This window comes from Paramisgurnus dabryanus, chromosome 13 (assembly GCF_030506205.2).
Source record: "Paramisgurnus dabryanus chromosome 13, PD_genome_1.1, whole genome shotgun sequence".
Lineage (NCBI taxonomy): Eukaryota > Metazoa > Chordata > Actinopteri > Cypriniformes > Cobitidae > Paramisgurnus > Paramisgurnus dabryanus.
The window spans coordinates 4626689-4876704 of record NC_133349.1 but is presented as its reverse complement, the minus strand read 5'-3'; the positions used below and the strand labels follow the sequence as shown (position 1 = coordinate 4876704).

Here is a 250016-nt window from a genome sequence, read left to right as displayed (position 1 = left end):
CACAACCGAAACCTTTATGAATCTTTTGTTTCGAATCATTGTTTTGGAGCGCGTTTCAGTCACGTCATTTAAGCAAAGGAGGTTATGTTACGTCATAACTGTTTGGAAAGTTTGGTTCACTATCAGGGTGTTGATCTAAAAATAAACTGATGAATCAGTGTCTACAAAATGCTTAGTTTGATTTAGTTTTATCTATTTAGATATTTTATTTAATATCAGTTTTGTTAAATTAAAATGTGTCTATTTGTGTTTGCTGGTCATACCGTTTTTTGTATATTGAGTGATATAAAAACAAAGGCTGATTGTTAGGGAACATTTTGACAAACAATGTCAACAACAAAACAAAAACTTCCTTTTGTTTCCAGTAACAAATATATAAAACAACTCTATTTACATGTACAAAAGGGAGTAGGAAGTAGTAAAACTTATGTACTCCTACTTCTTTAAATCCCTACTTTACTCAATGTTTAAATTTATAATCTATAAATCTCCACATTCAAAACTTCTACTCACATACATATTTTACACATACATAACATAATTTATACACATAAATATGGACATCTAACAAATTTGCACTATTAAGCCAGATTAATAGGGCATTTAATGGGTAATGGGTTCGTCCCTTTTTGACCCAATGCAAAACATTTTTAGAGATTCTTGTAGAAGTCTCTGATGCCCCGAGTTCCTTCCTTCAACAGAATTTGTTAAATAAGCAGAAATCTTAATAAATTCTCAGTTTCACCAGCAGAGGTCTCTGTTTACCAATGTTTCTATTTTCCAATGTTGCAAGGTTTGCTTTGTTTCCTGAAGAGGCACATTTAATCCCATTGTATGCTTTTAAATGTTGATACATTTATTACATTGATAACTTTTTTTTTTAAATACATTTAAATTTAGTTACAAAGGTCTCTGTCACCGCAGTTCTCTGAAGGTCCAATCAAAACTGTCTTTACTTGTGAATATTAAGCTAAATACCCTTAAAAGTTAATTCTGTCTTTGTGAAGTTTCTTTAATTGTGCTGTCCTTTATAATTATTTGTCAGTCAACAATTCTTCTCTTTCTAATTCAGATATGTATAAATCACAACAAAGCACACATTTCCGAAGATTCGATACATTTCCAACACATTAATATTAACTTTCAATAGGCTTTATGCCCAGCTGCACTACTTCCTGAACTTCATCCAGCTCCTTGTTTCCTGTCTGCCATTATTGGACAAACTGATTACTCCAGGTGTGTCTGATTATTGTTGTTGTGACTACTGAGGTCAGGCACACCTGGATTAATCAGTTTGTCCAATAATGGAAGACAGGAAACAAGGAGCTGGCTGAAGTTCAGGAAGTGGTGCATAAAGCCTATTGATTGATAACTGATTGTTGTCCCAGGGCCCAGAATGATTTACTACATTATTGTAATGTGTTTTCTGTCTTTTGTGTCATATTTAAAAGCACACTTTGTATGATTGTGCTTTTTTGAGATTTTTATTTTTTTAAATACAGAGTAGAACTGATGGAAACTCCTTTAATACTATTTTAAAAGCATCTCAGGGTGAGACCTCAAGAGACTATGCCCTATCTGGTAAACATATGCAACCTATACAACTAAAACAGCAAACCTCAGAAGCAGTAATGTGTTTATTAAATGTATTTATGGACTCATCTTCAGGAGTTGACCATGTCAAAAAACTAGTTTAAAAGACAGTACTTTAACTTCCTAAACAATCAAGATATTTACAATATTATTAACAAAATCAAGGCATCAGATTAAGAGGGCAATACAAGCTAACCATCAAAAGAACAAATAGGGCATTTACACCAAATACAGTTCCTTTAACACTAACTTAATAAAACTATTTGTATTTACAATACACAAGATTGCTTTCAGAGGAAGTAATGACATACAGATCTTGTTAGATCTGTCTCCACCAATCAGGACACGGCGCTGATCATACATGTTGCTGTGATCTTGCAGGAATTCATACTTTACAAGTTGGCTAATTCAAATGAATTTATGTGAAGTGAACTGGAAAAAGCACATGACTATTAACACCGCATCTATAAACCCAACACCAATAGAAAGAAAGCAACTCGTCCAAAAAGTGTGAATTTGATCATGTCTTTTCTAATAATCATTTGTTTTTTTATGAGTCACTTAATGAGTCATTTGAACTCATTCAACTTGTAAAAGTATGAATTCCTGCAAGATCACATCATCTAGCAACATGTATGATCAGTGCCTTTCATATAAAGCCCCCAAGCTATGGAATGCGCTTCCTTCAACTATCAGAAATGCACAAACTTTGGGATACTTTAAAAAGTTAATTAAGACACATTTGATTTGTTAACTCAACTCAAACCATTTAAGTAAACCGATTGCATTAGTTTTAAAACACATACATTTGAGTACTGTGAACTTAAACAAATTGAGTCATATGCAGTTATGCACTTTTATTTAAGTTCACACTACTTAAATATAAGTACTCATTTATAAGTAAATATTTCCTTGTAAATAGATTTAAATGTAACATTGACATGTTTTTTACTTTTTGTGGTAAAGATACAGAAACATTTTTTCATTTGTTTTGGAGTTGTCCTTATTCAAAAAAATTTTGGTTAGATTTGTGCTCTTTTGTTAGACTTCATATTTTGCCCAACTTTAAACTTTGTTTTGAAAATATTTTATTTGTTTTTTTCTCTTATGATATCTCCTTACATAAGGAATATTATTTGATTAATATGTTACTTTTGTTGGCAAAGTTTAATATACATAAATGTAAATATGGAGATTATAAACCTTTATTTCGTATTTTTCTATTAGAAGTGAAGCAATATTTAAATACTATTTATAATCTGATAAACAAGAAAGCTGCTAAATGTATTAATGTATGGTAGTATTTCCATGTTTTTATTGAATTCTTTTTTCTCTTTCATCCCCTGGCTAATGTAAAAACAGTGTTGAATATGTTTGATAAAAAAAAAACTACTTAAATATAAGTGCATAATTGCACATGACTCAAGTTCACAGTACATAAATTGATGTGTTTTAAAACTTAAATGGTCTAATGCAATCGGTTTACTTAAATGGTTTGAGTTAAGTTAACTGTTAGGTTTTACAGTGTGGGTTTAATAAAAGCGCTTTACAAATAAAATGCATTATTATTATTATTAAAAAATGCATTATACAACAAATAACATCTAAAGACTAAAACATTAATAAAGTATTACCAATATTGGAGTACAACAGTTTATTAAACAGGTTAGGACATTTTCATTCTTGCAGTAAAAGTCAGAATGAAAAGAGAAATGATTTGTAACTTTCTTTGGAATTATCTTTGTCCATCTTCCTGATGGACTTGATAAACAGCATTTTTTCCTCAGTACCAACAAACTCTCATATACTTTCTGTTTTGTAAAACCCTGACTCACTGTTTTTCTAGAGAAACTCCCTCTAGTGGAGAATAAAGGGAATAAAAGAGTCATCTGAATGTGGAGGATAGTTTCCCCTAAGAATTTCTCAGTTATCATATTGCAAGTTATTGATTCATGTATCAGATAAAAGATCAAATAATTATCTGAATACATATGATTTATTTTTATTTTTTTGTAATGAGAGAATGAATGCTTAGCGCTCTTTTCCTTCAAACAGAGAAAATAACTCTTAGTCACTAACTTTCTTGCCATAAAAAAACTTTTGTTTTTCGACCCTTTAACACAACTGCTACTAAAAATCAATAATGTAACTGGGCTTTTCTGTCATTTTAATATTTTCTTTTCATATTTAATGACTTTCCCTCCCTCAACGACAATCTCTTTATGTTGTATCTGTTCATTCCTTTCATTGAAGCGTTTCTGAATCACTATTCCATTCTCTGGAAGGGGGCAAGGAAATGACATAAGGGACATTGCATCGCTCAAGCCTGCTACATTAGGTGGGACGTCTGCTGCCTTTCTCATTTCTCTCGGTTGAAGTCGAGTCTGGTGATGCTTTATTAGAGGAGGTGCCTTGAAATCCATCTTAGGTAAAGCAGATACTTGCTGACCTTGCCTTTGATTTGCCCTCATTTCATTTCTCTGTCCTACAGTGACGTCTCTTGGCTTGATGTCTGTTTGTGAAGCTGCAGCTCTCCTAATGTCTGAGATAACTGCACCAATAGGAGCTCTGTAATCTGGATTGGTCTCCACCATCCTCGACACTGCCGTACAGTATGGTTGATCTTTAAGCTTTTCCTGAATTTTGCTGGCAGACACGTATTGAGTCGGTAACCTGATCCTGTCACAGAGTTCAGCAATGATTTTACCCATGGCCCAAACATCTGATCGCTTGTCACGAACTCCACGCCTCTGCAGGATCTCTGGAGCTGAGTACGCTTCATTGCCCATATTTTGTGCAGAGCAGAGGCCGTCTTTGAAGAACTTTGCCAACCCCAAGTCAATGATCACAGCACGATGGGTTTGATGCTCAACCTGAATTGGGGTGAGAGAAGCAAGAGATGTTTCTTTATTAATAACCACGACTTACTGATCCTTATGGGGTCATTTATGTCTTTCCATTATAATGACATTATTGAAGTAACTTCTGACAAAGTAGGTTTCACATTTTCTAGCATCTGTCTGATCTATATCCATATAAAGCATGCACGCTTTTCGTAAGTCAGAATTGTCTTTTGTGTTTCTAATTTGTTTACTTTCTAGGAATTATAAAAGCAAGATCTAAGACAATGTTAATCCCTAAGATATGAAAAGCAGCAATATTCAGTCAAGTTTGGCTCACCATGATGTTATCAGGTTTGAGGTCTTGATGGACGATGTCTTTACTGTGAAGATGATGCAAACCTTCACACATCCCAGTGATGATCGTGGCTTTCACTGCTGGAGTCAACTGGAAATGCAAGCAATTATTACTTACTACTGTCAGCATTAATGCGTTATTAAAAATGGATTATTAATGTGTTAATCATTTACGCGTTAAAATCATTTACAGCAATTAATCACAGTCAGTCAGACCACCAGCACGGTTATGGCAAGAATGCATAAAGCTATGGCAAAACTCTTGTGATCTCACTAGATGAGCGATGTTTTCATCCTTATTCTACCCCAAACCTAACCCTAACATTTCACGGGGTTTAGGCCGTAGCTGTATCCCATCTAGCCAAAAACCACTAGCACCGTGACCGGGCTTGATCTGCGCTTACATGTGTGTACAGTATTCACTTCAATTTCAGGGGGCAAACGTTGCTCTGAGTTTGAAATTTAATAATTAATCTGTATTAAAGGTCCCCATTCATTATAAACATTTATTACACGGCTCTCTGGAATGCTTGATTCTGATTGGTCAGTTGAGACATTTGCAGGTTCGTTCTTTTCAAATAATAACCGCTCCAAAGTAATAACGCATAGCCGGTACTACTTGTACAAGTAAAATCGCTTTGCCCCAATAAAGATCAATAAAGATTACTGTTTGGCGCCATCTTGTGACAAACACTGGACAACCACGACAAGACACAGAGAGCTTACTGAGACTGAACTTGACAAAATAAAGCATGACAGCTACGAAGCCTACACACAAAAAAATACAGAATGGACATTAAAACTTCTCCAAGACTGGCTAAAAGAGAAAAAATGGAGACAGACAAGTATGAAGCAGAGGATCTTAATAAGGTATTACGATCAATTTATGCATCTGTGCAAAGTTTCGCGGAAGGATAAAAATGTTAATTTAAAACAAATATGCCAATAAAATGTTTCAAACTCATATTCATGTCCGTTTTTTTTCTTATGTGGCAAGTAGCTGTGTAATAAGCGGGATAATGTAGAGGCAGCCGGTAGTTATCGGAAAATAAGCCCCTTCAGTGTGATACAAGACCCCCGCTTCGCGTCGGGTCCTGATCACACTGTCGGGGCTTATTTCCCCATAACTACCGGCTGCCTCTACATTATCCCTTACTAAACATGTTTTGACCAATGTGAACTGTGTAAATCTCATTTGCCATATGTTGTGTTCTGTGTGGCTCATGTGGCCTATATCACCATATGAAACCAAAGATTGTACAAATAGATTTAGTCACTTAGTTTTACTCCCAAAATGCACCACATATTGAAATGCACAAAGTGACTGAAAATCTAATGGTTTGTTTTGTGGCATATAGTAAATGATGAAAGAAAAGATTAATTAAATAATTTTAACGATCTGCTGGCGATTAATTAAATTAAAATTGAGTGATGATTAATCTGATTAAAAATATATTCGAATGACGCAAATAAGTCAAAGAATGCTTATTTTATTTTCGAGGAATTTGTGCATTAATGTTTGCATGAAATAATTAATGTTTTTGTTTGAAGCTTGTTTTTGAAGCAATATCTCAACAATTGTCATTACCAACATAATTTGTTAAAAATTACTTTCTTTTTCACAGGGATGTATAGCTTTTTGGAGTGAGCTCTTTTACGTTTTTATAAGACAAGTACCTGTATTTTGGATTTTCGTGCTTCGAAGATGGTTGTCTCAAGATCTTCTCCACAGATAAATTCCATAGGAATGTGCCACTTATAGTTATCAATCCAAGGGTTACCAAGAAGCTTCACCACATTTGGATGCCGAGCTTTACTGGTGTTAGAAAACATTTGTGTCAATGAGTTTATTTAAGATAAAGTAACAACAGCAAATAAGTCTTATAAATCTATACATACTCATAAACTTTGCATTCTCGTTTCAGGTCATATTCGCTGATGAGACCTACAGGGACTCTCTTCATAGCAGCCCATGAATCCTTATACTTTTCCCTATATATTTTCCCAAAGCAGCCCTGAGCCAGGGTTTGTGTAGAGTAATCCATAGTGATATATGGTGACCAACAGATGTATTATCAGCTGTGAACATAAAAAGTTTTAAAGTGGACATTTTACAAGACTTTTTTAAGATATCAGATAAATCTTTGGTGTCTCAAAAAGCGTATGTATGTTAAAGGAAAAGTATGTAGGATTGTGGCCAAAACTGATATTGCAATCACAAAACTTGTGGCTAAAACTGGTACTGCAATCACACAACTGGTGGCCAATACACAACATGACAACATAAACATCAGTTGAGGGCTGCAACTCCACCTTTTAGATGACAATATCCTGGCCAGACCACTGTTGTGAGTGATATAAGTATTTGAAATGAAAAGGATTTCTTAATGTCTAGTGACATATCAGGACCATTTTATGATTAATTGATATATATTTCTTACATACTGTTCCTTTAAGTTCTAACTTAAAAAAAAAACCATATAGATAATTTAATATAGCACGTTAACATTGCCACTTCTAGGTTTGAGCAAAAATGTGCCGTTTTGGGTGTGTCATTTTAAATGCAAATGAGCTGATCTCTGCCCTAAATGGCAATGTCATGGTTGGAGATTAAGGGGCAGTATTATCCCCTTCTGACATCACAAGGGGAGACAAATTTCAATGACATATTTTTTCACATGCTTGCAGAGAATGGTTTACCAAAACTAAGTTACTGGGTTGATTTTTTTCCACATTTTATAGGTCGATAGAAGCATTGGTGACTCAATTATAGCGCAAAAAAAGAGGCGTGTTCTGGCGCAAACCATCTCTGATGCTATTTTCCAGTTTCAAAAAACAATTGCGCCACTGACCAAAAAAAAAAAGTAGTCTAAAGTCAGTGGCGCGTTGTTCATTATGCTATTTTAAGGGCGCATGCTTGACCATAATGTATAGCGTGCACAACGCGCACACACGTTGCTTATCTAATCTACACAGATGCAACAGTTATTTTTGCAAATCATAAATTGTTACAATAAAAAATATTAACACATAAGATAAGGGGAATCATAGTGGTGAGCATTGTGGTGATAGTTTTTATTTATTGTGTGGCTGCGTTAAAAAATAACGTCACGCAAATAACAATTAAAATATTTTCATAAGTTTGTTGTGTGGCTGTATTATGTTTATTTTATGTAAATAATAATTAAAATGTTTTCATAAGAAACCTTAATGTATCTGAACTGGATTTGTATTTGTAATGCGTTTCTTGGGTCCGATTTCAAAGCCCCCAAACCACCTTCAACCCTTTCAGCGGTGAGGGTGGACGCAGCGATGTCCTCTGCTGGCGTCAGGTCCTGAGGCAGATCCACCTCCCGTTACACGGCGTGCCCGATTTATGCTGGCAAGCTTGGGATTCCCCCGTCTCCTGACATCATTGTAGCGCTTGCGGCGCAACGTCCTGGGGATGCCAGCTGATGAGACAATTGTGGCTATTTCCTCTCACGCCTGTTTGACCGACGCTGATTTGTGCGGGTTTCTCCTATTCCCATACAAAACAACTTCTCTGTCTTTGACTGCTCTTAACGTGGGTCTCCTCGGCTGTGAACCGCTCCTGGCGTGCGCCCTTGCGTTTAAAGGGAATGTAGGATAGCGTTCTGATTGGTTCATTTGAGGTTACGCCCAAACCACACCTATGAATAATAAACCTACTCCAGACCAACCCCTTAATAATTTGCGCCTGGCACAAGAGTTATTTCTCCCGCCAGGAAAATAGCAACAGCGCCCAAGATCCGCCCACAAAGTCACTTGTGTTTTGCGCTTCACACTTGCGTTTCAGATTGTTAAAATAGGGCCCCATGTGTAAACAGCTCTTTATCTATGCAATGAAGAAGATAGAGACTAGGAACAGTCACAAAGGTTATTTATGCAAAGACATTGGAGTGATTAAATGATTTCAGAATATTTATTCTTTTTGTGTCCCTTTGAGACCCATTATCTCAATCAACAAATCCTGCTCTGACAAACTTTAGGAAAGTATAAGTAAATTGAAAGGTCTAAATAATGTTTTTAAACTTAAGATCTTTCAGTTGTCTGTGTTTAGTGCCTATTTATTATAGCATTTTAGTTTCAACTACAGTTATCACATAATCAAATATGTCTTTATACTATAGACAAATGCAGATAAAAGTGTTAGGTATAAAGTTAGGTATACTGTAGCTTTATTAAGCAGTGCAAACCAAAATACTGCAAATGAGTTTTTCATCAAAGTTCTCCAATAATCCACTGAATAAACTCATGACAGTTTTATGATTTTTCAAATTCAAATCAAACAAAAAAACATACAATTATAGAATTAAATAAAATCTTGTAATAATATGTGTAAAGTAAGATTAAGTTTCATTAAATTGACTTACCACTTTTGTCTGATCTTTAAGCTCTTCAAATGATATGAAAGCAAAATCTCCAGAGATGTGTTATATATGAGGTCCAGTGACATGAACCCATCGTGTGCTGCATAACAGGAATGTTACCAGACAGCCAGAAGTAAAAGTGAAAACAAGATTTTCAGAAATGCATTGAAACCAATTACATTACATTAGAGAAAATTAAATAAAAATAGTAATCAGCTGTACTGCATAGATAATTTATATTCATCATTTAATTGGTCTATATTTTTATCTTTTTTAAAGCTTAACATCAGTGTAGAAACCATGACCTCTTCAAACTCTTTTAACTCTTCTTCCCTAACTGTGAATTTCTTACACACAATAACCATACACCCTTTCCATCAAGCAATAGTCATCATTTCTCTGTCTAGGTTAACCAACTTATACATCAATGTCAATGTCTACAGTGATTACAAGCTGTTTGGTGTCATTTATTTTATTTTATTTATTTTTAGGTTATGATTAGACGTATACAATACATTTTCCCTAGATGTCTGTGTTGTATTTGGATGGCTATTCGATGTCTTTTAAACTCAAAGTCACTTGCTTGGTTATTTTCACAGTAAGAACGACTAAAGACAACATAGGCAACAAATATGTTGCTGGTTGACAGAAAGGGGAAATTTGACTTTAACTCTTTAGTGTTTAGGGCTTTTGTGGTTTACTATTGAAAGCTATTGAAAGACTTACATGGAATCCCTGCCCAGATTTCTAGATAGATTTCCACAGAACTGCAATTGTAATGTCATTCATAACATTCTTCAAAACAAACACCTCTTTTGTGTTTTATTTTTCTGTTACAACCAGTAAAGCCTTGTACTTAACAAGTTAATTATTGGCAGTCAGGCGGGTTTGAGTGTCATCAGATTTTTTGGTGTTTCCTGCACCATTCGCTCAAGTCAATTACTGTCGCCTTTATTTGGCCGATTCACAAAGAAAAATGAAAGTGACGAAGTAAGCAAATGACAAAGTCAAGAATGTGAGACTGCCATCCTGTTCAAGGCAACTTTTTTCAGCAATAGATAAATAGTCCCCAGAATGTGTCTGTAAAGTTTCACCTCAAAATACACCACAGATCTTTCATTATACAATGTTGAACACGGCCATTTGTGGCTGAAGTGAAAAACATGTCGCTTACACGTGTGCTTTGAACTACATTAAAACATGTGTCTCTGGCAGAAGGTTGAAGTATGCACTCATAAGGCGTAGTCTGTGAGTGGTTATGGGTGGGGCATAATCAATGTGACATCACATTGATAGGGGATCTCCAATAGCTTATTTTGTGTGACTGTTGTGGTTTAACCCTGGAGAACCCAGGAAAATATGTGTTTGTTGCGTTGTGTGAACCATGTGCATCACGTGTTTTGTCAAAATAAGTGCCTGCTGCACATGCGTCAAAACCGTTTATGATAAAAGAGACGCTCACGTTCACAAAATACACACAAGACACTCCCTTAACACTAAACTCTGATAACGCAAGAGATTATGCGAGGAACTGGCAAACGTGAGAGTCTCTTTTATCATAAACCTTTTAGACGCGTCTGCAGCAGGCACTTATTTTGACAAGACACGTGATGCACACAGATTCACTTGATGCGCCGAACACATATTGTGAAATTACAAACCACACACATGACGGGACACATACATGTTGTGACGAACTTCGCATTGAGCGCCCCCTAAAAAAGTCACCAGCCGCCACTGTTCTCAATATTCGGAATGTTTATTTGTTTATTTCTTATATGTAATATAATAAAACATATTGTATTTACATGGAGTTTTATAATGAAGACAGAAGTGCTGTGTTACCATAAATCTTTATTTTTTTGCTTACAATTGATATAAAGATGTGTTTTACAGTTTCTGACACACACACAGTTTGGAAAAATGAGCCCTTAAATACTTAGTATACTTAATAAGTACAAATAGTAATTTAGAAAAAATAGTGTACAAGCACCAAACCCTATACAGTTAACATACTTCTCTAAACTAATCTATTTTAAATAACAACAAAAAACATACTTTGTATACTTAGTTATCACAAATAGTAATTTAGTAAAGTGGCGTAAATTCACCAAACCTTATACAGTTAATATACGTTTCTAAAGAAATATATTTTGAGATAAAAAAAACTTACTTAAAGAGTACAAATAGTAATTTAGTAAAATAGTGTACATGCACCAAACCTTATACAGTAAGTATACATTTGTAAATAAATCTTTACTGAGACATTAACATGACAAATAATATTAATAATAATAACAATCACCACTTACATATATGTAACATATGGAGTTACACTGTTGTAGAAAAGCTTTTTCTGGGACTTATTTTGAATAATGTTTACTCATTTGCACATTATTATAGCTAAAGGATGTTCCTCCAGATGATTCAACCTTTTCATATTTCATAGCTACTTTTTGCTCACTATAGCTTTGATTCACTTCACCGGTCATCGACATTTGAGACATCTGATTCATCAAGTCTGCTCCTCTTCCCATTCCCCACGGTTGAAGGGGTTCATGCTGAACATTTAACACAGGAGATCTTGGCAGACCCAAACTCTGACGTACCATCATATGATGTCTCTGTATTTCATCTCTTAGGTCCATGTGTGAAGTTAAAGCAGATGTTCTATCCATAGATAGTTCATCCATAGCATTTCCCATCATTGCATATCTCTGTGTTACAGTCCCATCTCTTATGTCCATATGTGAAGCAAACACAGATTTCCTAATGTCTGGGAAGACATTTCCCCTCATTTCATTTCTCTGCATTACAGTGATGTTTCTTGGATCGCTGTCAATTAGTGAAGCTGATCCAGCTCTCCAGTCGCCTGAGTTGAGTGCAGCTGTAATGTTTCCTCCCATTTGATTTCCCTGTGTTACATTGATGTCTCTTGGCTTGCTGTCCTTTTTTGAAGCTAAAGCAGCTACCTTAATGTCTGGGAGGATATCATCCATAGTAACTCTGTAAACTGGATTGGTCTCCACCATCTTGGACACTGGTGTACAGTATGCTTGATCTGTTTTAAGAGTTTCCTGAATTCTGCTGGCACACAGGTATTGAGTTTTCAACCTGGTCCCGGCACAGAGTTCAGCAATGATTTTACCCATGGCCCAAACATCTGATCGCTTGTCACGAACTTCACCACCTTGCAGGATCTCTGGAGCTGAGTACGCTTCATTGCCCAAGTTCATGGCAGAGTTCAGCCCGTCTTTGGAGAACTTTGCCAGCCCCAAGTCAATGATCACAGCACGATGGGTTTGATGTTCAACCTGAATTGGGGTGAGAGAAGAAAGGGATGTTCATTGTTTGTCAGGAAAATGTTGTTGAGATATCTTAAATAGGACTTCAGTCTTGCATGACTACTGCAAGATTTCAGACAGACCATAGTATGATCAGTATTTACAGTATGTTTGGCTCACCATGATGTTATCAGGTTTGAGGTCTTGGTGGATGATGTTTTTACTGTGAAGATGATGCAAACCATCACACATACCAATGATGATCGTGGCTTTCACAGCTGGAGTCAACTGAAGATACACAAACAATTATTATAGGTTTCATCTCAACAAATGCATAAAAAGGTCAAAATTTATTTGTTTGCATGAATGTTTGCATAATGTTTTTTTATGTCTCAAGTGTATACTTTAGCCAAAATGACAATATATTAATAATTGTCAGTACCTGTTGGAAATACATTATCTGTCAAGGGCTGAAGTCTAAGATGTGTCTTTGCATATTATGTATGACTGACTTAAAATATAGCTCACAATTTCATTTGGTTGTGAACCATTACTTAAGGTTGGTAAGTACCTGTATTTTGGAGTTTGCTGATTCAAAGATGGTTGTCTCAAGATCTTCTCCAAAGATGAATTCCATAGGAATGAGCCACTTATAGTCTTCAACCTTAGGTTTACCAAGAAGCCTCACCACATTTGGATGCCGAGCTTTACTGGAGTTTGAACATCGGGTGTCATGGTTATGTATTATTGAGTTCATTAAAGTAACAACAGTAAATAAGTTTTATAAATATATACATACTTATATACTTCACATTCCCTTTCCAGGTCTTTATCGCTGATGAAACGTACAGGGACTTTCTTCATAGCAGCCCATTCATCTCCAAACCTCTCCTTATATATTTTCCCAAAGCTGCCCTGAGCCAGGGTTTTGGTAGAGTAATCCATATTGTATTGTGACCAATAGATGTCTAATAGCTGTCAGCTGTGAACAGAAAATATTTTTTAAAAATTTAGTGAAAATGTTTTTTAAATTGTTTTAGTTTTTATCATGATCCAACAAATAAATGGTTCCCACAAAAGTTATACTGACAGATGCAGATGAAAGAAGTGTTTTGTTAGGTTACAACAATATTAACCAATATGCCAAAATAGTGCAAATAAGTAACAATGTTTTCAATTAATGCATGGAGGAAATAAATCAGACAGTACAGATTTATGCCTGAGTGATTATGATTTTTCAAATTTAAAGTTAAAACAAACAAAAAACAAAATCATTGAATCTATGTTGTCTTGTAATAATAAACACAGTATAGTTTTTATAACAAGTTATAAAGTACTTAGATTAAGTTTCGTTAATTTGCAATTTTTGTATTTACTTACAAATGTCTTGGTCTGATCTCCAAGCTCTTCAAACGGTATGAAAGCAAATCTGAGCTGCAGAGATCTGTTATATCTGAGTGACAGGAATGTCACCAGACTGCCAAAACTAAAACTAAAAACAAGAAGATGATATGCAGTGAAAAGCATGAAAAGTAAACATACCGGTTACACAAGTGTACAGTATAATACATTAAGAAAAACTATAACATCAATCAAAATCTTATTAAAAAGAAAAGTGATCAGCTGTTAAGTTCATTTATGTCAATGGGTGACTTTGATTTGTTATTTAAATTGAATCGTATTGTTTTATTAATTACATTTTAAGATTATATGTCTCTAAATATTTTTTTTTAAATAGTGGTTAACCTCAATAGAAACCTCTCCAAACTCTTATACAACTCTCAATTTCATTTTAATTGTCTATAATAACCAAACACTACTCCCAGAAAGTGAAGCTGTCATTTCATCACCTAGATTTATTATAGATCTTTTAGCCAAAATAAACTTGAATTGGGTTACATTTTGTTTTTGCCAAAATAACTTGTGAGATGTATGATATCCCATCATGTAAGCAAAGTCAACAGTGATTACAAGCTGTTTGCTTTTATTTATTTTCATTTATTTTTAGGTTTAGGTTAGACATTTATTAGATTTTCACTGACAGCCTTGTTTTAGCCTAGATGTCTGGCCTGTGTTTGGATAGCTATTTTGTCGTCTTTAAATGCAAAATTTAATGCATCTGAAGATGGAGTAAGCAACAACAACTTTACTATTTTATTTTGTGGAATTTCTATGGTTGTTATGAAATGAAGAGACTGAACAATGATAAGGTAACTAAATCCTTAACCTGTTTTTGAGCTCTAGATAAAGTTGTTTGTTTTAGGCTTATTTAAAGACTTACATAGAATCTCTGCCCACATATTTCTACATAAACTCCTACAAGCATTCCTTCAGTCACCTGTGACCTGGTTGACGTGGCTAGACTAGCCCACGTGGATAGACTTGATGTCATCAATGTGCTCCGGCACAAAAAAGAAGTCAACCCAGAAAGTGACCTCTTGCATCTTCTTGCGATTTGAAGCAGGATCGAAGTTGGACTAAGAAGCTGAAGTTTCGCTACCCATAGAGGTTGGAGCTGTAACAAACTGGTTTACCCTCCTAGAGACTGCTAGTCTAGCCATAATCCTTTCAAAACCGGTGTTGAGTGGCCTCACTCAGAGGGAATATTGAGCCCAGCGTGGCCGCGTTTCTCGCCGCGGACTCGCGGGTAATTTTTCCACGGTCAGCTCCGGTTCATCTAAGGTAAGTCATTAGTTAATATTTAGTTGTACATTTTTCTGCTGTCAACGTGTGTCGCCAAATGGTGTTCTCGCCGTGAACAGTTGTTTTTTCAGTTTCACCGGCAAACACGCCATTTCAGTTGTTATGGATACGTTTAAAATCAGAGTGTAATCTTCGTGATGAAATTAGACAACGCTAATTTTCTTTATAGATAATCTATTGACATAATTTACAGAATTCTTATTGTTGCAGCAGATTGTTGTTATTAAGTGTTTTTTTTTTTTTAACTTAAGCCGCAGTACAGCAGTCTACTTAGAGCAAGGGTGTACTCGCCGGTGGCTACTGTATTGTATAATTAACCAGCCTGGTGTTGTCCAGCCTAGCTGACCAAGTGTAGCAGCAATCAATATGCTGCATATGTATTCATCCAGTGCGGGATGTAAGGCCCCCCTCGAACCAGAGGAGTTCGCTACAGCAGCAACAGCACATAAATGTGTTGGAACTACAGGCAGTATTTTTTGGCCTACAGCACTTTCTCCCGGAAGTGGCAGGCAGACACGTACTGGTGAGGACAGACAATACAACAGTGGTGTACTACATCAACCACCAGGGAGGCACCATATCCCTGCAGTGCTTGAGGATAGCCCAGCAGCTCTTGCCGTGGGCCCATCAACACCTTGCCAGTCTGCGGGCTATGTATTTGCCAGGCATTTCCAACAGAGCCGCAGATCTCCTGTCCCGCCAGAACCCCGACCCGGGGGAATGGAGACTCCACCCAGTGGTAGTACAGACCATCTGGGAGCATTATGGCAGGGCAGAGGTGGACCTATTTGCCATTCAGGACTCAATACACTGCCCCCTCTGGTTCAGCCTCTCCGGCCCGAGCCCTCTGGGCCAGGACGCACTGGCATTTACATGGCCGAGACGACAGCTGTATGCATTTCCCCCTCTACCATTAATCCTGCCCACCCTGCACATGATTATAGTGGAACACCACGAGACATTAATGATCCCTCCTCTGTGGCCAGGGAGAGTTTGGTTTCCGATATTGCTGTGACTACTGGATGGAGAACTCTGGTGCCTTCCAGTGAGGAAGGACTTGCTGTCACAAATGGGTGGCCAGATCTGGCAAGCAGATCCAGCTCGACTGCAGCTATGGGTTTGGCCATTGAAGGTCCAGACCCTCTGCTAGGCCTCTGTGAACCAGCTGTGGTCAGCACCATTAACAGCTATCGGGCACCCTCCACCAATGCCCTCTACGCAAACAGGTGGAAACATTTTTCTGAATGGTGCCGTACGCAGGGACAGGAGCCCACATGCTGCCCCTTACCAACCATCCTGCAGTTCCTTCAGGCACTTTTTGACAAAGGACTTGCATCTTCCACCATCAAGGTGTACACAGCTGCCATCTCAGCGCAGCATAGCAGAGTTGAAGGGAGCACGGTAGGATCACATGCATTGGTGACCCATTTTCTGAAAGGCCCTCTCCGATTGAGACCCCCCCCGACGGAGCCAGGTACCCCAGTGGGATCTCCCTCTGGTGCTGCAGGCTCTCTGCAGAGCACCATTTGAACCGTTGAGGATGACAGACATAAACTGGCTCTCCTTGAAGACACCCCTTCTCCTGGCCATAACGTCAGCAAAGCGAGTCGGGGAACTGCATGCACTCTCGGTCAGCAGTGATTGCCTGCAGTGGCACTCCGGAGATGGAGGGGTCACGCTATGGGAAAACCCCTCCTTCCTCCCAAAGACCTACTCTTCTAAATTTATCAACCAGCCACTTAGCCTGCCAGCTTTCAAGTCAGCCCAGGAAGAGGGGTCAGACCTGAGGGCAGAGTTTTTATGTCAGGTGCGCACGCCCTCAGGATATACATCGAGAGTACGGAGCGATTCCGCCAGTGCGACACCCTGTTTATCTCCCACACAGGAACCAAGGTGGGGTCAGGCACTCTCCAAGCAGAGATTGTCTAGGTGGATAGTGGAGGCTATCCAGCATGCCTACAGGCAGAGTGGCTCCCCAAACCCTCAGCCAGTCCGAGCACACTCCACAAGGAGTGTAGCAACGTCATGGGCATCACTGAGAGGCGTCTGTACCACGTGTTGGTTACTCAATTGTTTTTCCTATTTTTTTTACCTCTTTTCCGTTATAGGTCGGGGCGGCAGTGGGTCAGTGTATCATGTAGGTTGTCTACAAATCGGAAGGTTGGTGGTTCAATCCCCGGCTCCACCTGACCAAGTGTCGAGGTGTCCTTGGTTAAGACACCTAACCCCAGCCGCTCCCGACAAGCTGGATGGCGCAGGGCCGGCCCTGGCCAATTTGCTGCCCTAGGCAAAATTTCACCTAGTGCTCATAGACTCACAGACAATTGTGTTCTGATCATTTTGTTCATAAACTTACACAGAAACAAACTGCACAGCTTTGTCTTGTTTTTCTTTATTTTTTTAATATTTTGGAAACACACACAAACACCACACATACACATACACACACACAGACAGACAAGAAGTGCCTAATTATATGCATATTCCACATTTTATCATAAGTTTTTTAATGCAGTGACTTGCAATGGTCTTGGTCTTGACTTGGTCTCGGCCCGTTAAAGTCTTGGTCTTGTCTCTGTCTCAGCCTGTCTTGGTCTTGGTCATGACTTGGTCTTGGTTCAGGTGGTCTTGACTACAACACTAAGGCAACAAATATGTTGCTGCTTGACAGAAAGGAGAAATTTGACTTTAACTCTTTAGTTTTAAGGGCTTTTGTGGTTAACTATTGAAAGGTTTCCTATTGAAAGACTTACATGGAATCCATGCCCAGTGCCCAGATTTCTAGATACATTTCCACAAAACTGCAATTGTAATGTCATTCATTACATTCTTCAAATCAAACACCTCTTTTGTGTTTTATTTTGCTGTTACAACCTGTAAAGCCTTGTACTCAACAACTTTATTTTTGGCAGTCAGGCGGGTTTGAGTGTCATCAGATTTTTTGGTGTTTCCTGCACCATTCGCTCAAGTCAATTACTGTCGCCTTTATTTGGCCGATTCACAAAGAAATATGGAAGTGATTGTGTGATCAAGAATGTGAGACCGGTTGGTGTCAAGCAACTTTAAACCCAGATGCAGCCGGCACACGGGCAATGTGAGCCCACCTCACAGTATTCACTACATGGTTGACATACACTTTAAAAACTTAATAATAATGGCATAATTACAGCATATTTTTAACAGTGTAGTTTTGGTGTGCCCCTAGTAAAAAAACTGTAATGCTCTCAAAACCTCTGAATTGTGCAGACTTTGTCTTAAAGAGTCTTTTAACCTAGGTGTTTTCAGCAATATTAAAATAGTCTCTGGCATCCCCAGAATGTGTCTGTAAAGTTTAAGCTTAAAGATGCAATTTGTATAATTTGCGCCGCTAGAGGGCGCCAGATCAAATCAATAACAATGACATAGATTAATGACGCTCTGAAGCAGCGTGGACTGATGGGATATGTTGTCTTTAACTCAAACGCTGATGGCCATGAGGTAATCAAGTTTTATAAATGTTGTGTTTGATGACAACGTTTTTTTTTCATTATGTAAGGTTTCATGTAATGTTCAAAATGCAATTATTAGTCATAGATGTTACAGTATTAGTCCAATACGATGGTTTGTTAACACAGCACAGAAATTAAGTGTTCAGATGAACAAACTTACCATAAAAAAGCAAGTGGCCCGCCAGAAGCTATTACTTCCGCATTTGTCCACGACACTTTTGTCATGTGGTTTTTACGTCAGTAAAGGCGGAAACAAAGGGTAATGTAGAAATTAACTTCATTTACAGGCGACTGCACTGCATTACATCAAAGTAATGTGAGAACGAAGCTTTGAATGTGAGTGCATGATAGCATTGCGTACAGTAGGGCGCTGACTATCAAAATAGTCAATAATATTCAAATTCAAGCAGCAAACAATACTGGAGTTTGTTTACTGTAGTGCTAAGTGTTTTCCTACACTGTAAGAAATAATTCACATTTCCTCACATTATTCTGAAAATTTGGTGCAAGGGGCCTCCAACATAAATTTTTCCTAGGGCCTTCAAATATCTAGAACCGACCCTGACAACAACAACAATAGTATAGCTTGGTTAATGGATAACATGGATAAATGGGAGTTGTAGTTTTTAACTTCATTGTCAGTAGGAATCGATCTGACAGGTCTTATAACCCAGGTGAAAAAGTAGTAGCCTACACTTTCATAGTGTACTAAAAGTGCTTTATTTTCGCACACTAATTTTGTACTTAATATACTAAAAATTCATCTTTAGTACTTCTTGAGATAATCTTAAGAACAAGTGTACTTCACTGTGCTATTTTAAGACACCATAAATTGAAGGCGTATGAGGGGTACTGCTTTTAAATCATTCCTGCAAAACTTTAACGTCATAAGTTTTATCGGTCTGCAGAGTGCCACAAGTGAAACACACCTATGGTTTCCACGGCAGCAAAAGCAGAAACCAAGTTTAACCCGGACATGACACAATTGATCAGCGACCTTATAAAGAAGGGCGGAATGCTTTTAAAATCCAAATTCTCTGAATTTAAACGTTGGAAACATTTGGGAGAATGTAAACATGTGAACATAACACTGTACTAGCAGTTTTTACATATAAGATAGAGAAACTAGCAGATTCCATGGTTGTTGGTTCTATTATTCTCAATATGATTTGTAATGTTTATTTGTTATATGTAATATAATAAAAACATATTGTATTTACATGGAGTATAATAATGAAGACAGAAGCGCTGTGTGTTACCATAAATCTTTAATTTTTTGCCTACAATCCATATGAAGATGTGTTTTACAGTTTAGTTAAATAGTGTACAGTGCATGCACCAAACCTTATACACTTCGAGACATTCAAATAACAACAAAAACATATATGGTAGTGAGTCAAACACGTGCACCAAACCTTATACAGTAAATACACCTTTGTAAATAAATCTTTTTTAAGACAACAATCACCACTTCTCTGAAAATTGTTTACTCGTGTGTACTTTATTATAGCTAAAGGATGTTCCTCCAGATGATTGAACCTTTTCATATTTCATAGCTACTTTTTCCTCTTTAAAGCTTTGATGACTCACTTCACCGGTCATTGACATGTGGGACATCTGATTGATTACGCCATCGCCTCTAACTGCGAAGTCTGCTGCCCTTCCCATTCCCCACTGTTGAAATGGTTCATGCTGAACATTTAACATAGGAGATCTTCGCAGACCCAAACTCTGATTTAACATCATTTGATGTCTCTGCATTTCATCTCTTATGTCCATGTGTTGAGCTAAAGCAGATGTTCTCATGTTATGGAAGGTTTCATCCATAGCATTTCCCATCATTGCATATCTCTGTGTTGCAGTGCCATCTCTTATGTCCATATGTGAAGCAAACACAGATCGCCTAATGTCTGGGAAGACTGCATCCATAGCATTTCCTCTCATTTCATTTCTCTGTGGTACAGTGAAGTCTCTTGGCTTGCTGTCCATTAGCAAAGCTGAAGCAGCTTTCCTAATGTCTGGGAGGATTTGATCCATATTAACTCTGTAATCTGGATTGGTCTCCACCATCTTGGACACTGGTGTACAGTATGCTTGATCTGTTTTAAGAGTTTCCTGAATTTTGCTGGCACACAGATATTGAGTCGGTAACCTGACCCTGGCACAGAGTTCAGCAATGATTTTACCCATGGCCCAAACATCTGATCGCTTGTCACGAACCCCATTTCTCTGCAGGATCTCTGGAGCTGAGTATGCTTCATTCCCCAAGTTTATTGCAGAGCTGAGTCCATCTTTGCAGAACTTTGCAGGCCCCAAGTCAATGATCACAGCACGATGGGTTTCATCCTCAACCTGAATTTGGGTGAAAGAAGATAGGGATATTGCTTTATTCATGACCACCCATTTATGCAACACTCAATATGGCCGCTCTGGTGACAGAAGTCCCACATTTCAGTTAAAATAACCATTCATCATTAGATGATCAACCATTCAAATTGTTGGTCAGAAAGATGTTGTTTATTTGTGATTTTAGCATGCAATTTTTTTATCTTAAGCAGATAGGACTTAAATCATATATGACTGAAATAACAATATTCAGACAGACCATAGTATAAGCAGTATTTACAGTATGTTTGGCTCACCATGATGTTATCAGGTTTAAGGTCTTGGTGGACGATGTCTTTACTGTGAAGATGATGCAAACCTTCACACATACCAATAATGATTGTGGCTTTCACTGCTGGAGTCAACTAAAGATACACAAACAATTATTATCATCTTGTTGCATTTAATCTCTACAAATGCATAAAATAAGCACAAGTCAAGAATGCTTATTTTATTTCAGCTGAATTTTTGCATTAATGTTTGCAGAAAATAAATAATATTTTTGTCTCAATTTTGATTTAAAGGAATAGTTAAAGGGGCGGTGAATTTGTCGATTTTATTGTTTTATACTGTTGTCTGAGGTCTACTTATGATGTTCGCGTGGTTTTTACATTCAAAAACAATAAGTAATAGCCTATTTTGTAACATGGATTAGTGGCTCTCTGGAGAAATGGTTCGTTTGAAGGGGCGGGCCGCATTGAAGACCTGGACGTAAACACCCACTGCTATGGTTGGACAGCTTCATTCACCGTCATTACACGTGGGGAAATGTTTTAAAAACATTAATGTGTGAAAATAGCAGCCGAACACAAATATGTTTGAGCCACAAAAGATTCTGGGTGCTAAAGATGATACACATAAATGACAATCCGTATAGTAAAGTAGAAACAAAACTTTAAACTTGACGTGACTAAAGTACCGTATACAACACAGTAAGCGCGCATCAGATTATAAACTGCGGCTGATAAGCTCTATCAATAACTTTGTATATTTCTATTGTGCTTGTGAAGTTGCTCTTAGATACACGTAACGTTACATACCACAGTTATATGATAAAAAAAGCTTTGTTGAGTGTTTGACCGTTCAAACGCAACTTGCCTAAATTACCGTATACAACACAGTAAGCGGGCATCATAATCTAAATTGCGGAGGATAAGTCATTCCTTTGCATATTTCTGCGTTTCACTCTTGCTTTGTTAGAAGAGATCGTTTGAAATGTCCTGTTGTAAAAACGTATGTTAGACTGTTTTAATTTACTTAAAACATTAAACGATTAATAAAGGTACAACGCTTAACAATACGACTGTAATATAACAATAGAAATATACAAAGGTAGTGATAAAGAAAGACTTACCAGCCACAATTTATATTCTGATGCCAGCTTACTGTGTTGTATACGGTAATTTAGGCTAGTTGCGTTTGAAAGGTCAAACACTCAACAAAGCTTTTTTATCATATAACTGTGGTATGTAACGTTACGTGTATGTAAGAGCAACTTCACAAGCACAACTGAAATATACAAAGTTATTGATAAGGATTTATCAGCCAAAGTTTAGATTCTGATGCCCACTAACTGTATTAGTCACGTTGAGTTTAAAGTTTTGTTTCTACTTTACTATACGTATTGTCATTTATGTGTATCATCTTTAGCAGCCAGAATCTTTTGTGGCTAAAACATATTTGTGTTCGGCTGTTATTTTTACACATTAATGTTTAAAACATTTCCCCACATGTAATGACGGTGAATGAAGCTGTCCAATCATAGCAGTGGGCGTTTATATCCAGGTTTTCAATGCGGCCCGCCCCTTCAAACAAAGCTTTTCTCCAGATGTTCTCTTTTTCTTCCATGTTACAAAATTACTTTTGACGTTTTTGAATGTAAAAACCACGCAAACATCAGACAACCACAAGTAGACATCAGACAACAGTATAAAACAATAAAATCGACAAATTCACCACCCCTTAAAGTTTTTGTAAAACACAAGTACCAGTATTTTGGAGTTTGCTGATTCAAAGATGGTTGTCTCAAGATCTTCTCCACTGATGAATTCCATAGGAATGTGCCACTTAGAGTCTTTAACCCAAGGGTCACCAAGAAGCCTCACCACATTAGGATGCCGAGCATTACTGGGGTTTGAATATTGAGAGTCATGGTTATACATTGAGCTCATTTAAATGAAATAACAGTGATAAATAAGTTTTATAAATATATACATACTTAAATACTTCGCATTCTCTGTCCATATCAGCTTTCTTGATGTGCAATTCAGGGACTCTCTTTATAGCAGCCCATCCATCTCCAAACTTCTCCTTATATATTTTCCCAAAGCAGCCCTGAGCCAGGGTTTTTGTAGAGTACTCCATAGTGATATATTGTGATGAACAGATGTCTAATAGCTGTCAGCAGAAAATTATGAAGAAAAAAATATTATAATAATGAATCCAACAAATAAATGGTTAGTACACACACAACAAATGAGCATTGAAAAATATACTGTAGACAGATGCAGATAAAAGAAGTGTTTTTTTTTTAGGTTACAGCAATATTAACTAAAATGCCAAAATAGTGCAAATAAGTTTTTCAACAAAGTTCTCCTATAATCCATGAAGGAAATATATCAGACAGAGAGTGATTGTGATAAAAAAGTGAAATAAAAAATAATTAAAATCGTTGAATCTATGTTGTCTTATAATAATAAACACAATATAGTTTTTATAACATGTTATAAAGTACTAAAATTAAGTGTCTTTAACTTGCAATTATTCTGCAATTGTTGTTTGTAATTGTTATTTACCTACCAATGTCTTCGTCTGATCTTTAAGCTCTTCAAATGTTATGAAAGCAAATCTGAGCTGCAGAGATCTGTTTTATCTGAGTGACAGGAATGTCACCAGGCAGCCAAAACTAAAACTAAAAACAAGAAGATGAATTAACATTAAATGTAACCATACCAGTTACACAGGTATTACAAACCAGGCACGTGCACACATAGACATCAAAGGGGGCTTGAGCACCTGCCCTTTTTATTCCTGGAGAGTGCCCTTTTTTTCTGGGGTGCTTTAAAAATAAATAAAAATAATATGATCTTTACTCATATAACAACTGATGTCTGTCTGTGTCCTGTGTTTTTTACTTGTTGCTTATTTAATTTAACATGAATTTATTCATGAATCATTTAAATGAGATTTAAACTCTTATATAAAGAAAAATAGCGCTATTCGTGGCACACAAACGGTTAACAGATGAGTCCCGCCTCCAAAATTCACATCGCTAATATGATTGGCTGTACCTTTCCTTAGTCCCGCCTCTCTAACTTACTTCGCTTTATGATTGGTTTGTCTACACTCGTGCTGCATCATTCGCTCTTCAAGCGCCAAAGCTCAGCCCGAACGAGACGCGATCATGTGCATGATTATGCAGGCAGCTATCGGTAAGTGTTTGAGGATGAAAGCATTCTTATATTAACAGTTTTATGCACAAAATATGGGACACGTTGTTACACATAACGATTCAGGGACATTGTTTTCCATGGCAATCCCATATTAAGCTGAAGAGTTGCAAACTTGTAACCGTATAGTCGTATATGTATGTAGTTTAAACGGACTGCTCATAAAATAATAAAGCACAAACAATAAAATAATTGCTTACTGCAGTAGTAAGCTTTTTTGTTTGCGTTTTTTTGTAATGGCTGTTAAATAAGTATAATGTGTTATACTGGAGTGCTGGAGTAGATTGGGAAGAAATCTGATGGTTCAGTATTTTACTTGCCCAGTCTGAATTTTCACTGACATCACAAAAAAGTAAAAAATAAAATACAAATAAAATAGGCCTAATCTATGTTTCTGACATGTGTAACCCTAATAAATATGAAACCTAAGATTAAAGGTGCCATAGGATGTGTTGTCATAATATGTTAAATTGTTCTTATACAATTACATAGAAGGTATGTTGCTTTATTAAGTGCAAAAATTATCCAGAAACGTTTTTACATGTTTATTTACAACCCCAGAATTTGTCATTTGAATGAAATAGTCTATTTTTGCCCTATTTGAAAGGGATATGAATAATAATGTTGAGCTCTGCTCTGAGGCTCATGCCAGAAGCTCACATTAGTAAACAGACCTTATATTTTGAGCCCTTATCAGACAAAAATACATTTTGAGTAACAACTAATCAGCTAAACGCTAGCATATGATATAGCATTTATTGGCATGTAGCGCTTACTCAGCAGTCACAACTTTGTTTTTAGCATTTTAACAAATTTGTAATAATGTGTAATTTAATGTTTTCAAAGCATGCACACATTGTGTAATGGCTTCCTTTGCTGCTCTATAAACCTAGACTACTAAGGAGACCATGGTGTCTGTGTGAACTGATTATTTTGTAGACATCTTTTGAAAATGAAACAATTGCGTGAGTTTGAGGAATATAAAATTAATGAACTTTTTAAATATTTTTTTTTAAAAAGGAAGTCAGAATTGCGTTAATATATATACTTTTTGTTTAAAAAAAAAGAAAAAAATATACATAATTATGAGAAGTGCCCTTTATTTCACTTGTCTGTGCACATCCCTGTTACAAACTATAACTAAACTATAACACAACTATTACAAACTTATTAAAGATTTTAAAACAAAATGTGATCAGCTGTTAATGTCATTTATGTCCATGGGTAACTTTTATTTTTATATATAATAGCGGCGCCCAGAATTTAACATTAAAAACTCTCATTTAAAGCAGTTTTTTAAACACATTGACTACAGAACACATTAACTTTGATTTGTTATTTAAATTGAATTGTATTGTTTTATTAATGACATGTTCAAGATTATATGTGTCTCTTTTTTAAATCAACGTGATCTCATGAGAATACGTGTGTATTTTTAAGTTTCAGTGTGGTTGTACAATACGTACATTTACTTTCGTTTAAAGGGGGGGGGGTTCAATGGTATTTCAAGCATTCTGACTTATTAACACAGTTATAGAGTTGTTTCCTCATGCTAAACGTAGGCAAAGTGTCAAAAAAGCAGTTGGACGTGTTACAGAGTATTTCTGTGCCGGATGGTTTGTACAAGTTTCGGAAAGTTTTTTTCGATTACAGGTCCAACTGACGTTTCAGGGGTTTTCTGTAAGGAGAAGACATCCAGCCTTATGAAAACGATGGATATAGTTTCATATCCGGGGTAGCAGCAGAGTTTTCCGTGTGTGTTTGATGCGGTGGATTTTCCCAACCGGGTCACGAGTTGCACGCGGTAAGTAAGACTTCTGTCTTATGTTGGAAATAGTCGCGTGCATATTATATAAATGATCTGAACATGTAGTGAATCATAAGTTAAAACAGTGTTGTATAGTGTGTTGCATGACTCGTACTTGTCCTCCTGCGGTATAACTCCTCCTCCTTCATTTTTTCGTACGTTATCGGAAAGATTCGGTAAAGCTAATCTTTCTTTTATAAATCTGATTAAACTAAAGACTCTTCGGAGATATAAAGGATGTAATACTACTCTATAGGTACTCCAGATTAACATCAGAAATGCAGAAACAGCGTGTGTTACGTGAGTTTTAAAACACACTGAAACGTACAATATCGACGTTTTGACAGGACTAATACGTAAATTATTTACGTATTTACAGCTTTACAAACATACAAATTTGTGGGTAATTATTTCTATTCATAAATATTAAAATTGCGGGCATTGGCATGTAATACTGGATGTTAAAGGGGACATATTATGAGATTTTTTTTAAGATGAAAACTAAGTCTAAAATAGGTCTGAGCAAAAGTGTGCCGTTTTGGGTGTGTCATTTAAAATGCAAATGAGCGGATGAAGTGCAACCACTGATCACAATGATGGTGGTTTGTTGCAATTGAAACTCAATTGTGCTGTGAAATATTTTATCTCTCTCTTTCTCTCCATACTAAATGGTTGTGCTGTGGTTGGATAGTGCAGATAAAGGGGGCGGTATTACCTTATTTGACATCACAATAAGGGCCAAATTACAATGACCTATTTTTCACATGCTTGCAGAAAATGGTTTACCAAAACTAAGTTATTGGGTTGATCTTTTTAACATTTTCAAGGTTGATAGAAGCACTGGGGACACAATTATAGCACTTAAACATGGAAAAAGTCTGATTTTCATAATATGTCCCCTTTAAATAATCAACTTTAGTTTATTTATGAAGAGACACTATAAAACAATCAAACCTAGGGTGGTAACCCAAATTTGACCCTCAGGTTGAACTGGTTACAGACATGTCTCTGTTCTCCTAATCTCTTCATCACAAAGGCTTTGGCAATGTTAGCCTTAAGGCTCACATCACTGAGTATCTGCTGAAATATATGATGTAATGTATACATATTATGTGGTTCTAAGATTGTAATTTAATATTAATGTTTAGTATTATTTTAAAGGTCATGGTGCGATGAGTAAAAAGGTCTCATTTCTATAAGTCTAAGATAAGATGGATTAAGGTTTTAGAACTTTGGATAGAAGATGCATTTCTTGTAGAGGTGGGTTTTTGCCTTGATATTCCTGGCTAGTTTGACCAGGTGCTCTTTAGTATCACTTGGCACAGGTCAAACTGGATTTTGACCGGGTGTTCTTTAGTATCACTTGGTACAGGTCAAACTAGATTTTGGTAGTTTTCTCAAGCTGTGTATAAATGGTGGCCTGGCAAAACATTCTGGGAGCCATTCTGTACCCAGAAGCTCCAACACTCTGTGTGTATTTAAACCTTATGGAGGCATCCTGTAACCAGGAGCTCCCACACTTTGTGTGTGTATTAAAACATCATGGAAGAAATCTTTAACAAGAATCTTCCTAGACCACTTTGTGTGTCTTTAATTGCCAGGTATGCTTTGTATTTTGTGAAATGTTCATTTTTCTATGCTGATCTTTAAGTGAATGTTTTGATATATTTGTGATGGATTTGAATTACCAAATTATTGATTTAAGTGTAACCTGCCTGGCAAAATAAATTGTTATTCTTTATTCATTCCAAGACTTGTCAAATCTTTTATTATATTTTCAGGGTTTAAGATAAATATATTGAAGGGGGCATAGATTAGGAGAATTGCCTCTTTTGAAAATGTTACTGGAGTAATTGCCTCCCCGTTTTAAGGTTAGATGGAGAAACCTCAACCTAAAACATAGATGGATCCTCTTATTTTCAATGTGTTTTGGAGAAACCTCTAACTTTAACTTAAGTTAGAAGGAGAATGCCTCTATGCCCACCTGTATGGAACTGCCTTAGCACCTTCAGCCCAGATAGCAAAATTTTTCAGGGCCAGAAATGGCTGAGTTCAGGCTGTTCTTTTGGCACACATGCCGCCACGGCTTACAGTCCTTGATTGGTCCCAGAGCTGCTTGCCTTAAGTAATCCAGAATCTAGCCGAAAGCAGACCATAACTTAGCCGCAACACTTTCACACCTCGAGAAATCAGCCACAGCTCACCCGGAATCTCCAGATAACAACCAGAAAACAGCCCAAATTACCACATTTATCCCCAAACTTACCCACAACTTTTCCAGAAACCCCAAATGTAACCCAGAAAATAACCAAAATTACCATATTTACCCCAGAACCCACCCACAACTTATCCAGATGCCCCAGAAAATAGCCATAAAGTGACCAAAATATATTTATATACTGTAAAATGTATAATTGAAAAACACAGATATAAAGCAAATATAGAGTTTTATTGATGCTGACAAGAATAATTTCAGATAACAGCAAAATAAATGAAATGTCAAATGTTCTGCCAAATAAACAAATAACAGTAGAATGATCAAATAAAAGCAAAGAAATAGCCAATGTAACATAAAAGCTAACAGAGAAACATTAACTTAATTGTTTTAAACAATAAACAGGCAATAAAAAAACAGATGTAATAACAGAAAGCAATATACAACAACTGGTTAAATATAAAAAAACATGCAATATAAAATTAATGTTTACAGATGTGCAAATGTGTATTAGATAAATACATTTGAAAATAATACCACGTTATGTCACCAGCTAGAAAAAAGCAACATTTAGTAACTTTAATCTCCAGTCATGTGTGCACACAAAGGACTTCTTTCTTACAGCCTACAGAATAAGAGCATAAAATACAGTTAGAAAATACATTTACATAAAATGCATAAGAGTAAGGACAAAAATGACATAGTACGCACTGCCAGTCCAAGAACTGATCATTTTTAACATTCAATTCAAGACATGGGAAAAGATTTGTTTGCAGATTTCAGAGTTCCAGAGGGATTTCTAAATTAACAATTATATAAAGCACTTACCAAGTACAAAAATTGCTTTGGTCAAGCATTTTCATTTCCTGCTTCATTATTTGCCAGCGTTTACTCCAAACAATCCAAGATCAAGTACCTGGAACATTTTTAAAACATGGCATCACTTTTAAGCCAAAACTTGTGCTTTTGTAACTTATATGAATATTAGACAAATTACCCTAATAAAAGACTTAACAAATAAGATATAGACAATAATGTAATTCATCAAATCAAAATTGCACAAAGATAAATAATGAACATAATATACATCATCTTACTTCATTTTCTGTTTTGATGTCCATGTCTTTGTCTCTGTCTGGAGAATGGGTCCGTGTACTTTTGCGTCCTTTCATTTTTCCTTTATAAACCATGATATGAAAAATAAAATATAAACGGTTGTTGTATTTTTAAAATGCAATATTACATTTCCAAATTTAAATTCAATTTGTATTTAGAACATCATACCCCAAAAATACAAATATTGATGTATTTTCAGATTTTTGTTTATGATTTTTGCACCTTTATTATACATTTAAAACTAAAATTTAAAAACGTGATTAATAGCTATTTCACATTCAGACTTCTTTGGCTGTGATCGCAGTGCTTTGCTTCATGCATGTAAACATCATCATTCTACGCATTTTGTACATTTCTTCAAGTTTTGTCAAATTATGTTAACACAGCAAGCAAAAACCGAGACTCTATAGTCTGGCTATGTGCAATAGGAACACACTTCAAAATAATTTGGAGAATTACTGTATTCCATCATGTAAGCATAGGTGTTCAAGGTGTTTGCTTTAATTTCTTTTACATGTTGTAAACATACGCATCGTCTATTCTTGGGCTATTAGACTATTAGACTTTCACTGACAACCTAAATTTTGCCTTGTTTTAGCCAAAATTGCTTGCTGGGAAGCCGGTGAATGCGGAAGACAGATACACGTTTTATAATTAACTGCTATTTTCAATGAACATGCAGTGTTGCAGTCAGAAACAAATGACTAGTTTTAGATTCAGCCTGTGCGCATCTGTCATCGCAACAAGTTATGGTTCAGACACGGGTATTTAAGCGCAAATCAACATTCATTCACAACGAGAAATGTTCAAAGTGAACGGGAAGGACTGTGCGAAAATATGATTATGCGGTATAAAAAAAGACAGACGTTCGTCTGAAACAGTAAAAAAGTACACTCACTGTTAGACATTTCTGTAATGTTTACAGTTATTTACTGTATATCACCCAGTATAATACTGTAAACTATTTATACAGTACATAACTGTAATTCGCGTTGCATTTTGGGAATTTTCTATGACATCATATACAGTAATTTACTGTATTTTTGAAAATTGCTGTATGCTACTGTATATTTTCTAACAGTCTTTTGGCGGTATTTTCCTTATTCACACAAATCCTTATTTTATTTTTCTCAAAAATCATCATTTTTGACAATTGTATACACACAGGCGTTAACTTATTTTAGCTAAGGAACCATGTAGCAGCACAGGTGTTCAGAGGACCGATTTCAGGTGTGCACATAAACTGAAAAGTTTTCAAACAAGACTATCCCTGGGACAGCGGCGCTTTTCAGTTGAAGATACACGAGAGGAGAGAATGAAAAAAGACCAGCAAGGTAAAATAATCTATATAAGTTATTTATTATCAGACCCGCGGTTGTTGTTTATTATTATTATTTACGTTTATTTTAGTAGGGACAGATACAAAGAAGAGACATAAATACACTGTAAACAGTCATTTGATGTATGTATCATAGTGTTTTTAGCCGAAGCTAGTTTACAACACTTGTCCCTAGAGGGGCTTTTAGTTAAAAAAGAAGAGAAAAAAAAGAGAAAAGAAAAAAAACGGGTTTACCCGAACGGGACATTTTAAAACCGTTAAACGGACGCGTTGCTTAACGTATAACGGTAATATTAGTTTACCAAAGTCAGTATAAACCTTATTAAAAATCATACTAACGTTATGTGTATGCACGCCTACGAGCACGTGCGGTGCGTTAAATTACACGCTAGTGTTTTCCTTTTATAAAACTATTATGAAGAAATGCTTAACGTAGCCTAATGTACACGTCAATGATATGAAAAGATCAGATTTAGTATATAACTTTACCTGAGAGAATAATTTATTAATATAAAAGCATATTTAAAAAAGTACTCTAAATTATATTTTGCTGGGAGGAAAACTATTAATGTGAAAGTTACCACGTTGTGTTTATATTCTCATCCGCTTGGCTTTACCTGTTACATAAATTATGCGTTATTAATAAGGTGTATAACTAAATTTTATCTTTCAAATTCGTTAAACTACGTTAAGCATTTTAGAAAGTTCGATGTGAACATAATAAGAGTTTCCTTTACATTTAGTTTTACAAACGACTTCAACGTATGAGCGTATGTTATGTGTGTGTGGTGGCCAATCGGAAAAACATTATATTTTAAATGTGAATATGTTTAAACATAAAGGCTGAAATCTAATTTGCATAAAATAAAATGAGGTTTTTTTTGTTTTGTATTAAATTGCTTTTGAGGCCAAGGTAGCTGTAAAGTAAATATTCACTGTCATAACACACAGACCTGTGGCCATGGTGCAGTGATTCGAGTAGAGTATCTACTCTGGTTATCATTTCAAAACAGTATTTACTGAAAAATATGAGTGTTTAGCATCATGTATTAAATGTGTTAAATATGTCCTTTTTCCCTGCATTTATTCTGCTGTCTAAAATTCTTTGGGAGGATAAATGAAGGAGGATGTAACAAAATACACTGCAAGAACTGGAATGAGAGACAAGTGAGGATGAAGAGGACAACAGAATATCCACTAGGCATGGGCCGGTATAAGATTCTGGCGGTATGATAACCTTTAGCAAAAATACCACGGTTTCACGGTGTTGCGGTATTGCCATTGCAACACTAAAATGTGTTATTTTCAAATGCCAGGTACAATAAAGCCTTTAAATTATAATATGCTTTCAAAACATATATAATATTTTCGTAATATATATTAAATGTAAACATCAAATCAATCACATGACTTCATGATTTAATGAATTTTGTATAAACACAGCTCATACCTTGGAGACGGTATCACAGAACATTTTAGTGGTTTTGAAACCTTGACTGTTTTAAACCTCGGTATACCTTGAAACCGGTAATCGGCCCATGCCTAATATCCACCCTTTCTTCACCACCTCACAGAGTTTGAGTGAAACAACTTGTATTAGGTGAGACACTTCTCAATAAGATACAGTATGTGCTGCATATATGGGTTAGTTAGGTCTCCCTAATGAACTAACAGCTGTAACAAACAGTACTGTAAAAAAAACTGTGGTTCAAAATAATTATGACCATCTTTCTTTTGCTTACAGGACTCACAGGATTATTTTATACCAGAGGTATGGTATTTTTTTGAAGCTACTGTATTATTTCTTACGACAATTCATTTTGATGTGCATTCAGAACTGTAAGTTGGTAAGTACATTTACTGTATTTACTGTACGTAAAGGCTAAAGAGTATATCTCCTCTAGTTCTAAGTTCTAGTTCTAAGTTCTAACAACGTTCCCAAAGGTCCCAATAATGTTAAGCCAACATAAAAGTGTCCAGTTTTTAAATTGTTTAGGAATGTTTCTTGGTTGTGCGAATGTTGGAGGAATGTTACATTTTATTTTCAGACAATGTCATGTTTAAATGTACTCACAATGTTTAAAACACATGTTTAGTATATTTTATGAATGTTTATATGCAATATTTTAACAGAGCATTAAGAAATAATGTTTTACAACAGTTTGTAATAATAGAATGTAAAGTTTTTTTTATCATTACAAGCAAAAACATTCATAACGTTATTGGGAACTTTGGGAACTTTCAAGGAACGTGTGGTTGAGCATTGTGTTAGCATCATAAAATGCCGATAAAAATGCTAATAAAAAATTTATACTTTGCATTGCACTGTATGTTATTTGCCTTTTTCTGTAAATGTGAAGATAAATGTAAAGACAGACAGTCATTGTTTCATTTTAAACCAGTTCTATTTTAAGAGATCTTAACTAAAAAGGGTAACAAAAATTTTAATTTTGCTATTATGATGCTCAGTGGCGTGTTTACCATTTTGGTGGCCCTTTGCAAAGTCCAAGAACCGGGGCCCCCCATGCCCCAGCATTGCCCAAGGTTTTTCATTTGAATTGCATAACAATAATATTCAGTATATAGACTTAAGTGAGATATATAAACCTGGTTTATTTTGTTTTACACTGCTTAAAATAAAACTAAATTGTTAGTTTGGTATGACAAAAATTCTTGGTTTAAAGAAGATTACAAAAAGAAGAAATGATCGACATGATGTTTATGCACACACACTGGTAGAAACACATTTAAAAGTGCATTTTCTAGGTTAGGGGGGGCTTTAAAGGAATAATATGTAATTTTTGCTACTAGATTTAGGCAAACAACAACCAGGGCAGGTGCTATAGGCAGAGTAGGCAAATGCCTAGGGCCTCAGGCTTGGATGCAGGGCCTCCATAACTGCTAAATCAATGTGCGCAAATCCACCAATCATTGGCAGCAATAGACAAAAGTTATAAGGTGAGTTCGACTTCATGCGGTGCTGTAAGAACCGCAGACGGATGACATCAAAGTAATGCGAGAACGAAGCTTTGAATGTGAGTGCACGATAGCATTTCATACAGAAGGGCGCTGACTATCAAAATAGTCAATAATATTCAAATTCAAGCAGCAAACAAAACTGGAGTTTGTTTACTGTAGTGCTAAGTGTTTTTTTCCTACACTGTAAGAAATAATTCACATTTCCTCACATTATTCTGAAAATTAGGTGCGAGGGTCCTCCAATATAAATTTTGCCTAGGGCCCCCAAATATCTAGAACCGACCCTGACAACAACAACAACAGTATAGCTTGGTTAATGGATAACATGGATAAATGGAAATTGTAGTTTTTAACTTCACTGTCTGTAGGAATCGATCTGACAGGTCTTATAACCCAGGTGAAAAAGTAGTACACTTTCATAGTGTACTAAAAGTGATTTACAAACAGTAATGTTGGATTATAGTGTACATGCACCAAACCTTATACAGTAAAAACACCTTTGTAAAAAATCTTTTTTAAGACATCAACATAACAAATAATATTAATAATAATAACAATCACCACTTCTCTGAAAATTGTTTACTCATGTGTACTTTATTATAGCTAAAGGATGTTCCGCCAGATGATTCAACCTTTTCATATTTCATAGCTACTTTTTCCTCTTTAAAGCTTTGATGACTCACTTCACCGGTCATTGACATTAAGGGACATCTGATTGATTAAGCCATCGCCTCTAACTGCTGTTACGGTCAGCTCAAAACTGCAACAAGAATGACGAAGACCAAACCAAAAACGTATAATGAAGAATATTTTTATTACATAATTCTAGGGGTTAACATTTAAAATTAGCACATCAATCTAATTTCTGACGACAGATCCACAAACAACGCGCGATCAAGTGGCAGCATGGGATGATGTCACTTCCCATGTGCCACGACCCATGTCTCAGAGGCACTTTTATTCGTACGTCCCGATCTATAACAGGTGTTGTTCATTACGCCAGCACCTAGAAGAAATCACAAGAGAAAACAAAAAAACCACACCCCCTTACACCATAACACCTCCCCCTTTAAGATAGAGGATCCTTGTAAAGGACATATTAATCAGAAAAATAAGGGTTACAATGTACCAGATTTTCTCAAAATGGCCTCACTTGTAACTGGAATCACGGCAACTCTCGGCACCTACGAAAACAAGTCAGTCACAGTCATACAAGTTTTTAAATCAGGAATCCAGATTCTCACATGGAGCCCGAGACAAGGCATCGGCCAACACATTCTTGACACCCCTTATGTGTCGAATCTCTAATGGATAAGGCTGCAGAAAAAGAGACCAGCGTAAAAGGCGCTGATTTGGGCTCTGCAAAGAATGCAAAAATGTAAGTGGATTGTGGTCTGAAAACACCACAATCGGAAAAGTGCCACTTGTCAAATAAACTTCAAAAAACTGCAAAGCCCAGATCAATGCCAATGCCTCCTTTTCAATAGTAGAATAATGCAACTGGTGAGCCTTAAACTTCCTCGAGAAATAACAAACTGGTCTTTCTATTCCATGTTCATCAGTTTGTAATAAGACAGCTCCGGCCCCAACTTGACTGGCATCAACCTGAATCTGGAACGGGTATCCAATCCGAGGTGCAGCCAAAACAGGTGCCGTACTAAGCAACAGTTTGACATTGTCAAATGCTTGTTTAAATTGCAAGGACCACTCAAATTTCACACTCCTCTTCAATAAATCGGTCAGGGGGGCTACCACAGAAGAAAAATGTGAACAAAAACTCCTGTAATAGCCCACCATTCCCAAAAACCGCATAAGCTCTCGTTTTGTATTTGGTGGCGGAAAATTATCTATTGCCAGTACCTTAGCTCGCACAGGACGGACATTTCCCTGCTCAACTACTTTCCCCAAATAAGTCACAGTCGCCTTAGCCAACTCACACTTGGCCAAGTTGACTGTGAGCTTAGCTTCAGCTAATCGCTCAAAAAGTGCTCGAATACGTACAATGTGTTGTTCCCATGAATCACTGTACACAACCACATCATCTAAGTAAACAGCACATCCATCCAAACCAGAAGTTACACGGTTCATTAAGCGTTGGAAAGTAGCTGGTGCATTTCTAAGACCAAAACTCATTACTGAATAAGAATATAGTCCAGAAGGAGTAATAAATGAAGCAATCTCCTGTGCACGAGTGGTTAAAGGCACTTGCCAATATCCTTTGAGTAAATCAAATTTACTAACATACAGAGCAGAGCCAAAGTCTGCTCCCCTTCCCATTCCCCACTGTTGAAATGGTTCATGCTGAACATTTAACATAGATCTTCGCAGACCCAAGCTCTGATTTAACATCATTTGATGTCTCTGCATTTCATCTCTTATGTCCATGTGTTGAGCTAAAGCAGATGTTCCAATGTTATGGAAGGTTTCATCCATAGCATTTCCCATCATTACATATCTCTGTGTTGCAGTGCCATCTCTTATGTCCATATGTGAAGCAAACACAGATCCCCTAATGTCTGGGAAGACTGCATCCATAGCATTTCCTCTCATTTCATTTCTCTGTGGTACAGTGAAGTCTCTTGGCTTGCTGTCCATTTGCGAAGCTGAAGCAGCTTTCCTAATGTCTGGGAGGATTTGATCCATATTAACTCTGTAATCTGGATTGGTCTCCACCATCTTGGACACTGGTGTAAAGTATGCTTGATCTGTTTTAAGAGTTTCCTGAATTTTGCTGGCACACAGGTATTGAGTCGGTAACCTGACCCTGGCACAGAGTTCAGCAATGATTTTACCCATGGCCCAAACATCTGATCGCTTGTCACGAACCCCATTTCTCTGCAGGATCTCTGGAGCTGAGTATGCTTCATTCCCCAAGTTTATTGCAGAGCTGAGTCCATCTTTGCAGAACTTTGCCAGCCCCAAGTCAATGATCACAGCACGATGGGTTTGATGTTCAACCTGAATTTGGGTGAAAGAAGATAGGGATGTTGCTTTATTCATGACCACCCATTTATGCAACACTCAATATGGCCGCTCCGGTGACGGAAGTCCCACCTTCCAGTTAAAAATAACCATTCATCATTTGATAAAGACTGACGATTCTCTGTGGGGGGTGCTCAATACAGTCAAATAAGGCACTTACTTATTTGTCCACATAGCACCAGGTGCTCAGAACACAGTAAATGTGTTTTAACACAATTAGATTTTCAGAGACAAAAGTTAGGGTACAGTTGATGTCAGGTTAAATTGTTGGTCAGAAAGATGTTGTTTATTTGTGATTTTAGCATGCAATTCTTTTATCTTAAGCTGATAGGACTTAAGTCATATATGACTGAAATAACAGTATTCAGACAGACCATAGTATAAGCAGTATTTACAGTATGTTTGGCTCACCATGATGTTATCAGGTTTAAGGTCTTGGTGGACGATGTCTTTACTGTGAAGATGATGCAAACCTTCACACATACCAATAATGATTTTGGCTTTCACTGCTGGAGTCAACTAAAGATACACAAACAGATATTATCGTCTTTTTGCATTTAATGATATATTCACAAGATAATGATATATGTGTGAAATTAAAAAAACAGTCACAAACTGAAACAGGAAGTGCTTCTGGACCAGTATTGTTTACATCTTTTGAAATGGTCTATTACGACTGAGTGAGGAATTCGGAGAAATATGACGTCAAAATAGAATTGAAGCACCTCCCCAAAGCCAAATACAACGACCACTTTTGTAGCCCCAACCACAGCTTTGCGTAACACACGTGTGTCTCAACAATCAGAAAACTTGTCTTTAAAGATTGCCAAATGTAACCAAAATGACTTTTAAATAGAGCTGGGCATAGATTAATCTAGATTAATCTCATACAAAATAAAAGTTATTTTTTGCATAACATATGAGTTTGTGCTGTGTGTAATTTTTATGTATATATAAATACACACACATTCATGTAATTATTTAAGAAACATTTACATGTGTATATATATTTATTTATATTTTTATATATTCTAAATTATATCTAAATAAAAAAATTATATTTAAATAAAACATTTCTTAAATGTATATATATGTATGTGTGTGTGTGTTTAAATATACATAATATTTACACACATCACAAACTCATATATTATGCAAAAAATTACTTTTATTTTGTATGGGATTAATCTAGATTAATCTATGCCCGGCCCTACTTTTAAATAAAACAATTTCTGAGAGACTTTTATTTTGACGCAGTGATCTGTTATGATAGAGTAACCATGGAAACGCATTTTCGGTTGTGGAAGAAACCGTCTATGGGAAGAACACAGACGCTGGATAATGGAGGCTCAGAACATAACATTAGGAATGCGTGGATAAAGTTTGTTTTTGAAGAAGTTGCAGCTCGCGTGGGAAGTGTTTGTTTACTTTGTGTACCGCGGATTCATTTGTAAAGAAGTCGATGCTGGATTTGCAGAGAGACTGTGATTAAAAGCATCACTAATATTGGATCTGACAAAAATGACACAGCAGTATACACAATAAGTTAAACATTTAACTTTATTTAAGTTACTGTGTTTCACTATTGCGTTGTTAGAAGAGATCGTTTGAAATGTCCTGTTGTAAAACACGTATGTTTGACTGTTTTAATTTACTTAAAACATTAAATGATTAATAAAGGTACAACGCTTAACAATACGACTGTTATATAACAATAGAAATATACAAAGTTATTGATAAAGAAAGACTTACCAGCCGCAATTTAGATTCTGATGCCCGCTTACTGTGTTGTATACGATAATCTAGGCGAGTTGCGTTTGAAAGGTCAAACACTCAACAAAGCTTTTTTTTATCATATAACTCTGGTATGTAACGTTACGTGTATGTAAGAGCAACTTCACAAGCACAACTGAAATATACAAAGTTATTGATAAGGATTTATAAGCCGCAGTTTAGATTCTGAAGCGCGCTAACTGTGTTGTATACGGTAATTTAGTCACGTTGAGTTTAAAGTTTTGTTTCTACTTTACTATACGTATTGTCATTTATGTGTATCATCTTTAGCAGCCAGAATATTTTGTGGCTAAAACATATTTGTGTTCGGCTGCTATTTTTACACATTAATGTTTTTAAAACATTTAACTGAAAAAAGTGTTTCATTGGATCAAAGTAAACATTTGCATCAATCTAATTACTTTACTTTTTATCAACCTAAAATTTTTACTTTGAAAAGAATGAACTATCCATTACTTAGCCAAAGCAAAAAGTATCTTTGAATTAAATATATTTTTTAAGTTTAATGAAATGTCAAATTATACTTTGTCTTAATGCATTAACCTAATTATTTTACTTTACATCTAACCAAATATCCAACCAAATACAATTTAAAATATTAATTTAATATAAAGAAATTTATTTACTTTCAGACTGTAATTTTCAAAGATAAATGACTTCAAGCATCAAACTTTTGACAATTTATTTTGTCATAATACACATTTTTTGTACAAATACACACTGTCTAACAATGTAAACACATTATAATCTTGATAATTTGTCAAAACATTTAAACAATGTGTAGTATTGATATAAAAACACATACTGTATAACAGTTTTTAGTATTTGTAGACACACTGGATACAATGTAAATTCAAAATAAGAATCAGTTATGGTTGATAGATAAACCATAAAACTTAACCAAGATAAAACAAATCAGGTTTAGTAAACAGTATTACAGTTAATGTTGTATAAAAGGCTCAAAAAAATGTACCTTCAGTAGCTGGGTCAAAGGAAACAAATTTACTCCTGCAGTTTTGAAGAGAGGTTCTGCACCCTTCGGCTCATCTGCTTACTGTCTATGTCCATGAACATTTTTTTGAAAGGCCTTAAAAGGTATATTTGAGTCCATCAGGATATTTTAAGTTCAGTTCAAATGAGTCCAAACATGCACATGCAACAGAGGGCAACTCATTTATTACTCCACACCGTCAATGAAAATGGAAATGTCCAGTGCATGATTAAGAGCATCACTTTCACGGATCACAAAAAAATCCATGGTGGTCTTTTTGAATTCCCTCTCCGCTTCTTTCCTCTGGTCAGCCTAAAAACAGAGACTAATTAAGGGACTGTGGAAGAAAAAAAAACACCCCTTCATCTGAAAATGTATTACACAATTTTGTTTGCTTTCCTACTATGGAGGTCCATGTAGAGCCCAAACGTCTGTTGCTAACTTTCATTAAAATATCTTAATTTGTGTTCAGCATAAAAATAAAATGTGTACGGTTTATTACAAGAGGAGAGTAAGTGATGACAATTTTAATTTTTTATCGCATGGACACAAAACCAATGCAGGCTAATGGGGGGGGGGGGGGGGGGCTCTAAACAACATTCTTCAAAATATTAGCCTATGTGACTTCCTTCCACAGAACACAAAAGATGTGTGTAAATAACACAATTACTTGAATTACTTGAACTACTTTTAAGCGATGAAAACTGAACGGAGTCTGTCAGACAAAAGAGATATACAAAATGTGCAGGGCTGTGGGCCTCCTGGAATAACGTAAAGAACCACTGATCTAAGATGTTCATGACTTTCTTCAGTCAGAAATAAATGAAGGTTTTTGATGAAAACATTCCAGGATTATTCTCCTATAGTGGACTTCAATGATGCCCAAATGGCTGAAGGTAAAAATGACAGTTTCAGTGCAGCTTCATAACAGACGAGGAATAAGTGTCTTATCAAAGAAATGATCGGCCCTTTAAAAAAATACAACTGTATTTGCTTTATAGACACAAATGTTCGCATTGCTTCCGCTTTCTGTATTCTTCAAAGAGCTTACGCTGTATGTCCTACACCTTCCCTATTCTACTTACAGAAAAAACAGAACTGGTGCTGCGTTTGTTCCGTAAGTAGAATAGGGAAGGCGTAGGACATAAAGCATAAATTCTCTGAAGAATACTTCAGCCATTTGGGTGTAATTGAAGTCCACTATATATAGAGAATAATCCTGGAATGTTTTCATCAAAATCCTTAATTTCTTTTATTTACTGAAGAAAGAAAGTCATGAACATCTTACGCCCTGTCCCAAATGGCACACCCCGGACTTGTGGTCCTCCTCAGAGTCCACACTTTGATGACATCACGTAGTCCAGACTTTAGGGACCCTTGATGTGAGTCCACGTGGGTGCACCGGAGTCGCATTTTGGGACAGACTCGAGCATCACACCGGAAATAGGTAGAGAAGTTGCCCGTCAGTGTGAACTCCTCCCTTCCGTCGTCTGATTGGTCTGATTGCCCTTTCGCAAGGACTTCTGGGTTGGCAAAGTCCGCGAAGCCTGCTGCAGTGCGGGCTTCACTGAAGACCGCATCAAGGGGGCAAAGGAGGCGCTGATGAGCACACTTCAAAGCGTAAAAATGACAGATGGGACATCCTACGGACTCCTAGACTAAGCGAGAACGCACAATTTAAGGCCACGAGACCGAAAGTCCACATGAAGTGCGCCATTTGGGACAGGGCCTTAGATGACATGGACGTAAGTAAATTGAGGAATGTTTAATTCAGAAGTGGGCTAATACTTTAATTGCTGTAGCGTGCATATGTTAGTGTTTAGCTTAGCACCATTCATTCCTTAGGATCCAAACAGCACGCAGTAACACCATCACTTTGGTGGTGAATTTGAGGGAGAGTTCTAATGATTTTACTGCGACTGAGGTCGAAGTGCTGCAAACTAAGTGCTCTTCCGCCATACAATATAGTTCTCACTTTTTATCCGCTTAGAAAATCACCACGTTTTATTTCGTGCCACCATACTCACTCGTGTAACTACTCATGTAACAGTCTTTAAATAGGGAAAACATGGAAGTGTTTGGTGCCTTCTAAATTTATCCCTGTTTGGATCTTAAGGAATGAATGGGGCTAGGCTAAATGCTAACACATTTACGACACACTGTACAAAGATTAAGTGTACATATTGAAAAAAAGATAGGGATGGATTAATTCGTCTAAGTTGAGGTAAGAACGTAATAAAATATTGAAAAACTGTGGTGTTTTCCTTTAAAGGGATGGTTCACCTTAAAATGAAAATTCTGTCATCATTTACTCATCCTCATCCTTTTTTTTGATGAACACAAAAGAAGATATGTTGAGAAGTTATGGTAAACACACAGCATATAGTGTTTATTGACTTCTATAGTAGTAAAACATATTTTGGAAGTATTGTGATAAATGATGAAGAAAATATTTTGATAAATTATGGTAAGCAAACAGTTGACGGTGCCCATTAAATTCCATCATATTTTATTATTCCTACTATGGATGTTAACGGTCACTATCTGCTGTGTGTTTACCATCATTTCTCAAAATATCTTCTTTTGTGTTCATTAGAAAAAAGAAATTCATACACGTTTAGAGCAACATGAGGATGAGTACATGATGACATATTTTTTATCTTAAGGTGAACTATCCCTTTAAGGCAAACATGGTTGGAGAAAATTTCATTAGTTTGCATTGTCTACATTACCTGGTATTCTTTGATCAGACAGCTTGCATCTTCACCAAAGTACATGAATCAGGCCCATCAGCAGGCTTTCTCTTCTGATGTCTATCCAGACTCTACAAAATGTTCAAGATGTATTGTTTATATTAGACCAAAATACTACTAAATTAATTGCCACAAGCAATTTTGTTCGCATGCAACCAATACCTGATCCATAACTTTAATGGTGTCCTTAGTTTTTCATTGAGGACTCCACCTTTTTTTTATTGCATGTTGACTAAACATTACAGAAAAGAAAACATACAACATTACATAACATACATAACAGGGGGAGACGCATAACATACCTTACTACATTAACATACAGTTTACACAGAAAAAAAAATAAATACATAAAAAAAAACATTTCCATTACAAAGCCACACGAACCAGATCATCATAAACTAGATAAGATTTTTCCCAGTATAAGAGATGTTTTCTTCTTTTTCTTATTTTTAAGATTTGTTTTAAGAGATTCAAAGAAAATTTTTAAATCTATACAAAAAAGATTAGAGGCAGGTTTTGGAGGACTCCACCTTTGCTCCTTACAACATGAGAGCTCTGTCTGTCCAAAGAAGCCATAAATCTTAATTTTCAAGGTAAGATCGTGATGCGCAATTCGGCATTAATCTGAAAGTAAGAGAAACAGTAAATACACTTCCGGAAAATTTTTTTTTTCTAGAACTAGTTGTAAAAATAGGAATACACACAAAACATTAAATGAATATATAATTAGAGCATCTAAGACATTTAAAAAAAACACTACATCCCATGGTAAAAACTATGGTAAATTCAGTATTAGTCACATTTTAACATTTTATAATAAAATAAATGCTTTTACCTCATCTGGCAATCTTTCTTGCAGTTCTTGAACTGTAGGTTGGTTTTCCACAAGCTCTTTGTCTTTGTCGTAATGTTTGCTGATGTCTCTCCAGGGATGGGATATGATTGGCCTGACCAAATAATAGATAATAGACATCGCTAAGACACGTGACAATCTGGGCGGCAACGTCATCAGAACGCAAAGAATTATGGGTATGTTTGGCCAGTTTACATGTACTGACATAGCAGGCTAGTGTTCTGGCATGAAAATAACGAAAAATTAGCGTGAAAAACAGAATATAATCCTACAAAATGCAGCAGGCTAAAGAAAACATTGTTCACACCATATCGAGAGAGAGGGTAGCAAGAAGATTCTTGGTTCGAGCCCCGGCTAGGGCAGGTGGCCTTTCTGTGTGGAGTTTTTGCATGTTCTCTCTGTGTCAGCGTGGGTTTACTCCGGTTTCCTCCCACAGGCCAAAAACACGCAAGTTAGGCAAATTGGAGATACCAAATTGTCCCTCCCCCAACTTTTGTATAAATCAACTTGTCTGAATAAAACTTGTGTATGGATTACCTGGTTCTCGCCACGAATATAGCCGTACATGCTGGAATGGCGTTAAGAAATAAAGGAAGAAGAAGAAGAGAGAGAGAGAGAGAGGCCCTGTCCCAAATGGCGCACCTCATGTGGACTTTCGATCTCGTGGCCTTAAATTGCGCATGCTCGTTTAGTCCACGAGTCCATAGGGTGTCCCATCTGTCATTTTTACGCTTTGAAGTGTGCTCATCAGCGCGCTCATCAGCGCCTCCTTTGCCCCCTTGATGCGGTCTTCAGCGAAGCCCGCACTGCAGCAGGCTTTGCGCACTTTGCCAACCCAGAAGTCCTTGTGAAAAGGCAATCAGACCAATCAGACGACGGAAGGGAGGAGTTCACACTGACGGGCAACCTCTCTACCTATTTACGGTGTGATGCTCGAGTCTGTCCCAAAATATGACTCTGAGGAGGACCACAAGACCAGAGTGTGCCATTTGGGACAGGGCGAGAGAGAGGCGCGATCGAACAGGAAACATGAAAACATACTCCGTCATTTTGGTTATACAGGACATCATTCAAACTGCAAAGTGTTTACACATATTTGTACACTCAACACAACATTGTCCTTTTGTCAAACTGTAAACTTGTCAAACTGTAACTTAACCAAAAACTCTCTCTCTCAAATGTGTTTTAATTGGTAATATTATTTTATACAGAAATATATTTTTATAATTAAGATGAGAATGAAGTTAGTGTTAATTGAAATGTTAAGGGAAATAAATATATTGATATGAAATATACCAAATTAATTTCGTTCAGATACAATTACCAAACATATCTCAGTCTTTTTATTAATTTAATTATTAAATAAGTATACACAATTGCCGTCAGTGCACTACAAATAATCTGGTTCTATGCCTTTATTAATAAAAATTATTTTATCTTGGGTCTCCTTACTGCTGCTATCCATGCCATTCGTCGCCTTTTTGTCACCTCTGAAACACTTGTACTAATATTTTTCCACGTTTGAAAACGATACAAGGATTTTCCGTTCCAAAGCTTTATGGCACTTATCATGAGAACGACTATTCCAGTTTATAACACAGCAAGTAGACGGCATTTTGAACACTGCGTCCTTTCCTCCATGCAAAGAAGTCTGGCGCCTGTACGTTTGTGCCGCGGATTCACAAAATGCTTTGCGGTCACCACTGGGAATACGTCATGATGGCGACACATTAGCAATGTCTATTGCTAGACATTTACATGTTCGCTACATCTTGTGACATAAACAAAAGTTTTTATTTAAAAAAGAATATTGTGGAGATAATTTTGTTTGTATGGACCCTGTCAGGAACCGAAAGATTTTATGTTTGCTCGTCTCTCCATGTGTGCAGTTTTGAGTGCGTAATTACACAGAGACGGAGCGTGAATTTTAAACAGCGCTTCCGGAAGGAGATGCAGCATAAACAGTCTCATTGCTCTATTGGCCAAATGTATTTTAATCGACTACAGTATGAGACAAAGTAGCAAAACTGTCGCTAAAGTTTACACATCAAGAGTTCTGATCTTTGAAGGGCATAGGGACACATTCAACCGCATGCGTATAGAAACTGCTCACTTTAGCGCCTTTTTGCAGTGAAATTGCTTAATATCACTTTGGTGTTAACATTTGCAATCCTTTAAAACACGTGCAAATGATAAACGTTTCCTATTTTAATTTGCGCATTAATCCGCGAATCGCATGCGAGCCGAACCGTCATGCTCAATCAACTGCGATCCGGTACACCAAGTAATACTAACCGTATGTAAAACAACAGTACAATCACACATGTATAATGTTAATAATACGCTGAAACGAATGGTTAAAATTACTTACCAATTTTCTTGAATCCCGTTGTGCCACGCGGAGTTCATCCATCGGTGTAGTGTATAACAAGATGGCGGAAAGCTGAACCTGAGCTGAACGTCCTCACGCACGACCACGGATGACGTTAGAAGTCACGTGACAATGGAAACTAATATTCTTAATTTAAATTTAAATTTAATTTAAATTTAAATCAAACACATTTTCACATAAAACTGATGGCTGGACAGAAAATTTATTTTTTTGAGTTAGATCAAATATAAAAACTTCTTTAGCCTCTTCAACCCTGAGGACCCTGTCCCGGGTCCAAAATTTCGTATTTTGACTTAATATAAAAGATTCTTTTAATCTGTAATGCTCCGTCATGGACCCCAGTAACACATATGAGATACTGTTTGAAAGCTTAGAGTCTCTACTTTGTATCACTATGCATCACTTTGACATATCTTTTACTGTAAGAAAGTTATTTACACTTAATTTACACTATCACCCCCCCAATATTTTTTGATATCATATAATATTCACATATTTCATATTTTTCAAAAATGACAAACATGGGCAAGTCTTATATCAAATGAAAGCTCTCACTCTCAGGAATAAGGCTACAGCATTATTTTTGTTCTAATATCAACACATATCCAACAATCATCGAATGAATAATAAGGTAAAAAATGGTCTTTTGTAAACATATGTGAAACTTGAGTGTGAACTGCCTCAGATAGCACATATAGCCACAAATGATACACCATCTTTTATTTTAGGTCCTACTCTAAACAATGAGTCCATTCGCAGCATTTTCTTTGGTTGTTTGCATAATTAATCCCTAGCTTTTTATTATATGTGCAAAACAAAAAATTAATATTTTTATGAAAAATGTATTTCCGCACCCTTCAGTAAAATAAGAATATCTTTTGAATACGACATGCTAAAGAGTTCATTCTTTTTTTGGGTGTTTACTGTCTGCTGCTGCTAACAACCAGAACTGTCTGCAGTCTGCTAGAGCACCCAGAACCAGAGTTATACACTATCAAAGACAGTATTTACAACATAAAAAAGAACATTTGGTGTTTCATCATATGAAAAACAACATAAATAACAATATTTGTCACAAACAGCAGCTTTTTATGTAACTTCAAAGGGTTTTCTTTAAAATGATATAAAGAAATTGCATTTATTCCACTGTATGTGGTTATGGTAGCACTTCAAATGTTTTTTGGCAGAAATGGTACACCATAAGTGTATTATTCCTCCCATCAGTTGGAGTAAAATAACTTTTGCATATATTATGATAGAGAAAAAATTCCTTTTTCCTCTGTAAGCTGACAATAGCTGGAATCAAACAAAACTGTCTGCAGGGACCTGAGATACCCAGGACCAGAGTTATATACTTTCAAATAAAAATTTAGAAAAAAACATCAAAAAGCGCCTATTTATTTTTGTTTTTATTAGAGGCCTGACATCACATACAACCATGTTGAGCACTTTTAACAGTGTTTTATGTAATTTCAAAGGGTTTCCTGTAAAATGATACCAAACTTTTGTATGTAAACCTCTGCATGTGGGTATGGGAAGCTTTTGAAATTGGGTAGGCCAAATCCAGGCGAAAATCTCCAAAATAGCTTCAGGGTGGAAGAAGTTAGAGTAATGACATGCGTTGTGCACTTTTTTCAGTGCATGTAATGACGGTGAATGAAGCTGTCCAATCATAGCAGTGGGCGCTTACGTCCAGGTTTTCAATGCGGCCCGCCCCTTCAAACAAAGCTTTTCTCCAGATAGCCACTATTCCATGTTACAAAATAGCGTATTACTTATTGCTTTTGATGTTTTTGATTGTAAAAACCACGGGAACATCATAAGTAGACATCAGACAACAGTTTAAAACAATAAAATCGACAAATTCACCACCCCTTTAAGTTTTTGTAAAACACAAGTACCAGTATTTTGGAGTTTGCTGATTCAAAGATGGTTGTCTCAAGATCTTCTCCACTGATTAATTCCATAGGAATGTGCCACTTAAAGTCTTCAACCCAAGGGTCACCAAGAAGCCTCACCACATTAGGATGACGAGCATTACTGGGGTTTGAATATTGAGACTCATGGTTATACATTGAGCTCATTTAAATGAAATAACAGTGGTAAATAAGTTTTATAAATATATACATACTTATATACTTCGCGTTCTCTGTCCTTGTCAGCTTCCTTGATGCGAAATTCAGGGACTCTCTTTATAGCAGCCCATACATCTCCAAACTTCTCCTTATATATTTTCCCAAAGCAGCCCTGAGCCAGGGTTTTTGTAGAGTACTCCATAGTGATATATTGTGATGAACAAATGTCTAATAGCTGTCAGCAGAAAATTATGAAGAAAAAAAAATAATAATAATGAATCCAACAAATAAATGGTAAGTTCACACACAACAAATGAGGCATTTAAAAATATACTGTAGACAGATGCAGATAAAATAAGTTTTTTTTTTTTTTTAGGTTACAGCAATATTAACTAAAATGCCAAAATAGTGCAAATGTGTTTTTCATCAAAGTTCTCCTATAATCCATGAAGTAAATATATCAGACAGGACAGAGTGATTGTGATAAAAAAAGTGAAATCAAAAAAATAAATACAACCATTGAATCTATGTTGTCTTATAATAATAAACACAGTATAGTTTTATAACATGTTATTACACGGCTCTCTGGAATGCTTGATTCTGATTGGTCAGTTGAGACATTTGCAGGTTCGTTCTTTTCAAATAATAACCGCTCCAAAGTAATAACACATAGCCGGTACTACTTGTACGATTAAAATCGCTCCGCGCCTATAAAGATTACTGTTTGGCGCCATATTGTGACAAACACTGGACAACCACAATTAAGAATGGATTTTGAAATTCATTTTAACATGTACGGAAAAAACAAAACATTTAAACAGTGGATAGAAGAACGAACAACGACAAGACACAGAGAGTTTACTGAGACTGAACTTGACAAAATAGAGCATGACAGCTACGAAGCCAACACACAAAAAAAATACAGAATGGGCATTAAAACTTCTCAAAGACTGGCTAAAAGAGAAAAAAATGGAGACACACAAGTATGAAGCAGAGGATCTTAATAAGGGATTACGATCATTTTATGCATCTGTGCAAAGTTTCGCGGAAGGATAAAAATGTTAATTTAAAACAAATATGCCAATAAAATGTTTCAAATTCATATTCATATCCAGTTTTTTTTCTTATGTGGCAAGTAGCCGTGTAATAAGCGGGATAATGTAGAGGCAGCCGGTAGTTATCGGGAAATAAGCCCCCCTTCGCGTCGGGTCCTGGTCACACTGTCGGGGCTTATTTCCCAATAACTACCGGCTGCCTCTACATTATCCCCTTAAGGGCGATTTATAGTCGTGCGTAGGTCCTACGGCGTAGCTACGGCGTAGGCTATCCGTAGCCTGTGCGTAGCTCTGCGTAGCCTGACGCGCACCTCACAAAATTTCTAACAGCGTGTCGGCTCTACGTGGACCGCAAGCGCTGTGATTGGTTCACCAGAACCCCTCCCGTCAGGTAAAAAAACTGCGTCATAGGTATTTCCGTTTGAGACGGTGACAACAAAGATGAGCCAAGTTGAGGAGTGATTTAACTCAAACTGAAACATAAGTCGCTGTTTATTTACTTCCATCATTGCTGGTCTTCTCAAATTATACACAACAAGTTGCTATTTCTTCTTCGTTTGTGGGTTAACTTGCTTAGCTTCTTCTTCTGTGACGACTTCTGCTGCTACTGTGGTTACACGCGTGATTACTGCCAACCAGCGGTTTCGCGTGTGTTTGCACGTCGACGCGGACGACGACGCACAAGTATAAATGAAAACCGAAGCGGAACCTACGCCGTAGGACCTACGCACGACTATAAATCGCCCTTTACTTATAAAGTACTAAGATGAAGTGTCATTAACTTGCAATTAATTTGCAATTGTTGTTTGTAATTGTTATTTACTCACCAATGTCTTCGTACCAATGAAAGCAAATCTGAGCTGCAGAGATCTGTTATATCTGAGTGACAGGAATGTCACCAGACAGCCAAAACTAAAACTAAAAACAAGAAGATGTTCAGAAATACTATGAAATACATTAAATGTAAACATACCAGTTACACAGGTACAATCTATAACTAAAACTGTAACATAGTCATAACTAAAACATAACTAAAGCTATACATCAGGTCCACCATTTAATTTAATGTTCATTTGTTTGCTTCCAAAATCAATACTTGACAAATCTTTAGAATTATATTTGCAAAGCTGAATTTCTCATAGGTGTATGACAGCAATTGTGAAGACCTTAGACGTGCAGTATATGGTTCTTCTCATAAATTGATGTTTACTCACTCCTCTTTCATTTATATTGATTTGACTTAATTTTCTTGGTAAATAATAATGGGGATATTCCTAATATAATATATTTTAAGTACATGCTTAGAACATATCTCATTTGCTCATTTGCTTTGTATCTAAATGAAAAGTACGTATTTAAGGTCTAATCTATGTTTCTTTTTATTTAGACATTTAGTGCAGACACTTTCATCCAAAGCAACTTGAGGAAGAAAACAAGAAGCAGTTCATCCTAAAAGGTTCATCTTCTAATTGTCTATCTAACTGTCTGTTTTAAAGTATATCATTATGCTTTTAATTACTTTATTATGTGGCTCTTGCTTCATAACAATTATTGATTTGCATCTGTTTTCTTTTATATAACAGTGGGCTGCTGTAATGTTTACATCTATGGAAAGAGGAGCTGAGAAGAAAAGAGACGCTGGAAAGCAGTACTTCTTGTTGAGGACAATGTGAATAGGAAAACTTTCTCATACACATAGATTATTATTAGTGTTGGATTTTTTTTTTTTTCATTTTTATTTATTGTATTGTTTTAATTTTTCGTTTTATTTGAAATTTCGTTTTATTTATTTGAAAAAAGGCAAACTATTTGAAAGGAATTTTTCGTGTGATTTATTTATTAATATCATTTGGGCAAAATTAGGCTGAGTTATGGCTCAGTTTTGGAAGTTCTGGTTAAATGCTGGTTTTAATATGGTTGACCTATGGCTGAAAACTGGTACCGATGTTAGAACCTGTTATGGCCCATGTGTGGCCCTTGTCTGTAATTCAGAACTGGGCCACTGTAGGGCCGTCATTCTTCGTTGTATGTGGGCCGGGGAAAAACTGGTTGTGTGGGCCGGAGCTGGGCCGGAACAAAATTGCTATCTGGGATATACAGAAAGTAACTATCAGTAAATTACAATAATTTAGATTTGCACTGTAAATACTCATGTTCAGTAAAATACATCATGGAATCAAACAAAATTGTTACTTCATAAATTATTTATTTTTCACTTCTGCCAACCGTGTTTGAAATGTTTGAAATTTTCAACATTGAGTCCATAAAACAAATAACAGCTTAACATCCAACAGACTACTCTATGAAAACCTACCTCTCTCTCAAACACAGTTTAAGTACAACATGAAACTTTGTTACATCTCTCTCTCGTTTGCAATCTTGTTGAAGCCAAAAGCATGACCCTCTGTACCCCTCCGGCTGACATTTTAATATCTGATCTAAGTGGGCGTGCTGTGCGTGTGCGTACGAGAGGGCATGACTGATGATAATGTCGTGATTTAGTCATGACAACGCCATTCTCAGCCTGCGCTCCAGCTGGGTCAACTTTATTTTTTAAAATAATTTATATATTTTATATTCAAACTGAAAACATGATGTGATTAACACTCAAGTCATTCAAGTCATCATGTGTCAAGTCAAGTCCCGAGTCTTTAACTTCCAAGTCCGAGTCAAGTCTCAAGTATTTTATTTTTTGTCAAGTCAAGTCACAAAAATAGTGACTCGAGTCGACTCGAGTCCAAGTCACCAAGTCACAAGTCCCCATGTCTGATAAAATGTGATCAGCTGTTAATGTCATTTATGTCCATGTAACTTTGATATGTTATTTAAATTGAACTGTATTGTTTTATTAATGACATGTTCAAGATTAAATGTGTCTCAAAATCTTTTTTAAATAGCGGTTACCTAAACTAACCACTCCACTAACCACACTAGTGGAAACCTCTCCAAACTCTTTTAACCCTTTCTACCTATCTGTCGATTTCTTTTTAATTATTTATAATAACCAAACACTCTTCAGCAAGTGAAGCTGACATTTCATCATCTAGGTTAACAATAGACGCGATATAGTCCACTTTTAGCCAAAATAAACTTGAATTTGTTTTTTGCCATAATAACTTGTGAGATGTCTGATATTCCATCATGCAAGCAAAGTCAACAGTGATTACAAGCTGTTTGCTTTTATTTATTTTCATTTATTTTTAGGTTTGGGTTAGACATCTATTAGATTTTCACTGACAGTCCTGTTTTAGCCTAGATGTCTGGCCTGTGTTTGGATGGCTATAATAAGTGTATTTCAGTAGAAAGAATAAGCAACAACAACTTTACTATTTTATTTTGTGACATTTTTATGGTTGTTATGAAATGAAGAGACTGAACAATGATAAGGTAACTAAATCTTTAACCTGTTTTTGAGCTCTAGATAAAGTTATTTGGGTAGCACTTTATTTTACAGTACGTGTACTTACCTTGTACGTATATGGTAAATAAGTTGTACTTACCGACAAATGTGTGTTACTTACTTTTAGGTATCTACATGGTAATAAAGTGGTATCATTACTGTACTTACCAGTGGTAAATACTTGGTAGTTATTATGTAACTCTAGATAAGTACTGGGTATTAACATATACATACTTAAAGTGTAGTTATACTGTAAGTAACGAGAAACATAACTGTACTTACAAATAAATGTACAATATAAGTATTAAGTATTTACAGGCAAGTTAGGGTTAATGACAGGTATTTATAGTGTACATATATGATAACTAATATCAAACACTACTGTACTTACAAACTGTATATACACAATAAGCGTGTACTAGTGAATGTACCCAGTAGTTAATGCATATGATAGTCAATGGTTGGGTTTGCCTCACAGTAACATGTATATGATGCTATAATCTTAGGTGTTAAATCCTTTGTAATAACTGTGTAAAAAGCAACACTTTATTTTACAGTCCTGTTTCCATGCAGTTATCATGGACGTACTAGTGAATGTACACAGTAGTTAATGCGTATGATAGTCAACGGTTGGGTTTGCCGGACAGTGACATGTATATGATGCTATATTTTAGGTGGTAGGTCCTATGTAATAACTGTGTAAAAAGCATCACTTTATTTTACAGTCCTGTTTCCATGCAGTAACCATGGACGTACTAGTGAATTTACCCAGTAGTTAATGTGTATAATAGTCAATGGTTGGGTTTGTCTCACAGTAACATGTATATGATGCTATATCTTAGGTGGTAGTTCCTATGTAATAACTATGTAAAAAGCAACACTTTATTTTACAGTCCTGTTTCCATGCAATTACCATAGACGTACTAGTGAATGAACCCAGTAGTTAATGCATACGGTTATTTAATGCTTGGTTTAAAGGACAAAGATACTGAGTCTGAGTACCAATATGGCACATCAGTAATGTTTGTTCTTAGTTATCATATACGTATGGTATAAGTATAACTTACACTTGCCTGCAGGTACCACACACTTATCGTGTATATACAATTTGTAAGTACAGTAGTGTTTATCATTAGTTACAGTATACATACACCATTTGTGCCGGTCATTAACTTACACTGGCCTACAGGTACCACACACTTATCATGTATACAATTTGTAAGTACAGTAGTGTTCGATATTAGTTATCATATATGTACACTATAAATACCTGTCATTTACCCTAACTTGCCTGTAAATACTAAATACTTATATTGTACATTTATTTGTAAGTACAGTAATGTTTCTCGTTAGTTACAGTATACCTACACTATAAGTATATATATGTTATTACCCAGTACTTACCTAGAGTTACATATAACTACCAAGTATGTACTACTGGTAAGTACAGTAATGATACCAGTTAATTACCATGTAGATACCTAAAAGTAAGTACCACACATTTGTCTGTAAGTACAACTTATTTACCATACATGTACAAGGTAAGTACACGTACTGTAAAATAAAGTGCAACCGTTATTTGTTTTAGGCTTATTAAAAGACTTACATAGAATCTCTGCCCACATATTTCTACCTAAACTCCTACCAGCATTCCTCAAATCCTAAAGGTGTCATGTGTTTAATGATGCTATGAAAACCTGTGAAGCGTGGTATTCAGCAAACCAATATTTGGTGTTCGTGCATACCTGTTGAGCATACCTGTTAACATGGGATTTTCAAACGTGAAACTCCACCTATGGGTTAGGATGAAAACCAACCTGATCTCACGAATTTTCGTGTTATAGTCACGGAATATTTTGCTCATTTATCTGTGTCATTGTCACGAATCTCCATGCAATTTTCCATGTCTGTACCACAGTTTATCCTATTTTCTTACCTCTTTTCTTTCTTTTGTAGGTGGGGTGGCAGTGGCTCAGTGGTTCATGTAGGTTGTCTACAAATCGGAAGGTTGGTGGTTCAATCTCCAGCTCCACCTGACCAAGTGTCGAGGTTTCCTTGAGCAAGACACCTAAGCCAGTCGCTCCCGACCAGCTGGCTGGCACCTTGCATGGCTGACACTGTGAATGGGTGAATGTGAGGCAAAACTTGTAAAGCGCTTTGGACGGCCATTGGTCTGTAAAAGCGCTATATAAATGCAGTACATTTACCATTTTTGCGTGGGTTTGGGAAATGTGGAGATCCGTGCAATGGCACGGATAAATGAGCAAAATATTCTGTGACTATACCATGGAACTTTGTGAGATCATGTTGCAACCAACTAACAAACCAACAGTGGTTTTGGCTAGATGGGCTACAGCTATGGCCTAAATCCCGTAAAATGTTGGGTTTGGAAGTAAGATTAAAACAAGGTTTCAAGGTCACAAGGTTTCAGGGTTTGCTTCTAGCCACAACCCAAAAAATACGGCTCATAAGACATTACAGATGTTTCATTAATCTATCCGTAAGGATTTTTTAAAGGTTGATGTCAGTGATCAGAAAAGTGATGAGACCAACTATTTACTGTAACATTTGATCCTTGAGGTATCCTATGTCTTTCCTTTATGATGACATAAGTGACAAAACTGTGAAGTTTGCCCACTACAAATAAATTAATGATCTATCGTTTTTATAGTAGGTTTATTTTACCAAAAATTCTGACAAAAATAATTTTTAATTATAAAAATAATAATTTAAAATTTTATTTTTACTTACCACTGTCTTTGCCTGATCTAATGCCTGATGTAGGCTATAAGAACATCCACCAACATTCTGATGGCAGTCAAGTTGTCACCTTTATTAGTAGGTTGTATGACTGATATATGCTAAATGTGCTTAAATAAACCAGGAACTGCACCCATTCCACAGAATAACCTGGAGATGAGACAAGCAAATAAAAGAGTTGCTGATTGACAGAAAAATGTGAGACATCAGATTTGAAAGTTCTTAAATTCTGTCATGGAAAGTCATGTTATGGTCACAATTTTTTATAAATTTATTGTGTCCATGGCACGAAATTTAGCTTTTTTCGTATTTTGAGCACAAATGTTTTTACGTGTCAGTCACACGAACTTCTATAAAGAGTTTTTTGTGTCCGTGACATGACTTTCTTTATCGTGGCATTTTATGTATTGTTTCCTTATAGTTTTTTTTCCTATTTTCTTCTCATTGTCGCTTGGGGTTGGGGTTAGAATCACTTTCTGTTACATTTTTAGACATCCTAACCCCAACTCCAGGCGAGAAATTTTTTTAAAGCGGAAGAAAGACATGTAGAAACCAATCCATAACTAACCCGAACCCCAAATCTAACCCCAATCCCAAGTGACAACGAAAACACTCTCCATGGTGGTACAAAAAGTACCAGTTTTATTTCTGAATAAAACACATATTTTTCAATTTCCAATCAAAGCACAGTGGAAAACACAAACCACGGCCTCCGAAACCCAGGATAGCTGACTTGTTGCCTCACTGCCTCATGATCGAGGCAATGACTTCAGCGCATGAAGGCAACTCCGGGAAACACATTCGGACAGTCTTCAAAGGCAGCGTAATGGAATCCGAAACAAAGATCGCCTTTGTGATAACTAATCCAATATTTGAAAATTGCAATATCAATTTCCTGCTAGAAATGCAATCAAAAGGTGTATAAAGTGAAAATATAACTTTACACAGCCTCTGTTTTACTCGGAAATACCTCATAGCACGGAAGTAAAGTCAACTGTGGCTTCCGAGTAATGGAAGTCACGCAACGGCCTTTAATAATGGTTTTACTGACTAAACAGACTACATTATGTTTAGTTGACTAAGGCCTTGTTTTACAGCTAATGCCTGGACTAGGTCTTGGATGTTTAACCATCTTTTATAAACATGCCATAGAAAAGGATGTTACTGGTGTATATCCTAAGAGAAGTCAATGGCACTGGCATATTTTAAGATTTGTCAATTCAAGTTATTTTCAATTGATACAGCTCAAACATGTTTCTTCTAGGAATAGGTTTATTGAGTTCATCGCTCTTTGTGCCTATTATTGTGTCGTTAATTGAAACCGTTCATGCTCTTTTGTTGTACACATTTTATTTTTGTTATTGTTATGCCCTGCCTTCAATTCTCCATCAACTTCCACAGAACTGCAGAACGTCATTCATCACATTCTCCAAATCCTCTGCCCTGCAGGGACCTACAGAATAACTGCAGAGTTTAATGATACTTGGATACTTTTCATTCTTGGCAAGCGAAGATAATTCATCAAAACGTTTTGAAATACTACTTTATGAAAATAGCCCTCCATCACCCAAGTACAGATAAACTCATTTGTTATGCCCACCGTGACATATCTTATGTAAACCGTCAGAAGTTGTGTGATTATCAGCTGATTAAAGTTCTGTTGGTATTAATTGTGTAGACGTGCAATTGTGTTTCTCCAAGCTAGAATTTTGCGTTGTTAAAATATTTAGAAACATCAGGGAAGATGCACGGGTATAGTAAAGTTTTCCGTGGGAAGTTTTTTTTGGTTCCAGAATGTCCTCTAAAACCATTACAAGTGATTGTCTTCTTAAAAGGTTTTTGTGTCAGTTATTGTGTTTTGTTCCCATATAGTAATTATTTTAAAATAACATGCTTTACATGCATTACTAACTGTTTTATTGGAACATTTATTTTTGTGAAACACTGTAATGTTTAATTAAGATGGCGTTACAAAATTACAACATTACATTACAGCAACATATAATTAAAAATCTTTGTCATCTCAGAATGAAGTGTTGCAGTAAATGCATATTGTGGTCTAGATAACATCTTTAAAATATCAGCTGAGGGGCAGTTCCCAGACAGTTTAGATATGTCTAGGCATTAGTTAGCCTATATTAGGACATTTAAGGAGTTTTTGCAAATATACAGTATCTTACACTGTAAAATGTAATACATAAATCTAACTTATAAAAAGTAAGGCACGTGGCTGCATTGAATGTTTTGTGTCAACCTGCAGTATAATAAACACTGTAACATTACTTAATACAAACACAACAAAATCAAGTTGAGTTAACTAATAGTACTAGTATTACTCAGTTAGTTTAACCTACTTTTCTTGGAACAGATAATTTTTTTATGGTTTGTTGTTGTTTCCATAAACATTGATTTATACTTCATCATTCCATGGGATGAGGGCACGAAACATTTATTCAATCAACGCGCCCACACAGTTTCATTTTGGGCAGCTGTAAAGCGTAACATACTTCAGTATGCAGTCTGCACAAGCACCTGTCTTCTGAACACTACAAAACTCCAAGAAGAAATGGAAAACTCTTCTAAATCTCGAAAGATAAATGAACATTAAACACCAACAAGTCTTTCTTTTTAGTTAAAAACACATAAAATAGCATATGAATTCAAATTTTACTCTTCAAATGCAGTCCCATGCAAAGCATGCTTCATCATAAAATGAAACGAAAAAGAAAGTCATGCAACAGACATAAAAAAACTATTTATAGACATTTGTGTGACTGACACGAAAAAGACATTCATGTACAAGGCACGAAAAAAACTACATTTCGTGCCATGGACACAAACAAATTTTTTTTTTTTTTGTGAATATAACACGACTTTCCGTAAGATCAGTTAGATCAGACCTAGTTAGTTATGTTTACTAAAATCATTCATGTAGATTCAACACAAAATTATTAAGTTAATTTCCTTCTTACAAATTTAAGTGGATCATACATGATAAAATGAAGCTGAATTTACTTAAAGGAACAGTATGTAAGAAATTTATATCAATTAATCATTAAATAGCCCTGAAATGTCACTAGACATTAAGAAATAATTTTCATTTCAAATACTTATATCACTCACAACAGCGGTCCGGACAGGATATTGTCATTTAAAAAGTGGAGTTGCAGCCCTCAACTGATGTTTATGTTGTCGTTTGGTATATTGGCCACCAGCTGTGTGATTGCAGTACCAGTTTTAGCCACACGTTTTGTGATTGCAATACCAGTTTTGGCCACAATCCTACATACTGTTCCTTTAATAATGTGTTCATTTACGATTACTCAAATTATTCAAATATTTATGTTTTTTTAACTCATATTTTGATTTAAAAAAAACAAGAATTACAAATTTTTACAGTTTATACAGTTTACTCATTTTATTTTATTAAATCTACTAAGGCATAGAAACACTGAAAAAAAATGATTCATTGAATTTAATAAATTTTTTAAGGTAAGTGGTTGCAATCAATTTATTTAAGCTACATTTAAACAAAAGTTTTATATTTTATTTTACGTTACTAATCTTTTTTGTTTAAATGTAGCTTAAATAATTTGATTGCAACCACTTACCTTAAATTTTTTTATTAAATTCAATTAATCATTTTTTTCAGTGTAGTGTGCAAGAACAAGCACAAAATTTGTCCTACAATACTTATACCCGTTTTTAAGTACAAATGGTAATTTACAATAATAGTGTACATACACTAAACACCCCAGCAAAAAATGTTGCATTACAAACAGAGCCCAGACGTCTAGGCTATACCAAGGCAAAATTTACTTCAAACCACAGCCCCCCCAAAAAAAAAAAATTAATACAATTAATAAATAAATGAAACCAAACACCTTGTAATCATTGTTGACACATCTCAAATGACATGTAACCAAATTATCCTATATAATTAAGTTCCCTTTCGAGGAACTTGAGCTGAGTCGCCATAGCAACGCTTCACCATGAAAAAAAATTCACGTTTGGCAATTTTACTTAATTTAACTTAAAAAAATCAGTTTAACAATGTGAACTTCATTTAATCTAGTTCATTCAACAAAAAAGTGTGTCTTGTCAGCTTTACGTAAAAATTATTTGTTCAGCCAACATAACATTGTTGCATAAACGTAACAGATTAATAAAATCAATACAGACTTGTATCTCAATGGCTGAGGATTTTGCAGTGTATTATGGGTAATTGTTGTTCTGGCACCCTCTTGCAGAAGTGTAGCACCATTAGATAAGAATGTGAGTAATAAGTGGCCAAATTAAATATGAGTCAATTAACTTGTTCTATATTTTAGAACAAAACAAATAAACAAACGGTTTGGAATGTTACATTGCATTTCAAATTTGTGATATGTTTGAAAAACTGTAATAATATAAAGAAGTGGACTTAAATTCTAATTAAAAGGGTAGGAGTTTATAAAATGGCATAATTAAATTTTTGTGTCATCATTAATAAAAAATTTCATGTACAGTTAACTCAATTTTTATTTGTTGACTCTACTAAGGTTTGTTACGTTTACTTAACAAACTTCTTTTGTAAAATGAACTAAATTATTGTTTGTTGAGATTACTTAATCAAATTGTGTGGAACCTGTTGACATAATATTTTGAATTAAACCCAACATTTCATTTTTTTGAGTGTAACAATGCTTTGCCATAGCAATGCTTTGCCATAGCAACGCTATGCTATGGCGACGCAGCGTCTCGTTCCCTTCTGAGGGAACAAGGGTTAAATACATAACCTGAGACGTTCCCCTTCGTGGAACTTGAGCTGCTATGGTGATGCTGCGTCTTGTTCCCTTCTCAGGGAACTAGGGTTACATACGTTTATTTAGACTAAAAGTGAGTTACTCATAGCAGTATCGGATCTATAGTTAAGCCACACTGTAAAATGATGGCTATACCTTACAATAAAAGAAAATTTATGATGAGACAACAAAAGATGATCTCCAATTCTGACTTTTTCAAACCTTATAGAGATACACAGACATTAAAAATGCACCCGGTTCCCAGGACAAAAATCTTACTTTCTTAGGAATCTTTCATTATTTGCACTTTTTCATATTTAATGATTTTCCCTCCCTTTGTGACGATCTCTTTATATTCCATAGCTCCTTTCTCCTCATTATAGCGTTCTTGAATCACTTTTCCAGTCTCTGGTAGGGGGCAAGGAAATGACATTAGGGACATCGGATTGTTCGCACCCGGTCCTTTTAATGGGACGACTGCTCCCTTTCCCATTTCCCTCTGTTGAGGTGGATCCTGGTGATAATATATCTGATTTACAGGAGGTTTCTTTATCTCCATCTTAGGTGGCGAAGCTACTTGCTGAGCCCGCCTTTGATTTCCCCTCATTTCATTTCCCTGTGCCATAGTGACGTCACTTGGCCTGACGTTCATTTGTGCTACTGATCCAGCTCTTCGTATTTCTGAGATGACTCCAGCCATAGTAACTCTAGAAACTGGATTGGTGTCCACCATCCTGCAAACTGCCGTACAGTATGGTTGATCTTTAAGAATTTCCAGAATTTTGCTGGCAGACACATATTGAGTCATTAACCTGATCCTGGCACAGAGTTCAGCTATGATTTTACCCATCGCCCAAACATCTGATCGCTTGTCACGAATTCCACCTCTCTGCAGGATCTCGGGAGCTGAGTACGCTTCATTGCCCATATTTTGTGCAGAGCTGAGTCCGTTTTTGAGAAACTTTGCCAACCCCAAGTCAATGATCACAGCACGACAGGTTTGATGCTCGATCTAAAATAGAGTAAAAGCAGGAAGTTATTACGGAGCCCCTAAGGGGACATGGAGCAAAAATTAAATAAAGTTTAGTTTCGCGCGCACACGTGAAAGTATCGCATGTGCACGTGAAAGCGAAAGTTTCACTTGCGCACGAGAAAGTTTCACATGAGCACGCAAAACTAAACTTTAAAAAAAATTCTGCAAATGAAGGTTTTGCATGAGCACATGAAAGTTTCAAGTGAGCACACGAAAGTTTTACGTGAGCACGCGAAAGTTTCACATGAAACTAAACTTTTTTAGTTTAGAATTTTTACTCCAATGTCATTTTAGGGGCTTGGTAAGTTGTCATGATGAACCAAGAGAAAAAAATCCATTATGTCAATTTACGAAGCCCCTAAGGGGACATGGGGCAAAAATTAAATAAAGCTTAGTTTAACATGCGCACATGAAACTTTCGTGTTTAGTTTCACGTGCTCACGTAACGTAACTTTAAAAAAAAAAATCTGCACATGAAGGTTTTGCGTGAGCACATAAAAGTTTCACATGAAACTAAACTTTAGATTTTTTACTCCAATGTCATCTTAGGGGCTCTGTAGTTTTTCATTGATGTCTCATTTACATAACAATCTCATTTCATTATAAACTTCGATATCCAAGCTATGCAATAATTTACTGTACATTAATTGTATGTCAAAATTGTCTCATTTTTTTATAAAATTTTTCTCACCGGCATAGCATACTCACCATGATGTTATCAGGTTTAAGGTCTTGGTGGACGACGTCTTTATTGTGCAGATGAAGCAAACCATCACACATACCAATAATGATCGTGGCTTTTACTGCTGGAGTCAACTAAAGATACACAAAAAATAGAAAAAAAGTAAAAAAAAAATGCTTATTTTGTATAGTGCACAAGAAGATACGTTAGAAGTATAGCCTATAAAAATAAGTAATATTTAACATCATATTTTTTATTTTATGTAATTTCAAAATTTGATTTTTCTTTTTTGCATGAGTTATGGGCGGTGTGAGACAGAATTACCTGTATTTTGGAGATTTGTGCTTTAAAGATGGTTGTCTCAAGATCTTCTCCAAAAATAAATTCCAAAGGAATGTACCACATATAATCTTTCATCCAAGGGTCACCAAGAAGCTTCACCACATTGGGATGCCGAACATTACTGGTGATATGATGATATCATAAATTTTGGTTGTCATTGTACTTTTTATGAGTTCCGTAAGCAACACCAGTAAAGATGTTTTACAAATATATACATACTGATATACTTGGCATTCTCTTTCCAGGTCGTGTCTGCTGATGTATTCTACAGGGACTCTCTTTATAGCAGCCCATGCGTCTCCAAACTTCTCTTTATATATTTTTCCAAAGCAGCCTTTAGCCAGTGTTTGTGTGGAGTACGCCATCTAGTGGTTCTGTTAGAAGAGGGAAAGATCAACATGAAAACCTTTTAAAAGGGCCTGATACATATGTACCTTTTAGGTACAGATAACTTTAGGTTCAAAAGTGTACTTTTTGAAAGGATAACACCCCAGTCAGCTAGGGACCATTTTTGACAAATCTTTTTTTCTGACAGTGCATAATATCTTCAAACTTCTTTTATTTAATTAACTCTGTAAGTACATCTCCAACTTTCAATTTTTCATTACGTTCCATTACATCGCATACAAAATAAAAGTTTGTGCTTGCATAATAAATGTGTGTGTATTGTGTCATTATTATGTATATATAAATACAAATTTGTATACATTAAATGTATACATTTAAAGCGTAACTAAACCCCTGGTCAAAGCCTGACTCCACCCACTGGCAATATTTGAAAAATGCAAGAAAAGTGGGCAGATCCCAACAGAGATAGAGGGGACGAACTAGCTCGTACCAAGTGTGTGGTGAGATCGTAACAAGGGCGTGGTGATCTTGAACCTGCTTACGTCACGAGTCATTTTTTGGACCCAACATCCAATAGGAAAATTCAACTGCAGTAGCCACCGTTCAACCTGAAGAGGGCAGCACTCACTCGTTTTTACACCATATATTGTAGTTTTGAAACACTTTATATCCAAATGTTAAAAAACTTACTAAAATCAATGAACAGCACTAATAAACCATCATTCTTACAGATCAGTAACTAAAAAAAGTTGGATTAGGGTTTAGTTACTCTTTAAGAAGAATAGTATTTATGTATATTCTTATTTATTTATTTATATATAATATTAAATATATCAAAATATCTCTTTTTTCAGTATAGATAGACAGATACCCAGGTGAAAAAGTAGTACACTTCCATAGTGTACTTAAAGTGCTTTATTTTCGGACACTAATTTTGTACTTAGTATACTAAAAATGTATCTTAAGTACTGTTCTTAAGATTATTTTAAGATTATCTAAGTGTACTTCACTGTGCTATTTTGAGAAACCATGAATATGAACTAAAAGGCACTTTTAACATACTATCTCTGTATTAAAAATGTATTTAGTTTACACTTCTATTAAACTTGAACTTTCATACAAAGATGGGTTCAAGTTTACTACACGTGGTACCTAAATACATTTTTAAATACATTTTTAGCACATTTTGGTTCATATTTATGGTGTCTCAAATAGCACAGTGAAGTACGCCTACACTTAATCTTAAAAACATCTTAAGAAGTACCAAAGATGAATGTTTAGTATATTAAGGACAAAATTAGTGTGTGAAAATAAAGCACTTAAGTACACTATGGAAGTGTACTACTTTTTCACCTGGGTAGATAGATAGACACCATTTACAAATATTAAATACATACATGTGTGTGTGTGTGTGTGTGTTTATATTTACTAAATTATTATTTTGTATCATTTAATTAATAATTAAATGCAAACTGATATTATGCAAAAACAAAAATGTATTTTGTATACAATTAATCGTGATTAATCTATTGACAGCTCCAACTATATTATATTATAGTTTATTATTAATTTTGTGAGTTTTTTTTTAACTCTTACATATGTGACACTGATGTGAAATCCAGACCAGTCTTATAATCTAATTATGAGATTAGAAGCATCAAAATTTTATTTCACTCACTGATTTCAATCTTTGATATGATCTTACTCAGACAATATTAAAGATATCAAGGTTATATTTCCACGGAATGTTCTTTACATTACATGGATGATTAATTTTATAGAAAACAGTAAACCACTTAAGTTGGGTTTTTTCAAGCAGGGTCACAAATGTTCTTTGATAATACAGATGAATGCATACAGTAACACCTTTGGCAAAATTTCTCTGTTATGCCTGAACATGCTGTTGAGAAAATGTTGTCAGACTGGATCTGTATTGTCAAGGAAATTACATCTCTTTACGCACTCAATAAAATCAAGTCTTCCATAAACATAATTCTATATTTAGTCGATTTTATCCTACCCACCTCCCCTCAACAAAACAAGTTTTGTTATGTTTCCGCCCATATCCTCTAAAACATCCTAACCATGACAATTATTCAGCATGAATGCGTGACAGACAAAAGAAGTGGCTATTAAATAAACTATGGCTATTTAAATCAGAATAATGTGTCATCTATTTCATCACTATTGCCCTGAAACATGTAGCTGTAAACACCTTGTAACAATAAAACAACACAAACAACTTTCCATTTGTCTATTTAAATGTGCTTACCTGTATAAGTAGGTTACTTGACTGATGACGCTGAATGAGCTCAAATAAACCAGGAACTGTGGATTTCTTGGCAATTACCTTTCTTTATGACCACACCCTTTTATTTCTCCATAAAGTATATTTGAAGATGACATAATCGAAAAGTCTTGCTAGTTGCATGAAAAAGGAATTTTGAGATTTGAGAAAAGTTTATTAATGTCCACAGCTGTGCTCCAATAAAGTGACCAAACAGCTATACTGCTTATGACAAAATGTTTACAGAAAATGTAAATTGGAAAATGAAAAAGTACTGCACAATAATTAAAATAAACATGCAAATGAAAATGTATTGCACAATAATTAAAATAAACATGCATTGTACAAGTTAAGTGTTTAGAGTTGGGATCTATTAAATAGATAATAAAAAAACTATTGGTCTAAATAAAACACCACACCCTTCTTCTTTTAAGCCAAAACAAGACATTGTTATTGTAAGTGTTGCTGCAATACCAGATTATAGGTGAACTACAGTATCTGAATTTAGTAGCACTGGGACATGACTGAGCATGGACTTTAATGATTTATTTTGGACAGATGGAAACGCTTAGTTCAAAGTTTATTGGAAATGTTACATAGTTGTAAAGCTTTTACACTGCATAATCTTATAATTACATGGTTTCACAGACAAGGCTTAAGGCTAGTTCTAGACTAAAACACATGCTCAACTAAAAATAACTCGCACTAACAGATCTTCAAATATGCCAGTGGCAAGATACACACCAGTAACATCTTTTCTAAGGCATGTTTATTATTAAACATTTTAATTTGACCAAGTTTCCTACTGAAAAATCCTGCTAAGACCAGCATAAGCTGGTGAGCTGGTTTTAGCTGGTCTCCCAGCTTGGTTTTAGTTTTGCTGATGTAACAAGCTGTGTTTTGCTCACTTTTAAGATGGTCTAGCTGGACTTGACCAGCTTTGCCAGTCTGGGAGGACCAGCTTAAACCAACTACTGCCACCATAAACCAGCTACAAGCTTATGCTGGTCTTAGCTAGAATTTCTAGTAAAGGACGTCCTGGTTTTAGCTAAGCCTCGTGTAAAACCAGGCCTACATTAATTTTGCTTATATTTATATCTGAGCTGAATAACTTTACAACTGTGGTAATATAAAGTTTTGAGATTGTTCAGAAGAGTCACAACTTAATAAAGATACAAAAATGCTAAAAGTATTGCCCTACTGAAAAATCTAGCTAAGACCAAGCTGGTAGCTGGTTTAAGGTAGTAGTAGCTAAGCTGGTCCTCCCAGCCTGACCAGCTAAGTCCAGCTAGACCAGCTTTAAAAGTGACCAAAACACAGATAGACCAGCTTAAAAAGTGACCAAAACACAGCTAGACCAGCTTAAAAAGTGACCAAAACACAGCTAGACCAGCTTAAAAAGTGACCAAAACACAGCTAGACCAGCTTGCTAAACCAATACAAGCTAAATACAAGCTAAAACCAAGCTGGAAGTCCAGCTAAAACCAGCTCACCAGCTTGTGCTGGTCTTCAGTAGGGAATTAACTGCCTTGCATAATGAGTTAAAGCAGCGCATTATTTTATATTTATTATAATTAATATTAGTATATATATATATATATATATATATATATATATATATATATATATATATATATATATATATATATATATATATATATATATATATATATATATATATATATATATATATATATATATATATATATAGCTGGATATATATATATATATATATATAACCTTATTTATATATATATAAGGTTACAATTCACTTTTCAGGCAGGATTCAAAAAACGTTATAAAATTTGGTCACGAAAAGCTAATTTTGTGCATTTTCTCTGCTCAATGTGGTAGTACAACCGACAGATGGCACTGTTGTACTAAATGCTGTGTGGTAATACATAATACTGCTGTAGCCTACAGTACATGAGGATGACAAACTATTGACAAAATGTACATTTTGAGGGTAGCCTATTACAGAAGGTAAGTTAATTCTTAAAACGCATATTAATATAAGCTAGGGAGTAAATATATAAAAGGCAAAAAACCCGGAAATTGTTTAATAAAAACAGACACGGCAACCCTCCGTAGTTCTCAAACGTGCGTGCGCGTGCAAAGCGCTGTTAACACGTGCTCGTTATGAAGATCGGAAAGGTGAATGAGTAAGTGCAAGATTTGTTATTTGATTCGGATGAGCATCTCCATCACTTTTTACCACTGTCACTAACTACCCAGATAGCACACATGCATGTTTGTAAGTTGTTTATGATTTATGATTTAACGTAAAACCGCTTTTTGAAAATATTCCCTGCTGAAAAACAGCATATGTTGTGTGTTGGTTTGCTGGTGGTGACCACCAGCATAATTCCCATGCTGGTTTGGTGCTGGTTTACCATGGGAATTATTTTCTATGGGAATTATATATCAGATGTTTTTACACAGCAGGTGTATTTCAGTCAGATCTCCAGATCTTCTGCAGAAATATTACAGACGTACCTGTCCTATCTGGGTACTTATGGATATCAAATGAACTTGTGCCTTCCCTACCTGAAAATCCAGCTAAGACCAGCATACGCTGATGAGCTGGTTTTAGACCCCCACTTTGGTTTTTGCTAGTATTGCTGGTGTAGCAAGCTGGTCTAGATGTGTTTTGGTCACTTTTTAAGCTGGATTTAGCTGGTGAGGCTGGAAGACCAGCTGACCCACTAGTTTGACCAGCTATGCCAGGCAGGGAGGACCAATTTAAACCAGCTACTACCACCTTAAGCGGGATTTTTCAGTAGGGTTGTTAATAGTGAATAGCTGATTTTTTGTTTTGTTTGGTGATCTGATGTCCTCAAAATATTCCATGATAAGTGTCCACAGATGAAACGTACAGTCTGAAAAAGATTTTTATGTAACTTACTGTAGAGAAGTATGCATGATATTGGACACCCAGTTTATATTTTTTGTGCTCTATGGGGTCCCTCAATGCTTGTAGGGGGTCCGGGACCACCCCAGTCCTCCCTCAGTTCGAACACATCTTTGTATTGTGTAGATGTTTGTATTGTGTTGATGTTTGCATTGCGTTGACGTTTGTATTGTACAGTGGAGATCAAAATTAGAGAACTATTTATAATTTTTTTTTTAAAGTTAATCTTCATCACTCAAAATTTAAAGGAATAACCAATAAAGACTATAAGTAATGTGTCTTAAAGGGATAGTTCACCCAAAAATTAAAATTCTTTCATTTACTCATTCTCATGTTGTTACAAACCTGTATAAATGTCTTTGTTCTGTCTTTGTTCTGATGAAGATATTTTGAAGAATGTTTTGGTGCTTTTTCATTGCATGGTACCGGTACCATGGTACCATGGGTCTGGTCAGCTTACTTTTGGGGGCTTTTGCATTCCAACGATGCTCGCCCCCACTTTTTATATAATGTCAGATCTGCGCAAATATAACAACACGCCTATAATTTCACCCACTCTGAAGTGGTACTAAAAGCTAAATACTCTCTTGCATGCATCACAGGGCTCCAGACTAACTTTTTTCACTAGGAGCACAGTGGCCCCCAACTGAAACTTTTAGGGGCGCAACCAGAAAATTTAGGTCCACATACCGTAAATCAACTGGCTAACCAAATATTCACATTTCTACTAAGTAATACACTGTATTACTAATAAATACTTTGATGATAGATGCAGAAAGTACAATGTGCTGTTTTAAATTCAGTGTCACATCACAAAAAAAGGTCAGATTTACTGGTTGCACATGTGCGACTGGATGCAAAATTTAGTGGCACACTCTCAAATTTTGGTGGCAGTCTGGAGCCCTGCAACAGCCTCAGACTGATGTCTTTCTGTTTCATGGGCTATTATAAAATGTTCATTTATTAATCTCATATATGTCTTGTTTTCCCATGGCAGTGACCACTGTAGAGAGAATGGGATTGAATTATGGTCCACCGGCCCTGATCTCTTAATTAACTCTTTAATGTGTTTGATTGTTCTGCGGTTTAACAGTGGCGAGGGACATCGGGCTGGCAGGCATGTAAAAGTGTCTACTTGTGGATCAGATTGTTGGAATTAGATACCCCATGAACCCCCAGCATCCTAGTAAACTGGCTGCCGCGTCTATTGAATATATGCCCTGCATGTGCTCAAGCTGTAGCCAAAGGACCGTCGGGCAGATTGGTACTCTCAGAACTGGTGAAATAAATGTTAACAAAGAGAGGCCATTTACCCGATTAAATGGGAAAGTTTTGTGCGGTTTGGTTGTTCGTTTACATGATGATGCCGTTTTTAGGACCAGATGGGTTTTAAAGTGCAAGTTTTGATTATGATGCCTTGTTGTCTCAATCTAGCGTCAATCTGTGATAACGGTGATGTCATGCGCATGTGTTAATTCAGTCTGTGGGCAAAACAACACTGGGGGCATACAGGACTCAACTTGTGCTGTTCAAAATTCTGGGTGAATTCCAAACAGCGTTTTTGTGCCTTTTGAAGGGCACTTGGGGAGTTGGACGTAGCATAAACACTCGCTCCAAATAAAGAGAAAATTATGTTGTTTTTCAATGATCTATTCGCCAAGTGTATTTTAATTGGGCACACTAGAATTGCGTAACTCTCTCTAGAGTTTACACATCAATATTCGAATATTGGATTTGGCCCACTAAGTTTATTAACACATCTTTGGTGCATTTATAGTCCAGGGTCACTTGTAATAAACCCACCTCATCACCCATCTAAACCAAATTGCTTGATTCGCTCTTTAGGTTAATGCGTGCGTACATATATGGGCGGGGCATGCAGGGTTTCCTGCAGCACTTTTCAGTTTGGGTGGCCCGCCTAAGCTGGGAAACCCTACCGCCTTAACTAGGTCGTTCAAAAAAATAATAATTCGCTGAATAAAAGGCTGTCAAGTGCATCTCAGAAAATAGCTCGGACGAAATGAGATAAAGACGTGGTCTGTCATGTCTGGAGGATAGCCAGTTGATAAAACTTGTCCATGGGAACTGTAAGTGGACTTATGTTTTGGGTTTATTTAAGCCTGTTATTGTATAAATCTATAGTTCTTGCAAATTTAAAGTAAGTTAGCTGATGATTTTGTTGTTTGAGCAAACTGCTAGCTAGGTTTCACGTGCCTGTTGATTAGATAGAATTGTTGAGTGCTCTGCTCACATTATTTATGTGCATTATTTACATGCTACAGTAGTTACACTCCTTTAAGATAATGTAATTAATTAATAGTGGGAACTAATCTGTTTTTAAAATTTTTGAAATCTATCATTGTTCACCAGAAGTTCTACAACATCTGCTTTAGTTTGTGTTTATTAACCCTTTAGTTTCACTTCATCACGCATCTAATAAGGTATAATAAGGTTAGGCATGTGAATTTTAACCCTTAATCTGGATTCGTGAAGCTGTTGGGTTAGGGTAGGATGACCATTTGTGCTATTTTCCCCGGACCCATCCTAGGCCAGGATTTCGGGTCTGTCTTTCAGAAGTCATATTTGTCGACCGCGTACCTCATCGGGGTACTCACATTTTAAAACATTATAAAATGAAGATTTATTTCTCTTAAAGGACAAGTTCGGTATTTTAGACTTAAAGCCCTGTTTTCAGATTGTTTATGGTCAAATAGAATGGTTTTGACTGAAATTTCGACATTTTCGGCTGCCCTGAGAATTTTCGCGTGTTTGTGTTTCAGCTCAGACCTCTAAAATGGGTTTAATGGTGCACTGGAACAATCCTTCCTAAAATGCATTAAACTTTCGTTTACAAAGACGTGAAACTCACCGAGTGGTCAGGGGTGTTCACTGGTATGCTCACACAAAAATCGCTCCAAAAGACGCATTCCAACAGGTTTTATCGTAGTTTTACCAACTCCATTGACTTGTATTAGTTGTGCTGTGAGGTACGGTATTACTCCGCGCCGGGAACTTTGTTTCTATTCTTGCAATTGGCAAAGGCGGATTAGCGCCACCACCTGGGCTGGAGTGTTTATTATTCAAGCTCTAAGCGGAAGAATGTACGGGTGTGAGGCGTTTGGGAAAATAGGTCCACAAGTTAACAACGAATGCTAAAACAGCTGTTGGAAAGCATCTTTTGCAGCGATTTTTGTGTGAGCATATCAGTGAACACCCCTGACCACTCGGTGAGTTTCACGTCTTTGTAAACGAAAGTTTAATGCATTTTAGGAAGGATTGTTCCAGTGCACCATTAAACCCATTGTAGAGGTCTGAGCTGAAACACAAACACGCGAAAATTCTCAGGGCAGCCGAAAATGTCGAAATTTCAGTCAAAACCATTCTATTTGACCATAACCAATCTGAAAACAGGGCTTTAAGTCTAAAATACCGAACTTGTCCTTTAAGACATACAATCGTTGTAGTTTTATTTTTACCTTGAAATGTAATGGGTGCTTTTTTGAAATAGAACCTGAAATATTAAACCTCGATGACGTATGCGGTCAACTCACCCTGGTTAGGTTAGGTTGGATTGTGGATCTGTAGATCGGACAGCCTGTGCCAATGGTTAAGGTTTGTACTTTCTGTTTTGTTTGTCAGCGAAGTAAATTCTGATAATGATTTATTTCAGTGTAGCAGTTTCACATCAACTCGGCCATGACATGCATGATGACGTTTTAAGAATCTCATCATACTAATTGGTTTCCCTGACTAGTTACAGAGAGGTAGTTGGATTTAAGCTCATAATCCAGTACACAGTCTGTATACACAAATCAAAAACATGATTGTCAGCATTGTTGTCTACTGGTGTAATATATGAGAAATAAACATTTACTGCATATAGTTTCCTAAAGAAAGATCCACCGAGCTACTTCTGAATTATACTGTTAAAGACGGATGGGATGGGATGTGATTGCAATGGAATGAGATACCAGGGCTCTACACTAACTTTTTGTACTGGTTGCACTGGTGCGCCATTTTTTCTTAGGTGCACCAGCACAAAAGTTAGGTGCACCAAAATATTTTTACCGCATCGCATTTATAGTTCACCCAAAAATGAAGATTCTGTCATAATTAATTGATGGCACTTGCGTGATGAGCTTGCATCTTTCATTACTTTAAATTACCCTAAATTATTTTTTCACCAAAGAAAGACGTAATCCTCATGTTCTATTGATTTTAATGCTATTTGCGCATGAAAATAAACCCTTGGGGGAAATTATTTATTAATGAGTCAACAACCCAAATCAAGGAATGAACTTATTTCTCTATTTAAGACAGCCAGTCGTCTGACTGGAGCGCACACGCATTTTTAAAGGTACACACACGTACATCTGGACCATGGTTTTTTCCCTCGAACTCCTGATCACACCAGTGTGACCTGACATTTTTTTAACTCGCACCATTGAGAATTTAGGTCGCATGTGCGATCAAATTGGTCGCACTTTCGAGCCCTGAGATAGGATGGGATGGAATACAATAATAGAGTAAGTTGATCTGGACTCCATTATAAGCAAAAGGAAAAAGTTGTTTTAGACATATTACAAAGACTAACTTTTATTTTTCATTGGAAAACATCCATCAATGCACGTGAAGCATGTACAGTGCTATGGATGTGTGCATTTATTTCTTTATAATTTATTTGGTGATAGATGTGAAAACCAAATACTCACACATTCTGTGCACTGTTTAATATTTTTTGTTTGTGTAGCCTATATACCGCTTAGTCATTTGAACCATCAGCAGTGCCTCTTTTACTCTTTCTTCATCTTTGTCTTATGTGTGCATGGGTCAGTGGCTTTCGGCATCACAATAGAGAGTTATAGCCTCAATCCTGGGTGACTTTTGCAGTGCTGTCATCGCATTTGCCTTGTGAGTCATGGACTGAAGTCTAATCTGTGGCACCAAGGCCTGTCACTGCTGCCCAAAACTGTCATCCTCTTCTGGCAGCGTTCTGTTCTTTCAGGCTTGGCTAAAAATTCATCGAACTGTCGTTAACTGATTTAGGATTTAAGCACTATAGTTCAGTCTGCAGTCATAAATTGAAAAGCGACAGTATAGGACAGTGGTTTTCAAACTGGGGGCTGCAAGATGGTGCCAGGGGGGCCCCAGTTTTATGACATTTTATGAAATACATTAATTTATCACGAATTCTGTGTAATAAAACCTAAAATAATAAGGCTACTAACCAAAAGCACTACTGTTTTGTATAATTTAAAGTTTTTTTTTTTATTAAAATGTTGAGTTTTAGAACAGTTTTTGGTCACAAATTTTCTTTGGGGGGCCGCAAAGGAATGCACCATACACAAGGGGGGCCACACGCCGAAAAAGTTCGGGAACCACTGATACAGGAGTTAACGGTGCAAAAAAAGACGGATCGATTTCAAAGAAACACACATACTGATAAAATTTATTGTATGATTTCACTGAAGTCGCGTTGGATAAGAGTTAGACAAATGGGTGATTCTCACGAAATCCAGCATTAGAATTTTTTAAAAGCCCTTGAACCCAAATTTTTTTTGCACATATATATAAGATTAAGGTCTGAACTTACTATAACCATTATTTTTAGAGGATTTAAAAAAATATTTCCTAAATAATTATTACAATTTTTTAGATCAAAAATGATCATTACCGGAACAAGATATTACATTTAAATATATGCATTTACAAACTCATGTTTCGGTAATGAGAACTAAAAAGTTGTCTAGGTACTATGACAAACAAAATTTCAACTTTTATCTGGAGAGAAAAAATAAGAACTGCTTCCCTGGTAGCCATCTTGAGTGTCACAGTCAACTTCCAACAAATTTTTTTTTGAAAATGTTAGTTCCTTGAGGGCTTAAACAATGATTAAAAATTGTTGCGGAGGATGAGAACACTTTTCTTGGACACATTTATATTCCTTATTATTTACCAATGATCACCAAATACCACTTGTTTCTTTACTGTAAATGTTTATAGTATAACATGCACTGAAGCTTTTTATTTTTTAGATTATTTAATTATAAATATTTCCATGTCAAAGAACCCAAATCCAGTCATGGACACGTTGCGGTAATGAAAACGTTCCCCTTAAATGTGGAAAAAACAACAAAATGGGTTTGTATGATGTCATTTGAAATCATGTGCATTGTGCAAAATAGTACATGAAGAGATGTTTGTAACTGTATGCTTCTTATTTTGATACTCTTACTTTGCATTTACTTTTTTTTATCAAACTTTTTCATGACCCCTCATAAGTCTAATTTCGCGAGAATCACCAAAATGCATAAACATAAATGAAATTCTCCTTAACTCTTTAGACGCCATTGACGAGATATCTCGTCAATCAAGAGCTTCCCTGCCAATGACGAGATTTTACATCTTTCTGCAATACCGCTATTATCCCCTTCGGCAACTTTTTAAACCCGGAAGTATTGCCCTATGGCAAGCGGCTGCATGTCTGTGTCTGTTTTAAAGATCGCTCTGAATGGGATCTCTATGAAAAGTATGTCAAAAAAATGGAATTATCTCTACTTTTTGCTCAAAATGTGGTGTTTTTGCAGAAACCTACCCATATTCAAAAGCTGATTACAAAAGAACCACTGAAGGTAGGATGAAACCGTTTTTTTTTTTTTTTGAAAGCAAAGGGGCTGTTCTTTCATTTGGTATATTGTATGTTTATATATTTAAAGAAGAACATTTTCTGAAAGGCATTAAACTTTGGTGAAAATCATGAAAAACGCTGGCGCTGGCTGGCAACTTTTTTTAAAAAAACGCTGGCGGTGAAAGAGTTAAAGGGATAGTTCAATAAACAATGAAAAGTGTGTCATTATTTCCCCTTACGTTGTTCAAAACATGTATACATTTCTTTGTTCTGCTAAACACAAATTAATATATTTAAAAAAATGTTCAGAAGCAAACCGATTTTGGGCACCATTCACTTCCATAGTATTATTTTTTTCCTACAGTACATTGACTAGAAGTCAATGGTGCCCCAGATCTGCTTAGTTCCAAACATTCTTCAAAAGTTTGTAACAACTTTTGGATGAGTAAATGATGACAGAATTTTATTTGTCTATCCCTTTAATATCTTAAATTGTTTCATATAGATAAACAGTGATATTAAATAAACAGCAAATATAGAAAGAAAGATTGAAAGATAATCTTACTCAACAATGATAAGGTAAGCTTACATATACATCCTAGTTGTCATCTATTTTATATGTAAATGGGTCCTTATAGTCTTCAATATAATAATCTCTTTATATCTGGCTTTTAACATAAGCTAAATTGTAATGCTAAGCTATGATTGGATTAATTTGATGGCTTTATTTACCACCCACTAAAGCTTCAGTTAATAAAGCAGAAGCAGATCCTAGTGTGAATGCTGCAAACTAGAGTTAGATCTGAATCACAAACATGGTGATCATTTCATTTTAAAATCTGAAAGAGATGATGTGATGTCACTGCAGTTAATTATGCAAATATTATTATTGCATTATTGTATTTATTTGCATACTGAAATGCTAGTGGTCTGTTTACCAAACTGTAGGGACAATAAAAAAAAGAATCAAAACATCATCTGAGAATAATGACAAAGTATTATTTTAAAATAATTGTTTCAGAAAAGTGTTACCCGCACTGGTTCGGCCTCCGCTCCGGGAGGCACACGGCAGTGCCGAGTGAACATTACCATTGACCCGGGCAGGTTCTGCGTGAATAGGTTTTACTCTTAGCTTGGACTTTCGGATCACTGAAGTGGAAACGATGATCTCCTGCAGGGCTCTCCTTTCTCATTTAAACTATCATTCATGAACAGCCTTTTAATGAATGATCTTCTTTAGATGTGAGATTTGTTTCTGGCCTGTGTTTTAATGCATGACTTTATGTGGCACTTGGGAATAGTTTTGGGCTGTTGAATGTTTTCCCTAAGTCATCGAAATAAGAAATGCAGTCACAGATGGCTTGCTATTAGAGCTTTTGCATGACATTTGGTTGACATTTAATAAAAAAGGTTGGTAATGGAATATATATTTTGACAGTTCTGTTTAAAATTATTCTTCCAAAAATAGCAAAAAACAAATTTTTGGTGTTTTGCTGAATAAGTGAAAAGGCTCTTTGATGATGCGATCAAATTGCAACCAGCGCTGACTGAGAGACGTGCGATTGCACCAAACATGTTGGTAAAAGCATTTTAAAGTGTTTGAAAAATAAGCAAAACCAAAAAGCACTACAAGTTTCATTTATCATCTAAAATCAAGACATCCTGAACACCGTGCAGCGTTTGAGAAAGACACAGCAGCGGCAATCCTGGGTATTTGTCTTTTGAATGCACGAAGAACGAGATACTTTAGCTCTTCATCTCATGTCATAGAACGACGAAGAGTGTCAGCAGTATGTAATAAAAACTTCCTAAAACCAGTCCTAGAATGACAAACATGCTTATAAGAAATGTGCTATAACTGAGTCCCCAGTGCTTCTATCAACCTAGAAAATGTAACAAAGAACAACCCAGTTACTTAGTTTTTAAAAATGAAAAATAAAAAAAGGTGTTCGGTATTCCGCCTTCGGCTAAGTTTTTCATTTGATTCGGCTTCGGCCAAGAATTTTCCTTGCGGTGCATCCCTAAATTCTTTTATTATTTCCCTGCAAAGTAATGTGACTTCTGTCTTGCAGGTTGAATGTCATTATCAAACCTCATTAGATCTCTAAACTCGCTAAAAACAAAAACACTCTCACATTCCCAAGCCAAAAAGGTCCAAAAGCTCTTAAATCCAGCAGATGGTGGAAATAAAGTGCTGGAATAAGTTCAACATATACCTCCTGTTCCCCAAACTGCTCCCCAAAGTAGACACCGTAGTTGTGTTTTTCTGGTGCCCATCTGAGTTCTAAGTCAACCTGTTGGTTTTCAACACAAGCTGCAGTGTGAAAATGTTTAGTAGGCAAGTATGTAGCATTTGAGTTCATGACCTTAACTAGCTTAGAGAAGTGGATTAACAAGATATTCGGTTGGATTTAGTTGATCTTTCCCGGTAGTATGGCATCACTGCTGCTTGGAAATGATACCTTTATGTTATGCTAGCAATAAGAAGATCCTACCCTTCCTTCCGAGTGCTCTGCAAAGTTTCAGCCACGCCTCCTCCAAAACACAAATTCTGCTTTTAGCTATATCTTGATCCAAACGTATTATCTTCAAAGCTGTTTCTAAGATTGTCTTTGTTTTTAAGTCATATTCTTGTACCAAATTCTTGTCGTTTCAGGAGGAACGTAAGATAGTCGCTGTTAGCAATCCATTCTTGCTTGGTCTGGATGGTATAATGATACATGCAGGGTTGCGTGATCTGCATAACAAAACCAGTACAGTTATCCCAAATAGTAACTTTTGCTTCCATAAATGCATTTGTCTTACCTTAAGATTTAAGTAGTTAAAGGATAAGTCAATTTTCTAAAAAAAATCCATATAATTTACTCACCACCATGTCATCCAAGATGTTGATGTATTTCTTTGTTTTTTGTTTTTTTTAGGAAAACGTTCCAGGATTTTTTTCATTTTAATGGGCTTTAATGGACCCCAACACTTACCCGTTTTAATTGCAGTTTCAAAGGACTCTAAACGATCCCAAACGAGGCATAAGGGTCTTATGTAAAGAAACAATTGTCATTTTTGGCAAGAAAAATACAGGACCTGAGGAAGACGAGAAGCTGTAGTTTAAAAGTGCATATTTTTCTTGCCAAAAATGACAATTCTTTCGCTAGATAAGACCCTTATGCCTCGTTTGAGATCGTTTAGAGTCCTTTGAAACTGCAATGTGAATATGCATTAAAATTGTAAAGTGTTGGGGTCCATTATAGTCCATTAAAATGAGAAAAATCCTGGAATGTTTTCCTCAAAAAACATATTTTTTTCTTGACTGAACAAAAAAGACATCAACATTTTGGATAACATGGTGATGAGTAAATTATCTAGATTTTTTTAAGAAAATTGACTAATCCTTTAAGTAGTGGTCCAATTCTGTGGGAAAACATAAACTTTACAATGACGGGACATTGTCTTCGTAAGCAGGGTGCTAGGAGGTATGCAAATACACATTTTGACAGGGACATCCTATCATTGTGTTCGGATGCACTGATTGAATGTTTTATGCTCTTGCGCCTTCCAAAGAAGATATATTTTTATCTAAATATATTTAGACCACTTTATGTAGTGATTGCTATCTGGTTGTGAAAATGTTTTCACTAAAATGCTTCTAGAAAACATCCTTATCTTGCATTTAAATACAGTATGAAATTATGGATTAATGTTATTTGCTCATATTTTTAGTTGCATGTTTAAAAACAGAACTGTGCTCATATGACACATTTCATAATAAGTGTAGGATTTCATATCCATGTAGAGCAATGCCTTGTCATTTATTGCAAAGAAAAGGTTAGTCTGTTGGTGACATCAGATAAAGATGATAAAGATGAACTGTGTTATTTCCTTCCAAAATAATGTTGACTGTTAAATTATGCAAAATAGGTCCAGGAGCAGGTATTAAAAAAGTAAATAGGGTCCAATTTAATTTCATTCGACTTGAAGTTCTCAGTCAGAGCGTCTTTAATGAAATAACACTTCCCTCTGCGTGCAATATTTGCTTTCAGTCATCCTTTTAGTTTGAAACATTTTAAAAGCTTTCATTAATAACATATTTAAGCTTCAATCACTGAAACCTTTAATTCGAATTCCCTTATGCACATACACAGAGAATGTGCGATGTGCAGTTCATAAATCTCTCTCTCTCTCGTCAACCAACCTTCCTCCCTCCCTCCCTTAGCGACAGCTTTTCGCTCCGATCTCGTCTTCTTTAGCGTCACAGGAGCGTGGCGAAGGGGCGTCCTTGTGCCCTAAGCAGGGGGGAGAGAGTGAGCGAGAAAGAGAGAGAGAGAGCGAGTGAGAGAGGGAGGGAGGGAGGGAGGAGAGCTACCGCATCAGTCAGCTGCAGTAAGCAGAGGACAACGGTAGCAGACGAATTGGTGGCTGACATTCTCTATTGTGCCGCCACAACATTATCCTCTTTAATAAGCCGAGCAGACCAGCAGGAGATCTGCCACATACATCGTTCCTCCAGAGATCACTGACTCCAGACAACCAAACTCTTTCGGTCTGTGGTCCTGAAGTTCTTTCTCCGCTCTCGGTGGGCTTTCTCGTCCTCCTGAACGAGTGGATTTTATCGGATTGGGGAAACCATGGGACTTGGGGTTAGGGGTGCAAGGACTGCGTTCCTGTGTTTATGGAGGTTATTTTTACTGCTCTGTGGAGTCTGGACCGCTCGGTCCCAAACGCCAGGGGATGAGAAGTCGATGTACTTCTGGGAGACAGGTATGGTCGACTGTAGATCAGTGTTAAGGTTAGACGTTAACTCTCTGCTGTCTAAACAAAGTCGTAATGCATTTGTTTCCCATTTGGAAAACAAGGACAAGCAGAGGTCTTCGGTCTCACTTCAAAACAGCATCGCAAAGAGTGTTTGAATTATTTCTCAGCATCCTGATTTGCGATTCTCACAGTCTGCACGGCACCAAACGTGTCCCCATTTTTGCACAGTAGGCTGCCTTCATTTTAGTGTTTTGATGTGTTGATTGTTTGATTTGTTGTGCAAAGCCCTGCCATTTTTTATTATTATTATTATTATTATTAATATAAAATGTGACAGTATAATGGGAAGAGCTAAGAGCTTGTTGAAGTTATTTGACTTTAAACTTTTAATAAAAAAATGCAATTGCAACATGATCTCATGGAAATTTGTGTTATAGTCACGCAAAATTTGATACATTTTTTCGTGACACTCTTGAATTTCTATAAATGGTTTCTTGTGTCCATGGCACGACTTTTTTGTGTCATTTTATAATTTTTTTCTCCCTATTTTTAAATCATTGTCGCTTGGGTTTGGGGTTAGATTTGGGGTTTGGGTTAGGATGTACTTTTATGCATTGGTTTCTACATGTTTTTCTTCGGCTTTTAAAACTTTTCTCGCCCTGGAGTTGGGGTTAGTGTCGGGGTTTGGGTTAGGATGTCTAAAAATGTAACAGAAAGTGATTCTATCCCCAATACCGAGTAAAAATGGTAAGAAAAAACAATGAGAAAACAATACATAAAATAAAGTGAAAAAGAAAGTCATGCAACGCACACAAAAAACTATTTATAAGAAATTCATGCAACTGTCAGAAAAAGACATTCATGCTCAAGGCACAAAAAAAGCTGAATTTCGTTCCATTGACATTAATAAATTGATTACATTTTGCGTGACTATAACACGACTTTCCGTGAGATCAGTCTGCAAAATTGGCTCTCTAAAAAGTGCTGGGTTTTCTGGGTTAAATTAACCCAACAACCCATTGGGTTGTAATTTAACTTATGCTGGGTTGTTTTAACCCATTGTTGGGTCAAAAATAAACATTTTCTAGGTTAATTTAACCCAACTGCTGGGTTTGTCTTATTTTTTGACCCACTAGCATTTTTTAGAGTAAAAGTTACTTATGACTAATGAGGCTTTAAATCTCATAAAGGGATGTAATATTTCACCTAAAATTAAAATATATATATATTTGTCACATAGTGCATATGTGCATTATTACATCACATTATTTTCCTTATTAATGTTATTAAAATCCTCATTACTTGCATTACAATTATGCAAAAGTATATCATTAATGTATTGCAAAAAAATCTCATTACTGTGATATAAAAGGTTCTCATTTGCTGTAATATTATACAAAATCTCCCTCAAATACACTATTTAAAATCACCCTGTTGTAATTTTATTTTAATTTACAAAAAACTGTATTATTTTTGCATTAAAGTATTGAAAGTCTTGATATTAAAGTATCGTTTACAGACCAATATCCGATCATTAGAAGTCTAAATGGACCGATTGGATTCTCCCATTGGCCAGAGCTCCGACTCAATGTGCCGTTGTCACTGTTAGTGATTTTTTTTAAAGAGGATGTAAGCGTGTAAGTAGATTAAAGGAGCTGCCGGGATTTGTGCTGTGAAAACATCCCGGGGACATGCATGCGGAAAAGCAGAGCGACGGGCAAACTTAACCTACATATTTCTCTCCTGTAGGTCAAAGTAATCAAACACGACTGCCGTCATTTCATCGAAACGTCTGGTGAAAATAGCGTCAGTCTATTTGGGATGGGTAGATGTCTGATTGAGACTTATTTGTGTCATGAGATCCACATCCTGAAGATTTTATTGCAGATCATATATATAAGCATCGATGTGATAATGTTATTCCACGTTGTAGAGCGCTCGAGGGGAAAGACATTAAGTGTGACCGTATGATGCACTGTATGCATAATAAATGTGACCATAGAGGAATTTGAGCTTTAACCTGTGGGGGAATAGCTCGCCTTTTTTTATTAGCTTCGCAGAAGAGCAATAAATCTGCTGTCTATGGCTGATGTCCCTTCATAATGGAGATGTTCGGATGATGGTGTAAGACCTGCAAACACAGAATAATAAGTCCTCTTCTTGATCTTTTTTGCAATCGATACATCTGGAATGCTCATATACCTGCTTCTTATATATTTAATGAGCAGACTGAATTAGATGACTTCTATATTTGCCTTCTTGTTTGCATTGTGAATGAAAGTTTGATGTTTAATCATCCCTGGAGAAGAGTTTTTCTTCTTTGCTTCAGTCTCCAATTAGAAACGGATATCAATACCAAGCTGCTCTGTTTGACCCCACGCGGTAGCGGATCTCAGCCCGGCTCCCGTGTGTTTCAGACCAAGTTAATATTGACTCAGGAAGGATTCTTAATTAGTAGGAGTATTTACCGGCCATTATTGGATGCTTGGGTTACTGTAACCTTGAACTGTGTTCATGATGAAATGGAGAGAAATGAAGAGGAATAATTGTGCATTCAATTTGAAGACGTATATTGAGATGAAGATGTCTGGCACAGGTGGTTTCAGCGTTGTGCTCTATTTATAGACCGTACAAGTAAAAGGGCCAATGATAGAAACATAATTGGGAAAATTGCATGGCTGAGAATAAAAAACTATTTGGTTAAAAGGAAAATGAAACATTGACTGCTTTTTCGATATAGAAAACGAATTAGAGATGTAAAAGTTTGGAACAATATTTGGCAGTTGTTTTTGCGACATTGTATGTTAAAAGCCCAGGGAACATACATACTGATAAAAAATGTATACCTTGTAATGCACCATAACTAAGTCACTTTGCATAAAAGCATCTGCTAAATTCATAAGTGTAAATGTTTGTGGATGGATAGATTATGAATTATCTAGTTACCTAAAAAAACAGCCATCTAGGGGTGTTGCCAAGATGGCCACCAAGTGAACTGACTTTATGGATAAATATTGTAAGCAGAAATTAGCATACACATCTAGTAGGTTATACTGGTGGGCAGTGTATAGACTGTACAAACTCTGAATATGTGACCCTGGACCACAAAACCAGTCATAAGTCGCACGGGTTTATTTGTAGAAATAGCCAACAATTCATTGGGCCAAAATATTTTATGCCAAAAATCTTTGGATGTTATAAAAAGATTATGTTCCATGAAGATATTCATAAATATATCAAAAATCTATTCTAATGTTATATTGCTTGCATATATAAGTCCTGTCTGGCAAACAAACACTTTTTTAATGTGAATTTTGCTTGAGGCTATTGGGAGAGTGTGGAGAGAGACGTATATCATGTGCCACTGTGGTGCCGTGGTAACGTCATGGACTTACGACACGGACGATCAGAGGGTCCGATTCCCCTTTAAGGCAATTTTTTTATATAAACTTTAACCAAGCGACCACCGTTACAACTGGCTTGTAAACGTGAGCTACGCGATCTTTTGGCGTTTTAAAAAAATAAAACCCATGAAATTATATTCATATGACTTGCTGGAAGGCACACTTTGTGACCTAAAGTGTTGTCGTCTTTTCTTTTACGATAGTGCTGCGGCCCTTGTGGCCTCTAGGTGCGCTAGACGTGAAAAATACATGTCTAGCACCCCCTAGTGGCCAAAAAGTTACATGGTGTGCCTTTAAAACAAAAGTTGGCAGCAAGCGCCAGCATTTTTTATGAATTTAACAAAAGTTTAATGCCTTCCAGATAATGTTCCTCTTTAAATATTTAAACATACAAGTTTTATAGTACCTTCATTTGTTCTCTTTTATCACCTCTCCAATATGGGTAGGTTTCTTCAAAATTACAAATTTTGAGCCAAAAGCTGAGATAATAAAATTTTTGTGAAGGACTTTTGATAGAGATCAGATTTAGAGTGATCCTCAAAACATACAGGGAGTTTGAACTATTTGGTGTAAGGAAATACTTCCGGGTTTTATATGTTGGGTAAGAGCACCATCTGGTGGATAATAGTGGTATTACGGATTACCGAAAAACTCGTTATTGGCAGGGAAGCCTTTTATCTTAATTGACAAGTTAACTCATCAATGGTGGAGAAAGAGTTAAAGGGCGATTTGCTCAATATTTAGATGTTTTGCAGCCTCAGATTCTCAAATATTTGTATCATGGCGAAATATTATCCAGTTATAACAAACATTTAAGGCTTATTTATTCAGCTTTCAGATGAGTTATAAATCTTAATTTAAAAAAAGTACCCTTATAAATGGTTTTTCGGTTCAGGGTCACACATAATAGTTGGATATTACTTCTATGATCCCACATGGATGGAAACTATTCATCTTCTCTCATACACAAAGATGTCTTTACTCTCATGTACCTTGTACTATTGCAGAAAGTTATTTTTTTGTGTAAAGTTGAATGCGGCTCCTGTTAGTTGCACATCATTTCTTGACAGATTGAAGATGTTGCTTAAAGCTCTAAATGTGTGTCTGACTTGAAAGCCAAAGTGCATATTAGGACATGCATTACGTGGGCAAGCTTAGAGAGCATTTGGTCTTAACTTAAAGCAACACTATGTAGTTTCCATGTAAAAATGACTTACAGCTCCCCCATGTGGTTGAAAAGCGCAACAGTGCCTGGTATCAGACACTCTTCTGCAGGCAGGGGAAGGGGCGGGGCTGTGTGCTCTATCCTCCACCGCCACTTTCAGAGTGTGCTTGTAGCAGCTAGGAGGCTGCCCAGGTTGCAGCAACAGTACAATTTGTCCAGTTAAAAGTTGTTCTATCACTGAAATAATTTTAGAGACATTATTTAAAGGTAAAAAAAACTACATAGTGTTGCTTTAAAAGCAGGGTCCTGTTCAATATCAGAACCCTCAACATAATCCATATGTTTTAGATGTTAAATTACTATTCCTGTAGCTCAGTGGTTACTCTTAATATGTAACGCTGCACCACAAAACCAGTCAAAAAGGTAAATTTGAGAAACATTTATATACATGTATACATCAGCAAATAAGCTTTCCATTGATTTATGGTTTGTAAGGGCAATATTTGACCGAGATACAACTATTGTATATCTGGAATCTGATAATGTAAAAAAGTTAAAATATTGAGAAAATCGCCTTTAAAGCGTAACTAAACCCCTGGTCAGAGCCTGACTCCACCCACTGGCAATATTTGAAAAATGCAAGAAAAGTGGGCAGATCCCAAGGAGATAGAGGGGACGAACTAAGTGTGTGGTGAGATCGTAACAAGGGCGTGGTGATCTTGAACCTGCTTCATCACGAGTCATTTTTTGGACCCACCATCCAATAGGAAAATTCAACTGCAGTAGCCACCGTTCAACCTGAAGAGGGCAGCACTCAGACGTTTTTACACCATATATTGTAGTATTGAAACACTTTATACCCAAATGTCAAAAAACGTACTAAAATCAACGAACGGCACTAATAAAGCCCCATTCTTACAGATCATTAACTAAAAAAAAAGTTGGTTTAGGGTTTAGTTACGCTTTAAAGTTGTCCAAATGAAGTCTTTAGCAACTGCATCCACTCATAAAAATAATTTTTTGATATTTAAAGTAGAAAATGTACAAAATATCTGCATGTCATTTATATCCTAATTATTTTTGGCATAAAAACGATAGTTTTGATTTATACATCCCACAGGTCCTTAAAATCCTTGAAAGCTAAACTGTTCGCTTTAAATGCTTATATCTTCTGTATGCGAATGTTGATTCATACCAAAATGCTTTTTTGCATAGTTATGATTGACACATGAAAACGTCTCGGGTAACGTATGTAACTGTTGTTCCCTGAGAAGGGAACGAGGCGCTGCGTCTCCCTTGCCATACTTCCTGCATCCATGTAACGCCATCTTTGGCAATATTTCAGATAGCGATATACTTCCTGGCTCCCGGGTCACCCTGTCTTTGATGTTAAGCCTCACCATTGGTTAAATTTGATTTACACATTCAGACGCACTTACCACTGGAGGCGTCCCCAAAGTGTCACTGCAGTGACACAGCACGAGTTCCCTCAAAAGGGAACTGTAACAATGTATCTTTAAAGGTAACACAATGTAACCTTGCTCTCACTTGAAATGTGTCCCCATATTTGGTCTTTAAATTTGAGGGTATTGGACCTGGAAAGTCCTTGAAAGGTCATTGAATTTGATGTGAACTATGGTGTGGGAACCCTGTATACAATGTATTGTTGGCACATATACTGTACCCATGCTACTTGGTACACATATACATGTGCTACTTATGGTTTTGTGGTCCAGGGTCAAATATTAGAAGTGCCAAGGTGATGGCTTTGATTCCCAGTGAACACACACCTACTGATAAAAACGTATATCTCAAATATATCGGCCATGCAGCTTTCTAAATATGGGTAGCGGACATTAAAAAAACGTTATCGGTCGACCACTAAACGTTTTCTCTAATGGTTTCTTTATTCAACCTTTTTTTAAGAATAAAACTTCTCTTAAGATGAACAGACCATCTTAGAAAACATGCTGCTTAAAAACAAATAAAACTTTGACTATCTTTCATCACAACCAATCGAAACCGTTAATCCTAAATTCCTCTGTGCGGTTGTGGATCAGCAGGGTTTATCCTCTCTTAAAGCAGCGATTACCCAGATTACACATGATCTCTCTCTCTTGTCCTCCGGGAACGAAGTGGTGCTGTCATGGCTTCTCGCGCTAATGAAGTGGGAACGTACAGGTTTCTATCTGTTAAGAGCTCAGTCCAAAACATTCACCCTGACTGTGAATATGACCAGTCGGGTATGTAGTCCTTGTATAGTGCTTTGAAGTTTGTTGAATTCAGAATAAGACCAAAGGGTCAAAGGTCACTTAAAGGCCAAGTAATTGCTATTTTTAAAGGTCTTATAGAGTTTGTGTGTCTGTCTGAAGGCTTCACTTTCAATTAAGCCTCCTATTTTCTCTTTTCTTTAGATGTGAAGCAAGTGGAGCTTTGTGTCAGACAGAAATGTCAGCCGATGTTATTTCGGGGAAATTGAAAAAAGAAAACTAGGTGACTTAATTGTCACCTTCATTCCAAGAGCCGGTTAAGAAAATGTGCCGGAATAATTCGGAACTCATTTCAAAGATTGCATTTTAATGTCACCTCGACTGACCCTGGTTTTCGCATTGGCCTAAAGGCAAATGATCCTTCAGACTATAATTGGTTGAAAACCACTCCAGACGGGCTTTAGGTTTACGATGTGCATACAAAGTAGTCTGATTTTCTTTAAATTCCCTGCATTATTCTTTCTAATGGTTTAATAGAATTTCTGTTGTTTGGAAAATGTGTGATTGATTTTTATTTGTCCTTTTTGGAAGCACCTAAATCTGTCTCTAATTTAAAAAAGCTGCACCTCTAATTGCTCCACGCATTACTAGCATGATTTATATTGTGTTTAAACTCCCCAGAAGCAGTCTGATCTAAAGCAGAGCTCATATTAAATGTAAAGCATGTCACACATTGCTTTGGGATAAAATGTGACCCAGAATGTTTGTTCTTAAGTATGACAGATGAAATTTGACTAAATGTTTTCATTATGCTGATCGCACATTTGATTTTCTTAACCTCTTACTCATAATTTCCCACAGGGAATAATATTTTTGTGAAAGTTTCTTTCAATCACTCACAGTAAGTATGCTTTTGTCTGTACAGTATATAAAGCTACATCAAAGTTCAAAGGTCACCTAACATAAAATGTTTCAAGATGTAATATTAGTAGGGATGTAACGATTCAATCACGATTCAATTGCGGTCCCCATTAAAAATGCCTGTCTGAAATCGATTCTGAATCGCAAGGCTGCGATTCTTTGTTTTATGCACAGCTTGTTCGTGTACTATACGGCATTTGTTCAGTAGGAAGTCCTTATCAATCTAAAATTATTATGAGTCGGAGTCGTTTATAACGTGCATTTAAAAAAGCAACACTCGTTAAGCAAAATCATTCAAAATATTCTTTATTATCATGAAAATACCTGAAACAATTTGAAGAACAGCGTATAAATATTCCTGTGTAGACATTTCCTGGAATAGTGTTTGCAATGATACTTCTTGTGTGGCACAAAGGGAGTTTCTGCATGAGAGCGCCCCCTGGCGTTCGGATGTGCCGGAAATTCACCGTAATTCATTCAAATTCATTCATTGAGAAAACGCGCATTTGCACGGTTAATCGTTACACCCCTACATATTAGTCAATGTGCCTGTGAAATTTTAGGTCAAAAACCCTATAGATAATTTACCATTTTTGACGTATGCTGTTTAAATGCAAATGCTTACTTTTATCTATACAGAAAACATACACGGTTTTTAATAAGACAATCCCCTTACTTCATTACTAATAATGAATGTGTGGTAGTGAGTTATCTAAATATTAAAGCAACACTATGTAGTTTCCATGTAAAAATGACTCCCCCATGTGGTTGAAAAGCGCAACAGTGCCTTGTATCAGACACTCTTCTGCAGGCAGGGGGAGGGGCAGGGCTGTGTGCTCTACCCTCCACCGCCACTTTCAGAGTGTGCTTGTAGCAGCTAGGAGGTTGCTCAGGTTGCGGCAACAGTACAATTTGTCCAGTTAAAAGTTGTTCTATCACTGAAATAATTTTAGAGAGATTATTTAAAGATAAAAAAACTACATAGTGTTGCTTTAAGATTTAAAATCTAAATTGAATTTCGATTTAAAATAGAAATTATGACCGAATTGTGGTCTTTAGAATGTGGGCATTTTGCTTAGATAAATGCAAAAAACTTGTCTCATAAGACTGATAAGGTTTACAGGGTTTATAAAAAGGACTGGGCAGATTTTTGTCATTATAGGGTGGTTGTGTTCACACAAAGGCAACGCACATAATTATGTTTAAAGTGAATTTTGTATATTATATGACCTTTCACGAATAATTGTATATTATATGACCTTTCGCACCTACATTTATTCTAATTTTAGGATCAAATTTAGTGCCAGCTTAAAGTATTTTGTACACTAAAAAAATAACACCAGGACTTTTGAAAATTGATTGAAATAGTAATATGCCTATTAGGCCTATTAATTTAAATGATGCTTACTTATTAATAACTCTTTCCCCATCAGCGTTTTTTTTAAGAAGCCAGTCTGCGGCAGCAATTTTTTATGTTGCATTATCTAAAGCACACATTGCACGGTCTAAATGTGTCCAATGCCACTTTTGCTAATTTAACGACGGGAAAATTGGTTGGTGCGCCTAGCGCAAAGTCTAAAAAGGTTGTTCCTATTCTCGTAATGAGTAATGGGTGTGTTTTGGGCGTAATGTGCAATAAACCAATGAGAGTCTCAGCTCTCATCCCCTTTAAAAGCCAGTTGCACTGGCGCCATCCCGATTAGATGACAGAATTTGTAAACTGAAAAACTAAGCAGAGGAACAAGACCACCAGTTTAAGATTGATGTTAAAAAAATTTAAATTACTTTCAGTCATGCAAGTAAAAATAGCAGACTTTTAATTGCTGTAAATGTATGGATAGCCCAAATTATCAGTGTAATCTCAAAGAATAATTGACAAATATGCAAGAAAAGGTTTGTACTCTAAAAATACTTTATTTGTAAATAAATAAATTACAAACGTGCGGAGAGCCGACACCTTTCAGCACTCGGACAGTGCCGCGTCGTGTTGTCGTCCTGTTTATAGGCGCATATAACTAATGCGCTCATTAAATAAATAACAAAAACAATACTGCACCATGGATTTTAGACTTTAGAGCAGGTTTTAGTTGGTCAATGGTGTAGTCTATTTTAGTTTACAATGTGCCTGAACAACAAACCTTGTTTTCAGACCAGAATGCCCATGGGCGCAAAATTGGGCGCAAATGCATTTGCTATTTAAACAATATGCATGTACTGTACACAGCCAACCTATTGAACTGCTCTGTTGTTTACTGCCTGCATACTGCTACTACATGGGGAGCTGTCTTCTTAGGCAACAGTTTCAATGAAAAGTCACAAAAATTGATAGGAAGCAACTCATGGATATCTCAGCACCAACCATGGGAATTCAGTCCAATAAAAAACATATTCACATAAGTAGGATTCTTGTTTAATGTGATATTGTGGAACATTGTGTAAATAAGCAATCCTCTTAAACCACACTAAATAAACTTTATAGATCTAGAATAATCTTTAATCCACACATCACAGCCATATTAGAGATGCCTTGGTCTTAGTGTAAGCCCTGCCATTTAAACTAAACAAACACCATTTTACTGACGCTACTTATTTGACGTATTTCTTTAAAGGGTAAATGCATGGTCACAAAGATAAAAACTATTATCCTGTTACATATTTGCTGCTTCTTTACAGTGAAATGAACTGGACTATGAAACATTATAATACAAAAACTGCTAAATTGACTAGCAATATGGTTTTGTATTGTTGACAAGTGAATACACGAATTAAAAAGTGATCAACAGAGCTGACAAGCATTATTCCTCAAAAGACAATTGCCTGGTTACTCTTTACAAAGTAAATGCTGTGGATAACGGTGCCTGGCAGTTAAAGTATATATACATGATACTGTATACCCGTGATGATTCACAATGCTATGAATGTTATAATGACTGTAATGCCCTTTTTATATGGCCATCAAGTCTACTTATAGTATTTAAGAGGAAACAACACATTTTGGTATTTTTTTATGAAATTCATTTTTTCTATAGCACCCAGCCCTAGCTGCCCTGGAACACCATGGCAAGGCAAATATTCCCAACTGATAACCTATATAAAGCTTCACTTGATGGCCCTATTTAAACAGTGTCCAGTGACAGTAGTCCCTTTCACACATACAGTCTTTACTGGTAATTTACTGGTAAATTGCAGTTAACATGTCATGTGTGAACAGAACCTTTCCGGTAAATCAGTGCTCCCAATTTACCAGTAAGACAGGTTGTAAGATTAACGGTAATTTGCCGGTAAGCGCTGTGTGTGAACGAAAAATATAGCATTACCGGCATTTAGATGACGTCAGACCGCGCTGACAGATCGGGCGGGCCAATCAGAAAGTTTTTTATACAGGTGACGCGGTATCCCCCAGACTGTTTACAGACGTTTCCACACACATGTTGCTTAAAGTCGAGCAATTCCAATTTGTTGCCTGTATCCGATTTTTTTTGGATGACCCACTTATATCATCTTTTGGCAAAATAATTGGTAGACATACTAAACTGGAACAGCTTACAGTAAACCACAGAGGAAGTAAAATGTTGTGATATGCAATGGACACAGAAAAAATGATTATGCAAGATTATAAAGCTTTATTTCTTTAACAACATTAGTGGGGCGTGCACACCACACGCCGGCGCATGTTTTCAATTGTTTCCAATGGAAGCGCAGCATTTTTCAAAACACCCAGCAGCTGACAAATTTTTCCGCACTGAAATCCGGCACACCGGTTGCATTCGGCGCCCTCCAGACGTTTTTAGCCATGTAAAAAAGCTTTGGTGTGTCCTGCCCCTTACTCTCCTAATTGGAGCCATCGTCCTCAAATGCGCTGGTAAAAGAGTCATGTGATCATGGGTGGTGTCCACCTGAGTTGACGTTATTTGCCAGCGTTGCATTTTCAATGACGCCTGAGGCTTTGTCCACACGAAGCCGGTGCATTCCCTATCCAATCATTTTTTTCCTCGTTCTAAAAAAAATAATCCGTATGGTGTTGTCCATTATCTCTTGCTCACCACAATTGCATAGAAGCAATAGATTTTGCTGTAATAAAGCTAGTAGGCTTAGTAGCTTCTGTAGCACGAACACAATCATGTAGTCAGCCATTATTGTTGTTGCTGTTACGTGTGATGCTGCCGACACGTGATTTGCTTCACAAAATATACGGATTGGCTGTACACACGAAACCGCAAGGGTGTCAATTTCAGATTTATCCACTTTAGGACCCGGTTTCAGAAAATAGCGGTTCCAGTCTCCCAAAATGCCGGATCCGTGTGGACGGAAACGCCAATATGATAAAAAATGTATACGTATACAGTGATTCGCGTCTCCGTGTGGACAGCCCCTGAGATGTCTTACAATTGAGTTACTTCAAACTTGCTTCGTAAATGCGGCCTTTCATTGAAAGTGAATTACCTTGTATTCGAGCTATGCATTTGATCAGTTTGTGTGTTACCTAGAAATCAAACCCTTGACCTTTCTGCTGCCAACATGATGCTTGAGCTACAAGAACACTTGGAGCACTTGGTACTTAGTACAGCACAGGCATATTGTGTAATGTATATTGTTTGGCTGAATAGACTGGCGCCACTAATCTTCTCAAGTGTCTGCTCAGAAGATTGAAGGACCTTAATAGTTGGACAACAGCTACTGTAAGAGGTCAAATAACTGCACATTCAGCCTCCTGTGGCTACGGTGAAGACTGAATATAAGAGACCCACCATGAATTGGAAACCTCAGCTGAGGCTTTCAGAACATCTGCTTTCATCTCTTCCAGGAATCGTACATAGGGTTGAATGAAATGCAATTATATGTTTGTTAGTGACATTTAGTACTTGCAGGTACTTTAATAAAAGAAAAGAATACTTTAAATTAACAACTAAAACAACTAAGGCTTAAAATATCTAAATCAAAAATATTAAATTAGGAAAACTCTGTAGTAGAGTGTGACTTTTGCACTTTTAAAAGTACACTTCTACATGTGAACACCCTAATTTAGTGCCTTATTTAGCTATAATACATGAAAAAATCTAATTAATTAAATATTTATATTTTATCCGATTAGTCGATTAATCGGAAAAATAATCGCCTGATTAATCGTTTATAAAAATAACCGTAAGTTGCAGATTTACTTTAGTAGACTTAAATAAAGATGGCGGTGCCTCTATTAGCCGCTTTTCCACACTAAACGGTCCGCAAAGCACACGCGCACCAACACTTGAGGAGGAACTGTGAGGTTGACAATTTGCATATTACGAGTTGATTGGACAGCTACTGTCACGTAAACACACACATAGCTTATTCAGAACCATACATTAGCAGTTTTATGCATTGTTTTTTTTCACCAAACTATATTAGAAATGCATGGTGAAATCAAACACGAAGCACGTGCGTGCCGAACAATGGGAAGATAACGGGACGATTTGATTCTTTAACGTGAACCGTTATTTTGCGGTGAAATGACGGCTTTTAATGATTTTACTTCATGAAAGTTGCTAGATAAGATAATTAATTTTTTGCTTTAGTATTTGTATTATGTGGAAACTGTTTTATAAAAGCAATAAGGTATTCAAGGGTGTGCTGTTTAGCCAATAAGTCGCAGCTGAAGGGGTTGGATTGACTTTGCTTCACATTGTGCATAACAACAACACAGCACAGCACAGCCTTGAGTAACTTGTTTCCTACCTATATAGACCATTGGTATTGTAAACAATACCAATAAGCAAACATAGGCCGATAGTTAACTTCGGGCCAGGAGCCTAAAGGGCTTAGACTACTTTTTGTATGCTGCTGTAAACCTTGGGCTGCATGCGGACGACCGTTGACTGTTGCGGCTTTCCTTATGATGATATTTACGCCATGCGGACAACGCGCATATGCGGGCTGCCTTAGTATACTTTGGACTTAACCGTCACAACGCTGGTTCATCCGATGAAACCAGAAGTAGTGTTACTGTATGTATTGTGGGTTTCTGCGGGTGTACTGTGGCATGGCTCTGATGCACCTGTCATGTGTGTTTTTAAGGGTAGATGGTTGATTTGTGTAGTTTTTCCTTTCGTTTAAACACAATGAATGATGTGATTGTCACTATTAGTGGTGATGGTGATTGGATGGCTTCAATAAGCCCGCTTAGCAAAACATCATTTCAGAAGCTGTCAGTTTGATTCTCACTCCAGCTGATTGGGTTTGACAGACTCCGGAAAGCCCAGGCAGGTGGCTGCAGGGTTGTCAAACCCTCTGCTTCACCTTTCTGAGCTCATCCATCCATACGTCCATCTAATAAGAACATTTTGTTTCAAAGAGGTTTCTCTTGGCTTACGAGTCTTTTAGGGACAGTTTCCCAGACAGGGATTAGACTAGTCCTAGACTAAAATACATGTAAGAGCTGTCCAAACTAAAAACAACTTGCATCGACATGCCTAAAAACAAAGGGCACTGACGTATTTTAAGATATGTTTGTTAATACTAGTTATATAATTGAACTAAGGCCTAGTCCTGGTTTAAGCTAATCCCTGTCCCCGAAACCACCCCTTAGAGTTCTCTGTTGTTTTATTTATGTGTCTTGCATTTCCTATATAGACCCAAAAGAAACACTTGTTGACATTCATTAGGTGTATGAAGCTATCAAGTGAATGTGGAGGGCATAGCACAGATGATTTATTCTGTCAGTTCATATTAAAGATTGACTCATTTATAGCAGACTAAATGTCTAGGCACATCTGATAACAGATTTTTGAGATAAATGATTACTGAAGTCTTTATTCAAGGACAAAAGCAGAAAAATACTCAGAGGAAAAGCTCTCTTTCTGGTGTCAATTTAACCCTATTGCTTTCTTGAGATCTTTTTTTTTAGTGTATTAAACTTGACAGAATATTTCAAGTGCATCTGACATGTTTTATTGTAAAATAGATTTTTTTCATCAGGCTTAGCTTCAGTCATTTCACTTTAATAACCACGAAAGTGTTTAGTCAGTAATTAAAACGCCTTATTTTCACAAATGTCACTTTTGTCATTTCATTGGTATTAAACAAATTTGACTTTCACTGCAAAATCCTCTAACTGCATGCATCCACTTACGACAAAAACATGGTAAGGAATTGAAAAATTACTAAAGATACACACAAGAAACATCGCAAAGGATAAAACTCAGAATTTAAATGGTTAAAATAAAAAAACTGAGGTACACATTAGGGGGCGCTGTGATGCATCTGGCTGCTACATTCAGTTTGTATGCAGGTCCAAGTACTCACAAGGGATGCTGCATTTCCATTGCAGATTTGCGCAAAACTTTAGCGTTACTTTCTAAATGCCGACAAAAGACTATTGTGAAATGACGGCGTTCACATTAATCTATAATATGTGACTGAAATGCCGTTCAAATAATAATTATATGAGTTGCATTAGGGGACCTGAAAATGCAAATAAATTCAGAATAAGTTGCAGTTTTCTGAAATACACCTTTTCTGAATTGCCTAAAAATACTTTATAGGAGCGTAAAAACGTTTGCGGTTATATGGGAGTTTTTGCAAAATGTATGTGTTTCCATTGGTCATATTTTTTATTTGCAATGTCAATTTGCGCAATTTAAAAGGTAATGGAAACGCAGCTAATGTTATTAACGGTAATTTTTCATTCGTCAACGTGCCGTTTAATGAAACCTGCCCATAAACTGCCCAAGAACATTCGGCTGATTATTTGGTTAATCATTAACTAATTTTTGACAAAGATGGCGTTAAGCACTTCATCTCTCTCTCTCTCTCTCTCTCTCCCTCTCTCTCTCTCTCCTCTGCTATGGGTGTTATTTGTTGTGCCAAATCTTGGTGTGGCATCACTTCCACATTTACACTTTGTTGACGCCTTCACATCTTTTATAAAGGTTTCATCAGCTTTATCAGCTTCACGTCCATGTCTCGTCTTCTTATAGTTCACTACACGTGCCAGACATGATGCTCTCATCTTTTCTAATTGCTCCTTTTCATTTCTTAATACCGAAAATATAAAAAGCATCTGGAGAACAAGATGAATTAGTGCGAGGGAAATGTGTATTGTTTGAGTGCTGTGGGTAATATGACCTCATGTGGGCGTGCATCTGATTTGTATGTATCTTCCTTATACTTTTATAGAACAGTTCAGCCAAAAATGAATATATTGCACTGTATGTGATTTCTCCATGCAACATAAAATGATTTTCAATCTTTACCTTTTGATCAGAAGAAGAACACATTTTAAATCTTTAGAACATCAAACTCCGAACCATCCACCATTCAGTAATTTAAAGTACATAAAAAAATCCCCGTTCTTATAAAATGTCTTGATTTCATTCATGAGGAATTAATTGAAGTGTACTTTGTAACTAGACTGAGCCAAACCTCAAACATCCATTGCTTAAAATGTAAGTGGACTTTAGTAAAGCTTTTTCCATATGCAATGATATCATAGTGGAGTCCGTTTTGATTTTGTGTGTACTTTAAACTTTAATTTGACTGCTTTTATTTTTCACTACCAAGTCTGTATAACTCAGTGGAAGAGCATTGCGGTAGCAATATTAAAGGTCATGGTTCGAACCCATCGAACACACTTGTAATGCACTGTAAGTTGCTTTGTATAAAACCATCTGCCAAATGTGTAAATATAAGTCTGCCATTGGTACAACAGATAGTCTCACCCCAAACAGATTGAATGTTTTGGGCCTCAATACTGTGCACTTTCATACAGTACCTGCATCCTGGATTATTTCCTCCATGTCTAATCGCCTTTAAGACGCTACAGTGAATGTGAATTTCTCTTTTGTCAGAAATTTACTCCATGCAACGGGCGACCGTCCAATGTGATGCCCACGCGTTCTCCCCCACGCAGTTCACGTGGAGATCTCCGTGCATGTGACTGTGGCTGGGCTCCTAGATTGTTTTTGCATTGATGGGATTGGATTACGGTGTTGTCACAGCTGTCAGTCACAGCACAAGCCCAGTGCCATGCTGACAGCCATAACCATGGCAACCGTGGCGTGACGACAGAGTTATATTAAGCATAACATCTTTTTGAGCTTTCTAGCATCTTTCTTTTACTCTGCATACGCCGCCTCCTAGCACTTTACTACAGCTTGTATTCAGTGTTTTATTGAGTTTCCTGCAGAAATCACCTTTTTATTAGGGGCAAATGTTTAATCACAATGTAAGTCTTTTTATTGGCACTGCATTCAGTGTATATCATAACGTACAGGTAATAACATAATTGTATTCAGTTCAGTGGAGTAAAGTAAAGCTACTATGTTAAAATGCATAGTTGCATTCAATTACATTTTTGCAAAAATATAATTGGGTAAAGCTTTTATAAAGTAACCTATTTACAATTAAAAAAAATTGTAGTGCAACATCAATAACCTGATAAACCACTGTTATTCGTAGTAGTAATATTTCTGCATTGGAAACTATTTACTTACAGATGTAGTAGTGTGTTATAAATACAATAGAGCCATTGGTAATGATATCCACACTGCTTGTACTGAGTTATTGACTCATTTATTGAAAGTGGCATGATCAAAATAATTGCAGTGTGAAGTTTAATTATAAAATTAGTAAATTCTGTGAAAAAACTGCTCCTTTTAGTCATTTATTAAGAAAGAGGGAGAGCAAATGTTTCACCCATTGTTATAAAATATATCTGCTGCTGAATTTCAAAGTAAAATGGACCGTTCCATTATTGCTCAGAGAAACAATGCAGTTTGGTTAAAAAGTTGACTTGAGAAGGGAAACATATAAAGAAATGCAGCAAAGTTTATGATGCGCAGCTCAGCTAAAACGATCACAAATGCTTTGAAATGCCAGCAAAAACCCAAAGCACATGGAAGAAAACAAGCAACTACGGTTAATACAGATTGAAGAATAGTCAGGAATGCAAAGATTCAGCATTTCATCACCTCTAGAAAGATCAAACGATGATCAAAAATGATTTGTAAAAACTGTTACAATCAGAAGACATCTGATCGAAGCTCAGCTGTTTTTTGCAACGACATAAAGCACCTGGGTGATTCTCACAACATCCAGATTTAAAAGTTGTCCAGCATCAGGATTTTTAAAAAGCGAGTGAAAAAAGCCCTTTTTTTGCACATATAAGATTAAAGTCTGTACTTACTATAACCATTATTTTTAGAGAATTTAAAAAATATTTCCTATATTTACATTAGAAAAAATAACCTGCTTACCTGGTAGCCGTATTTTCATCTTGTTTTCACTAAAAATATCTAAAAATTCTTAAATTAAGAAGCTTTTTCTTGATGAGCAAAAAGTTATTAGACCAAAAAAATAAACAATTTAAGTGAATTTGTGCTTAAAACAAGCTAAATTATCTGCCAATGGGGTGAGAAAATTGTAGTGTTTAAGAAAATGGAGAAAACTTATTTTTAGATTTTTTTTCTCACCCCATTGGCAGATATTTTTGCTTGTTTTAAGTTTAAATTTACTTAAATTGTATTTTTTTGTCTTACGTCATTTTGCTCATCAAGAAAAAGCATCTTAATTTAATAATTTTTAGATATTTCTACTGAAAACAAGACAAAAATACTAAGTAAGAAAGTCATTTTTGCAGTGTAGCACCCTGTTTTCTCCCTGACAACAGTTGTAGACACTCTGTAGCTCATGCATGAAACCGTATTACCCTGGCGTGTGTGGTTTTATGTCTAAAAGGCATGCTGTAGGGTCACCATTATGTGTTTATGTGTGTAAAGTGGTGAAGTGCGACCCACGGTGGTGTGCCCCTCACAAACTGAAAAATATAAAGTGCAATCTCGCCCAGCGAAATATCTTCAAGTTTGTGTGAACGCAAATGGCTAGCAGACTCTGAGTAAGTGCGCTATTTGCAACGGGAGGCAACTGATATCGGTGATGACCCACTGGCTCGTGGCCAGAACAATGAGGCAAGATATTCTCTCTTGGTCTCTCAAGGTTGGAATCAATCTGCGCTACCAGTACAACATTGCACGGCTGAAATCCCAATAAGATTCCTCATTTGTACCGGTAATACGCTCATATAGTACCTGTAGGCACGAATCCCACCGAATCACATTTTGCTTCACATTTTAGCGCTTGGGCGCTCCATAGCGTCTGCCGTTGCTAGGTAACCTAAGCATTGCTTGACTTTGTGATGAGCATCCACCGGCAAAAAAAGAAATTGCCATCTATGAACATGCACATTTGTTAAGAAGCGAATATCTGATCCTCATTTACATTTTTATATTTTATAATGCATGCATAATTTATAAGCCTATATGCATTAATGCGCACGTGCACATATGCGCATGCACGTGCACGCCCACACACATTCTATAACCACTGCACTCCCACAGTGAATCGGTGCATTACCATCACGGTGGTAAAATACTGCAATTGCCACTGCTCTATATGTGTGTAATTTTTTTGTGATGATAAGGTTTAGGTATAGGGAGTATGTGTGTGTGTTTGTTTTTGGTGTGGAGTTCATGCACCCATGTGCTCATGAGTGTGTTTTTATATATAAAGTATGTGCCAAGTATGTGTAGCAGATCTGCCATGTGCTCGTATGAGGGTGGGTGTGTATGCTTGTATGTAGGTCAGTTGGATCTCTTGCTATCCTGCTGATATATCAAGCAGTCGTGTACAGAAACCCTTTGCTCTCTGCTTCTCTGTAGCCTGTATAATTCGTCAAATTAAAGCAGAAAAATCTAGATTAATATCATTAAAGCATTGCATTACCCATCACGTGACTGCCTTGGAGAGTCAGTGGATGATTTTGTACTGGATGTGGGTTGCATGTGTGGGTGCTATGCCATGTGTGGACCTATATGTTTGTACAGGTGCATGAATGAAAGGTGCCATGGCTCACAGAACCATAGCAGCTGGTATTTACATGATCACAGATTGGTGAGGAAATACCATGCGGAGTGACGAGACTGGATTGATTTTCCTAATTTCTCCATTCAACACGCTGTGAAATGAATGAATGGCAGTGCAGGAAAGTTTCTCCTCCAGCTCGGTTTGCTGTTATAGGGTAATAGTTCACTAGATGATGGTTCCTGCCGAAAACAAATTGAGTGTATTGCATCTTGCTTGTGGATAGATCGATCCATACATGCATACGTACAGTTGATAAATGCATGCATGCATGCATGCATTGATACTATACCATGCATAGTGTCATAATGTTCCCAACAGCTCAAAAGGGTATAGGTTTGATCCCAGGGAACACTCATACTATTTAAAATGTATACTTTGTAATGCACTTTAAGTTGCATAGCATAAAAGCATCTTCGAAGTCCATTAATGTAAATGTAAGATACATCCAAAGCAGCGAACAGGACATTCAACATGCATTTTACAAATTTGTGTGCTTCTGGGAAACAAACCCACAGTCTTTGCAAATGCAATGCTTAGTTTTTTTGGGTTCCTCAGTTGCTCCAAAAACATATTTTACATTTTATTGTTGGCAAATGTCGTTTGTTCGGCACATCCTCTGTTGTTTGCTATTTGATAGGGCTAATGCATCACTGAATATATTAGAGCAGAAGAATAAAAGCGCATCAGCTCCATGTTTTCCCAATTTCTCCCATTTCTTTTCTGTCTTGGGGGTCCGTAACCATGTGATCTGGAGAAATGTGCTCTTTGGATCAGAGTCGACTGTTTGATGATCTTCCTGCTGGGGTGGTCTTTGAACACAGCTCTCTTGATACCCAGTCTGCTGACCAAACTGTGCCGAGGCCTGAATCCACCAGTCCGGCTCGCTTTAGAGATAAACTCGACAAACTGTGTCTAAGCTATTCCAGTGATGCTCAGATAAGCTCTGTCTCCTGTTCCAGATAAACTGTACTGGTAATCAAATACTGGTGATATTTCACAGGCATCTGAAGGATCAGCGAAATTATTAGACAGTGGAAATTCAATTCCATTTTTATTTATGTAGGGCTTTTTACAATTGTTTCATTGTTTCAAAGCAACTTTACATTAACAAGAGAAAACAGAAAAATCAGAAGAAAACAAAGTAGAAAAGTACAGCGGCTAAGATTAAACCTAGTACTAGTGCTGCTAGTGAGCAGTAACGTATATGTAACATAACGTATAGGGATGCTCCGATCGATCGTCCGATAATGCTTGCTATGCTTCTCAATGAATTACGGTGAAATTCCGCTAAATCCAAAAGCCAGAGGGCGCTCTCGTGCAGAAACTCAATATGTGCTGCAGACGAAGAACCAGACACGCACAGCTCCAGGAAATGGCTTAAGGATATATTTATATTGCTGTTCTTCAAACTTTTTCAGGTATTTTCATGATAATAAAGAATATGTACAATGATTATGTTTGACGAGTGTTGCTTTTTCAAATGCACGTTATAAACGACTCAAACTAACCGTGGTTTCAGATCGATAAGGACTTACTGATCAAAAGCCATAGTACATGAAATAGCTGTGAATATGATCGGCTGTCCGATTTTAGAATAGTGATCGGCCACATATTTTTAGTGGATATCGGCATTGATCGGAGCACCCCTAAAAAACGTATATGTAACGTAACGTAACATAGTTCTAAGTTAAGCTAATGTCAGCTGACTTCCAAAGGGTTGAAAAAAAACACTCCTTGGAGAAAAAAGTCCCTGTGAGAAAAGCCCTTGAAAATCAGCATGATATGAGATCAGTGTGTCTCATTCACTAAAACTTGCGTACGTTTTTTTGTTTTAATGCGCACACTTGAACTTTTCACGAAAACTTTCAACCTAATTCACAACACGTGCATACGCACATGAGTTAGTTCTTATACTTGTTCTTACGTTAGTGAATTTGTAGTGTTCTACATGAGCGGCCGCGTGCACACGGTTGGTAATTTGCATAAAACACGCCCAAACCAGCTACATATATGGGTTTTCCGCAGCACAGCGCTGGTCCACAGAAAATTATAGAGCAATTTGTCATAGAAGCAAAAGAGCTCGAAAAAGAAATACATGATCATATTTATTATCGGTTAAGTTTCGTTTTGCTTTGCATTTTCTATTTGGGAGGTTTTGCTGTTGTTGGAGGAAGCCAAGTGCTGTCCACAGACCGGAGCAAACATTAAAGAAGTATTGGATGCGTTAACAAATATGACATTTCATTAATATGACAGAGATGCGCATCTGTATTTAAAATAAAACAGACAGGAAATCAAGTGATTGATGTTTGGACTTCTCATTACATTTACATGACGTTTACATTAGGCATTGAGCTGATGCTTTCATATAGAGATATAAAAAGTGAGAAAGAAAAGCATGAAGATTTGTCATTATGCGCATCTTCTTTATATGTGTAGAAAAAATAAGTAGGCTATAATAATGATAATATAATGTATATAATAATAATATAGATCATGTATAATAATATATAATACAGAAAATATTATAATATAAAATATAATTATGTACATTTTATATATCAACATTATCATACACATTATAATTATAGCCTAGTATTTGATTATAGCGTACGTGATTATTGCGTAAGAGTGGTTTTAGGTTTTCTAAAAATTTTTGCGTTTGTTTAGAAGAAATTTTGATGCAAACTTTTTTGTATCAAATTTGTTACATGATTTGTTCGTGAAAACATCTGTATGCATAACTCTCACGCACAAATTTGTACGTACGCGTGCTTAAAGGAGTAGTCCACTTTATAGATGGGGCCCATTGACTTACCATAGTATTTTTCTTCCTACTATAAAAAGTCAATGGACCCCATATTTAAAGTGGACTACTCCTTTAATGAATGAGACCCAATATCTGGGTCGATATATTGTGACTTACTTTTTTATGTTTGGAAAAGTTTTGGTGGGTTATTTTTAACCCAGCCCTTGGTCAAGGAACCCAACCTATTGTGTTGTAATTTAACCTATGCTGGGTTGTTTTAACTTGTTGGGTCAAATCTAAACATTTTTTTGGTTAATTGGCGGGTTTTATTCCTTTTTGATCTAACTCTGGGTTCAAAATAACCCAACATTTTTGTGTAAAGTAAGTTTACCTGACGTACTTTCAGTTTTCTGTCTATGAGGAAAAAATGAAATCACAATAAAAAAATTTAATTGCTCAGCATTTGCTATTTTAACTTAAAGCGCATGAGATATAAAATAGATTTCAGTTATTTATTTATTTATGTACTCTACACTAAATCCATGGTATTTTCAACCCAGCCAATGGGTCAATAAGGAATGAACCAAGCTGTTGTCCTAACAATTGGTTAAAACAACACAGCATTTTTGGTTGAAACAACCCAGCGTAGGTTAAATTGCAACCCACCCAGACAGAAGACAAATTCTGCACCGGATCCATACACGAGTTGCTGACTTTTGCATGAATCTGGCCCAGAGTTGTCTGCTATATGAGCAACAGGTTGAGTTCATCCCTGTTTGACCCCGTGCTGGGTTATTTTCAACACTTTTTGAGTGTATGACCTTTCTCTCTGACCTTTAAAATCCTTTAGGAAAACTAAAAATAAGACACAAATGATTTTTGTTCAAATAATTGCACATTCCCATTGATTTTACAACTCTGAAAAGCCAACGAGCTGCACTTATATATGAAACAAGTGTTTTTGGGAACAAAGATTATCCATAAAAGCTTGAGAGGGTGAAACAATGGAGAAAGCACATTAGACGGCAGTCAATTTCACCTGACTCAGAACCGACCCAGAATCCTCCTCTAATGAGAACTTTAATCCCAGCAGGGTGGATTCAGCAACGTTCATTCAACCTTGACGTTATGTGATTAAATGGGAAAAATGTCGGAAATGTCCAGATGTCAGGAGGCCTGTAGAAAAGGATATGTGCGTGTACGTCTGTTTGCCGAGATAAATCCCTGCTTTTCTGCAGCTCGGCTTCATCGATCGCCTCTTCTCTCTCTGCGTTTACTCTGTGTGTTGCCTCAGTTTACCTCGTTTGATCAGTGCTGACTTGCAGCATTCAACTACAGAATGTTTATGAGACTCATGGATTGAACCAAATCTAAGTTTGAAAATCACACTTACGGTGTTTTAAATAAATCAGTTGTGTTGTAGGGTTTCAAACTGAGAACACAGCTAACACAGGTGGTCAAAATATCAGAGATGGTCCTCACTGCAGTACATGAGATCCAGGAGGCGGAGTTGGATCTAGATCCAACTCCTCCCACTTTATATACGGTACTTTGTTCTGCCAAATGAACCAGTATATTTGCGTTGTTGCAGCCCGCAATTAGCTGCATCCTGTAGTAGCCAACGTTTGCTCGTATCAGTTTAAGTGTACGTTTGATTAATAATATAGTCGAGAATGAATCATAATTTAGTGAGTAATGATCACAGTTAGTGTAAATTTGCGACCCGCTTGGCTGTACATTATCACACTTATTACACATAAAAACACATATTTATTTGATATCTTTTATTAGCACATTAAAAAAAAAACGTAAACCAAATTTAGGAAACCTGTTTCCTAATGGCTGTAAGAAAAGACGCGTTAAAACAAATTCAAAGTCCCTACAAGATAAACATTCAATTTATTAATTTCTAAATAACTTGCCATATATATGTTAATAATTATGCATATTTATACTGTATACATTCATAGGTATTATACTGCATGTGGTAAGATTACTCGTAGTGCCCGAAATGTTTTTCTCCAAAACATAGCAAAAACACTTACATTTCACCTTAAAGTCACTATTTTTTTGTAGTCTTAAGTAAAGTTTTTATTTCTTTCAGAATAATAACTTAATTTGGTTACGACGCAATGCGTAAATGGTAACGCAACAACACGTGTATGATGTGTCTTGTGGTAAAACTGCCGACCAATCAAAATGCAAAGATCCAGCTCCGCCCCTGGATCTGAATCCAACCCCGCCCCCTGGATGTCGTGTTCTGCAGTGAGGCGCTACTGAAATATCACACAAATAAATATAAGATACACATTTTCAAGTGAGTTTTGGTACCTTGCCGGTTTAAATGAATTGTATTTTTGTTTTTATGTATTAAAGGGGCCATGACATGAAAATCTGACTTTTTCCATGTTTAAGTGCTATGATTGGGTCCCTAGTGATGCTATCAACCTAGAAAATTTGAAAAAGATCAACCCAGTAACTTAGTTTTGGTAAACCATTCTCTACAAGCACATGAAAAAATAGGTCGTTGAAATTTGGCTCTCCTTATGATGTCATAAGGAGCTCTAATTATAATAATCCAACCCCTTAATCCAACCACAGCACTGCCATTTAGTGCAGAGAGAAAATAATTCACAGAACAATTGAGTTTCAATTTCAACAAACCACCATCATTGTGATCAGTGTTTGCACTTGATCTGCACATGTGCATTTTAGAGGACACCCCCAAAACAGCACATTTTTGCACACACCTACAAAGTGGCAATTTTAACATGCTATAATAAATTATTTATATGGTATTTTGAGCTAAAACTTCACACATGTGCTCTGGGGACACCAAAGATGTATTTGACATCTTAAAAAAGTCCTGTGACATGGGCCCTTTAAGTGATTACGTTATTGGCAGTCCATCCTGGGTTTGTAATGTAAGTATAGAGTCATAGCCTCATAGTACTGTAATGTAAGTATAGAGTCTTGTAAATCTTCAGCCTTTGTCTTTATCTCAGATTTTCAAATAATTTTTAAGTTTGCAATGCTGTGATTTATTGAAGCTGGTTACTTAGATTTTAAAGTTATTATGGAGAATTGAACAGAAAAATATCCCCAGAGGGAGGACGGTTGAAAAATGTGTGTGTGCTTATGTAGTTTTCTCCTTTCATCCTAATTATTTTCTGCTTATCGGTGCCATAAATATTGGGTTTATTGATTCTGAATGCAGACAAACTATCCCCTTTGTATGTATATTTTCTCTCTCTCTCTCTCTCTCTCTCTCTCTCTCTCTCTCTCTCTCTCTCTCTCTCTCTCTCTCTCTCTCTCACATTACACACATTTAGCTCTGGGAGTCAAGTAATCATAGTAGTAAAGATACAGAAGTGTGATCATTCATCTTGCCCTCTTGCTAATAGAAAGTGACAGTCGTGATGGTGGGCCGCCTGCTGAGATCACAGATCAGTGCTGGGGTCGTCTCTGTAGACAACAGTCTCGCTTCACTCCGCTCCAATCTCCAGGCGAACTGCATGCTCGTCTCTCTGAAGATCAGCATGTTTGATTTCAGAGAGATTTTTACATGTTCTGAAAACAAGTGGTGTTGAATGTAGTGTTGCTGTGGAGTTGCTATGCTGTTCTGGGTGGTTGCTACGGTGTTTGGTGGTTTCTAGGTGGATATACTTGTTTCAAGCTTGATGTAGCCAAAGATATTTAAGAGCAATGCAACACTCAAACAGGTGCAGTTGAAAGAAGGTGCTTGCCGAATTGTGCACATGCTTCGTACCTGTATGATAGTTTGATAATTATGATCTTTTTTTCTGATGTAACCATCTCATTATATAATGCAAGACTAGTTGCACTGAACTAAAACATAAAGTGCTTTGGTTTATTACTCCTTCTGTAATAGCCATCCTTATTAGTAATGTGTTACGAATAGTAATTACCTTTTGGCTTCTTCTTGTTGATGTATAAATCTTACCTATTTAAACCTTCAAGTTGCTCAAATCATTTGATGTGAACTAACACATTGCAAGGCGTGTGTCTTGTGAACCTTGAGAATAAACCACATGTTTGTTCTTTCTTTCAAGTCGTTCCCCGCTGTACTTGAAAGACTGCTGCATCTATTAGTTTCAGCTACAATGACTTGAGTTCTGCTTGATTTGGGACGCTGCCTTAGTTTCAGTCTGCTGTTAATTCGTACTGCTTTAAAACTGGGGCATCTTGTCTTTATTTGGGAAGAATTTAATCTTTGGAGGATCAGTTTCATATCATTTTCATGGACTCTGTTTTTACGGGTCATGGACAACATGGAAATCAGTAAGTCGTAAAACTGTGACTTCTAGAATTAGACAAAACCAAACAACAACCTTCCGATCTCTCTCTTGAATTCAACACGGAAGTGACTTTTAACTGTAATTCATTGACTGGCCACTAGAGACTGGCTCCAAAATGGAGTCAATCCCATAGTCCCTCCATGTTAAAGGAAAAAATTTTTACTATGTTCTTCTCTCAACTTAACAAATTAATTCATGCATCTCTTTTCCCAATGTTTCCCCTTAATCATTGTACAGCGCGTCATCAACGTGTTAGCATTTAGCCTAGCATGTTTCATTAATTCATTCATTAGGATCCAAACTAGGCTTGCCGCGATAGTCGTGATACGGTGATAACCAGTGCTTCAGCCTCTCACCGGTTAGATCACTTGCCCACCGCGACATCGTGTTTCACCGTCGTTTTGATATTTTCATGTAATTAAATCATTTAGTTTCGTTAGAGAGAGCAAACAGTTACAACTGAATGTGTCTCCTGCCTGAATCCAGCGGAGCTGAACGCGCGTCACGTCACAGAGGTAGCAGGTGTCAGATTTCATTTATTTCTGTCAGAGTGTGCGAGACGAGCTGTTTAATATAAGCAAGATCGTTTTGTTGTTGTGTTTTTCATCAAGAAAAATATTAAACCCATCTTTCAAGCAGCGCTTTATGGAGAAGTAGCCTGTTGCTCTCCTTGGGACTGGCGGGTTCTGTGAGAATTACCTGTGCACATTGACTCAAGCACTTAATTAAACCAGCTGCTGCACTCGCATTGCACGCAAATTCATACGCGATTTAACGCAGCTTACGCAAGCGCTGCATTTAAACAGTTGCGTAATTCAAAAGTGAAAGTAAAATGTACACGTCTGCATGCGCATTTATAAGCCCCTCCCACCCGGGGATACCGGGATCACCGGGTTTGTGACGCGCCAATTACCCATTGGGAAAATTCTGTCACCGCGGCAACCCTAACCTAACAGGGGTGAATTTTAGAAGCCACCAAACACTTCCATGTTTTCCCTTAAGAGAAAACATTTGCATTAAAAAGTGTTCCTGATGAATTTTTATGTTAATCTGCAATACCGCGATAATTCACTACCGCACTTACCCAATAAATGAAAAAAAAACTGAAGACAAATTGTTATTTACAAATGTTTAACTTTTTGATAATCGTTCTGAATCTAATCTCTAAAAAAATTCTTCACAAAAATGCAATTATTTCAGCTTTTTGCTAAAAAAATATTTTTAAAGAAAAATACCCATACCTGTATTTAAGAGTTTATAGACGGTTTCATCGGATGCACGTGATACACGTCTGGATCCGAACCTTACTTCCAGTTTCGTTTTTTTAATGGTCTGACTAGTTGCTAAACTGATCTCTTGAACAAATTCCTCGTCAAAAATAACAAATGTTTTGGTTTCCTAGGTAATCTATGTGTTGTTTTTTGCTTGTTATATAAATAAACTATGTTTAAAGGACTTTGTTGTTATTTATTATTAGCGGAGTTTACCGGGAAGTTACGTGCGGACCGCGTCAGTGGCTTGTTTATGTTGTTACTGCTGAAACGGTCTATAAGCAGAGGAAAAATATAGATAGGATCAAAAGGTTTTTTTCCTGTTTGTTGGTTTGTTTATTCTTTGTTTGAAAGCAGAGTGTCTGTTCTTTCATTTGATATATTTGTATGTTTAAATATTTTTAGATGAACATTTTCCTTTAAAGAAAATCACAAAAAATGCTGGCGGACAACTTTTCAAAAAATGTCCAATTTTACAGCAGAAAAAAATATGTTTACAGCCTGGTATAAAACCTTTTGGTCCTAATAGCTAATTTTGCCCTTCATTACAATTTTGAGGTAATTTTTTTTGTAACTCATCCGTTTTAAATTATATTAAGCCTTTAAAGTTCTGTAGTTCAGGGCGTTGTCAATTGAGTGACTGGTGGATTTCCATTGCTATCAATGTTAAGTTAAGCAGGCGTAGTTACTGCAAACAGGCACCTCAGCTCCACCCACATTCCGCCTTTTTGCCCATTTTTGGAATGACGCGCAGTGATGCACTCCACCCACTTTGGGATTCAAAAATGCTTTTCAGAAACCTATGGGTGATGTCATGACACTACCTACCTTGTTTTATACAATCTGTGGACAACACAGCCATTTCTGTAGTGAATATATATTTTAACCCTGGAGAACCCACAGGGTCAAATTTGTTCAATAGAATAAATGGGTTTTTAGATTTTTCTGGTTTCTCCAGGGTTAAAGTGTTTCCTCATTTGGACAAAACGTCTTGTTTACAGTCTTTAAAAAAGTATTTAAAAAATTATAATAATAAAACATCTTGTTAAACAGCAGATATTTAAAGTAGCACCCATTACTTTTTCATAAGAATATTTGATACGACTATATATCACGATATCACATTTCCTGACAAATCAAAATGCCTGACTAAGTAGGATTCCAGATATTTATAATCTTGTTTATATATGTGTTAATATTTAATGAGCATTTGAGATTTTATTTACTGAATTATTAAAAGCTGAAATACTTTACACAAGTATGCACACATATTGCTTGGTGTGGTTCGGTATAAATATCTGAACATTGTGCCCTTGCACGGCTGTTCCGGTAACAAACCTCAATACTCAAGGGGACGATAGAGTTTCCTTTAAGTGCCTGTGCCATTAAACCAGATGTTATATTTCAGGTAGCTACAATAGCTATAAACATGTCGACAGGTAAATTATCTTGCCCAGGAAGATTTTCTTCACAATTTTTTTTATCAAGACGTTTGTGGAGAGGAGAAAGATGAGCACTAATGTGCACTATTGCAGAGTATTAATAAATCATCGTCTGACCCATTTTGAAACATAACAAACAAGGAAATCAAGGCAGTTTAGTAAGACTTCACATTCATTTACATACATGTGTAGTGTGTTTAGGGCTTGTGTGCTTATAATCAGATTACGCTTACAGTAAATGCAGTTTTTGCTACAGACTTTATCGGAAAATTAACATTAAAGGTGTCATCAACCAATGGGTTAGCAACCAAAAAGAAACTACACTACATGGTCAGGTGACCGTGAACTTGTAGCCTTTGCAGAATAGAGACAAATTATTTAATTAGTGTGCGACCTGAAAGAGCCCAGCAAACGTCTGCCAGCAGCCCTTCAACCCTATTAGGAGGTGAAGTATAAGGACACACCAGATCTCCACATCAGTCGTTCTCCTGAGAGGTTTATTTATGTCTTTTCTTCTCATCACAGGCCTGTCAAGTAATTCAATCTAATTTCTTTAGAGCTCCTCTAAGATGAAAGAAGCGTGCGTGTATGTGTGTGGTTTATATAAACACTCTTGTCTTCTTTAAGATCTAATCACAAGGCTGGCTGCGTTCTCAACATAAACACATCTATTTATATTAGCACAAACATTTTAAACTATAGATGGTTTCAGCAGTAACAACATAAACAAATGACTTTCATGGAACAAACATAACTTCCAGTAAACTTTGCAAACTATCAATAACAACAAAAATAAACAACAAGTAGATTGCTTTAGTTCAAAACTAAGGGTAATGAAGTGATTTTGTGGGAAAATATCCATATTTAAAACTTTATAAACTACAAAAACTACCTTCCAATATGAGGCACATTCACATGCTGCTTCGTTTAATGGCGGTTAGCACCAAAGTTAACGCACATTTTTCAGAGCTACATAAATGCTACATAAATAAACAGACTTGAATTTAAATGAAAATTCTGTCATCATCCAAACAGACCCGGGGCACCACTGACTTCCATAGTAGAAAACATAATACTATGGAAGTAAATGGTGCCCCCTGATCTATTTTGTTATAAACATTCTTCAAAATATCTTCCTTTGTGTTTGGCAGAACAAAGACATTTTTACAGGTTTGAGTATGTGTAATTGAGGACAGATATTTCGTTTGGGGGATAAACTATCCCTTTAAGATAAAATCAGAACGAACCGTGTTTACTTTACAAGAAGATTTATAAGAAATTGTAAAGAAATGTAAGATATATTTAATTAAGAAGTTTATAAGATTCATATTTCTTGCAAAAATTTTAACGCTTTGATTAATTGGTCAACTGAAGAATGCAGTGCATTGTGGGATACATTCAGTGTGCTGTGATTTTTTTGGCATGTTACATTAACATTCATGCATTTGGCAAATATGCTCATTTTCCAGCTCCCCTAGAGTTAAATATTAGATTTTTTTACCGTTTTGGAATCCATTTAGCCGATCTCCGGGTCTGGCGGTACCACTTTTAGCATAGCTTAGCATAATCCATTGAATCTGATTAGACCATTTAGCATCGCGCTCAAAAATATTTTTCTTGTTTAAAACTTGACTCTTCTGTAGTTACAGTACATTGTGTACTAGACAAAATTTTCGAACTATACTCTCATTCTGGCGTAATAATCAAGGACTTTGCTGCCGTAACATGGCTGCAGGAGGCGCAATGAGATTATGCAGCAGCCGAAAATAGTCCCCTTGGTGACTTTCAATAGCAGAGGACTATTTTCAGGAACTACGTAATATCATTGCGCCTCCTGCAGCTTTTAACTTTTAATTTTCCATCGGTCTTAGTACATGATGTAACTACAGAAGTAGTTTTTTAGTGTGATGCTAATGGTCTAATCAGATTCAATGGTTTATGCTAAGCTACGCTAAAAGTGGTAGGGCCAGACGCGGAGATCAGCTGAATGGATTCCAAAACTGTAAAGGTGTGTAAACTTAAGAGAGAGTCGCGCAAATTTGTCTCATACTGTAGTCCATTAACATACATTTGCTGAATAAAGCAATGAAAAACAACATAACGTTTTTATGCTGCGCTGTTTGGGATTCGCCCTCGGTCTCTGTGTGTGCACGTTTAAGTGCCCTCTATAGTGCACACACGAGTGAGACGCAAACAAGCGAACATAAAATCTTTTAATTATTGACAGGACACATGTAAACAAAATTATCTCCACAGTATTCTTTTTATAATAAAAACATTTGTTTATGTCTTAAGTGTAGGGATGCACCGATACTGGTATCGTGTATCGGCCTCGATACCAAATTTTCTAAAGTACTCGTACACGTTAAAAGTCCCCCGAAATCTGGAATCGATACCACGGTCTGAGAAATGTCTATGTTTGAGCGGCGTGTAAGGGGTTAATGCCTCTTGTGTTGTCCAAAGAGGCAGAGTTTACAACAAACTGGAAAACTAGTCCTTTGTTTTTTTGTTAAATTATATGACTAAAGCTGTTACCTGTAAATTTAAATCATGTTTTTTTTTATTAAGTACTCTGTATCGGTATCGGCAAGTACTGAAATGCAAGTACTCGTACTCATATTCCAAAAAATCGGTGGTATCGGTGCATCCCTACTTAAGTGTATGTATATTACAGTCAGAAACCAGTCTCTGCTTATTTGGTCTTAAAGAGACAGTAACCTCAATTAACCTACTTAAGTCTGTGTCATTAATGTTACTCAAACAACCCAAAACAAAAGGAAAATCACTTCTGTAGCTCTAAAAATAATAATATATTTAGTTTATACAAAGACAGTGTTATGAATCATTTAATTCGATTTCTGTACCTAATGCAAATGTTAGCCCTTATTAATGTGCAACTTTGTTCTTTTTTATAAATGTTTGCAATTTCTTTATTTGTTATTAGATTTTCCCCACCCCCTTTTTGCTGATCTGAAAAATAATCCAATCCGTGACTCAAAAACTGTAATGTGATCCGAACCGTGAGTTTTGTGATCCTTAACACACCCCTTGTAAAGTTTGTACACCGTGATAGCCATGAATGCATTTGTACTAATAATTGGAATAATAATTTATTTCGATTTTTCTGCCTTGGTTTCCTCTTTTTCGGTTTCGTCCAAGAATTTTCATTTCGGTTCATTTTTAATATTTTCAAAAAAGTGGAGTGTCCCTTTAAACATTGCATTGCCCGTATTTAAATATAGGTTTTAAAAGAAGAACCCAAGGTTAAGCTCAGTGTAGAAAGCCCTAATGATGATTTGATTGTTATTTAAATCTGATATGGTGTGAGACTTAATTGCCAAATGATATACATGTGATTGTGAAGTCACAGAAGAAACTGAAATGTGACCTTTAAGTGTGCTTCCCAAAGGCACAAAGAGTCTTCGATAATCCCTGAAAGTCTCATTAGTGCTCTTGTGATTTTCTCCGTATGAGTGGGAAAGATTTTCTTATCACTCACGGACCTCTAATCCTTAAATTACTCCAGTTAACCCACATGATTAAGGGTAGATTTAGAGTACATTATGTATTCATTGATAAAACTTGAACCTTCCACATCGTCAAACACTGAATTTTTTTGGTTTTGTGTTTTTTCCTTAGACTTTGGACTTCATTATTATTTTTAACAGACTTTGCTAAAGTTCTTTAGTTAGGATGCAGTGGCTCAATCATTTATTTATTTATGAGACGCGTCCTCATGTGGGTCGATGCGGATGACGCAATATGGGAAAACACGCACTAATCGCATCAAACGCATCTTTGCCCAAGTTAAAAATAATTGAAAACTCGAGCGGAAAATTCGCAAGACACGAAGTTAAATCCTGCAAGTAATCTAGAGCGAGTAACGCGATGACCCGCGTTTGGTGTGTACGTAGCTTTAGGCAAAAAAAAAAATTTTGCTAATTATTTTACAAAAAAAGATTTGCATTTTAATTATAAATACCAACATGGAGTTTAAAATAGGATTTGCAGTTATTAGCAGCTAAGACTAAAGGGTGATTAATAGTCGTGCGTAGGTTCTACGCCGTAGCTATCCGTAGCCTGACGCACACCTCGCAAAAATTTTAACAGCATGTCAGATCTACGCGGACCGCAAGCGCTGTGATTGGTCCACCAGAACCCCTCCCGTCAGGTAAAAAAACTGCGTCTTAGGTATTACTTGCCAAGCTGCTTCTTCTCTGACGGTCGCGCTGCTACTGTGGTTACACGCGTGGATACTGCCCACCAGCGGTCGCGCGTGTGTTTGCACGTCGACGCGGACAACGACGCAAAAGTATAAATGAAAACCGACGCGGAACCTACGCCGTCGCTGCTACGCCGTAGGACCTACGCACGACTATAACGAGCCCTTAAGGTTACTTGGCTAAGACACCTGTAAGGTAAAGTAACTTCCCAGACAGCAGACGACTCTAGGCCGGAGTAAGCAGCTCTGGTGCAAATCCGGTGTGGATCCATCATGGAGTCGTCTGCTGTCTGGGTTAACATTCACTAAAAATCACATTTTCACCATTTGAAACTAGTTACATATCAATGTTTGGTTGGTCAAACATCTTCACATGATATGAATGAGGTCAGAGTTTACCAAACTTGCAACAAATGCGACGGGCATTTCCGGTCTCCAGTGTTCTCATATTATAAATGGATATCGATAACTTGGTACTTGGTTTGTTATTTAGTATCAGCTGCAATGACATTCATACTTTAAGTGTCAAATATGTTTTAGGGCCAACGTGTCTTGCATAATTGATTTTAGAGCTTTTTAAATTCACATCGATATTTCTGCTAGCATATGAATGATTTCATCTGAAATATCACATTATATCTGTACTGAACATCAAACAGTCAATAATGTGAAGTGTCATTTGACCAGAGAGGGTTCAGCCTGGAGTGATGATGGCTTCAATCTAATCGAATGTGATCGCTCTCTTCATCGTGACCTCTTTGTGCCTCTGGCTTAATGTTATCTCGGGTGGGAATGTTACAGAATTCCTGGAATGAGATTTCTCGGCCTCCATCCCTACAGCGCTGCATTGCAGCCGAGCAGATTTCCCTGCTGGCCGGAAGACTGCAGCATAAAACCCACGAGTCTCATTCTTACTCAGCAGTGCCCTATTTACGGATGATTTTACGTGGATGTTTCTAATTCATTGCAGCTTGCTGTATTGTTTCAATAAAATTGACAGGATTATAATATTTGCAAATGCCAAGGAATATATTAGACTCAAATTACTGAGGTACATTTTATTTTGCTATATTAAAAGTGGCAGCATAACAAGATTATTTGCAAATGCCAAGGTGTGTGTGTGTGTCTACATGTATTAAAACAAGGCCTCTGATGTTTTTTTCTGCTGAGAAGTGAGTCGCATTGCCTCATAGAGGAAGATAAAGTTTTGTGTGACCTTTAAATGATCATTTAAAGGCAAGACAGATTGAATTATTATTAGTTTTTCTGCCATACGTTATTAGCACGTTTTCACATTTAATTCGATTGCTTAGTCCGAAAACTGGGCTTGTACCCCCCACGTCCCTCAGGCCTTAACAGATGACTTGTGAAAGATGATGAGATGTACTTTCCAAAGGCATGCAAAATGCAAAATTTTTGTCATTAGAAGAGTGTGCACATTTTTAAAAACCTTGCATACATTGTACTACATTGAGTTGTATGTTCATCTCGAGAGGTAATGCAATTTGTTTCGGTGGTCCTCTATATAATGTCTTATGTGAAGTCGCACTCTTATTTAGCTAGCAAGTTGTATATAGTATATCACATTTTGTTCACCCCTGCACATTTGTGAATGTACAAAAAAGTATATAAAACACATCAAGTTCATATTTTCATGACTTCAGTTTTTCTAACTAAAAACATGCTGCACAATATGCAAATTACTGTTTGGGCATAGAAACACAATGTGTCACTGATTGTTTTATGTTGACTTCAACAGCTGGGGTTTTAAGACTACAGTGACATTTTTTGATTATTTAACACAACCCAGTGCTTTTATTGGACAAATTGAGCTTAGTTAATTAAATGTAACTAATGTACATTTTTTATGGTCTGCATTGATTTTATTGATTGAAAACACGTTTTTATTTTTCCTACTAAGACAGGGTAGGCAAATTTGTCCAGAAACACTTTTGGTTATGCTGGTTAAAAATCTTTTCACATCCAGATAGCATTCACCAAGTTAAGTGGTCTAAATTCATTTATATCAATTATTTATTTTAAGCCCAGGACCATAAAATGTTTGTCCAATCTAGGGTTGTGCCTGCCTATAGACGATAATATCGTGTATCGACAATCTGCAGACATATCGCCAATAGCATGCTTTCATGACAATAGTTGGCAATAGTTGATCGTTAATAATTTAGTCGATGATGTTAATTTGTTATTGATTAATCAAATACTTTTTTTATCTAATGCAGGTTGCGTTGCCTAGCGTAGCGTGTGTCTTGAAGCAATTAAATGAATTTCACTGTGTGGCAGCAATTCAACATTTTACCACCAGGGTGCAATATTTGACACCATACTCCGTTATCTGTGACCTTCCGTGTTTTGATTTAAAAAAAAATAATCATGAAGAGGTCATGATTTTTTGGAACAAATGAGGTCTCTGTTTAAGAATGCGGCTTGCAGCTGCAGGTTCCGCTGCTTTAGAGCACCGCATATTCAAGCGCATGTTCCGTTTGTCTAACTAAATGTAGTTTAACTGTCTGCCACGAGTTGATCTTGTAATAAAGGTCTCATGGAGGAAAACACACTGTATTTTTGTATTCAACATTTTTGAATAATAAAAGTTAAATAATTCTTTTTTATTATAAAAATATTAACGATTAATCAATAGTCGATCGTTAATTCTCCCGACAATCGACTAAAAAAATTTAATCGAATGCCCATCCCTAGTTGTTATTATTATCATCATCATCATAGTTTCACATTAACATGTGTATTGTGTGCTTTTCTTTGCATGAGATGGTTTGTGGGCTTCACTTTGTGTGAGAGAGTTTGTTGAGACGCGCGGTCAGCAGAGGCTTGCGTTGCGGACCAAAGCGACAGTATGCTTATTTGCATTATAATCACCTGAATGCACGCGGCTTGGACTCTTTCTAGCACCTGAACTTGTAATGCGCATGATTCAGACTCTTCCTTGCACATGAGCTTGTAATTGGTGCGGCTCTGACATTTTGGCGCGAGGGGTTGGCACACAGGGGTTTAAAACCAGCAAGGGTGTTGTCCCCGCTCCCTGGCATGCAGAAAATTTTAGAGCGCCTGGGCTTTATCGACTTGCTTGGATTAATGGCATCAGTTTTAAGAAGGTTGCGGTCATGGCAAAATGGGGCAAATCTCCCAACACTAGTCCAATCATGGCATTTGCTCCGAATGAATTGATAGGATGTACTTGATAGGATGCACTTTGCCCGCCATCAGCCGTGTTGTTTAGCCTGTGGATTTACCACACAGTTGAATAGGGGTGTCACGGTTCTCCAAATCCTCTATTCGATTACACTTTCGATTCTAAAGTCACAATTCGATTAAATTCTTGATTTTTACATTTTTTTGAAAGCACAAAAAAATTATATGCCATTTTTGTGACTTTTATGAAATATAATATCTGACCTTGAACCCGAAGATGCCCTGTCATGTTAGTCGTGCTGCCAGTGAAAAAATATGGTACACGCACATACCTGATAAAACAAAACTTCCTGTCAGATGAACATTCCTGTCGGTACTTTGCACCTTAAAACCGTGCTTAAAACGCTTAATTCGCGAATGTCTCAGAAACACAAGACGGCAATTTAAAAATAAAATACACATTTCGTAATTGATTAAAATACAGAAATGAAGGAACACTGCCCAGTGTAACGAAGTAAAAGTACGATTTATTTTTTTCAACCTGGGAAGGGAAACGTGAGGCGAGAATGGCATATGGGCAGTTGGCCGGGCAACTTGAGCAACCCCCCTGGTGCTTGCTGTTTTTTGTTTCCCATGTAAAGAGCAGCTTGCGTGGTGTCTCCTGCATCTCCCATGCTATCTTTTGACTGGCTGTAGCTAGCTAATTTGGAGGAGGTTGACTCGCAGCACTTAACACATGTTTTTTTTCTCGCTTGGCAAGCCAACCGAACATGACATCGGGACGTGGCAGCATCGACAATTCCATTTTTAAATTCGAAGTTCGAGGTTGTGACTTAATTTCAATCCATTTAATCGAAATCGTGACACCCTTACAATTGAACTACTTAATAACTGTTGCCGCAAGATTGGATAGGGTTGGATCTTTCGACTAGTTTTGATTGGCCATTGGGCTGGCTTTGTTAAGCAGATCTGCCAACCATGCATGTTACAATGATGCCAGGCAGACCAAGCGAGAATAGAAAGCAAACAGCGACTGCTTTACATTGCTCCTGAATCGATAAAACATGGCACAAGAAAAGGACATATGAAGAAAAACATCTTAGAAATGACTTTTGGATTAAGAATTAGCTGAAAGCTCAGTTCTTGTGTTTTGGAGGAGGCGTGTCTTTGGAAAGTTGGATCATATGCCTTCAAAGTTAGCTAGCTATGCCTAGCATCTCCAAAATTGCTTATCCTACTTTTATCAAGCAAAGTGGGTCTGAGGGTTTTTTTATATTCTGTAGATGCTTTGACCAACTGGGCCTTAACATTTTAAAAGAATCAATGTTTTTTTTTTTACATTTACATGTTTGGCACGCTTTTATCCATATCGACTTACAGTGCATTTAAGCTATATATTTTTATCAGTATGTGTATTTTCCCTGAGAAATCGAACTTTGGTCTTTGCACTCATCCTGCAGTGCTCCAGCAAGTGAGCTACAGGAACATTTTATGGTTTTTCAATATTCTGTCTGGTTTTTCTTAAGCTACATTACAGCTCAGAGTTCAGTTTTGTACCATAGCTGCAGGCCTTTGCTGTTTTAAATGCAACGCTCTCGCCTATAGCATAATTTCTTACAGACCAAATGTCTTTTATCTAAAGGGCACATTGGTCTGCTATGGCTCTTCTGTACTGGTTTAAAAACCTCTTTTCGCTTTCCAGTGGCCCCGAGGGATGATTCTCGTAAAGGTGGCGTGTCAGATCACCATCAACAAAGCTCAGCACACAGATGCCATATTAATATTTAGTGCTGGGTGCAGGCACCTGCTGTGACTTCTCATCCGTGCCTGTAGGGGGACAACTGAAGAAAAACAACATTAAAATGTTTATGCCCGAAACGAATGAAACTCTTACAGTCGCTCTGCCGTTAATGTGATTTAAAGTTAGGTTTACCCCCAAATGGAGCTTTTAGAAGTTCTCAATTTGGCTTTCACCAGATGGGTGATATTTCAATCACACTGCTCGCTTTCCATCATATCTACATTTGAAGAATTTCACCCACCAAATATAGATTATATAGACCCAGATGTGAAATGGAGTAAAGTTAGCTGATCTGCTGTCAGCTAACTTTCCCACCAGACTGTTTTTACCTACGGTACAGTTTTCACGTACAGTACACCTCAGCCGGTTGCCAGATGATTCTGGTTATTCAGCACATTTAGTTCTTCTCAGAAAAGTTTTTTGATTTTCTTTTATGGGAAAAGACTCTCATATCTCAAAGTCTTGCTTTGATCTTTCAAGATGCCTAAGCCTGCAATGATAATTCAGAGATCTCAATATGAAATCAGCAATGTCTCATTAACATAAATGCTATCCACATTTTTAATTTAGGTTTTTAATTCTTACTAGTAAGTATTTTAGAAGAAACACATAAGACACTTAAATGTAACATAACTGAGATCTCTATTTACCTTAAATGAGCAAGCTTTCAGCAATAACATACACTCACCTAATGGATTATTAGGAACACCTGTTCAATTTCTCATTAATGCAATTATCTAATCAACCAATCACATGGCAGTTTCTTCAGTGGATTCAGTGGTGTGATGATCCTGGTCAAGACAATCTCCTGATCTCCAAACTGAATGTCAGAATGGGAAAGACAGGTGATTTAAGCAATTTTGAGGGTGGAATGGTTGTTGGTACCAGACGGGCCAGTCTGAGTATTTCACAATCTGCCCAGTTACTGGGATTTTCACGCACAACCATTTCTAGGGTTTACAAAGAATGGTGTGAAAAGGGAAAATCATCCAGTATGCAGCAGTCTTGTGGGCCAAAATGCCTTGTTGATGCTATAGGTCAGAGGAGAATGGGCCGACTGATTCAAGCTGATAGAAGAGCAACTTTGACTGAAATAACCACTTGTTACAACTGAGGTATGCAGCAAAGCATTTGTTAAGCCACAACACGCACAACCTTGAGGCGGATGGGCTACAACATCAAAAGACCCCACTGGGTATCACTCTTCTCCACTACAAATAGGAAAAAGAGGCTACAATTTGCATGAGCTCACCAAAATTGGACAGTTGAAGACTAGAAAAATGTTGCCTGGTCTGATGAGTCTCGATTTCTGTTGAGACATTCAGATGGTAGAGTCAGAATGAGAACATGGATCCATCATGCCTTGTTACCACTGTACAGGCTGGTGGTGGTGGTGTCATGGTGTGGGGGATGTTTTCTTGGCGCACTTTAGGCCCCTTAGTGCCAATTGGGCATCATTTAAATGCCACGGCCTACCTGAGCATTGTTTCTGACCACCATGTACTCATCCTCTGATGGCTACTTCCAGCAGGATAATGCACCATGTCACCAAGCTCAAATCATTTCAAATTGGTTTCTTGAACATGACAATGAGTTCACTGTATTAATATGGACCCTACAGTTGCCAGATCTCAACCAAATAGAGCATCTTTGGGATGTGCTGGAATGGGAGCTTTTTGCCCTAGATGTGCATCCCACAAATCTCCATAAACTGCAAGATGCTATCCTATCAATATGGGCCAACATTTCTAAAGAATGCTTTCATCACCTTGTTAAATCAATGCCACATAGAATTAAGGCAGTTCTAAAGACCAATACTGATTTTGTAAAAATTTCGATCTCTAATCGAAATACCAAATGGAAGCCAATGAAATGTCCTATTGCTTTAAATTTAAATAGTAGAGAAATGTTTTATCACTTGTTGCATCACGCCTTAAGAAAACTTGAGAAAAGTTAGCATTTTGGATGTCACTATCTGACTACAGTGGAAATTAACTTTTGAATCAGCAGGAGAGATGTTAAAAGGCTAAAGGCAGACAGCTAACTGGATTTATCATCAGAAAGTCTTAAGAAGTTTCTCAGATTGCTTGTGAATTTTATGGTCTTCGCCTAAGGTCAGTTTTCTTGATTTTGACTGACTCTCTTTGCCGAGCACGAACAGGAAAAAATAAATGTATCTATCTGGTTCATTTTGACATGCGAAAGAGAGTAGCTGATCAAGGGAATATATTCATTTAAAATGATTTAAAAGACGAGCTATCAAAAGAGTCTACTGCAAATAAAATCCATTATACTACTCAAGAGTTATCTTTACTTTCAAATAAAGGCTTTTCGTGATTTATTTATTACATGGAAAATTCCTCAGCGTTTTTAAGTTTATCTATCATCTCTGATGTAACATCTCACTTCACAGACAAAGTCTATTTTTTGTTGATCTTTCTGAGATGAAGTTCTAATAAAATATTGTAACTTGAATTTAAGATCATTTATTTAAACAAGGCTGCATAGCATAAATTTCATCACCCACATTTACAATTCACAAGTGATAATATAGTGCTGTATATTGGATCTGTCTAATCACATTGAGGAAGATGGATGTTATCATTCCTGTTATTATTATGTCAGAACAACCAATCATACACGTATGAGTAAAATTCACAGAATGTGATCTCATATGCAGCACACCTACAGTATTTTGTGATATCTGTCATGTAGTCTAATAGAAAATGTTCTGCTCGCTGTTAGAAAAAAATCCATTACGCCCAATTTATTTAACCATCTACAATCTATCCCCATTACATGTATGTTTGCAGTGCAATGGATGTCGTCAAATGTTTCTCAGTTTTTTTCTGTACTGAACTGTGTTTTTTTTTTTCGGTCTACATTGTGCTCTCTCACACACCTGTCAGATGTTGATGGAGCTGCTCTTTGTCAGCCAGAATGACCTTTTATCATGACAGCTGGTGTCTCCGCTGTGCATGGGAAATAAAGATGTGTGAAATATTGATCAGGACTCATCCTGTAAAAATGATGCCAGTGTTGAGAGATGAAAGTATGGGTACAGTATGACCAGAATTTTAAAGAATCATATATCTTATACCTTACATATCAATACCCTTGTGGTATGAAAGCAGCAAACTCACAGTCCTTCTTTACACTTTTTGTGGTTTGCAGAATCTAGCATCGAAACGGAAAGTGATATTTTGCAAGACAATTATTTAAGTGATATCTGTCAGCTATTACTAACATTATATGCGAGATGTTCCAAAAAAATCGCTTGCATAACACCTTTAATGCTGCACATTTTTAGAGCTTTTTCATTTTTATCCGTGCTTCTTCACCTGCCTAAACTGCATCTGTCTAGAAATCTTCTTTCCAGCCTTGTTGAGGAGTTTTTGAGACATAAATGCCACAAAAGAAACACTTTTGGCTAAATGGCTCTATAAAGAACCTATGTGAAAACAGGTTCTTTAGATTATAAAAAGGAAATGGTTCTTTCACTGAACGGTTCTTTGAGGAACCAGAGTGGTTCTATGGCAGTGTTTCCCAATCTTGGTCCTCAAGTACCACCTCCCAGAATGTTTTAGATGTCTCCTTATTTAAAACACCTGATTTAACTTATCCACGTGTTAGGGAGATATGTTAACCATTCTGGAAGCAGGCTAATGAGCTGTGTCAGGTGTTTTAAATATGGAGACATTTAAAAAGTTTGGGGGGGGGTCGGGGACCAGAATTGGGAAGTTTTGTAAAACCCATTTTGGGGCTGTTTACACTTGGTATTAAGATGTGTTTTCATCGATCGGATCACAAGTGGACGAGAGAGACACATTACGTTTACACCTGGTATTTAAATCCGTCTCTTTTGTCCACTTTCGACCGCATCTGTCCTGAATACTGTGAGGGGGTGGTCTGTGAGACGGTGGGCGAGTCTCTCTGCTGTCATTCAAACGCGAGCGAGAGTAATTATGAGTTTATATGGATGCAAACTAATATTATGTCGGAGTCCGCTGCTTGTTTAGCAAGTAAGCATGCTGCACAGTGTTTTGTAGGTTTATATGTTGGAGCTTTCTCTGAATTTTCAGCGCAATTAATGAAATAGGATGGCGCAACTTTCACGCTTTCAAAACGAAACTACGGAGAACACCCGCAGTAGTTTTATCAATGAATGGCTAAAAATAGCGCTGTTCACCGTATGTTCACGCCAGAAGTCCAAAAAAGACCTCAGATTAGATAAATGGGTGGAGAGAAGGCGGTCGCGTGTGGCTGTTCGAACACTTTCAACCACATTTGCGTTCCGCAACTCCAAAGCGATCCGATCAAAAGTGGTTTCGACTACCTCTGGATGTGGTTGAAAGTGGTCGAAGTGGACGAGCTTAAAACGTTTTGAAACCCGTTTACACCTGGCATTAAAGTCGTCCACTTGTGATCCGATCGACGAAAACGCATGTTAATGCCAAGTGTAAACAGCCTCTTTGTAGCGCCTATTTTTAAAAGTGTAAATGAAGTTGATGTTGTTATGGTGTGTTCAAGCCCCTCTGAAAAGTTTGCATTTACAAGTTGGGAAGTCGTTATTACAGCATCAGATATGTTCAAGACAAGGAAAAAATATATAAAAAGATATATATTATAGGGTTCTTTTTCCTTGTTCATGATTATTGTGCACGTGTGGTCTAAGTTCTTACGTTTTTGCATACATTTAAAACAAATTTTAGTATGCAAGTTTTTGTTGAATCATGTTTTTGTTTTACAAACAAATATGTGCTTACGCATGCTTAGTGAATGAGACCCAATGTTTTTTTATGGGATTTCAAAGCCCAAAATATTTTCATGTTTCACCTTTTATGTAGCGAAACAAAACACACCATTAATATATTCTCACTTATGACTTTTTAAAGCTTTAACTTGTCTTTAAAGGGACACTCCACTTTTTGTTATTTTTCAGCTCCCCTAGAGTTAAACAATTGAGTTTTACCATTTTGGAATCCATTCAGCTGATGTCCGGTTCTGGCGGTAACACTTTTAGCATAGCTTAGCATAATCCATTAAATCTGATTAGACCGTTAGCATCGTGCTCAAAAATAACCAAAGAGTTTCGATATTTTTCCTATTTGGTACTTGACTCTTCTGTAGTTACATCGTGTACTAAGAATGACGGAAATATAAAAGTTGTGATTTTTCTAGGCCGATATAGCTACTATACTCTTATTTTGGCGTAACAATCAAGGACTTTGCTGCCGTAACAATTATATTACGCAGCACCCGATAAAACTACCATTGGTAACTTTAAATAGCGGGGGACTATTTTCGGGCACTGCGTAATATTAACGGTGGTTGCTAACAAGTTCCAACATGGGACTACAGACTTGTGGGGACTTAAAACGTTATCATGCAAGAAGATCTCAAAAACAACGCAACATGGGCTCAATTCCCAACAAAGGTTCATACACAGAATATTTCTTTATCAGGGAACATGTTTGAAAATGTGTTTAATAAAGTTTGAAAGCGCTGTCAGAAGCTTGGTGGTAATGTTGATGTTAAAAAACTTGTAGTGTAAGGATAGCTTTTGATTACAACTTCATAAAAGTGGTGTTCATCTGTAAAGATGATCTTGTTGGACAAAACGTGTAAGTGTCATAAACTTTTGTTAAACGCATTATTTGCAATAATCCAAACTCTATATGAGAAGAATGAATGGGCTTTTTGGCAAGGAAACCAATGTCCCGCTAACGCCTGGGGTTGGCCTACAAAAATACGTCATCCATGTGGCGCTCCATATGAAATAACTTAACTTTATACTCCTGAAGTCAAATCTTTTCTAGTGAGACTTCAAACTTGAGACTTTAACACCACAATAGAAGGCGCCTGCCATATGTACAGCATGCAGACTATTTCACATTTTTGGGGCTATAACGGAGAATGCCCGATCCCCTTTAGCCTTTTTTTTTCAGATTTTACAACACTAGACGCATGATAATAAAAATCAAAAATATATAAAAAACATATGAAGAGAATAAAAGGAAACTTCCTCCTGTGATAATGTAATAAAGTGACTTGCAGGGTATACACAGCACTCACATTACCCAGCACGTCCGCCAACGCTCTTCTTCAAATAAAATCAATTACAGATAGTAAGAGGGTGGAATTGGGGGTGTGGGTGCGTGTTGTGCACTTACATCTGTTAGCGGTGATCTTGGCAATTTGAACAAACCCTTTACCGTAAGGATAGGTTTGTGCTTTGGATGTAAATGACTTGCAACTTGACGTCCCAAAAAACACTTTTTGTTCCACATTTTTCAAGACTGATAACCATGTCAGGACTCAGCATGTTTAAGCATTGCTTTCTACTTTGGCTTACGCTCTTGTTTAACACGATGAGCAGCTTTGAAAACAAAAATCTTCTCAGATGGATTTTTATTGTGCCTCATTACACAGAGAGTCATTTATCACACACTACAGTAGATGTTGGGCGATGTGAGATGCTAGTGACACAGCTACTGGAAAACAGGGGTAATTAGTGATGATAAAGCCTAATTTTGTCATGTGGGTGTAAGATTGAGCCCTGAAGCACATTTATAGTTCTTTCCACATCTGTTTGTTGTACTTTGCCTTATTAAATGGATAACCTGAAACCTAGGTATTGATTTTGTTTTAATTGCTAAGTTTTTCACCATTAAATCCATAAGGACATCTTGTTTAGAAATGTGTTTGGTATCAAGTATTAATTGTTGGTTTTAGATTGAGTGCATGAAGAGAGCAAAGTACACGTAGAAAAGTTAACTCCAGTAAGTTTTTTTTTTTTTTTTTTTTAAGTTAGAAGCATTATGGCACACAAGTTTACATCAAGTACAGCATGGTAATTTATTTACCTAGCATTATAAGATTGAAGATTTATATTATGTATGCAGCATTGCTGTAGTTTGCACAGCTTTTTTGTTTTAGTATTGTCAGAAAGTTCCCATACGAAAATTAACCATGGTTTTATTGGTTTTTGGTTTTTAACCATGGTTTTTAAACAAGCAAAAAGTCACTGATAAAAGTCCACAAAACCCATACTAAACATGTTTTCATAAAACTTCTCTAAACAGAATCTAGTAGTCTAGAGTTTTTTCTTTAAAATGATGTGAAAATCATTCTGCCTACTCATTCACATAAAACAATATATTGATTTAGAAATTGTAAGACACTTTTTGTTTAGAAGGGCCGTATGCGAGAATGATTGATTGACAGCTGAGGAAACAAAAGATTTGCATGTTGAGCTGCATAATGAGCCTTTAGGCAGGCATGTGAGAGGGAACCACAATAAAGAATGTGAGGACAAATGTATCTATTGTCAAAACTATGGTTGTTTTGTGGTTACCATGGTTTTACTACAGTAAACATGTTTTTTTTTGGTTTTAACTGTAGTAAACCATGGTTCATTTTCGTAAGAGTTTGTCACTGTTATATTTTCAATCCACATTTTACCCTGGAGAACCCAAGAACCCTTCTCTTAGCATCAATTAACATTGGCCAAATTTGACCCGTGGGTTCACCAGGGACTACTAGACTAGACTAGACTAGACTAGACTAGACTATTCTGTTTTGAAAAGTCTTGTGAAAACATTTTTAGTATGGGTTTTGTGGACTTTTATCAGTGACTTAAAAATGTAGCTTTTTCAAAAACCACCCATAAACATTTTTCTCTCAAAAATACAAACATGAACATACATGTAGCTCATATAATATTGTAGCCCAATTTTGAGATTCACATCATTATCGTTAATGCAGAGACTGCCAAGCAGGAAGTGCGCTTTACACTTCCGCTTTATAGGTGGCGGTGTGGTGCTGAGAGACCCCACAAGAAGATGATCACGCTCATGTTTGGCTAAAGACTTTGCAGATGTTCTGCCTTGAAGTTAATAATATTGTCAATAACTTTAGATTTCTTTCCACACACATAACCACTTGCTTTACAAGATGACAATATGTCACCAAGAGTCATGAGAATTACGTATGTGTTGGAGAAATCTGCTTTTGAGCTATTAAAATGGCTGATCTGTTGACTTGCATTATATGACGGAGCACTGAGGTTTCTGCAAAATGTCTTTGAATATCCTCTGAAGCTTCGAATATTTGCTGTTGATTACTACCGAAGCTGCGAAGCTCAAAAACTATTCGGAACAGCCCTAGTTTTTTGCATCTGTCCATCTTTTTAAAGTGCAGAAAGGACCTAAATGATAAGTGGACCAAAAAACTATTTGTTTATTCGTATTTCATACCGTATTGAACTGACTGTAGTCGGCATGGGAAGCTTTAACTTGATACTGTATCAATATTATCACACATTTGCACTAACTAAAAGTATATGCTTGTCGTCAGGTCCATGGGGCAGGTGTATGGGCAACGAGTGCGGTCCAGGTGGGAGTCAGAGTCGGGCGGTGTGGTGCGCCCATGTGGAGGGCTGGACGACCCTTCATACCAACTGCCCTCAATCCACACGGCCGGCCAACCAGCAGAGCTGCTTCCGTGTCTGCGACTGGCACAAGGATTTGTACGACTGGCAGCTTGGTGCGTGGAACCAATGTGTTCCCATATCTTTGCGCACAGGTAGCGGATACGCAAGGTTGTGCTCACAAGGAGAAGAGGGCATCCAAACACGGGAGGTGACCTGTGCGCTCAAGGCCGATGGGTCGCTGGCCGACGATGCCATCTGTGAGTACTTTGAACCCAAACCCAGGCAGGAACAAGCCTGTCTCATCCCCTGCCCTCAGGACTGCGTGGTGACTGAATTTACCCCATGGACCACGTGCTCAAAGACCTGTGGGCTGGGTCTGCAAAACCGTGTGCGCTCCGTTATGGCGCCCCCACTTTTTGGCGGACTTCCTTGCCCCAATCTGACGGAGTTCCAGACGTGTGCGCCGAGAGCCTGCGAAGGAAGAGAGACGGTGTTTAATTTGAGAGTTGGCGGGTGGAGCGAGTGCAAACTGCCACCTCAACCAACACCGTCGCCGATGGCCTTTTCCTCCGGTACCCCCCCACGCGCCATCCGCCAAGCTCGGCGACGGAAAGGAAAAGCAAGGAAAGCTAACAGAGACCCAGAGATGCGTGAGCTCATCAAGAACAAGAGGAACCGGAATAGGCTGAATCGACCGGATATCGATCTCTGGAATATCGAAGTTGGATACCAGTTTCGGCAGGTGGTTTGTGTCCATCGAAATGGAAGTACCGTATCACTCGGGTGAGTCAATTCTAATAGCATGTTTTTGCCGCCTCTACCACGTCTGGTGTGATCCCACTGTTAGAATCATCCCAACTTCCCCCCCTAGGTGGCACCCCTGTCCACAGGCAAATATTTTGCTGTTAGTCCTCCATAGAAAAAGATACTTTACCATCTTACACCAGCATGAATTCCCATACTGGTCCAGGCTGATGTATACTGGTGGGACTGCTCAAACTGGCAGACCAGACATGCACAGTCAACACAATTCAACTCTACATGCATATCGTGTATATTATAATACTGCCCAGCCCAGAGTTTACTTCTTAATAGGGCTTTTACAGTCTATAATATTCATTAAAATAAAGGTCATTTCCTTATAGGGGACAGAGAATAAAAAACATTTTTACCTTGTCTTTGTTGAATAATGGTAGTCTACCCGCATTCACAAACATACAAAAAGTGCTAGACATGCTAAACATCTCAGTCTCATAGAAATTCCTCTTTTAGAAATGTCAGCCAGAAAACGGCACAATCTGAAAAACTGATGCTTATGACATCACAGGCATCTCACTGCCCCTCCACTTTAATATAATTGGCTACATTTTTTGAGTGGCAGCAAAGTCAGCCAATCAGTAATGAGATTGCAAGTTAAGCCAGTAGGGGGAGCCACATAGGTGCAAAACCACTTGTTTAAAATCCCCCACCCTAATAGAGCTATCTGAGAGAGGTTTTTAGGAAGCTTCTAAGGCATTACAGACCCAAACAAAAAAGTTTTGTCTACATGTCACATCACAGAACAAGGATAAATACCCCGTTCAATCATTCTATGTCACCTTTATCCATTATTTATCTGAAGTAGATGGATTGAGCTGCATTTTCTTGTTAAAAGAAGTTAAATGTAAGTTTCAAAGTTTGATTTCAGTCATTGATTTGACATGACCTTAATCAATCAATATTAAGGATATCAAGAATATATATTCATAACATAATGTAGGATGGTTTTATGTAGAAAAGAATACATTACTAAAACGACTGGGTTTTCACAGACTGGGTCACAAATGAGTCTTAACTTGGGGATTCCAGTGTTTTCACAATTCAGTCAGTGGTTGACATTAAGAAATGATGAATGTATGACTCGTCTGGGTCTTTGCTGTGCTGTCAAACACTCCCACTCTCGATGTCTATTTTCAACGGTAGGGATGACAACTGTATATTTGCCAGCAGCAGATTCAGCGACACGCCAGGGGTTCATGCCAGAACTTTCCACAGAGTATGAAAGGAGTTTGGTAGTAATTTTTGTGCAGAAGTTTGGTCTTATTTGTCTCGAAAGTGCTGCGTTTGCAGGTAGTACAAAAAGGGGAAAATATACTATTTTATTTAAAACTTATGCTTTGCACAAAAAGTTGAGTGTTGTGCAGGCAATTTTACATTTACATTCCGATTTATGTTTTTTGGCAGATGTTTTCCTTAAAGTCCATGTGAAGTCCTTTCAGAGAATTGTTTCTAAACACATTATAAATGTTAGAAATGTATTGCTGAAACACGTTACAAAGACTGTGAATGATGTAGTACTGAATTGTGGAGTTATACCATTAAACAGTTTATCCACATTTCTGTATAGAGGATTATTTGGGCGTTCAAGGCCCCGCCCCTAACACCATCATGTTGAAAGTTTCAATTCATCTGTTTTATATGATGTCACTATATTACTGCACTCATATGTGTGACTGCAGTCATATTTGTGACAAGACAGTCCCTCCCGAAAAACATGATTATGCAATCGCATGATTCAACGCATAATCAGCCAAAGTCCGAATATATATGCGTGGGCCGCATTTTTTCAAATACGCCACACTTTCACAGCATAAATTGCAGATTTCTTTGTGAAAAATATGCAGGGCTTGTATGATTTCATAATCTCCGCATTTTTGTAGCAAAAATCACATATGTCTTAGCAAAAAGTTGAAAAATGTTGCATTTACTTCACAAAAGTGTAGCCATGTCTACTGTTGCAATCATAGACATTATATACGTAGACACCTCGTAGACTGAGCTGCCTATTAGAACTGACGTATCGCGCGGCTGCCATCTTGGATGGGTCTCCATTGCGGTCCCTTGCATTCATTTCTAATGAGGAATAATCATAACTCCCCTAATTTTTACCGGATTTTCACACGGTTTGAGTTGTTATAAGCCGCAGAGATTTAGTTATGATACAGGAGGCTGTCACACATTGAAAAATACTGCTTTCATGCTAAAATTCTTTGTATTATGCTCTTTAAGTATGGCATATTGACAGAGGCAGACATTACTTAAGTATTTTACTTTCTACATAAAAGTAAATTTTCAAGTATCTGTATTTTATCAGTGTTTGTCTCTGGAAAACTTATATTCCAAAGCATATTATCATAATTTTTACTCCACTACATTTCATAATTTAAAGTTTTTGGTTTATATTTAAGTACATTAAACATCTACTTTTTTACTTTTACTTAAAAAGTACTTTAGTACACAATTTTTATGTAATTTTTACGTAATTAGGTATTTTATGTAGGTATTAAATTAATTTTAATATGAATGAATTGAGAATGAATTGGCTGTAAGAATTTTCTTTCCAAATAGCGGCCGCGCTACTGAAGCGCCATCTAGTGGCTGTTGCTAAAAACGAATCAGAGTTTCCCCTCCTGTTCTTCTATACTCTCTGCTTCAGAGCTTTGACGACTCGGTCACAACAAACCCCTCCCGTTTTATAGCAACTTCCCATTGCCTCCTCATGCCTGTATCACAGGGAAACCTTCAAATGTGAAGAAAAAACAGCGGGAGATCATGAGAGAATGTACCAGTTCCTGCTGAACATTGACATAATATTATAAATAATAACGTAAAATAACCAAAATGATTGTTCAATCTTACTTGTGAAATGTAATCCCATGTGATCTGGAATCAATACTGCGCCGGTTATTGCAACCGTAAGCTGCACAAAATACGGCCATAGTATGGCTTTCTTTCCGTTAACTCCCATTGACTCCCATTGTACAGTGAGGAGACCCATCCAATATGGCGCCGACGCTTGATGCGTTCCAGCTAGGGGTGTAACGGTACGTGTATTCGAACCGGACCGTTTCGGTTCAGGGCTTTCGGCACGGTGCACGCGTGCACCGAAAGGCCGAATGCATTTTGTGTGCGCCTGTGCGGAACATAATACGTGCGTTTCCGCACGAACATATTAAGTGGCGGAAGTCTCCGCGTTCAGCGCAAGTCTTCTGTCAAACATATAACATAATTCGGCCCGCAGAAAGATTTTTATTTACTTAGTTGTATATCCGTTTGATTATTGGTGTAAACGTTTACGTGTCATATCTAAAAGCGCATGTTAAACGAGTGTCAACGCGCTGCTTTGTTCTTTCAAAAGTGCGTGAGAGGATGCACGTCTTTCGTTGCTATTCATTCATGAGACGCGCTTTCTGTGACAGCGGGAATAAGGAATGCGTGATCAGATTTTTCATCTGCACATCACGTCAATCATATCATTGTCACAATGCGATCAGCTGGTCGGGACAGAGAAGAGCTGTAACCCGGGCTTACTCAGTTGTTACTCAGCTACGGAGGGGTTCGTTAGTAAAGTCACAGGCAGCTTACATTGACGACACAAGCAAAGATTAGGATAAACGTGCAAAAGATCAAAGATGGCTATGTATGCAGCTCACTAATCTCAAAATGAGTGTATAATAAGTATATCATCATGTTGCTTGCTATGCAGTTACACATAGAGCAGTAATATTATTTTTTATACAGAGATGGTACATAGCCAATTCAATACTGTGAGTTAAACAATCCAAAATAAATCAAAACAGAAAATTTTTGGTGGCAAAAATGTAGGCTAATAGTTCATTAATGTATTCAGGAATTGAATTTGTTAGTTCAAGGTTTTAGTAGAAAAAGTTTAAGAGAAGGTTAAGAAAAGAGTTACCTTCTGTTATAAAATAATGTAAAAAAGAACTTTGCAGTAGTATTTTATTTATTATTTTTTCATTTTATATATATTTTATATGTTATATTTTAATAAAAACTGTTTTAAAAAAAAAGTGTAAACAAATTGTAAAAAAAAGTTTATAGTAATAAACAACCTGCAGTTTAATGTTTGCATTTTTCCCTTACTGTACCGAAAATGAACCGAACCGTGGCTTCAAAACCGGGGTTCGCACCGAACCGTGATTTTTGCGTACCGTTACACCCCTAGTTCCAGCACGTCATGAGGTGTCTACGTATATAATGTCTATGGTTGCCATGGGAATGTTCTGAAGTGACGTGATTATGTGACGTGAACATCATTGAAAAGCTTCAAAAGGTGCAAACAGTTTTTGCAAGTTCCCGCAGTTTTTGCAAGTTCCTGCAATTTAAACCCATGAAATTGCATAAATATCCTGCATATTCCATCACATTTTTTAAGAAAATGTGCCGCAAGATCAAGGATTTTTGCCCACAACAATCACCAAAAAACTGTGTGTTTTTCTGGAAGGACTGAAAAGAATACTGCTGTAAAATTTGTTCAGCATGCTGGTCTTTAACATGGAACAAAAAGATGGACGACGCCTGTTCGCTCTCTTCCATTGGTGAAAAGTGAAGCCGCCAGTCATGCGCAGTAGTGAGAAGTAAAGCCGCGAAATCAAGACCCCGCCCTCACTCTCGCAGAATGCGCATATCACACGATATCACAGCTGTCAATCATGACGTGACACCACCGTTTTTATATCATTAAATACCTAACTAAACTTATTTTAAAAACAAACATTTGAATTTACACCAGCGTGATAAATACTACAGTAAATGACAGAAACCAGCTTCGGAAAAAAGATAATTGAAGTGTAATAAAATTTTTTAGTTGGTCTCAAGTCCCATTGAATAACATGGGGAGGCGGGGTTTATGACCTGTACTGGGGCCAGTCACTGGGGGGCGATCGAGACGTTTTGGCTTTACTTTTCAGGGCTTGTGCGGCACGCTTTGTCTTTGTCCCTCCAGATCCCGAAAATTAGATAATTAAATTGGACCTGCTGATGGGTCTGGTGACTCTTTAAAATTTGGTTATAGATGCTAACTGTTGGAATCACTGACTGAATCAACTATTATTCCCCGGGTGCATACATCTTTGTATATATTCACCTCTGAAATATACATAGTTGTTTGGGCAATTCAGAACAAATGTTTTTTTAATCAGGTACTTTGTAATGCAAACCATTTAAATTGGGCTTTTCTCTTTCATTATTTAACTTTTGTCATTACAATAAACCTGACAGTTTTAGTGCAATATATTTAAAGACATCTGAAGTGTTTGTGATTCTTATTATCAGAATATGTACTTCAGTAGGCGATGTCAAACCAAAGACTGTATATCATATCACTTTTGTCTACAGAAAATAGCATTGTTTTATTTAGTATATTATACCTTAATGTAATGAAAGATTTGATGGAGTTCTTCATAATGCACATTATACTGAAAATTCTCATGAATCTCCCTAATTGAGTTATTTTTGCATGAAACAAGAAACATCATTCTTATTAAAATGGAAATGAATACTGTATGTGTCCTCGATCTATCAGCTAGCTTAAACAATCACACAAAATAATGTTTACACTATACAGACATGTATATCATACTTAACATTTTAATGCACTCCTTATTTGGCCATTACGTCTCCTTAAGATCTTTAATCAAAATGCGATGTAAATGTCGCAATGTTTACAATGTTACAATTGTTTATCATGGTATTGAAGAGCTCAGATGCAAAACCCTCTATGTGTGACTGACATGTTTTCATGTAAATGAGCATTTTTTAATTAAGACTCTTAATGAATTCTGCCAATAAACTGGTATTGGGGATTAAAGTAATAGTTCACCTAAAAATGTAAATAATGTCATTAATGACCCTCATGTCGTTCCAAACTCGTAGGACCTCCGCAACACAGTTTAAGTAGTGATGCACCGATGTATCGGCCGCCGATATTTATCAGCCGATTTTTGATGAATTTGAAACCATCGGCATATCGGCAATAGCACGAGAAAGGCAGATACCGATTGTTTATTAATTAACTGCATAAAGAAATCCATTATATGTAAAAAATGAGTTAATGTTGTTAATAAAATAAATGCTGAATAGGAAAAAACACCTTTGAAGGTTGTCATGCTGTCTTATTATATTTGTTTTAGCTTAATTTGTGCCTCTCTTATTATGTTGGTCAGTTGAATGTTAATTAGATCCAATCCATGTTCAGTAAAAATAATTTGATGCAGAAATAAACTAGCTAATAGACCAACTGTATAGTATTGTATACAAGTGTTTAATATCGGTATCGGTCAGAAGTTGTCTGTTTAAATCAGTATCGGTATCGGCCCAAAAAGATCCTATCGGTGCATCCCTAAGTTTAAGATGTTTTATATTTAGTCCTAGAGCTTTTTGACCCTTCATTGAAAATCTACGTATGGTATACTGTCCATGTCCAGAAAACGAATAAAAAATAATCAAAGTAGTCCATGTGTAGTTGGTCAGTAAAGGGGGTCGCGCACTGTATGCGCAGCTCAGCACTGCGCCGTTCTAAAAAACAAAAGGCATTGTTTTCTATGAGTTTACGCACACAGGCGGCACCTGGCAGCGTCTGTCCGCTGTGACTCGGGACACTGCTCAAATCCCTGTCGCGCCACTCACATAGTTTAACATTAAAAAACATCATATTTGTCCCAAATCGTTAGCGATTATCATTAGCTGCTAACATTTATTTAGCATTTTGAAGTAGACGCTATCTGGCTAAGCTTGCGCTATTTAATGTGCACTTCCGGTGTACGATACCTCCGAGTTGTCCTAGCCGCAACTCGACGCGGCGCTTAGCTGCGTGTCCAGTGTGCGACCCCCTTTAGAATGTGTTGAAGCATCGAAGATACATTTTGGTCCAAAAATAACTAAAATTACAACTTCATTCAGCATTGTCTTCTCTTCCGGTTCTGTTGTGAAGCGCATGCGCAAGACTAAAGTCACGTGACTGCAGTGACTCGGATGACGTACGACGCGGCTGACGTGTTATCTGGTGCCCCCCAGTTCTTGTTTTCTTTGTGCACCTGAGCTTCGTTTACAGTATGAGGGAGACGCATGCTGTAAGTTTGGGAAAAAAAGGGTAACTGAGGATAACACGTCAGCCGCATCACTGCAGTCACGTGACTTTAGCGCATGCGCTTCACAACAGAATCGGTATAAAAGGCAATGCTGAATAAAGTCGTAATTTTTGTTATTTTTGGACCAAAATGTATTTTTGATGCTTAAACATATTCTAACTGGCCCACTGATGTCACACGGACTACTTTGATGATGTTTTTATTACCTTTTTGGACATGGACAGTATACCGTAAATAGATTTTCAACGAAGGGTCAGCAAGCTCTCGGACTAAATATAAAACATCTTGGAACAACATGAGGGTGAGTCATTAATGACATTATTTTCATTTTTGGGTGAACTATCCCTTTAAGCCAATCGGGATTAAGCAGTTTTGTATTTGATGAACGTATAATATGTGCAGAGAGCATTCGGTTAATATCATTATCAAATTTTTGACAGAGGTGGCATCTTAGCTCCTCAATGCTTCCTTGCGTTCTTTTTGGTGTAAAAAACATGAACTGGTTATTGATTTTTTTATAGATTAAACTAGGGCCATCAAAAGATTAATCACGATTAATCGCATACAAAAAAGTTGTTTTTGCATAATGTGTGTGCACTGTGTAATTATTTTGTATATACAGTATAATACACGGATTACACACACATGCATGTTTGTATTTAAGAAACATTTACACGTGTGTGTATTTGTATTCAGGGCTCCAGACTGCCCCCAAATGGTGGCATTTTGCCCCTAAAATTTGAGAGAGTGCCACTGAATTTTACATCCAGTCGCACATGTGCAACCAGTAAATTTGACCTTTTTTTCCAAAAGTGCACAATAAAATGTGTCACTGAATTTGAAACAGCACATTGTACTTTCTGCATCTATCATTAAAGTATTTATTAGTAATAAAGTGGAAATTAGTAGAAATGTGAATATTTGGTTAGCATGTTGATTTATGGTGTGTGCCCCTAAATTTTCTGGTTGCGCCCCTAAAATTTTCAGTTGGGGGCCACTGTGCTCCTAGTGAAAAAAGTTAGTCTGGAGCCCTGGTATTTGTATTTATATTTATATACATAAATAATTTTTTTCTTAATTTTGTACATGTATGTGTGTTTATTTATATATAACAATTACACAATTGCAGTTTTATTTCGTATGCAATTAATTGTAAAGCAATTAATCTTTTGGCCACCCTAGATTAAACATATTAAATTGAATAGCTATTCAAGAGAAATTAAAGTTTTTATTTATGTTAGGTTAAATAATATAACAAATATAAATATGTATAATTTTTCTGTAATGTCCATCCATGTTGCCAGGTGAAATTTAAACAGTGCCATTTTTTAGTTTAGAGTCAATTTACATTTAATTAACATTTATTCATTTAGCAGATGCCTGCATCCAGATCAACTTAGAAATCAGAGAGCATTTAACTCTCCCAATTGAGTTTGTGGTATAGTCACTGGCACCAGAAGTCCACATTCCAATTCTGCCAGACACCTGCTGTTACTGCCGACGTTATACCTTGAAAAGAGTTATGGCGCCGTAACACCGCCAAATGTAGCAGGACAATATGGTGTCATTGTGTTGCCAGATTTTTAAGTGTTTTAGAGATCTTAATCTAGGCTGAAAGTGGGCGGAAACAGCGGCTGCTATGAAGTTTATGCGTTTAGGAGTCCACGCTGCCCTGAGGTACCGTTGGCAGCCACGGCACCTAAATGAAGGGTTGCTAAATGAAGCTGCCCTGCGCAGGAAACAGCCTGTAATTAGCTCTAATGGCTCATCGGCTGCGTCGCCTGCGGAGAAAATAACAGAGAAAATTTTGCGTTTATGCTGCAGTTATTGAGCACTGAAACGATTACAAAAGCTTTTGTTCACTGTGGCAAGTGCAAATTGAGTTAAAGTTACAAAAACATGTTATTGGAGTGTTTTAAGACAAACAAATTGTGATGGTACCATGATTGTATAACTTTATATATTTATATACAGCGCTTATTACACCATCACTCAATGTAAGGTTTGTGTCACAGCTCCTCTAAACTAACAGTACTGATGATTACCAAAGTCATTTGTTTATGTTTGTGTAATGGTTAATTCATCAGTCAGTACTGTAGTAATGCAGTAGGAGCCCAGATTTAATTTTGCATTTACATTTTAATATACACTCACCTAAAGGATTATTAGGAACACCATACTTATACTGTGTTTGACCCCCTTTCGCCTTCAGAACTGCCTTAATTCTACGTGGCATTGATTCAACAAGGTGCTGAAAGCATTCTTTAGAAATGTTGGCCCATATTGATAGGATAGCATCTTGCAGTTGATAGAGATTTGTGGGATGCACATCCAGGGCACGAAGCTCCCGTTCCATCACATCCCAAAGATGCACTATTGGGTTGAGATCTGGTGACTGTGGGGGGCATTTTAGTACAGTGAACTCATTGTCATGTTAAAGAAACCAATTTTAAATGATTTGAGCTTTGTGACATGGTGCATTATCCTGCTGGAAGTAGCCATCAGAGGATGGGTACATGGTGGTCATTAAGGGATGGACATGGTCAGAAACAATGCTCAGGTAGGCCGTGGCATTTAAACGATGCCCAATTGGCACTAAGGGGACTAAAGTGTGCCAAGAAAACATCCCTCACACCATTACACCACCACCAGCAGCATGCACAGTGGTAACAAGGCATGATGGATCCATGTTCTCATTCTGTTTACGCCAAATTCTGACTTTACCATCTAAATGTCCCAACAGAAATCGAGACTCATCAGACCAGGCAACATTTTTCTAGTCTTCAACTGTCCAATTTTGATGAGCTCGTGCAAATTGTAGCCTCTTTTTCTTATTTGTAGTGGAGATGAGTGGTACTCGGTGGGGTCTTCTGCTGTTGTAGCCCATCCGCCTCCAGGTTGTGCGTGTTGTGGCTTCACAAATGCTTTGCTGCATACCTCAGTTGTAACGAGTGGTTATTTCAGTCAAAGTTGCTCCTCTATCAGCTTGAATCAGTTGGCCCATTCTCCTCTGACCTCTAGCATCAAGAAGGCATTTTGGGCCACAGGACTACCACATATTGGATGTTTTTCCCTTTTCACACCATTCTTTGTAAACCATAGAAATGGTTGTGCGTGAAAATCCCAGTAACTGAGCAGATTGTGAAATACTAAGTCCTGCCCGTCTGGCACCAACAACCATGCCACGCTCAAAATTGTTTAAATCACCTTTCTTTCCCATTCTGACATTCAGTTTGGAGTTCAGGAGATTGTCTTGACCAGGACCACACCCCTAAATGCATTGAAGCAACTGCCATGTGATTGGCTGATTAGATAATTGCATTAATGAGAAATTGAACAGGTGTTCCTAATAATCCTTTAGGTGAGTTTATATAGTGAACGAGTGTTCATGAGTGCCGGTGTTTCTTGTGACAGTAAAATATGTTGTATTTTACTTAAATGGGTTTGCAGTCTGAATATAATGAGATGAGATATTTCATTATTTTGTAAGCTGTGTATTTAAATAACTGTATGTGCATCAATAGTAACTGAACAGTTTCTCTTCATCTCTTAGCCAGTGTCCCCACTGGAGCCTTCCGGAAACATATCAGTCCTGCCTGATGTCCAAAGACTGTGCAGTAAGTGAATGGGGCTCATGGAGTCCCTGTTCTAAGACCTGCACAGACCCCAGCGCTCAGAAGGGCACACGATTTCGCAGCCGACAGCTCGTACAGCTTCCTGTTGGAGCCGGGGCAGAGTGTCCTCAGCTGGAGGAACATCAAGCCTGTGAGCCTGAGGGTACCGTTGTGCCACCCTGTGCCATGTAAGTACCACAGTTTTTCAAAAACTAATGCACCAAATAGTGACTTTTGAAGTTTAAATTATATCTTTTCATTATTTATAAAATACTGTATGTGGAGTATTGGGATGGCTAGACGGGGGATTAATGTATAGCTATTTTTATGAAAACATCTGATTCATTTAGACAGCACATATGCTAACTGTGCTAACAGACACAATAAACACTTAAAGTGATGTACAGTATTGTCCGCTTTCTCCCAAGTTTGTTATTTTAACGCGTTACAATACAGTGATTCATAGCACATAGGCGAAAAGAAAATGAGATGCATATTAGTAAGTTATTAGTATTTTTGATTAACATTTTGTATTTTAATAGATATTAAAAGTTGTAATTATAATAAAAAGCCAAATTGTATTTAAAATGCCATTTCATGTCATTTGACGAACTTCTGGTTTAAGCCACACCCACTTCCGGTTCAGTCTGTGTATTATCACTATTAAGTCAAATATTATCACTCTTATCGGCACTTTTTTGGAAATGCGCTCTCGCTGTAATTTGCCTGTTTGGTAAATCTGGCCCTTTATGTATAGCAAGCCTTTGAAAATAATGTTTCCACAATGATTTTGTTCTTCTTCTTTTATCTGCGGTTCGCAAACGACACACTTCTGCGCTATCTACCACCTAAAGTTCAAAACGGCTGAACAATTCAGCAAATGTTCAAGACAGCCCTAAATAAATCACAAATTGACTTATGTTCAGTTATCCACTAGGGGTGGCACGGTACATGAAAAACATCCGAACCGTTCAGTTCGCTTGTCTCGGTTCGGAGCATGTATGTTGCACGGTTCGACGCATGCGCAATGTAGCTTCGTGCCCGTATGTTACCTGAAGCCTTTAATACTTTCGTCTGGCTCCACAGTGCGAGCCTACGTTTTGGGAGGTGTTTATACTTGACGCACAGACTGGGTGCCGGCGTGATGAGATGTCATTCTCGACTAGATTCGCCTGGAACTCGTGCTTCTTGGGATGCGGAGCCGCGCGCAAATGTATAAAATTTGACGCACACTACAGCCCACTCCGCGCTGACGTCATTTTTACGCGCACACCCTCGCGCTCGTGTGGACGCTTCGAGTATAAAAAAGGCTTAAAGCTACAAGGAAGTTGGCAGTTTGATACGAACCAAACTTTGTAAACCGTGCCCACCCCTATTATCCACCAATAATCCATAAACAGTTGGAAACGTGCGTCTTGGTATGCCTACTTTTCACAGTAATTGGAGGTCGCCCGGCATTTTCCACTTGATATTTGCATAAAGTATGGCAACGCCAACTTTTTTGATGGTCTCGGCCACTCTCAGTGCCTGCTCGACTGTCAGTCCCACAATGCACCCTGCTGCGAGCGTGAAGCTCAACTTCCCATACATTTTAATGGTTTTGTATCTGTTGGAAATGCCTTGAATTGATGTGATACGCAAAAAATTTTATATCATCTTGTCGTATGAAAGTGTCTATAAACAGAGAGAAATATTGTTGCTCACATGTTCAGTGGATTTAGTGGAGCTCTCAATTATGTTTCATCTTATATGTTTGTTTTATAAATAAATGTGACAACAACTGATATATTACAGCACTCAATTTATGCGTGACACTATAGAGTTTTGAGGTTTTGCCTTGCTGAAAAACAGTGGTGATTTGCTGTATTCGGTTCTGGTTAACAACAATATTTTAAAAGTAAAAATGTTTACACTTTTTGGCAGAATCATCCTGCAGATGCATGACCTACTTAAAGTTATCTCTGCATATTAAGACAGGATAGCAAAAACTATTTTAACCATCACTCTTCACTTTCAAGCTTAAACTTTTAGGAGAAAAAGAGGTTTTTCTTTCCTGCGGACGAGTGCATGAAAGCAGCACTTTAAAACAGAAGTGTCTTCTCAGCATGGTGAAACTCAAATGCATGGAGTAATGCCTGTGTGTATCAGTAAAGCCCGCTGGGAGTCGGTTGACCTGCGCTCCGTGTGAGCGATGATGGCTGTGAGAGTCAGCGGTCCCAGAACAACAGCATATGGAGTCAGAGTGAAACGGATCGGGCCGGTCTGTGGTCCAGAGCCAAGAGGAGGCTGGAAGTGATCTAAGAAGCTCTGTAAAGCTGCTTTAATCTTATTTTCTCACAGATGGCAACGTACTGGCACGGCACCATAGGACACAAAATGCTTTCTGAGTCGCCCACTCAGACATTTGTATGTTGACTTTCTGAAGTGTGTAAACACTGTGGCTTTGGATTTTTTAAACATTCCTTTGTTAGTTTGAGCAGCCCGACATATCATGTTCTGGTGAAGCCAAAAGTGTGAGTTTGGAAAACCAGTTTGTCCTAACAACTGATGAAAGAATAGAGGACTTTGTTTTTTAGGAACAATTGTTGTTTTAGAAAATCCATTTGGTGCCACAAGTGTCACAGAAATTCTTAATACAACAGTAAAGCAAAATACTCTGACACTCAACTTAAAAAAAAAAAAAAATGCTCATTTTCCAGCTCCCCTAGAGTTAAACATTTGTTTTTTACCGTTTTGGTATCCATTCAGCCGATCTCCGGGTCTGGCGGTTCCACTTTTAGCATAGCTTAGCATAATCCATTGAATCTGATTAGACCATTAGCATTGCGCTCAAAAATGAATAATGCAATGATAAAATAACAAGGCGCAGCGCCCGAAAATAGTCCCCTTGGTAACTTAGCAGGGGACTATTTTCAGGCATTGCGTAATATCTTTGAACCTGCTGCAGCCATGTTACGGCAGCAAAGTCCTTGATTATTACACCAGAATGAGAGTATAGTTCCTAGACATCGTCCTAGAAAATCACAACTTTTAATTTTCCGTCTGCCTTATTACACGATGTAACTACAGAAGAGTCAAGTTTAAAATAGGAAGAATATTGAACCGCTTTGGTTAGTTTTTAGCGCGATGCTAACGGTCTAATCAGATTCAATGGATTATGCTAAGCTATGCTAAAAGTGGCCTATTCTCCAAAAAGTGCAGTGTCCCTTTAAAACAAAAATCATGTCTCAAACTGTGCTCATATTTGTTAACATGCAGTCAACCAAATGGTGTGTTATGAAATTTGAAAGGTCTCTGTATAAATGTATATTTTTCTAATTATTTTAAGTTTTCTGAGCCATGCTATCCAAATTCAATTTATTGCTTCATACACTTTCTGTATAACATTGTTTAATTTTAATTCATTCAAAGTATTTTTGCGTAAACCTCCAAGGGAAAGTCTCATGAAGCCTCCTGAACTATGGAGCAGTATTGTGTATTTTTAAGTATTGTGTTTTCTGAGTATTAAATCACTTCCATTCTTTGATTCGGATTGGTCATAGCTGTGATTTATATTCAATATTTCTTGTAATATTAAACATATGTGAAACATTTCACTTTTGATGTTCAGAGTTAGTCAGGGACTATTTTTTCTAGCAGAAGGAGGCTTTTAGTGATTTTACCTAATGAACGCGGTGATACAGATTTTTTGCTTTAATATTTATATTGTGTAGTAACCATTTTATAAAAGCAATGAGGTATTGCGAATAAGTCCAGTCTGAATGGCTTTGACTCGATTCACAAAACAGCGGCTTTCAGTCGTAACTGATTCATGATCAGTGTATGAATGGAGGGGGGCTGGGGTGGTCCCGTACCTCCTATAAGCATTGAGGGACATTAAAATACTACACACATTTTTAATTCTCGTGCCACAAAGCGATACTGTCAATTATTTGACCCAATTTCTCGATAAACTTATCCAAAAGATTTCTGTCAGAAATAAATGTAAACTCTCAAGTGCACATCACACTGTTTTTTGGAGGAATTGACAGATTGTTAGGTTTACTGTAGGATTGGGTTAGGGGCTTAAAACAATTTGGAGTTTGAGTTAAGGTAATTTGGGGTTTCTTTGATTACGTTAATCCAATACCAACAAAAAATGTTGATCCAGGATCACATCTTACTTTGGGAAATCACAGCGACTTATAATGAAGAGGGGGGCTGGTGCTTAGCTAGGGGACTCCCATAATCTTTGACATTATACATCAAAATAACACTGTTCACGATATACTAATTTCATATCTTATTGCTTACATGAGTATTCAGTCTGTATTGGGAGCCGTCTGCAATGATCTTATGTTGGACTATCATCACTTTTTAAGTGTTTCTGGCCTTCAGAGAGCAGCAGTGCATTCACAACAGATAAACACAAGCACTGTTTAGTGCATTTCAGCATTTGTAAATCCAATGGGAGGAATACTTCAATAACACAGTAAAAATGGTGTCTTGTCCTCATTAGCTACAGTAAACAACCACTGCCGGCTGCTTGTAGAGTACACAAGACTAAAAGCCTCTTCAAATGTAACCTTTTCTAAGATGAAAGATATATATTTAATGTACTGTAGATATTAAAAGAATAAACATACAGTCTGATCAATGTAGTGGTAGAGACCAAATTATTGACTTTCCATAGTATGGTTTTATTCTAGAATTTCTTTTAATTTTATGGGGCGTTTAAATATTCATAGTTTGGAAGTTATTAGTTTATCATGAGCGATGTGCAAACTCGTGTAATGTGATAGTGAGAAATAATGCGAAATGCATTAATGTTGTACTTTGGAAATAATGAAAAATTATTCTAGATGCAGTATAATGACCCAAAGAAATATTTAGATTTTAAAATTCATATTTTTTCCCCATTATTTTCAGTTATGCCTGGCGGACCTCAGAATGGAGCGAATGCCGCGTTGACGCACTGCTTAGCCAACAAGACCGCCGGCGTGGAAATCAGACCGGCCTCTGTAGCGGAGGCTTGCAGACCAGAGAGGTTTACTGCATCCAAGCCAATGCTGAACTGCTCAACTACATCAATAACAATAAAGAAAAACAAGGTAAGGCACTCCATTTGCCAATATAAGATAACTTACAATGTCATTTGTATTGATTGACAACAAGGGACGTCAACATTACACACTCAGCCTTGAAGAGTTGAATTAAATCAGTTGCAACAGCTTCCAGTAAGTAAGAAGTAAATTAACTCTCTCTCTCTCTCTCTCTCTCTCTCTCTCTCTCTCTCTCTCTCTCCTCTCTCTCTCTCTCTCTCCTCTCTCTCTCTCTCTCTCTCTCTCTCTCTCTCTCTCTCTCTCTCTCTCTCTCTCTCTCTCTCTCTCTCTCTCTCTCTCTCTCTCTCTCTCTCTCTCTCTCTCTCTCTCTCTCTCTCTCTCTCTCTCTCTCTCTCTCTCTCTCTCTCTCTCTCTCTCTCTCTCTCTCTCTCTCTATTTAAGCAAAGTGATTTATAGTACACTTAATATAGTAGCAATACTTCATGGATCAGACTTGAGTTTGAATGTTTTAAAGGGATAGTTCACTCAAAAATGAAAATTCTGTCATAATTTTCTCATCCTCATGTTGTCCTAATCCTGTATGAAACTGTGAACTGTGTTCTTACCATCATTTATCAAAATATCTTCTTCATCATTTCTCATAAAAAAAACATGCATAAAGGTTTAGAACAACATGAGGATGAGAAAATTATGACAGAATTTTCATTTTTGGGTGAAATCCCTTTTATTTGTAAATTCAAATATGTAAGCTCTAGCCATGAGTTGAAAATATAAAGGTGCTAAATGTCACCCTGGACCACAAAACCAATCATAAATCACATGGGTATATTTGTATCAGTAGCTAACATTGTATGGGACAAATTATCGATTTTTTATGCCAAAAATCATTAGGATTTTAAGTAAATATCATGTTTTAATAAAGATATTTTGTTAATTTCTTACCGTAAATATATTAAAAAAATTAATAATAAATTAATACGTTAGTAAATTTATATTAACGTGCAATTAACGCAAGAGCAATTTCTAGTTCACCCTAGGACTAGCACATTGTTGGATAAATTGAGATGCAGCCTTATGATGCGTTCACACCAGACGCAGAAGAGGCGGCAAGCAAAGTGATATACATGTTAAGTCAATAGAGACAGAGCGCAGCGCTGAAAAACACGCCCACCGGGGGGAAAACAATCCATCCGTCTCCATTGACCTTGTATTGCGAGAGGCTGCCTCCTTGTTAGGGCTGAACGATACATCGAATTTTCATCCTCATCGCAATATGAACTCACGCGATGAACACATCGCAACAGACAGCCTTGACGCGATGAATGAAGGTAAGCGCATGTAATAAACGTTTGACCCATCAGGTTTAGTCCTGAAGACATGCCCTGCGTCCCAAACCGCATACTTCCATACTATATAGTAGGCGAAAAGCAGTACTTCTCGTATTCTTTGCATACTATATAGTATGGAAGTAGGCAGTTTGGGACGCACGGATGGTTTGCGCGTTCATGCTATTAGGCCAATCAGGGGAACCCCCAAGTCAGCTACGCTCAGATTGATTTGTGAGGTGTCAGTTGCGACGCTGTGCCTGTTAGCAAAAATTATGGCGACAAAGGAGAGAAGAGTGAGGAAAATGTGTTGTCAGACGAAGACCTTGTGGTGAAAAGGAACAGCACTTCAGCTGGAATTATTTTGGATTTAGGAGAGATGACGACGCAAACACAGGTACTGTGGAAGCGGTGATTCACATATTGCGTCTATTGCACACTCAAGTTCATTATTTCAAATGCATGTGCGCTCTGGAAGCGCCGTGGTCGCGACTCGCAGGCGGTGCGACGCGCTCGTTATTTCCAGGTATTTCAAAAACATTTTAACTTTTCGGAATGACACAAGCGCAGCGTGCAGGTCATTAGGCGCGACATGTGAATGGCCCCTAAAACATGAAAAAATATAAAATATTTATCGCAACTCACATCGTCATTGCAACATTAAACAATGTCATCGCACATCGCAACTTTTCCTCACATCGTGCAGCCCTACTCCTTGTCATTTCTGGCTTATAACAAAAACAGAATAATGCCTAAAAGCTGCTGTGTGACAATATGTACAGCTGACCCCTCGTTCAGACAGCCAGCGACGTTATCGCTGTGTGTCGCTTGTCTCTTTCAATGAGGCGTTTCTAAAATCTGCTTGTCATAAACAAATGAGTACCATCCACGCCAGTAACTGACGAGAGAAGGATGACGTGAACTCCACTGCTTTGTTCTCATTGGTAGTCGCTCCCGAAAGTCGCTCGACATTTGCATAAAGTTAAACTTTTCTTAACTTTCTCGCGTCGCTGGACACGCCCATACGGTCGCCAACGGTCACTGTCGCTCGTGTCGCCAGAAGTCGCCAGGTTTCCGTTGAAATGAATGAGATCGCGTCGCTCTGCTACTGCTTGTCGTTGGCTGTCTGAACGAGGGGTAACAAGCCAAAAAACCCAGAAATACGTTTTTATAAGCTGACGTTTTCAGAGAGGTGTACTGTCCTAAATGCTTAACTGATGCATGTCTCATTATTAAAAGAGATAAACTCCAGGGCCTGATTTGATGTTAAAAGCGTTATTGAAGAGCAACAAGACTCAAAAACGATCTTCTTCGTGCTGACTGACATATCTGATTCTGAAGTAAAAAATTTGCTGTAATTATGCAGCTGGTTGCCAGTAACTTACTGTAGAAGATAAAGACTGAAAATGTTTCATGTTCATTTAACTTTGAACAAGCTGTTGCCAGTAAATAACATAAATGTAAAATCTACAGTAAGTTACTGGCAGCTAGTTGCCGGTAATACCCAGTAATACTGTAATTTCTACAGAAATTTTTTACAGTGTATGCACAAAGGCGCGTGACCCCGATATGCACAGAATAACAGTTTGTGCAAGAATTCATGCAAATATAATCTGTTATATCTGAAGTAAATGTTTGATTAACTGTTGAGAAAGTTTTTTTAATAATTATTGCTGACTCTTTCACTAATAATAAACATAAAGCATGCGTATTTGTTCATGCCCATATTGATTAGAATATAAAAAATTGAAAAGTACTAAATTAGGGTAAATATATAACCAATAAAAATGTAAGTTGCGATTAATCACAAGTTAACTCATGACAATCATGTGATTAATCTAGATTTAATATTTGAATCAATTGACAGCCCTAGTATTTATTATTAATATTATGTTTTGCTAAGGGCCTCATTTGGACAACTTAAAAGGCAGTTTTCTCAATATTTTCATTTTCTTTTATCCTAGTTTAAGTGTTTATCTATAGCAGTATTGAAACTTGGCAGTGCACTGTACTTTTGTAAAATAGGTCACAGAACTTATATGCAGTATGCACACACCTACTCCTACAATCTATTCATCATACTCTTCCTCCTCAACGTTCCACCCACATGCATGCAAATCTCTTACTGTATACATTGCATCAGCATTTCTCGGCACGCTTTAAATCTTCAAGGAAAATACCTTGTTCTGTTTCCTCTTTGGATGCTCAGAAGCGTATCGTCTGCCTATTGAAACTTATCGTAACGCACATGTCCCTCCGCATTAGAGCAGATGAGCGCTGAGTGCATGAAAAGCTGTAGCTAAAGAAGCGCTATTAAAAAGGGCCACCGGTGGAGCTGCGTATGGTAGAAATCTGTGTCCTTATCAGCGTGGTGCAGGATGTGTCTCGCTTCACTGGGGAGTAATCTGCTCCACTGACAGCAGATACATAAGCACAGAAAGTTCAAGGCAAAAAATGTGTTTTAGCTGCTGGAGATGGGATGTTTTCAGCCGGGGAGGAGGTTTTTACTTCTACATACTTTGATGTGATCACACCATTATCAAATTTATCTGGATGTGATGCTCATTTAAATTTTCCATTAGAAACATTAAACTCGTACAAAAACAGAATACTAATTTCCATCTTTTTTCTTAAAAATAAATATGGATTGTACATAGAGAAAGCTTTTAAAACTTCACATAATGTTATGAAAGAACCTCTGTAAGTCCTATGGGACCACAGGAAAAACCTTTAAAAGATTTAAGAGCAGTGCTGTCAGATCTTCAAAATAAGTTTAGGCTTTTAAATATAGATTTTACCTTGCTTTACTTAAATTTGTTGAATTTGCTGAAGACTTAAAGGGCACATTTTGTGCCCATTTTTATAGTATGTAATATAAGTCTCAGGTGTGCTTTGAATGTGTCTGTGAAGTTTTCGCTCAAAATACCACCACAGATCATTTATTATAGTCCAAATTGCCCCTATTTGGGTGGGGGCCAAAAAAAGCCCCGTAGTTTTTATTGGTGTACCTTTAAATGCAAATGAGCTACAGCTTAAAAATAGGTTAAAAATTGGTTAAAAATAGATCTGATTCCTGTGAATACAGTCTGGGCCAATAGTATTTTTAGCCACATTAGCACTACCACGTACTAACAAACACATTTAGAAAAGCTTTTGGGTAAAATTAACAAGTCAGTGGCCATGGGTGGGGCTTTATCAGTGTGACCTCACATTAACAAGAATATCAAAAACAGAATGTCTTATGAGACTGCTTTGGTTTTATGGGGATTTAAAAAGAAGGGTGGATATTTTTTTATTGTAGGTTTATTGTGTTCACACACTGCCAACACACATATATGTGTGCAAAGTAGGTGCCCTATTTTAAAATAACTTTCCTAGTCGACTAGTAGTCATTTATTTTCGCTATTATTCGACTAATTGTACGTTTATGATATTAATTAGATATAAGTGTAGGATATGTTTTTAATTGGAAACAAATAAATAAATAAATGTACTGAAAATTGAAACACTTGACAGAAAAATATCAGTGACCATGCAAATGCTGAAAGCTTTACAGAGGTCAAAACACATACATATGTACTATTATATTAAAACGAATAAATAAATATCCTACAGCAAATGTAAACACTTGAAGGAGAAAAATCTGTGGACTAGGGCGACTGTTTTAAAATCTAATAAATTGTAGTCACAACACAAACAAACTTAATGTCTATGCATTAATAGCGCATAAATAAAATATAAAGCAGAACTAAACTAAAACACTAAAATAAAAACAGTGATTTACCCTGTGTGACTTTCTTCTCGGATCTCAGTCTTACAACAGCCGACTATAAGAAAGGAATCAGAGTTTGTCTGCATTGTAAGGAAAAACTGAGCTCTTTGTCCTGCTTGCAGTGAAACCGACACACGCGTCTTTACTAACATCCGAGCTTATCCGCGCTCGAGGAGATGCAGGTGCTTGGCAGCCATACGAATAAGCGTAAGAGCACAATTCCCAAAAGGCGCAAATGGGAGTGAAATTTCTGCAGGTGATTTACTGACAATGTGCACATTAAAAAACAACGGGACAAAACTCTAATTTTTATAATGACCAATGCAATTTAAGAGAGATTTAAGTACATTAACGAGCACTAACCATACTAAATCACATTGCGTGATTCATTTAAATATTCTCCTCCAATACATTTTGTGTTTTAAAGGGGAACTCTTACAAATGCATATGCAAAATTAACCCTGTCTATGCCTTTCCAGCGCTAAATATTGGCAGTAGTTGTTTAACGTCAAAAGATGGTTTGCACATGGCGCAAACTGTTAGTTATTCTGCACTCTTAGAAAGGATGTGTTAATTTTTTACACATCTTTGTGCGTTAAGTTTTTAACACATTATGTGTAATTTTAGCACATTATGTGTCATTTTGTGTTGATTTTGTGTTAAAACATAACAAAATGTGTTGTTTCAGTAACACAGAGATGGGTGGATTCTGGGACACTAATGTGTTGTTTTTAACACATTCGTTAAACCGGGTCCAAAATTATCTTATTATGACTTAATATAAAACATTCCTTTAATTTTTAATGGTCTGTCATGGACCCAGTACCACATATGAGCTACTCTTTGAAGGCTTAGAGTCTCTACTTTCTGCAGATATGCATCACTTTGATATATATTTTACTGTCAGAAAGTTATTTACACTTAATTTACACTATCACCCCCCACACAATTTTTTTATATAATTTAATATTCACAAATTTCATATTTTTCAAGTATGACAAACATGGGCAAGTCTTATATCAAATGAAAGCTCTCGCTCTCAAGAATAAGGCTTTTGTTCTATTATCAACACACATCCAACAATTGTTGAATGAATAATAAGGTAAAAAATAGTCTTTTGTAAACATATGTGAAACTTGAGTGTGGACTGCCTCAGACAGCACATATAGCCACAAACGATACACCATCTTTTATTTTAGGTCCTACTCTAAAAAATGAGTCCATTCGTAGCATTTTTTTTGGTTGTGTGCATAATTAGTCCCTTGCTATTTATTTTATGTCCAAAACAAAACAAAGTACTTTTATATGAAAAAATTATTTTCGCACCCTTCAGTAAAATGAGAATAACTTTTGAATTCGACATGCTAAAGAGTTCATTCTTTTTTTTTTTGTTGTTGTTTGCTGTCTGCTGCTGCTAACAACCAGAACTGTCTGCAGTCTGCTAGAGCACACAGAACCAGAGTTATTCACTTTCAAAGACAGTGTTTACAACATAAAAAAAGACAATTTGGTGTTTCATCATATGAAAAACAACCTAAATAACAATATTTGTCACAAACAGCAGCTTTTTATGTAACTTCAAAGGGTTTTCTGCAAAATGATATAAAGATATTCTATTTATTCCACTGTATGTGGTTATGGGGACACTTCAAATATTTTTAGGTGGAAATTGAATACAAAAAAGGGTATTATTCCTCCCTTCAGTTGGAGTAACATAACTTTTGCACACATTATGATAGAGAAAAAATTCCTTTTTTCCTCTGTAAGCTGACAATTGCTGGGATCAAACAAAACTATCTGCACATTTCTTTACCACTCAGGGCCAGAGTTATACACTTTTAAATACAGACAAGCGCCTATTTATTTTTTTGTTTATTAGAGGACTGACAACACATTCAACCATGTTTAGCACTTTCAACAATAAAATGATACCAAACTTTTGTATGTGCACCTCTGTATGTGGGTATGGGAAGATTTTGAAATTGGTCAGGCCAAATCCAGGCGGAAATCCCCAAGATAACCTCCAATTGTAAGAGTTTATATGTTTTAATCAAAATAATTATTTTAAAATAATAAATCACAAAGATGCTATAAGTCTAAAAAAAAAACAGGAGGGCTTCACTTTTCCTTGCACCCTTGAACTACCACGTAAATCTGTACCAAGATCAAGTGACAAGAATCTTTTTTAATCTCTAAAAAATCATATTTCTGGATTGAGAACCCAATACAGCAAAGGGAATATTGATGGGAAGAGAGGTTGCAGCTGCAGCTATAACGTGTTAAAAAGAACCATTATTTTTAAAAGTGTCTGAAATGTGAGCCTGAGATAAAACCACCAAGCAGTGTATACAGTACTTCACATTAATCCTTTACAAGCTGTTATATTCTGGAGTTATGTAGTGTTTGTCCACTTGTAGTGCTTTTATGGTAGCAATAGTTTCCAAAAGGTTGGTGTTTGTGTGTTTTGTAGATGGCCAGTCTGTAAATGGCCAGATGCCTAGTGCCCCTCCCCTCCTCTCCATCAGCTTTGAGATCTCAGGTAAGAGCGTCGACCCCTCACAAGCTTTACATGTTGGGTTATTTTCCATCCTGTATGTCTTTGCACTGCATGTGTTGCTTGATAAACAAATGATAAATGATTTGACAGTGCAAACATTGATTCATAAACCTCATAAACAAATATCCACAGGCAAGAATTTCATAAATCTCACTGTTCTCACGGTTTTATTATGATTTTGACTCATATCTGTGACAGAAACATGAAACAGATGTGGTTCGGTGACATTAGGTTGCCAAAACCTAAAATATTCCTTGAAATTCAAATTTGATTTAATTATTTTTCTTTTTGTGTTGTACACACAATGTTTTTGTTTGATCAGATCTCTGCCTACATATTTTTCATTGTCTCTTTATTTCTCCGTATTTCAGTAACCGTGTGCGTCCATAGAGAGCTCATTACGACCGCATATGATGCAATACTGATGCTTTTGTCGACTTTCTCCTTTGGGTACCAGATAGCAGACAGAGATTGATTTGAAATGACGGTCCCTCTGACAGCTCTCTACAGTACACGCTTCCTCAAACCAAATAGAAAAACATTTCATATGTATTTGTAAGTGCAATTGCAAATAGCTTATGGGCCTTTTGAAACCACACACACCTGCTTGGGTTTTGCCTCAAATCTTTCCCAGTGGGATTTTCAGCACATGTCGGAAGAAGCACTGAAATGGATTGATGAAGACAATATCCTTGTTGATTTATTTTCCGGAGAGGCTGCAACTTGCGGTCAAAAAAATAGCAGTTTCATGCCGCAGTATCTCAAGAGAAAGACCACAAGCTGTTCTGTCTAAATGTCAGTGCAGGCGATGCGTCACGAAGCTGAATAAAATGGGTCGGTGTGGAAACAGGTTGTTGCTTTATAAATTGATGGATTTTTGGCAAACGGTAAATTACAAACTGATGGTCTTCAACAGTACCCTAAAGTTGTAATTAAGTGTTTCAGTGATATTTAGGTTGTTAAGTGATGTGTTCACACCACAGAAAAATGTGTTTTTAACCACCCAGCCAAAGTTGAATGATAAACGGCAATTAAACAAAATAAATTATTAAATTCTGAGAAACATTAGCAGGATTCTCAGCTCTCAAATGTTTGGGGCGTGTCCACTATCTGGGCTAAAACCACGCCCTCTCTAGGGAATATTGCCATCCTCTCTCCACTTTTATACAGCTACAACCTGAATAGATGCTTGTGATTGTGTTAGGGGTGGGGCTATGCTCTGTGACACTTTAGCCCCGCCTTTATAATCCAGAATAAAAAAACAATTTTAACAGTGACGTGTTTTAGCAATATTTTTTTAAAAGCTGCGTACACACCAAACGTGACGTTCCTTGCTCTAGATAACTCGCAGCATCACCCTACAGTCACATTAGCTACAAAAGTGAGCGACACCGAGCGACACGCACTCGCTTGATGGGCGTTCCTTGGCTAGTATCTAAAAGCGGTATCAAAAGTCACTTTAGAGGTATTGATACAAGAACAATGTTTTTGGATTTAAAAGTATTTATTTCTTGATAAAAGTAACAAAATAAATGAGAAAAAATGCCAAACTTTTCAGATATCGAAATACGCATTTCCCCCATCTTGAATTATTTTCTTCAACTCGGCCACAGACCTACGTCTCCGATTGGCAGTCGCTTTGTTGCATCGCTCAGCATTTGCATAAAATAGCCTTCTTGTATATTTTGGCCCCACCTTGCTCACGTAGCGGCGAGCTCATTGCTTGTCGCTGGCAAACGGCCATTCCCATTGAAAAAGAATGGTAGCCTGTCGCTCTGTTTCTGTCTCTTGTAGCTAATGTGACTGGGGGGGTCAGACTTTGTGTCATGCTAATTTTTTGCTTCAGTTGAATATTTTTAACTTGTGCGAAGACGCGTTTGAGGCAATTAGCGCGCTTTTTAGTGGCAAAAGTGCCGCCCAATTTGTGTCATTTGTATCGCTGCGCGTCCATTGGCGTCCATTGTCGTTCATTGGCATCTATTCACATCCATTCACGTCCATTCACATCTAGGGCCCTATCTTGCACCCACCGCAATTGACTTTGTCAGTGACGCATGTATCATTTGTATTTTGCACCGGCGCACAGCGGGTTTTTCCCTCCTTAGACGCACGTCGGCAAACTAGGGAATGAAATTCCAGGGCAAACCATCTATGATGCTATTTTCCAGTTTCAAAAAACAATTGCGCCACTGACAAAAAAAAAACTAGTTTAAAGTCAGTGGCGCGTTGCGCGTTGTTCATTATGCTATTTTAAGGGCGCATGCTTGACCATAATGTATAGCGTGCACAACGCGCACACACTTTGCTTATCTAATCTACACAGATGCAACAGTTATTTTTGCAAACCATAAATTGTTACAATAAAAAATATTAACACATGAGATAAGGGAAATCATTGTGGTGAGCATTGTGGTGATAGTTTTTATTTATTTTGTGTGGCTGCGTTAAAAACTTCTCATGCAAATAACGATTAAAATATTTTCATAAGCTTGTTGTGTGGCTGTATTATGTTAATTTTATGTAAATAATAATTAAAATGTTTTCATAAGAAACCTTAATGTATGTGAACTGGATTTGAAAGTGCACTTTGGGGTTGGACTGCTTGCGTTTCTTGGGTCCGATTTCAAAGCCCCCAAACCCTTTAAGCGGTGAAGGTGGACGCAGCGATGTCCTCTGCTGGCGTCAGGTCCTGATGCAGATCCACCACCCGTTACATGGCGTGCCCGATTTATTCTGGATTCCCCCGTCTCCTGACATCATTGTAGCGCTTGGCGCAACGATGGGGATGCCAGCTGATGAGACAATTGTGGCTATTTCCTCTCACGCCTGTTTAACCGACGCTGATTTGGGCGGGTTTCTCCTATCCCCATACAAAACAACTTCTCTGTCTTTGACTGCTCTTACAAGAACGTCGGTCTCCTCGGCTGTGAACCGCTCCTGGCGTGCGCCTGGTAAATCCGTCATAATAATAGCAACCCGCCATGGAACTTGCGCCCTTGCGTTTAAAGGGAATGTTGGATAGCGTTCTGATTGGTTTATTTGACGTTACGCCCAAACCACACCTATGAATAATGAACCTACTTCAGACCAACCCCTTATTGATTTGCGCCTGGCGCAAGAGTTATTTCTCCCGCCAGGAAAATAGCAACAGCTCACAAGATCCGCCCACAAAGTCACTTGCGCATTGCGCTTCGCACTTGCGTTTCAGATCGTTAAAAAAGGGCCCCTAGTCTCTGGTAGCCAGAGGTCTGGTGTTTTTTGCTGCTTTTTGGCCAATGCCCATCCACAAGGCAGTTTGACAGCCCTGTCAAACAACCAATCACAGTTTGTTTTGTCTAGCATCATGTTTTGGAGTGTGGAAATGTCCCCACAATAACGAACCGATTGGCAACAAGTCAGTCATTGAAATAACCAGCCGCAACCAAATAGCATCTAAATAAACATCATTACTCACCATAGAACAACGTTGTGCACTTTATCAACAGCCACTACAATGAGACGCTCCCGGTATACATTTGTTTGAAGCATATCTCTCCACTTTTTAAAACCTACTGTACTAGCAATTCAGGGGAACCAAACGCCGGCTGCTATTTCTTTGACTCCACTAACTGCCTTAAGCAAAACTCTTGGACGTCTTTTAGAGAGTCTATACCAGGAACTTTTATATTTTTGAGAACGCAAAGTTTAGCTGATCATAACTGCTCATTATTAGACACGTAAACACAACTGATTCTCTTCCTTGTACGAACTTCAGAGCTTTGTTTCCCGGGGGACCAAAAATCACGACACTCGTGTCTCCCGGAATTCTGGTTACTTTCAACAAATCAGAAGACGACTTTGACATTCTTACAGGGTTTCCAGATACACATTAGACGTTTAGCCAACATTCTGTGTGCGTCCCGTCTGAAGCTGAGACTAAATTGTGTCCATTGGCGTCCATTCAAGTTGACTTTGTATGTAATCTGCTCACGCAAATCATTGAATTCACATTTGCTGTGTACACCCCATAACATTTATAATTTTTAGAATCAATTCTCTAAAATGACTTTACACCGACTTTAAATGCTTGGCTTGAATGTGCACATGATCTAAGTTAACAATTTCCATTTTAAATACTTTTATAATGTATTACATTTGGCAAAAACCTGCAATATACAACAGAGAAACTGCTTGGAAACCACCATTCTCACGCAAGCCTGTCCACCTGAGTTTGTCTGAGCCGGCACAGACTGCAGACTTTGATAAGAAAGAAAGTTTGTTCAGAAAGCCTAAACCATCTGGCACATAAACAAGGACAACCTGTGCAGTGTTATCTTCATTTAAATAATAGTACCTTTCGTAAAACCGCCTCTCTGTTCATTACAGTAAGCTGCAGTGCAGTAACAGTTACGGGTTGAACTGTCATTCTCAGCGCCCGTCTCCTCGCTGAAACCATTTTACCGTCAGTTATTTCCTGAAGGTCTGCAGGAGTGTCTGTCTTCAGGGACTGTGTTTTGAGGGAAATCAGTTAGTTCGGGAAATCTCTAGAGAGCAGAACTCATCGCATGTCAGCACGCCGGTACTCTACTGGATGATTTACCTGGCTTTCATGTGAAAGCGGCAGTCGTGTCATTCTTAAGTTTGACGTGGCGGCTTCACGCACTGGAAGATCCTGTTAAACATTAATGCACCGCTTTTGTGGATGTTTTTGAGGTTGTATTTTTATAGTTCTAGTGGATAAAAGCCTATAATCGTAGAGTCACAAACAGGGTGCGGATTGTGAAAAAATCAGAGGGGGGATGTTTTTCAAATATTTTTGAAAATAAATTATGGAGCACAGGCTTATATTGATTATTCAGGGTATTAAGCTATTTCTTGTGACTGTTGAAATAAAATATTAAAAGAAATGTAACCAGTCATACTCGCACCCGCCCTGAGCGAGATTCAAACCGAGATGCTTTGCGCCAGACATGCAAAAACACTTTTAATAGAAAAAAATGCATTGCACAACGTACTCTCAATATAACAATAAATAGGCTATATATGCCTACTTAGACAAGACGTCAAATTTAGAAAATAGTCTCTTTGATGACGGACTTTTGACCTTTTTTCCTTTCCTTTGTCATTCTGTGAATTCCCCTCGATTAATGACTGTAGTTTCTGCTGTCTCATTATCAATGGTAATATTTCTGGGATTGTTTTGTGACGGTCCTGTAAAATACGATGATATGCTGTTTAAAATCCTTTTCATTTATTATTTGGCTGTTTTCATGCTGAAATAGACTATGGATAAGCATGGATAAGGATCATGACATAACACCCTGTTGCCTATTTTCACAAGAGCAGAAGTGCTGACCATAATCCATTCCTGATTTTACTGTTGTTTGCTCTATTGCGTGGCAGCGTTTTTACTTCTATTTCTAGTCAATTGGTGACCTGCAGGCCAAATGTGGCCCTCCAATCATTTTCATCTGGCCCACCGATCATCTTTGTCTGATTTAAAATCAGCGTGGTTACTTTTACCTTTCCACTGTGCATGATAAAAGATGGCCAATAAACTGGAAAGAGAGTCTAAAAGGGGCTGTGTGCAATGCCAACCATGTGCGGGTACGTAATTATCGGATACAATTTGGACGCATAAAAAATAAATAAACTTAAACTGCATGTGACACGCCAACCGGAAGTGATGTATTTCCGTGTGTTCCAATCAAACATGGTGTGCAAGGTGAAAATTATTAATCCTTTTTTGTTTAACTTTATCAGCAACACTTGATACTGATAAGTAAATGAATAAATACATTCATAGATTAACGGCTCTTGCGCTGGAATGAGCTTCCTCCACGTTGACAAAGATTAAACTAAAATTTCATTACGACTGCCACTAGGGGGCGAACTCCGACCGTCGTGTCCGGATGTAGTGTATAATGGAAAGGTGGTTTAGCCTAAAATATATCTTTAAAATACTCCATTCCTGATTTTACTGTTTAAAGGAAAATGGTACTGTTAAAGCAACACTATGTAGTTTTTTTACCTTTAAATAATGTCTCTAAAATGATTTCAGTGATAGAACAACTTTAAACTGGACAAATTGTACTGTTGCTGCAACCTGAGCAGCCTCCTAGCTGCTACAAGCATACTCTGAAAGTGGTGGTGGAGGGTAGAGCACACAGCCCTGCCCCTCCCCCTGCCTGCAGAAGAGTGTCTGATACCAGGCACTGTTGTGCTTTTCAACCACATGGGGGAGCTGTAAATCATTTTTACATGAAAACTACATAGTGTTGCTTTAAAAAGGAAATCATGTAGTGCAATTTTAGTCATTAGAAGACGACAGGCAATATGTTGTGAATACTTGAAATTTAACAATTTTTGAAAGTTAAACGGTTATAAATAAAAGACATTCAAGAGATCTACAAGTGTTGATTATTTACACTTGCATCATTTTTATTAAAATTTGGCTCTTGCAATGTTGAACTGCAATTACTTTTAAAGTATTAAAAAAGAAAATATGAGTTTTTAGTAATTAAAAAGCAAAATACAAAAGAAGTGTGCATTTTTTTTGAAAATGCATGTTTTTTAATATATAACAAAAAACAACATAAGTTATAACATATATAATATAATATAATATAATAGTTCAAAGTAAAAAATGTATAAAAGGTAAAAATAGGGGTAAACGTTTGGCCTGCCACATACCACGGGTCTGTTGAATGCTGTATTCTGATTGGTTGAGAAATGTTCCAGGGGTATGGATTATTTTTCGATAACCACACACCTAACTTGTAAATTGTCTTAAAAATAGGCACCAGAGCAATGTTTGTGATAACCGTGGTATAAGCGGAAAAATTGACTCGTTTGAATTATTTGAAAATAATTTTCTTATAATTCGATGGCCCGTCATAAATTATTCCTTACTTATTTTAGGCCGTTTATGTGGCCGTTTGATGACCAGTAATCATGGGGGGATACATTAAATAATAATAATAATCAGAGGCAGGGATATAAAGAACGGGGGGGCAATCACAACTTATCCTTTTTTTGTAAGCAATGTTTTTTTTTTGCATTAGTTTGTATAACTCTGTAAACGTTGGCCATGTAAGTCACGTCGAAATCTGTTTTCTGTGGGATGAAGTTTCCGTGTGGGCCCGTAAATGATTCTGATGTCCTGTTTTTTCTGCTATGATGCATTGGGGAACCGGCACAGATTCTTCAGAGCGTGTTTAATGCGGCTATTTGTTGTCTCCCGTCGTGTATAGCTAATTGTTCACCATGTGTCCTCTCCATGTGGGCCTTGTTGCAGTTCGGTGATTTAATGCATGTGTTTGCATTATAGCATCACAGCCCGTGGACAGCCGCTTATGTACAGGATCCTCTCCAAGTACCACGCAGCTATGCCATATCCCGTGTCCCGTGGAGTGCGAATTATCCCCGTGGGGCGCCTGGGGACCCTGCACCTTTGAGAATTGTGATGAACGTGCCATAAAGAAAGGTAAGCATGGATGCAACCAACAATATATCTACTATACTGGGTCAAAATGTAAACATCCCCTATTTATATCACCTTTGCAGTATCAGTGTATTGCCTACTGTATAAAGTAGGAGCAGTCACGCAAGAAGAAAGTCTTAATATTTCCAATATGTACAGATTACATCAGATGCGTACATAGCTATTGCCCACAGATAAACAAACCCACTCACATACAGTACTGAGTTTAAGCATATATACCAAACCTCAGATACAAGCGCTTGAAGGGTTATATCATAAAACTATGCCCTGCAGGTCTTTAACAAAAAAATCATAAAAAAATTGTATATATTTAGGACTACTGAGATTTTTTTTTGCATTATAATATAAGAGAAATTTGATAATCCTATGACAATTAAGCACTCCATTCAATTTCTCATTTCATGTTGGCTACACAAACTGCTGCACAGTAGATATGGTAAATATTCATACGTTTGTGGGACTTTTACTGCAGGATTCAAGTTCAGACGACGAAAAGTCACTAATAATCCCACGGGTGGCGAGGGAAGCTGTCCTCATCTGGTGGAGGCCATCCCATGTGAAGATCCCACCTGTTTTAGCTGGCAGCTGGTTAAACTGGAGGACTGTGTTCCTGAAAATGATATGGAGTGTGGTGGGGGCACCCAGAATCCAGAGGTTCGCTGTGTCGACAGTGAAGGTGACAAGTCAAGTGCAATTCACAATAGGCATAGTATAAATACAGTTTAAATGTCTGTATTTACACACACTGTTTAATGTTGCTCAGAGGGATGTGGATATACACTGTGATTACATTTACATTTATGCAGACGCTTTATCCAAAGTGACTTACAGTGCATTCAAGCTATACGTTTTTTTTTATCAGGATGTGTGTAACCTCTGCGTCACTAATGCAATGCTCTACCAGATGAAATACAGGAACACTACAATTACCAAGGAGGCATCATATTATTTATTAACTTTAGGACAATTGTGTCATCAAGCTGTAGCCGTGTACTGATGTTACCAGGCACCGGCTATGAACGAGAAGGTGCCAAAATGTGCAAAGTTGTTCACATCCTCTTTGTTCTTTTTTTGAACCTTTGGTTTTGTTATCAAATAATAAATGCAGAAACTCACTTGCATCTGCCGGCTGCACTGCAAAAAATGATTTTCTAGATTTTTTTTATATTTTTGTCTTGTTTTCAGGAAAAATATCTAAAGATCCTTATATGAAGATGCTTTGTCTTGAGGAGCAAAACAACCCAAGAAAATAAGTTTAGTTTTTAGACCAAAAATATCAAATTTAAGTAATTTTGTGCATAAACAAGCAAAAAAATCTGCCAATGGCGTAAGCACATTTTTCTTTAATTTAGTGTTTAAGAAAAATGTTCAAGATATTTTTATGCACAAAATCACTTAAATTTGATATTTTTGGTGTAAAAACTAGACTTCTTTTTTATATATATTTTTACTGTAAAATACTAAGATTTTTTTTTCTTGAAAATCATTTTTTTGCAGTGTGCAAAAGTACTTTAATTGTACAAATGAAAGCGTACTGTCCACCCAGGGGCGTCATGCACCAATTTTTTTTAAGGGGGCACAATGTGCACAGCTCACAGAAATTTGTGCATACGCCGACATCAAACGAAATGTATTATAGAGCTTTCAGTCTTTTCCGTGACACCTACATTTCTAACAATCTGAGCGCTTTCATGCAAAAACCTCCAAAATAAAAGTGTTGACTAACTTTTATATCAAATACTATTTCAATCGTAATAATGACATATTGGCATCATATTTATATCTGAAATGGCATATTTTGTTTGTTTACATTTTGTTTAATGACTTGTTTAATTGTGTCATTAATGCATTTTGCACAACAACTGCATTAACCTAAAAATATTGTCATTTTAAATCCATAAAGTACTGTATATAAACAACGAAAATGAATAAGCTATAGCCACGTGATTGATTTTAATGTTCAATAATGATTTTAGAAAAATATGTTCAGATAAAATTATTAGAGGGACGCATTTTTGCATTAAATTTTACCTCATATGTGAGCATGTGTGATTCCGCTCCCCGTGAACTCTGGCGAACTTTGGCGTTGTACCAAGAAGATGAATCTAGAAATCGCTGAGAAGAAAGACATTAAACGGTAAAACCAGTACAGCAACAAACATTAAATAACATAAAAAATCACATATAAGCCTGCCTAAACAGATACGTTTTAAGACGAGATTTAAAAACTGAAAGACTAGAACTGTTGCGAACATCTACAGGAAGAGAATTCCATAGATGGGGTGCATCATAGCTAAAAGCTTGTGATCCCATAGAAGCTTTCCGAGTGCATGGCAGAACAAGTCTAAGTTCAGATCTTAGAAATCGAGGAGTGTATTTATATGAGATCTTGGAGGTATGAAGGAGCCAGATTGTTAAGTGCTTTGTAAGTTAAAAGTAAAATTTAAAAATAGAGGAGACTACTGTGTTCAAAAGTGGGAGTTTTAGTAATGACTCGAGCTGCAGCATTTTGTACTAACTGTAACTTATGCAAAGATTTAGAGGGGAGCCCATAAATCAAAACATTACAGAAGTCAATTTGCGATGTTACAAGAGCATTCACTAACATAGCAGTGCTCTTGGGTGAAAGGACAGGACGTAGATTATTAATATTATGAATATAAAAGAAAGCAGAACGGTAACTTTATTTATGTCAAGAATGACACCCAGACTTTTGACCTGGTTCGATAAAGAGACAGAACCGTTATCCACTATAATAGAAAAAATATTTGACTTGGTTGTTGTATTTTTTGAACCGACAAGAAGAATATCTGTTTTACTGCTGTTCAGTTTTAGGAAATTACTTGTAAACCAATTTTCACAAATTGTCACATAAGCACTCTCCAAGAGCATAAAAAGGAAACTTTGAAGAAGGTTAAATAATAAACAGAAGGGGTCCTAAGACCGAGCCCTGTGGAACACCAGTGGCAACATTAGTAGGCTTTAATTTAAACTGTTTAAGTTTTACAAATTGAATGCGATCTGTAAGAGAGTTTTTACTGTTTTTTGGATCAGTGGATGGTTTTATAAGTTGTGTAAGAGCGCCACATAATGGATTGATGTAAAAACACGTCAAGGGAAGGGAAGCATTTTCTCTTAATTGACGAGATAACGCGGGGAAAGAGTTGAAGCCCTGTACTTAGTAGGTTTTTTCCACAGCGTCTGAAATTGCTAATTATCCATGATTTCTCCCTCGAGAAACTTTTTTTATGACAAGATCATAACGAGTGCATGTTGCACGGTTCTTTCATGCTGGTGAATTATCTCAGCTTCCGCCTGGTCTTTTATCCAGGATTTAAAGAGACCAGCAATCTAGATGCTAGTGTACTCCAAAACCTTTTCTAGGAAAATAGTGCACAAATATTTCCACTGCTCCCTGCAATACATCAACACATGAAAGAAAATTGCGTTTGTTGAACGATATCATGGCTTAGTGTAAAAATCCCTTAGAAAACTGCAACTGAAGTGATTCTAAAAGCGCAAAAATAATCATTGACACGATGCTTGCCAAATGCCTGCACTGCCAAAGCAGGGTGGTAGATTCTCACTGGGTTTCTGTCAGCTTCAGTGGCGGTTGTCTTTTAAAAGTAAGATTGATATTGAATCGGGTAATTGGCCTCTAAAAGCTTATACAGTATCCTGGAAGAAGGCAGTCGTATCTTTAGCTCGTGTGCGTCTCTAGAAGAATATCTTACATCTCAGCTGGAGCTCCTTACATTTGTAGTTCTGTAGAGAAGTGTAAACATGCTGCTAATGGTGATTCTGTCCTCCAGCTGCTCAATAAAGACAAACTCACAGATTGCTGGAGAGACCGAATAAACCCAACCTGATCTCTTATAAATTCTCCTCTTCAGAAGAGTATTGTGAGAAGATGCTTTCTTCTGCATTGCTGAATCTGCAATGTTACTTTCACATATCAGGGCTCCAGACTAACTTTTTTCACTAGGAGCACACTGGCCTCCAACTGAAAATTTTAGGGGCACAACCAGAAAATTTAGGGGCACATACCGTAAATCAACATGCTAACCAAATATTCACATTTCTAATAAGTAATACACTGTATTACTAATAAATAATTTGATGATAGATGCAGATAGTACAATGTTCTGTTTAAAATTCAGTGTCACATCACAAAAAAAGGTAAAATTTACTGGTCGCACATGTGCGACTGGATGTAAAATTCAGTGGCACAGTCTCAAATTTTGGTGGCAGAATGGAGCCCTGCATATGTAATGAAATGAAAATGTAAAATGAATTGATTGCATAATATGCTGATTAGTTAAAGGTGTCATGAGCTTTCTAAATTTATAATCGGTTATTTTTATCCAGGTTTTAACGCTCTGTTGGAAAGATGCTTTTGTGATTGACATGTCACATTTAAAACTTGGATGTAAACACGCAATGCTAAACTGTCAGAAAAAAGATTGAAATCTGTACCTTGTCTGTTGCTGGGATGGTACATAAAACATAATACAATTTTGTTTTTGTTTTGGGTACACTATAATGTACCTTAAGAATCTATTGTGTACTTTTAAAGGTACAGATAAATGGCACAAAATAAGTCCTTGGGGTATAATAATATTTCAATTTCAATGTGTTATTTACCCATAAAGGTACAAAAATTAACCTTTGAGGGTGCCACCCCAGTTGCAGAAAAGGTACGGTTTTAAACCTTTTATACTGATAACGCTTGATTAGCCAACAGTTTTGCATATTCAAGTGATGCTGTGATGTTTTGGTAAAAACGTGTACATTTTTAAATACATTTTAAATTATCACTAGCAGATGGAGCAATATGGTAAACACATCTTTGTTTTGCAAAATTACTATTAGCAGTTCATCATCCTTTATTTACAATCTCTTTGATAAGTTTGCATAGAACAGTGTCATGTTTAAAAGCAAATTTGCAGTAATATAAAGTGAACAAACGAACAATGTCTTACTGAATTGTTTGGAATCTGGAATTTCATCCATGCTTTCATTTTTAGGATCACAAGAAAGGAAATGCAAAAATGCTACATAACATTTTGTAATCATTGAAGGCATCTGTCATGTTGTTGCTCAAGGTGTTGCGTCTCACCTCCCGCTAAAGGGTTAATCAGTGGGTGGGACTAAAGAGGAGGTAATGTAGAAGTAGGCAGTGATCTTCTTTTATTGCACTTATGCGGCTTTCACATAGGACACGGTATGTGCTGCGCTATGAAACCTATTCATTTCAATGGCTTGCGCCGCACAAGGGCGGTTTATTGTTGTGTCGAGCAAAGCAAGGGCTCACGCCGTGGTAAAAGTTCAAAATAGTTTAACTTTTGGGTTAGGGTTAGGGTTAAATGACTATTTATATGTTAAAAGATCAAGGAAAATTTGATTTCTCAAATGATTTCCTCTTCATGACCCTTTAAATTCTTTCCCTGCCAGCATTTGTTTAACTCTTTCCCCGCCATTGACGAGTTATCTTGTCAATTAAGAGCAAAAACATTTCCCTGCCAATGACGCTTTCCTGATAATCTGTAATTCCGCTATTATCCTAGATAGCGCTCTTACCCAATTTATAAAAAACTGAAGCAAAAACTAATTTAACTAATTTTAAACTCTGTGTTATCGTTCTGAATCCGATCTGTAACACAATTAATTTACAAAAAAAATATTATTTCAGGTTTTTTCTCAAAAGTTTGTATTTTTGAAGAAATCTACCCCTATTTGAGAGTTTATAAAAAGAGAACAAATGAAGATAAGATGAAACGTTTTTTTCCCCCTGTTTTGTTTGTTTGTTTGAAAGCAGATGGTCTGTTCTTTTATTTGATATATTTGTATGTTTATATATTTTTAGAGAAAAATTTTCCTGGAAGGCATTTTGTGAAACTTTTGTGAAAATCACAAAAAAATGCTGGGAGGCAACTTTTTTAAAAAAGCCGGCGGGGAATGAGTGAAAAAAGTTGCCAGCCAGCGCTAGCTTTTTTATGATTTTCACAAAAGTTTAATGCCTTCCAGAAAATGTTTTGCTTTAAATATATAAACAAACAATATATTAAATGAAAGAACACACCATCTGCTTTAACAAAAAAACGTTTCATCCTACATTCATTTGTTTTCTTTTTATCTCTCAAGTAGGTTTCTTAAAAAATACCAAATTTTGAGCAATGCTGAGCAATTGCAATTTTGTGAAGGAGTTTTGTTAGAGATCAGATTTAGAACAATGATCAAAACATACACAGAATTTTTACTGTTTTTGGATCAGTGGATGCTTCAGCGTTTTATAAGTTGGGTAAGAGCACCACCTTGTGGATAATAGCGCAAATATAGATTGTCGAAAAACTCGTCATTGGCAGGGAAGCGTTTTTTTTTAATTGACGGGATAACTCGTCAGTAGCGGGGAAAGAGTTAACTAAATTATTCACAGTTCATGGCATGTATAATTATTTGTTGACAGTAGCCCTTAAACGAAAGATCATGTGACCCTGCCTTTAAAAAAACGGCACATTTTTTGTAATTTACTGTTTTCTATAAAGCCATTCTACATAATGTAAAGAACATTCTGTAAAAATATAACCTTGATATCTTTAATATTGATGGAGTTAGGTAACCTCAAAGATTGAAATCAATGATTAAAAACAATTGTCGCTTTGGTTGCTATGATACTCTGCTTTGCTTATCAGTCTTTGAACGATTTGCCGGTTGGTGATTGTAATATCTGTCCCACTCCTCCTGTGATTGGACAGCCCAGTGAAAAGTGACATTGATGAGCTGAGCGTTTCACCCAAACTTTTTTTAACTCTGAGCGCTCAGCGCTGAGCGTGGAAAAACCGCAAAGGGGCCGGCGCTCAGCGCGAACAAAACCCGCCAGCTGCTGAAACCCTTTTTGAAAAGCGCGGCACTTCCATTGGAAACAATTGAAAACATATGCTGGCCGCAGGCTTAAGTGTTTAGGTATACACGCCCCCTAATAGTTTTATAAGTTTAACTGCATTTAGGTTTCTGTAAATTCTGAAGAAATTTATTTTTTAACAGTGTATCAAAAAAGTACAGACTAATGTATATCATTACAGTATAACCTACAATTGAGTGAGCAAGGTCTCACTAAAACCATACTTTAATCAACCAAATAAGATCTAAAATGAGTTTGAAATGAATAACAGTAGACACTTTTCAGCAGATGATGATGTGTCTTGGTGGATTTGCAGTTGTATCTTTTTTGATCCATATTTATTGAACAGCCATTTGAGAATCTAAAAAGACAAACCGTCACAAGTTCGGCAAGAAAGCATCTGTTGTTTTCAAGAAATTATAACATCTATAAAATAATAACATAGACTAATGTTAGCATCTGCTGTGCGAGCAATCTAACGCCTCCGCCTCACCGTCACCTGACTCTGCTGTAGACCTCATAGCGTGCCAGATTAAATCAATCATTCGCTGATTAAAATTGATCTGCTAGTTGTTTTTTTACAGACAGGCCTGACATCTGCTTCGCTCCATCTTCAAAAGAGAGAGACGCCCTCGCAATATTTCTTCACAAATGGCGAGGCATCTGACACAGATCGATGTAAATATTGTATCGCTCTCTGCTACAAAAGGGAAAACCTGGAGAGTCCCTGTGCTTGATGAAAATATTTATGGGGTGTTTGTGGTTCACTGCACAGGCAGATAGGGATTTATTTTGTTGTTAGCGAATGTCCCTGTGCCAAACCAAAACCAGACTGATACTCTCATCTTCTGGCTCGGTGTAAAAGATCAGGAGAAAATCTGTGCCTCGATGCCAAATGGTGCCACAGGCAAACACGCTGACAGCGTTTGCAAGTTTGCACCTGTCAATATTATTGTGTTTTAATATTTTTAGAACAACAGGGTTTTAAAGTATCACTCGTGTGGATAACAGACCTGTTTTGGAGTGCATTACAAAAACATATCCAGGTCACTTTTCAACTCAAAATCAAAAGTAAAAGTATATTTAACTTAAAAGCAAAAGGGATTATTTTCATTATTCATGGTTTTTGGAAATTTAACTCTGCTTGTTTCTGCTTGCAACCTTATGTTTTAAGGCCAGAATCCTCTTATATTAGAGAAAAATTAATTACAAATAAAACATATTAAGACCCCTGAGGGACTGTGTTTATTTTTAACTCATTCCCCACCAACCATTTTTTGAAAAATTGCCTGTCAGCATTTTTTTTTTTTTTTTTGTGATTTTCACTAACGTTTCACAAAATGCCTTCTAGGAAAATTTTCATCTAAAAATATATAAACATGCAAATATATCAAATGAAAGAACAGATCCTCTGCTTTCAAACAAACAATAAAAAAACTGAAAAAAAAACGTTTCAGCCTATCTATATTTTTTTCTCTGCTTACAAACTCTTAAATATATGGAGCCCCTAAGGGGACATGGAGCAAAAAAAAGTTTAGTTTCGCGTGCTCACGTGAAACTATCGCGTGCGCGCATAAAACTTTCGCTTTCACGTGCGCACGCGATAGTTTCACGTGCACGCACGAAAATTTCATGTAATGCGAAACTAAACCTTTTTTTGTGTGTGAGCACAAAAATCTGAAATAATTGAATTTTTTTGAAAAGGAATTTCACAAAAGATCAGATTCAGAACGATTATCAAAACCTACACAGAGTTTAAAATTAGTAAATATTATGTTTTGCTTCAGTTTTTATTAATTGGGTAATCGCGGTATTACAGATTAACATAAAACCTCATCAGGAACACGGTTTTTTTAATGCAAATGTTTTCACTTTATTGATGAGATAACTCATCAGTGGTGGGGAAATAGTTAAATGCAATTTAACCTCAAGCATATGCAAATAAAAATATTAAAAAAATTGACCTTTTTTCCAGATGTTTTATTCAATCAACAAATCAGTTTTTCATGCATATCAAAGTCATCAAACAGATGTGATATTTTCCGATCATGCTGCATTTTCAATATATTCACAGCTACAAGTAGTTTCTGCTACTTATCATGTTTTGTGAGCAGGACCTAAAAATCCTACAATTATGTAACCGTTTGTGATGATGTTGTGTAATAATGTTGATCTTGTGCTTTGCTTCAGGTAAAGAGGTGGAGAAGGAGATGTGTGGTGATGTTGTCTCTCCTGCACCTGTGCCCTGTACGGTCCCCTGCCCTAAAGACTGTGCCCTCAGTCTCTGGACACAATGGTCCACCTGTTCCCAGACCTGCTCCAGCAAAACCGCCGAGGGCAAACAGATGAGAACCCGAGCCATTCTGGCTTACAATGCAGGAGAAGGTAAAAAAAACATCACATGGGATACACATTTGTGACCCTGTCTGTCAAAACCCAGCTATAGTCATTAATGTTATCTAGTAGGTGCATTTACAGTACATTGCAGATTTGTGCCAAACTTTAACGTTATTTTCTATTTTGGTGTTTCCATCAATCGATGATATGCAACTGAAACGTAGTTTTTCCTCTCGTGATAAGTCATTCCAAACATCACGTCGACTGATGTTGGTAGGTTTACTAATAACACATCCACCGCACTAGGCATTATTTTTAACCGAAGGAGACGTAAGAGTATTATCCAAACATTAATGCCAAGGAAAGCTCGTAGGTGTTTCTTGAAGGGTAATAGTACATTATTTTAAATCAAAAGTGATGTAGGAGTGTTATCCAAACATTATTGGCAAGGAAAGCCTCTTATACTTCGAAGCAGACACGTATTGAGGTGTTTTGGGGAGGTTTTAGTACACACCGCATCATCTTAAAAAATTATTATTTGCAGAAACAGATTTTATGCCTAAGGATTTCGACGCGCGTGCCCGATGTCAGCATTACTACAAATTGTTGGAAAAACCACCTCATGCGAACGTAAAAAACTTTTGCAATATATGGGAGTTTTTGCGAAACTGACGTGTTTCCATTGGTCGTATTTTCAATTCGCAATTTAAAGGGTAATGGAAATGCAGCTATTATCTACATAAAAATGACATTTTGTGAAAATATAACCTTGATATCTTTAATATTGACTAAGGCCATGTCAAAGAGTGAAATCAATAATTGAAATCAAATTTGATGCTCCTAAACTCATCATTAGAATTTAGTCTGGATTTCACAGACAGGGTCACATGTGCATTTTGTGTATTTTACAAAACTATACATACTATGTTTCTCAGTTTATAATCAGAATATTTACAATATTTTGTGGCCATGCAAAACCTAACAAACCTCTTTTTGTCAAATGTATAACCTCAGTCGTGAGCTTGTGCCACTTTTTCAGAATTGGAGCCACTTTTTGTTATGTATTTCAGTGACATTCAGACAGTATTTCTAAGTGTCCAAATCCTTTTTCGTCCTCGTAATTGTCTATGGTTTGTTGTGTGTAAAATTAATCATTGACAAAAAGCTATATTAAAAAAGATGTTTCTTAACCTAAAACTGTCTGATGGGTAATTTCTCGCGCCACAGCGATTTTCTCTGACATCATCACGAGTGTTCCAAGTCTCTGAAATACACAAGAAAAATTGTGGTCAATTAAAGCCACAATATGTAAGTTTTTTTAAAATATCCAAAATATCCTTTGCCATTGTTATTGTGTTATTGTAAAATAGCGATCTCTAGTGGTAAAAAAAATACTTACATATTGTGCCTTTAATAAAAAATAGTAAAATAGCTAATAAAAGAAATTTAAAACAGATTTTTATGCATTTTCTTAAAAGTTTCTAAATAAGGATATTTTACAAATCTATTCAATTTTTTCTCTCTATCAGGCTTTGATTGGATCATAAATAGTGGATGTTGTATACAAAAACTAAAAACTTATTGGACGAGATGTGTTGAAAATTTTTTTCCTTTACCTCACTCCGAGTGATGATGTTATACTGCAAACTAAGTGCTCTTCCGCCATATGATATTGTTCTGATTTTTTCGCTTAAAAAATTGCCACATTTTATTTTTTGCCACCATACTTTCTCGTGTAACTACTCAAACAATCTTTAAAAAGCGAAAACATGGAAGTGTTTGGGGCTTCTAAATTCATCCCTGTTTGGATCCTAAGGAATGAATGGCGCTAGGCTAAATGCTAACACATTCACGACGCGCTGTACAAAGATTAAGTGCACGCACTGAAAAAAGATAGATATGTATTAATTCGTCTAAGTTGAGGTAAGAACATAGTAAAATATTGAAAAACAGTGGTGTTTTCCTTGAAATGGACAGTAATTTCAGATAAAAAAAAGAGAATTTGATAATAGATTAATATTACAAAGATTTAAAATACTATAACATAAAATATTATTAGTTCACAATAGTAAAAAAAATAGATGGGGTTATTTTGATTTCACCTTGACTTTTATGTGGTTAAAAGTTTCTTGTTTGTAATTTTTCTGTCATAACCCTTTTAGAAGAGCCGGTAGCAATTGTCACTGTTTTTCTTCACAGTGGCATCAATGGTAGTGGCGTGGATAACAGTTATGGAGGGTAATGTGTATAAACGTCTCATGCTTTTAGACCCCATAGAGTAATTTACCTTAGAAGCCCTTTTAGCTTAGTTTGCATGGTCTAAAGAGACCATTGAGTCCTGTCAGCTAAATGTTTATCTCTTCTCCCAGTCCAGTATTTACTGAAACATTTTCACGTGTAAAGACGCTCATAACATTTGCTTCATCTCAAGGTCTCACGAGGGTCCCAAAGTTTCCAGAGCTCAACGGTACATTCGAGTTCTTATTTTCATCTGTTGTGTGCAGTGTGTAGATCTGTTTTCTAAAGATAAATAGATCGTGTTTGTGTAGGTTTATAGTTAGAGAGCGTTTATTGACACTTTAAAATGTTTAATGTTGCATCCCTGAAGAATATTTAAAATACTTTACGTCAATGAATTCGACTGAAGGCCTTACTATGAGTATATCTATGCATGTCTTGCTACATATCCGCTTGACATCTTAACATTACAGATGGAGAATGCAGCCAGTTGTGCATTGAGGACTGTATGCATAATGTATATCCTTCATAGTCGATCTGTAAGTCAGTAGAGTAATGAAATTCATATTGCAAAAATGAATAGAAATATTATTCCTCTTTAGAAACCACTGTAGCATGTTGCCATAAACCATAAACATGTGAAATATAAGTGCAGGCGTTCACTATCCTATCTGACAGCAGTGTTAAAGATTTATTTTCCCTATTATCCCCCATTTGAAGAATCACCCATAAACCTTTAGCTCCACAATCCTGATGCGTTAAACCTGCCAACCCCCTTTCAAAAGTGTGAGGTGTGCCTAACCCAAGGTTAACAGATGCCCTGGATTATAATTTAAACAGACATTAACCCAGGGTTAAGCATAGTGTAACCTATTGTTATTAGCATCCAACTACATGTCCGATATAAGTATAAAACAAGCTATGTAATGGATCTGCCGGTATAGGTTTAATAATGTGCCTGTAATTTAAAAGCAGGAAGACATAGAGTACGTGCGCACTTTGCTTTGATTCACGGGCGCACCGGGCACTTCTGTCATCTACAAACCTGTTAATGTCATCAATTATTTAGTCACCCGGCTCTTCTTCACCGGCTACATTGACTATACGCCACTCCTGAGGAATTAAGAGGAGGCAATTATGTGAAGTGTTTCATCCCAATCAATTTCAAACGAGTTTAAGTGTCTGGAGGAGATGCCGCGGTTATGTTGAGATTGTGGGAAATTAACACTTGACATCTTTCACTCCAAAGGAGGCGCAGAAGAAAAATCAAAGCTAAGACGACAACGCAGTTCCTCTGCATCGCCAGGGTTATTGTGCACACCGAACCAGTTTTCGTTGTGTACTCAAGCTCGTAGCTGATTGTGTCAGGAAAATGTCACAGTTTTAGACCTGATGCATGTCACTTTGCTCCTACAGGAGGTTCCGGTTGTCCGAACAGCAGCTCCCTGCAGGAGGTGCGCAACTGTAATGAACATCCATGCGTGGTGTATCACTGGCAGGTGGGTCCATGGGGACAGTGTGTGGAGGACACCAGCTCATCAACCCTCAACACATCCTCCAACGCAGGAAAAACCACTTGCGCCCTGGGAATGCAGACACGCAAGGTCATCTGTGTTAAAGTCAACGTCGGACAAGTGCCACCCAAAAAGTAATAGCGTCTATACAGCTGACTTGTACATTTATGATAAAGCTCACATTACACATGCTGTTTATGCTCATCTCATGTTATTCTTGAGTACATATAGAGTAGTATTACATTTTCAAATATCCAAAGAGTCTTTAGTTTTAACAGATTTATAAAAGACAGATCAGCTGTACCGATTCATCCCGAATAAACCCGAGCATCTGGAGGCGTACAAGTCACGAGCAAGCAACACACACAAAACATTATCCCACTATTTCTGGATAACTTACGATTATATGCGCTTAAGTGAAAAAAACACAGACATTTGATGCAGTTTTACTTACCGCCTGTGACTCATGACCCACACTGCAAAAAATTACTTTCTTACTTAGTATTTTTGTCTTGTTTTTAATACAAATCTAAAAATTCTTAAATTAACATTACCTAAGAAAATTCTAGTTTTTAGACAAAAAACAAGCAAAAACCTGCCAAAACGTAAACTTTTTTTTTTTACGTTTGCTTACGCCATTGGCTGTATTTTTTTTTTTTTACTTGTTTTAAGCACAAATTCACTTAAATTGTATATATGATTGTCTAAAAACTAGACTTATTTTCTTAGGTCATTTTGCTCATTTGCCACCCGATATCAACAAAATTCAGCATTAAAACAAATACGCACGGAAAACTCCGCTGCAGCCCTGGATAAACAAACTATATCCATTGTTTCTAGAAAGCCGGGTTCTTTGGAAAACTACACAAGCTTAAATATCCTTCAAAAACAACAACTTGCTTCTTTGGTGATGTTATTCCGTGTCAGCTTTTGGTTGGTGTGGGCGTGTGCTATTCCGGTAAAAGTGCCCATATAAGGACTTCCACTGTACTTCCTACACTTAAATATTAGAAAATAAAGCAAGATTGTTACCTAGAAATATATAATGTTTAAAATAAACTTTCAGAAACTTGCACGAACCCTGGCGAAGTGCATTCGGCACAAAAATACTCCATCATACGTTCAACTGCATTTTTGACACTTTTCCTTTAGCATGAGGAATTAAAAAGTCAATTAATTCTAAAAAAGTGTTAACTCAGAATGCATGAAATAGCTTTAGACTCCCCCTTTAACTCTTTCACCGCCAGCGTTTTAAAAAAAAAATGTTGCCAGCCAACGCCAGCGTTTTTCATGATTTTCAACAAAGTTTAATCCAGAAAATGTTCTTCTTTAAATATATAAACGTACAATATACCAAATGAAAGAACAGACCCTCTGCTTTCAAACAAAAAAAGTTTCATCCTACCTTCAGTGGTTCTTTTGTAATCAGCTTTTGAATATGGGTAGGTTTCTGCAAAAACACCACATTTTGAGCAAAAAGCAGAGATAATTCCATTTTTGTGACGGACTTTTCATAGAGATCCCATTCAGACCGATCTTTAAAACAGACACGGACATGCAGCCGCTTGCCATAGGGCAATACTTCCAGGTTTAAAAAGTTGGTGGATAATAGCGGTATTGCGGAAAGACTGAAAATCTCGTCATTGGCAGGGAAGCGTTTTCTCTTGATTGACGAGATAACTCGTAAATGGCGGCGAAAGAGTTAATGAAACTGATATTGTTGGTTTGCTGAAGATTCCAGGGAACTTATGGGAATTATTTGGAAATGTAGGGAAATTTACATAAACTATATCATATATAAACATATAAATAAACATTTAGTTTGTTTATAAGCAGACTTGCATGCAAGGTAATACAAATTAAAAAAATGACGTCTTGACTGATTTCATTGTAAGTGGAATTTTAATGGATTCTTTCATTGAGTAATGAAAAAAACACAATAAACATTATTATAGTTATTATAATAGTGCTAGCTTACATTTAGACATCTGATTTACTGGCTAGCTACTGTATAAACACATTTTGGTATTTGCTAGTTAAAATGCTAGTTAAAATGCAGTAAGAATAGCTTCTGTGTTAGTCAAGGCCTGGAAAATGGAGGGGAATATCCCCCTTAAGTGATATATGGAGGATATTAATGTTTAATTTCAGGGGAGTGAGTGTGTGTAGAGGGAGGGTCATTTTTAGACATTTTGGACAATTATTTTGTGTGCAGAATTCAAAAGATTATATGCAATTTTATAGTTTATAATTTATGGCAACATGCTACAGCGGTTCAAAAGATTATCTGAATTCAAAAGATTATCTGCAATGTACGGAATTGCTTTGCATGTAAACAATATATAGAATCATATTACAGCACACACTTAAAAGATCCTGCAGTGCAGCCCTACTGAAAGTTGCCATAAAGGATACGAAAGTGAATTACTGTGTTTAACACTGTACGGCATGTAACAGTTATCCGCCATTACGTGAGTTCACGCGTCCTCGTTTGTAAACAATTTCGAAAGTTTTTCAACCAGAAGCATGCAGTCTGCTGAGGTCGCTTATGTAGGCTGAACTGCACAAGCCATAGGCATATTATATGATAGCAAATATAAATGAAGATAAATTAACTGTTACTTACTTCAGGAATATATCCTCCTCCAGTGCGTCCTCCATTGTTCTTCTTCTTAGGTAACATTAACGTTAAAGATAAACGCTTCTCTTCCTCAATGTCCACACATAAATGAAGATCTTCCTCACGTGTGTGTATAAACTTTATCATCCAAACATGCGGTAAAGTCTTTAAATCTGATCAAACTTTACGCTTTTTTTGTTACTGTTTGAACTCGTCTGTTCATTACCATGTGAACAGCGGGTACCGCCTGTGGGTGTGACCGCATTAAAGATAATGAAGTCAGCCAGGGAAAACGGTACTCTTTTTACTTCAATGCAGATTATATAAACAGGCAATATTTGTTTTCGATTATAATTAGCTTGTTTAAAAGTAAACTTTTCAGGCTTTCTTTGGATATGTGTATCATGTTTGTGTGATGAGTATTCGCAGAGTTTCAATAGATTTTTGTAACGTGTTTTGAGGGACAGCTGGCGGAGATAGAAATGTCTGAATGCGGACCCTGTTTATTTTCTTTATTTACAAAAACACAAAGATCCGTTGTTATTGTGAATGTACACAAATTAAAGAAGACCATTTACAGTTTCACGCGGCGCCGCGTTTTTGGAACCCAGGGGGTTAATAGTTTGTTAATTGTGAGAATTGGACCATAAAGTGTGATTTGAATAATTTATGTATTTTTATTTGATATATTCAAGCCGTTTCAAGCCTATTTTCGTATAGTTTACTCAACATGAATTAAAAAAGTAATTAGTAATAAGTAGTAAGTAATACTTTTTGGAGGAAGTAATTTGTACAGTAATCTAATTACATAATTGAAAATGTAACTAGTAATTACCTAACACTGATTGTAATGCACGCTTTAGATAAAAGCCTCTCTGCCAAATGCATATTGTACTGTACATGTAACAGAATGTAATGAAAGCAAGCACACACAGATCGAGTTCTCATTCAGTCTGATTCTTCGGGGATGGAGAATCATTCGGATGAAGATGGGGCTGTGCTTGAGTTTGATTGGCAGGTGGTAATTGTACTATAATAAGTCTGTGTGCGTACACACCCTATCATTCCACTGCAGGCAAATGAAACTGCCGAATGCCGAATACACACACGGGCACAAACAGGGTAATTAGCTCAGTCGTTTCCAGACCCTGCTAATTTTCTATTGATGATAATGGCAGTAATTAAGTGCCTTTGATTCTTTAATGCAATTTATTCACCGCAAGATGAGGTTCCTCACCATATTTAGCATAAACAAACCATCCAAAAATACATCACCAAGCAGTTAAGCATTACTCCCTCGACAGATCCTTTCTGAAAACAAAAGTGTTGTGTAAAACTGAGGTGTGTTATTGAATTTTCCACAGTTTTTACCACTCGAGGACTGGAAAAGTTTTTTTTTTAAGTCGAAGCGGAGTTTTGTGGTTTAAGCTCAGTGGATATGCCAACAAAAAAAAATTAATATTTGAAGAAAGAAATATAATAAAGGTAAACCATTTAGTTTGGAATTATATAATAAGGCCAGGAGGACATATTAGGAATAAATCACTTTTAAAACATATTGCAGTATGCACATGACCCTAAAGGGCACTCAGTGAAGCTACAGCGAAATACACTATCGATTAAATCCTCAATCAGACCTTTGTGTCTTTTTAAACATCTTATTTTTTTTAAGTTTGAAGAAACACCTTCTGTATCTAGATAGTGCGGCTTGGACACATCCTCAGTGGGATGTTTTGGGTCTTTAATCATCAGACTCCCTCACCTGGGCGACCCAAACGGGAGTGATCAATCCCCGGTTTGTGTCCAAGCAGCGCACTACACCGCAGGGTCCCCCCTTTAATCCACAGCCACTGTGAGGGCTTCACTGATGTTTCTGGTGGCTTTTCTCAAATGCAAACCTTTAATACCAAGGAGCCTGAGTGCCTGGAGAAACTGCCCTCTTATTAACCCTCATAAATGCATCAAGCTTTGGCTCAGGTCTGAATCACATTGAGGCATCTTTTGCAGGGTTTTATGCCTTGAGTTTCTTTGTGTCACTCATGGTGTCAGGGTGAGAAGAAAAACTAAAAACACATAGACAGAGATGTTTTAAAGTTCAGGCCAAGAAATGTGATGCACTTCACAGTTACTACTGTAAAAACAGATGTTACACTTCCTGACAGTTTGTATTTCATGCCGCTTATATTGTTTTAAACAAAGCAGTTTTCTCCTATCTAATTGTCTATTTCGTAAGAACATAATTAGATTAATATGATTGTTATCAGATTTTATTGTTTTAATGTGGCATATGGTACACTTTAAACTCGGACAAGTATTAAGGAAAGTAATTAAGTAATGTGAACTAAAACAAGAGTACATTTAACTTAACATTTTTAGTAATTCCAATAAAATTCAGCAAGTTCATTAAACTAAAATGTAAGTTGATTTAACTTGAAATAATTTGTAATATCAATTGTTCTGTCCATCATCTCCACTCAGTGTTTCTATTTTTAATTCATTTATAATTATATTACATGTAGTGTTATAAATTGTAGTTTAACTGTAATAAAACACAAAATATTTAGCTTAAAATATAAAAATACACGCTTAAAATTTAAACACCAAAACGTAGGTTGAAAACATTCCAGCAATTTTGGGGAGTGCACACCAGTGCGGGCGGTTAATTCTCTTTGGAGGGGCAGGAATTAAAAATATGTGTTTGGCGTGACGTGTGTGGATTGTCATGTCAAAATATGTGTTCGGCACGTCATGTGTGTGGCTCCTCATGTCAAAATATGTGTTCGGCACGTCGTGTGTGGCTCGTCATGTCAAAATATGTGTTCGGCACGTCATGTGTATGGCTCGTCATGTCGAAATATGTGTTCGGCACGTCATGTGTGTGGCTTATCATGTCAAAATATGTGCCTGATGCTGACGCTTCAAAGGGTTTTATGGTAAAATAGATGCTCACGTTTACAAAATACTCGCAAGACACTAACTTAACCCCAAACTCTGATTACATGAGATGAAAATGCAAGCCTTTTTTCATTATAAACCCCTTCGAAGCGTAAGCAGCAGGCACATATTTTGACATGACGGGCTGAAATACATGTTTTGTCGAGCTTGGCATTTGTGCCTCTTTTGATAGAAGTCACTGGCCACCACTGGTGCACACTTAAACCTAGTCAACCTTTTCAACCTATCTTTGGGTCAAAAAGGAACGAAACCAACCAGTTTAGTTGTAAATTAACCCTGCTGGGTTGTTTCAGCACAAAATGCTGAGTTGTTTTAACCCATTGTTGGGTCAAATATAAACACATTCTGGGTTAATTTTTGACCCAACGCTTAAAAATTACCCAGCATTTTTGAAAGTATTAAGAGAAGAAAGAAATAACAGGTTAGAAATGACAAGGAGCGTTAAATGACTTTCGATAAACTATCTCTCTAAGAATGTTTTTATTCTGCCCACGCTCTTATCAAGCCAAGCAAGTTAAACTTTAATGGATTTTCTAGTTAAAAGTGATGAACAATGCACAAACTATATATAAAGTAGTTTCTCAACTCTAATGAACAGCTTTGGCAAAATCAATGGAAATGCGATCCCTCACTTTGAATCACGACGTATGACATTTAGTCCTAATTGAAAAATAATGACAACTTAGTGAGGGCATCTACTCGACACCTCGTGGTTAAATGTATTAACTTTTTTTTAATTATGCTTTTGGGACATTTCCTAACCCTTCTCCAATTTAATCATTTTTGTTTGCTAAAATGACATATGAAAAACTAAAACAGATTACTGAATGAGTCATTTACCATCTCCGTAGCTGTGATTTATTGCACGGTAAGCTTTCGCACTCCTAACCAGTTGTAGCAGGTAAGAGGAAACATCTCTCATTTAAATATCATCCAAATGAGTCGTTGCCCAACTTGCAGCGTCGCTAATGCTCTGTCAGAAATTTACCCAATCTCCAGGAGAGCCCTGCGCACCCAAACCGGATTTGTCTCCCTGGCAGGATTTACCGCTTCTGTTAGTATTACAGATTAATCTGCTTTACATAGTCGTTGCTTTATTACATCGTAACGGCTTTGCAACGTCACGTCTCATGAAGCACAGAGCACATGGCGCATCCCTCCCCACTATGCCAGAGCCTGGAGGATTTGATCAAATTTCAGTTTACTGAATGTCTCTCTGCTGGACTATTGCATCCTTGTTTATCTTTATCCAGGAGCCGAGCTGGAGCTGTGCTTAAAATACAGGAGCAGATTACAGCTAACCCCGATCATATATTTTGAGGAGCTGTAACAGTAATAAAAGAGTATTACACGATGACCGAATACTATAACAGGATGTGTGGTCTTATCTGCCTATCTATCCCGTACATAATGCAACTGTGGAGCATGGAAAATAAGATTGAAAAGAGTCGTTGTTGTGCTATAGATGCAACTAAGCCATGCTCAGCATGGATTCTGTAGTAATCCATAATTCGATGGCTTTTTATCTCATTTCGCTTGTTGTTACATCACAACCACGACCATGTGTTTTGGCCAACAAAGGCTCCATTGCCATACGTACATCTGGTTATATTTCAATACATAGTACATATTTCGTCCACAAGAGGCATTTTATTTTTGTCCAGTTTGACGCTAGATTTTTTAAAAAGTTATAGAGTAGAGTTATAGAGCATAGGCCCACCCACTTTGATGAACAGGCCCACCCAATTGTTAAACAAATATTTTATCTGAAAAAAATTATTAAAGTTGTGTTATTTAATTGCTTTAAATATAATTACAAAGATGACTATACCATCTAAAACCTTAAAGTAAAGAGAATCTGGTTTTTAGATGATGCTTGATAAGTTTGATTGACATCCTTCACCGGAAGCTTGATTGACAGGCGACCTGACCAATCCTAACACAGATATTATTTGTTCAATAAACTCAATAAACTTATAAGTTTATATTAGGGGAAAATACTCTTGGGTTAAGAACTGGTCAAGAAAACTATGCTATGATTGATTGTTTTGTTGTAAAACCATGACTAACATTGTAAGAGAATCCTGAAAGCAAAATCAATATGTACTGGCCCTTTAAGTCGTATTCTGGTCCAGTCAAAGGCAAATGAAAAGTAAAACTCTCCAGGATAATATTGCCCAGCCAGTGGTCTGTCAATTTCACTCATATTTATAAATGTGATGGTGTGTCCAGAGGATATGCACTAGGTCAGAATCTCAGCTAGATGGATGATTCAAAGCTGTCAGTATGTTCCTGGGCTCTGGATCCACCTGCTTTATGTAATGAAATAAAATAGTTTTAAGAGTCCCAGCAGTATTTCAGCGAGTCTGTTATATCTCATAGATGTCCGGAGGCTCCTCGTCCAGAATCGGTGCGACCCTGTCTGCTACCCTGTAAGAAAGACTGTATAGTAACACCATACAGTGACTGGACACAATGCCCAACGTCCTGTGAAGAAGGTAACACTAACTGTCTGTCTGTCTGTCTGTCTGTCTGTCTGTCTATATATAGTATACTAGTATCTATTTCTTTAGCTGTCTGTCTTTCTGTCTATTAAACAATGAATGTACTAGAGCCCGACCGATAAAGGATTTTGAAAGCCGATACTGATACATATGTTTGATGGTTTTAAAATCCGATATTCCGATATATCGGCCGATATTTTTATGTATTTTATGTATTACAATAGAGTTTACTTAGTAAACTTTACTATCTATTGCTCTTGCTGTCTATCTGTATGTTATACATATGTCTAAAAATATATATGAATTTTCAGGGGTAACTGGTCAGAAGACTAAACAGTCCCGGTATCGAGTGGTCATCCAGATGGCTGCTAATGGAGGTCAGGAGTGTCCAGATGTCCTTAATGAAGAAAGAGATTGTGGCACACCATCTATCTGTCCAGGTTACAGGTAACAGATCTTTACACTATAGGTCTTCTCGGGTCCAAAGAAATTTACCTGACCCGAATCGACCCAAATCACTTTTTACCCGAACTCAAGGAGCATGAATATATATTTTTTTAAAGAAAGAGAAATTAGACACGAGTCCGACCCGACCCAGTCGCAATTTTTTTTTTACTCTAGTTGACCCAAATGTAAACAGCACTGAAAGAAACCCTACAATGCAAAAAATAATTTTCAAGAAAAAAAGTATTTTGTCTTGTTTTCAGTAAAAATATAAAAAATTCTTAAATTAAGATGCTTTTTCTTTATGAGCAAAACAACCCAAGAAAATAAGTCTAGTTTTTAGGCCAAAAATATCAAATTTACCCCATTGGCAGATTTTTTTGCTTGTTTTATGCACAAAATCACCTAAATTTGATATTTTTGTTCAAAAAACTAGACTTATTTTATTGGGTCGTTTTGCTCATCAAGAAAAGCATCTTAATTTAAGAATTTTTAGATATTTGTACTGAAAACAAGAAAAAAATACTAAGGATTTTTTTTTCTTGAAAATAATTTTTTGCAGTGCAAGTACATGCTGCAAAAAAATGACTTTCTTACACTGCAAAAAAAAAAAATTCTTAGTATTTTTGTCTTGTTTTCAGTAAAATATCTAAAAATTCTTAAATTAAGATGTATTTTCTTGATGAGCAAAATGACCCAGGAAAATAAGTTTAGTTTTTTGAACAAAAATATCAAATTTAAGTGATTTTGTGCATAAAAAAAGCAAAAAATCTGCCAATGGGGTAAGCAAAAAAATCTTGAAAATTTTTCTTAAACACTAAATTCAAGAAAAGTCAAGAAAAATTTGCTTACCCCGTTGGCAGATTGTTTTGCTTGTTTGCAGTGTGGTGGCCTTGCATCCAATTTGGCCCGCTGCTCCATTTATTTTTATTTGTTATCTGCCAATGACACCAATGTAAACGAGGTAAACTCAAATAATTTAATGCAGATATAACAAAACCAAAGCGCAATAAATAAAAGTAATGTGATTTTAAAGCAGAAGGATACGAGCGTGCTATACTGAAAAATAGTCACGTCTGAAGGGAGTTGTTAGGCACGACTCGCAGCTATGCATCAAAAAACAATTCGCTACAGGCTCTGAACAGTAATTAAAAAATACAAACAGCCTAATTTAAATTTCTTTTAAATCAAGTCTGCTAATGAGCATATACGCTGTGATGATAAAGCAACTGCTGCTAATCATAAAGATGAAATGACCTCTAAATTTCAGGTGGAAAACACACAAGTGGCGTAAATGTCAGCTGGTGCCGTGGAGCATTCGTAGGGATGCTAAAGGTGCGCAGGAGAACTGTGGTGCTGGAGTCCAAACACGAGGTACATCGGTTGTCCACACAAATGCATTATTTTTACAAGACTGCTTGGCCACAAAGCTGAGCATGTTTAGCTGTAAACACTGCATAGGGACCCTATCAAAGTCCACAACACATCAATGTCTCTGTTTAGCTTTTTAGTAATGCAATACTAGATTTTTAAGCTCCTCATCCTTGTTGGTTTGCTTTCTTCCAGGATATTCTTCCATTCAAATTTGTTGGATATGTAGGTAACACTTAACATTAGGGCTGTATTTGTTAACATTATGAATTTATGTTAACTAATGCACAAATGCTGTATGCATCTTTTATTTACCGTATAAATGTTACTTTCAGCATTCACTTGTGCATTTATAAAAATCAAAAGCTGTAACTGTTAACATTGGTTGATGCAACAATTGCATTGGCATACACTTGCTAACATTATCACAGATTAATAAATGATGAAAACTGCTCATTGTTATTTCATGTTGGCTAATGCCTTTACTAATGTTAACAAAAACAACCTTATTGTGAAGGGTTACCAATGTGTGCATTGCCTATTTAAACATTTATAGGTGCATTGTGTAACTTTAAGAAGGATCTCTTGACAGAAATGCAATATAATATACATAACTACTGTATATTATCAGTGGTGCATAAAGATCGTACATAATCTTATGTTTTTATTACCTTCGAATGAGCCATACACCGTAGGTCCCCATTTATGAAAGTCGCCATTTCGCGCTGCCAGTTACACAGTAGACCTTTAAATTGACAAAGTCTTTTTAGTTTTCATACCTGCAGTTTTTTTAACGTTTTTTTTTAACTCTTTCCCCGGCATTGAGGAGTTATCTTGTCAATTAAAAAAAAAACATTTGCATAAAAAACGTGTTCCTGATGAATTTTTATGTTAATCTGCAATACCGCAATTATTCACTAGATGGCACTTACCCAATTTATGAAAAAACTGAAGCAAAAACGTTATTTACTAATTTTAAACTCTGTGTATGTTTTTATAATCATTCTGATTCTGATCTCTAACGAAATTCACAAAAATGCAATTATTTCAGCTTTTTGCTAAAAAATTATTTGTGAATTATTGATTCCCCCCCCCCATTTTGTATGTTTGTTTGTTTGAAAACAGAGGGTTTGTTCTTTTATTTGATATATTTGTATGTTTAGATATTTTTTGAATAAAAAATTGTGAAACTTTTGTGAAAATCACATAAAATGCTGGCGGGCAACATTTTAAAAAATGGCTGGCGGGGAATGAGTTAATAGATTTTTGTATCTATTTTCTTTATTGATCCATTTATTTTTAAAGTGCTTTCACTCATACAGAAGTCAAAAGACTGCATGATAGTATATTATACTGGAATAAACATCGGTCTGACAAAACCCTCCTTCACGTTAGATTTCACATTTGCCCTTCAGTGTGTGTCAGGAGCAAAGCAATCCCTCAAACTCTTCATCTGATTGGTCTTGACATTGCAGATTATTGTTGTGTCATCAGTGATTCTGTTGATCTCCGTAGTTGCCGGTTTTGACCTAACGCTTGTAACCTGCCCTCGTGTCACTTACAAAATGACACTTTCTCTGAACATCGTGCTGCACATCATCACAGATATGACACAACCTAAACATACCTGAATTGAGGGGGGCTGGGTGGTCCCTGACCTCCTATAAGCATTGAGGGACCTCCTATAAAGCACAAAATATAAATGAGGGGGTCCACAAAGCAATACGGTCAATTATTTGTCCCAATTTTGCAATAAACTAATCCAGAAAATTTCTGTAAAAAATAAATGTGAACTCCCAAGTGCACCTCACGCTGTTTTCTAGAGGAATTCCCAGATTGTCAGATTTAGGATTGGGTTAGGTGCTTTTAAAAATTTCTTCTCAAACTATTATTTCACACTAATTTGAGGGGTAAAAATGACTAGGGTTTTAGTTAAGGGTAATTTGGGGTTTCTTTGATTAAAACGTTGATAAATTTATCCAGAATCACATCTTACTTTGTGAAATCACAGTGACAAAATGGGGGTCTAGGCTGGTGGCGTGGTGCTTAGCTAAGGGGGGTCCATAATCTTTAACATAATTTACACTGACAATGTCAATTTTGCCACTAGAGGTCACAAAACAACAAGGGCTACAGCTTGATGACGCTGTGAAGGGCATGGAAAATGGAAGTATAGCAATTTATCCGACAGGACTAACAAATCGTGTTCATGGATGACGTATCCTAATAAAGTTTTGATAATCTGCCTATTTTCTGAATTCAGTTGAAAACATTTGAGATAACAAAAGAGATCTTATTGTGCCTTTTAATATTTTAGGGTAAGGGTTAGGCCACCCATAAATGAAAATTGTGTTATCATTTACTTACCTTCATGTTGTTCTTTATTCTGTTAACAATAAGAAGATATTTTGATAAATGATGTTAAGCACACAGACTGACATAGTATTTGTTTTTCCTTCAATGAAGGTCAATGGGTACTGTCACCTGTATGCTCACCATCTTTTATCAAAATATCTTCCTTGTGTTCAACAGAATAAAGAAACTCATGCAAGATTTGAATTTTAATTTTTGGGTGAACTATCCCTTAAGGCTAATGCTAATGCTAAAACAGAAATGCATTGCATAATTTAACAAAACAGGTGAGTGATCCGTGTGAAGTGCGTGACTTTATCCTGCTTTTCTGTCCTATAAATAACTCACCCTGCATTTATTTCTGCTGTCTGGCACTGTGTCCTATCCTCTCTGTAATCTGTAGGATTGTTGAGTCTTACCGATGCATTTGTGTGTTCCTGTGTGATCTGCAGCTATCTCATGTAGGCAGCTGGATGGTACATTGGTGGATGTTGTGCAGTGTCTGAGGTCTGCGGGCAGTATGCCCGATGTAAGCCAGTCCTGCCAGTTACCCTGCAGGGACGACTGCCAGCTCACCAACTGGTCCAAGTTCTCTCCCTGCACCTCGGACTGCGTTGGGGTTCGAACGCGGAGGAGAGCTCTTGTCGGTAATGAAGACGCATTTGTTCTCGATGTTGTAATTTGTTTGTGGAGTAGCGGTTAGATGATAAACTGGCTAAAGGCCCGAAATGTCCTTGTTTTATTCTTGCAATTAGGCTACGAGCAAGCCTGCTTTCATCCAGACAGGCATTATTGCCAAATATAGATGCATTTAATGCAAATAAAATACTGTTTAAGTCCAGGCAATAGGATCTGGCTGCCAATGCTGTCTTATGGCGCTTTTCCATTGCATAGTACCCCACGGTTTAGTTTAGTTTGGGTCGGGTCAGCTTACTTTTGGGAGCTTTTCCATTGGGTGCAATACGTAGTACCCGATACTTTTTTTCGTACCACCTCGGTTGGGGTTCCAAGCGACTCGAGCTGATACCAAACGTGACGCGAAAACACTGTAGATCACTGATTGGTCTGAGAGAATCGTCACGTCATCGCTATAATGTAAATATTAGCTTTAGCTTACTGCTAGCTTGCGCTGTCTCAAGCAAACATGTTGTTATCTGTGTTCTGCTATAAGTTTCCAAACACCCTTTTAACGATGAAAAACATCCACAGGTTGAGAATCCGGGACACCATAACAGTTTTTACCAGACTTGCAGTTTGTGGCGGCACATTCGCGACGTGCACGTCCGCATTATATATGCTTAAATGCAACTTGAATGGGGCTCAGCGGAGCGCCGTCGACTGACGCCACGGGTCGGGTGTTTGAACAGAAACTGTCATGTGAGACAGAGGTAGTTATAAACGCGATGTGCAAACATCTATTTGTGGTGGCCAATTTCAATTTTGTGGCAGACTGAGAAATAAATGAATGTATGAGAATGTACAACAACGCTCTCACGTGTATGATGTCACAGCAGTAGGCAGCGTAAATATAACGACACGCCTATAATCCCTCCCACTCCGAAGTGATACTAAACTCGATGGAAAAGCTAACCACGCCAAAGTGAGGTGAGCTGACCCGACCCAAACTAAACTAAACCGTGGGGTACTATGCAATGGAAAAGCGCCATTAGACACATGCAGTCTCACACATGCATTGGTTTGTTATTCACACCCTGATGCGAGGCTTGTCAGTTTCAGTGTGCAGTTCCCATTTTTAACTTTGTTAGCCAAGATAGAAGGCTTTTAAGCATCATTTGTTATAACCCTGAGAATCTTAGTTTAACTTATTGTGTAAAAAGTTATGCATGTGCACTTCTTGCAGACATTCATGTGGTGTGCATGTATGAGTCTGCTATGCGTATGTGCATGCATGTGCATGTGTGTTGGCAGTGCATATTTGCATGCATATGCATGTGTGAGTCTGCAGTGTTTATGTGCATGCATGTGCAAGTCTGCAGTGGGTATGTGCATGCATTTGCATGTGTGAGTCTGCAGTGCATATGTGCATGCATGTGCATGTGTTAGTCTGCAGTGTGTATGTGCATACTTGTGCATGTGTGTCTGCAGTGCCTATGTGCATGTGTGAGTCTGCAGTGTGTATGTGCATGCATGTGCATGTGTGAGTCTGCAGTGTGTATGTGCATGCATGTGCATGTGTGTCTGCAGTGCGTATGTGCATGCATGTGCATGTGTGTCTCCAGTGCGTATGTGCATGCATGTGCATGTGTGTCGGCAGTGTCTTATGTGCATGCATGTGCATGTGTGTCGGCAGTGCCTATGTGCATGCATGTGCATTAGTGTGGGAAATACCTATGTGCATGCATGTGTATGTGTGTTGGCCGTGCCTATGTGCATGCATGTGCATGTGTGTCGGCAGTGCCTATGTGCATGCATGTTCATGTGTGAGTCTGCAGTGCGTATGTGCATGCATGTGCATGTGTGTCGGCAGTGCGTTTGTGCAAGCATGTGCATGTGTGTCGGCACTCGGCAGTGCCTATGTGCATGCATGTGCATTAGTGTGGGAAATACCTATGTGCATGCATGTGTATGTGTGTTGGCAGTGCCTATGTGCATGCATGTGCATGTGTGTCGGCAGTGCCTATGTGCATGCATGTTCATGTGTGAGTCTGCAGTGCGTATGTGCATGCATGTGCATGTGTGTCGGCAGTGCATTTGTGCAAGCATGTGCATGTGTGTCGGCAGTGCCTATGTGCATGCATGTACATGTGTGAGTCTGCAGTGCGTATGTGCATGCATGTGCATGTGTGAGTCTGCAGTGTGTATGTGCATGCATGTGCATGTGTGTCGGCAGTGCCTATGTGCCGGCAGTGCCTATGTGCATGCATGTGCGTTCATGTCTGCAGTGCGTATGCGCAAACCTGTGCATGATGTGTCTGCAGTTATGCATGCATGGGCAAGACCCTTATTAAAGAAATAGTTCACACAAAAATTTAAATTACCCCATGATTACTTAGCCTCAAGCCATCCTTGATGTATATGATTATTAGTGGTGCAACGGATCGCAGTTGATCCGTGATCCGTACGGATCACGACCCACGGTTCGGCTCGCATGTGATTCGCGGATTAATACGCAAATTTAAATAGGGAAAGTTTATAATTTGTAAGTGTTATAAAGGTTTGCAAATGTTAACATTCAAGTGATTTTAAACAGTTTAACTGCAAAACGGCGCTAAAGTGATCAGTTTACTTTACGCACAAACGCACGCGTGCGGTTAAATGCGTCCGGTCCAGCTCGAGTCAGACGTAATCATCCTTCAAAGATCAGAACTCTTGATGTTTAAATTTCAGAGAGTTGCGCTACTCTCTCTCATACTTTAGTGTATTAAAATATATTTGGCTAATAGAGCAATGAAAAACAACGTAAGGTTTTTATGTGGGACGACTGTAATGCTGCGCCGTCTGTAATTCACCCTTTGTCTGTGTCTGTGCGCTCGTTTAAGGGGACTCGGTAGTGCACAAACAGAGAGATGCAGTCTGTGCACATTTGGTCTTAAAGAGACAGTAAGCTCAATTGACCTACTTAAGTCTGTGTCATTAATGTTAATCAAACAACCCAAGACAAAGAGAAAATCACTTCTGAAGCTTTAAAAAAATAATAATTACATTTAATTAATACAATAAATGCAGTGTTATTATTCATTTGATTTCTGTAAATAATGATTTTAGACCTTACTTAATGTGCAACCTTGTTCTTTTTAGAAATGTTTGTAATTTCTTGATTTGTTATTAGAATTTTCCCATACTTTTTTTTGCTGATCCGAAAAATGATCCGATCCGTGCCTCAAAATCCGTAATGTGATCCGAACCGTGAGTTTTGTGACCCGTTGCACCCCTAATGATTATATATATATTTCAGACGAACACAATCAGAGTTATATATAAAAATGTCCTGGCTGTTCCAAGCTTTTAAATACTAGTAAATTATGCTTCTGATTTGAAGCCCAAAAAATCCATCTTTCACAGAAGAAATCCACACGCAGGGGGTTAATAAAGGCAACAGAGAGACGTGCTCTGTGTGGCACATGTGAACCCTGTTGTAAGATGATTTTTGTGCACAGATCTGTGATTGTTTCTACTGTACGTTAGATTGATAAATAAGGGCCAAATGTGATTATTTAATACATTGAATTGCAAGGTATTACCTTCGTATCATGCCCAGCCACAAGCAGATGTCAAATGGAGACAGGATGTGTAGAGGTGACCGCAGTGCTCATGATTCATTCACTAGTGAGTTTAATTAATGCTGTAATCAACACTTCCTCCGATTACAGGAAAGAGCAAGAAGAAGGATAAATGTAAGAACAGTCAGATGTACCCACTGAGCGAGACCCAGTACTGCCCGTGTGATAAATACAACGCCCAGCCGGTGGGGAACTGGTCTGACTGTATTCTGCCTGAGGGTCGTGTGGAAAGCGCTTCGGGCATGAAGGTCCAAGGAGATGTGAAGGAGTGCGGGCAGGGGTATCGTTACCAAGCCATGGTGTGCTATGATCAAGACAACAGGCTTGTGGAGACCTCACGCTGTAATAGTCACGGTACGTCTCTCTATGTATGAGTCACTTTGCATCGTGTCATATTACTACCTTGGTTGTGCATTATTTTCTAATAATTAAACGGTCCCTCATCAATTATTCCTTATTTACGACTATTAGGACATGTTTATCAATAGCTGTTGTTTTTGATTACCCATTTGCAAATACTGTTGATAACCCAACCCCTAATATTAATGTGTATCCTATGCAGTATCTCGAATTTATGTTTTCAAAAAAAAAAAAAAAATCCCACTGTGGTCGATCATTTTATCTTTTGATGTTTAAATATTTTGACACGTTCCTTGTAAAAAAAAAATTTTCATGCCTTAAAATAGCTTGTAATTAATTTGGCATACGTGTATCTATGAATATGCAAATTAGCCCCGCCTCCACTCAATCACACCAGCTTTGACTACCTGATCCACTCGGACAACACGTTGATGTGATTGGTTACAAACATATACTGTAAAAAAGATGGGTTACGTGTCTCTATAGATTTCCATTGTAAAAAACAAAATGGGTGCTGATATGTTGTACGACATTTGGAACGAGAGTCTGCGCAGTAGGGATTGTTGGGTCACTTTACCAAAATTATTACTAAAACAAACATTTAAAAGTATACCAACATGATAAGAAATAACTAAAATAACAAAAATCATTGTTGAGAAAACATTTTTTGCCCGCATCTTATTTGGCTAACGTCCCCACAAGGAGAGGGTGGGGTTTATGACCTATACTGTGTTTTTGAGACAAAAAAAGCTTGAATGCGTCTGGCAAATATTTTATTTTTATTTAAGGTTTAATTAGAGGTTCCGGAATTGTCTGCATGCTTTCAACAATGCAGTAGGAACACCACAATTGTATATACACATCAGAGCATCCTCACATGTTCCCGTTGCCATGACGATAAGCACATTTATTTGCTTTGTCCATTGTGTGAGAATCTGAGGGGTGTTTGCCCGTGCGAAATGTGCCATCATATGCAGTTAAGCTATTCTGATGGGTTTAAGCACATTGATGTGCGGTTGCTAGGGTGTGTTGGATAGTTGCTAGGCAATTGCATATTGCACTCTAAAAATTCTTAGTGGTTTTTAGACCTATAGTTGGGTCAACCATGGACAAAAATTGTTGAGTTATAAATAACCATATGGTAAAAACAACCCAGCATTTGAGTTAAAATTAACTGTTTTATCCAACTATGGGTTGAAAAACCCAACATTTTTTAAGAGTAAGTCAAAGAAACTTCCCAATCCCTGTGATATTCTGCTCACTAGGTAGAGCTGCTTAAATAAAAGTCTTAAGGATTTTGCCACCCATTTTATAATCTGCTGTGGTGATAGCATAGCCCACCTCTCCGAAAGCCGCACGATTCATGATATCATTCATGCTTATAGCACAAAAGCTGTTTTCTACATTAAATCATCCTACGCAATGTAAAGATCATTTGGTGAAAATATAACCTTGATATCTTTACTATTGACTGAGTAAGGTCATGTCAAAGATTGAAATCGATGTAAAATGAATGAGTAAAATCAACCTTTGATCCTATGGTCACATAAAAGGGAACTGGAGGTGTAATGTACAAACTCAATGCTTTATGTGTGGAAATGTAATACAGTAATTATAGTTATGGGTTTGAATGAGCGATAATAAAAGCGATGCTTGCATAGCAGACAATTGCTAATAAATGATGATGAAGACAATTCAAGGTTTTTCTGGTGCATCAGCACTCTGTGATAAAATCTGTGAAACAAGATCAGTTCAACGACAGTGCTAACAGTTGCCATGAGAAATGTGATTAAGGTTAAAATAATTTTGGTAAAAGGCTCAAATGCTCTTTTATTTAGTTATGTCCTCCACTTTATTTCCCAGTAGTTCAAAGATTTGAGATTTCAGCTGTGCAATTGAAGTTATTTGCCAAAAACTCCTGCCTCAGAATCGGATCTATTCACATCACAGATATTCTCATAAGTACTCGCAGGATATCAAACTGTACCCAATTTATACCGCCCTTGACAAGAATTGGTGAATGTTCATGTGGCATCTCTGAGTGAATATAGGTGGAAAAAGTGATGAAAAATAATTGTCATTTAGGCATTTAGCAGGTGCATATCCAAAGTGACTTCAAAAGGTGAGAAAAACTCTTTAAATCGATCTGATGTGGTTAGCAGGGAAGCGCTTTCTCTTAAAGGGATAGTTCAGCCAAAAATAATATTAAACCCTTGATTTACTCACCCCCAAGCTTTCAGAGATGCATATGTCCATCGTTTTCAGACAAACACATTTTTGGATATTTTAGAAAATGTTTTAGATCTTTCAGTTAATTAAATGTGAAGTCACGGGGTCCACGACCTTCAAGTCCAAAAAAGTGCGTCCATCCTTCACAAATTAAATCCAAACGGCTCCAGGATGTTAAACAAAGGTCTTCTGAGGGTTATCCGCGCGGTGTTGTTGTAGAAATATCCATATTTAAAACTTTATTAACGAAAATAACTACCTTCCGGTAGCGCCGCCATCTTAGTCGCGTCCTCATTCAAGATCAGAGCTTTACGCAGCGTACGGAGGCTACTCTGCTGCTGCTCTGTGCCCCCGCTCTCCGAATTTGTCATACGTCACTAAGAAAAGTGCGTACACTACGCTAATACTCTCTCCTGAATACAGAGGAGTCTAAAATGGCAGCGCTACCGGAAGGTAGTTATTTTCGTTAATACATTTTTAAATATAGATATTTCTACAACAACACCGCGCGGATTACCCTCAGAAGTGACATACTTATGCAAACACCAAATCTAACCCTAAACTGAAGCGAAAATGGTTTGAAAATAGGAAAAAGCAGTTGAGTAACCAATCCGTGGAAGAGCCACGGAAAAAGACATTCCGTAGCAGGGCCATGGAAAAATGCGGAAATCCGTGAGAATGCAACGGAAAAATGAGCAAAAATGCATTTTGCTTGAGGTGCTGCTTATGTTGACCATTTTAAATCTTTTTTATGAGGACACTTCCTATTTAGTATGCAGTCTTAGAAGGCAGCTTGGTTTTAAAACAGAGCCATCATCATCCTCTCTTTTTCGCTGGGTTAATCATTACAGTTCATCTTAATAGGAAACTCTGTCTGACAAGTTGCCTTAGGCTACTGAGGACATCAGTTGCGACTCATCTCTCTTATCTCAAGAAAAAGGAGAAAACATAACTGCCTGTTTGTTCCCAAGTGTTTTCTGAATCTGTGTTTATTAAAGGAGAATTTAATTGGAATGCTGCTATGAACTTGTAGCTTTCCGCTACAATCATAGTTTTCTTTTAGTGTGTGTTTGATGTGTGCCATTCACTTACACATAACCGCATGTAAATTTTTTTAAAGGTGCCAAAGAATGCATGGAAATAATGAGGCTGTTTACTCTTGGCATTAACATGCGTTTTCGTCGATTGGATCACAAGTGGACGACGCTAATGCCAGGTGTAAACGGTGTTCAAAACGTTTTGAACGCGTCCACTTTCGACCACTTTCAACCACATCCAGAGGTAGTTGAAACCACTTTCAATCGGATCGCTTTGGAGTTGCGGAACGCAAATGTGGTTGAATGTGTTTGAACAGCCACACATGACCGCCTTCTCTCCGCCCATTTATCTAATCTGAGGTATTAAACACAAGTGTTACGTCTTTTTTGACTTCTGGCGTGAACATACGGTGAACAGCGCTATTTTTAGCCTTTCATTGATAAAACTACTGCGGGTGTTCTCCGTAGTTTCGTTTTGAAAGCGTCAAAGTTGCGCGATCCTATTTCATCAATTGCGCTGAAAATTCAGAGAAAGCTCTAACATACACACGTACAAAACACTGTGCAGCATGTTTACTTGCTAAACAAGCAGCGGACTCTGACATAATATTAGTTTGCGTCCATATAAACTCATAATTACTCCCGCTCGCGTTTGAATGACAGCAGAGAGACTCGCCCACCGTCTCACGGACCGTCCCCTCACAGTATACGGGACAAAAGCGGTCGAAAGTAGACAAAAGAGACGGATTTAAATACCAGGTGTAAACGTGATGTGTCTCTCTCGTCCACTTGTGATCATTGATGAAAACACATCTTAATACCAAGTGTAAACAGCCCCAATCTGTTAAATTGTTCTCTGATATCTACACATCAGGTATGTGGCTTTATTAAGTGCGAAGATTGTCCAGAAACATTACATGTTCATTTACAACTCTTGCCTTTATCTTATTTGAAAAGGTCATGAATAATAATGTTTAGCTTAAAGCTAACATATAGCATTAACTAGCATATAGTGCTAACTCGGCAGTCAAAACTTTGTTTTTAGCATTTTAGTATTTTGGTACACACATTTCAAGCTCAAATTTGTTGCTGAAGCATGAATATATCTTCTCTGTGGGTGAAAGAAAATGGTACAACATGAGGGTAAGTGATGACAGAATTTGTTTTGGTTGTTGGATGATATCTCACCACGCTGTGTGTGCATAGCAATTTTGGTGTCGCCCGGAGTCAGGATTCCAAAAGGATGTGGATTGCATTGAAGGAATGAGGTCACAGTAGCCTTAAGACGGACACAAGGAATAACGCAAGGGCTTTGGCTTTGAGGTCTGCTCTACCACTTCTGAATTAGCTGTAGGGATAAGTCGGCTGTATGTCAGGTCAAGGGGTGAGCACACAGGCGCTTCTTGTTTTGTCCTTCTAGAGGGTGTTTACCCTGAATAAACAGTGTAACAAGCTGACATCACTTTGAAAAGGCTTGGCACTGGGCTATGGGTGTATGAGAGAGCTTGATACAGAAGCAGGGTGATGCTGCGGGATATTTTGGGTCGCTGTGGTTTCGTTCCCCGAGGATCGACTCTCCTGTCAGCAGCGTGTCAGGTCCTGGTTAATCTCTCTGACGGAGGAGGAGAAACTGCGAAACTCACCCTGGACCTCTCCAATTAATTGCTTTGATTTTTCAATCACCGTCCTTATGCAGAAACCCCTGTGGGTAAATGCAGCACAACTTGTGTTCCAAATGCTTGTTAGAAGCACAGGACGTGCCAACTTTGGAATGTCAGGTAGAGGGAATGTGCTGCTTGTTGTTTTATGTATATTTCTCTACTATTAAAATGGTCTTGTAGCTTAGCTGCAAGAGCATAGAAGTAGCGATGGGTTATAGGTTTGATGTTCAGGGAACCTTTAAATCTGAAGTTTAAAAGTATTTGATTTGATTTGATTTAATGGTTTATTTAGAAGGGGACAGTGCCATTTCATAAAACACATGAACAAACATGGTTAAAAAAAGCCAGAATTAGTCAAAAGGCTATTTTTCATCTGTAGTCCCCTGGTCAAGATATAAAAAGCATGAAAATACAAACACAAGTAATGAAATAATGAAGCCTTTTTAAATTGAATATTTTTTTTACAAAGGTACACTTTAAAAAACGGCAGGTTATTTTCAATTGAAAGCATAATTGTAAGAAAAATATACATTTTCAATAATAATTTTTTTTTGTCTACTTCTAATCTTTATAATAAAGCTGTGTTTTGAGAGATTTGAAGTACTTTTGTACCTGTTTACCACTAATTTCCTCAACTACACCATTTTCTTGCATGAAAAATATCAAATTTTTATGAAAATTCACATAAATTATGATCTAAATTTGATTTAAATTGTTTTTAGATATTGATATAGGTGTTAGGTGTTGAATTCAGCAATCGGTTTTTAGAAAAAAAAAACATAAAATAATTACTGTTTAGGAATTAAATCATTTCGACCAGCAGATGCCCACAGAGACCCATTAATTTTACTGGATATGGACAACTGCTCAAATCACTACTTTAGTGATACATTTTGTGAATTTATGTTTATATAAACAATAGAAAGGACATTAAAAAAGAAATATTATTTCAAATAGTAATTCTTTATAGTTTTTGATGCATTTTGAAATGTCGGTTTTTACAAAATGTCACAGAAATTTGACTGAGTGTAAGTGTGTGTGTGTCTGTGTGTGCGTGCATTAGGTCACACCCCTTTATATGTTATTTTCTGCATTTGTGACTGATTTTATTTGCCAAATTCCATACAAATGCTCTCTGTGGCAGTCATACCTGTGTGTGTTTGTATGTGTTTGTGTGAGCATGTGTTTTTTGCTTTGCATTTGTGCACAAGTACCAGGCCTTCATTTCTGTGTCAAAATTTTCAGATTTATCCTGGATTTATTTATATTTATTTTTTGACAAATGGAAAAAAATATTTTTTGCATTTTCCATTCACTTTCAATTGGGGTCATATTGACCCCAAGGGACAGATTAATGACATTTTTTTACATACCTTTAGAACAACCGAATCAAGCCTAGTTTTTTGTGTATGTAAAGATAGATTATTTAGGAAAAGTCACAAAGTTTTTAATCTCTGAGATGAAGGTAACCTTTTTTAAACCAATGAAATGTCGTTTGGGGTCATATAGACCCCAAGGAACGTTTGAGGGTTAAATAGGACAAACTAAACTGGTTGGGTTGTAATTTAACGTACACTCTAAAAATGTATGTTTTTAAAAACAACTAGGGCTGTCAAAAGATTAATCGCGATTAATCGCATCCAAAATAAAAGTTTGTGTTTACATAACATATGTGTGTGTACTGTGTGTAAATATTATGAATATATAAATAGACACACAATCATGTGTATATTTAAGAAAAAAAAATTATATTTCTATATAAAATATTTATATTTCTATATAATATAAATTATATAAATGTATATACAGTATATAAATGCAAATATTTGTTAAATATATACATGAATTTGTGTATATTTATATATACATAATATTTACACACAGTACACACACATATTTTATGTAAACATAAACTTTTATTTTGGATGCGATTAATCGCGATTAATCTTTTGACAGCCCTAAAAACAACACAATCAGACTACTAGACACATCTCTGTGTTATTATTGGAACTACACATTATGTGTTATACTTTTATCACAACTTGTGTTGTCCCTTGTATTTTTTTTTAACAAAAAATCCACACAAAATGACATAATGTGTTCAACAGCATAACACAAAAATGCATAGCAAAACACATCCTTTTTTAGAATGTATGCTGGGTTGTTTTAACCCATTGTTGGATCAAATATAAACATTTTCTGGGTTAATTTTGTTGAGTTATTTTAATTCCGGTTCCCATTTTATTTATTTATTTATTTATTACATGAAAGACAGTGCAACAATAATCTTATTGTACAAATTCGTTAGCATACATGAAAATGTTTTATCCATTACGATCATTAAAATTGAAAGATGAAATGTGTGTTACTGTTAAAGGGGACATATCATGAAAATCTGACTTTTTCATGTTTAAGTGCTATAATTGGGTCCCCAGTGCTTTTATCAACCTAACAAAAGTGTAAAAGAACCACTCTGTAACTTAGTTTTGGTAAACTATTCTCTGCAAGCACGTAAAAATAGGTCCCCTTGTGATGTCAGAAGGGGATAATACCGCCTCTTAATTGGCGCTATCCAACCATTGCACTGTCAATTAGTGCAGAGATCATTTTAAAGGACACACCCAAAAACGGCACATTTTTGCTCACACCTACAAAGTGGCAATTCTAGCATGTTATCATAAATTATTTATGGGGTATTTTGAGCTAAAACTTCACATATGTACTCTGACACCAAAGAATGAAATGTCCCCTTTAAACAATTGTCATGGTCTATGAAGTAGGCTTGGTTTGTTATTTTTTAATAATTATTTATTTATTTATTATGTTTAATTCAGGGTGAAATGTAACCTGTACATGTTCTTCAGTTACAAGAGGTTGATCTGTCAGCTAACATAAAATTCTGATTCGTGATACTGATTCGGTTATCTCACAGTTTCTCAGTTACTGTATATTCAGGGTCCAAAATTAACACCCATCAAGTGCCAAATGATAGTGATAATTGTCTCTGGTAAGTAAATGAAGCGATCCAGTTGGCTGCTACAAACACAATAAGAAACAAAAGATTGACGCCCACATTTTTCTTCTCGTGTAAAAAGAGAAAGAACTGGCAGCACACTCCCGGTATTAAAACACCAAAAACAACATCAGAGGAACAAACGTACAATAACTTCAAAATAACAATAATTTTTGAAACAGGTGGTGTTTCACAGAAAATCTGGCTTGTAGTCTGTAAAGGAACACAGTGCCTAATGTTAAAAACAACTAAAATTAATGTCATTGGGACAAAGTTAAGTATTCATATGAAATTATGCACAATACAGTTTTATGATCTGTAAGGCTCAAATTCAGCTAAACCAGCCTAAGATTAGGTTTTAGCTGGTTAAGATGGTGTAGCAGGCTGGTTTCAGAGGGGTTTTGCCACTTTTTTAGGTGGGTGGACACAGCCTGATCTCACGAGAAATATGACATATTTTACGAGTTGGCTAATTCGTATCAGTTCATACAAAAGGTAATTGTGCAAAATCGTACAATTCTCATGAAATAAAACTTTGAAACCGAACCCCTAACCCCAACGTCACAGAGGTCAAAGCAAATCGTACCAAACCTTACGAATGTGCTCATATGAATTGATACAAATTAGCCAATTCATGAGATAGCATTGGTGGACCAGCTTAAACCAGCCAAACATGTTCATCGTCATTTATTTTTTACCCTTATTATTGACAAGTTATCTAGTCAATGGCAGGGAAATTGTTAAAGAGTAAAAGTAGTAATTTCCCTGCCAATGATGCTTCCCTGACCTATTTTTACGGTAATCTTTAATTCCGCTATTATCCACTCGATAATATATCGATCTCAAAATATTGCATTTATACCAACCACTTTCTCACTTTCTGTGCTCAAAATCCCAAATGCTGTTTATTTTAATTGATGGAGGTTCTTTAAACTGAATTTAAAAAAGCTTTTTGACAAACCAGCTTTAAAAGTATAAGCACCTGCCAATACAATATTATAATAATGTCTGGTTCAAGATAGGACAATATTTTTGGTACTTTATGTTTAGTGCACAGATACAGTATTAAATTGTTATGTAATCTTTTGTTTTCATGGTTTTGCTTTCATGTTTAAAGGCCCCAACGATTTTAGTTACAGTGCTTTCCAATTCTGTGTACAATATGCATCTAGTAGACTTTGTGTTGCCCAAAGCTGATGGCATACTGTACTCTGTTTTCAGGTTATATAGAGGAGGCCTGCATTGTTCCCTGCCCTTCCGATTGTAAACTCAGCGAATGGTCCAACTGGTCACGCTGCAGCAAATCCTGTGGCAGCGGGGTCAAAGTTCGCTCCAAGTGGCTCAGAGAAAAGCCGTATAATGGAGGGCGACCCTGTCCCAAACTGGACCACCTTAACCAGGTACAATCTCTGGTAACTATACAAACTAATTATAACATGTTTGAGCACTTACTGATCTTAAATGTTATACACCATGGGTCTTCAGCAGGGGGTCCGGGATGGTGGGGGCAGATATTTTTTTTTAATCAGACCAAACAAATTTTTATTCAGGCTCGCCGGGACTATGCATATAGGCTTATGAATAATGCATTCATATATTTTAAAATATAAAATGTAATCAAGGATCAGATATGCATTTCTTAACAAGCATGCGTGTTCATAGGCGCAATTTCTTTTTTCGCTGGTGGGTGTTTGTCACAACGTCAAGCAATGCTTAGGTTACTTAGCAAAGGCAGACGCTCTGGAGTGCCCAGTAATTGGAAAAAAGGAGGAAAGCGGCACGATCGAGTTTTCCGCATGGTTTTAGACGGGTCATCATGGTGGTACAGCGCCATTGCGGTGGTGCAGCGCCATCGCGGTGGTGAAGTGCGACCCGCGATAGTGTGTACTCACAAACAATGAAAAATATAAAGTGCAATTTCATAACAACAGTCACAGCCCTAGTACCGCCCCAGTGAAAACTAGGGACCATTGTTAAGTCCTATCAGTGTCCTTTTTTGTTGTATGTTATACAGTAGTGTACAAAAGTCACATTGGTATCCCCACCATAATGGTTTTAAGCCAATTATTTGTATTTTTCGCTGTAGTGTGTTATTTGGACATTTAAATGTACGTTTCCAAACATTCCTTGTGCCGTTATTTGTAATAATCAGTGCCAGCAGGGAAAGGTACATTTCAATAAAATAAACTGAAGATTAAATTGGCCCTAACACAGTATGTGTGTCTGAAGATCTAAAAATATGATCACAATTCATTATTACTTTTGTCCATTCATCCCTTGCCAACTTTTGTTTAAAAGGGACATTCCACTTTTTTGGGAAAAATGTTGAAAAACATTTGATTCTTACCGTTTTGAACTCCATTCAGCTGATCTCTGGCGCTACCACTTTTAGCATAGCTTAGCACAATCCATTGAATCTGATTAGACCATTAGCATCATGCTAAAAAATAAGCAAAGAGTTTCAATATTTTTCCTATTTAAAACTTGACTCTTCTGTAGTTACATCGTGTACTAAGACCGACAAAAAATTAAAAGTTGCGATTTTCTAGCCGGATATGGATAGGAACTATACTCTCATTCGGGCGTAATAATCAAGGACTTTGCTGATGTAACATGGCTGCAGCAAGCATAGTGATATTACGCACTGCCCGAAAATAGTCCCCTGCCATTGAAAGTCACCAAGGGGAGTATTTTCGGGCACTGCGTGTCTTAGTACACGATGTAACTACAGAAAATCAAATTTTAAATAGGAAAAATAGCGAAACACTGGTAATTTTTTTGCACGATGCTAATGGTCTAATAAGATTCAATGGATTATGCTAAGCTATGCTAAAAGTGGTAGCGGCAGACCCGGAGATCAGCTGAATGGATTTCAAAACTATAAGAATCAAATGTTTAACTCTAGGGGAGCTGGACAATGAGCATATTTTCAAAAAAAGTGGAGTGTCCCTTTAATGAATACCGTTTTAGCTTTACACTTTGTTGCAAATCGGCTTTGGTATTTATAGACACGGGCAAATGTCCTTTGCAAAAAAAAATTTAACTTATTTGGATAGGTTTTCAGTAGCTAAAAATTATATTTCTAATATAACTTCTATTTAAAAAAAGGATAAAAAAGTATCACATTACAGGATGACTGTTGAGCTCTTCTTAGTTATAGTTTAATTGCTGAAACTCTTCAATGGAGTGGGTGTTTTTTACATAGAAAAATATGAACTATATTTTGTCTCGTCTATTAACACAGCTGTATTTACACTGCAAACACAGTTTTATGTTGACTTCAGGCAATGTTGAACATCTCTTTTCTCTCTCTCTTTTTCTTCTCTGTTAAACTCTGCATGGCCACAGGCACAGGTAAAAGCACTTTCTTATTTTACCTCTTTTTGCTTGATTGAGTTAATTTGATTTTTGCTTTCATGTTGTTTTAGTAAACTTGAATATTTTAGCCAAATTATCTTCAATGAGAAGAGTTTACTTTCATGTGGTCAGTTTAGTAGTCGTGTTGATGCTCTTGTGAATGATTGCTCATTTCATACTTCAGGTTTATGAGGTGGTGCCGTGTGTCAGTGACTGCAGTCAGTACATTTGGGTAGCTGAGCCCTGGAGCGTCTGGAAAGTGAGTAATGTGGACCTGAAGGAGAACTGTGGTGAGGGTGTACAGACCAGAAGAGTCAGGTGAGATTTCCATTAGCTCACTGTAAAAAATGTCCCTGTAAAATAACAGTAAAAAGCTGGCAACAGATGCCAGCAGTATATTGTTATTTTTACGGTATTTATACGTAAAATGACTTTACGGTAGTAGTCTGTAAACCAGAAAAACTGTATTTTTCTGTGATTATATAATTTACAGAAAGACGATATTTTCACACCAATTTGGCGTTTAACTCTTTCACCGCCAGCGTTTTTAAAAAAAGTTGCCAGCCAGCGCCAGCGTTTTTCTTGATTTTCACAAAAGTTTAATGCCTTCCAGAAAATGTTCTTCTTTAAATATATAAACATACAATATACCAAATGAAAGAACAGACCCTCTGCTTTCAAACAAAAAAAAAATTTTCATCCTACCTTCAGTGGTTCTTTTGTAATCAGCTTTTGAATATGGGTAGGTTTTTGCAAAAACACCACATTTTGAGCAAAAAGCAGAGATAATTCCATTTTTGTGACGGACTTTTCATAGAGATCCCATTCAGAGCGATCTTTAAAACAGACACGGACATGCAGCAGCTTGCCATAGGGCAATACTTCCGGGTTTAAAAAGTTGCGGAAGTGGACCTAGTGGATAATACAGATGTGGCCTTTAAAAATGCGCGTTTCTGAGAGCAGAATGCCGCGGAGACTTCCGAAATTCTGCGAGATCCCGCAGAAGGGGAGTTCGGTGGGGGACGCAGGAAATATAAAAACCTGTAGAGGGCAGGCGTGTTTCATGTAGGCCATACTGACGACAATGTGTGTGCTCGACTTCATGCTTAGCGTATACTGTATGATATTGAAGTAACATGACACGGATTATCAATGTTTAGGCGATAGACTTTGATGTCATACAAATGCATGCTTTTTGGCAAACATTTTGTTGGCGAAGTTTTCTTTTGCCAGTTACATAAACAGTCACATATTCTTCATAAAAATCCGACTCTAACGCGCATCATTTGTCTTATTTTTTCCGTGTACTTACAGTAGAAGAGACGTGATGTATGATAATCGAGTCTTATAACAAAATAATTCGCGAAGACCTTTGAAGAGACCGAGCGCATTTACGCAATATCATTAACTAGTTTATCTAATTTTACATTTAGTTCATTTTTGCATCTGAACGTTTTAATAGCTTTAACATGGTTGTGTTGCACTTTTCTGCATTACTGAACAGTAGGCTACTTTTTATATTATCATGTTTCCCTTTACATGGTATGAAACACGATAAAAAGTATGCAATGGTGTTTAATACATTTCACTGAGAATTTGTATAATATGTTATACTTTTGTACTAAGGAAATAAAATCATATTGTGAGTGTAAATATTCATAAATTGGAGGAGTTTCTGAGGTGTTTGTCATCGGCAAAATGTGCAGTTTCTTTGTTGCTGATTAAAAACCGTTGGCTATGTGATTGTTTAAAATTGACATTTTTTCTACTTTTTATTAATTTATTTTTTGCCTACATTTACTCAAATAATATCAATGTGAAAATATAAATAATTCATACTTCAAGTTAGGCGTAAAACTTACACATTTTTGATGTCAAATAGAAATAATAATAATTTGAAATATGCAATTATTACAGTTTAAAAAACTTAAATATATTACTCTGACCTTTTTAAATATATTGACTAAAATAATCTGTAAATGTAATACTTATATTATTAAGGCGTATACATCAAATAATATATGTACATTTTACACAAAATATCTGTTCTATTTTAAGTAATTTATTTTCCAACTAAAAAAATCGCATAACTGCATTAAGAGATTTTATTAAGTTACTTTAATCATTTATTTTAGAGATATTTACAAAGCCACTGAATCATTTTTAACAGTGTGTACATTATGACCTTACGGTAGACTATTATTAAATGCATATAAATAAAAATATGTAAAACTAAATAAAAAATATATCATACACGGACTGTATGTAAGCATACGTTTTCTTGTTCGGTGCACGTGGGTTTAAATGCCGTTTTTCTAAAGAAGAATTTTAAAACTTTATTGGTGGTAGTTGAGAAGAATTCCTTTTTCCATTTCTAAATCATTTTGAGCGCAATATAAATATATCATATTGTTATTCTTATTATATAAGAATACGCAATTTTTACAACATTTTTAACATATGGAAAATATACGTTAAGCATGTTGTGTGAATTTTTCTAATTACAAGCTTTTGATGAAATTGCACCAAAACTAAACGTGCATAAAAACATAAAAAAGTAATTTAAATAAGCGAAAAATCTTTTTTATGAGCTCAAAATGTTGAATATAATGTGCTATTGCTGAAAATTGCCCATCTCTAAAGGAGAATATTCATCTTTAAAGTTGAAGAAACAAAAAAGTACTGATAAGCATTCTCAAATATATTCTGCAAGCACTCAGTTGAGAAGAATTCCTTTTTCCATTTCTAAATCATTTTGAGCGCAATATAAATGTATCATATTGTTATTCTTATTATATAAGAATACGCAATTTTTACAACATTTTTAACATATAGAAAATATACGTTAAGCGTGTTGTGTGTATTTCCTAATTATAAGCTTTTGATGAAATTGCACCAAAACTAAACGTGCATAAAAACATAAAAAAAATCATTTAAATAAGCGAAAAATCTTTTTTATGAGCTCAAAATGTTGAATATAATGTGCTATTGCTGAAAATTGCCCATCTCTAAAGAAGAATATTCATCTTTAAAGTTAAAGAAACAAAAAAGTACTGATAAGCATTCTCAAATATGTATATTCTGCAAGCACTCATTTATCCATAATGATGTAATTTATTTTTTAATAACATATTGTCGCTGTCGGGCAAAGATACTCTCTGGACACCAAGACCATGTCTATGGGTTCAAGAATAACAAAATATTGGCCATTTGAAACTCGAAAGTCATCACTTTATTTTGTCCCATTGTTTTCCATTTTGCGGGTGATAAAACTCCTGTGCACGTCGTTCAAATTCATTGAAATTTTGTTCACTTGTAGTTTAGCAAGTATGTATAATACGCAAGTATGTGTATTTTTACACTGCACATCGTCTGAGGAAATCCGAAGTTGCGTCGAGGGGAACCAAGCTGACAGCCGCGACAGCAGAGATTGTCACGTAGTACCTACAAAAGGGTACCTGCAGCGATATCATTCTGGCTTGGTGGGATGTCAGCCAGCGAGAGTCCTCTGATTCTGGCCTTGTTCTTTTACTCCTCAGAGTCTAAAACCAGGAGGGCATATTAAGTATTCATTGTATTTTCATTTTAACAGAGCAGCAATGGTTGCGCGTTTCACACACCTCTCCAAACCACGTTGTTAACACTATGCTTGTTCGACTTCATGCGGCGCCACAAGAACCGACAGCCGGATGACGTCAGAGTACCGCGAGAATGATTCAAGAAATCATATTTCGCCTCGCTCTCGCGATACTGTGACGTCTTCCGGCTGTCGATTCTCGGGGCGCCGCATGAAGTCGAACAAGCCTATTGACAGCAGCAAAAGCTACGCATGCGCTTTTAACTTGTAAAACTCAAAGGTGTATGGGTAATGTAGTCTCTGCTCTCGGTGGGACGAATTAGGTAGCTTGCATTGTGAAGGGCGCTTTGAAAAGCGGCAGCGCAGCCAAAGGATTAAATTAAGCCTCTGATTTAAACAGATGTGCAAATGAGCGTTCTGGTACGCTAGAAGTACGTTCTGGGCGCAGGGAGAGGTGGTGGTACGCTCGCTATATTTGGAAGTGGCGGTACTGAGTACTGGCGCCTACCGGCCCACATTAAAGCACTGGCGGTAGCAAAGGTAGACGGCCCTTTGAAAAGCAAAAGAAAGCTGATAAAAATTAGAAACCCACACTGAAATAAATTGGAGTAGCATTTAGGCTACTTAACAAAATCTAAACATTTTTCACTCAGAAAAGGCTAGTAAATATAAACAAAATTATCAGCAGCTTTAACTTTATTACTTTTTTAATTTTAATTCACTCTTTGTTTCAGCGATGTTTATAAATATACTATAGGCTATTTTTGCATTTTGATTACAAACTGTTCTACACTGAAAAGAAACTAATGTAATCTTCATGATTTAATCACGTAAAACACAAGTCTAAACACAAGCACCACTTTTCTGAATGATGATAATCACAAACATCCCAGAGTTTGTAAACCAATTGTTTGTAAACATATTTAATGCTAACTACTTAAAAATTCAGAAAATATTTTTTACAGTGTATAAATAAAAAGACATGAAGGAAGTTAATTCCAAAATGTAATTAATTGTACATGGTTTAGCTGCTTGTTTTAGCAGCTACCAGTGACACAGAGTCAAGAAATTAAAAACCACCCACCCCTAGGTCTGCCAATTCTTTGCCAACCCCCAATGCTAATCGATCACCTCATCATCAGGGAATCAAAAGAAAACCGGTTTATCCAGTTTTCACCATCGCGTTGGGTTTTAATTTCAACCCTTGCAGTTTCTTTGTTAAAATGCAATTTAAGCAAATAGGCCTAATACATACGCTGTATGTTATTTTAAATGAATGTTTATAACTTATAAAATTAAGTGGATATCAGGTAACTTAATTTGACATATGTTGATATAACCTAGGCTCTTTTTGTTATGAAACATGTTCAATGGTTACAGTGCCTCATGGTGGGGTTGAACCCCTGGTTCAGTTTACCCCATCTGGTTCACTTTGCCCCACAGCCACCGTTTTGGAAAACTGCCTAGCTTAGTAATTCAGGCTAATCTTTAGCTAAATCATTCACATGGTTTTATACATTAGCCTATCACCAATATGTATGGTATAAATATTTAGACCTGGATAAATCTACTTTGACATAACAGCCATTATACCTGGTATGTATACATTTTACTTTGATAGGATAAAAACTGTATTTTTTTTTTTTTTAAATCATACTTTAATCATAACTCTTTAATTTGTCCTTCTACACTGTAAAAAATACTTTGCTGCCTTAAAATTTTTTGTTAAATCAACTCAGATTTACAAGTCATGTCAACAGAGATGAGTTGTCACAACTTATAAAATATAGTTGTGAAAAGTCAACTTAATTTTATAAGTTATAACAACTCACCTGTAGTTATAATAACTCATCTCTAGTCAAGATAAATAATAGTTAGTTGAGATGACTTGTAAATCTGAGTTAATTCAACAAAAATTTTTAAGGCAGCAAAGTATTTTTTACAGTGTATTTAACATAGCCAAATATAAATTATGGTTGCTACCTGTATTTGTGGTCACACGGCTACAAATCTGTATGGTTGCCTAGATAAAGGGGGTGGGTCAACTTACCCACTGGCTCACTTTGCCCCACTCTCCCCTACTTGGTATTGAGAAACGGGCATTGTTTATCGAAGCCGGAGCGCGAGCTACAAACTACAGAGCGAGTGCGCGGGTGCACAATGGTGAAAGAGCAACACACGATGTAAATAACTAAACCAGTGCTCGCAGTACAGACACTTTATATTTTAGCGTACTGCGTACCTTCACTTTCTTTTGCGTGCCACCACTTCTCATGTTGCTGGTACTTTGCCTTAAAGAGTCAAAGGGCGTTTCTATGTGGCGCTGCGCAGACAGTTCGGCAACTAAGACATCAAAGTACCGCGAGAGCAAGTCGAAATGTTACAAATGGTCCGACTTTACCTTTGCTCTCGCGGTACTCTGATGTCATACGCCGACCAGTCAGCGCCGCACCATTTAAAGTCGAACACACAAAGCGTCAAGGCAGGGCCGCTGGAAGTCATTTTGAACAGGGGGTGCTGTGAATTTTTTTAACCAAAAAACCTATGAGCCTATAGGCCTATTTAAAATACATTTTAAAAATAAATACATTGAGATTTACTACTTTATTGTCATATACACTTCAGGGCACACAGCCAGGGTCTGAAACACACAGACATCATCAGTTCTCAGATGAATATGCGCTATTAATCAGAAGCAAAAATACTTATCCCAGGGGGAATTACTTTCGTTACAATTTACATACAACATATAATATTATAACAACATATAATATTAATTAAACTTCACAGTTTTCAATGTCCATGCGGACGAACATATTTTACTTTCGTTTTTAAGTTAAGATCACACGTCGATTAACAGATGTAAAATATTCTCACATTAACATACCTAGTATATTTTTATATAGATCTTTTTTTACTAAATAGTACTATTACTGTCTTTTTTAAACATATAAATAATTCATAATTTGAACAAAAATAATAATGGGTTTAGTTCTGATATTGTATACTTTTATAAAGAAAAACATGGTGTATAATTACATTTTTAGAATAGGCTTTATATAAGGTTTGTACTGTAAAAATACTTTATTTGTTACAAACAAAAGATAAAGAATTTACAAACGTGTGGAGAGCCATTTCAGCACTTGGACAGCGAAATGTTTTTTTTAAAAGCATTACTTAAAATGTTTTCTCATCTCACCATATCTACAGGTGCAGAGTCATTATATACAATAAATCCGTTGGGTAGCATTTTAAAAAAAAAACATTTAAAAGTAGATGCATTTGTTTAAAGCAAAGCATTTATTTACTTAGCTATATGAAGCAGCTCTTTGCGCCTTCTAACGTCTCATAATTGGTCATCATTTATGTCCAAGAGACTCAATAATAATCTGTTACATTTTAATCCTTTAATTTTTCATATTAAAAAGCGTTTTTGTGCTGCTGCGCATCCATGTAATAAACAAACCCGCGTTGTCATTCCGTTAATACGCATATTATCAACGCGCTCTTTACTCGAACAGAAAAAACTCGCCTCGCGAATTGCGCCGGTTGTATAATAGAGATTCCAAAGTCTCTCATGAGCTAGGGGACGAATGTCCAGGGAGTTCAGTATTTCTGTGTGGGCATGCATCAGGGAAAGGTGTGTGAGTCTTTTCTGGGTCATGGTGCTGCATACCAATGTCTTCAAAAGATGCAAGGCGGAGAAAGTGCGCTCGGATGAGGCCACGGATAGGCACAGTAATGAAATTAAAATCCAAAATACACGTAATAACCTACGTGTGTCAAAAATAATTTCCTTAAATATTCATAAGTAATATATCAATTGTGCAAAATATTTTAACCTAAAAAAATATATATTTCTCGCCTTCCCGCGACCATGCGTCAAGGTCTGGAGGAAAATGATACCTGCCCGGATCCCACGCACGCATCTGCAGTTATATACATTTTACAAAACCAGTATTCATTAGATTTTAAGAACTTTTTTACCACTTTTAAAACTAAATAAAAAAGATATCATATGCCGAATAAGCATGTAAGCATTTGTTTTCTTGTTCGCTCCACGCAACACGGGTTTAAACGCCGTTTTTTTTCTAAAGAATAATGTTTACACTTTATTGGTGGTGGTTGAGAATAATTTATATTGCTTGCAGAATAATGTATATTGCATTTTAGCGCAATATAAATGTATCATATTGTTATTCTTAAATTAAAGAATACTAATATATTTTTTACATATATAACATTTTTAACTTTAAAACATACATATAAAGATGCTTTGTACAATAGCTTTGCTTCTGACAACAATTTTCTGTAATAAATCAGTAAATGAATCACAAGATGTGTTGAAAGTGGCGAATAAAATGCTTGTCAATTCAAACAAAGGTGTATAAAACCGCTTTAATTAACAATAACTAAACTGTGCTCTTTTGCATACCTCTACTTTTCTCATGTCTTTCTTTATACCACCTTTATCTTTTTAAAATCTTGCCACTTTTAGAAATAATTTGTTTGCATTTTTTGTATACTGCACATTTTATTTGCATCAACTATACCCATAATAACATTTTCTACGTTTTTCTTTCAATAAGGAAATCTGTTTATTGTTATGAATAACGGCTGAAAGGATTAAAAAAAATCATAACACTGACTGCCTATATGCGCAAGAAAGGTATTATTAAAGTTTTAAATATGTAAAACTAAATAAAGATATCATATGCCCACTGTACAGTATGTAAGCATAGGCCCATGTTTTCTTGTTCGCTCTGCGTGGGTTTAAACGCTATTTTTCTAAAGAATATTTTTTTAACTTTATTGGTGGTGGTTGAGAAGAATTCCTCTGTCCATATGTATATCATTTTAGCGCAATATACATGTGTCATATTATTGTTCTTAATATATTAAGAACAATAATACTAATATATTTTTACAACATTTTTAACTTTAAAACATGTATTTTTATACCACATGAATCTCTTTAAAATATTAATACTTTTAGAAAAACGGACATAATTATTAATATTATAAACAAACAATGAAACGGTGTCAAAATTCGACAACACAAATAATTAAGATATTCATTGTAAATAGAGTTCAGGGTATTAGGCTCACACTAAATTCTTTGTTGCACTTAGTATAAATGCCCATTGCACGTACAGTCATCTTAATATATGTATGCGCTGTTATGCTGGCAAGAAGGGGTTGACGTCACTTTGCTGTTTTAATAGAAATATTAAATATTCAGCAATGCCCTTATTAACTTCTGGAAACAACCGCAATGACAACGCATATAAAAATGTAGTTTTTTATGCGCCACCTGGTGGATTTTCTGTGAAGCGAAACACATTAAGGGAAAAGGGAAAGTAGCCCCCCCGAAAACACTTGCAGAATTCTGCGTGACTCCGCGAGACGATTTGGCGAATGCCGCGGGAGAAAACGCGCGTTTTTAAAGGCCACATCTGTAGGGGTATTGCGGAAAGACTGAAAAACTCGTCATTGGCGGGGAAGCATTTTCTCTTGATTGACGAGATATCTCGTCAATGGCGGGGAAAGAGTTAAAAAGAAAAATGCAAAGCCTTGACTATTCAACTTTAACCAAACTACAATTAGCTTCATTTTCTTGTTAACTGTTTGTAAAACCCTTTTCATTAAAAGTCGACACAAATAAAACTCACCAAACCATCTTGGATAGTCGATGTTCAAATAATCCTATGGTTTGGTTGAAATAAATTCTTTAATAAGTGTTGTTTCTCAAATTTAGAAGTAGCCTACGGCTATCGTTACCAAAATTAAATAAATACTGTTTTGGCTATTCAAATCCAATCCTCACTGTTAAATGCCACGTTTAAATCCCTAGCAAGATAAGCTTCTATCAGTTGATATCAAGCATTCTTGGCAATATGAATAAGATGAATATGAATAACCGTTTCATTGGTAGATGCAAGACCCGATGAATTTGATGAAGAAATCTTGACGATGTGCAGCACGTCACCTAAATTGTACGTCCTATCTCCTATCCAAATAATGGTTCGCAAAATTCCATCAAGGAGTTAATGGCAAATTATTTCTGTATTTTTTTAAAGAAAATTGACCAAAAGCAATAGGCTAGCCTCAATTTATAAGACTAACATTGCTTAGCTTCTGACCGTGCTCCAAATTCCCCAGTCAACACGCATTTTCGAAAAAATACTGTTTTGTCCTGTAATTTAAAACATCAACTTACTGTTGAGAGCCTCTGTCTTGTTGCTCCAATTTAAGCAGCCCACAATGCATTGCTAATAACAGTACTAAACTGTTTAACATGAAAACAGTATTTTAGTGTTGAAAATTGGCTGTAAATTTACAGCAATATTAATCTTTACTCTTATGGTCTCATTGCACTGTTCTCATGGATTTTTGCAGGTGTATGTTAAATACAGCGGACGGTCCCACTGATGCAGTCGAGGACTATCTGTGTGATCCAGAGGAGATGCCGCTGGGAACGAGGGAAAGCCGTCTGCCCTGCCCGGAGGACTGCGTGCTATCTGACTGGAGCTCGTGGACCCCATGTGACCTGGTTAGGATACCTCTAATCCATTTAGGCTAAATTTACACCTGGGATGAATCATTATTTGCAATTTATCATCTGTCTTGAGAGATTAAATGTAATTGGATCGCATTTTGGAGAGAGTCTGTAGTATATTACTAATACAGTGTTTCATTGTATCATGTGAATGAAGCATAAAGACAGGACAGGAATTTTAATTATGACATAATATTTTCATGGGTTCATGTTACCTCACTGAGACAAACAGACATGAAGCCTCAATAGTGTCAGAAAACCATCAGACTTGTTCAAAGTGCATCATACAACGCTTTTAGCTGTCAGTTTTGACAACTACTACTTAATGCATTTTGAGTTATGCACAACAAAACCCTCTTCTGTTTTTTTTTTGTTTTGTTTTTTGAAGCCGTGTACTGGAAGAGGAGATCGTGAGAGGACTGCATTCGCCATTCGTCTGCCTAAAGAGGGAGAGGACTGTCCAGTAAGCATGCAGACCGAACCCTGCCTACTGAACCGAAATTGCTTTCACTTCAGTTACAACATCACAGGTGAGTGTTTCTACAGTCCTGGAAAACTTGAACGACTTGCCAACAGTTGTGTCTGCACATTAAACTGTAATTTAAGTATTACTTTATACATGCATAGTGCCTTTAGATCATACTCATACGCTCTTAAAAATAAAGGTATTTTTATATTTTGGCCCTGTACACTCTTCAAACTTTCAAGAGTGACAATCGCATTTAAATGCGGGAGTGGATCCCCTAAATGTTCATACGTATAAAGACTCCCTCCTGAAAATGTGATAATTGACACCGAGGTAAAAATAGCAACGTTCTGCCATCTAGAGTGGTTACCATTCACTGCTTTGACCTAAATAATATTATAGCATTATGTTTTGCAATAAACCTCTGTCTGAAAACGAGGTGTGTTCAGGCGCATTGTTGGCGCGTTGCTATTTTGAGGCAACTAAAATAGACTACGTCATTGACCAACACAAACCTGGTCTAAAGTCTTAAGTCAATGGTTCAATGTGTTTTATGTTATTTAAAGAGCGCATTAGTAAAATGCGCCTATACACGGGAGGACAACGCGGGTTTGCTTATCACAAGGTACATAATGCGCAGCAGCACAAAAATGCTTTTAAATATGAAAGATTAAAGGATTGAATGTAAAAGATTATTATTGAGTCTCTTGGACATAAATGAGGATTAATTATGAGACGTTAGAAGGCGCAAAGAGCTGCTTCACCTGCAGCCTGGTAAGTAAATAAATGCTTTGCTTTAAACAAATGCATCTGTTTTTAAATGTTTTTTTTTAATGCTACCTCACGGATTTATTGTATATGATGACTCTGTACCTATGGATATGGTGGGATGAGAAACATTTTTAAGTAATGCTTAAAAAAACTCTTTGCTAAAAAAAACGCTGTCCAAAGTGCTGAAACATGAGGAGAGCCGTTTGTAAATTCTTTATCTCCTGTTTGTTACAAATAAAGTATTTTTAGAGTACAAACCTTATCTTACATACTTGTAAATTATTTTTTGATGATATTGGATAGCCATACATTTAAAGCAATTACAAGCTTGCTTTTTACTTCCATGACTAAAAGAAAATGGGTTTTAAAGGTTTTAATAAAAAAATAACAATTTCAATACAAGTGAAAAACAACACAATTATTTAACATTAATCTTAAACTGGGGATCTTCTTCCTCCGCTTAGTTTTTCAGTTTACAAAGTCCGTCATCTAAATAGGGATTAAACATAGCACCAGTGCAACTGGCTTTTAAAGGGGATGAGAGCTGTGACTCTCATTGGTTTACTGCACGTTACGCCCAAAATACTCCCATTACAAAAGGACCTACCCTTTTCGACCATGCGCTCGGCGCAAAAAACATTTTTCCCGTCGTTAAAAGTGGATTCGGACACGCCCATTTAGACGTTGCGCTGTGCGCTTTAGACAATGCGCTTAGATCGTTAAAATAGGGCCCCATATGTTTATCTAGATACACCACTAGAGGGGGCGCGGAATCACTATGTGCTTTTACTTTGAGATCAAATATGTTGCAAAAATGCATTCCTATAATAATTTTATATAAATATGTTGGTAACACTTTACAATAAGTTTGTATTCGTTAACAATTACTTTTTGTGCAAGATCTGGCAACACACGCAAGTAAACGCTCGTATCTCTGTGAATTTTTGCACCGCGCATACAGAAGATTTTTGCCCCTTCTTCTAGGCATTTCTTTTTTCAGAATGAAGACCTGTCATGTCACTGTAAAAATGCTGAGTACTTTTCCGTCCATTGTTGGGTCAAATATGAACATTTTTTGGTTAATTTATAACTCAGCGGTTGGGTTCAGAGGCATCATTAAAACAGATTTTTGAGGCAAGTGGATTTTGCATACAACCTCAAATTATTTAAGCATCTTTTCATCTGTTACATAAGCTAAAATAAACTAACAATGATAAATACTTTAACAGCATTTATTAATCTTAGGTCATGTTAATTTCAGCCATTTACTAATACATAAAAACAAGCGTTGTATATACGTAACTGTTAACATTAAGACCCGAGCTTTGGTTCGGCTTGCATTTTAGATTTCTTTCAGCTATTTGGGGTTAGGAAGAACCAATAAATATAATAACCAAATCTCTCTTTTTTTTTAACATGAAGCAGTGTAATTCTCCACGTTTGTGTACAAGAGGTTCCAGTTACACAGAATTAAGTATTGTGGTGCACACAACAAAAAATGTGATGTCCACATATGTGGACACACCAGGTCTCAGGACGTTAATTAATGCGCCAACATGAAGATGAATAACTGTATTGACATTAAAAATAATTAATACATGTTTGGACAACTGTTGGTCACTGTTTGTTCATGTTAGTTAATGCATTTACCAATGTTTACTAATACAACCTTATTGTAAAGTGTTACCAAAATGTTTATAGATTAGCTTTTAAAAATGATGTGCTTTCAATGTACCAAAATAAAGAATAAAACAAAACAAAATTTTGATTACAGCATTACATTTATATCTGCTTACATTCCATGACATTTTTATTTTTATTTACTGTTTTTGCAATATTGATCATTACAGTCAATCACAGACATGACTGTTGAGTGAGTTTTTTCATTAATGTGTAAAATGACAATAAAAACATTCAAAAACATTTTTTCGTTTTGTCAGTGTAGTCTATAATAATAAGGCATATTAAAAGTTTTGCTGCTTAATTGACATGAATAATTATGATAACAGAATGAAAGGGTGCTCTGCACACTGTGCTCCCTTAAAAAATTGGTGCATGACATCCCTGGTTGGGTTCGTCCCTTTTTGACCCAACCATGGGTTGAAAATAACCCAGCATTTTTAGAGTATTTTGCACATTTCCTTGCGGTTTTGATGGTTTTTCAAACATTGTTTTATTTCAAGTCAACAAAAATTCTCAATTGCCCCATAAAATATACATTTTGGTCTTTAGTGCATATTATTCCAAAAACAATTCAAACTAAAATATCTCTTCCCACCCAGAAATATGTTTTATTATCTTGTGTTGTGAATGTTGTTTCATGCTCACTTCTTTGGAGTCTTGTCAGAGATCAAGTGCTTTTTCCTCTCTGATTTGCCATTCAAGCGTTTTACTCTGTTCATGCATAATTCAGGAGTTGGAAACGTTAGTAGTAATACTTTCTGCCCAGACATTCACCATACCCCCAAAGAGCATCAGAGGATAATGCTTTAGTGAAGTTGTTGAAACTGTGTCTTCAAATCATCCTCTCTGGAAGATGAAGATATAAATAGACCCTGACTTACACATGTAGGTTAATGAAAGTCCCTGGATAATATCTGTGTATGTGTGTGTGTTAGACTGGAGCACATGCCAATTAAGTGCCAACGCTGTGTGTGGAGTCGGTCTGAAGACGAGGATGCTGGACTGCGTTAGAAGTGACGGCAAATCCGTCGACCTCAAGTTTTGTGAAGAGGTTTGAGTTTTCTGTTTTATTTAATGCTTTAAAAATGCACTCTCCTCTAAAACTTAACTTAAGCCCGGGATACACTGCAGATTTTTGCCATCCTATAAGATCATTTATCACATATACCCATAAGCGACATGGATTGTGTAAACTTGGGCACATCAAGCAAACTGTGTGTTGTCTGACACTGGCAGAAAACTATTGTAAGCTATCTTTGGTCGCAGCCTTCTTTGAACCTCTCTCACTATAGGAACACAGATTAAGATCACAGAAATCATGACTATTTTTTCACAATGATTATCTTTTGTCTGGGAAAGCCAAAAATCGTGCAGTGTATCCCGGGCTTTAGATTGGAAAGGTAATGTTTAGAAATTTGTTTAATTGCATGCTACTCATTATATTCCCTGTGTTATTTCACTTTATTTATTATGACTCAACTTGTATACTTCAATGTTCTGATTTCTTTGTATGAACTCAATATTTGGCTTGATGGCTACATCTGGTGGAAATTTTGTGTCAATAGCCCACTTAAAGGGATAGTTCGGCCAAAAATGATTTACTCACCCCCAAGCTGTTCGAGTTGCATATGTCCATCGTTTTTCAGACAAACACATTTTCGGATATTTTAGAAAATATTTTAGATCTTTCAGTTGATTAAATGAAATGTTACAGGGTCCACCCATAGTCCACGACATTCAAGTCCAAAAAAAAGTGCGCCCATCCTTCACAAATTAAATCCAAACGGCTCCAGGTTGATAAACAAAGGTCTTCTGAGGGTAATCCGCACAGTGTTGTTGTAGAAATATCCATATTTAAAACTTTATTAACGGAAATAAATACCTTCCGGTAGCGCCACCATCTTAATCACGTACGCATTCAGGAGAGAGTATTAGCGCAGTGTACGCACTTTTCTTAGTGACGTATTACAAATTCGGAGGGCGGGGGCACAGAGCAGCAGCAGAGTAACCTCCGTAGGGTGCGTAAGCTCTCATCCTGAATGCGGACGTGACTAAGATGGCGGCGCTACCGGAAGTTATTTATTTACGTTAATAAAGTTTTAAATATGGATATTTCTACAACAACACCGCGCGGATTACCCTCAGAAAACCTTTGTTTATCATCCTGGAGCCGTTTGGATTTAATTTGTGAAGGATGGACGCACTTTTTTTGGACTTGAAGGTCGTGGACCCCGTAACATTACATTTAATCAACTGAAAGATATAAAACATTTTATAAAATATCCGAAAATGTGTTTGTCTGAAAAACGATGGACATATGCAACTCGGACAGCTTGGGGGTGAGTAAATCATGGGTTTAATATCATTTTTGGCCGAACTATCCCTTTAAGCCCTTTTCACACAGACATTCCGAAAAATACACGCATCCTAAATAAATGCATCCTGGATTTTTCCGGGATCGTTCGATTTTTGTTCATTCACACTGCCAATGATTTGCCGGCATCTGCAGCGACTGAAGTTTGCATATTATTTATTATTTCTCTCTCCATTTTGTTTATGATAGACTATAAAGGAGCACGTGACGGTCCCTGATCTCTGCTTTAATACACTTTTCAGACATTTCTCATTGTGATTGTTAATATGCATTTAAAACCCCCGTTTTGAGGAGCTGAACGATTTATCTTGTTGGGCATTTTTGTTTATTATAAGCTCAAATGAGCGCGTGACGAAATATTCTTCGCTGCTGAATGATCTCAGTTTTAACGCAGTAAGTGACGAGCTAACTTACCTGATATCTGCGTCAGACATTTCTCGTAGTGAATGTTGTATTGCATGTAAATCCCTCATTTTAAGGAGTTGAACGAACTCCATGTTGCAATGACACGGGCGTCCTCACTACGGCACATGCGTCATTGTTTATGCGTCTCATTTATCATTTCCTGATAACTGCTTCAATCTAGTTTGCGACATTTCTCATCATGAATATTGATATGCATGTAAATCTCTCGTTTTAAAGAGCTGAACCATAACTTTTGTTGTGATGACGCGCCCATTATGGCATTGTTTTGGCTTTCTTGTTCACACAGAGGGTTTTCCGTGTATCTTACTAGGTCCTCTTTCCGGTACATGTTTGCGTTCACACAGAAGCTTGTCTGGCAATTTTCTGGGTATTTTCTGGGACCAAAGGTCTGTGTGAATGGGGTTTTTGAAATCCCCTTACTGATAAAAATGCTGATGTGTCAAATACTTATTTCCCCCGCTGTATAACATGTTATAAGGAGGACATGAAATTATTTTGTGCCAATTAAGTTGTAGTCTAAATTGGCCTGAGATCAGTTAAAATCAAACCGCTCTGGTCACTTTAATTGGACCCTGCGGGCAAACAATCATCTGCACATCATATTAACCCACTTTGCATCTGACAGATCAAATATACAACCAATTTGTAGACTTGCTGAAACTTGTGCTTCTGAGATGTTTTCACTTTTTTGAGTTCAGAATAGCTTGCAAAATTGTCTGCTTGTGGATGATTCATGTTCAGATTAAATCAGGGATGAAATTGTATTTTGTCTTGTATTCTCTTACAGTTGGGTTTGGAGAAGAAGTGGCAGATGAATGCTTCATGTACGGTGGAGTGTCCTATCAACTGCAAGCTCTCCGAATGGTCGGCATGGTCAGACTGTTCCCAGACCTGTGGTCTCGATGGTAATGAAAGTATATGATTCCTCAGAGTTCTGTTCAGAGTGTTTGTATTATAATCAAACATATGGAGTAGGCAAGGGGTCGTCCCTGCTTGAAAGATTGTTCTCGATGCTTCTGGATATACAGAGATGGCAGAGAAGAAGAGAGTCAGAGCTCTGAAACGCTGAGATCTGTAATGCTGAACTTTGAGACAGTTCTGCCTGATGATTACAGATAAAATCAGCATTAGATTGAAAGGCACAGTCTGTCTGCTGAGAGAGAGAGAGAGAGAAACAGAGAGAAAGGGTGATGTATTGTGTGCACTTTTAGGGGATGAGTTAGCAGGGCACAGCCATGCCATCAGACAGAGACTGCATAATGAGACACTGTGTGCCAAGGTGTGTGTGCAAAAATGTGTGTATGTGTATGCAGAGGTGTGTGAATGAAAAGATGCGTGTCTGTGTGTGCAAAAGTGTGTGTCTGTATGTGCAGAAGTGTGTATGTGTGTGAATGAAAAGTTGTGTGTCTGTGTGAGCAGAAATGTGTGTGCAAAGGTGTGAGGATGTTTGTGCAATGATGTGTTTCTCTCTTTGTGTGTTTGTGTGTCTGTGTGTTAAAAGTGCGCTAATGCGTGTGTGTGCGCGCATGTGTGTGTGCAGTAGGGTGGTTCTTATAATGGGTCTTTTTTTATGTTTAACTCTCACCCCCTAAATGTGTTAGGATATCAATAAAAACACACTGTGCAAAATTTTGAATTGTTCCTACAATATTTAGAGGTTGCTCAAAGCACAACACACATAAAACTTGGTTCTTGGAGGGCAACTTTGTTTCAGTTATTTCAGTCTCTTCTGATCCGAGTAACCATATAGCGGACTTGCTTTGTGGTGCTTCCGCCATTGTCGCCAGTGTATATTGTCCGTTGTGCTTCATTCACATTGAAGCTTTCATGCTTTGAAAGACATCACAACTAAAACAGGAGTTTTAATTGCATGGAGCATGGTCAAATAAGTCCATTGCTGCCATAAGTATATATTATTAAACAATTATACATGCTAGCACAAAGTTTCACATAATACACAAATGTGTTTAACTTCAAAGGTCTTGAGCAACCTCTAAATATTAATATTGAAAAAAAATGTTGGCCTATTTATTTTTTTATTGAAACATATTGGTGGGGTGAGAACATGAACTTTTAAAAGTTGAAAAATAAGGACCACCCTAGTGTGCAGAGATCTCTGTGTGTGTGTTAAGTTGTGTGTGTGTGTGTGTGTGTGTGTGTGTGTGTGTGTGTGTGTGTGTGTGTGTGTGTGTGTGTGTGTGTGTGTGTGTGTGTGTGTGTGTGTGTGTGTATATGGATGCAAGCGTGTGTTTCTCCATTTGTGTGCGTGTGTCTGTGTGTGTGCTGTGCAGAGTTGTGTGTGTGTGTGTGTGCAGAGGTGTGTGCGTGTGAATGAAAAGATGTGTGTCTGTGTGTATATGTGTGTGCAGAGGTGTGCGGGTGTGTGTGCAAAGATGTGTGTCTCTCCATCTCTGTTTGTGTGTGTGTGTTTGTGTGTGTCTTTGCTTGCAGAGATATGTGTGTTTCTCTGTGTGTGCAGAGATGTGTGTATGTGCTTTCAGAGGTGTGTGTGTTTGTGCGTGCATGCGTGTGTGTGTGTGTGTGTGTGTGTGTGTGCGTGCATGTGTGTGTGCGTGCATGTGCGTGTGCGTGTGCGTGCATGTGTGTTTGCGCGTGTGCATTGGCATAGTATTAAATATACAGTTTGTACAGTATAAAAACCATTATGCATATATAAGTGTGAATGTAACAGACCCTTTCAAAAAAAAACTGTCTGGATCATGTTAGAAATTATATTTTACTTGAAGAAAGTTTTTGAGCATTGTCATTCTTAATTCTGTAATACTGAAATAACAGAAATAAAGTAATATATTTTATTTGTAAAGTATGCTGGTCATAGCATGAGTATCTCTGAACAGAAAGTTATTTATAATACAATATGTTCTGTCTTCTGTGAAATTCAATACTGTCTTCTACCACAATAGTGTTTGTTTGTTTGTTTGTTTGTTATACTGCTGGTAATGCTACTATAATAGTGAACAATTTTACATTGAATAATGCTTCTAAAATTTCTAGCTAACTTGCTAGGGAAACTTATAGAAATGAATGCATATTACTGTATATCATAAGAAGTCGATCTCTATAAAGTTACGTTTAAAGATCTTTATCCAGTAGTCATAAACACCTGGAGAAATCATGGACATTTTTTGGTCAAAAGGAGCGGGTACCCTGATTGTTGTTATTATAAATATTATCAATGTTATTTTAGTGCTGACTCTGAAATCAGGTTCTTTCTACTGCTGATGTTTTCTCTGTATTGTGTACAATGTGCGTGAATTTTTTAGGGAAGATGTGGCGCAGACGGTCGGTGCTCCAGGCGTCTCAGGGAGATGGCAGGCCGTGTCCGTCACAGATGAAGCAGTGGAGGCCGTGTCCCGTTCAGCCCTGCTACAGATGGCAGTACAGCCAGTGGTCAGAGTGTCGTGTTGAGGTCTCTCTCTTACTTCCTAATACAGCACGACGCAAGCAACATATTTTTTCACATTTCCATGCAAATTATATCCAAGGGTGATATAAATATTGTGCAATGTTGTTATGCATTCTTGCATTTTTAATAAATGAACTCGCAAGACGAATATGTAGATCTGTGTATGATGGTCCCACATGTGCCCAAAGCATCACTTCAGACCTTAATCTAATTACAAGCCATGTTTAATTTCATATGAATGCAAATGAGGCTGTGATGCATATGTTGTAGATGTATAGTTCATCCAGTTAGTTACTTACCCAGTTACTTCTGAGTTTCACAAACCTATAGTTGTATTGTCGATAATGACTCACATTCTTCCGGTTTCGATCATACGTCTATAAATTAAATATTCTGCCACTCGCTCGCTCCTTCTGATCTATTTTCTGCTGAGCTACAAGGTGGCTCATAAAACTCAAGCATTTTCATGTTTATAAAATCCCACTGTACAATCCAGCTAAATACCTCGCCCAGGTGTACACAACCTGCACCGGAGCCTGCGTACCTTGCTTCTCTAATATCTTGTTTTCCAATCTCTCTGTCATCCTCGTCCTCTCATCTCTTTTCTCTGATCTTTCCCCGTCTCTATCTCTCTTTTGATCTTTAGATTTAGAAAGTGTTTATAACCGCTCATTTCAGACCTTACTGTGTGTAGGAGGTGGTGTGCGGGGTGGGCTTGCGTTTCCGGAACATGTCCTGCTTTGTATCAGACGGATCCAGCGAGGGGAAAAGCAGCATTGTAGAGGAGGATCTGTGTTCTGGACTGGAACAGGCCGTTGATGGAGATAAAGACATTGTTTTGGAGGAGACCTGCACCTTACCCTGCCCTGGTAACACAGTAAAGTGCTGTTCACATTGGGTTTAGGGTTCATTATTGTTTGATGATGAAAATGAACACAATTGATGTTATATAATGTGTTAAAGGGCTATACAAAATCCACTTTTACAAGGACATAAATGTGTGAACACAACCACCCTACAATAAAAAAATCCACATTCTCCTTCTTTTATAATCCCCATTTAACCAAAGCAGTCTCATTAGACATGCTGTTTTGATTCTGTTGTTAATGTGACATCACACTGATAAAGCCCTGCCCACAGCCACAGACTTACTGGTTATTTTTACCCAAAGCTTTACTAAATTTGTTTGTTAGCACATTGTAGCGCTTATGCGGCTAAATAGATCTATTTTTAACCAAAAGCGCTCATTGTATGTTGGTAAGGAAGTGAAGAGCTGTAGCTCATTTGCATTTAAAGGTACACACATGAAAACAGCGCTATTTTTGTGCTCTCACCCAAAAAGGGGCATTTTGGAGTTTTATTACAACTTGTAAAAGTGGGCATTGTGTGTGCCCTTTAATTGATATGAGATTGTGTGACTCAGATTGATTTCAGCATAAGAAAAAAGTCACAAACTGTACATCATAAGGTTTAATTTTCAGTATTTTCACTATTCAGTACAGTTATATGAATTAAGTTTTTTATAAGGTATTTAGTTTCGGTTCATGTATTATGTATTTAGTCATAAGTTTCTGTTCAGGTTTAAAATTTAAGATTTTGTATTGTTTTGCGACCACTTTTTCCTTTGTAAAATTATATAATCTTAACTCTAAGGGGATCCGAAATATTAAATCTTGATGACGTATGCAGTCGACCAAAGCGACTTCCGGATAACGCACCCGAAAACCTTTTTGGGAGTTGTTAGCTTCTATAATTGACTACTGTACTTGCTAGTAGTGGAGAATGGGACACAAAGTAACACTTTTTGACTTTGGCTCTGTCATTCCAAATTTTTTAAGTTAGATTCATATTTTTTTTACACAATCAACACACACACATCTGATGCTACAAATGAACACTTAAAGTTCGTTTGGGACCTACCGTTATCATACAATTACACCGAAAGTGACAGGAGTGCAAACGTGACAACTTACCCCATACAACAAAGGGTTTGTTGTAACACCTGCTAGAAACCTTGGTCAAAAGACAAATAATTCAATAAATCTCTGTCTATATACCAAAGGTGGATATTAGTTATATATCTGCCTATAATAGATAGATATCCACACATTCATCCATTCATGATACTTCATCTAACCATCTGTGTGTTATGCATCAATGCATAGTAGATTAGAGAGATTTAAGACAAAAAAAATCATAACTGTGAGTTATTTTCCCTGATATAGTATTAACAGTTATCAATTTGATTAATAGTATTTCCATTGTTTTTCATTTCGTTATCATTGTATACACAAGGCTTAATTGTAACACTGTGTGAAAACTAACCCCGCTATGTAAAAATGTATCAATCTATCAGTTACTAGGAGTTGCTGACATGAAATGTCTTGAAAATGACTTGAAAATGATGTTATGTTTTAGGTAACAAGACAGTGATTTAAATAACATAAGGTTGAATTTAGTAACGTACACACCCAACTCAGAAATCAAAACGAAATTTACTTTTATGCCTCCAAAACACTCTTTGATCAATATCTTAACCAAAACACATCGAAACTTTTCACAAATTCAAAGGAGATCTTCTGACAGTAAAAGCAAAAGATCAAAAGCACAGATTCCTCTGCCCTGTATAAATATGTCAAGTAGCCGTTTTACAATTAACCCTGTGTTAGTTTGTGCCCGCTCACTTCTACTACTGTATAGTAGAAGTACAGTATGGTAAATTACGTTTAGATATGTCATCTTAAATGTTTTCACTGCTGTAAGCATGTAGCTGTCTGAAGATCAGCTCTTGTTTTTTAGGTGACTGTTACCTGATGGAGTGGTCCGACTGGAGCCTGTGTCAGAGCGTCTGCGTGAAGGGACAACTGTTGGACTTTCCTGCAGTTCAGGTGCGGTCACGTGCCGTTATCGCTCAGGAACCAGAAAACATCGCTCAGTGCCCCGATCAGGAGTGGCAGACGCGGCCTTGCAGCGGTGAGAAACCACCCGTTATCTACATATAGATATAATAAGACATTGCATTTGAAATGTCTGGAATTATTTCACAAATCAAATTTATAACATTCACTGGGACAATGAGACTAATAATGATATTTTAAAAAACTTGGAGGATATTGCTAAACCTTACCTTACAACATGCAGTATAAGACATATTTTAATGATCTCAGCCTTTTACCGTACAAAAATCGCAAAAAGTCATTCAATCATGCCGGTCAACTTCCCTCTGACCCAATAAATTAAACCTGTCTGTGATGATGTGTGATCTGTCTGCTCCATCTTCATCAACATTCATACAGGGTTCCCACGGGTCCTTGAAGTCCTTGAAAGTTTGTGAATTCAAGGACCTGGGAAGTTTTTGGAAATATACATACATAGGTCATTGAAAGTGCTTGAATCTATTTTATGCAAGAATAAAATCCATATTATTCCCTGTGTAGTGTAGGATAATATCATAAAAATTCTAGACTTTTTAATCACACGTGATAAACTGTTCGCTTTAAATGCTTAATCTTCTGTATGTGAATGTTGATTCACACCAAAATGCTTTTTTGCATAGTTGTGTTTGACAAATAAAAACGTCTCGGGTTACGTATGTTAATGTTGTTCCCTGAGAAGGGAACGAGACGCTGAGTCTCCCTTGCCATACTTCCTGCATCCCTGTAACGTCGTCTTTGGCAATATTTCAGATAGCGAAATACTTCCTGGCTCCCGCGTCACCCTGTCTTTGTCGTGAAGCCTCACCATTGGTTGAATTTGATATACACATTCAGACGCACTTACCCCTGGAGGCGTCCCCAAAGTGTCACCGCAGTGACGCAGCGCGAGTTCCTTTGAAAGGGAACTGTAACATTGTATCTTTAAAAGGTAACACAATGTAACCTTGCTCTCACTTGAAATGTGTCCCCACATTTAGTCCTTGAATTTGAAGGTATTGGACCTGGAAAGTCCTTGAAAGGTCCTTGAATTTGAAGTTAATACTGTAAGGTGTGGGAACCCTGTAAATTCATGAAATAATTGTGTGATTAAGAGATTATGATTGCAGTATATACAGTATATTTTTATTGTTTTAAATCTTTTAGATGGTGAATGTTTCGAGTACAGATGGATGAGCGGTTCTCAACTCATCTGGTGTGAACGCTCAGATGGATTAAATGTAACAGGTGCTGTATAAGTCATGTTAATGTTTTATCCTAAAGACAGATGCTGTCTTCGCAATAAAATCCTATCATACTATACATTTTTATAGTATTTTGAAGCAGTATAGCTGCTTTGAAGCAATGCAGCATTGTTAAAAAGTGCTATACAAATAAATCTGATTTATAGTTATGCACTTGTAAGACGCTTTTATCCAAAGTGAATTACATTGCAATTAAGCTAGGAGCATGTTGACTACTCTAAAATATATCCAAATTTTATTTCTATAGTATTGTCCCTTGAGAAAATATACTAAAATATGTGAGGGGTGTCTCACTTTTGTGGCATACTGCATATATTATGTAGTATACAATGCACGGTGCAGTATTCACTTAGTTTTCTTTTCAAAACAAGAAATATAAACATAACGTAAACGTAATAGTATACTAAATTATGTGAAATCCTAATGAAGTCTGTTTTTCTGGTAGGTGGATGTCCTCCGACCCGACCGCCAGGGTCAGATCAGTCATGTGATCCATTTTGTGACAAGCCGCAGTCATTCTGTTCTGAGGTAAATGCAAGGGGATTCTGGGATTGATGTAATTCTGATAAGCAGGTTGTGTCTGTATCTGCAATTTTCGTAATGGAGCCAGTAACAACAAGTGAAATCTCTGAATGTCATACACTTTACTTTTTACTTATTAAAATTGACTGGTTGATCAATAAGGAACTGTACTGTAGTAGAATATGTTATTCAAGTTTAAATGTATAAATAATAGTCTGTCCTTCTTTAAATCACGTGCAAGTCACCTTTAATTTACCTTTTACCTTTATGCATTTGGCTTTAACACTTTTATCCAGAGTGTCAGTTCATTGCAAAACATACATTTTATTAGTAATTGTGTTCCTTGGTGTTCAAACCCATGATCTTTGTGTGTTGCTAACGCAATGCTTTACTAATTAAGCTTCAGGACAAGTCAAGGGAAATCTCCACATTTACCATTAGAAGTCTGTAATATCTAAGGCTGTGGTCTCCAACATGAGTTGCCCACCAAAGTACATTCAATTTATAACATCCATTTTAATAATTATATATTACATATTTTTATATAAGCTTGGCTTATTTTATGTATGTTAACATAATAAATGATGAAACACATCAACAAGTAAAACAAAAATAATAAACAAAAAAGTAGCCCTCCAGATTGTTTTATCCATTGTGGCCCTTGCTCACAAAAAGGTTGGAGACCCCTGCTTTAAGGGTTACCATACCTTTTACCATTAGTATTTATATAAGATGCCAATCTTATTTCCTCAGTAGGGTAAATATTAAGGGGCGGTTTCCTGGACAGGGATTAGACTAGTCCTAGACTAAAATAAATGTAAGAGCTGTCCAAACTGAAAACAGTTTGCGCTGACATATCTTAAAATACACCAGTGCCCTTTGTTTTGCTTCAAAATGCACTCAAGTAATGTTTTTTAAAGGATTAGTCCATTTTCTTAAAAAATAAAACACACAGAAAATGTACTCCCATAACATTTTACATCCAAAAAGTTGATGTCTTTCTTTGTTCAGTCGAGAAGAAATTATGTTTTGTGAAAATAAATCCAGGATTTTTCTCATTTTAATGGACTTTAATGGACCCCAACACTTAACAGTTTTAATGCAGTTTAAAATTGCAGTTTCAAAGGACTCTAAACGATCTCAAACGAGGCATAAGGGTCTTATCTAGCGAAACGATTGTCATTTTTGACAAGAAAAATATAAAATATGCACTTTTAAACCATAACTTCTCGTCTTCCTCCGGTCCTGTGATGCGCCAGCGCGACCTCGCGTAATGTCATCACGTCAAGAGGTCACAGATGACGTATCGAAACTACGCCCCAGTGTTTGCAAATATGGAGAAAGAGGACCGTTCCGACGTTGTTGTATGTCGAACACAGCCAGAGGAAGAAGAAAAGTTGTGGTTTAAAAGTGCATATTTTTATTTTTATTGCCAAACATGACAATTGTTTCGCTAGATAAGACCCTTATGCCTCGTTTGGGATCGTTTAGAGTCCTTTGAAACGACAATTTTAAACTTCATTAAAACTGTTAAGTGTTGGGGTCCATTAAAGTTCATTAAAATGAGAAAAGTCCTGGAATGTTTCCCTTAAAAAACACAATTTCTTCTCGACTGAACAAAGAAAGACAACAACATTTTGGATGACATGGTGGTGAGTAAATTATCTGGATTTTTTTTAAGAAAATTGACTAATCCTTTAATGAAGCATGTTTGTTAAAACTACTTATATTTCATAATTAAACTAAGGCCTAGTCCTGGCTTAAGCTTAGCCCTGTCCGGGAAACCACCCCTATGCTACCATAATAAACACTGTGGGGCGGACAGGCCTTACCCTAGTCCCAGATTAAAATGCATATTTGATCTGTCTTAATTTACAACACCTTGTACTGAAATATCTTGACATATGTAAGTGACATTGTTTTGTCTCAAGATGCACACCAGTATCATTTTTTGTAAGATTTGTTTGTAAAAACTACTTAAATGTCCTAATATAATTAAGGCCTAGTCCTGGATTAATCTAAACCCTGTCCGGGAAACCACCCCTATGTGTTTTACATAAAATTGTGAGAAGATTTTAGGTTTGCCATCCACCCCAATACTTGAAACACACTGTAAACTTATTTCTGAAATCTGATTGGTTGATTGAAATGTTGTCCCAGGGTTGACATAATGTTGCCCTGAAGACCTCAACCACTTGGCAAAATCAGGAGAGCCACATGCTTTTATTGTGCAGTACAAATATTCAGGTTCAGAATGAAGGGAGTGTGGATTTATTTGTGTGTCTCTGCTGCCCCCTACAGGAGGGCCTGTGTGTGTGCGAGGAGGGTTATACTGAAGTGTTGACTGCTGAGGGACTTATAGAGCAATGTGCACCAATCCCAGTGCTCGAAATCCCAACGGCAGGGGACAAGAAGGCCGATGTCAAGACCAGCCGAGCCATCAACCCCACCTTTCCCACTACGGTCCAACCCGGCCGTGTCGGGCGCACTTGGTACCTGCAACCCTTTGGACCAGGTTACGTTTCAGTTTTTTGTGTTTATATGCACATTTTAGCATCTTTTTGTTTTGAATTGCGCTGAATTGGCCAAATAATGCATCCATTCATCACTCCAATGGGTTAATAAAAAATGTATTTTTAAAAAGAAGCTGATTAATATTTCGAGCTTATTTAGTGATTGATATTATTGTAAACACAGAGATCAGCAACCGACATATTTCAACGCACTGATCTGATTCATAATGTTAAACTTGCATGTAAGTCAAAGTGATAAGATCAGTGTCTGTATGCTATCTGATGTTTTTTGTGTTGTCGCTCCTCCTCTTATATCAGACGGTAAGCTGAAGACATGGGTTTACGGTGTGGCGGCAGGTGTTTTCGTCCTTCTGGTCTTTATAGTGTCCATGATTTACCTTGCATGGTAAGAGCAACATCTCTTTCCATCCGCTTCTTCATCACCTTTATGTTCCTCATTTGCTCCGCACATTCGTTCTGTCATGTTTTTATTTAACCCATCGTTCATGCCCCCCTCATCCATTATGAGCAGCAGTTATTGTGCCATCCGCCGGTCACTCGGGACGCCAGCCTCCGCCAACGGTGCGGTTGTGTGGATGGGGCAGGATGCCCACGAACTGACGTACACCTGCCCTGAGTGTCAGCAGCCTGGCCGAGAGTCGAGAGGCAGTTAAGGGCTTCTGATATCTTCCAATCACAACCTCCCGTGCCTCCGCCTCACGCTGCCTTATGTTTTGTCTCAACCCTGCATGAGCCGCCCGGGTACGCTGTCTGTAGTTTTATTTTATAAAGATACTTAGTGACTTACTTGTTAGGAAACATGAATCTTATAAATCATTTGGGAAGTTCAGTTTGCAGTGAGCATTTGACAAAGGTAACAACCAAATAACCCTTTAATGCCAAATTTATAAATGTTATTAATATAATGAATAAATATGCATTGCGACAAATGAAACTATATTATGCTCCTTCTGGTAAAAAATTGGTCCCAAGCTGTAACTGGGGCAGTACGCAGTACTAATATGTACACATTTGGTACCAATATGTACCTCTGAGGTACAAAGATTAACTTTTTGGGTGCAAATGTGTATTTTTACCAGCCAATTGATAGCTAGGGAATTATAGACTGTTTCTTCGTCGATAGTTTTTAGTGTAGAATGAAATATATAGTTTATAATTTATAACCAACACTTTTGCTTTGTTTAATGATACGGATGATTTTTGTTACTCTGTCCCATTGCATACTGGGATATTGTTCTCCATGAGAGGAGACGATGCGTGTGATGTATAAAATAAGGCCAAAATAAGAAGCACAATGCCTTAACTCTTTCCCTGCCAATGACGAGTTTTTATGGCAATCCATATTTTCGCTATTATCCACTAGGTGGCGCTCTTACGCACCTTATAAAACACTGAGGGCCCTATCTTGCACCCAGCGCAATTGACTTTGTCAGTGACGCATGTATCATTCGTATTTTGCACCGGCGCACAGCGGGTTTTTCCCTCCACAGACGCACGTCGGCAAACTAGGGAATGAACTTGCGCTCCATGGGCGGTTCAGCGCAAAAAAGGAGGCGTGTTCCGGCACAAACCATCCCTGATGCTATTTTGCAATTTCAAAAAACAATTGCGCCACTGACCAAAAAAAACTAAAGTCTAAAGTCAGTGGCGCGTTGCGCGTGGTTCATTATGCTATTTTAAGGGCGCATGCTTGATCATAATGTATAGCGTGCACAACGCGCACACACTTTGCTTATCTAATCTACACAGATGCAACAGTTATTTTTGCAAATCATAAATTGTTACAATAAAAAATATTAACACATGCGATGAGGGAAATCATAGTGGTGAGCATTGTGGTGATTGTTTTTTATTTATTGTGTGGCTGCGTTAAAAAATTCTCATGTAAATAACGATTAAAATATTTTCATACATTTTTGTGTGGCTGTATTACGTTTATTTTATGTAAATAATAATTAAAATGTTTTCATAAGAAACCTTAATGTATATAAACTTGATTTTTAAGTGTACTTTGGGGTTGGAGCTTGCTTGCGTTTCTTGCGTCCGATTTCAAAGCCCCCAAACCCTTTCAGCTGTGAGGGTGGAAGCAGATCTGTGTAGAGGCAGATTCACCTCCCGTTACATGGCGTGCCCGATTTATGCTGGCAAGCTTGGGATTCCCCCGTCTCCTGACATCATTGTAGCGCTTGGCGCAACGATGGGGATGCCAGCTGATGAGACAATTGTGGCTATTTCCTCTCACGCCTGTTTAACCGACGCTGATTTGGGCGGGTTTCTCCTATTCCCATACAAAACAACTTCTCTGTCTTTGACTGCTCTTACAAGAACGTGGGTCTCCTCGGCTGTGAACCGCTCCTGGCGTGCGCCTGGTAAATCCGTCATAATAATAGCAACCCGCCATGGAACTTGCACCCTTGCGTTTAAAGGGAATGTTGGATGACGTTCTGATTGGTTTATTTGACGTTACGCCCAAACCACACCTATGAATAATGAACCTACTTCAGACCAACCCCTTATTGATTTGCACCTGGCGCAAGAGTTATTTCTCCCGCCGGGAAAATAGCAACAGTGCCCAAGATCCGCCCACTTCGCACTTGATCGTTATGCCCTGAAGCATAAACCGGACCAAAATCAGCAAAAACTTTGTGTATGTTTTTATCATCGTTCTAAGTCTGATCTCTAACAAAAGCTCTAAAATTTGCTTAAAATTTGTTATTTTTGAAGAAACATACCCATATTTGAGAAGTGATAAAAAGAGAACAAATTAAGATAGGATGATTTTTTTTTTAAGCAGAGGGTCTGTTCTTTCATTTGATATATCGTATTTTTCTATATTTAAAGAACCAAATGTGGTAACACTTTACTTGAAGGGCTGTTCATATGACTGACATGACACCTTCATAATGATGAAATGACACGTGTCATGAACATGAAGGAGATTTTATGACAGCAGTCATTAAGTGTCATTTGTTCAATTATGTCATTTTGATGCAGAGACGACATTATTTTAACTGTCTTTGTTATGACAACTTGACATAAACCAATACATCATAACTTGTCATAAATCTTCATAAACATGACATAGCAGAAAAATGATCAGACTTAAGAAACTACCTAACTTTATGGGTTAACATTACATTTAAATGTCATTAAGTGTTAATACTATGTCAATTAATTTTAAATACCTTAACAAAATGCAACAGACACGTCAAAATATTATACTTAATGTATGTGCACAATACATAAAAACACTGACAACTAACAAAACTTGTTCTTCCTCACACAGAGGATTCTGACATAGAAGAAAAAAAATAACAAAACATTTAATTAATTTAATTTAATGTATTTAACTTTGCAGTGATATGGACCCAACGCTGCATGGCTTAACCCATTATTGTACTGTTTTCATTTAATTTTGAGTTGAGTCTTTCTCCAAATGCATAAAATATCATTTACATTTATTATTATTATTATTATTATTATTGAATGATTGATTTTATTTGTTAAACACGTGAAGGAAACTTAAAAAAAAATATATAAACTGAAGAATATTTAAGATGTTGTTATAAAACTATTTGACAGAGTATTAAAACTTAATGACATTTTAATGACAAATTATATTTGAACCGCTGTAGTTGAGGTCAATAAAAATATTTATGATGCTGTTATAAAACTATATGACAGATTATTATTATTAACACTAAATGACATTTTAATGACAAATTTAATTTATATCAGTGGTAAAAAGTTGTCAGTTATGTTATCTTGGTAATGTCAAGTTGTCATAACAAAGACATCTCAAACAATGTTATCTTTGCATTAAAAATTACATAATTGAACGTATGAAACTTAATGAGAGTTGTCATGAATGTGCATAAAATCTGCTTCATGTTCATAACACGTGTCATGTCATGATTATGAATGTGTCATGTCAGTCTTATGAACACCCCTTCAAGTAAAGTGTTACCGAAATTTTTTGGAAAGCATTAAACTTTTATGAAAATCAAATGTTAATGCTGGGGCAGAAACATTTAAAGATGATGCCTTTGTTGGAAGCTTTTACTTTAGGGACAGACAGCTGCAGGACTAGTTTGCGGTGTTAAGCTTTAGTTTTTGTTTGTCATGGCACCGGTCAAATTTCATCTTAAACCACTGAACAATCACTGAACATCCTAATTTCTATCATATTTTATTATATTTTTTGTTTTCTCAGTCTTTCTCAATCATCTTTTTAACATTGCATTTAAAATTTCCTATTTGTATTAGTTGCACAGTTCTGTAAAGTTTTGAAGTCACAAACGCATGTAAATGAGTGAGTGAATCAATCCAACTTTGTGTGTGCAAAAGTGAATTTAACACTCGCCATAGTGTGTATGTGGTCATTTTAAAAGTATTACACCAGTTATGAAATAATTTTTCAATATTTGTTTTAGCAAAAAGCCAAAGAAACCTCAGCGAAGACAAAACAATAACAGACTGAAACCTCTGACCCTGGCGTATGACGGTGATGCTGACATGTAGCTCATCCTGGAGACCACAAAACATCATCAACCTTCTGCAGATGTGGGAATCTCAACAAAACACAAATGTGAGATTAACAAAAGAAACTCATTCTTCAAGTTTTGGGAGATCAGTACTGGACACTTTGCTTAAATCCAACTTACAAGAAAAACATTCATGGATCACCGGAGATAAAACAAAACTTCACGCTTGTTTCTACTCTACATTCTCATTCTGAAAGAGCCTTTACAATAACGCCTTTGTTTCAGTTCATTATTGTGCAACTACAATCAAGTTTTTGGTCATCTGCGATTGGTCTGACTTCTCTCTAGGATTTTATCAGCGCAATTTTTTGGTTTCCTGTTTTTAGGAATTTTTGAGGAAGGTTATTGCATAAACAATGTCAACACATAAACAAAGAGAATAATAATAAACTCTTACTTCAAATATCACTTAGATTTGCTCACCGAACTTTTCGAGAAGCGGCTTTTCTATGGAAAGTGAAAGTTTCCAGACAAATCCTGGTTTTCCTGGATCTCCGTTCTGATTCCAGGTTTTTGTGCACTATATTAGTGCAGCACCGTTTGCCATTGAACAATGTCTGAAACAACGATTCTTTAAGAAAAGAAAACATGAAACACAATGATGTGTATAAATAAATCTCAGTCAGTGTTGGAATCTTTAAAGACCTGATGTCCTTCAGTCATCACTTATTGTGCAATGTATCATTTCTATAATGTGTCTTCTTGTTTGTTTTTAGTTTTACATTACATAATTTATATATAAATATTTAATTGGATGAGAAATGGTTGTGCCAGTATAATGATGTTTGGTGGGCGCGGGTTATACATGTGTCAAGACAATGGGTCTCTTGATAAGACCAATCATTTCTGCCTTATTATTGATTAAGAAATATGGAAGGTGTCTCAGTATTGTTGCCAAATCCTCACAAAACAATGTCATAGGTCATACAAAAATACACTGCCCCCAAAATGTATTTGAACACTTCAAAATGCCCATATATCACAGTTAGTTGAATCTGCAGATACATGATGCAAAAGCTTCTCATAACATAACATAAATAATTTTTAGTGGCTGTATGAAGTTAGTTTCCCTGTGTGAAGGGCAAATTGCTGTCCTAACAGAGTAACCTCAGGTTTATTTCTTCACATTAACTTGTTGAACTAATAGTCGACAACCAGAAACTATCCAAACCTGTTGTTTTATCATTGATGTGTTGCTTTTAAAACATGCTTGTGATTTAAAATAAAATAGCACATAGAGTTATCTAATACAATGACATTCATGACTTAAGTATGCAAATTCTTTTTTAGGGCCACTGTTCGTGTGTAGCACTTTGGTCTGACCAAAAAAATTAATTAATTTTATATATATATATGGAAATATATATATGGAAATATTCAGGTCATGGTCGATTTAATGTCAAAAACTGTCCCAATCTGCCTAAATTCACTCTGTATAGTACATAAGGATGAAATGTACGTTTCCAAAAAGTATTTTTAATAAATTATTGCTGTTTGATATATATAAAAGCTTAGATAATGAAATCTAAATTGGATTTGAATTTAAAAAGCAATTATAATTGTAGCCTATTCATAAAACAACTTGAATACCATAATATCATATGTAATAGATACTTTGAATTGATCAACTTTCTCATTATAACCCCATTTATTCAGTTTAGTGTGGCTCATTTCGCCTGGACGTCCTGCTAATAGCTGGTAAAATAGTTTTATTTGTAAATAAATGAATATTCATTTCATCCTACGAGTTATTTTTTATCGCACAGAAATGTTTAATATATATTGCAAAGTGATATCACAGATTTCTTTTTTTTTTCATGTTGTAAAGTTTCGAGGTCTTTTGTACAGCTTGTTTATGTTTTATGATGACCTTCAGAAAATAAATATTCGTGTATTATAATGTGTTAAGAAGATTTCTTATGATTTATTTATCTTTATTTTGCTCTTCTGGTATAGACCATTTCACAAGATATAAACAACGCTGGTCCAGAAGCACTTCCTGTTTCAGGTTTTTAACACTAGATAAACGTTGGGATAAAATACAACCAACAGAACATATACAGTATAGAACATCTTAAAGATAATGATATATATATATATATAAAATAAAAAAACACGAAACGGGAAGTGTTTTGGACCAGTGTTATTTACATCTTTTGAAATAGTACTGCACTGTCAGAAAAAAATGTTTCCAAGCTGTCACTGGGACAGTTCGCAGTACCTTTAAGGTACTAATATGCACTCTTTGGGTTTAAGGGTACTGCCCCAGTGACAGCTAAGGACCATTTTTTGACAAGTGTGTAGGTGAAAATAACCCAAACTTGACTGTGGTTTTCTGTGCTGTAGTGTTAGTTTTTCATTCCATGCGTTTGTTGGGAATCACTTAACTGGTTAAAATATCTTTGGAGTACAGTATATCAAAAGTCCGATTGGACAAATGTTTGTGCCTGACAGTGGTTGTACTCTCAGTGATGATTAAACCATGTTGTAAACCCATTTGGCAATGATAATCAATGGGCTAAGAACGAAATAAAAAAAACATGTTATTTTGTAAGATAAGTTCGACTTATCTTTTATTTTGGGAAATTACCACAAATTCAGGACGACGGATACATGCAGTATTTAGTGGCACAGTTCGGTTTGTATGCGTGTCATCCCGCGCCTATGCGTCCGGTTACCGGAGGCTGCAGGCGGTCATTGAGTGCGCATTAATATCGCGTAATTGATGCTTCTATCGTGTTGTATTTGTTTCTTTCATTTAATTCATGACAATTGTTTTGATGTTTAAAAATGGAAATTTTAAAAATACAGCCACATCCAGACGCGTTTGAGTGGGAAATATGATGTTTGTATGGCTTCTGTAATGCATACGCACACAGATATATATTATAAGTGTTTGTTTCTGAGACATTTAATTTGGATTTGGATTATTTGGTACTACACTTTTTAGTTTGCCTACTTGTTTTACTTTAGGATTGAACCATTTTTTAGTTTGTCTATGCCTTACATAGCTCCTACTGTGCACTACTTTTAAATCTCTGTAACTTTAATAAAACTGAATAGGTCTGTTGTAAATAAAAAAATAAAAAAAATGTCAATGGACGGACCATTTTGAAATATAAAGCTAACTTTAGCCATAACTAAAAGATGCCTTTCAGAGTTAACTTAAATTAATTTCTGACTTTTTTAACTAGAACTTAATGTCCTCGAAATAAGTGATATTAAGACACAGGTGTTATATTTTATCCAGTATATTATGACACAGATGATGTGGAGATGAAAATGTACTGCGCAGTAGGAATAACACTATTAATGAAAGTTATTATAAAGTGCTATCGAGATGGATCAGTTCACTCTGAATTCATAGGCGGGTCCACCTCCGCGTGTGCATCTGTCAGTATTAGATGGAGCATAGTGGCCATGTGGCAGAGAAAATCCATTCACCACCAAGAAAACCTCTTTCCTAATGAAGTTCCTTACTGAAACTGACATTTCTACGGAAAAGTTAGCGTCACAAACCTGCTGGATGATGAGGATTTTACACAGCTGGACATTTCTTACGATGATCATCTGCATTTATGGGGTAAGATTATGCTTTATTTAATAATTCATGTTGAAATGCTTGTATGTCGTGCGATGTAGTTGTTGCGCGTTCATGTGTTTGGCTGTTTGATGTTCAGCACCACGGACAGCGACACATCAGAATTCCCAGAGGAATTTCTAATCGTAATTTGGGAATCAGTCCTCTTAGGATCCTAATGGAGTGAAATAACATCTAATCAAAAGATCGATACTAAGGGAGGAGTATACGTTTTAAACTATAAAATCTGGAATTTGACTTCTTATGCTGTGAATCTTCAAAACATATTGGAAAATGAGTTAGAGTTTAAGAAAATGACGGAAAGGGAAGATTGATGTGTCTTAAATCGTTATGTCCATTAAATCAAAGTAAAAGTCAGATTTTTTTATTATGAAAACGGATGCGTAAAGACACTTCTGATTGGATGAGACGCCTATTTTCGCTAAGGTTAATAAACTGTATCATATAGCAAAATAAATATTGTTTCACATAATATTGCTGAGTTTGTTATATTCTGTCAGATAAGCCATATTTTAAAGAGACATCTTGGACAAATCAATACTAAGACAATTGTGTACAATACAGAGAATAAGAAAATGCAATATAAATCCAAGCAAATGTTTAGATATTTGTGAGATATGTTTATGATTAATACATCTTTGTGTGTGTGGGTTCTGTGATACAATAAGGTTGTATTTGTTAACCATAAGAAATATTGAAGCATTTTAAAATCTTTGTTAATGTTGGTTAATGGCAGTACGATTGTTCATGTTCACTGTGCATTAACTTATGTGACCAGTTTTGATTTTATAACTGTATTAGGCTAGTAAATGCTAAAATAACATGAATTAACATTGTAGTATCGTGCATTTTTAGTTGAATGCATTAACTAATGTTAACACATACAACCTTATGTGTTACAATACAAAAAAAGTGTTGCTGTTGTGTAGCTGTGGGTGTTCTGCAGTACCCATGTTGAAGGCTGATGTCCTGTGTTTAGCATCAGATGCCTGGACTTCTCACTGGACACCTTCAATAATTCAGTGTTCCACTATATTGTCAGCTGGAGAAGTTGTGTTGGGTGTTGATGTGTCTCTCTTGCTCTCCAGTTCTGCTTCGTCTTTTCCATTCACCCTCTCCCAATCCTGTGAGGTCTAGCTCGCACCTTAGACTGAAGATCGATTTGTCCCTAATTGAAATATGAGGCAACGGTGCTCAAGCCTCAACAGGATTATTGCTTTTTTATATAAATATAAAATTGTGACTGTAAGTGTCTGACCTCTGGAGATAAAGATCCAATAGACGAATTCTGTGAAAGAGCTATTGGATTGATATTATAAGTTTCGATTTTTTGGAGTTTCTGTTTTTTCAGCCGGCCAGGTTGAATGGATTTGACAATGTTCATCTGATTATTGCATACAGAGAGACTGTTTGTGTTATCACCATTAATACATGACGTTACATTGATTTATTTACTGATATTCTCCATGCTATCATGGATTCTTTTTCAACTTTAGGTTGAAGTGGGCTCTCTCTCTCTTTCTCTTTCTCTCTCTCTCTCTCTCTCTCTCTCTCTCTCTCTCTCTCTCTCTCTCTCTCTCTCTTTCTCTCTGGAAATGTTTCTGCTCAGTTACAGTATGTCAAAATTTCATGCTTGAATTTTATTCCCCTTTTTTTTATCTTGACTGCACTGTAGAAACTGAAAATGTGCAGTTATTTCTACTCTCTTACTCTAAAAATGATTATTTTAACTCTTACCCCGCTATTGACGAGTTATCTCGTCGGGTTATCTCATTATTTTAACTCTTTCATCACCATTGACAAGTTATCTTGTCGAGTTAACTTGTTATTTTAACTCTTTCCCCACCATGGACGAGTTATCTCGTCAAGTTATCTTGTTATTTTAACTCTTTCCCCACCATTGAAGAGCTATCTCGTCGAGTTATCTCGTTATTTTAACTCTTTCATCACCATTAACTAGTTATCTCATCGAGTTATCTCGTTGTTTTATCTTTTTCCCCACCATTGACGAGTTATCTCGTCGAGTAATCTCGTCAATTAAGAGAAAACTTTCCCTGCCGATGACACTTCTCTGACGAATTTTTACAGTAATCTGTAATTCCATAATTTCTATAGTTATACACTAGGTGGCGCTCTTACCCAATTTATAAAAAACTGAAGCATCAACTAATTCAAAAACCTTTTAAACTCCGTGTATGTTTTGATCATCACTCTGAATCTGATCTCTAACAATTTTTTTTTACAAAAATGCAATTATTTCTGCTCAAATTTTGGTATTTTTGAAAAACCTAATATATAAAAAGTTATAAAAAGAGAACAAATGAAGATAGGATGATTTTTTCCCAGTTTTGTTTGTTTGAAAGCAGAGGGTCTGTTCTTTTATTTGATATATTTGTATGTTTATATATTTATAGAAGATTTTGTGAAACTTTTGTGAAAACCACAAAATAAATGCTGTCGGGCTAGTTTAAAAAAAATAAGGCTGGTGGGGAATGAGTTAATTGGGGCAAAATAATATAATTAAGTTGATTTGATCAAAATAAATAATACTTTTGACTTCAAACCATTTTAAATGTTAATGTTTTAATTACATACAATGTGAACATTACAATAGGTGAAGCCTATTTCAGATATGAGCACTGTTTACAGTTCATAATAGGATTTATTAAGGTATTTTATTAGTTAAGTCTATTACATTTTTTCTTTTTTTAAATATTGAAAGTTACACATTATAAGACACTAACATTTCCAGTATATACATTGTCTAAACCAGTGGTTCTCAAACTTTTTGTCGTGCGGCCCCCCTTGTGTACAGTGCATCGCTTTGTGGCTCCCCAAAGAAAATTTATGACATGAAACATTCTAAAACTTAAATTTGAATTAAACAAAATACATTAAATTGTACAATGTAGTGCTGTTAGTTAGTAGTCTTGTTTTTCTGAGGTTTCATTACAAAGAAATTATGAAAAAATAATGTATTTTATAATAAACTGGGGCCACCCTGGCACCATCTCGCGGACCCCCAGGGGGCCACGGCCCCCAGTTTGAGAACCACTGGTCTAAACAACACTACATATCAGTTTTTAAACTATACAACCTTAATAAGTTCGTTGCTTATTAATTTTATGCATTTAAAGTAATGCGTTGGAAAACTTTTTTATTTAGAGTATTGGTTTGGATTTAGGATTCATGAGATATAATCACAAAACACAAGTAACTACCTTTAATTACACACCTATTATGTGCTGAATAAGTAAACAGGGCTTGTTTTTGTTACTTTTTTTAAAAAATTCACTAAATGATCCACACAACATCATTTTGGTCTCTATGATATTCCATCATAACCAGCCTTGTTTACAAGCATTACGTTACGTGATATGTTTTAAAGTATGTTTGTGATTATTACTTCTCTATAATAGGCTTTCAGAATAGAAACTCGGAGCTCAAACACCTTGATCATATTTATAACCGCTGCTTGAGTCTGATCCATTAGACCAGGTTCCTGTAAATCTGCCTTCGGAAAGCTGTAACCCCGCCCAGTGCTGTTCTGGAAAACTGTCAGCCTTTAGATGAAGTTAATTATGTTTCACGGCATTCTGTCAGTAAAGCCGCATTTCTTACTGTATTGTGTATCATCAAATGTAATGCTGAAATGTAAATGAGTCAAACGAGAGAGGTTTTTTAATGCCGCCGTAAATTATCTCATTAGCTGATCGCTGCAGGGGACTTGAAATGAACAGTGCTTTTTTCTGACACCTCTGTTGCCAATTTTTATGTCATTAAAGGTATCGGTCTGTCTCTCTGTCTGCTTGTCTATCTGTCTGTCTTTGAGTGAACTATTTCTTAAGCAGTACTAAGGGCTGGTTTCACAGACAAAGCTTAAAGGGGTCATAAATTGGCTTACTTTATTATTTTGTACAGCAAACGACTCCAGGCCAGATCCGCACCGGATCCACGCTGAAGCCAGCAGCTCCATCGCAGATCTGGTGCTGATCCGGCCCGTAGTCATCTGGGCTCTGTGATCCACTTATAGCATGATGCTGCGTTTACACCAACCGCGTAAAAACCCATCTTGAACAGTTTGAATGCATTCGCGCATGTAGAGCGTGTAGACGCGCGGAAAAAGTTAGCATTTGACGCACGTCATAGGCAAAATTAGGGCAAGTGCTATGCGGTTGTCTGTTTGCAAGATGACTGATATTGATCGTGCATTTATCGAGAGAGTTACCGGTTTGTATTTGGAAACCTTACTACGGGGGGAAATAAACGGCGCGGGTCGATAAACGTCACGTTGACTCAAAAGTGAAATGTGTATTACAACTTACCAGGTTGCCCAATGTCCTCACTGACACTCTTCCAAACGAGGTCCTTTTTATTCCTGTCTCCTCTATAGAAATAAAAACTTGTGTCGTATAGCTCCGGGTGACTGCTTACGGAAAATATCAAGCGTTGGTTGAATGAGTGACTACGGCGGGGTTGCCACCACAGCAGCAAGCAGGCTCCTGATTGGTTAACGTGGCGCAAAATTCCGCTAAAGTTCAAATTTTTCAACTTGGGCGTCAGCTGCAAATTCGCGTGAACCACAAAATGCACAAAAATCATCATTCGCGCGTACCGCGCACAACGCGCAATTCTCAATTCCTCATCCGCGCTGCGGGACCTCCAGACGCACGTAAACGTGTCTTCACATTGCCTTAACATTGAAATCACTCGCGCTTCACGCCTCTACCGCGGTTGGTGTAAACGCAGCATTAGAAATGTTTTTCATAAATAGAAAGCCTCTTTTTTCTTTTCCTCTACATTCCTTTGTATTGGGCGATTTCATCCATGCGGCAGTAAACGCCATCTCCGCTAAACACAATCAAAATGATATAATGATATTAACACCAGCGTTTTTTTTTTTTTTTAAGTTGCCAGCCAGCGCCAGCATTTTTCATGATTTTCACAAAAGTTTAATGCCTTTTCAGAAAATTTTCTTCTTTAAATATATAAACATACAAAACAATATATCAAATGAAAGAAAAGACCCTCTGCTTTAAAAAAAAAACCCAGTTTCATTCTACCTTCATTAGTTCTCTTTTATCACCTCTCAAACATGGGTAGGTTTCTTCAAAAACACCTCATTTTTGTCACTTTTTTTAGAGATCAGATTCAGAGCGATCTTTCGGACATCCGGCTGCTTGCCCTAGGGTGAAACTTCTCGGTTTTATAAGTTGCGGAAGTATAGCGGATAATAGTGGTATTGTGGAAAGCCAGAAATACTTTGAAATGGCAGGGAAGTGTTCTCTCTTAATTGACAAGATAACTCGTCAATGGCGGTGAAAGAGTTAAGTGAATGCTCTCGGCACTTACAGTATTATAAGTTCATCAAATACCTTCACTTCAAATCTGCTTAATCCCCGCCTCAGGCCATTCAGAAACACAGCTTTGTTGGCAGAATCCGATAAACGCCACAGCAATTTTTCAGCAAAGTCCTCTAAGTGCATGGAAGATGAATGACGACGAATCGGTAGATTATAAAATGAAGTAAACAGAAGACAAGAGTTATAAATGCATATAGACAGTTGGTGGCGGCATTTTAAAAATACAAAAACATGATCGTCTTCTGTTCTGCCCTTTCAATATGAACTGAAGAGTAACATAAATAATGAACAATACAGAAAACATACAAAGAAAAAGGACAATCAAAATAAAGACGAAGGTGGGAGTGGGAAGTAAAACATTCTCACATGAAAACCTATAATAGGTACCATAGTATTTACTATAGTAAACTGTAGTAATTACATGTCATCGACCCAAAATGCATCATGCACGACAAATAATGGCGCCTCCACATCTTAAAATCAGTATTACATGTTGGGATTCATTAAAGTAATTAACATCCATTGATAGAAGCACATTAAATATTTTGAAGCAAATATAAAGCACTAAACCAAACAAGTTTTCTTACCCAAAGGTTATCTTTAAAACATATCAGTGCAATTGTTTAGCCTCAAGATGCACATCATTAATGTTTTTTTTTATTTGTAATGCATTTGTAATGCATAATCCTGGCCTTAAAATCAGTATCCAAAGTATCAGAAATCTTTTCTAGCGTTGCTTTAACCCAGCGTAAGTCAAGCCGTCTTGCCCTTACACATCCTTTTGATCTTGATATCGATGGCCAGAATTCAATTATTCATTACAGGTACCTCTCTGACACGCTTTGATATTCTCAGTACCTGTTTTTGGATTGACCTTGCGCTGACCCCTGGTGTTGGACATGAACAGTTCTTTGATGAGTGACATACTGTAACAAACTGTAATATTTGGATTATTGATCAAAGAGAGAACTTCTAAAATAGCTGTCTTGTAAGACAGATGTGCTTTTAAATCATTTTGCTCGGGGTCAAGGAGGGAACCTTTCAACAAAGTGTCCTCGGTTATCTGTTGAGAGTCTCTCCTTTGTGTAAAACCTGCAAATGTGGACTTACACTATTTGTTTTGTTTTCCTCAGACCGAAGGAAAAAGTCCTTCAAACCCCCAGTATCCACAAATGGACGGCTCGAGGACTAAATGTGCTGACTTAGACCCAATGACAAGTCCTGACTCTACCCTCTCCGATGATCTCCATCCATGTCCTGAGCAGGAGATCTGGAGCCCTAACCTGACCGAGACGCACCCATCCGGCCAGCAATCCAGAAAACGGCTTACAATGAAAAGCGTTAAAGCTAAGAAAATGTTCGGTTGGGGAGATTTCCAGTGCACTGTGAGGACGGCGAGCCTTAACCTACTGATCAAAGGGAAGATCGTAGATCACGGCAATGGAACGTTCAGTGTTTATTTCCAATACAACATGACCGGTGGAGGGAACGTATCCGTAGGCCTGGTTCCTCCGACCAAAGAGGTGGAATTTAATGGGACGACACAACAATCAGTTGTGCACTCTGTGGAGTCTCGAATGTTTAACTGCCGAGTAGAACATGAGAGGCGGGAAAAAACTCAGAGGAGCTCACGATGCTGGTTTGACCCTTCGCAAAGCTGCGATCAGGACCAGACCCACAGTCATGTCTCGTGGCTCTGTTCCAAACCGTTTAAAGTCATCTGCGTCTATGTATACTTCAACAGCCTGGACTACAAACTGGTGCAGAAAGTCTGTCCTGACTACAACTACCATAGTGAATCTCCATACTTTCCTACTGGATAAAGGTTTTCCTTACTGAAAAGACCAGCTCAGACCTGGTTTAGCTGGTTAAGCAGGCTGGTTTTAGAGGGGGTTTGGACACTTTTTTTGGTTGGGCTGGGATACCAGCTTACCATACTGCAAAAAATTATTGTCAAGAAAAAAATTCTTTTTTTCTTGTTTTCAGTTAAAAATATCTAAAAATCCTTAAATTAAGATGCCTTTTCTTGATGAGCAAAACGACCCAAGAAAATAAGTCTAGTTTTTAGACCAAAAATATCACATTTTATTGATTTTGTGCATAAAATGAGCAAAAAATCTGCCAATGGGGTAAGCACATTTTTGTTTAATTTTTCTTGAATTTAGTGTTTAAGAAAAATGTTCACATGTTGCTTGTTTTTATGCACAAAATAATTTTAATTTGATATTTTTGCTCTGAAAACTAGACTTATTTTCTTAGGTTATTTTGCTCATCATAAAAAAGCATCCTAATTTTAGAATTTTTAGATATTTTTACTGAAAACAAGACAAAAATACTAAGATTTTTTTCTTGAAAATCATTTTTTCCAGTGCAAGTACACACTGCAAAAAAAATGACACTCTTGCACTGCAAAAAAAATATTTTCAAGAAAAAAAATCTTAGTATTTTTGTCTTGTTTTCAGTAAAAATATCTAAAAATTCCTAAACACTAAATTCAAGAAAATGTCAAGAAAAATTAGCTTAGCCCATTGGCAGATTTTTTTGCTTGTTTTATGCGCAAAATCACTTAAATTTGATATTTTAGGTCTAAAAACTAGACTTATTTTCTTGGGTCGTATTTCTCATCAAGAAAAAGCATCTTAATTTAAGAATTTTTGTATTTTTTGTCTTGTTTTCAGTAAAAATATCTGAAAAATCTTGAATTAAGATGTATTTTCTTGATGAGCAAAATGACCCAGGAAAATGAGTCTAGTTTTTTAGACGAAAAAATATAAACGTTAGCTAAATTAGTGCTTAAAACAAGCAAAACAATCTGCCAATGGGGTAAGCCAATTTTTCTTGAATTTTTCTTGAATTTAGTGTTTAAGATAAATGTTCATATGTTGCTTGTTTTATGCACAAAATAATTTTAATTTTATATTTTTGGTCTGAAAACTAGACTTATTTTCTTAGGTTATTTTGCTTATCATAAAAAGCATGCTAATTTAAGAATTTTTAGATATTTTTACTGAAAACAAGACAAAAATACTAAGATTTTTTTTTTCTTGAAAATCATATTTTGTAGTGCAAGTACACACTTTTCAGTAAAAATATCTAAAAATTCTTAAACACTAAATTCAAGAAAATGACAAGAAAAATTAGCTTAGCCCATTGGCAGATTTTTTTGCTTGTTTTATGCACAAAATCACTTAAATTTGATATTTTAGGTCTTAAAACTAGACTTATTTTCTTGGGTCGTTTTGCTCATCAAGAAAAAGCATCTTAATTTAAGAATTTTAGTATTTTTGTCTTGTTTTCAGTAAAAATATCTGAAAAATCTTAAATTAAGATGCATTTTCTTGATGAGCAAAATGACCCAGGAAAATAAGTCTAGTTTTTTAGACGAAAAATATAAACATTAGCTAAATTAGTGCTTAAAACAAGCAAAACAATCTGCCAATGTGGTAAGCTAATTTTTCTTGAATTTTTCTTGAATTTAGTGTTTAAGATAAATGTTCAAGATTTTTTTGCTTACCCCACTGGCAGATTTTTGTTTGTTTGTTTTATGCACAAAATCACTTAAATTTGATATTTTTGGTCTAAAAACTAGACTTAGTATTTTTGTCTTGTTCTCAGTAAAAATATCTACAAATTTTTTAATTAAGATGTATTTTCTTGATGGGCAAAACGACACAAGAAAATAAGTCTACACTGCAAAAAATGATTTTCAAGAAAAAAATTACTTGTATTTTTGTCTTGTTTTTAGTAAAAATATCTTAATATCTTAAATTAAGATGTATTTTCTTTATGGGCAAAAGGACACAAGAAAATAAGTCTAGTTTTTAGACCAAAAGTATCAAATTCAAGTGATTTTGTACATAAAACAAGCAAAAAAGCTGAATTTTTGGATATTTTTACTGAAAACAAGACAAAAATACTAAAAAAAATTTTCTTGAAAAGCATTTTTTTGCAGTGTAATGCTTAAATCACTCAGTAGGTTTCCATGCTGAACTAGAATAAAATTGTATGTCATTTTTTACTGAAGCTCGTGTCATTCCACAAGTTTCAATTTGTGTCTCATATGTGTTCCTGTAGCGCAACTGGTAGGACATTGCATTAACAGTAAAAAGATCATGGGTTCGAACCCCATGAAATATGCATACTGATAAAATATATATCTTGTAATGCACTGTAAGGATTAAAGCGTCTGCCAAATGCATAAATGCAAATGTAATGTTTAAATTCACGTCAGTTTATGACTATTTGTCTACAAGTACAGACCATGGATTTGTAGACCATGACTGCTACACAGATGACCTGCACATGCACCTAAATATGTATATTAAATAAGGTAAGTGTATTTGTGTATTCTTTCATGTATGTAAAGTATAACGTATTGTTGCCTTCATGAAAATTGAGCCATTTAGGGATTTTTATTGCAGAATAATTTTTGTCTTGTATTATAATTTTATGATTTTCAAACTTTTAAATTGTGATCAGTCTTTGTAGTTCATACTGTTTGTCTTCATGCACACTTCAAATGAATTGTCATTTGTGACAGGTGCTGGTGACTATGTGTCACATTCTTGACAGACAGAACAAAACTAAATAAGATCTTATAATTGGTTTTGGCTTTTTGAGATTAAGTGTCAGTGGTTTGTCATATTTCCTGGTAGATGTAATTTTATTAATGTGTATGCGTTTGACAAACGCAGTTGGGGGCAATTACTTATCACATATTGAAATAAATGTAAAATGATTGTTTGTGTTAATGTTTCTCAGATCCTTAATATTTCTTAATAATATTCATTTTAGTAAGTTTTGTTGGACAGACATTAAATGGGTAAATATCAAAAGATAAATTAAAAAATTAAAAATAGACTCAAATCTCTTACTAACCATGATAGTGACCCCAAAACACATTTGTTTTGTAAAGCATCAGAATTTACATTACTTGCATACATGATGGATTTCACATGTAATGTAAAAACTAATTAATAGAGATGGATAAAATACAGTCTTCAAAATCTTCATATATCAAAATGCTGTATTTTGAAATATGAAGATACTGTATCTGTATTGTCCTGTTTATTGCCCTTGAATGTGATTGAAAACAATTAAACAATTTCTGTATATAAATAAATAAAAAAGTTATGTTTTTTCCTACAATTTTATGATAAATTTGAAGTGGTTTAAAAACAACTTTACAGGAATAAAGTTGTTTATTCCTGTAAAACGGATCCAATAAGTACTATTAATATGTGGAAAAACAGGTAAAACTGTTCTCAAATAAAATAAATGTTGTATATTATTTTCATTAATATTTTTTTTACAAAATGTACACAAAATTGATGTGCTACAAAAGATATGTTTTCATAGAAATTAATCTATTAAACAATTTCTGTATATAAATAAATAAAAAAGTTATGTTTTTTTCTTACAATTTTATGCTAAATTTGAAGTTGTTTAAAAACAATTTATAGGAATACAGTTGTTTATTCCTGTAAAACTGATCTAAAAAGTACTATTAATATGTGAAAAACTGAAAAAAATTGCTCTCAAATAAAATAAATGTTAGCCTATATATTATTTTCATTACTATTTTTAACTAAATATACACTTAATATATGTGCTACAAAATATGTGTTTTCATATAAATGAAAACATTAAATAAACAATTGATGTATATAAATAAATAAAAATTTTAGTTTTTTTCCTTCAATTTTATGTATTTGAAGTTGTTTAGCATATATTAAACTATTTGGGGTCCGTTTGACCCTAAACATTAATAGTGTTGCTAAAATTTGAACATAACAGGAGGGTTAAAATACATTTTCATCTTTATTTTTTAGAATAGTTTTATTCACAGTAATACATTTTGCCTCAAGGGGGCGCTCGACGGCCCAAACCCCGAAATCTACTTGCGTTCAACGTCCAAATGTTTCTTCTCACTGCATACATTAATATATTAAACGGCATGTTTTTTTAAATATATGTACTCCAGCGACTAAAACTTGAGATGAAAAGGCTGCTTATCTTTTTATATAAATTATCCCTGCAATAATCACAAACGGCTGTTATTGGTTCGCTCTCTACAGCGCTGAGAAAAGTATCAAGCAGCGCGTGACAACACACTCCGCGCTGAGCAACCGCGTGCAGAATATAACATGAATATTCAAACTGGGATTAAATGAAATAAAAAATAAAACATTGAAATAGCTGAATTATTATTTAGACCAATCGACATTTGAAAAAATCAAATCATATTATTCTCCTGCGCTCGTGCACTAGCGCATATGACGTCACCTCCCCTGCGCAAGTAGGCGCAGCTGAGCACACGCAGTGAACACATACAGGGTTTATCTTATCACAGTATGCATTAAACAACTGCGGCCGAATCCACATCACTCAGGTGAGTATAACAATTTATTTTATATATACAAATACTAATTTCTTCGGGTGCATTGTGTTATACAAGATAGCGAATGGAATCGTATTTGTTTTGGTGCGGCTCAGACTGAAATGCGGATGTTAGAATTAAATGCAGGATTTATTTCATATAATGAAAATATATGAACCACGTGCGTTCACCAGATAATATATTATTAAATATATTTATTAATAAATAACATCACCTCCCAGGGATAGATGGCAACACTAAACACACCATTGTTTGTACAGCTGCTGAATGTACTGTTGAGAGCTGATCATTGTTGAAAAGATAATGATCAGGCCTGTATTATCTGTACATTATTATTCTCAGCATTAATACAATAATCATACAGGCCTGATAATCTGATAATGGACATACCGTACATTATGCTAAATTACCTTCTCTAAACTATGATATGACAGGTCCTATAAAAAAGTGTTTTCCAAAGAAATGAATGTAAATTAAGAAAATGAATGGAATTAGTCAGATATAAACTGAAAGATGTAATATGATAAGACATGATGTATACATATAAGATGTATAACATACACCTTGTTTATTTCTGCATTTAAATGGAAAAATATGGTCTCAGATTTTTGGACATAACATGTTATTTGATTTACATTTATTTGACAAAAATAAAGTCTTAATAATTTATACCATAGCATAATGGTATGTTATTATTAATCATAGATTAGTGTAAATTCTATTTAAAAAGTGTTAAACTTTCTTTCAGATAACAGATAAACATGGACAAAGGGAACTAGTAAGTATACAGAGGGCATTAACATACATGTTTAAAGTAAAATGAAATGAGTTAAGTGCTTTCATAATTGTTGTTTTTTCAGTGTTTTTTCTCATTTCGATCACTTTCTGCAAAGTCAGGAATCATTTGTGGTAAACAAATTCCAGCAGAAATACTGGAAAACCAAACAAACATTCATCAAAGTCACAGGAAAGAAAGAGGACGAACATGTTGTTGCTTCGGATGCAGATCTGGATGCTAAACTTGAGGTGAGATATTGACTTATTTTGTCAAATCTGTCTTTTGTTTATCTTAATAAGTAGAAGGCGGGCTCTTTAAAAAAAGATGACAAATAAATGTTTGATATTCAGAATGCTCATTGCCAGCAGAGATAAAAGTAAGCTCTAGGCTGAGCAATTAGTTGCAATTCACAATCTCACCGCTAGATGCCGCTAAAACTCTTCAGCGTGGACATTTAAACCTTACATATGCATTTAAAATGAAATGTAATTTTATTTAAAAATCGTTTGCTTCTCATATTTGTCACTCCAGTAATCTCATAAGTGTATCTTTTTAAAAGTATAACTTAACTAAATCTCAAACTAACTATTGTACAATACAGTTTTGCTCTGGTTTTGAAACATACTGCTGTGATTCATTTGCTAAATTCTCAGGTGTTTCATTCGGTACAAAGGACGTGCATGGAGCTCCTGAAGGTGATTGAACAATATCAACGAAGAATTAGCTGTAAGTACATTTTCTTACTTTTATTAATATTCATGTTGACTGATTGACCTTTAAAGAGAAGTTTTAATTTCATTATTCATATGAAACACACCTCTTGTGTTTTTGATGTTTGTGTAATTATAGATGCTGTTTTTAGTTTTGTCCCAGGAAGAGAATGAACTGGGTCGGTTCTTGCGTTCACAAGGATCTCAGGACAAAAGCCGAGCTGGAAAGATCATGCAGGCTACTGGAAAATCTCTCTGCTTCTCTTCACAGCAAAGGTCATTTCTGTACATCAACTCTTACTTCAGAAAAAAAAAAACTATTATCTCCTGATAGACAAACTGAATAATAAAAATTCTCAATGAAAAGCTGCAGCATTGAGCAAAATTCTGCTGCCTTTAAAATTCATGATTTGAATTAAATTGGCCAGCCTCGAAATATTTTAATACTTCATGTATTTTTTGGGGTGCACCAATACTATCTCATGGCAATTTGTACATATTTTACGAGGTACCTAATTTCTATTGATTCGTACATTTTTGTACTATTTGCTTTTGTCCCTGTGACGTTGGGGTTAGGGGCGGGGTTCATTATTGTTTTTTATGAAAATCAGTTTTCGAGTTGGGGGTGGGGCGATTATAGGTCGATACCCTACGCACATCCCTCGTATTAATTGAAACTTTATTTATATATTAATATAATTTAACATTTCTGCGTAATTCTAATGTTTCTGACTGCAGACTGGCGTTACGCTGCCCGTTGGGTCGTCTTTATCAGGAGGTGGAAACCTTTCGTTACCGGGCGATCTCTGACACGTGGCTGACGGTGAACCGAATGGAGCAGTCACGGACCGAGTACAGAGCAGCTCTCCTCTGGATGAAGGACGTTTCTCAGGAGCTGGACCCTGACACACACAAACAGATGGAAAAATTTCGCAAGGTCAGTTTTAACTCTTTCCCGGCCATTGATGAGTTATCTCGTCAATTAAGAGAAAGCATTTGCATTAAAAAAACGTGTTCCTGATTAATTGTTAATCTGTAATACTACGGTTATCCACTAGATGGCGCATTTACCCAATTTATAAAAAACTGAAGCAAAAAATGATTTACTAATTTTAAACTCTGTGTATGTTTTGATAATCATTTTGAATCGGATCTCTAACAAAATGTATTTACAAAAATGCAATTATTTCAGCTTTTTTCTAAAAAAAAAAAAAATATTTTTAAAGAAAAATACTCATATTTAAGAGTTTATAAGTGGAGAAAAAATATAGATAGGATAAAATGTTTTTTTTTTCCTGTTTTGTTTGTTTGTTTATTGTTTGTTTGAAAGCAGAGGGTCTGTTCTTTCATTTGATATATTTGTATGTTTATATATTTTTAGAATAAAAATTTTTCTGGAAGGCATTTTGTGAAACTTTTGTGAAAATCATAAAAAATGCCTGCGGGCAACTTAAAAAAAAAAAAAAAAGGCTGCCGGGGAATGAGTTAACATAGTCTGAGCTTTATATAAAATGTCCATTGTTTAAAATAATACTTTTGTAGTCGAGAACGCAAAATAAATTTGACATAAAAAATGTACTGATGGTGTAGTTACAGCTTTGACCAGCAGAGGCGCAACTGCCTACATTAACGAGACAAACCAACAGCATGGCAAGGGAAAGAGTCACATACACTTTGCACTGTACCTTTATTTACGTTTTTTATTTATGTTAGTCTATGTATGCATTTTAATTTTGGATTGATGATTTACTGATTCTTTGTTTATTGTATACCTCACATCTCCTTTAACATAAAACAATAGAAATGTGCTTAATTGCCTATTGTAAATAATGGCCATGGAAGTCAGTGCATTCTTGGAAAATCTTTACATTAGCCGATCAGAGGACTATGGTCCAGTACCTGGATGTTAATACAATAAAAAATTTTCAGCGGTAGAGTAACTCTATTGACAGCAAATTTAAATAAATTTTTTTGTGAAATCTTTTATTCTGGTTGCTTTTGATGGGCAGTTTTTTATGATGTTTTCTTTCTTCTTAGGTTCAAACTCAGGTGCGTCTAAATAAGACAAGTTTTGACAAACTTAAGAATGATGTGTGTCAGAAGGTTGATCTGCTCGGAGCCAGTCGCTGCAATCTGCTCTCACACGTCCTGACAACCTATCAGGTACATGCAGTGGTTTGGCATTTATATGTCATAGTGCACTTCATATTTGCTTTGCTTCCTCTATACCTCAGTATTGAAACTTTATACACGGTATAAAAAATAGCTATATCATGATACTGCAGTATCATATGGGAAAAATATATTTTCAGATATAATTTTAAATATATTTCAAAATACAAAAATTAATTTTTACCAGTATATTTTTGGCCATTTTAAAAATAAATATATTTTCAAGCATATTCACTTTGCATTGGAATAAAAACTTTGTATGTTACAAACCTGTAAACATAACAGGTTTGAAAAGATAAAATTAAATATATTTTGAGCTGCAAAAATATGCTTATAATTTTACATTTTATACATACTTATATATTTTATACTTTATACATTAACTTTGACAAGCTTTGATATATTTTTTTGCCATATGGGTTGTAAATTTTTTTATATATAACATTTTTATATTTTCATTTTTTATATATGTATATTTAAATTCAAAAATATATTTAATTAAGCTTTACTTTCTACAAAATGTTTTAGCATATATTTAAAAAAATATGTATGTATTTTGTAGAAATGTATTTTTTTGCCTTATGGGATCATTTAAATAATTTTTTAAGTTTTGATATACATGAGTCACAGTTTTAAATAAATAATGATACCATTCAAGCCATGAATTAGTTATTTTTATTTCAATTGATTGTAAATAGTACTAAAAATGAGAAGTTCAGCACAAATATCTGTCTTTTTGCATGTACAGACCACACTATTACATTTTTGGGAGAAAACATCTCACACCATGGCTGCCATTCACGAGAGCTTCAAAGGCTGTCAAACACATGACATTTCAACGACGGGGGTGAGACAAATGAAACCAAACATGAAAAGTTCACGAAGACAAACTCTGAATGTTGTTTTGACTAAAAGTTTAAAAAAATGAATATTTTTTTATATTTATAAAAGGTTATATAAGCCATATAGGCCTAAAAAAGTGCAGTTAACCTGAAATATGCTAAAATTAAAATAAAATACCTTAAATAGATTTTTTTTTTTTTTGTTATTCAGCCCATCTCTTTATATAAATGTAAACACTCTTATAAACTAAAGTGAGTCATTTGTGTTACCCTTAGAATAGCAAAAACAAAAAATAAACTTTTCTTATCTTTCATTGAACTGACAAACAGATAGTCCTGATGGGTTCAGTATTTTTTGTTCAGCCCATTTGGGTCACTTAAACAGATTGCAATTTGGTTTGTAACCACACTTGGTGCAGAAATAAGACCTTTTACTTAAATGACAACAAATCAGCTCATCTGTTGCTGT

The 250016-nt window shown here is 36.6% G+C and overlaps 7 protein-coding genes and 1 long non-coding RNA gene across 10 annotated transcripts in view; 3 read left to right on the top strand and 5 right to left on the bottom strand.

Moving 5' to 3' along the window:
* Positions 1-1505: 1505 nt before the first annotated feature.
* Positions 1506-9279, bottom strand: LOC135717725 (uncharacterized). The gene is made up of 5 exons (XM_065239907.2): positions 9185-9279; positions 6690-6869; positions 6468-6606; positions 4774-4881; positions 1506-4466 (listed from the first exon to the last, which is right to left on the bottom strand). The coding sequence occupies exons 2-5, from the start codon at positions 6833-6835 to the stop codon at positions 3756-3758; spliced, it is 1104 nt and encodes a 367-aa protein (XP_065095979.1). The 5' UTR covers positions 6836-6869; positions 9185-9279; the 3' UTR covers positions 1506-3755.
* A 1747-nt stretch (positions 9280-11026) lies between these two features.
* Positions 11027-13899, bottom strand: LOC135717726 (uncharacterized). Its single transcript, XM_065239908.2, has 5 exons — positions 13846-13899; positions 13265-13447; positions 13037-13175; positions 12646-12753; positions 11027-12495 (listed from the first exon to the last, which is right to left on the bottom strand). The coding sequence occupies exons 2-5, from the start codon at positions 13408-13410 to the stop codon at positions 11545-11547; spliced, it is 1344 nt and encodes a 447-aa protein (XP_065095980.1). The 5' UTR covers positions 13411-13447; positions 13846-13899; the 3' UTR covers positions 11027-11544.
* A 5845-nt stretch (positions 13900-19744) lies between these two features.
* Positions 19745-23953, bottom strand: LOC135789184 (uncharacterized). Its single transcript, XM_065298877.1, has 5 exons — positions 23841-23953; positions 23260-23438; positions 23030-23168; positions 21299-21406; positions 19745-21008 (listed from the first exon to the last, which is right to left on the bottom strand). Exons 2-5 carry the CDS (start codon positions 23403-23405, stop codon positions 20121-20123), a joined length of 1281 nt encoding a protein of 426 aa, XP_065154949.1. The 5' UTR covers positions 23406-23438; positions 23841-23953; the 3' UTR covers positions 19745-20120.
* Positions 23954-28811: 4858 nt separating this feature from the next.
* LOC135717727 (uncharacterized) lies at positions 28812-29743 on the bottom strand. Its single transcript, XR_010520355.2, has 3 exons — positions 29610-29743; positions 29341-29428; positions 28812-29137 (listed from the first exon to the last, which is right to left on the bottom strand). It is a non-coding gene; the product is annotated as an uncharacterized lncRNA (long non-coding RNA).
* A 28971-nt stretch (positions 29744-58714) lies between these two features.
* Positions 58715-64529, bottom strand: LOC135717728 (serine/threonine-protein kinase Nek8). 2 transcript variants are annotated; one of them, XM_065239910.1, is made up of 5 exons: positions 64463-64529; positions 62062-62216; positions 61825-61963; positions 61527-61634; positions 58715-60797 (listed from the first exon to the last, which is right to left on the bottom strand). In XM_065239910.1, the coding sequence occupies exons 2-5, from the start codon at positions 62205-62207 to the stop codon at positions 60069-60071; spliced, it is 1122 nt and encodes a 373-aa protein (XP_065095982.1). In that variant the 5' UTR covers positions 62208-62216; positions 64463-64529; the 3' UTR covers positions 58715-60068. The 2 variants fall into 2 exon arrangements, with proteins under 2 accessions (XP_065095982.1, XP_065095981.1); XM_065239909.1 differs by having other exon boundaries at positions 62062-62207; positions 64463-64507.
* A 13872-nt stretch (positions 64530-78401) lies between these two features.
* On the top strand, positions 78402-231587 carry thsd7ab (thrombospondin, type I, domain containing 7Ab). Its single transcript, XM_065298878.2, has 29 exons — positions 78402-78771; positions 125691-126549; positions 137248-137496; positions 142217-142398; positions 149918-149986; positions 157314-157469; positions 157960-158163; positions 166579-166773; positions 170380-170611; positions 178435-178550; positions 178868-179003; positions 180271-180374; positions 183176-183370; positions 187055-187318; positions 196486-196664; positions 198613-198618; positions 198806-198939; positions 208598-208751; positions 209146-209287; positions 212613-212728; positions 215265-215382; positions 217762-217907; positions 218599-218773; positions 220704-220877; positions 221984-222064; positions 222527-222609; positions 224905-225118; positions 225435-225522; positions 229571-231587. The coding sequence occupies exons 1-29, from the start codon at positions 78639-78641 to the stop codon at positions 229656-229658; spliced, it is 4992 nt and encodes a 1663-aa protein (XP_065154950.1). The 5' UTR covers positions 78402-78638; the 3' UTR covers positions 229659-231587.
* A 7186-nt stretch (positions 231588-238773) lies between these two features.
* On the top strand, positions 238774-240468 carry LOC135717760 (neurexophilin-1). The gene is made up of 2 exons (XM_065239939.1): positions 238774-238791; positions 239779-240468. The coding sequence occupies exons 1-2, from the start codon at positions 238774-238776 to the stop codon at positions 240466-240468; spliced, it is 708 nt and encodes a 235-aa protein (XP_065096011.1).
* Positions 240469-244906: 4438 nt separating this feature from the next.
* ica1 (islet cell autoantigen 1) overlaps positions 244907-250016 on the top strand; it is a 10333-nt gene continuing 5223 nt past the window's right edge. The window contains exons 1-8 of one of the 2 annotated variants that reach the window (XM_065298880.1): positions 244907-245036; positions 245794-245823; positions 245939-246071; positions 246477-246549; positions 246686-246809; positions 247272-247470; positions 248571-248696; positions 249454-249552. In XM_065298880.1, the coding sequence (XP_065154952.1) occupies positions 245807-245823; positions 245939-246071; positions 246477-246549; positions 246686-246809; positions 247272-247470; positions 248571-248696; positions 249454-249552 (771 nt within the window). In that variant the 5' untranslated portion in view covers positions 244907-245036; positions 245794-245806. Of the gene's footprint in view, positions 245037-245793; positions 245824-245905; positions 246072-246476; positions 246550-246685; positions 246810-247271; positions 247471-248570; positions 248697-249453; positions 249553-250016 lie in introns of both variants that reach the window. The other variant, XM_065298879.2, reaches the window with a different exon arrangement.

Excerpts from the sequence above, each read along its gene's own strand:
- thsd7ab (XM_065298878.2), top strand. The coding sequence starts at position 78,639 with ATGGGACTTGGGGTTAGGGGTGCAAGGACTGCGTTCCTGTGTTTATGG. Across the intron at positions 170,612-178,434 it reads GGACAAGTGCCACCCAAAAA|ATGTCCGGAGGCTCCTCGTC; the intron begins GTAATAGCGTCT and ends TATATCTCATAG. Across the intron at positions 198,940-208,597 it reads GTACAGACCAGAAGAGTCAG|GTGTATGTTAAATACAGCGG; the intron begins GTGAGATTTCCA and ends GGATTTTTGCAG.
- LOC135789184 (XM_065298877.1), bottom strand. The coding sequence starts at position 23,405 with ATGGAGTACTCTACAAAAACCCTGGCTCAGGGCTGCTTTGGGAAAATA. Across the intron at positions 23,169-23,259 it reads AGAGAATGCGAAGTATTTAA|TAATGCTCGGCATCCTAATG; the intron begins GTATGTATATAT and ends TTCAAACCCCAG. Across the intron at positions 21,009-21,298 it reads TTAAACCTGATAACATCATG|GTTGAGGATGAAACCCATCG; the intron begins GTGAGCCAAACA and ends ACCCAAATTCAG.
- LOC135717728 (XM_065239910.1), bottom strand. The coding sequence starts at position 62,207 with ATGGCGTACTCCACACAAACACTGGCTAAAGGCTGCTTTGGAAAAATA. Across the intron at positions 61,964-62,061 it reads AGAGAATGCCAAGTATATCA|TAATGTTCGGCATCCCAATG; the intron begins GTATGTATATAT and ends TCATATCACCAG. Across the intron at positions 61,635-61,824 it reads CACAAATCTCCAAAATACAG|TTGACTCCAGCAGTAAAAGC; the intron begins GTAATTCTGTCT and ends GTGTATCTTTAG.
- LOC135717726 (XM_065239908.2), bottom strand. The coding sequence starts at position 13,410 with ATGGATTACTCTACCAAAACCCTGGCTCAGGGCAGCTTTGGGAAAATA. Across the intron at positions 13,176-13,264 it reads AGGGAATGTGAAGTATATAA|TAAAGCTCGGCATCCAAATG; the intron begins GTATGTATATAT and ends TTCAAACTCCAG. Across the intron at positions 12,496-12,645 it reads TCAAACCTGATAACATCATG|GTTGAACATCAAACCCATCG; the intron begins GTGAGCCAAACA and ends ACCCCAATTCAG.
- LOC135717725 (XM_065239907.2), bottom strand. The coding sequence starts at position 6,835 with ATGGATTACTCTACACAAACCCTGGCTCAGGGCTGCTTTGGGAAAATA. Across the intron at positions 4,882-6,467 it reads CACGAAAATCCAAAATACAG|TTGACTCCAGCAGTGAAAGC; the intron begins GTACTTGTCTTA and ends TTGCATTTCCAG. Across the intron at positions 4,467-4,773 it reads TCAAACCTGATAACATCATG|GTTGAGCATCAAACCCATCG; the intron begins GTGAGCCAAACT and ends ACCCCAATTCAG.